This window comes from Seriola dumerili, unplaced genomic scaffold (assembly GCF_002260705.1).
Source record: "Seriola dumerili isolate Sdu_G_001 unplaced genomic scaffold, Sdu_1.0 BDQW01001556.1, whole genome shotgun sequence".
Lineage (NCBI taxonomy): Eukaryota > Metazoa > Chordata > Actinopteri > Carangiformes > Carangidae > Seriola > Seriola dumerili.
In genome coordinates, this window is record NW_019175811.1 from 347,282 (window position 1) to 563,608 (window position 216,327).

The window sequence follows — 216,327 nt, forward strand, 5'->3', positions numbered from 1 at the left end:
GGGGGGGGGACTTGTTTTTGGCATGTTCATATACTGTGAACTAATGAGCGCTAACGAAAAGAGAAGGTACTCATGCATACGCAAACACAGACTAGCGTGCAGGGGGGGGGACTTGTTTTTGGCATGTTCATATACTGTGAACTAATGAGCGCTAACGAAAAGAGAAGGTACTCATGCATACGCAAACACAGACTAGCGTGCACACGGAAACGTATGAACACATGCATGCACACAGCATTGGCACGTGGCAGCACCGAGTGTGTGTGTGTGTGTGTGTGTGAAGCTCCTAGTTCTTGCACACTGAGTGTAAAACACACAGTGGAAACACAGAGCGGTGTGTTTGGAGGCGATGGAGTCAAGCTGTGCTCAGATTGAAGTTTCGAAGCAGTAGGACTCCAGACTGCTGCACTGTGACCCAAAAAGAAACAAGGCCAGTGTGTTAGTGGGTCTCACACATACTGGGAAGCTGTCACACACACCTTCAGACACAGGCACACACACACACACACACACACACGCAGACAAAGATTCCAGCAGCAAAAAAAAATACACACAAGGAGGTTCATAAAAGGAATACACACACACACACACACAAAAACACACACACAAAAAACACATACTCATGCAAAGGGATGCATATTGCTCACACATACTGCATAGTTCATTGTTTTGTTATAGCTACATTACAATCACATGCACGTTATTGCTTTAATGGATTCATAGCATTCGTGTTTACTCTGATTTTATGCTGCTCGCTCATGCACAGTGCCGACACACACACACACTCACAACACACAGTTAACACAGAGAGGTGAGGTCAGTACTAGTAGAATAGGGGCGATATCGCCGGTAGCTCGCTTTAAATTACCATCATATTTCAACATGCCTAGTTCTGTGTGTGTGTGTGTGTGTGTGTGTGTGTGTGTGTGTGTGTGTGTGTGTGTGTGTGTGTGTGTGTGTGTGTGTGTGTAGGCAGCCAGGGCTCCAAGCATGAAGGCAGATGATCCACTGGTGTTTTTGATGTTGCGGCGCGTGTGGGAGTCGACACAAGAGGTTCAGCGCTGCTTTTAACATGTAGGGGGGAAGATTCGTACATTTGTGTCAACACCCTCTGCACAACATGCGCACAAAATAGGTCAATAGACTGACAGGTACACGCCAGCACGTGCACTTTTTGCGCGTGCGCTCATACAGGGCGCACGTGCAGTGAATGAAGGAAAGAAAGTTTTTTTTAAGGACGATGAAGCAGGAAAAGCGAGAAAAAATAGATAAAAGGAAGCTGCTGGAGAAAAGAGGAAAAACAAAGCAAGAGAGACACAGACAGTGTATATCTCCTGAGTTTTCCCTCCCTCTCTCCGTGCTGATTGGGGTCAGTTCCCTGCCATTAAGCAAGTGCAGACAGGGGAGGGCCGGAGCAGTCAGTCGACCCCTCTGCTTTTATAGGGCTGCCTGATAATAAGGACTGGTGCCTCGGAGGAATGCTGCAGAAGGAATGTGCTGTTAACATGTCTGTGTTCCTGAACGCTGCTTTTTCTGAATATGTATGTGGTTATCAAACGCAGCCTGGCAGTTCTCTGACACATTGCAGAGATGCTGGATTCCCAGGTTTTGAAATCCACCAGAAGCTTCTCCCATGAGTCCCCTCAACATGACCTCCCTGTCTGCCTTCCAGCACACTCGGCGATGGGAAAACACCGCACGAAACAGACTGTTTTTCCTTATGCTAGTTATATGCTAGCCAGTTAAAGAGTTTCTTGGCAAAGGAATACGTATGAGATGTGTTTCCTACCAGTCAGTCAACTGCAGAGATGTTGGAAATGACAACATCCAGTGCAAGTGTGTTAATAAATAAGCACCATCAGTCGGTTGAGGAAGGCCGCTACCACAGGCATTTCTGACATGTGCAGTTAAACAAAGATCTAATAAAGATGCTGCAGTCTCTTAGCAACATTATCGCAGGAAGATATTTGCCCTTCTGGCAAGTGTAAAAATAGAAAGAGATGCTGAATGGCAACCAGACAGACTGTTTATAGCCCACATATAAAGATAGAAGTGTTTGAGGAGAAGGCAAACGGACAGAGTGAGAAAATAGCCCGGGATTGTGAATGGGAGTGTATGTGTGTGTGTGACATTTGTGTAAAGTCCCTTGTCTGTTTTGTGATTGCGTGTGTGAGTGTGTGTGCTGGACCGTCAGCACCCTCATTGATGTGCCAGTCCGTAAACACTCGTCTGTGACAGGCTCCCCGGTGGGCCGCGGAGCAGTGGCTGATGGGTAGATGATCTGAGCCACACAGCTGCCGCCGCTCAAGGTGAGCCGCCCAGGGCGCATAAATCTGCATGGCTGATGAGGAAGCCACCGCAAAGGGCCCACTTAGAACCATTTTTACAACATTTGCGGTGTGTGTGTGCATTTGAGTGTCTGTATGTGTGAGACACAGAGAGACACACACACACACACTCAGAGAGGGAGTGCAAAAAAAGAAAAAGAGGGGAGGAGAGAATATTTGTTTTGAATATATGCAACAGAGCAGGGGTCAGTCTGCTCCCCTCTTTAGCCTCGCATAAGTGCGTGTCATTGAATGTGTCATATTATGTAACGTCATGCATATGAGGAGGGGGGCCGGCTAACGAAAAAGAGTCATCAGCATGCTGGTATAACACGATGCAGCGTTAGACGTGCCTACTTGAGCATTTGCTCACTGTGTATTTTCTCCTCCATCGGTCATCATAAAGTGTGTGTGTGTGTGTGTGTGTGTGTGTTTGTGCCATTTACCACCACAGCTCCTGTATATTCCAGCCTGCTGTCAGTGATAAACGACTCTCTGAAACACCCTCTGCAAGTCAGATGAGATATCCCTCTGTGATCGATTGCTTATGCCTGTATCTTCTCCCAATATGACCGATTTGCTTATTCATTTCTAAATCTCCTCTTATCCTTGTTTCCCGCTCAGGGTCAGAATTCTGCTTCCGCAACTTCACCAGCTCCTCCGGCATGATCGAGTCCCCGGGGTTCCCGGATAAATACCCTCACAACCTGGAGTGCTCCTACATGATCATCGCCCCGCCCCGCATGGACATCACCCTCACGTTCCTGACCTTTGACCTGGAGAACGACCCCCTGCTGGTGGGAGAGGGCGACTGCAAGTACGACTGGCTGGACGTGTGGGATGGTCTGCCACAAGGTGAGGGCGCAAGCACGCACACACACACATACTCTCACTTTATGAAGGTGCATGGACACACGCATGCTACAAAAATCGTTACAGCCCCCTCCACACACACACACATATGCACACATTCCCACACACATTTACATACCAGCCTTCAATTTCCTGAGCAGCCTTGGCTCTCTTTGATGTAAGCAGTGTTGCCTTACATTCCTTTACATTACATAGAGGAAACGTTATTACACGGGGAGCTGAAAGTGCTTCAACACCCCTAAGGAGCAGCCCTTTCCCATGCCCCTCTTCCCTCTCCATAATAACCCCCCTTCATCACCCCCCCTCCTTCCTATCCTCCTCTGTCCTCCCTTCTTATCACCTAGCGCTTCCTTCCTCCCCCGGGTGAGTGAGAGTGACGGCCACGATGAATATCTGTTTGTAAACCAATGGGAGGTGCCGATGTGTCGCCGAAGTGGCCTATCGGCTGCGATCAGGAAGTGGCGAGGAAAAAAAAAAACATTTGAGGATGTTATCAAGGGGCTTTGATGGTGACCGCCATAGGGTAATGTTAGCTGCTGTGGTGCTGTTGAAAAGCACATTAGTGGTGGTGAGTGGTTCACTTCCCACCTCTCTCTTGCTGACTCCCCCCCCACCACCACCACCGCCACCAGCACCACCTCCCTTTTTTAAAAAAGAAAAAAAATGAAGCAGAGAACTGAGGATTTGCTCTAATTATTCTATTTTCAGTTGCTAAAAAGGGATCCAAGTGGATTTAAAATTCCAATTATAGCCTTGAATTTGGGAGCTTTGATAGCTGAAAACAATTTATACCATTCAAAGTTGTGAATTAGGAGGAAATTAAAGTGTAACCCAGTTCCAGTGAGCCGAGTCCTCGGGCATGAAAGAGGGATGGGAGACAAGACGGAAGGGTGAAGAATTTGGTGTCTGGCAACGGAGCTACTCTTGAGACTATTGTAATCCTCACTAGTGCGTGTGTGTCTGTCTGTGCGTGCGTGTGTGTGTGTGTGTGTGTGTGTCTGTCTGTCTCCAGCTGATGCCAGTGCAGCTTGCATTAAGGCAGGGATTCCAATCCCCCTGCTGGGCCCTGGCTGAGACACTCACGGCAGATGGAGGGATGGACAGGAGAGAAAAGGGAGAAAGAGGAATGATGGGAGGAAGAGAGATGGGGGGGGTGGAGGGAGGGGGGCGGGGACGCACGCTGTGACTCATTAGACAACACTTACTGAAGCAGCGTGGCCACTGGAAACCTGTCTCTGCACTGTTCCTGAGGATGCTGCAAGACAAAATATTTCATGTTTTTGCTGCAAAAACCAGAAACTCCTCGGATTTAAAAAAATAAAAGCACAAACAAAAAATGCTTTTATTGCAATATCACCCTGAAAATGACTTAAAATTAAACTATTACAACCTGTGATCCAAAAACAACAACATATGTTTACATGAACCTGATTTATGTGTGTGTGTGTCTGCAGTGTCTCCTCTGATTGGCCGGTACTGCGGGACAAAGATCCCTCCAGAGATCCAGTCGTCCTCCGGCCTGCTGTCCCTCTCCTTCCACACCGACATGGCCGTGGCCAAAGACGGCTTCTCTGCCCGCTACAACATGACCCACAAAGAAGTCACCGACTGTGAGTGAGAGATAACTTTTAGTGTGTGTGTGTGTGTGTGTGCGTGTGTGTGTGTGTGTGTGTGTGTGTGTGTGTGTGTGCGTGTGTGTGCGTGCCTTCAAACACTCTCTGTGTAGGTTTGTTTACCTGTTTTTATTCCCATCTCCATTTTCTCTCCTTTCAGCCGCTTGTCCTCCATCATCTCTGCCGACACTCGTCTTTCTTTCCTCCTCTTTCACTCCTCTTACCCTCTCGATCTTTCCAGCTTTACCTACTTTAATGCTATTTCAATCTCAAAGTTCCCTCTCACCCCTCTCAGCCTATTTTGCTCTCTCCTAAGGGAGCATGATTTCTCAGAAGCCGACTCATAGTATTTTCTTTTAGAATAAAAATTAACTTCACCTCAATTTGCCTCCTCTCACCTGTTGGGCTGCTCTCTGTCTCCCTCTGCCCTTTCTCTGTCTGGATTTACCTTTTTTCGTCTCTGTCTTCAAGCTCCATTCTCTGCTCTTCAGATCTCCCCTCTCCGTCTCTTTCTAAAAAAGTGCCACCCATCCTATTCAAGCTTTTTCTTTCCTCCCTTCTTCATCTTCCGTCTCGACTCTGCGTCGACAAACATTGAGTGAACCCCTCCGCTTCTCTCCCGCCAGCATTCCACTGTAGCATGGCCCTCGGCATGGAGTCGGGGAAGATCAGCGACGACCAGATCACCGCTTCCACCACCTTCTACGACAGCCGCTGGTTGCCGCGGCAGGCCCGCCTCAACAACGACGACAACGCCTGGACGCCATCAGAGGACAGCAACAAGGAGTATATACAGGTATGCACAAGTGTGTTTTAGACGTTACAGAGTTCAACCTGCATTTCCTGTTTACAAGTATCAACCAAAAGCTTTTATGACCTTTAAATGCAGTTGCTAATAATTCCAGCTGTGAGTGCACAGAGGAAGATGAATCTGAATCAACATTACTTTCGTTTGCTGAGGATAATAAATGTCGAGAATTTGTCTCAGTGGTATTAGTGTAAAGGAAGAAGATGCACCAGGCAACAGCATCTTGTACATAGAGAGGACACACACACACACACACACACAAACACACACACAGGCATATAAAGGAAATGGAGGAACTGTGAACTGATGATAAGGAAGTGCTTCTGTGCTCTCAATCTTTCCTGTCTCAAACACATACACATGGGTCCAGGCGTACGTATGCATACATAGGCACACACACACACACACAAATACACACACGCGAGCGGGCGAGAAGAGCGGCGAGAAGCCCCGTGATTGATGAAGGTGCTCTTCAGGAATGCATCCGAACACTGCGCCATTGATCTTTGCCTCCAGCCTTTCCTCCCCTCACACACACGACAAATGCGCAGACACTCTCACACACACAGACACACACATAAACACACCACCTAGGCTTCCTCAGCAGTAGGCCACAGTCGGTGTCCATCCCCTGCTGTCTGTGTGACAGATACTCACAGCAGCTGCTCCGGTTCTGTTATCTACATCAACCCTGAGCCCCATAAATCCCTACTACGTTTGTTCTATTCAGTTATTTTGATATATATATATATATATATATATATCCAATATATATATATATATCCAATATAATCAAGTATTAAATCATTTCTTCTTCTTTTTCTTTTAAATTCCAGGTTGACCTCCAGTTCCTGAAGGTTTTGACGGGCATTTCCACACAAGGGGCCGTTTCTAAAGAGACTCAGAAGTCCTACTACGTCACCACCTTCAAACTGGAGGTCAGCACCAACGGAGAAGACTGGATGGTGTACCGGCATGGCAAGAACCACAAGGTAGGCTTTTATAAGAACCGGCCAAACTAGATTTACGTGATGCGAACAAGAGACAAAGAGGCGAAATGGAGCCGATGATTTGAACTCCTGCCGCACTTTCTCGAACCTCTATTATGATTCATTGTGTGCATCCCAGAGCAGTATCAGTGGATGCAACGTTCCTGAAAGAGTCTTTCCCCCTCACAGGACTGTGTGTGAACCTGAGTCATGACCCTGGTCATGAGGTAGAGAGAGAGAGAGAGAGAGAAAGGGAATGGGAGGGAGGAAGAGATAGAGATAGAGTAAACTGACAAACAAGAACAATGGAGTCCTCTATGTGCCCTTATCTGGGCTTGCTATTCATCATCTCTCTCACACCACTGCGTGCACACACAAACACACACATGGGCTTGTGAAACCGGTGGGAGTCGCACCACGTGTGGACTGAGCAAGTTTGCTAAAGAGGTTCATATCAACGTTATTTCCTGTAATTGGTGTCGTTTAGTGCTATGAATGAGCCTCACTGTGTCCATCCTTGTTTGTTTGTGTGTAACTTGGGGGGGGGGGGGTTCACACACAGGCTTGTGTATGACTGTGCGTACAGTGCAGGTTGTTGTTGTCGTCATGGTGCGACCTACAGTAAACCCGTCTCCGGGGGATTTGAACTCTGTCCCTCACATCTGGGTTAAGGTCACTGTGGATTTCGAGCAGAAAAAGTGAATAGAGAGTGGTAAGAGTGGGGGGGGGGTTAATCCACACACTTCCCCACACGGACTGGGACTCCCCTTCTGTGTGTCCCAGTGATTGGTTTGGGTGGGGCCGGTGGGGGGTATTTGATGCGGAGATTATTGAGCGAAACGTGGATTTGACTTAAAAAGTCAACATCTGTGCAATTTATTAGACCCCCCCCCGACAGCCCCCGACCCCATCCACACACACACATGTAGAAAACCTCCCCTTTAAACAACCTCTGGCTGATCTCTCTGTCTGGACGTCTGTGCGTGTGTGCGCATATGTATATGATGTGGGCCTGTCTGTCTGTACTGTGTAATCTGAGTCCACTAATCTGTCTGAGCAAAGAGAAAAAAAAAAACTGCTCAGACACTTTCAGACATGGACGCAGACAGATGCACCAACATGCATCTGGGAGGGATATCGCTTGTTCTGGGAGTGTTCGCTTTGGAAGTTTTAAACTGGTTATGTTTGCAGCTAGTCCGACAGGAAGATGAAAGATCAATAAAACATGTCAGATTATAGATATTCCTCAGAGCCAAACTGAAAGCAGGAAATAATGCTTGATACCTTTACCAATGGGATATAACTTTATCTACAGAAAATATAGATGTGATTAGGTATACCATCTGTTTTGGATGTTGATAAGAAAAGATGACAAGTTACAACATTTACTCCATGTGCTCTCGAATTATGCCCAAAATCCTCGAGGATTTCTTGTGCGTTCACAGTCTGTGATGTATAATATAGAGGCAAGGCGTCTCAGCTTAGGTCGGATCAAACTTTCTCTTTGTGTTTCTGCCGACCACAGGCAGTGATGGATGGATTGGATTTAGGGATAACGCCTTTGACAAATGAAGCACAATTTGCGGTCGTGATTCCAGCCTGGCCTGTTTTCTTTTTTTCTTTTTTTTTTTATTAGTGAGGATTTCGCTCTGTTCTTCACTCTCTCCGTGAGCCAGGTTCTCCTCAGGTCCTGGGGGGCTGCAGTTGAATCTTCCGTGACTGCTAATCCACCAGTCATGTCGTACAAACTCCCAGTTAGCCCATCCTAAGCCCCCCAAAGAGCCCTTAAGTGGTTGAAGCTCAATGCTCATCAGGGGGTCCTGTAATAACTGGGATTTGGTTCTTCTAATTGTCATTTAACAGAGAGTTTGAAGCTAATGTGGCTTTGAAAGACTGTTGCGTGCATGTGTCGGTGGTGTTTGTGGAAGGTTGAGCCGTGAGTGTGTCTGTGCATCAGATGTGAATCACCCATGAGTAAAAGGATTGGCTTTGGCACTTCTTACCTCACCGTGTTTGTTATTGGGAGAGAGCGCGATCCCATTCATTGTCAAGATTTGTGTCCTTATTTGCTGTGTTAACAAAGACCGAAGGATTTAATGCCAATAAAGATTATTTGACAGCAAGAGGAGGCAGGCAGAGAGAGAGAGAGAGAGAGAGAGAGAGAGAGAGAGAGAGAGAGAGAGGGAGAGGAATTGTGGGAAAGAGGGTTTTTTTGTTTTGGAAAGAAATGAAAGTGCAGTGTGAAAAGAAAAACACCAGCACTGCAGATTGCAATCACCTCAGTCACACCAGCAAACAGGCTTTGTCCATGTGTGTAAGGGTGTAGTGTGAGTGTGAGTGTGAGTGTGAGTGTGAGTGTGTGTGTGTGTGTGTGTGTGTGTGTGTGTGTGTGTGAGATTTTTTTGACACATTTTCTGCATACCAACACATTTTCAGTTTGACACCCATGTGACTTGTTAATTCTAAATCACACTACTCACATATGCAACTCATTACTTGATGAGACAAGAGCACACTTAGGAATCGCATATCTATCTCTCTCTCTCTCTCACACACCCACACACACTCACACACACACACACACACACACACACACACACACACACACACACACACACACACACACACACACACACACAAACATGGATACAAACACACAATGATTTTTTTTTATCCACCCAAACACCCAAAACAAATTAACATTAAAGACACTCTGTCATACGTCTGTGAAGAAAATCCCATCAGCCCCAGTGATAGCAAAGCACTGTGAGGCTATGCTATATCTGTTCAACACACACACACGCACACGCACACACACAAAGTAACCTGGGAGTGAAAAAACAGCCCACACAGCATTTCAGCCTGCTCCTCCATCACAGTGCCACACACTCACATACGAACACACACACAAAAGCTTTGTTTTTTCAGTCACTCATTCTTTATGACATGAAGCTGCATGTGCACACTCACACACACACACACAGGTGAGGAGTCTCACACACACACACACACACACACACACACACACATGCACACAGGCAGAGTCGGACCACAACTGCTAACACAGCTACAAAGTGGAAGACTTCAGCATAAGGTGGTGTAAGGCAACCTTAGCTCACTCACACACACACACACACACACACACACACACACACACACACACACACACACTGCTAGCCCCTCTTAGAGGCAGTAGTGGAGAGCGGCCAGCTGGAACCAGTTCCTACTGTCAACATCTTCATTCCGAGAGCCGAGAAGAGTGCAGGGGGGGGGGGGGGGGGGGTTTTGGGCGCGTTTGGACGTCTGGAGCAAAAGATGGACAGGGGGGGTAATGGCTAGAAAGAAAGAGCGAGACAGAGGGAATAACTAGAGCAAGAAGAGGAGGATGAGGAGTGCAATGGGCAGAGAAAGAGACTGGGATCGGGGGAAAAACACGTAGATGGAAAAAAAGAAAAGAAAAGAAAAAAGAAAACGGCCGGGAAATGAATAATGTCTTGTGCAGAGCTCCCCACTTCTCCCCGTGGTGCCATCAGCTTGAAGGAAAACACTGGCAGAGGAAGGAGACGTGCCAAAAACACAGAGAGGAGAGAGAGATGGTAAATGAATCAAGCCGTGATGTGTACATTTATCCACGCCTCATTTTCCTCAGAACAAATGTTCTTCGCCTTAACAAGCGATTAGATGGACAATAGCTTCTTTTTCACTCTGTGCGCTGCCCCGGGCTGTTGACGAAAACACTCGCAGACGCCTTTCACCGTGACCTCGTTCTCCGGAGAGGTCATCAATAGTTAAATACCCGTGGTGCCTGCGTCCCGCCAGCGTCCACACAGAGGAGTCTGACCGTCGCAGGCTGCTACGCGTGTGTGTGTGTGTGGGGCTTTAGACTGTGAGCGGCAGCTTCGTTATAATTTCATGACTCTCCACACCAGGATACACAACATGACAACGTTAATTATTCAGCCCACCTCGCATAAACGTCACGTGGGGGGGGGGGTCACATAGACACACACACATATACAAGCAAAAATGAAAAACATGGCGGTCGTCAGGCAGATTACAGACGTGGGCCAGACGGCAGACTGGTAGCACATCTGCACGCCACTGCCCGCTGGACATTCCTGGTCGGTGAAAAAGTAACCACGTTATCAACAAGTTGGTCAATGACCAACCATCTGCTTCCTAAGGCCGTTGACCTTTAACCTCCAAGGCAATGGCTCAGGGGTCACATGAGGGACCTTTCAGGTAGTCTGACAATAGATGGGAGGAAGTGGAAGGGGACATAAGAAGCTGAGAGCCAACGAACAACTTCTCATTGTCTCAGTTTCTCTTCCTTAAAAATGTGCTCTCACATCCTAGAAAGACGAATGAGGAGTGCCAGATTCACATTGAACACATTGTTCTTTTTGTGTCATTAATGTTGGCCATATTCCCTGCTTTTATCCAAAGATGGAAACAAAGAAAAGCAGCTGTCAGTATTATAATGCACCAGCTAATGGCCTCTTAGTCATGGTGGGCAAGACATTTCTGGGAAGTTGTAATGGACCAATATTCTACAGACGGTTTCCTAACTTTCTACTTTTGAAAGTGTCCGTGGGCCTGATCATGTCGTGTTTACACCATTTTTCACTTGACAATTTATTTTTTATCATAAAAGTTGATGCTTTTGGCAACAGTTTACCGGCGCTTTGATATCTTGGGAGGGCTGACGCTCAAATCATGATGTCTGTCCAATCATGTGAAATTGTGAGAGCAATTTATTTCAAAATTGAGGAAATTCCATTGAATTTTTGCTGTTGTTTGGTTTTATAATGACATAAACGCTTGGATGGACTACTTCCTGTTTCGTGATGAATGTCTTCGTTGTTCCTCCCCTCCCACTCGCCACCACTCCCTGCCTCCTCTTCATATTCCTCATTTAGTTGTATCTGCTGCCCTCCATTCAACCTCTTCTTTCCCTTCCCTCGCTCTCTCGCTCCCGCCTCCGCCCCTCTCGTCATCTGTTTTTAACTCCTCTTCTGAGGACTCATCCTCCCTGCAGTCATTTTCAGCCCCCCCCCTCCCCGCCGCTCGTTGTCTCACACACACAGAATATCAGAGTAGTGAAGACAGGTTGGTTTGTATGAGCGTGCGTGGGTGTTTACATAACCCCCATAAGAGCCCGCATCCACTGTTTGGCCTCTTAGGTAAACATGACGGCTGTCTATCCTCCATCCAGCAGCAGATCCAGCAGAGATAGCCCCCGCTTATCTGTTCAAACACTCATGCTGCTTTGTATTACCAGTGTCAGCTCCACTTGATTAAATCAGGCCATGCCCAAAATCAAATAAACCCCCTCGAGTAGGATTTTGAAATCATATCACTCCCATTCCCACTGGTTACGGAATTTCTGGAATATCATATTATTTTGACAAAGCAGGGAACTTTACAAATGGGTCACTTTACACCAATATTTTTAAAATTCAAATGAAAGCAGACAGTTTATGACTTATAATGAAAAACAACCTTATCAAAAGAAGAGGGAATCAAATTTTTAGGCAACGGGAGCGTGCTTGGGTTTGATCATGGTGTGTCTGGATTAGAGTAAAAGGGAAAATCGTGATGCCTTTAATCTTTAATTCAGCTGCTTGTAGCTGTTGTCTTCCCATCTTTCCGCTGCGTCGTGCGGCAGCGATGTTAGTCGCCGTGGTTTTTTCTCTGATATCCGTCGTTCAGCAGCCGCTCAGCCCGGCCCGGTCGACCACAGACCGAGAGAGAGAGAGAGTGAATGACACTTAACAGTCACTCACTCAGTTAAAAGACGCTTCCTCTGCTTATCTGAGTGTGTGAGTGTGTGTGTGCGTGTGTGGTTTCCTGTGTCTTTTGTGTGTGTGGTTTCAGTTAGTAGCCGCTGCCACCGAGAGGAAGAAAGAGAGAGAGATATCAGCTGTGCTGTGGTCTTGAAGAGGAGGTTTAAGGAGAGAACGGAGGTGTTGAGATGGAGGGATCCAGAGGGATGTGGTGGAGACAGACAGACAGACGGAGAGAGGAGGCGAGAATGAGGTGGAGAAGGAAGGAGGAAGTTGATCATAATTACAAACTTGGAGTTATGGGGTTTGGAAAAAAAAACATTTCTACCACAAAAAGGACAGAAAGGAAGATTCGTGTCTGTCATCCAACTGCCCAAAACAGAAAGTAACTGACCACCCTGGTTACATTTGCCCCCCCCCCCCCCCCCCCCCCCCCCCCCCCCTGCTGCCGCGGCCGGTCTTTTAAGAGCAAATGGAAGGAAGGGAGTGTTCATGAAGTGACTGTTGATGGTTTTTGGCAGATGCCTCAGGAAGTGAATTTCACTCACATCCTGCCCACCTGGACACACTTCCTGCGTCTGAAGGCCGGTCATGTTTGGCCGTGTCAGGTCACGTCTCCCCCCGCAGCGGCTTCCTGATGACCACCAGTGGGGAGAGGTGAATGGAAGTTGGTGGATGAGTAAGCAGTGTGTGAGGAGGAGGAGGAGGAGGAGAGAGAAACCCTCATCCATCGTCGGGCTTTCCCAGCCTCCCAGCGCCGAACCTTTGACCCCAAAACACATCGACAGCTGGGCTGGTGACATTGGATCCGTGTTTGGGTTGTCTCTGCTTTGTCCGGCCTGGCACTATGTGTGTGTGTGTGTGTGTGTGTAGCCAAGCGAAACCGTGCACTGCGGGTGGGTGTGGAGCAAGAGATAGTGTGTATGTGTGAGAAAGAGAGAGATAAGACAAGCACAAGCATACAGGCAGGTACAGTACATCACCCTCTGACAGTAACCAACCTTTGTCTCCTGTTTGTCCTTGTTCCCCCAGATTTTCCACGCCAACACAGACCCGGCTGAGGTGGTTCTGAACCGGGTCCCGCAGCCAGTCTTGGCGCGGTTCGTTCGCATCCGACCTCAGACCTGGAGGAACGGCATCGCCCTGCGCTTCGAGCTCTACGGATGCCAGATTACAGGTGTGTGTGTGTGTGTGTTTTAGACTTTTCTAACCTTTTCCTTTTCTAACCTTTGCCGGTATCATCCTGCTTCACATTCAGACAGTTTGAACAGAAACAACAACAGTTCTCTGCTGTACTTTTGAGCTCGGTTTCTTTTTTTTAAAGGGCAAGTTAAAAGCGGTGATGAGGGAGAGGAGGAGAAATCCCTTTCTGTCCACTGTGGCGATTTAGGGATTTAAAACAGCTACACTGTGGTCAGGTCTCTCTTTTCCATTGTCTTGCCAAGTAAAAATAACTTTGAACATCAGCAAAACATAACTTCCTAAACCATAAAAGGGAACACACACATTGCTGCTCATACATACTCATACATGTGTGTTTATGCCTTCTCCCATGCCGCCCATGCTATCTTTTAAACATAGCAAACCCTCAGGCTAATGAAAGGCAACTTCTCTATTCTTCCAGAGGCAGCGGCAGTGTCGGTTCCCAATCTCGAAGCTCTCCCGCTTCCCCTCCGCGCTCGCTCTCTCTGCCTCTTGTCTTTTTTATTTTTTGATGTGTCCTCTTTGCTCTATATCGGGAAATGAGTGCCGATCAATCATTCATGGCTCCCCCGTTCACTCTTACATCAGAAACTGTGATTCGCCGCAGCCTCAACAGCTGCTATTGAAATAACTATTAGCTTTTACAGTACAGGTACACCGGCACGCCGGCGCTTTCTAAATATAGCAGATGACCTCAAAAGCAGGCACACCCGTTGAAATGTACACAGACACCACCCACCGGAGCGCACACACACACACACACACACACTTCCTGTGCCTTTTATTCATTATTTACATCTCCTGCTTTTGCAGTGACATAACAGCATGAAACTTTGATCTGTGTTCTCTTAAACCGTCAGCACAACTAACATCTCCCCCTCTCACTTCCTCTGTGTCTCCCTCTCTTCCTCTTCCTTAAGTTCTCCCCACCTCCCACCACCCTCCACGCTCGTCTTGCGCCCCTCCTGCCTCCATCCTTTCTCTCTCCTCCCGTTTGCCTCTGTAGGAGTGTCGTCTTGTGCGCTCCTTCTCCCAGCCTCCCCATGCTGTCGTCTTCAGCTCCGAGTCCCTCTCTCTTGCTTTTTTTTTTTTCCCTCTTCTCTTTCCGCGCTCTTCTTCTCTGCCTCCCAGCTCCTCATATTATACCTTTCTTATCCCCTTAATCCTCATTTCTCCCTCTCACATAGTCCCTCAGCAAGTTACTTTCAGCGCTGCTTGCCTTTCCATATCTGAATGAGTTTCTTTCCCAAAGTGCTTCTACGTGTACGTGGAACTTTCCCGCAGTTAGTGAATGCACGTAAAAAATGTGTGCAGCCCAGTGAACACAGGTACAATGCAAGACACTTAAATATTTGTGTGAGATGTGAGAGCAGCAGTAGTGCTCCTTTCCTTTCCTTTCCTTCCCTCCTTCCCTCGCCTCTCACCTCTCCCTCTCCTGTTCGTCTAAACTCTTAATGCTCAGTGGCCAGTAGTGCAATCCTGCGGTGAAGCTTAACAGCTCCCAGGTGGGGATATGTGTAACAGCGTGAGTGTATGTTAGGTCGTCGCTGAAACGTCTCCGTCCACCCAAACTCAACCCCCCCCACCCCCACCTCTCCTGTCGCCTCCCAAGGTGAAGGTTAAAGTAATCTCTGCCCCCCTCTCTGCTTCCTGCTCCAGATGCTCCATGCTCAGACCTGCAGGGCCTGCTGTCCGGCCTGCTACCTGATGCACAGATCTCAGCCTCCTCCAGCAGGGACATGGTGTGGAATCCCGGGACCGCCCGTCTGGTGGCCAGTCGCTCCGGCTGGTTTCCCGCCCCTGCACAGCCTCTGGCGGGAGAGGAGTGGCTACAGGTGTGAGACGATTTGAATATCGTTTTATTGCACATTTTGGCTCTGCGTTTCCAGTTGATATTACTGCACCTTTTTTATGTTAATATAAATGAATCATGAATCACTTAACATTCACTTCCACACATTAGCATATAAAACTAGCAGCACATTAGCCTGAGTGGGCGCCAGAAAGAGTAACTGTTGTGTTGTTTTGGCTTCAGCACAGCAGCATTTTTTTTTTTTTTTGTTTTCTATGGTGCACTCATCTCAATCTAATCTCTTCAGGTGGACCTTGGTGTGGCGAAGACGGTGCGTGGTGTGATCACCCAGGGGGCGAGAGGAGGAGACGCTGGAAGTGGGGCGACCACAGATAACCGGGCGTTTGTGCGGAAGTACAAAGTGGCGCACAGCCTGAATGGAAAAGAGTGGAATTTCGTCATGGACAAGAAGACCAGCCTGCCGAAGGTGGGTAGAGGAGGAGGAGGAGGAGGAGGAGGAGGAGGATGAGATTGTGTTGAGATTGTGTTGTGTCTCAGCACCTATTACAGCTTGTGTATCCTGTGCAGATTTTCGAGGGGAACACACACTACGACACCCCGGAGCTGCGCCATTTTGACGAGACGGTGGCGCAGTACATCAGGCTGTATCCAGAGAGGTGGTCGCCGGCGGGGATCGGCATGCGAGTGGAGATACTGGGCTGTGACCTTCCAGGTAGGACGCCCTGCTGTTGCTTATTATATGAATCATTTTCCATATGATAATTTGCTGCCTATAGTATTCCAGGCTGAATAATTTACCCGGCACTGTAATGAACTCAAGTGATCTAAACAGAACCGAATGGACCTTGAGGAAGGTGGCTCCACAGAAAAAGTGAGGCGCGCATTAGATATGCATGAGAGTCATTAGAGTCTGGCGGAGGTGAAAAGAGACAGACAGTGCTGGCAGAGGAAAAGGGAAAATGATGCAGTGAAGTCTTGAACCTGGAAGTTTTGCGGTTACGTTTCCTTTGCTGATATTGTTTCACCTGGGAGAGCGGCCTTGTGTGAGCTCCGACAACAAGTGTTAACATCAGCAGGGAGTGGACGGGGTTCGGTTTGAAGGAATGCGTCCCCACACAGAGAGAGAGAGAGAGAGAGCTGGTTTGTTCACTTTCCAGCGTGGTCTGTTATCCAGATGTGAGGTAGCACTGGAGAGACACACACACACATATGGACTCTCACTGCTTACCACTCCCTCTGTGCCTCGACAGGATGACTGGGCTGTGCAGCGCAACACGCTCAAGCTCTTCTATACAAGCGCGGACGCACACATTCAGACACACACGCTCGCACACCAAGCAAACCACAGATATAAATGTATACTCTCAAAGACACCCACACACACGCACACACACACACCACGGTAATCATGGCTCTATAAACTCAAGTTAGGCCACGCTGTCACCGCAATGATTTGTGTGTGTGTTTGTGTGTTCATGCGCTGGATGAATTGCTCTGCGCTCCAGCTGGAGTGAGATGAAATATTAAGAGCAGAACATCAGCATTATGGCCTTTTACCACCTCTCCGGACAGCGTAATGCACATTTAAAGACACATAGACGCTCATAAATGAACATCTGCCATTATAGCATCAATATTTAACACAACCGTGTTAACCACACATAATGCAACGTAAATGTGAGTTCACTTTCAGAGATGCAGAGCCAACAACATACCTGAGATGATCCAGCAGTTTATACATCTGCCGGACGCTGTAGTCATTTAACTTATATGTCATTTATGAAACACCCGGAGTTCCCCACAAACCTCCTGTGGCACACAGGAAGTGATGTGTTTTCCATTTACTCTCTGATTGACAAGTGAGGTGTGTGGGAGAAACACGATACGAGAAAAGATGGAGACAAAAACGAACAAGCAACAGAAACCTCAGAGGAGCAATTTTTTTTTTTTTTTGAAATCAGATGGAGCGGAGAGTTTTGTGGCACAGAAAACGGCTGTTGAGGGTCACACATTGTTCACAGGCCTCCAGAACTCAGCAGGCAGAGTGGACGACTGCTGACATCCTGTAAATCATTCACTTCCCCAACCACCCCCCCCCCTACTTACCCACCCCCCCTCCACACAAACTGTTCACTGCTGTCTGTTCTGTCCTCAGTTAAGCCCTCTTTTCAATTTATTCTCAGCTATATGATTTAAGGATGATAAAAAAGGATATATTTTTTACCCTAAATCTTGCATTGTACAGTTTGAGCCGAGCAGCAGCTACCACAATGAGGCAGAATCTCTCTCTCTCTATCTCTCTCTCTCTCTCTCTCCCTCCCAATTCCTACACATGGTTGCAGTTTTTTTTCTTTTCCCACCCTGAGGCCCTGTGCGTGGGTCCGTAAATGTTTTTGTTCTTTTTTCGTTACCATGCCTCCTCTCCTCTCCTCCCCTCTTCCTCTGTTACTCATCACTTGCACCTCTTTTCCATGCTCACTGCTGCTGGTTCCTGACTCCTTCTGTTTCCCCCAGCTGTCTCTCTCTCTCTCTCTCATACACACACACACACACACACACACGCACGCACACACACACACACATGCACATGCACAGCCTCTACAGTGACAGTTTCTTTTTTTTCTGGTGTATGTGCTTCCAAAAATGAAAAATTTATGAGCTGAGGAAGGAAATTTTAGAGTGATCTGTGGAGAAAAAAAAAAAAGCAAAATATCTCCTTCCCTTTTTCCAGGTTGGATCATTTTAGTCTTAGACGCACTGTACTGTAGAACTCACACATGCATATACACACCTGTAATGCAAAGCCCAGCTTCACGCCGGCTTCTGGTTCCTTCCACACCCCAGTAAATTCAGTATTATTGAGCTATGATGACAGATTTTAACCAGTCATGACAGTTTGGTCTTATATTTATTGGGATGTTCACATAAGCTCTTTATGTCACCGTCTTCGGAGCGTCCCATCCTTTAGGAAAGCTTCTGTTTGTGTGTGTGTGTGGGTGTGTGTGTGGATGAACCTTGATCCGAGCACTTAACCCCACCCATCAGAATATCAAACAATGGCTACTTGTCTTTCCCATCATGTTCTTTTGTGGTGTGTGTGTACGTGCGCGCATGCACATCCATTCATTATGTGTGTGTGTGTGTGTGTGTGTGTATTAGAACAGTGTGTGTGTCTAGTACTGCCAAGCAGAGATTTACAGAAAGGCTTTCTACATAATTGAAGATTTTTTTCCCCCTCTTCTCTGACATATTGCTGAGTCAGATTCTTTGGGAGTGAGCAATGTCTTTTTACTCAGAGAGGGTTGGCCCTCACCACCCTGTGTGTGTGTGTGTGTGTGTGTGTGTGTGTGTGTGTGTGTGTGTGTTTTTTGGTATCTGTGTGCATGTCTTTTAAGACGAGTGTGTGTACACATGCGGAGCTGCATGTGTATTTGTATGTACGAGTGTGCGCCTCCATTATCTATGCCAGCAGTTCCCCTGAGTCCAGTTGTAAATGTTGGCGTCTCATCCCGCGCATGATGATGATGATGATGACTTGCATCATCACCTGCAGCGGTAGACACATTATGTAAGACAACACTCCGCTGCAGAGGGACATTTTTTTTTTTTTTTTTCCTGCATCGCAAAGGCTTCCGCTGCGCATGCACTGTCTCCTCCTCACGCCGCTCGTGTGACGCCGCTCCTCACACACACATCAAGGCTGGGGGGTGGGGGGTGGGGGGGTCGGCAGGTCACATACGTTCATTCTTACTCTGTCCCGCATAAACTCACACACGCCCCCACACAAACGCACGAGTCGGTCCCATTCCCATTGCCCCTGACACTCCTGTCACACCCCGGAAAGGTCAGCACATTTACACTGTGACAAGGCCTGACCTTTGAAAGCATAGAGTGCTCAGGGCCCGGGCAGAATCTTAATGGAAGAGCTTGTGTGTTTTGTGTTTATGTGTGTTTAGCTATACGCACCCAGGTAATGTGTAGGCGCTTGGTTTATTTTAACGCCTTGTCCCGAGACTTAACTGGAGGAGTGAAAGGTTAGACCGGAATAAAAAGGCAAACACAAAAAAGCAAAAACAAACGAGAAGAATGAGCGCGAGGGAGAGAATGAAAAGAAGAAGAGGAACGAGAGGTGGTCTCGCATTTGAAACATGGGCAGGAGGAGGAGGTTTGAGGTTACCTTTTTCCGGTGGGGGCCAGCAGCGATAAGAGTCTCATTAGCTCGTTAATGACTGGCGTAAAGGACATGACATTAACGGCGGGTTAATGTCAGGAGCTGTCGCCAGCTGTGGCCGGCCCTTTCATGTTTGCCATTTCTCCAGCTGGGGCGCCATCGCACTCATTTCCACAGGAAGTTCCTCTGAGCGGATCAATTGTGCATCACGCTGCGTTTGTTTCCCTTAGCGCCTTTCATAGTCTATAAATGATGAGCGTGGTCATGCAGAAAGAGGAATATTAACAGTAGGAGGCTCTAGTATTGCCACTAACAGGCGTTCAGCAGGGGAAATCCATGCGACTTCTCTTTTTTTTTCCTTTTTTTTACTTGCTTGCACACTTGTTGTGTTTCTTTTTCCGACTGATGAGCTCGGTCTCACATGAGATCACCAGGCATCCAACCCTCAGAGTTGTTTGGATAGGCTTAAATGAGACAAGGCATGGAAAGCTAACAAAAGGAATATGAAATATAACACGCTCACTAATAATCCACATTCGCATTTCAGTGATAATTAATGTCAAATTAGTGCAATATGTTTTGACTGTTGGGGTAGTGAAATGTGACAAAAACAAGTGACCGTGTGTAAACATGTGCGGTTAATGACTCTTATACAGACAGAAATTGAGACTCCACAGTTTATTCGCGTGATAAATGTGGATCCTTTTGGCGCAGACGTGACCCGAACCTCTGCGTAAACTCCCATAACGCACCAGGGTCGACCCCATCTGCTCCTAATAACACGCTGCTTTCTCCCACTTCACATTCCAACCGCAGCCTGCTCAACATGTGTCAGTGTGCGCGCACATGTGACGCGTGTTAATCAGAATATAGTTGTTGTTGTTTTTTTCTTTGTATGTTGTTTGCCTTCCTACGTGATAGATGCTTAAATAGATGTTAAAGTTAGAGAGAAAATCCTACATTTCACGTTGCGTTTGTTCTCCCTTCTCTCAAATGCGCATGAGTTATAGAGTGAGGGTAACACACACACACACACACACACACACACACACACACACACACACACACAAACACGATAGCTCACACATGCACAAGAAAAAGGAGTGGGAGATGGAGTGTGTGTGTGTGTGTGTGCTCTGTATCCTCCCTGACAGCCTAGTGAGTGGTCCCAGAGCGTGATCATCCTGTCCAAGGTCGAGGGGAGTTTGTTAGACACATCCATCCATCAGCCTTAGCACCAGGCGTTCTGTGTGTGTGTGTGTGTGTGTGTGTGTGTGTGTGTGTGTGTGTGTGTGTGTGTGTGTGTGTGTGTGTGTGTGTGTGTGTGTGTGCGTGTGCGTGCGCGGAGTGTGTGCAACTCCGCATCTGCATGTGGACATGTACGCCCGTGCATCTGGGTGTCCGCATATTTGAGTCGGCGTGTGTGTGTGAGTGTGTCAGACAGATACTGACGCCTGAGCACCCAGACACAACATGACGGGGGCCCTTTGGGTGCTCTAGGGCTATCAGTGCCTGTCTCTGGCACTTTGGGTGGGATGGCCGAACGGAGACAGGAGACTGGAGATACAGTTATTTTTCAGGCCTGCACTTTCACCCTCAATAGACATAAACTTCATTTGCTGAATTATGGCTAAAAAAAATCCTTTTAGATTTCCTGTTCAAAACTCAACCTCAGCTGTTTTAGCATAAGAGATTAGTCTTTATGCTAAGCTAAGCTAACCCACTGCTGGCTGTAGCTACATATTTCTCATAGAGGCATGAGAGAGGTGTCAAGAAAGCAAAAGTGATTAAGCATTAAACATTTAAAATAAACAGATAAATAATAATAAAATAATTGAGAGTTATTAAAGGTACATAAAGACACTGTACCTCGGTCCTATCTGGTTCTTTCTGCCTATGTTGCTTATCATTTCCTTTCCTGTCTGTACTTCCTGTCCCTCCCTGATGTATGACACAGAGGGAGAAATTCCACATGAATAATCTCAACTTAAACAAACACTGTGTGATTAATGTGTCCTCCTCTTACAGAAATCTAATGTCTGGGTATTGTTTCATACCGCTGTCGTTGACCTGAATCGTGTTGTTGTTTTTTTGTTCCTGTAGAAACCACTACACCGGCTGACACGGTCACACCAACTCTGCCCACCGACATCGAAACCACCACTGTCCCCGTTACAACGATGCCAGGTGAGAGTGTTTTGCATGAAAGCAAAAGAAACAGCGGATTAATAGTGGCATTAGGGAGCTGTAATGTACAGATGAAAGCTTCTGAATGGGCTGTGTGACATGATGTAGAGCTGCTTGAATGAATGCTTCTTGTGATTTCTCATACGTTTGTGCCCTTTGGCTCTTGCTCTTCCCCCGCCGCTCTCCACCTCTGCAGGAGCCACCTCTCCTCTATCAGACAGCGTGTGCGACTTCGACCACGGCCTGTGTGGGTGGACGCACGACCGAAACGCCCCTCTCTTCTGGGTCCTGCACAGCCACGGTGAGACTCCTTATCGGTCTATGTGGGAGATTCTGAGTCAGCGTTTATCAGAGCGACTCAGAGCCGCTTCAGCTTTTCGCTATGTAGCAAACTGTTGATACACAGTGACCTGCGGGAGTGAGGGTTAGGCTCAATTTTACAAAACAATGCAGTTAGCAGCTCGGGTTTTATTCTGGTATAACACGGGTTTACTGCTGCAGAGCTGTTATGTATGCAGCTGCAAGAGGAATTTCATTTGGGTGCAGAAAATTGCACAAGCACAAATGCATTAAGTTTGTTTTTATCAACTTCAGTGGGTCTAGACAAGACACAGTTTTCTATAATTAAATGGACTCGTTCTCCTTGTGCATCTTCATTGAGTCCTCTTTCAATTTGATTAAAATAATTCCTTAAATTGAAACCCGTCTAATTTAGCAGTCTGCCAGCCACGCCGCTCTTTCCGATTGAATGAGAATGAAAATAGATTGAGGGAATCAGAGGGAAATAGACACCGCCGCCGCATCAAGCACATACAGCCTCGCCTGTGACACACGCCGGCTCTCCAGCGCCGCGCGTCCAAATGGGCCGACGTCTCGGGCAGGAAGGGGTTAAGACCCAGTAGCTCCAATTAAGTTCAGAGCAGGAGATTCCAAACACGAGCAGTTATTCCCCAGCCGTCCCTTTACTGCCCCTCAATTACCTCAGGCACATCCCAGATGATGCTGTGTGGACTTCCATCTACTTAGACACTCCTTGAAGAAATAATTATTCATTTTCCCTTTATACATACCCGAGGATCAAAAGTGCAGCTTTTGGCGTGTTATTAAAAGCCACAGAAGACGTTTCCTGCTGGGTTTAAGGAGGATTTTTCTTATAGTGCTATTTATAATTTTTCATAGGCAGGGTACAGGATTGTTAAACCAACCTTGTTATAAAATTCATTGCTTTTGAGCAAGTCTCCATGAAAGATTCAGCATCTGTCTCCAGCTGGATGGAATTGAACAAGAAGTTCAGCATGCCCCCCCTGTCTTTGTCAAATTTGTGATGTCACCTGGGTTACGTTCAGCAGAGCAAATGGAGCTAACAGGAAAGGAAAGACATTTTCCTGAAGCGTGACCTATTTAGGTCATAACCATCTTTGACGGGGGGGGGGCTTCAAAGCAGTTTCTTTCATCACGGCCGGATTGGAAAGGGTTGCTTAGATTAGCCAGTTTGTGGCTTTCATGTATGGAGTATCATTTGCAGCCGCTCTGAACTCGCTACACCACCCTTTTGATTTTTCCCTGCAGATGTCAAAGGTCAGAAATCCTAGCTAACGCGGGGGCATTATTTCAGCGCTATCAAATCACTGTTTAATCTTCTATAGAGTTCCCCTTTTTCTCATGTGACCCAGGAGCTATGATCTCCTCACCTCTCGACCTCGGTCATGAAACACAGCTGGAATTAGCCGCCTTACACTGTTGTATTATTTGGCTTAATATACCCCCGCTAATAAGAATGTGCTAACTAGGCTTCATAGATTGGATCCGTGTTTGCTTCTCGCTGCAGGAGACCGCTGTGAAATGGATTAATAATGCTCTGTTTCGCTGCGTATGGCGAGGCAGTCTCAATTATGAGCTGTCTGGCAAACAAGAGGCACAGCAATGGGGGTTTCGCTGCAAGACGCTGCACTTCAACACGAGGCAGAGATGATGGAAGAGGCTTTGGCGCACGCATTAGAATGAGTGATATAAAACGCCTCACAAAAGTGTTTCACTCGCACATCCTCTCCACAGGCGTGTAAACACATACTGTATATATACACCCCTCCAAAAAAAAAAAAGCAAGGAAGAGCGCACACACATTCATTCTAGAGCCGCAAAAAGGCCAAGGGACATACTGTCACACACACACACACACACACACACACACACACACACACACACACACACACACACACACACACACACACACACACTGTCTGAAGTGTCACACACACAGGCGTATGGCGGGCAGAGGGGAGCTGTCAAGTCGGAGGAAGATTTGTCCCTCCAGATACTGCTTGTCTGATCTACTGGAAGGACCACACACACACACACACACACACACACACACACACACACACACACACACACACACAGCAAAAGGTTATCGGCCCAGTCACTCAGCATGGCTGCCCTAAAAACATAAACTCCTACTCTTACATACTTGCTACTGTCATTTGTTTTTGGATAAAAAGAAAGATGTGGATAAAAGACAAACATAACGGCGTCACCTTGGAAACAAGAACACACACACACACACACGCTCATATTCTGGAAAATACCTGTGTGCTCCCTGATATGTGTCAGACTGTTTTTTTTCCTTTTAAAAGAGGACCATATTTGCTGGACCCCACATGCACACACACACACACACACACACACACACAGTTCTTCATGATAAAGCAGGTGATTTAATCTGCAGATTGTTGATACTGGACATTTTCCCACAGGGCCCACTTAAGAAATTCTTCACCAGACGCCTCATTGAGTCACTCTCTCACACATACACGGCCTGTCTCTTTTCTCACACTCACACTCTCACACACACACACACACACTCATACATACAGTAGGCTCACCAATCTTACCCCCTCACAATGGAATTTGTGTCAGCATCCAATTTGCAAACTAAACATCCTCTGGTGTAAACAAATGGAGTGGCGTGCGTGTTGTTGGACTTTTCCGTTGTCGAAGTCGTTTACCTGGAAGGGAATGAAGAGAAATAGGCCCCTGGGGGTCTTGGCAGGAGTTCTGGTAGCGCTCTGTGTTCGAATGACGCTCACACTGGACCTATTCTTCTGTGTGTTTATATTTGTCATATCCCTATTGTGTAGTGTGGTGACTATTGTGCAGTTGTGATCCCGTTCCTGTTAGCAACTGGTGATTAGTTTCTTTTTTTTTTTGTTTGAGAGTCCTTTTGGAAATATATCTGTGACTGTGTGAAAACACACTCTGCACATGTGTATATAAGGGGATATATATGTGCCTGTACACAGATTGCGCACATGCTGCGTTTTGTGCCCCACAAGCTCATCTCATCAGCATCCATTTACAGTGGATAAAAGTCTACACAGCCTTTCAGATTTCCTCGTTTTTATTGCCTCGAGGGTTGAAATGAAAACCTATTAAAACATTTTTTTTTTTTTTCACTCTCATTTCAATGGAGCAACCAGCAAACTCAAGGTTAAAACAAAGCTCTGCTCATTACTGGCATTGTGTTAAAATTACTAGAACAGCTTGGTTGCACACTGTAAAAATCTCCAATGTCTTTTGTTTTGTTTTGTTTTTTTTCCTTTTTTACTTTTCATTCAGTCCCATTGCGTTTTGTTGATATAGTAATTATTCCAAGGTTATTTTCAAAACTGGTAGCACATGTGGATTCAGGGTCTTGGGGAGTGGAGAGAGTGTGTTGACATATGATCTCACAACCCCCTCCAGAGCTCAACAGCTATCTGTACATGGACACCAGCCTGACAACGGAGCAGCAGTGGGCCAACCTCGTGAGCCCCGTGGTGGCGGCCGAAACCGGACCCCTCTGCCTCCTCTTCTCCTATCAGCTGTGGGGCGAGGCCCCGGGCCACCTGAGGGTCTTACTGCGGGACGCCCACAACGAGGTGACCCTCCTCTGGACGCTGAAGGAAGATCAGGGCCGCGTGTGGAAGGAGGGTCGCACTATCCTGCCTCGCTCCCCTAAAGACTTCCAGGTAATAAACCCACATTTTTTTAAAGGTAGAATAAGAATTGGAATAAATTCTGGCCAATATCAGTGTTATATTATATTAAAGTCTGCTTGATAAATAGGTATCTGGGTCAGACCCTTTATGTCTTTAATGTCCCCCCAGACGGAGAGCATGTCTTTAATGTGTGAGGTGTATTCATCTGAGTGCACATAAAAGCGTCAGTCGTAACCTCTGTCACCTTAGGCCAGGTTTGACTTCAAAAGGAGCTAAAGTAAGCCGCGTTGTCTCTATCGGCTGCACGATTGTTTGGGGATTGCTGTGCATTTGTCAAAGACATCACAAGTCGTTAATGTTCTCATGAAAAAGTAAGTTGAAGAAGCTTGCAGGGAAGGGGAGGAGGATTGCAAGTGTTGAGTGCAACTTTGAAATCACAGGCACTGTATTAAGTTTTTATCCTTTTTCTCCTCCTCCTCCTCCTGCTTGTCCCCGTTCTAAATTTGCCTCCACCCCCCCACCCACCCCCCACTTGCTCCATCTCTGCCTTCATCCTGTCTCCATCTTCCTCTTCTTTCTCAACTTTTTTTCCTCCTCCTCCTCCTCCTCCTCCTTCCCCTTCCTCTTCCTCCTTTGTTTTTTGGCTGTGGTAGGTTGTGATGGAGGGTTTCTTTGCGCGCGGCACCAGAGGACACATCTGGATAGACAACATCCAAATGAGCTCCAGCACCCCCCTGAAAGAGTGTACACGTAAGTTGCACGCATACACGCAATCTGTATACACACATGCGCGCGCCCAAATCGTTCCCATTCAGGAGAATATTTAAAGACGCACACACACACACACACACACACACACACATACATCCATTTGACCCATCAGCTCCCTCTCATCCTCTGTCAGCACCACCATCGCCTCATCCTCCCGCCCTCCATCAATCTGCCATTCACTCTATTTCCCTTCCACCTCCTCCACTTTTAGCCTGAAGGTCCTTGAACAGTGACACACATGAAGTGATAAACACCCCCCACCCCCCGTCCTCCACCCTCCACTCCCTGGCCCTCCCATCCCAGTTTCAGAGACAGCCTCTCCTCCACCAAAGAGCCCACCGAATACCGAGATGAAAGGAGGAAGGAGAGGGAGGGACAGCGTTTACTCCCTCCACAAAAAAAAAAGAAAAGAAAAGAAGAATAGGAAAACTAGGCCATAAACGCCCTGTGGGCCCCAGCGATGCTAATCTATGTTTCATTAGATTTCTCTTCTTCTCTTTCCCTCCTCTCCCTCTATCTCTCTTGCACTCACTCCTGCATCATATTTGTAAACAGAGCTTTTCCCGAGCCGTCAAAGGGAATTACTAGACAGGCTGTTTCCCAAGCAAGTTTTCTGGGTGCCTGGTGTGAGCCGAGCGCCAGCACAGCCTCCTTAATCTGGCCCGAGCAGTGGCTTTGGAGAGGGTCTTAAACAGATCAGAGAGCGAGCCGGGGGTTCAGAGCCAAAAACCTGCCGTCATCGCTTCTGACTGACATCCAGTGTGCTTTGGAGCTGGACCACAGTGGGGAGAAGGCAAAGTGTAATTGAGGGAAAGTGTGTGTGTGTGAGTGCATGAGTGTGTGTGTGCAAGAGTGTTTGTTATGTGCCTGGCTTGTTGCGAACACTTCTGTTTTTCCCGTCTTTGTGTTCTACCATTGGGTTTTTTGTGTGTGTGTGTGTGTGTCATGAGAGTCTGGAGAGAGTGAGCTTGGAAGGCAAAGACGACAGCCCCCCCCCCCACCCGCCCCGCCCCATCCCTTCCATCCCTCCCCTCCACGCTGCAGTGTTTCCCACTCCTCTCCCTCCCTTCCTTTGCCACTCCCAGAGCATGCTGGGATGCTGCTTATCACCCAGCACAGTAGAGTTCTTCACAGTACGTTGGCGTTCCCGCCAAAAGGCGCAAGTTCCCAAGTTGGTTTCTCTCTTTCTTTGTCTCTCACTCCACCACCACCACCCCCCCACCCCCACACACACATACATCTAACACAGAAACACATACACACACACACACACATACACACACCAGTTCTTTGTGTTTGCATTCCAGGCAATCAAAGTGAAGGTTCTGCTCTATGCGTTTGCAGCAAGCCAAAACGCCCCAGCCCGCTCCAGTTTATCTGGACTCCGCAGATAAACAACTTGAAATGCGTGAACTTTGCGAACGCGGACGCACACATGCGCACGTAGCCCCGTACACTCTCAGCACAGCCCATCTCGAATTCCCAGCTCACACAACGCACTCTGTTTGAAATTGCATTCGAGCAAAGCAGCTGAGTAAATGCCATAATTCATGTGAGTTATCTGAGGAATTAACTTAAATTTCCTCAGGAGGAGTTTGATAGTCTTGTGACATTTGTGTGACATTTGGCTGACTTTTCCCTCGTATTTAAAGTTATCTAACCGCTCTCACTCTCTCTCTCTTTCTTTTTCCTCCCCCCATGTCTGCCCCGGCTCTCTCTCTGTCCTCGCAGAACCCTTCGCAGCGTTTTCTCCCGAAAATCCAGGTGAGTTTGACTTTGGTGTGATGTCACTTCCTCTCCGGTCTTGCTTCCTGCCCGTTTGTATGTGCACTAGCCTGGGGTTTTTTTGCTTGGTGGCACTAAGTTGTCTCGACCGCTAAACAAATGAGCCACGGAGTCTCTATCTGGAGCTGTGGGAGCATGTAGACATCACCAAACAAACACCAAACCCCCTCGCTAAAATCTAAATTATTAAAAATTTGCAAATACTGAGTGAATTTTCTCAAACTCTAACCAAGTTGGAAAATAGATTATTTCAGTAATGTGTCGTGGTGCATTAGTTTTACCTTGTCAGTCTCAGTGGAAACAAAGGATTAGTCTCAAAAGAGCAAACTGTGCGTGCAAGGCAAGCTGAATCAAGCGCACCTCATGGAGTCAGATATTTGAACAGAGCTACATATTCTCAGTTCTAGGCTGCCTGACACAGCCTGAAGGGTTTTAAATAACTGTCTGCTTCATGAAAAATATTTAGAGCTTCCTGGGGGACTCTATGAGATTGATGTTAGTGTTTTGGCATCTCATAATGTCTTCCAATAAGATAAGAGCTTGGCGGTTGCAGTGCGAATGTGATGTGTGTGCACTTCTTCGGCTTTTCTACTCTTCCGTCTTCACACACACACACACACACACACACACACACACACACGCTCACTCAAAGTCTCTAACCCTTGACAAACACACATGAATATCACCACACACACACACCAGTGTCCCCAGTGAAATGCAATCAGAGTGACTGAGCGGCAGCAAGCACGGGTGTCTCTCTCCTCTCCCTAACTCGACTCTGTCTAATGAGTGTGTGCAGTGTGAAGTAGAAGGAGCACGCACCATTTCCCTCTGTAATTATGTGACACGGTCCAAAAATCAGGATGTATTCAGCTCTGCTTCGCTTTCCCTAGTTCAGTGTGACATTCTCTCAGTCTTACAGCTCTCCACATCAAGTTTGGAAGGTACATGTGGGCTCTATTTTTTAGTTTTACAATGTCTTCAGGGGTTCGTTTTTTGCATAGCAGACTTGGATTATCGAGTAGAGGCTTCTTGGAAGGTGATTAGTTGGTTCTTACCAAGAATTTGAGAAGAGGGTTCAAGCCAGGGGCAGCAGTGTAGAGGATCTGTGGAGATAGTCTCCAAGGAGACAGCGCTTGGCTTGAGGAGGAGAGGACTGGCCGGGAGGCTGATGCATGAGAAAAAGGGAAAATGAAAAACCAAGAACAGAGAACGGGATAAATTATGTACTCAAAACAAATCTGCCAACTCAAGCCAGCTAAATAACAAATCCCAATCCAATATCAGCTCCGAGAGAGCCCTGGAACATTGGATTCCCATGTGGTGTCCGACTGATTCTTGCATGATACTGAGGCTTTATTAGGGGGCTGGTTGTGACTTCCTGTGCCAGATCGAAACAGGAAGAGGAAGCTCCTTAATTCAATGTGTGTGGGTGCTCTCATAACTAATGATTTTAGCTTTCGTTTCACACCAAGTCATTTCACTTGAGCTTTGAAAACATGTAATTGCATTGCATTTGATTGGATCAACCATTGGACTGATTTCAAACCAAACCTCTTGATGATCTTGGTGTGAAAACTTGTCCTCCAACTGCAAAAACAAGCTACATGAGAGAAATGGATGCATTTTCATTTTTTTTTTTTTTTTTGGCCTTGGAGATTTATTTTATTTTTTGCAACTGGCATGCTTGTGCATGCTCATATGAGGTGCACGCCTGCTGTTGGTATGATGAAGACATAGGGATAGAAAATAGAGAATTAAATGTAGAAAATAAACAAGTGCCACTCCTCTCTTTTCCCGCTGGCCAATTATTCTGTATCTCTCCACCAGGGGGAGGCGTTCCTGTGCCTCCCTTGCCCATCCACTGGTATTACATTATGGCCGCCGGAGGCGCCCTCCTTCTCCTGGCGGTGGCCATCTTGGTCAGAGCCCTCTGTTGCTGCCGACAACACCTGGCCACCAAGAAGAGCCAGCTGTCAGTGGCCTATCACAGCTCCTCGCAGTGCTTCCAGTATTCTAACTGGTCCTCCAGTATGGCCACCCCAGGGGTGGAGCCAGTCCTGACTGTGAGATTGGACAGCCGGGACCGACACCGAACCCTCTGCTGAAAAGAAACACTTAGCTGGGTTGTGTTTGGCAGAGGAGGACGCCAGCTTGTGATGTCAGTGGCAGTGTGTGTCGTGATGCTGCAGGTTTGACAGAACATCCACTTGACGAACCCCTCTCTGCTTTAGTTTACAGTTGCAAGGGTGATGATGACACAGACGTTGTCCTAAACTGCCAAGTGAAAATTTGCAAAGAAACACTGTGCTCTCTCTCTCTGTCGCTCATGGATGTAGCTTCGGTTGCTGTTTTCTTCTTTGTTCCATTAAGGAGTTTGCTGTTGACATTTCACACTATGCTGCTCCTGATGAGAGGACTGAAGTCTGAGTAAGTTATTTATCTGAACAGCTTGTTTCGGACCATTGAGTGCCGTCTGGCTCCTCATAACCCCAACGGTCCTCCTGGAATGACCCCAGCATGGACGTACACACAGACATGTGTGGGCTGGGAAGAGGAGGGGGTCGATCTGGTTCCGCTGCGAGAGCCAGCCAGAGCTGCCAAACCACAGGCTAAAACAAGACCCCAGGGACATGAGGAGCTCTGCAGTGCTGAGAGAGAGAGAGGAGAAAACTGTTAGGCTGAGAGGCATTCATTGTGCTAGCTGTGGAAATGATCTGGCAAGCCCCAGAAAATAAAGCTCTTGGTATCTCTGTAATAACAACACGAGATAGCTGTGATATGAGTTGTACCAGTAGTGAGGGTGTTGTGACGGAGGAGCAGAAAAATCCTTCCATTGTCCTTTTCAACAGAGCATGTGCACATTTAAAAACAAAGGAATGCAAATCCATCATACTTAAAGTCCTGCATCACAAATGGAGATAACTAGCTCGTTTGATTGAACGTCTTGTCTCCTCCTGATAAAGGCATCAGTCAGTGATGGATGCAGCCGTCTTCAGTGTTTAGTGTTTCATCTTGATTCTCTGGCGTAATAAAGCACGTTGTTCCACTCCCATTTATGCTTCATACCACCCACTCCCATTGTTCCCTATGTCTTTAAGCTGCCCAGATGAAAGCCGAGCCGAGCCGAGCCGTATTGTGTTTTCAGTGTGAATATGTGCTTGTTGTTTTTAGGGTTGTAAATAGACACAGCTGTCTGCCATCACCACTTCTTACTTGATTTATACTCCTACAAATCCCACAATGCCGCTGCACCAGCTGGAAGTCATAAGTGCAGTGTTTTGCTGTATATGTGCACCCTTGAGAGAGATCCAAGACATTATGAAAACCAGAGCTCCAGCCAGTGATGGTTCTTCCTTTAGTGCCATAAGACGCCATGAATGGCTATTAACATCAGAATAGACGTAGTTAATGCACTTCTTACTAATATTTAACATATCTGGGATCTAAACGCCTATTTTATTGTGAAATTCCTTAAAAAATCTGAGTGAGAATGACAAATTGGTGACAGTTCCTCTCTCATCAGTTGGTACAAAGGTGGTGACGCCCTGGATTGAATGAAATTGAGGTCTTTACTCTGTGGCTTAGCGGAGCGTGCTCTCGTGATCTGTCACACCAGCAAAAAAAAATCCATCACCTACTTGCCCACAGCTCAGCAGAATGCACCTCAATTTGTTGCCACAATTTAGAAAGCTGCTCTTTTCTCTCCAGAGTGGTGGTGGAAGGGGGGGGGGGTTGGCATGCTCTCACTATGTGCTCTTAAATCAACTTGGGGAGGAGGGATTGGACACCCTACTTCGTCCATCTCGACACCGTTAAGCTCCAAGCCTCTAATAGTCGTAATTAGTTAATGGACAGATAACATTTATGAAGGCTGCGGTAAGCACTTTTCCCTCCCATTCGCCGCACCTCCGCCACCCAATCTGCTGCCAACTTCCGTTGCCCTGGAAACAGTATTAATAACGCCATTGGCCATCAAAGACCTCCACATCTAGACGTGTGCCTTGCCAAGCAGTTACTCCCACTCCTGAACGCTTGCCAAGAGTAGCAAGCGCAAAAACACACACACACACACACACACACACACACACACACACACACACACACACACACACACACACACTCACATAGACACAAATACACCAAGAAAAAGTGAAAAGAAAACTCATCTAAAGTATGAGTGCACTTGAGCTATGGGGGCTGTACCCACTGCTAGTTTTTACCACACTTGTAATCTTCCCATTCAGACACTCGCATCCATATCAGTTTTCCATACGGACATCGCCTGGCAGCGTTGTGAGTTTCACAAGACTGTCACGAGCACTTCTTAAATGTTGACGTTTGTCGCTGTTTTTTTTTGTTTTCTTTTCTTTTTCATCTTATACACCACTCTTAACCTTGACAGTAACAGTGTCGATGATTTTAACGGTGATAATGATGGGTAATGTTAATTATTTGACGATGACATGTTTGCATCTTTATTCACATGGAATGATCAGTCTTATACCATCAGTATATTATGTGATGACTGTGTGTTTGAATGTATCATAATGACCTTTCTCTATTAATAAAGTCATATTTTTCTATTATTCCAAGACTTGTGTGTGCGTGTGTGTGTATGTGTGTGTGTGTCTGTGTGTGTGTGTGTGTGTGTGTGTGTGTGTGTGTGGGGATGCCAGATCTCATTTACAATAACCATCAACCACAAATTGATTACAAATTGGATTAAAGAGCTGAATCTGTGAGCAGGAGATGAGTTTCTACTCCACCTTAGCACCGTCTCTTTTGCATACATGCTGTGCTGTGTAACGATGATTATGTGCAGGATGCGCTCGATGCTTAAAGTCCGTGTCACCTGTGCTTTTTCTCTGACAGTCAAGAAACCCAATGAATTCGGAGATGGGCGACTTTTCAGCGGCAGAGACCCACTAGGTGGAGGTAAGCACCTTTTTCATGAGTGTCTGTTTTGTCACATTCTGAAGTACTATACATTACTTTGTCTCTGTAGCATCAAGCCACAAATGTTAACAAGGTCTATTCCCTCCCCTCCTGTCACAGGTTTACAGTTCCCCGATTGGAACACACCATCCCCATCGTCCGATCCCCCGGTGACCCGTGTCTCAGAGAAGGACAACTCGTGGCTCTACACCCTGGACCCCATCCTGGTCACCATCATCGTCATGAGCTCCCTGGGTGTCCTGCTCGGGGCGGTGTGCGCCGGCCTCCTCCTGTACTGCACCTGCTCCTACAGCGGCCTGTCGTCGCGCTCCTCCACCACCTTGGAGAACTACAACTTCGAACTGTACGACGGCCTCAAGCACAAGGTCAAACTGAACCAACAGCGCTGCTGCACCGAGGCGTGAGAGAGAGGAGACGGAAGAGCGAGAGATACAGCCACCTTGCGAAAACCTCTCACTATTTTCTTCATTTCCTCCAGTTCACTTTAGTGTCAGTTTACTTCCTCAGTGGTGCAGATCCCTGGACGCATGGACAACAAGAAGGCCACTTCTTTTTTCTTTTTTTTTTTAGCTCAAACGAGAACTCGTTTCCCGTTGGGAAAACGTGGCGCTGTCCGGTGTTTGGTAGCGTTTGTGGTGAAAGAACCAATGAGAGAAAGGCAGGGGGTTACCCAGATGGATTGTGCCATTGCGGTGATGTTAGGCCTCAAAAAGTAAATATCTACACATATCAATTACAGATTCCTGCTCCACCAAAAGAGAACTGTTTATAAATGCATCATAGATTTGTAAGAGGTCTAGTTTTGAAACTGGATAATGTAAGCTACACATACTGAGTCAGAACACATTGTGTTGGAAAGGTGGTAGGTTAGGAACGTGCTTAGAAAGCGTCTTTTTTGATCACGTGTGAACACAGTGGCCTAGAACTTAGCTCCTTCGTGTGGCCCGTTGATTTTTTTTTTTGTTTTGTTTTGTTCCGTCGTAGACTCTGCTACCTATCAGCCTCCGTTATCCCCTTAGTTCCTGACAGTCTGTGGTATTTTTAGTCACCGACATCCCCCCCCCCTCCCCTCCCCTCCCAGTTTGTCTTTCAGCTCAGTCACTCTCTTTCTGTTTAATGTTTTCGTTCTGTGATGGCGGATAAGTAGAAAAAAAAAAACGAAAGAAATGTATGTGTGTAGAGGCGGGGGGGTGGGGAGGGGAGGGGGGATTTTTAACACATTCTTTTAAATGACAGAGAGACGTTATTGTTAGAGTTAGTTGTCGGAGACTGTTGTTTGCTGGTTCCTGTCAAAGAGAAGGTCATGTTTACATTGTGGTTAATGGTAAAAGGTCAAGGAGCTTTGGTCGGTGCAACCTATGGATTGCTGGGAAGAGCAGAGACTGAGAACCACTGGAGAAAGAGGGAGAAACAAAGAGAGAGTGAGAGAGACTATGACTGACAGAGCACTAAAATCCCCTCCCTCCCTCCCTCCCTCTCCCTCTCTCTCTCACACAGGGGTAATGTTCTCTCTGTGCTTTCGCAAGGACAAAAAAACAAATGGGATCAAAAACAAATGCACAGCCAGAAACTGCTTTCTCAATCGACTGACTGACTGACTGACTGTGTGCCCGGACACACTACAAGCCTTAAAAGAAAACTGTTTGCAGAAAAAGTTGAAAAAGGAACGTTGAGGCAACACCAGGACGAGAGAGGAGCTATCTGTCTCTGTCTCTCTCTCTTTACATGTGGACCTCAAAAGCCATGATTTAAAGGACCTACTCCCTCCCACCCCCAACACACACATGCACACACATCACACCCCCCCCCACCCAAATCAACCTGCTGGCTAACTGCGACCTGTTTTCTGAAGTTTGTGTTTTTTATTTGTTTTTTTTTTTTTCATTTTTTTAAAAAAATCTTATTTTAATGTCGGCTCTCGCACAGCAAGGCGGGCGTTCTTCGGGGCGGTTCTGAACCAATCAGAAAAGAGTCTTGTCTTGCACGATGTGAATGGACTCATAAGCCATGAGAAGGCGAGGGTGAGAGACCCTCCCATGCACATGCACACACACACACACACACACACACATTACTTCACTTGTATATACAGATGTATATACAGGCCGTGAATACACACCCGCCCTCTCTCTCTCAGAAACACATGAAACTTTGGACACACACACACACACACACACACACACGAGAGGAAAAAATGAAGGGAATAATGGCTGCTGCTGAGAGGTATATATTTGAGACCGTGAAGTACATAAATGGCGTGCATTCACTGCACACACACATAAGCTCAACATTTCATCCCATGTTCCCTCAACATGTATACACACACACACACACACACACACACACACACACACACACACGAGCCGTCCCTCTCCTCTGAGGCCCGCATCTCTGGACCCCACTGACTCTCTTCAAAGTGCCTTGGAGCCTCGGGGATCCAGCTTGCCTTTGGAGCCGGTATCAGATACAGTAAATTTGACAGTGACAGTGACAGTGACAGTCACAGCGCCCCCTTCAGCCCGGGAGGACCAAAACATGTAAAAGAACAGGACCCCCCAAACCCCCCACCCCCCCACCCCCCCCTTTCGCACTGCTCGGACTGCTGTTGTTGTTGTTTTAAAGGGGTCTTTGTACAGAAAAGCTCTTTTTATGATTGTTATTATAATTATTGTTATGATTATTTAATAAAGGATTTATACCATACTGTGGAAAGAGCTGGTCAAGACTTTTTTTTTTTTTTTTACTGTGATACATTTATGAATTTGGGGTAAAAGAACATGGAGGTTTGACTGACGCAGTGTTTTCTTAGCATTACTCACATTCCTGCGATACTTGTCAACACAACTAAATACTTCCCGTCCATTTCTCCGCAAACTCCTTCTGAGACTTGGGAGAGCAAACTTTCACTTTTAATTGCAAAAAGAATACACACAGGAAATCCCACACACAGGAACCCATGCTCTCTTTCCCTCTCTCTCTCTCTCTCTGTCAGTCACATACACACATACATAATGCTGTGTTGTCAGCCCGCTACACTTGGCCTCTAATCTCCCCATGATGTCCCATTAGTCTGGACCTCTGGTGGCCCTCATTTAGGAGCTCCAACATCAAAGCTTTGAAGTGCCCGGCGTCTTAGCCACACACACACACACACACACAAACACACACATACACACCAGACTCATACAGTACACATGCAATTACCGCGCCTCTCTTTTATACAGCTTGCTGAGTTTCCCACACACGGTTCCATTTATCCACATAAGCTTTCTTCACCTTAATGCAAACCCTGTTAGCAAATACGGCACAGTTTCAGATCCAGAAGGCGATATCTTTTACTCTTGTGTACGGCTATAGTACGGCAGCCAAAGAGGTCCAAATATTTGGACTTATGGTGTCTGTTACTGTCATGACTTGAAATGTGTTTTTTTTTTTTCTTACTGAAATAATCATCACAGCATGTTAATTATAACAATGTTTAACACAATTTAGATTTATACGAAACGGAGGCTGTAGCTCAGGTACGACATTTACGGGCCGCACAAAGCAGGAAGACACGTGTTGTTGCTGCACGCCGGAGGTGGCAGTGGCTGTTAGCGCGCTCCGGTCCGTGACATAGCGGGCCAATTACCGTCTCTGTAAAAAACACAGACAATCCCCAGTCCACTGGAGGAGTGCGATGCCATCTGCTCGCAGGTTTGATTGATCCCGGCAGAACAGTCACGACCACATCACACGAATGAACGCCGACAGGAAATTACCAAAGGAGCCAGATTGTCATTGTTCCATACCGCCTCTTGTTTTCACAGCCAGATTATTCTTAATTTTTTTTTTTTTTTTTTTGTTTTTTTTTTTCTCCCTGCGAGTGTGTGTGTTACCCAAATGTTGTTTTTCTAGGTTTTTATCAGTCTGTAACGGCACACCGCAGGGGCCCTTTTCCTTTAGCCGTCAGATCAGAGAGTACTTTTGCCTCTGAAGCTGAGGCGGCCTTCAAAGAAAAAGCTCTGGCGCCCTGTAAGTCGATAGGCCAGATTGCGGAGGGAGCCCATTTGAGGGTCGCGCTACAGGAAGTGACTGAAACACACAGCTAATTAATCTGGGGATTATGTAATCAAGATGGAAGAGAGGACAAACCGGCAGCACATTAGTCATCACAGTTAGGGAGGAAAGTTTGTTTGGTTTTCAGAGTTAATCACTTAGTATTTCCTTTATATTATTGCATAGAGGCTTCTCACAGTGACCCAGCAAGGAGAGGCCTGCCTGGATCAAAGAACATCGGTTTTTAATGGTTGTTAAAGCCTTGACTAAACCAGCTTGTGGTATAGTCATACAGAATATTAATAAAAGAGAATTCTGCCTTCCCTTGAGAAATTTCCAAAATCCTAAATTCAAAATTCAAAATCCTCCTCCCTGCTCCTTCAGTGAGTCTGAAGAAGAGAACCACCTGGAGACTAAACCTTACATCTCTTTCAACAGCTTCCAAAGTGCTGTCACAAACTGCAGCAGCGTTGCGTACGTACATGCACATGCCGAGGCTGACAGCACGCTTACATTTCTAGATATGTTTCATGTACACACACACACGCACGCACGCACGCACCCACATCCCAGTGGCCTTCCTGGGAAGGGGGCCCAGATAATCTTGTCGGGCCTGCCAGCGGTTCAAAGCACCTATATGGGTCAGAGTTGGGAGGGTGTGTGTGTGTGAGCATGTGTGTGGAGGATGGAGGATGGAAAGGGACGCTGTGGCAACTTGCCTGCCAATGACGGCAGACCCAATGACAACAAATGCCAAAGTCTTGTATAAACACCAGGCAGACCATCACTTTCCTTCCTCTGTGACATTATCAGCCCCCCCACCCCACCACCCCCCACCCCCACCCACCAGAGGATACTGCCTCTGAAAACAAATACATGGAGGAAACGATTGGAATGAGAAAAACCTCTATTCAGAGCTCCAAACTAGGCCAGCCTTCTTGTCATTGTGAAGCAGCACAGAGGAAATTAAGTTGATAAAAAAGATACTGATGACCAGGGACTGGTCTGGCTTTAGTTTTGTTTTTGCTAGACTGAAGCTAACGCCTCATGTTGGGTTTTTTTCTTTCTCAGCAGCAATGTTTGGGTGCAGGGCGGTGGATTTGATTTCCCAGAAGCATCTTCGCTCTGTTATTTTCTCCATCAACAGATCTGAGGCCATTATAGCAAAGGAAAAAAGACTTTTCCTCATAATGGAACTTTTGTGGTGGACGCACCACATGACGAGAGGTCCTATGTGGCGGGCCACCTGTTCGCTCCACTGGAGGCTGCTGTGTTTACAGCCACCGTTGCCCTATATAGCCCGGGAAACTTGTTATCAGGCGTGGCGGGAAGCCTACCTCCGGTGGGTCCCAGCCATCTGTCTGGAGTGTCTGTGGCTGGAGGTGTCGCGGTTCAAGCGCTTGACATCAGAGACAGACGAAATTATCGGAGAAATTCTTTATTGCAACAGTTGTATTGTTTGGATAACGGCTTCAGATTAAAGCAGCACCTCTCACAGCTTTAGTAAGACGACCTTTAAGGAGTTTGTATCTCTCCATTAGTCTGACTTGAATATTTCATTAAATGGAGTCATACGTTTGCCCAAGGAAATCTTTATATCACTGATACTATATTCAATTAGAGAAATGTTCTATTTCGGTATTTGGGTCAATGTTACGATCGATTTAAGAGAGAAGTTATAGGAATATTTTCATTAGTTTGAACGACTACTTCCTGGTTGTAATGTGTGTTTTCTACCATTTTTGGGGTCACATCACATTGCATGCTGGGATTTAGCGATTTCCCATTCCCTTCCATACGAATAAACCTCCCTCATAACATGTTCCCATTTGAATAAGATCAACTCTTAAACACTCAACAGCAATTACGTCTTTAAAGTCGTTTTCGCAGGGAGCTGTGATCGACGTGCACGTGCTCTAAAAATGACGGAACAGCTGATGAAAAGTTTTCAAAAAGCCCGAGTGTCGGAACAGATCAAATAAGTTCTGTGAAAACCTTAATCAGTGTAAACTCTTGAACCTGAGAGAAAAAAAACAAACAAAAAAAAAACCAGATAAAAATGTATCTGTCGATCACCAGTTAAGTAAAGGAAAGCTGTTAGTGGAGCAATCACGCCTGACAGGTTGTCAGGATTTTTTGAACGTTCTTGGACAAAACATCTTAAATCTGTAATAATCTGTTCGATGCTGGCGCCGTTAGACAATTCTTTACTCCAAATCTGTCAAGTGATTTCAACGGGGCTGAGGTCCCTAGCCTGTTATTATTTGTAACAAGGGTGTCGATAATAGAATGAAAAAACAAAGTTGTATTTCACGAAAAGTGGTAATCAATTAACAATGACAAAAGCATGAGGCTTTCAAGAATGCAGCTGGGGGCAGATTTCAGAAACAAGCAAAAAAAATAAACAGCTGTGCTCATCATGATTCACTCGTGCTGTCATTAAAGGAGGGAAGAAAGACAGAAAATGAGAAATAGAAAATCATCCGAGTGCCTGAGTCTGCGGTGTGAGGCTGGCACCTCGGTTTAGTTTGTGGAGTAATTGAAATGGCCTTCTCATAACTTTCTCTTCAAATTAGGGCTCTTTCATTATGTATTCCATTGAGGCGATAATCAAATTCAATTGCACTTTGAGACCCATCTGTTCCAAAATAATTGACGATTCTACCCTTCAGAAAAAAAAAAACAACAACTTCCCTCATCTCCTCGGCTCTGCACATAAATCTCCTCATCTGAATCAAATTAGCTCCACAAGTAACGTATGTTTACAAAGCAGCTTTGTAGGAACACCCGCCACATTTCCTCTTTGAAGAAGTTGGACACTGCAGTGTGATGTTGGCAGAAAGGCAGCAGCAAATGAAAAGGTAAAATGAAAATGCATGGAAGGTTTTTTTTTTCCTCTTAAAAGGCTTCAAATTGGTGCTATTTGCCCTTAAGTGACATTACAGATATATAAAAAATAAAAAAATATCTGTAATCATACATTTAGACCTGTCATAGTTACATTTGAACTGCAAAAAAAGAAATTTAAAAAATACTCCCATCATTTATTTTCTTTATACACAATGCTGATTTCCATTATGGCATGAAATTGCAGTCGTCACTCAGTGAGAGTCTTGTTGTGCTGCTTTTTTTCCCTTCTTTTGACTCTGTTTTCATGATTTGATCATAAGCAGTGTAAGCTGTGAGGAAAAAGGGATGTGGCAGAGGAAGATTATGTGCCAGTGAGGCCAGTGAGGATGAGAAGCCTCAAGAGGAGAGCTCTCTGTGTTTGGTTAATGTGGGATGGAGCTCTGTGCTCTGTGTATATCCTAAGTCCTCTGAGTGGGTTGCTGTTGATGGTATGGGTTATATTTTATGCCTTGTAGGAGGTAGAAATAGTGTGTGTGCATGTGCGTGTTTGTGTGTGCGTGTGTGTGCAACTGTAATGTGGCGACATCCTTCTCCCTGTGATAGTTCTGTACCGCGACGCTCTGAGAAACTGCACCCAGGAGAAAGCGGATTTACAGCCTCATTCAGCTGTGCTGAGCTCCAGTTAAACATCATTCAAACCGCCAACTTAGCAATCCCTCTCTCTTTTTCTTTATCTTACCCCACACACACACACACACACACACACACAAACAACTTTCTTCATAATAACACACACACACACGCACTGGCACACACTCAGGCTCTTGCCGAACGATGTCATGGAGGTAGATTCATGGGAAATTTGCAGAAGGTGTTTTGGAGATTTATCTCTGTGCATTCCTCTCATTTTTGTGCGGTATTGTTTTTCACCTGAATTATTATATCGCAGGGGTGAATCTCACCGTTGCATTGGCCTTGAAGCTACCGTGCTCCCACAAGTCCTTGCACCCAGAAATATTCATGCAGTGATTTAGAGAGAGGGAGAAGGCAGGTAAAAGTAGAAAATAAACTGTATACAAATGTAAAACAATCGTTCTGTATATAGCCAGAGAGAGCAGGGAGGAAAGGGGCCTGCTCAATTTCCTTATCAGTCGCTCTCAAGCTACAGTTTGGGCCCTTGGAGACATAACAGCATCAGACCACTGGGACACAAGCATGGAGGCGAGTGAACACATCGTCGTAGAATAAGCAAGCTATACAAAAGGCCTTCCTCCCATGACCAAGGCCACACACAAAGACGCAGTGCCGCAGTTTCCATATATACACAGGGAAAGAACAACAAACAAGAGGCCGAATCCACTGACAAAATACTGCTGTAAAATATCAAATCAATATCCCGTCTTTATTTTTGCAACTGTTTGGACTTGGCGTCATCGAGGGATTATTTGTTACAGTAATAACCCTCAGAGGACGGAACCAGAGGGGAGCGCGCGCCACCTGCCCTCTCCTCCGAACGCACCTGTGGTGGGAAAACAACAGGAGGAGGAGGAGGCGGGCGGGTGGGGTTGGTGCAGGCAGGATGAGTGTGCGAAATGACAACAATGTGTGTATTTTTATTTGTATGGATGGTCCTGTTTGTGCACTTGCTTTACATTATCTGGTTTAGTTCTCATGTGTCCTCCCAATCAGGATGCTTTGCTTTTTTATTTATCTATTTATTTTTTTGGCTGGAGGCCTGTCTCCTTCACCTTTAGTTGTTATGGAAACAAGGGTGGCTGCAGGAACGGCATCAGCATGGGTGTTGTATGTTAGCCCCAGAGAGCATGGCATGCTAAACAGAGTAAGTTCAGCAGGTCAAACTACACTATGTGTCACTCTCGCCGCACCTCGCCAAGAATGAGTGGTTTGCCTCTCAGATTCATATAGAAGTGAAAATACAAAAGGGTTTTTGCAAATTATGCGCATATAAATTCGCTTCTGCTCTGCCTTTCACCTGTATTTTCCAGCCATTTGTGTCCAAAATATGATTTTTTTTTTTTTTTTTTTTCAACTTGATATTTTACCTGCGAACGAGTTGGAGAGAATGTGAGCCTTCCTGCTGCACAGTCCTGTCTCCTGCTGAGTTTTGACTAGTGGCACTGTCAAAAATGTTTCCATTAAAAAACAGTTACCGTAACTCATGAATATGAAATGATATATTCCGTGTGTGCAGGCACAGTATATATACGCCTGCGTTACTGTGTTTCCCTCCTTTATACCTATCAGCCTAGTTGCATGACAACATCTGGTGTTAGAAGGGTAGCCTTTGACACAAAACACACACACACACACACACACACACACACACACCACCACTGGCATTGCAAAGTGTCTGAGAGCATCAGTTCTTCATCAGCGAGAAGATGCTTCCAGTATTCCCACGACCCCCAGCCAAATAAATAACCCACCCCCGCTTGACACCAGTGAGAATCCTTGTCTCCAGATGCTCTGGCTGCCTCGCATCTACCCGTAAGGCCTCCCCCCCCACACACACCCCTCCCTTCCCCACCCCCCTCCTTCCATAACCACACTACAGCCCGGAGGAGAGCAACGCTACCTGCATACAATCAGCACATGCATATACTGTACACACACACACACACACACACACACACACACACACACACACACACACACACACAGACATGATGGATGGCCGTCCCCTCTCAGTAATGCACAATAGCATTATCCGTCACCCTCCAGCCCAGAGGAAAGAGATGCTCCTTTAAAATTGACACCGTGCTCCCCGGCAGAGTGTGTGTGGAAGCCATGTGGAAGTCAGAGGCTGTGGAGCCACCCATGCAGGAAGGTGCCCCCTCCTCTTCTTAATCTGTCTTAGGTGGGAGATCATTCGGGGGAAGCGCTTCCATTTCAGTTAATACTCCTCGCTTCATACTCCATTATTCAAAGTTGTGAAGAATAAATCACACTAAGTGTGCCTTTACGTCTCATGGAGAGGTTTTGCGCGTGCTGGGAAAACTCTGTTACTGCGAATGCTGATGATGTGAACGTGTTTACCAGGATTTAAACCAGGATCCTGGGTGAGACAGATTTAGAAGAATTTATATATATATATAACTTCACCGTGTTTTCATGCATGTCATGCATTTGAATATGGTCCAGCATCATGTTAGGCCCTATATGTGTGTGTGTGTGTGTGTGTGTGTGTGTGTGTGTGTGTGTGTGTGTGTGTGTGTGACACCTGATAAAGCTACAACAGGCCCCTCCTACACAGTGATTGACCAATAGTGTTCAGGTGATTATACAGTCACAATCATATCACCCCAGAAAGAGGACATCATCAGGTGGTTTCTGGTGAGGTAGTGATAATTAACACAACTTTTAAACCTGATGGATGTTTTTTTGTTTGTTTGGTTAAGGAGGGCAGTTGTTGGTTTTGAGCCACCGTTGCAGCTTTTGAAATTTAAGTGAAAAGCTTGTGCTTTTGTTGCTTTTATTTCTCAGCGAATGAGCCCTGTTCTGATCTTTTTCAGCTCCTTTTGTGGATGATTTAGTGGCTGGTAATCCACCGAGTTGTTTAGAAGACATGTTTTACGTGCCACGTGTATTGTTTACTGCCGTCCGTGGTTACTCAGCTTTGAGTTTTTTGGTAGCTGCAGTGCCACTTTGTTCAGCAGAGGTCGGTAGAATATCCCAAAAGCTCTACTCAGGTATGAATACTGTCACTTTATGTAACACACAGTCAAGTAGAAGTAAAACTAGAATGACTAGGATTATGAAAATATCTACTGAAAGAACCTGACAACCTCATTTGATTCTTTGATTCGTTGCTACCTATTTACATGAGCAAAAAGTTTCTAAGTAGTGTTTACACCTTCAGAGGATTTTAATTTACCTTTCACTGTTAAAACATGAGACAAAATCTTCATGATATGATTTATTTTCAGACAAGAAAATAAAACGATCAAATAAGTCATAAACGAGAGACAAGAAATGGTCAAGTGAACCTCATATATGATTGAGTGAAATATATATACATCTTCTCTGAAGTGACTGAAATTTCACAATCAATGTCACATACAGAGAAGGAAAGTAAATACAGGATAAATGAGGGTATATCTTCCCTGCAAGGTCAACTTGTACAGGACCTGGAGGCAGTGGAACCTCCTGAGGCAGGTGATGCTTTTGATCATCATGGTCATGCAGAGAAGGAAACCCAATGTGGCAGTGGAATATCAGCCGGATGACCCAGGGGCATCAAATCTGGTACTTTGTCATCAATCGGAGTAAAAAAGCAAGGCAAATCAGGGTACGTCTTCTCATTTAAGTGGTGATGTTCAGCATCAGCAGGTGGAGGACTTGGAGGCAGTGGAACATCACACGCCGTTACACTGAGAGGCCAGGACATCACACAGGCCACTTCATCATCCAGAGAAGGAAACCCGATGTCTGTCAAATCAGGATACTCCCCTTCAGCGTCCAACACAACATCAACAGGTGCAGGAGTTGGAGGCAGCGGAATATCAGCCAGCTGACCCAGGGGCATCAAATCTGGTACTTTGTCATCAACTGGAGTGAAATAGCAAGACAAGTCAAGGTACGTCTTCTCATTTAAGTGGTGATGTGCAGCATCAGCAGGTGGAGGACTTGGAGGCAGTGGGACGTCGCATGGCGTCACGCTGAGAGGCTGGGACATCAAACAGGCCACTTCATAATCCGGAGGAGGTAACCCAGTGTCTCTCAAATCCAGGAACTTCTTCTCCTGAAAGTCTCCCTTGCCCAACAAAGCGTCAGCGGACGTCACCACGGGTGTTGGAGTGGCGGCCTCTTGAGCGCTGCACACACAGTAGTTGATTCAGGCATCATGCAATGCAAACAAAATAACAAAGGACTTATCATTAGATGCTTTTTTTATGCAATTGAAATAAAATATAATAATGTGGAGTGCTGATTATATTTTAACTTATATTTGAAGCTATTTGCAGGACTCACCTGTCACTTTTGTCATCAGAAGCTGCAAAACAGTTTATACCGACCAAGGCTCTCTGGATGGGCTCTGGATTTACGAGCTCTATAAGACTGTTAACCTATGAGAAGATGATAGATTTGTTAGTTCATTTGTTCATTAAGAGCATTGTCAAGTACATCATTTTAAAAAAATAATGAACTGAGATGGAGAAAATAGTAACTTACCACACTCTGGGCCGTTTTTAGGCAGCAGTCCGACCAACTGAGCATGATGGATTTGGTTTGACAGTCTGTATAACATTAGAGAAGGTGTTGTCAGAAAAGCAACAGTTTTAAACTATAAATATAAACTATAATGTTAAAAACATTGATTTAGACATATACAGTGCAAATGAAATGCCTTGTACATATCAGATGTTAGTTAAGCTGTTGCAAAAGCCTCACGTCTTGTAATGAAATATCCGTAAAGCCTTACCTTGTCAACTTTTATGTGTCAGCTGTGTCCTCGCAGCGATGCCTCTCAAATACTTCACAGAATACTTTCACAACAACAAATACTGGGTTTTAGTGCAACGATCCGACGATGTGAATGCAAGAGCACCAATGTATTTGTGTGTCTTCAGGCTGCGGTGTTGGAATGACCCCTGTGACGTCACCTACTGTAACAATGGAGGAACTTCCAGAATGTATTGATGTTCTATTTTCAAGATGTTTTTATTTTTTCAGTTTTCATGTGGAAGTTTATGCGGTTTTATCCAATAAAATGACCCTTAATTAATTATTCCCTTGGTGTAAATATAAAACAGCTCTCTATGTTGGGGCTGACTCCATGTTCTTTAGGTCATACCCAACAAGCAATGCGGTTTACTAGTTACTGCAGACCCGTGATGTCCAGCAGCAGCAGCCATGCCCATAATAAAGCCACTGCAGTTCACTCTATAGGGTTGTGGATTTTTGCAGAAGTGGCATTAAAGTATCTCAAGGTCAAACGCATCAACCTCACCAAAGCTGTGGAGACTGGACCGTGTCACAATACAGTCTTAATTGAATTAAAACTTTTTCAGCTTAGTGCTCATTTTTAAGCGGCTTCAATTTATGAAGTGGCTTTTGGTGCAATATTTTTAAAGTGCCTTGAACATTTGTGGCAAGACGATTAAATAATGATGAGACTATTTTGTCCACGGGTTTTCAGAAAGCATCCCTCCTTGTTGGAGTTGTGTGCAGGAGAAAGGTGTTGTGGTTTTCCTGTCTGTAAAGCACAGACTTTGTGTGGATAGTATGGATGTACAATAGTCTCTGGTGCAGCACGGCGGCCACCTTGAAATACTTCCTTTCAAGTTCATATTTCATTCTGCTGTTAATTGCAAGTATCGTGCAATAGCGCACTGCTGCCTGCACGTCTGAGGAATACACAATAACCCACTTTTATTCATTGATGAACCGTTAATCTGCATCTTCCAGTGAGGGCTGCCTCTAGTGCCCAAGGCAGAGTATTGTAGGATATCTATATTTATATTACTGTTCAGGGTGTGTGTGTTTCCATGTATCATGTGCAGAAGAAAGGTGGTGCTAGTTTTCCAGTCCAGCGTGTAGATAGGTCAGTTTGTGGCTCTGCGTCTTCTCGAAAATTAGCCCACGCTGCTTCTGTGACAGATTCACCCACACACTGACGACAGTGGACAGTCAATCTGGTTTCTCTATCCTTTGCTTCCAAGCCCTGCTTTCCCCTTTGCCTTTCTCCTGCGGCGAGGGTGCAGTTCAGCAGCAGTGGAGGGAACCCCTTTGTGTTTGTCAAGAGCGGTTTGACAGCAGATCTTATCCCCTGCGCTGTTCTCTTCACAGCAGGAAAAAGTGGCTGAACTGCTCTCAGTGGGCCGCCAGGGTCAGACAGTACAAGTTCAAACTCAAAGATACAATGTCAAGCTCAGTAGGCCAAGTGGATAGTCTTTCCAAGTGGAAAGCTTTTTTGGAACATCTCATGAGCTGCAGATCGTCCGCCCTGTGTGCTGAGAAGCTAGTCACCTGTTTAAAGGCCTTTGTGAAGTATCAAAAATAACAGCATCTGACTCTTCATTATCCCCTCACATAAAAAAATCTGAGTGAACTCAGCACAAAAACTGTAGGTGGTCCATTCACTCAAGTACCACAATGATGAAACAGGTTGAAAACCATGAGTGTGTGGGTCAGTGAGAGAGTCTAGACCAGATGTCTAAAACACAAACTTGGCGCATAATTTCCTACAGGAAATTCTGTATGTGTCTTAACCGTGGGTTGTCTCCGGCAGATAAGCTCATCTCTTCAAAAAACAGACAATCGTGGAGAGGGTGAAGCTGTGTGCATGAATACATATGTCAAAATCATTCGACATATGCCTGAATGTAACGTCGCATCATTCTTTCACATATCTATATAACGCAAGAGCAGCCTTTATTTATCCTAACCAAAAAATATGATTCAACGTTGCATCCCATGTTGCATTCTGGATGTGAATGTCCTTCTGAAAATGAGGCTTATTAGTCTCTATATTTGGATGGAAAATGGAAGCTAACGGAAATTTGCTCAACAGCACTGCAGCAAAGGTAGATGCTTGCCAGCCTATATCCTCTATAGAACTGCTTTGGTTCCCATTCTACCACACAATAAATCATGGGTGATTTGTGAGTATTAAAGGTAGCAAAGGTCATCTGCCAGTGAGCTTGTGGTAAGAACTGAATTCACAAAGCCCAATCCTTCAATGAATGCTACATTCAACAGAACCGAAAGCTTTATTGATCGCCCTTAGTACTAATGAGATTGGACGTACCTTTCCTAATACCACCAATATTCTTTTCTCACTAAATCAACGGATTAGATTGGCATACACATCCGTCTTATCCCCGCCTGTTCCCGTCCATATGTGTCAAGCAGTTTCAACTGAACAAAGAACCATAAAGGAGAAAGGGGAGAAAAGGTGGATTGAATACATGAAAAGACACACCTAACGAACTTAAAGGGCTCCAACTGAGTCTGTATGCTGAGGTAGACGCCCACAAAAGGGGAGAGAGATGAGGGTTGTGATGGACAGGCCATCACATCCACGGGAGGGGGGGGACAAAAGAGCGGGGTGACAAGCAGCCGATGGACAGACGGTCCATTTCCACTCGCACAAAAGAACCAGGGAGATGAAGCAGATTAGCAGCTCTTTATGCCCATTGTGAAGCCTCTAAATGATAAGATTTACCCCTTTTTCCCATCTCAGCCTGTGTGTGTGTGTGTGTGTGTGTGTGTGTGTGTGTGTGTGTGTAAGCTCACACAAGAGATCACAAGCTCTTTCGCTCTGGCTTTTTCTCTGTTTCTTTCACACACTCCATCAGGATGTACTTCCCCCTTTTTTTCTCCCCTCACACAGGTACATATACACACATACACTTCTCCTGAAGAGTCTTTTCTTTATCCTTATAAGAAGGACAGATGCGACAGCTGGCTTTTGAGTCACTTCCCTTCCTTCAACTAAACCCTGAATTTACAGTTTGATGGGAAAAGCTCTAAACTTAAATCCCCCCCATCACTGAAAGATGATGTTCTTTATATGTCGCTTTGATTTGAAAATGAGTCTTTTTGGTGGAAGAGGCACACAGGGGTTTTGTTGCTATAATGTCATTAATCACTCATTCACTGGCCTTAATATAGGAGTAAAATGATACCCTGTTAGCAGTTAATAACATGTCACGCATTGTAATTATGTTCCATCTCTTGGAGTATTTTTTCCTCGCCACTTGTGTTTATGGTCGTGGGGTTTTATGAACTATTGTTCATACCTGAGCCTGTTGTTTCCTCTTATCATACCTTTGTATTTAGTGCCATCTACTGACCATCTTGTGACATTGCAGGTTCGCACGGCTCCAAATTTGATCAGCGTTCCTACAATCCATAACACAACATGTCCAATTGATATGAAATTAGACGTATGTCATTCATAGTTATAACAGTGCTGATGTATGGTTAATGATGTACATGTAATTTAAAGTGAAAATGAGAGACACAGTTTTAATCCCTACATTTTGCTGGTAATAGTTATTGTTCTTTTACGTAAAACTATGAACTTTTAGCTGTAATAACGTATTTTTATACTGCATCATTGCTACTTTATCTTAAGTAAAATCTCTTAATATTTTTTTCCACCACTGTTAATTTTCTCTTTATTTTTAGGTCTACCCGGCTTATTAATGGACTGTATCCATGTTGCTCTTTCCTGCCTGCTAAAATCGATTTCTCTGTGATCCTCTAGAGGGCGCTGACGTTCAGGCCGTGTAGTCAAACGCTGTTGTGTAAATCGTCGATTGCCGAGTCATGGATTAGCTGTTGTTTAACACACGCGCTACAAGGACAACCTCTTCAGCAGCATGACTACAGACACCTAACTGTGTATGCCTTTCACTCTCAGCTGTCAGGCACGTTAGAAACTGTTGTTAAAGCTGTTTATAGCCGGGTAAGCTATTCAACAGTTAGTAGCTCGTAGCGGATTTGCTAGCTTCTCTGGAGTAGCCTCTGTTATTGACTTCAAGTACGTGTGAAGTTGACAACAACAACCCGGTAAATACGGTAATGTTACAACTAACAACAGCGTGTTACTTCATGTCTATAGTCGCTGAATTATATAGCATATAACAGTATTACATTTCCTTTGCTTGTTGTGCATTTGGCCTGTCAATGTGCATGGTATTGGAGTAGGTATACTAACAGTTTACACTTAAATTGTCATTCGTATGAAGTGTTTTTGCCCACCATATTTGGCAAACATTCCGATAATGGTTGGTAAATGGGTTGTGTGGTGGTGATTTATAACCAGCAGCAAAAGCAGGTGCAATAGTGAACCATGACTCAGCTACTAAATGTCAGTGAAGTCACAGCCAAATATAACAGAGCCAAGCAGACAGACAGCCAAGTGTGTGTTGGATCTAAAAGAGAGGGACTCTTGCTTTGTTTGGAGGATATTTTCAGTTATAAGGCTCTATTTTATTTTTTAGCATGTTTCCTGCGTTCTGGAGGTTTAAGCTGTTTTGTCTTTGCACTTAATCAGTGGTTGTTTCACATCTCTAATGAAATCATTTGTCTCTCCCCAGCTCCAGCCATGGTGTTTCTGCAGAGCTACTGCGAAGCCAATTCCTCCATCTCCCACACCTGGGTGGATGAAGGTATCTCCCCCTGCTTCTACTTCACGCTGGTCCCCACCATCCTGCTCACCATCGCCTTCTTCCTCGGCACCATCCACTGCATATTCTACCAGAAATATGGCACAGCAATGGAACCCAAGTTCATCCCACGCTCCCGCCTCTATGGTTTTCAGCAGGCCGTCTCGATCCTTCTCCTCCTCCAGTTTTTGAGTGGGACAGTGTGGCGGGCTGCCAGCGGAGGAGAGCTCCCAGGCTATGTGCTGCTGTATGGCTGCTTCTCTGTGCTGGCCTGGGCCTGGGCTATAGCACTGCTCAGGGTGGAGAGACGCAGGGTCCTGGTGATGGACCGGTCAAGGGGGCACAGCGCGGTCCTCCTGCTCTTCTGGGCCTTGGCTTTCTCAGCTGAGAACTTAGCCTTCATCTCCTGGTACAGTCCTCACTGGTGGTGGGCGCTGGAGAACAATCAACAGCAGGTAAGAGAAGATTCATTTTTTTCAGCCTTTTTTTTTAAAATAGAAAAAGACAGACTCAACAGTGCTTGGTGTGATGTTTTAACACTATTTCCAGGCTGAGCCACTGTTGTCTATACTAGCATGCAGCTTGTGAATGGCAGTTTATCTACATTCCTATCTATTCAAGATTTTGTATTTAGGATTTTCTATCTATTCATAAGCTTTATTAACTTAGTTTCTCTAATGTTATGAGAATGCACTGATAGTGTATGTTCTTATTCTGCATAGTGATAAAACTCCTTTCACAGTTAGTATTTTATAATCTTAGTGATGTGTGTTTTAGTAGTCCAACGAGCCAAAGGTTAGTTATTTATCAAAGATATGCATGTCTTATGAGTCACTCTGCTCAAAGCTATGCAGCCATTCGTGTTTCAGGTGTAACAAAGTATCCACCCTGCTAACGAGGCGAGACAAGCTTGCATGTCAAAAGTGCAAAACACCAGTAGAGCATAAGACTAAAGCCTTTTTTGCTGAGTCATTTCCAGGTCTTACTCTCAGATCCCTAGTGCTACACTGTTAACCAATCAAATCATAAGACAAAATGTAGTCCCTCCCACAATGAGTCAGTTGCAGGAGGTTCAACTTTGTGTTTGTATAACTAAGCATGACTTGACATTTATTCACTCTTGACTTTTAAAGAGTTCTTATTATTATTTTATCTGCCCTTCACTTAAAATGTTGTTTGTAATATGCAGTGGTACTCCTCAGATTTCCACCCCTTTTTTAAGAGCAACCTACAATAAATATTAGTATAATTGATAACAGTAACTCGTATGATAACACAGCGATGTTAGTTACTCAGAGGCTGTCCTTTTATTGTGAAGGACACATCTAGTGCAGCTATCAAATTATTCATTTTCTCATGCACGACTGTTTTACAGCCATTAAATTGTGCGATGTGGTGTCCATATTGATCTGTTTTAAATTGTCTATGCACCCCTCAGGTGCAGTTTGCCCTGTGGCTAATGCGCTACATTGGCACCGGGCTGCTCTTCTTCATTGGTCTCAAAGCCCCGGGGTTGCCACGGAGACCGTACATGCTATTGATAAATGAAGATGAGCGGGATGTAGAGAACAGTGGACAGGTAGTGATGCACAACTCACAACATTAAAACCTGGGACGCCCTGTATTCTGCTGTTATACACTATCCGGTGCTGTGTTAGGCACTTAATGTGTTTCTCTATCTCAGAGTCTTTTGGGCAGAACACAGGACAACCAGTCTACCTGGCAGGGTTTCAGAAAGAAGGTGCGTCTGCTTGTTCCCTACATGTGGCCCCGAGGAAACATCTTCCTCCAGCTGCTGGTCGTCTTCTGTTTAGGGCTGCTGGGAGTCGAGAGGGCTATTAATGTCTTTGTACCCATTTACTACAAGAACATTGGTGAGTCACATATCTTTTTATTTTGCCCTGTAGAGTCAAATGTTCAAATGTTTTATTTCAGAGCTGCTTCTCAAGCGAAACGTCCTGTTTCTGCCTGCGCCGAGCTAATAGTGGTTTTCATTATTTCACTTTGAACCACAGGCCCGAAAAGCCTCAAGAGCCATGTAAAAACATGCCATCGAATAATGTTGAAAATACACCTAGAGGCTTGTTGACAGACTCATCAACATCACTGTTCCTCAGGACGTGTGATCCGATAAAATTGAGCCAACCTTCTCTTGATATTTCTGAGCTTCCAGAGGGCCAGAGAGAGGAATATAAAATACCCTGGTGTCAAAGAACGCCTTCAGAATTTCACTCGCCGTGTATATCGTCTTGTTTATCTCCTTATCTTCGAGCCAAATACCTGACCTTTTTCTAATTTACCTTTTATGTCTTCATCCCTCTCTCAGTCAATGAACTGACTAATCGCAGCAGCTGGTACACTGTGGCCACTACAGTGTGTATTTATGTCCTGCTCAAGTTCCTGCAGGGCGGAGGGGCAGGTAAGACTGGACTGGATGGATAATGTAGTGACTCTGTTCTGTCACAAAAGATGTACAAAGGCGATACTGCACATTGATTCCCCGCCTCAAATCACATGTCACACGACCATAGTAGCACCCGCATCCTTGCCTCTCCCCAGGTGCCTCGGGGTTTGTCAGCAACATGCGCTCTTTCCTGTGGATCCGGGTGCAGCAGTTCACCAACCGCGTGGTCCAGGTGCGTCTGTTCGCCCACTTGCACTCCCTCTCCCTGCGCTGGCACCTGGGCCGCAAAACCGGTGACGTGCTGAGAAGCATCGACCGCGGCACCTCCTCCATTAACAGCTTGCTCAGGTAAGATGTTACAGGATGTGATGCTGGATTATCAACTGGAAATTTTAGATATATGTAGCAGGACCACAGTTTTTCCTGGACTCAAATTTTTATTGCAATGACTCAACTGTCCCTTCTTCTTTCACAGCTACATAGTGTTCAGCATCTTCCCTACTATCGCTGATATTGTCATCTCTATCATCTACTTCATCACATATTTCAATGCCTGGTTCGGCCTCATCATCTTCATCTGCATGGCCCTGTACCTCAGTGAGTTGCACACTTTGAACCATAGCTTTGCCACTGATTAATGATTTAAAAAAAAGTTGAAGTTGAACATAGCCCCAAATAAAACATGTGTATCCACCAGCTTTGACCATCATCATCACTGAGTGGAGGACCAAGTACAGGCGAGACATGAATCTGCAGGACAACAATGCCAAGTCCAAGGCTGTGGACTCTTTGTTAAACTTTGAGACGGTACGTCAAACATTTTGTTGTCCAGCTGACTTTTGGATCATGGAGACGTTTCAAAATAATTCCAAGAAACATGCTTTTTTTTTGTCTTTTTATAGGTAAAATACTACAATGCAGAGAACTATGAAGTCGGCCGTTTCGAGGATACCATCTTAAAATATCAGGTATTTATTCATAACAACCAATTAATTGGTTAATTGGTTTAGCAGAATACTGAACACAGCCACTAGAAGAAATCCAGGATGCAGGAAATAGAATTATTTATTTCTTTTTTATGGTTTAGTTTCAAAATAAAGAGAACAAGAAAAAGACAAATGTCAGTGGTCTGCTTCAAGCAGATCATGAAAACAGAGTATTGTTGTTGTAGGAGATTATTTTGACAGCATGTTGTCTGCATTTATACAAGGAGCAGTGACTGTAGTTGTTATACATATGTATGTATATATATATATATATCCATTATTACAATTTTTATACAGTCCTGCGTCTGATTGTTCTTGTCTCCTCCTGTTGTAGGTGTCAGAGTGGAAGACCCAGGCGTCCTTGGCTTTCCTCAACCAAACACAGAACGCCATCATCGGAACAGGCCTGCTGGCCGGCTCCCTGCTCTGTGCCTACTTTGTGACTGAAGGAAAGTTCCAGGTACTGACCACACTGACGAAACTGAACACTTTTAAGATGATGTCTTGAAATAGGTAAAAGTTTATTCCATGTGTTACTTCGTCCCATTGAAAAAATCCTCTTATCCTCCAAGGTTGGAGATTTTGTCCTCTTCGGTACCTACATCATCCAGCTCTACACCCCTCTCAACTGGTTTGGAACCTACTACAGGTAAGAAGAGGCATAGCAAGGATCCATCTGCCTTAATTCTCTGAATTGTATGTTACTGCCTGTTCTTGTTGTTAACTGTTGACTGTATTTTTTTTTTACTGCAGAATGATCCAGAATTCTTTCATTGACATGGAGAACATGTTTAAACTTTTCGAAGAAGAGGAAGAGGTACACGTGAAACTGACACATCTGTGTTTACACCCTCAGTCCTGTAGTATGATCTGCTTTTTAAAATGTTCTGTCTTCGTTTCCCTCTGCAGGTGAAAGATGAAGTGAATGCAGGGAACCTTCTCTACAAACTGGGAAAAGTGGAGTTTGAGAATGTTTACTTCAGCTACACGAATGGGTTGGTTCACATTTGCTTTAATGGCTTTGGTAAAACTTTATGATGTGTTAAGTTCTTGAGCCGAGTTAGAGTTTTACGAGACTATGCATTTACATGTTAAACTGTTTTACAGCAAGGAGATTCTGAAGGACGTTTCCTTCACTGTCCTGCCAGGACAAACAGTCGCCCTGGTAAGTCTGAGGAGCAAATGTCAGCCCTCTGCTCACTAGCCCTGACTGTGTTTATGCTTTCTCTCCTGAGATTGAATCCTCATTGCTTTCTGTTCATCACCCCAGGTTGGACCGTCAGGGTCTGGGAAGAGCACCATCATTCGACTGCTCTTCCGTTTCTATGACATTCAGGGAGGCAGCATTAGCATCGACGGCCAGGATATATCAAAAGTGAGTGACAAGCGCAGTGTGTATGTGCTGGGGGTGAACAGAATAACATGAATAAATATTACCTGGTAGGTTCAACAACATTATGAACTGTGGCCACAATAATTACATTTGAGTTCACAATGTCCATGTGATACATTATCTATTAAATTTAATATTTGAAGCTTCACAATGTGAGCAAACATCAGTGACATAGAAGGACAGCTTGATATAGTGCCACCAGAGCTAAACAGCAAGTCCTCATACGCATTACAAGGCGCTGTAAATCACTTCATGTGCAAATGAAGTCATTAAACTGCTACAAGTATAAATTAGCCCCTGGTTATTTTGCTTTTGAGATTACCAAGAGCAATGAAAGCACAATAGTTATAGTGCCTTTAATATAGCTGTATGTGACCGTGTGTGTTTACATAGGCTCACCGCGGACTAGTTATTATTTTGTCTTCATTGTCCTTCCTCAGGTGAAGCAGACATCTCTGCGAGCTCATATCGGCGTGGTTCCCCAGGATACCGTGCTTTTCAACGACAACATCCGAGATAATATTCGCTACGGTCGCATCACTGCTACTGACCAGGAGGTGGAGGAGGCTGCTATAGCTGCTGATATCCATGAGAAAATCATGACCTTCCCTGAAGGTAACTTATCGATTAACCCTCTGGCAATTTTTTTTAAATTTTTTTTTATCTGAAAGCAGAGCAGCTGTAAGATCTCATCCTATATTGCACAAGCTATTTTTTACCATCTACCTCGTTTTTTTCAGGTTATGATACGCAGGTGGGTGAAAGAGGTCTGAAGCTGAGTGGAGGAGAGAAGCAGAGGGTGGCCATTGCCAGAACTATCCTCAAAGCACCACAGATCATCCTGCTGGATGAGGTGAGACATCTGAGTGGACAAGCAGACAGAAACTGAACCAGTTGCTGCTCAGCTTTTACTTAAATGAAAGAACTTATTGCACAACTTCTTTCACCATGTTTGACTATTATTCAACACTGAATGGCTGTCATAGCTGTTCTAACAGATAGTGTCTCTCTGCAGGCCACCTCTGCGCTAGACACACAAACAGAACGCAACATCCAGGCCTCACTGGCTAAAGTCTGTGCCAATCGGACAACAGTTGTTGTCGCTCACAGGTAAATGAGCCATGTTTTATTGGGCCTTTTCTCCTCTAAGTTTGTTAATTTGTGTAAAGAAGACAGTGGTTTTATCTGATGAGTTGTGTGGGTCCTTTCGTTTTGTTTTGTTTTTACATAAAAGGTTGTCCACCATCATCGGAGCAGACCAGATTCTTGTTATAAGTGATGGCCGGATAGCTGAGCGAGGACGGTAAGTGTGCCTTATTGATCTATTGTTCTGACAACCATACAGTACATGCTCTTGCTCACTGGAGCGATAGTGACTCACCTTCTCTCCATCCAAGACACGAGGAATTGCTACTCAAGGGAGGCATGTATGCAGACATGTGGATGAAACAGCAGCAGGCCCAGGACTCAGATTCCCCGTCAGACACGGAAGCCAAAGATCTCAAGTCTGAGAAACTGCAGCCACCGTCAACTTCTTCAGGCCACCACAGCCGCTGAATGTATTTTTTTTTTGTTTGTTGTAAAAGAGAACTCAACATTTTAAATCCCGTTTTTTTTTTTTATTTGTAAAAAGTTAAAGCTGATTTTAATGTAACACCTAGATGAAAATGTTATTTATTTGTAAAAATTTCCAACTAAATGTGCAAAGGCAGGAGGGAAGGTGCCTTATGCTGGAGGAGGCAGAAACACAGGGGAAGTGTTCAGAAATGTATCAAAAGACATTTGTAGTATTAGTTGTGATAATGCAGAAAGTTTTTAATGTAGGAACAAGAGCAGAAATGTTGAATTATTACCACATTGTAAAAAAACAGATGTAGATACTAATTTGTAAAGATTTCAAAACAATAAGTTCAGTGCAAGGCTAATGAAAAGTAATGCATGTTATATCATACCTCCATCAGGTGGCACCCTGTCTCATCTTATTATAAGGAAGTTTTTATTTTTAAAAGCACTCCCACCACTTTTTTATCTTTTTTTTTAGTACATATATATATATATATATATATAAAACACACTTTTGTTGGTTTGTGCTGTCTGATAGATTATGTAAAGATACAAAAGGAAGAGTTGCAAGAAATGTGGCAATAAAAACACTAATCACAGCCTCAACATTGCATCTTGTCGGGCTGAGAGGCTAATGATTCTTTTTCCCACTGAATTAAATGATAATGACAATTGTTCGATAAACAAGCTGTCAGGGATTTTATTCAGCTTCGTTTTATTTTAGTTTCTGGTTAATCTCTGAGCTCTGCTGTTATTTAAAGTGATATATTTTTTTATTGTGTAAGCCTCTGTATACTTTTGATCACTAAGATAAAATGGGATGGTGTTGATCATCTGCATCATTGTGTTGTCTGTATTGTGAAGAATTAATTTTTACTAAAGAAGTTAGGATACAATGTGGCAATGTAGGAATTTTTTTAATTGCTTTTGGCAAACTGGCTGATTTGCATTTAAAGTTGTACAATCCATGTCTGCCTGTTGTTGGCAGTTAAACACAATAGAGCTGATTATACCATCAAACTCAAAGGCCAATGCGGTAAGAAAACCTACTGTTATTCTCACTTAATGTAACATATAAGTACATGCAATCATATACAGTATTTCAAAATATGAATTTAATGTCTTACATCTACCTCATAAAGGTACTGTTCATTATTATTACATATTGTAATTGAGTTTTGTCTTGTACTTATGAACAATAAAAGTTTTTTCCATGGATTTGTATGTAAAATCAGAAGACATTCGTATATGACCCAAATATTGGATCAATGTTTCAATTCTGTTGTTGCTCATATTTCATACAGACTACTGAAGGTATGGCAAAGTGCCAGCATGTGCTTATCAATTAAAAATGTAAACCTACATAGAAACATCATAACAATAAATGTATCGTTTGGCCAATAGGAGATCATGGCTGTTGTGTAACTTCCACAGTGCGACCCCGCCCAGTCCCAGCATCTGTGTCTGTCTGGAAAGAGCCAAACTGCTGGAGGCTCCCTTCGTCACTGACTGTAGCACCCGGTCAGGGCGTGTGTTGCTAGCTCTTCCAGCCAGGCGGGGGCTAAGCGGTCGTCTTTTCATTATTCGCCTGACTAATGTTTTATCGATAGGAGATATGGATTTCGACGCTTTATTCAACGAAAAGACGTTTCAGTTCTCGGACTTCCAGGAGTTCACGGTATGTTGTTGAGTTACGCTGGGTCAGCAAACTGCGGAAGCCATCGCTAGGCGCATTAGCTAGCATTAGCTGACGTTCATGTCAGTGAGGTTAGTTAACGGTGGGTCCCTTATCCCAGTGTGTGTTTACCGACGACAAAAGTTGACTATATTGCCATGCTAAATGATTCTGACTAATATTTAATAATTTGTCACTTAAAATTGAAAAAAAACGTTAGCCCCAATAGCTAACATTATTACTTAGTTAGCCACTGTCACTTTAAGGTTCACTTTCTGTTGACCTGCTACGGGCCTAGCATTAGCTTAGCTAATATCCTTATATAGTATCAGAGACAGTAGAGAAATATAAGTATTGAGGATCTTTGATAATATGCTATACAGTTGCTGTAAACGAATGTGTCGATTAAAGCATTCGTAAATTTGCTTGTAAATCAAATTAGTGAGCATATGTCTTTGCTTACAGGAAACGTTTTACGTCAACCTAACTTGTCTAGCCTAACCTAGTTCCCCAAAACTGCAGCTATAGTAACACAGCTCATTTTACTGTTTTACAGTTTCTTCCTGGACACCAGAAGTTGACTGAAAGAGTGAGAAAGCGACTATATTATGGCCTGGACAAAGACGTTTCTTTAGATGCCCTCTCTTGCCCTGTTACAGGTGAGTTTAATATTAGCTTTTGGACTAGGTTAGTACAAAGAACTGAGCACTTTCATAAAAATCAAAAGCAAAGTCAGCATCAAGAAAGGGAAACTTTTGTGTTTGTAAAACATTTTTGGTAGAAGTTCAAAGTTGTGCCAGTATACAACTTGCTCAGTACATGTCCACAATTAATGTATATATGTAAAAATAGTTGCAATCATGTGAGAGTCAACTTTTATCTTTACTTTCCACTATCTCAGATATTGCCGTCGAAATCTTCCAGAAGTCTGCCCCAAGCCCAATACGAAAGCTCCAGAAGAAGTATGCAGCTCATGTTGCCAGGTATGTACTGTGTTATATACACTTTTGCATAGACTGCACAATCTTACTGGGACTAAATTTAACACTGCCATTTCTACACTGAAAGCTATTTATTTTTCCTTCAGGGAGGCTTGCATCTCTCCATGTGCCATGATGCTGGCTCTAGTTTACATAGAACGGCTCCGACATAGAAACCCTGAATACCTACAAAAGATCTCCTCCTCTGACCTCTTCCTGATCTCTATGGTATGTGTTTCAATAATAATAATAATACATTTTATTTAAAGGCGCCTTTCTTGTCCTTGAGTGCCAAGAAAGGCGCCTTTAAATAAAATGTATTATTATTATTATTATTAAAGGTATAATAACATGTTCACCACTCTTTTCAGAGTGGAGTTTGATACCTTTTTTCTTATACTGCTGTTTTCTGCAATTAATAGATAGTTTATTAACAAAGCACTGATCTCTCACTTTGAATTAGATGGTTGCCAGCAAGTACCTGTATGACGAAGGAGAGGAAGAAGAAGTTTTCAACGATGAGTGGGGAGCAGCTGGGAAGCTGGACGTGCAAACTGTCAATAACCTGGAGATGAACTTCTTGAATGCCATTGTAAGTGGCACTTTATGTGTTTGTCGTGTGTCCCTGCAGATGTGTATGGTTCAGGTTCTTTGTCCCAACCCATGTGTCATATCTTCTAGGAATGGAGCCTTTTCACAGAGCCAAATGACTTCTTTGATATACTGAGTCATCTGGAAACCAGGTTGGTTTGTCAACTTCACCACAAAAGTGTCTGCAACAAATTTCAGCCCCCCAAATGGACATTTAAAAGCCAGCTTACATTCTCTGTAGTTCAGTGTTGTAAAACAAAATATGAAAAAGTGCTGTGAATCCTTTCTGTAGCAGCAAAACCAGTTTGTGAAAGGAATATTTCTGACTCGGCCTCTGTGTCCTCAGCATTGCAGAGCGGCAGGGGATGAAACGTGGCTGGTTCACCTACACTGACCTCTGTGTACTGCTAGAGCAATCAGCATGGAGTCAGGCCCTCACAGCCATCTACCAGCACTTTACTAAGGTGAGAGGGGGATTTGATTTGAAGGCAGCTGCAAGGATATTTATATGTGTGGGCAAGATCTCATGATGGGAGCCTCAGGCATATTTTTTAAATGTCTTTTTGTTTTTGTTCTTCATTTATAACTCGCAACTAAGCAAACAACTCAACAGTCAAAACAGTCCAGGGAGAGTTGAGTCTTTTAGATTTGATTGTAAGATTTAATCTCATTTTCTTCTCAGGTATCCTGTATGCTCGGCTTGGTCTATCTGACCAGTGTGGCTGGCCTTATTGCCACCAGCGCTGTCCTGCACCAGCTCAGTCTCTCCAGGAGCGGCCAGTCCCCGTTTGCACCCACAGCAGAGACCAGCCCGGCCCACCTTCAGACCTCCAACCTAAACCCAGAAGCTCCTGCAGCAGTCCAGCGCCCCCCCTGTTGTGTTCAAGCCAACAAGAGCCTGAACCGTCAGACCAATGCACTTGGAATAGGTCACAGACAAACTCCCCCATCGGCTTCCTCACAGACATCAGTATTGTGTCTCTGGGGCTCCCTCCTTGCCTCAATGGGTCACATACATCCTGAAACCAAGTCTGAAATGGAAGCTTCCCATACCTGGTCTACGGCCTCCTTCTTCTGTCCTGGCTGTCTTGCAACCCTCCCTCCTCTTCAGTGTGGGCTTAAAAACACCTCGGCACTCTTCACTCATGGTTCCCCTGACAACCATCAGCGTCATGCACCGTGGCTGGCCTCCAGCCTCCTCGGAGCCACAGAGCCAAGTCTGAACTCTCGCCTGGGGGTGTTTCCCCCTGTACAGCTGGGACCCTGCCACCCAGAGTCTATGAAAGCCCAAGCTCTGCTCATGCCCGGCTAGAGACCTGCAAACACCACTGCTGTCAACCTGTTAAATAGACTCTGGAAATTGAACCAGCATCATTTTCATGGCTCATCAACTGCTTGAAGTCATGTTTTGTTTACTTTTCCAGATCTAGAAATACAGGTGTGAAGATGAGGAATTAGGCACATGTCAGACAGAGTGAGAGTTTGATAACACAGCACAGGGTGAAGGTTCACTAATGCACTTATAGTTCACAACTGCAGAATAAATTTGCCATAAGTAAAATGCCATAGTTTTTGGTTAACGCGCTGCAGACAAGGAATTTGTGGAATTTGAGGATAATTTAATATTTTTCTTGGCTTCAACCAAATTGTTTTACTACCCACATTTTTCATTGTTTGTGTTTTGACTTGATGAAAGTGTGCGGAGGTTATACAGCGTATCTGAAAGGTGAAAGTTTCACAGTAAGTTCTTTTTTTTTTTTTCCTCTTTGATGGGACGTTGTGAAAAGAAGGGACTAAGTCAGTTTACTTTGTATACTGAATTTTGGCTTATCCATATTTGCTTACTGTTACCATATCTTTGCCGTGTGTGTATACAGATTTACACCAGACTTTGGTCGTACACATGCTGCAAGCACTGATTTTGTACACAAGATTTTTGTACACCAGTTACTTGTTGAACAAATTGTCTTCTGTCATTGTCAACTTTCACCTGTTATTCAGGAGAAAGCATCAAAGAAAAGAAACAGACTGTTCTTACACACTTTGTCTTCATACCTCAGTGGTACTGTCATTGCTCACACAGTGATCATTAACATCATCTCCTCTTATTCTGCTCATTTACAGCTTTTTTTTTTTCATCTCTTTTTCTTTCTATAGTAAAATTATTCACCAACTTTTATGTGGCAGCAGGATGTCACACAACCATAAAGCTACTTTCCTATAACAGTAACAGGGTAATGTTCAGCCAAATTTAAGAGATTAAAGAAGAAGTTTCTCATTCTCCAAGGGAAAGAAGTGTATAAAAAAAAAAAGATGGGCTCCTGGGGTTTTTACTCGGTTTCTAGTTGGTTTCTGGTTGGTGTTTTTGAAGTGAACATTTTAATACAACATGTAACGTGCTGAAGGATAACTGCAGGTTTTCTTTTTTTGTCTGGAATTTGCACATCTGGTTCCATTTAAATGTCAACTCTCATCCACTCCACATCGTGAAGCTCCTCTTTTAAAACACCAGAGAAAAATGTAAAGACTAGATTATTTTTATGTACACAGTTACACATGGTCCCCCAGGACGTTTACTTTGTAATTGAACCTTTGACGAATTGCTCTTAGCATTTCAATTTGATACACTTTGAAGCACCAAGTCCTTTAATTTTGTAAATGCTGTAAAATGCAAATATTGTAAAAAAAAAAAAAAAAAATCTGTAGAAAAAAACAATGGCTAATAAAGAATGCATTTCTTTGTGGCATTTGTTAGTTATTGTCTGTGTCAATGACAGTGTCAAGTTGACAGCCAACAATAAGCTATACGTTTGGACTCGGGGATCTTTGCTGTATGCAGCCTTGACATTTACTCTACATAGACCAAGGCTTTGTGCTATCTTATTTCTGACAGCAGGTGGTAGCCTCCACATAGGCTTTGAAAAATCCTATGAGCCATATTTGAAATAAAAAAAACACATTTTAACATCTTATTCTGTGCTAGAAATCATGCTCTATCTTGTGTGTGCTCTACCCCTCTGCAGTCAGTACACAATTGCAAAAATAATATCATTTGAAATGGCCATAAGTACAGATTGAGAATGCATGTTTCAGAATGAGATTGCATGTTTCACTGAGACGGGAAGCAAGTGTCTGATTTTGGCAGAATCTGAAGTGCCCCCCACCACCACCACCCCCTCAGCCAGTGCCAGCTCCTTTACCCCTCCCCTGCACCCCTAGCCAAACATACCACTTGAGAGCTCCTAATATAGACCCAACTGCTTTGTAGGAAAGGGTAAAGAACTGAGCAGAGCCACCAGCAGTCTTTTGAGTTTGCTGCTCTGAAAACAACTTTTTCATGGACACAACAGAATTATGGAGCCCCCTTCACAGGTGAAACTTTTTACTTTGGAATGAATATAACAAAGAGAAAAGTGTCGGCGGAGTTAAAGCTATTATTGGAACCGAGGAAATGACTAGCCTCAAGCTATTTTGACAATGTCATGTGGAGTTTTGATTGCTCTGTTGCAGGTGTCATTCCCAGAAAAGAAGAAGAAGGGAATACAGAAACAAGGTAACTGCTATGCATGTGTCTTTGGATCTGTGTAAATGTGTGTATGTGGATTTGTAGGCTTTTGTGCACACATGCAATTATAGGGATCTAGACTGTTTACTCTTTCTTACCACGTACTTGTAGTTGTGGCGTGTGTGTGTGTGTGTGTGTATGCATGAACAAACTCATGTCTGTATCTGATCTCTATTCAGACAGTGAGCTGTTGATCTATATGATTCCTCCTAGAGGCTGATGCCACCGTCTACATGAACTTCATGAAGAGCCACTGCTGCTATGAAGCCATTCCAACCAGCTCTAAACTGGTCATATTTGATACCACACTACAAGTAAGGCTGCAGCTGTTTAACGGCAGCAAGACGAGCTCATATATCCCGCACTGAGACACATAGCAGCTCGATTGCTCGGAAAAAAAACCTCACTCTTTTTTAACAGTGTGAATTTATCTATCTCCAAAGGTGAAAAAGGCCTTTTTTGCACTGGTGGCAAACGGCTTGAGGGCTGCGCCTCTGTGGGACAGCAAGTTACAGAGATTTGTGGGTAAGGGCGAAAGATTAACGGCGTAGCCCTCGTGAAGTATTGGTCACCATGAATGATAATAATGGTAACATAAATCCTTTTTCTGTCACAGGTATGCTGACTATTACGGATTTCATCAACATCCTCCATTGCTATTACAAGTCTCCTATGGTGAGCATGAATGCACTGCACTTTAAAGCCATATACACTCAGTTAAGTTTAATTTTTGTGCAGTTAGTTTCCAACTACTTTAAGATAGCACAGATATCATTTGACACCACATCTCCATATTATAAGCCACAGACGGTCATAAAAGAAGGTTATGTAATAAGTACAGTTGGAGTATTTGAGACATGAGCTCCTAAATGTCGGCACACACACAAACACAGCGTGAATCTCACACTTGACTGAAGGTCTTTGCAGTATTGGAATTTGACCTGTCATTAATCGAGAGTTACTGACTCATAACTCGACATTGTGGTTCCTCTCTAAAGGTTCAGATGTATGAGCTGGAGAGCCACAAGATTGAGACATGGAGAGGTGATTCATTTCAAAGTAAATAACCAACACAGATCAATGATATTATCTCTGTGTGCACACATCTCAGTGAGTTTCTATCAGTGCTTTATCTCTTCTTCTCCTTTGTCTTCTTCAGATGTCTACTTACAGTATTCCAATCACTTCCTCATTAGTATTTCTCCAGAGGCCAGGTGAGTGCACATCATACACTGTTTTGACTCTCATCCCTGCTGGGCAATAAATTCCTGTTGTCTCTCCTACTCTTTCCTCTCAGCCTCTTCGATGCCATCTATTCCTTACTCAAATATAAGATCCACAGGCTGCCCATCATCGACCCAGCGTCTGGAAATGTCCTGCATATCCTGACCCACAAACGAATCCTCAAGTTCCTCCATATATTTGTGAGAAAGCTTTTAATTCAGATATTTGGTGTTGTTTTTTTTTAAATTTTATTTAATGTGATTTTTATGCAAGTTTATCCTAAGATGCCGATTGGATGTTTTCAGGGGAGAAGGGTTCCTAAGCCTGCGTTCGTTCATGGGCAGATCCAGGAGCTTGGGATCGGAACTTTCAGGAACATCGCCACTGTTCAGCAAACAGCATCACTTTATGATGCCCTCTCTATATTTGTGGACAGGCGGGTGTCTGCGCTGCCGGTGGTGGACCAACAAGGTATACTGTTTAAGCATTTTTTAAAGATGATACATTATAGAGCTGTATTTATTACTATTGGTGGCTGTTACAGCATCCAAAAATATGTTTTCTCAGGCAAGGTGGTGGCACTCTACTCCAGATTTGATGTGATTGTAAGTACCACACAGGTTTATTATGCCCTGTCCTGTTTTTGTTTTTAATTATGACTCTATTTGAAATGATAAATTACACTGTGCAGCACTATTTGCTGACACCTGCTCAGAAACGTCGGTGTCTGTGCTCACCCCCTTGCAGAACCTAGCAGCCCAGAAGAGCTACGACAATCTGGACATGACTATGCTGGAAGCCGTTCGCAGGCGCACGTGTTTTGTGGAGGGAGTCATCAAGTGCTATCCTGATGAAACCCTGGAGACTATCATAGACCGTATCGTCAAAGCAGAGGTAGGGATTTTCTTTAAAATGATTCGGTCTCATTGGGAGTTCAACGGATTTCTTATATAATCACAAGATGCGATAAATGCGTTTCCTCTTCATCCCAGGTCCATCGGCTGGTCCTGGTGGACAGGGCTGATGTGGTGAGGGGCATCATCTCTCTGTCTGACCTGCTGCAGGCCATGGTCTTAACCCCTGCAGGTATTGACGCCCTTTTGTCCTAGCACCAGGGGACACTTCACTCCTTTACCACCCGTGTAGACATGAGCCCAGGCCATGTACCCAGGCAGGTAGGCTCTGGAGCCTCTCTTCCAACGCTGTGTGACCGATGCTTTGTAAGCAAGGATCGCCTTCATTTTCTGAGGATTCTCGTGACAGTTGCTGAGTGGAGTGATAGTAGCTTTTGTTTATCTCTTTCAGAAATCGCCACGTGATTGAATTGAGAGATCACAAGAGGAAGAAAAATTCCCCACCTGTGCTGTTGTTTACATTCAGATTCCTTCCATGATCTGTGTTAAATTCAAGTAACAATAACGGACAGTCAGCTGACCTTGATATTGTGATGAATCTCTGTAGGTCTCCAGCACCATATTGGCTGCATTTGATCAAATTGATCAATATATGTTTACTCAATACGGTAAATTTCTGTGCTGTATCATTGTATGATTTTCATTTTCATCATCACATTTGTATCCGAAATTGCTGGTGTGTGTTTTTTTTCAAAGTACATCCCCCTTGAGAAATACAATATGTTAAATATGGCTGAAACTGCTGGAAATGTTCTTATATGAGAGTACAAAAAAACTAATGATAGGAGCTATATATATATATATATGAGAAAGAATTTTACATAAAAATAAAACATACATAGACAATAGTCCTATCAAAATGTACACAAATACACTATCAGTAGTAATATCTGCAGTAGTAGAAATAGTAGTAGCACAGGTAGCTATGTGTTTTGGGGAGGACTTTAACAGAGCAAACATGCAGGACTAAAGTGTGTTATTATGCAACCTTCTTACAGCAGTGTCTCTTACCACACGGTGGTATGCTTGGGCTTTAACCCCATCCTCTCTATACAGTAAACAAGGAAACACGTGACTATATTTTTTTCTCATCCGTGACGGGCCTTGTGATCCGTCCGCCCATCTGTGTAATTGGTACATCAAGTTGCGAGAAATGATCAAGAATAATACCGGAAATTGATAGTGTCTTCAAAGTAAAATATCCTTGCGTTATATTAAATATGAGGCTAGCTGTAAAAAGAAAGAAGTATAGCTTTTGTTTGAGTCTCTAAACTTTGAACATGAAGATGTTTTGTAACCTGCTTTTGGTTTAATCAGAGACAGTAGGGTTTAATTAATCGGGAATATATGTAAATCACTACATTAACCTAGATCTTTTAACAGATGTGCATTGATTGGTACTCTGTGAACTTCTTGCCACATATCCGATAATGATTGATTTTGTTTAAATTTACAGTGATCGTTCTGTAATTATGATCCAATTTTTTACTCAAAAAATACATTTTCTCAATTCATAATTTTCGCCTTGTGTACTGTGCTACGTAATCGATGTTTTTTATTTTGAAGCTCACAAACGGAAGCTTTATTTTTGAGATCTGTAAAACTTGACGCTGATCTTTCCGTACACCCCGTGATCTCCAAAACAACATAACAAAGTGGGGGAAAACATGGCGAGCGGAGAGGAGGCCAGAAGACGCCCCTCGGTTACCTCCTCTTCGGTCGGCCTAGAGGCTCTGTTTCCTGCCGGGACATCGGAGCAGGCCTGCGGGGACGGAAACCCTGAGCTTGTCCGCCTGCGGGAGCGTCTTCAGGGTTGGCTATCGCAGTATGAGCCCCTGCTGCTGTGGGTACAGAGGCTGCTGGTCTGGGAGAGGCCGTTGTACAGCATCTCTGTCGCCCTGACACTCAACACATTATTCTGGTAACCGTCGAGACTGTGTTCAATCACGCTTGTCACCTCTCTGACAGCTCGATGAGGCTGTATTCAAGTGCATCATTAGCTAGGTGGCTAACGTCAGCGAGGATATTACGAGTGAATGTCAAGACAAGTTAGCTAATCCCATGTCTTTAGCCTAATGCTAACGTAGCTTGCAAGTCAGTTTAAACTTCATTTTAAGCACGGCTACTTTGTCGTCATGTATTGAACAATATCAGGAAATGCACAAATGCGGCGACAAAATAGGAAACCGGAGTTATTTTTAGTATTTACACTGTTAGCTTTTGTTTAGCTTAATCCCAACAAACACTCATGTCATGCTGAGTGGCCCAGGCCTTGTTAACCAGCTGTCAGTGACAGTTTAATACTTTCTCCTGCCTCATATTATACAAGACAATCTAATAGAGGTGCTATGTAGATATGTTTATTAAATCTAATGTGGGAAATGAGCTTACTAGCATTATGATTATGTTTATTATATTAGTATGTCAGTGTGTTGAACATAAGCCAATTGAGTGTTTACATGTCTCCACAGGCTCCTGTCCTACACCTCCCTGCGGCCTCTGTTCCTGCTGAGTTTGTCCCTGCTGGGACTTATGCTACTGGAGAGATGGAAGCCCAAGTTGCCCATCATTACTAGTAAGCCCCTTTATGTAATTTGAATCTGGTCCTCAAGTTTTACCACTTATTATCTAAGCAAATGTTCACTATGGCAAAATACACCATATTTTTTAAGTGCCAAGGTCAACAAGCAGAAACCTTAGAACATTTGTTAAGAGCATATTCACCCCTAGAGGTCCTATGGTAATCTTTAAAAAGTGCCTTTTTATTTGTCTACCAAAGTACATGTTCTGCTCATGGTCTCCGGCTAATTGTGTGTGTTTTTACTCCACGACAGTTCAACATGCAGAGGCTGACCCTGTACAAAGGTGTGTAGTATGTGTGCATGACAAACACAGCACTTACAATATAGTTTTTTCTGTGACATTACTCTTAAATTGGCTGCCTTCGTGTTTGACATTAATCTCATGTGTGACACCATATAATTGTAGCTAATTTTAGGCTACAGGTCAAGTTTTGTCTGCTGTGTTTGTTTTCATCTATGTGCGCCTCCCTCCCTTCACTGTCATAACATGAACATGGAATCCTACCTTACCTCTCTGAGTCACTGAACTACAACCTGAAGCACTCTTAAGTACAGGTTTTTGTTCTTTACAAGTGTTGATTTTGTCACTCTCTTCCTGTTTGTTTGTGTGTGTATTCTCGTTTGCATACAGTGAAACGATGAGTGTGGAGCAGCGTCTGCTCAGTATTCCTGAGCTCAGCCACCACCTGGCTGAGAGCTACCTGACCTGCTGCCTGTACCTGCAGGAGATGCTGCAGTACAAACGACAGAACCATGGCAAGGTACAGCACTTTGACTCAGACTGTTGAAAGTACAGATACGTTATTCCTCACTGTCCTGAGTTTATTCTAAAAGCCTGGGAGCAAACAAGTCTCTTGTTTAAAGTACACGCAGCCAATCTTGTGCAGTTCATTGATAGCATACAGAGCCAAACACTGTAAGTAAAAGTAAACATTGCTAACAATATGGCTGACTAAAAAAAATGCTTACAGGCTAAAAATCCTTTTTGGGAAGTTTGGGAATCTTCAAGGTGTGACACAAACTGCTGTTGCTACAGTTGCGAGAACTAACTTCTTTTCTTTCCACACACCTGCAGAGATGCCACTTTTTCACTTCCTCCTCTTGTCCCTTGCAGCCTGAAGGTGTGGTAGCTAATTTGTCTTATTTGCTCTGTTTCTCAGTTTTGTGTGATGATGTGCAGTGGCTGCTTTGTACTTGCCGTGGTTGGCCATTACGTACCAGGAATCATGATCTCCTATATTATAGGTGAGTGTCTGTGCAAAAAAACAGTTGTACTAAGCCCTTAATTTGAATGTTACTTTAGTAGGTAATACATGTATTTTAATATCTTTTAGTGTTGTATCTCTTCATACCTCATTCACATAACTGGGTTGTCATGACAAAAGCTGTCTTTTTGCATAACATGCACCCTGTGTCAATTTGCAGCATCTGGTTTTGTTACTTGCAAAGAGTAGAGAGTTTATAAAATGTTGAGTGTTTTTGTTTTTTCTTCTTCTGTTTCACTGTTCAGTCCTGAGTGTGCTGCTGTGGCCGCTGGTGGTCTACCACGAACTGATCCAGAGGATGTACACGGGCTTGGAGCCAATCCTGATGAAACTGGACTACAGCATGAAGGGAGATACCGAGCACCGCAAGCACGACAAGAGGAGTGAGTGCTGCTGTGACACCTCGAGGCTACAGATTTGGGCATATGTAATGTGTGCACACATGCTTCTACTTGGAACCGTTCCACAAGGACCTTAAGTTTTGAATCGATGCAGATCACCTTTCTTTCTCCTCAAACTGAACCTCAGACACGAATCAATGCAAACATTGAAAGAATAACACTGTAACTGTAACACTACCTGTTATATAACTGTAAATTGGACCGTGTCGACTATCAAGGAAGTGTCATTAAAAGTTCCTCTGGTTGCATTTGTTTCTAGATCCCATATCTCACATACAATGTGGTACACTCACTATCCTGTAGCTCACTTTAAGGTGTGGTACAAAACTGAGTGCCAATCCCCTTTTTTTTTTTTTTCTTTTCTTTTTTTTTTTGAATCATTTCTTTTAGTCATGAGTGTGTTTGTTTTGAACAGAGGTGAAGAAAGAGCTGGAGGAGGGTGACGAGCCAAGAGCCGAAACCGAGAGTGAGAGCGAGGAGGAGCTGTCTTGTTTTGCCCCAACGGTATGAGCACACACCCATAAACTCAACTCACATAGAGCCATATAGAGTAGACTTTTGAAAGTGTGAGTATATATGTATATTTTTTTCATTAAAGGGACTTCTGAAGTGTTGTGAAATAAATCTCTTTCAAGTACAACCACATTCCAAAAATGAAGCTAGGGTGTACATAGTTTATTCAGGTACTGACAGTTTTGATGTCTGGTATTCAGTCACTATGCTACGTCTGTGGAATGTATTAACACCTGCAGAGCACGGTGCCAACGTAAGAATATAAACGGCAGCTACTGTAATGATGAACTCTTGATGCCAAAGTCTGTTTGATGCATTTGTGTGTTAGCAGTGATGTAGTTATAATGCTGCGGTTCTCTTGCTCAGGTGGATGTGAAGACTACAGCTCTGGCGATGGCCATCACAGACTCGGAGTTGTCGGATGAGGAGGCATCCATCTTGGAGAGTGGAGGGTTCTCGGTGTCCAGAGCCACCACTCCTCAACTCACTGATGTCTCTGAAGGTAAATAATCACTCACATCAACAACATACTTCCGTTTATACAAATACAGAATTTTTTTTCTTTTTTGCTTAAAAGGAAGTCCAAAGGTTTGTTCCTATTTTTATCTTTGGAGGTAATGGAGGTTCTGTTTGTTTTTAAAACTGAAACTTATTATAATTAAGTGTAGGTGCTTGAATTGGTCGACATTCATTTTTTGGTGTCTCGTCTCTACCTGGATCTAGACCTGGACCAGCAGAGTTTACACAGCGACCCAGAGGAGTCCTACCTTCGGGATCTCCCCGAGTTTCCCTCAGTCGAGGAGTTCCCGTCCATCGAGCACAACCTGCTCCACTTTCCTCTGCGAGGTCCCAGCCAGGTCGAAGGAGCACAGGCTGGTGCTCAATCAGAGGATGAACCACTCAGCCCCGCCAGCCTCCTTATCCAGCACCTAGCGTCCCCGCTCCACTTTGTGAACACACACTTCAACGGACATGGACGACCACCACCAGGGAGTGAGGAGGGCATTTTGCCTGTGCCAGCCGCAGGGGAGGAAGCGAGGAGGCAGGGAGGAGAGGGGAAGGAAGCTGCAGTAACCCAGGGTGCACAGCAGTCCCTGGAGGCCTTGAGCGAGGAGATAGTGAGCACGGCCATCTCCACTGTGGTGCAGAACACTCTGTCAGCCCTGCTGCGCTCCAGTGAGGCCAGCGAGGACCCCTCTCTGGCTGAGTTCCTTCCCACTGAAACCCCACCGTGCGCTCTGGAGACCTCCACCCAACCCACCGACACCACTGCTGACACTACAGTTACTACAATAGGGGCGCTGGGGCCTGATGAGGAACTGGATGAGGCGATTACAACAGAAAGCGGCGCTGGCGAGGAGATGCCTGACGACACACTAGTTCCGACTGAGGAAGAAGACTTTGAGCTTCTGGACCAAAGTGAACTGGAGCAGTTGGATGAGGGGCTAGACCTCAGCTCTGACGGACAGGTGGCGGGAGGAGCTCCAGACATACCTCCATCTCCTCAACATCAACCACAGTCATAGCTTCCCTGTTGCCTCCCCCTGCCCCCACCAACAACTGTTTTGTTTTTATTTGTATGTTAGAACTACATTATATCCATGCATACTGCTATAAAACATTTATCAAAGAGTTGAATGCTGTCGGTTGTTGATAGTGTGACGGACGGTTGAGTTTACTCGGTCCATTCTGTTTTCATGTTTTCATATTATAGGGGTGTGTTCAGCTTTGGTACCTGAGTTGCGTCTAGTCCAGGACCATGACATTATCGGGATCAATAGCTACTATCAGGTGGCATTCATGACATCCTAGGTTTGATCTGTACAATTAAATACAAAGGCAAGAGCAGAAATCACCAATAATGCATTTACAGTAGAGTTTGTTGTGGTGTTACACTGCCTGCTGCGCTGATGGTATCATGTTAAGTGAGAGCAGGTTCGGGGCAGAGCTTGTGTTAGAAGTTATAGAGACATCATTATTGTCAGGGGCTGCTTTGTATTTTCCATCTGGGCTCTGAGGTTTGATGGTTTATCTGGCATGAAATTTGCTTGATAATTTAGCAAGCAAATTTCTCACCACATAATGAAAACCCTGTTCAAGTTCAGTCTGATGTCACAATAATGATGCCTTTTTATTTTCCACCTTGGGTAAGAGCTGGACCCTTCCAACTTGTTTTCGTTCAGAAGAAGTTTATCCAGATGGTGTTATGAAATGTTGGAATGTTGGATTATATAACTATTAATATATACTATAAATTATTTTATTTAATTGTCAGTTGATGAAACTTTATTGTTGAGCTGAGAGGGAGTTTGAAAGTAAATTCTATCCCTTCAGTTGCCAATAATGATTGTATAATAAGCGTTTTTAATGATGGCACCATGGACGTCCAGGTTTCCCAGAGTTGGTCTTAGTAAAACAATAGTATTATCCTTCACTTTACCCATACTTCCCAGGTCTCTACAGTTCTGACAGAAGCAGTCATTAGTGGTCTTTCACTTGTTGCCTGGAAATGGAAACTTAATCTTTGACATTGTTGGATGTTGACAAGTAGTGGATCCGTTACCCGTACACATAAGTGACTTTGATGTGGCAAGATAAAAAGAATTGTTCCTGATTTTCCTCTTTGTGATTGATGCCTCATTTTTATTTATATGTGAGAATACAATTTAATTTCTTACATCCATATTGTAATCGGTCCATATGTAATTGAATTTACTCTTGATCTACAACTTTGTTGAAAAACAGGCGTCTTGTTAGATAGGCCCGTCTATACCCGACTATTTGTACATGTATAGTCATCACTGGGATATGTATTTTTACCAAATAATCTCTTTTGTGCCACGACAAGTCCATGCATGCCATGAATCACGCATGTATTTACCATAATCAATGTTTGAGGTCAATTTTCAAAAGAGTGTTACTTTTACTTGAGCAGATTTTTTTTTTCTGTTTTTGAAGAGACATAATACTTCAGATATTCCCCATGTATCTGGCCGCAGCTGGGGAAAATTGTTGACATGACAAAAAGAAATCTAGCACTATAATCGACTGAATGAAGAGGCCCGTTCTTGCTTTCCTAAACCACTCAGCATCCAAATCTCAGGGGTGGGTTGTACAAATTGAATATAACAGGCTATGTGTCCATTTCCCCCGACTTGTCGTAGTGCATTGTATTTGTACTAACCTTTTCCTTTTTTCAGTCAATGCCTCCTTGTGTATAGTGTAGAAATGCTAAAAAAGGAACGTGTATATTCTGCATGTAAAAACAGCACTCTGTTCAAGTTCTCCTTGTCAACTGACAAAGTACTGCACAATTTGTGAGGAAAAAAAGTCAATTTGAATGTTTCAGGTTAAAAGAGCCCATTGAGTTCAGTTTGATATTTAATTATCAACAAGGGGAAGACAAGTTTTGATGTGTCCTCATTTGTAAAAGACTACCCGACTGTAAATGGGTGGCAGGTGGTAACATCAGAATTAGAGGATATTAACAGACTAGTTTGTGTATGGTTGTAGTGTGTTTTATGCTTAAAATACGGCTTCTCGAACTATATAAAAAAAGGCACTTACTGAACTGTACAATTTTAAAAAAGGAATATATTTTCTAATTTCTCCTTTTTCCATAAAGTACTCAGTTTGATCTTTTACATCTAAAAATATAACAGCAATGGACGAGTTTCACAAAGCGGAAAAGATTTATTGTCATTAAACTGGTAAAATAAAACTGCAACTCCACATGTGAAACTAAGAGAATAAAAGAACAAACTGAAACAAACTTTATCTGGATTATTTCTACTTCTAACATGTTTTTGTCTGTGTAATCAACTTTCTTCCTTCTTCATAACGATCATGTCATTTTCTGATTCAAGTTCTTTTTCCTGAAAAAGAAAAACAACTCTATTAGTCGCGTTTTTCTAAATACCATATGTTTAACTGCTAATAACACTTTGTAGCTATGAGACAACGTCCCTCAGTATTTTTGTAACTTGACATACCCGCCTGAGTTCACTAGCAGAAAGCTGAAGTCTCTCCTTCAGCTCATCTCCAACAGTCACATCAAACAGCACAGACCATTTACCCTCTGTGAAGGTAACTGGAACTGAGAGGACGATGCCATCTGGGAGATTGTAGTAGCCTGCAAGTAGCCAAAAACAATCCCATTTCAACACTGGCTAGATCAGACAATTTTAGAGCTAAAAAAAAAAAATTTGAAGTTGAACTTCATCCCAGCCCTGTAAAATGTCTGAGGTCATTTTGTCACACATTGTGCTTGGCTGTGTTTCTACCTGGGCATAGTACACCCAGAGAGAAGATCTTATCTGGACTGCAAGTGCCATTCCAAGCCTTGAGGATGGTTAGGATCCCATTGGCAGCTGACATGGCAGCTGCTTGGCAGGTCTTTGAAGCCACGGCTGCACGCTGACAACGTACCAAGTCTTGTAAGTCTGTCTCCAACCATTTCCTGGAAGGAAGAAGGAGATCATTGGCTTTTTGCTATATCCCAGCACTGGGTGTTTTCAGAGCAGGCAGGTTTCTGGGTTAGATCATATTGTGCAATCAACACTGGCACAGACTGAATTCACAGTGGGGTATGGTTTGGTAGGCAGTAATTTCATGGTAGACATGTGCAAGACTGTGTCATATTATGTTTGTTTAGCCTGCCAAAGTGCAAGTTCGCTGGAGTTAACCAATACAGTGAATGCAGTAAAGTATATATTATATTAATATATATTATATTCATCTCAAGCACTATTGCATATTAATACTTATAATTTTTTTTTTTTTAATTGTTATTGTAACAAACCTGTCATGGAAAATCTTTAGGAGTGACTGGGAAAAGAAAGCTGGTCCTTTGATTGCCCCATCATAGTTGAAAACCTTCGCCCTCTGCAGGTCAATGTAGAAACTACCACTGATGTTTCCCCACACGATGAGATCTGTAATATCTAGAGTAAAGGAAGAGAGGGAAAACATTAGTCTTGCATGAAAGGTGCTGGTGCTAAAATGCAATGGAAGTATGATCTACAGGAGCTACCTGACGCCTTAACTCTCAGCTTCTTTGCCATAATGGCCTTGGCTTCATTCTCCAGTTGAGTTGCCATGGTGACAAATTGGTCGCTGTCAATTGACTGGGCATTGTCTACCAGAAGCGAACATCTCAGGTTGACAAATGAGTCACCAGACACAATCACCTTCACCTCCTTGTTGGCCCTTGTGTCAATCAGTTTTCCGTACTCTCTGTAGTGGTCTGAGACTTCCTTTACTTTCCTCTTCTTCCTCTCCTGCTCACTGTCATTCTCTGCATCACTGTCATCAGACCACCACTCATCCAGTAGGAGGATGACACCTGCTTCTTGAAAGGCTTGATCCAGATCTGTGTGAATGCTCACCTGTGAATAAATATTTAGGTGGCTTTATTTTCCTTCTGATATGATTAAAAAATGAACATTTTCTAAAAGGCCTATACCTGATGGAGTAGAGGGAGTCCCAGGTTCTCCATCTCTATCCTCAGTCCTTGTAATTGCTCCTCACCTCCCTCCAGGTCCAATAGGTGGAGACTGATTGCATCAACATGAGGGAACACTTCAGCAGAGAGCAGATTGGGGATCAGGAGGTGGCAGGTTGGGCTGAGAGCACTGGAAAGGTTACAGGTGATCTCTCAGATGAAAAACATATCCACAAATTTCTAATTTCTTCTTCTTTGATTTTGAGTTTTTCAACTAACCAACTAACCCACCTGCTGATCCATATGTGTAGAGGTTTGAAGAGACTGGCACGGTGCTGCTCCTCCACAATAAGGTTCATTTTGGTCTCCAGATTCTCTGCTGCAACACTCAGCATTATGTCTGTAGGCATGTCTGATGTGATATTGTAGTAGTCCTACACAGCCAGTGATTAAGAGAAACTTTGGCAGGTGTGGAAGTTTGAGCTTGGAAGTGATATCAATTGTGAAAATCTAATCTATGCCTACCTGACAATGCTCAAGGAAGTCACTGAAGCCCCCTAAGAGCATCCCTTTGCCTCCTTGGTCCACCAGCTCCCTCCAAACCAAAGGGGACTTCTTGTGTTTCCAGCCGTTTCTTTTGCAGGTGGCTTCCAGCCATTCCTGTTCAAACAGAGATCACATCGATGCAGTAAATATATACTAATGGTTTAAAAATCAAATAGATCTAAAAAAAAAAAAGAAAGAAAAAAAGAAATATCACCTTCCAGTCATCTGGGAGGATGGAGATCTTATGAGCCCTGAAGTTTGGCAGAGATCGTTTCAGAGCGTCTGCTAAAAGTTCCGCTTTGGCATAAAGAGGGCAGTCTGTTTTACCTGTAGAGGTTGAAACTCTATAAATAAGAAATGTGACATTCATTATACACAGTTAAATAGTAAAAGTTCAAACCTTAAATGAAACTTTACCAGCAAGCACAAATTTTGCCATTCTACCAGGGTAGCGTTGGTTGCTAAGAAACCAGGGATGTTGCACTTATTTGAGTCCGAGTCGGAAACACAACAAAAAATATCAAGCCGTGTCACGAAAATGGTCAAATGTTGGCTTTATTAACAACGAGTAAAATAGTATACTTCAGATGTTTTATATTCACAATAACAATTATTTATTATATTTCTTCTATTTTTAGTTTGACAATGCATGGTGTGCTACGTTGACAGGGGGAACAAATATGGCAGCGCACATAGCAGGAACAAGCGTGTTATGAGAATAGTATCTCACTGGACAGGAATCTCTTTTTACTTTTTTACTGTGATGTAGCTCCATTTCTCATCACTCAATCACTTTCTGGCCAAATGTTACTTGGTGCAGCAAGCGCCATGTGTTACTCCGGGACATTAATTTGTACACTAGAATAATAAGGTAGGTGGCTTCACTTAGCTAACCTTAGCTAATGCAACTAGCCAGATGAAGGAGGCAGTCTGTTGACCTTGTTGACAGCTTCGTAGCAGTACTTTGTAATAAATTATTAAATTGTGTAACTGTTTGCAGTCTGTGCGGCCGAAAATGTTAAGTGGAAAGTCAGATAGTTATTAATGCTAACTGAGTAATAGTTGCTATTGTTTGACTCCAGATGCAAAATTTTCTAAATACGTTGTTGCTATGACGCTAGATACTCGCTACTTGCTTCACACTGCTGAAATAAACTAGGACACTCGAGTGTAATGCTTCCTTTTCCACCCTTTTAGCGGCCTTTAAAGTATTCCATAACAATGTCTGTCTGGGTGACAGAGGAGGTCATGAGGAGGGCCGTGCGCTTCTGCAGGTCTCCATGGACACCGCGCAGTTTCCTGGTGACAACATCAATCCAAGAGACAAATTTCCCCACTCAGATGGTACACGTTTGTGGCACAAAGCAAAGCCAGCCATGCCGGGCTAGGAGTCTTGTCAGTTCAGTGAGGTTTTATTCACAGGATCGTATTCACAGTGAGGATTTGGAAGAGAAGGAGTCTTCTCCACTGGCAGATTCATCACTACCTGCTGGGACTACCTCAGGACTGATACAGAGGACGCAACCTTTCATTGACAAACTGTATCACTGTGGCTCCCCATCTGATGTGTTAGACTTAACCTGTCAATACGCACCCACAGTTCAACAGATCAGCAGCTGCCTGACACACATGTGGTCCACCACTAAGAAGATGACAGATGAGCAGCGGCGCTATGAGCTGCAGCTGATGTTTGAGCATCCTGCATTTGACAGGCTACTGCAAATGGCCATGAAGAGTGTGGGCTACATGCACAGTAAGGATGTGGCTCACTCTCTCCTGAGCATGGTCAATCTGGGCGTGCCTCAAAATAGCCGTGTGATCCAGACTTTGCTCCGAACTTGCCAGGTAGGCGGTCAAATATCGTCAATCAGCAAGCAAAGATGTTTTGTTAATAGTAATATTTTAGGATCTTTGTTTATCCAAATGTGTTTTATTGTCCACTAACAGGAGAAATTGAATCGCTTTGATGAGAAGAGCTTGTCCATCTTGGCCTCCTGTCTGGAACACATGGAGAACAGCCCCAACGTCAGTGCACTTAAGGAGGGCATGAGGTACAGCTTGTCAAATAATTCATATGGCTCATGAAGAAAGATGAGCATAGTGAAGCCTTTCTCCTAATTCAAAACTTACCACTTCTTTCTTGGATTCATTTACATTCTCTATTGTTGTTTCATGTCCTAGGCTGGTAGTTGAGGCCAGCCTTCCAGGGATCAAGAAAGTTATTTCTCTCCAGACCATGATGCGAATGCTGGGGAAGGATGCCCCGCTGAACCTCAAAAGGAAACTGGAGGTCAGTTTATGAGTCTCGATTTCGACCATATTTGGTATTCATATTCCTGTCAATGTGATTCTAACATTATCCAGCTTTATGATTGCCAGCTCTTGTGCAGATATGTCTTTGACTGCTCAACATTCTGGCTACTCTCACCATTGCTCACAGTCTGTCTAATTATTTTATGTTTTTATAGTTTTAGACTGTGATTTATATTTACTCTACTAAACACACTTGGTGAAAGAACAAGTGCTGATCCCTTAGCCATGGTTTATTTTGCTTGATATAAGCTTGCTGATACAATTATTATATATATACTATATTACTATATATACTCAGACTGTTTGTCCCCCCAAGTATCTCAAAAATTGACCTGTATTTTTACCTGTAGCCAAATCTGTTGCATTGTGACACTTGTCTTGCACATGTAATCCTCCAGAGAAAGGCTTTATCAATGACAGATGAGTTCAGCCTTCCTAACTCTCAGTACATGATCTCCACGATGGCCACAATGGGCTTTTACTCCAAACCACTGCTGGACATCTGTAGTAAGAAGATCACAGGTAAAATTTAAAAAATGGTTAAATGAAAGGACTCTGGACTTCTATTTTTAAGTCTTACCAACGTGCTATCACTCTTTCCACATCTGTCCTCTCTGGTAGAAAACCTCGATGAAATCCCCTTCAACAGATTGTTTTTAGTGCTGCAATCGTGTCGGGAGCTGCACTACAGAAACTTAGATCTGCTCACTGGCATTTCAGACTATGTCACGTCCATGCTCGACATATGGACCAACAAACAGGTGCTGCAACAGACAGATATCTTCGAACCCCTTTTTTGTGAAATGTTGAATATGAGGTTCGTCCTCCGCGATATATTTTATAAAAGACTGAAGATAAGTTCTTTCATTGTCTGTAATTGCATAATAAGAGTACAATTTAGTTTTTTCAAGAAAGCTAGATATAGTATATGATATTTGCCTGTCTAATATATTTGCTGGTAAGTTCTTTTTTACCTTCACTCTTGAACTTCCCTTCTTTCTTATCAGGTGCTCCTCTTCCTGTCTGTGTTTGAGAGCCTCATCTTCTGTCCTGCAGCCTTAATGGAGGGATATGCCAAGAAGGTGATCTCCAGGCCAGATGCCCTGACGCTTAAAGACCTCCTCTGTGTCCTGAAGGTGTACTCCTCTCTTAACTACGATCTGCAGCACCACAGACAACAGTAGGTCATTCGTGTGTCTGTCTTTCAGGTTATTTTGTTTATTGCTCACTTTAAGTTATGTGACTATTGCTTGCAAGGTTTGATGTCTGTGTTGGGTTTCATCTTGCTGCTGCAGGTTCCTGGATAGTCTCAGCCAGGTTCTGGACTCCTATCTGCCCAAGATCTCTGGATTCAACCTTTTAAAGGCTGTTTTCTATCTGTGTCTGCTGGGCCACTTCCCCTCTTCATCGCTGGAGCAGCTCCTGCAGAGCAGCACAATGGAGCAGTTTAACAATACACGTAAGACACTGAACACACACACACATACACACGCACAGTTGTCTTTATTCTTTATTTCCTTCGCTCTTGAATTTTTCGATTTCATCCATCTCAACTTCTTCTGTTTCTCCTCAGCGCCAAGATTTCTCCGGAAACAGGAGAGAAGGTTTCAGACGGTGGACTTGTGCCTCCGTCTTGACCGTCCTCCTCTCCCTCGTCCCCTGTCTGTCCCCCCATCTTTCCTGGGAGACCCCACACCCCACAGTCCATCAGCCAACCAGTGGCTCTCGCAGAGCCTGCAGAGCGTGGTGAGGGACCTGGCGGACACAGCGCTGCAGGAAATGGTGATGGTGGAGAACGTCTACCTTATAGGTAAAGAGGATATATAAGATACAGTGAGCACAGTTTCAGCTTGGGTTTATTTATTGGTGTGTTATGTCTTTTACTGTCTTTCTCTTTAATTGCTCAAGTACAAAAAAGCTCCAACCGAACATAGTCAAGCTAATTATTTTGATGATTATACTGAAAAGAGTTGAATGTGTCTGCATTTTTGCTCTGTTACTCAAACTTTGCATTTATTTGCTTTACAAAACGGTGTCAGAAAACAATTTAATCTGGTTGAGAAACCGTGACGCGAGCGAGCAGCTTTGTGTTTTTGACTCTCAGATGGTGTGATAACCAAAGCTCTGCCAAACCAAACCTCTGTGACTGAAGCGGGGAGCAGTGAAGGAGGAGACCTGTCTCCAGCAGAGAGCAGTCAAAGGTAAGATACCAGCATCAGCCTGCAGTTGATAACATCACCAGACACAATCTTTGAGCAAAATCTACAGTGGTATTTTACTTGTAGTTTTTTTTTTTTCCCTCCTAATATAATGTGCTCATGTCATGTTTGGTGACGTCCGATTGCCGTGACAGCAGGTGGAGCGGATGTTGTGGGGGTTTTGTTCTGGCAATGTCGTACTCTGACACATACTGTGATCAGAAATTACAAATATCTGATTCCAAAAACTGGACATGCAACAGACCGCAGACAGCTGGTCTAGACAGTCATATAAAGGGCTCATTAGAACATAAAGTGGTGTTCTAACAGCAGGACAACTTTGTAACTTATATCTATCACCGCAGTGATTACAGCTGCTGTGGAGTTTAAATCCCAGTTCTACTTAATTTAAAGGTTTGACTGAGGGAAATCAAGTACAGCTTTCAATCACTTACTTTGAGTGAGCAGCATGGTTTCAAACAACTTCAGAGTTGGTTAGAAATTCTGTGTTAAAAGAAGAACTTTAAAGTTTGTGCACATGTGTAGTTTTAACGCGCAGAGGTCGTCTTCTTGGTGTCGTTTTATTTTTTACATATTATGTTCCACGCTACACAGGAAGTCTCTCAAGTTGTCTTTTAATTTCATATGCAGAGTCTTTTCATTTATTTTATTTGTATAAACATTACACATAAATGTGACCAGCTGATGTATTGTAATGAAGTTTAACTTAAAGCAAATTTTCACCCACAGTTCTTTTGCAGGTCACAATTGAAACATAAACACATTTACTCATCTCTCTGCTCCACACAGATTATTTTTTAATCTTTTTTGTTAGTTGTTTTGTTTTTAAATCTGTCATCCATTGTTTTAAAAATTACATATACTTCAATTGAGCCCACTGATGCATTTTACCCCTGCAAATTCAACCAAATGGTTCCGATGATATACGATGTACTGACGAATGATCAGAGATAAATGTAAGCAGTGTGTAGTTTGTTGTTTGTATTGCATAAAGCCTGTTCTGGTCTTCTATCATTATGCTTAAAAAATCTAAAACTATAAAACTATATAGAGCTATAATAACCCTTCTGAGTAGAGATCTGTAGTGAAGTATGTGTCGAATGAGTCAGAAATACAAAAGGCTCCAAACACAGGATTATCTCGGTGAAAATGAAGACACCATCTCCTGTCTGTTTGTCAGGTTTCAGTTTTTTGTCCTCCTATGATGTTTTTCTAACCAAACCACTTTCGTCCTGTCATGCCTGTACCTCCATTCAAATTTTGACCTTTTGAAAGCTGACAAACCCTTCTCTTTATCTCCTAGCATTGCAGTAATTTGCGCACCACTCTCTGGTTTCTGCTTTGGTACATCCAATCCCTGCGGCCTCTTAGCGGTCAAGATTCGCCATCTGAAGATCTCGGGATATAACCCTGTCCTGGTGAGACCTCGCACTCAGTGATCACAGTTTGACTTTGGCTCTTCTTTTGTAAGGGTCCAGTAGTTGCTGACACCGTGTTAATATTCCTACATGCAAATGGCTTTTTTTCATATTCTAAAGTTGTTGAATCCTCATATCAGGAAGGAAGTAAGAATTACAGTTTATATAACCACAAACCTGCCTAGTACAACCACAAACCTGCCTTCAGCCACATGTTCCTTTCAGATATGAGTGGTAGCATTTTAGTGTCCAAAATATCAGCTGGAAAATATTGTGTTCCTCTGTGAGAGAAGCTCACTGACGTTAACTAAAACGCTTCCTCCAACATCAAATGATTCTCCAACGACAAATGGAGGCTGTGTGAGCGTTGAGTGCATGAGAGCGAGACTCACATCGTTCCCGATCCTGTTGTCCAGGTAACGGAGAGGGAGCTGCAGGCTGTCTCTGAGGAAAAGAGGACGGAGTTCCTCAGGGGACGGATCTTTCCAGAACGCCACAGACACCCTGAAACGGATCAGCTGCAACCTTGAAGACATGTTTCGAGTTAAATGGACACAATCATCATGAACATGCATTTTTATTGCTTTGGAAACAATTATTAAGAGAGAAATAAATTGAATTAAGTGTATAAAATCAGTGTGGTCCCTGGAAAATTGAGCTTAAAACCACATGAAGGGGTTTTTTTTTGTGATTGCAGTGATCCTCTGAACGTTATTTAGAAGGTCAAGTTGTACTTCTTTTTAGTTGCCAGTTGTAGATTTTTTTTTTTAAACTTGTACAGCAAAAACTGCTTGAATGAATCAAATGAATCAAGAGTTTTAAGATTTAAAAAGCCACTTCCTGATGAAGGCAAACAACTAACATTTAAATTTTTTTTTTTGCTCCAATCACACCTGTATGAGAGTGACTTTTTTTTAGCAATTTTAGAAGAAAACCTGCATTTTTCTTTGGGTGTGCACTCATTTCCCCAGTTTGTAAAAGAATCAGTCCTCACTAGAGAAGTGACTGTGGGGGAAGGAAAAATTCTTTTTTATCATGAAAGACGTTTGTTTTTAATCATCTGTCCCAAAATGGCTTGAGAAGCTAACAGAAGCAATATGTTAATCTTGCTGACACTTGCAGTAGTAGATGAGTAAAACCATGCAGCCAAATGAAACCAATAAAAGCCGCGTGTGCTTTGCAGTAGCTGCACAGAAACTGCAAGGTGAGCAAGGTAAAGGTGGAGTCCCTTTGAAGCAGCTACATCTGCAGACAGAACGACGAGGGAAAAACAGTAGATGGAGGGAGACAGGAAACGGTGCAGATTGTTATTGTTTGAAGCGTTTGCCTCTCCTTGTCGTATATCTGCTTCTCATCAACCTCTGACGATTTCACAGAAATATTCGCCTGCAAACTGGAAAAAGAAGCGTGATGTGATGTCAGTGGTATTTTGATTTTTTTTTTTTTTTTTTTGACACCATGGTTTCTGACAGCTTGTGTTTTTTTTTTGTTTTGTTTTTGTTTTTTCATTTTAAAATAGTGAACCGTTACCCACATGATACTACAAAGATTTACCCTTTGTGGTTGAAATCCCCTCTTTCATACACCACCCTCTGTTTCGACCACAGAGATAGGGGTTCCATCTAGAAAATGTGTGTGTGTAACAGGCAGAGACCGTGATGGAGTGAAACAGGAAGCAAGCAAAACCAGAACTGTCAGAGATGTTTTTTTCTTTTCTTTTTCTTTTTTTTTATTGTTTAATACAACCACAAATGTAAAAGACTCTGCTACTTTTGCTGTGTACACACAAGACAACAACTACATGAACTCACAAAGCCTCACTCACAATAATCTTATGTCCAGAGTGAGCTCCTACAAGGACGTCCCGTCTGTTCACATCTAAATTAGTGGGGGGTGGGGGTTAGCTGTGCAAATGGTCAGCCGATGCATGAGAAATCAGAAGTGTCGTGGTATAGGGTTCTGAACCCCTTTCTTCTTCCTGCGCTCCCTCGGCGCCCTGGGTTTGGTGTTCATGTAATCACTCTGCGAGTCCATCTTCCTCAGCTTGACCTGGGAAGAGACACATGAGGGCGATGGAGCGGCATTATTACGGCATGTCTGTACAGGACTGACGTTCACAGTTGTCATTGAGTTGACGTGCAGGTTATGTGGTTTATTAAAGGCTGACGCTGGCATTTTCTTTTTATTTGCAGGCCAAAAAAATTCAAAAATGCAAGTGATAAATGCAACAATTTTGAATTGAAACAAGTTTGAATAAGTTAAAAATGTTAAAACATCCAGATATATTCTTAAATCCTCCTCCCATATTTGTCTCAACCAAGTAAGAGCCATGTCACAGACAAAAATCATTATACATGCCTCTATTTTACCACCACATATCAACTCTATTCCCCAGCTGTAAAAAGATTCAATTTCTCATTTGTAATTGCACAAAGCTTCAGCTTCTTAAACACGACTATGTGTTTGAGGAATATCTCACCCAGTTGGTAAAGGCGATGATGGTGGCAATGATGCTGTAGATGCTGAGAAGTATAATCACCAGAATCCAAATCCAGGCAAATCGAGGGCTCGGATTCTCATACAGGCTGCTGCTGTTTTGGTTGCTATTGCAAATGTGTCCTGGAAAGAAGCACATTGCATTTAGTATACTTACTATAGATGTGCATTTGGTCTTTCCATTAAAAGCTTGGCACCTCCTAGAAATATTTACCTTCTGCAATTACCTGGATCCTCAAAGTGCTTGGCACTTTTCGAAAGGGTGGAGGTAATGTGATTGTGCTCTCACACCTGTATATTCCATAGCTACTGTCAGTCACTCCAGTGAGAAGGAAGCTGACCGGTTCATGCTGCTCATCCAGTGTTACGCCCTCCCTTTTGATTGTTTGCGAACATTTCAGTGTATTGTTGTCTCTGTTGCATCCACCGGCGGATATCACTTCCTGGTCCTTGAAAAGGTTGAAATTCATCGTGTGAGCGGTCACATTTGGGCACGGCACATGCACGGATACACAGAGAGTTTTCATTTGCTCTGGGGAGAAAAATGTCATCATTAGTCAGGTTGCAAATTTATTCTGATTTCTGATTACACACAGTGAAATATAAGATCTCTGGCTTGTAAAATACTGCCCAATATGACTTCAAAACACACTGAGATGAGACTCTGACATATAAGTTAAAAAAAAACAATACTTTAAGCAAAGACAGTAGCACAGCATTGTGTTTCTTTTTGCAGTAAACCAAGTCAGGATGCATGTGTCTTCGCCTGTAACTAACACCTTTGCAAAGGAAATGTTTTTTTTGTTGTTGGTTTTTTTTTTTACAGTTACATCTCCTGTAGCGATTGATTGATTTGCATTTGATTTAATTCCCTTAACTGAAATTCAGGGTTTGAAACCAGTCACTTCACAGCAACTTCACCCCCACACGGAATTTGTTCAATACACCTCTTAGCACATTTAACCAGCCTCACATTTCACATTTCACCTGAAAAAAAACAAAAAACAACTGAAATTTGCCATGTGAGTGGTATTCTTGACTCAGCCGCTGACTGACTCAGTCAGGTTTGGGTGATGTAGTGCTGGGTGCTGTGCATATTAGTGTTGAAATGAATTTCCTTCTGCACTTTGTTTTAACAGCCGTTATCCTGAAGTTGTATTTGATATTCCTTTGTTGACTCTGGTACTATACTATACTGGTTCCCATTAAAATGTGTCTCAACCTACAAATACTCGGCATTAGGAGGCTATAAAGGTCATCTTAGGTAAACAGTCAATAGGTGAGGATGTATCCTTTAAACTATAGATTCATGTTCTTTAAGCCCCAACTTTCAATATTTTATGTGTGTAAACGTATCCAGTGAGATACCACTGCTGCAGTTTTCCAATACACTCTTTTCCTGCACAGATTAAGGTGTTAACCTCAGTGTTTACAAAGGAAACCAAACAGTCGGTTTGTTAGATAGCAATTGCTCTTCACTATTAAGTTAGTTGCTTAAAATTACTTCATTTTAGAGGTAATTTCTTGCAGATTAGAAGTATTTCTAGAAGCAGTCACTACCTGAATGCTAATCACTATATGAGCATATGAGTGACTTTAAACTGGAATTCATGGTGATGCAGTTGAGCGTATAACCTACCGTTGCAGTTACATGTGCTCTGAGACAGAGCGGTATGAGAGAACTTGCAGCCCAGGAGGATGATGAACATCCAGCAAACACTCATCTTGATCTTTGGCGCCGTGAGTGTGAACTCGCCTCCAGCGCAATAATGTCCCCGAGGCTTTCCCACATCACCTAAAGCTTGAAGCTCCTCCGGCAAACTACACAAAGTGTGTGCTGCAGAGGAACCCGGACCGTTACTCCGATATCATCAACGCCGGTTCCATGCATGCGTTCCTTTCACTGTTATACATCATATCCTCCTTGTGTGTGATTGAAGAACTCCCACGGCGCTGCAGTGACTGAGCCTCACACATCCTCCCTTGGAGGAAAACATCCTGTGACAGAAAACGCCTCCTCTTCTCAAGTTTCCGATCTCTCCTGGAGTTTATGACCTTTTGATAAGTGTTAGTACAGTAAGACAGTGGTCATGTCTTCATTTAGACCACAAGGTCATTGTTTGACCGCTCCAGCCCCGGTTCATTTTTTCTTTGTTTTGGGCCTGTTTCTGTAATTTTATGCAGAATCTAAACTACTGCTCAGCTGTAATACTATTTGTAAAGTAAATGTGTACACTACAACATTACTGAATCATTGTGAATGAATGTGAATATGCGTTTGTGATTTATTTTTTTTTTATACTACTCACACAGTTTTGGCATAAAGTGCTTAGTATTTTGGAAGCTGTTGCATATTTGATTGAATGTGTTGCATCATCACTGTGTGGTTGTGAAGGGAGACAAAGACTAAGAGAAGGAGGCAGATAAAAACTTTGTGGTAACTACACAAATGTGCCTTATCCAGAATTAAAAAAAAAAAAAAAGAAGAGAAAGAAAATTTGCATGAAAGCACAGAAGTTGGTCATAATGTGTGTTTTTCTGCTCTGTAGCTGTACGTGGTCAAGCAGCATGAGGAGATGAGTGACCAAAAGTGCAATGACCCAGTGTACCATGTGGCGAAGTTTACTGAACACAATGAGATCTGCCAAACAGATACCCAACCGGTTTGAACTGACATTTGTGTCACTATCTGACTGGAACGCAGAAAGTCAGTCCGGGAGAGAGGTGAAAAAGAAACTATCACAGTTATGGCACTTACTAAAAAAAGAAAACCCACAGTGATTGTGCTGTGAAGCGATACCAGCTATTAGAGAGGGTTCCTCCCACCCACAGGGTAGTAAAATCTTCAATCTTCACCACTTTTGATCATTTTAAAAAGTCCATAGCTGTATCTACACAGCAGGCTTGAGGGGAAGGTGCAATAGGTTTTTTAGTCCACTAGATGGCAACAAAACATTTTATTTTGATCAGCCTGTTGGTAACAGTTTTTGACTGGCTAAGAGTTAATGTTAATTGCAGCAATGTGTTCCACTTTTCTTCAGTGCCTCCTCTTTTTTTTATACAGGGTTTAGAGCAGGGATTAGAGGCCTTAAAAAGATGTGTACTATGTGTGGCAACACATGGTGACAGATTCATTGTGAAGTGGGGTGGGGGGGTTTAATGCTTTGCCAAAAATGTTGTCTGTAATTTTAACTCTGAAAATGGATGAGGGGTGGGTGGGTGGGTGGGTGGGATTGACGGGCTAGTATAGTAATGCCATGTGTCCATATGGATAACGCGCAATAATCTCCTAATCTGGAACATGTCCCTTTTGTCTGGTGGTGGTGACTTTGGGTGAGCATCAGCAGGAACCCACCCTGTGTGGCTTAATGCGGCTCCTTATCTCATTTTACAGCATGTTTCCTGAAACAAACAAACGTTTATAGTTTTATTATTATCACTATTACCCTATTATTACTATTATTACTGTTAGTTAGTTAGCACATGATGACTTTGCATTCAAGCGGCAGGAAGAAGAGATGAGAGTGAGTATGTAATTATAGTTTTCATCAATTAATCAGCAGAAAATTGCTCTAAAATGTGTCAATTGGGAACTGGGGTTACAGCGCAATCCATCTCTTTCCCAGTCACATCTGCTTCATCGCCAGGTCATTCCTTTTCTCCGTGATCAGCCCTGATATAAGATATTCCCCACGATCCCTGAAGGCAGCATTGGATTCTGGGCTGGACAGGAAACGACGGAGACGCGCAGCGTGTCTCCTCATCAGCTCCGGGAGAGAAGAATGGGAAAGGGAACAGATTTTTGTATGTAGACGAGGCAGCGTGTGAAAACATGAGGACAACGGGCAGTTTTTGACTAGTTACCTCTTTAAAACATATATAATTACACATATCATAATAGGAGTTTTCTTCTCCCCCCCCCCCCCCCCCCCGCAGTACAGGGATATTTGTTCCCATTGGAAAACACAGCGGAGGAGAGGAGCCTCTTTGTGAATCCCATCTGACTGTAAGTGGGTTTTTCTTTACTATTCCGGCATGTTTTAATTATCTCACGCCTTGTCGGCCTTTCTAGAATCAGATCCCTCACAGACTGAGAATGTCAATCATAAATAAATGTCAGTATATTGTGCCACACACTGGCAGCAGCCCATGTTGGAGATTTTGTCTTCGGGAAAAGAAACGGAGGAGTACTTAAACTGTATGTTTACCATACTTCTTAAAGACAAGGGCCACTAAATAGCGATCTGTGAATATGTTGTTGCTTGTTAGAAAAAGTGTTTAGTCTGTTTGAATGGGGAGGGGGTTATATGCCCCCTATGCGGCCATTGAACAATCCTTTTCTTGGGGAGAAAGGGTGTGCAGCGTTTGGGCCGACTGGGAAAACAGCCGCAGCTTTCATGGGAGTGACATTTGAACATGAGCCCATTGTTATGATGTATTTGTTAGTCTTTATTGCCAGAGCCAAGCCTTGTGACTCTGTCGCGGCCGGCTGGAGGTATTTTCAATCTCATTTTCTGTCCTCTGCATCTAACAGAAGGGATATGTACAGTCTCCACCCTGTTTAGCGGGAGGAGGCTATCTGCTTCTGGTAATGGCCGATGGTTTTGTCGCGGTAATGTTTATATCTTGCTGGTGGACTTATGAAATATCACATTTCATGTATTTAAAAGCACATAAGATAAGTGGTAATATATGTCAGTGGGGCTGGGTTCAGCTCATCATTAGCTGCCTTCTTCACAGCAGTTCATGAGCACTGTTTTAATCCCCTTTGTTGGATGACGCCGCCGGCAGCAGATTGGATAACATGTAGCCAGTTTGACCAGTGGCTATCCCCAGTTCACTGCTACCACCCACATCAGCTAGTAGCATCTTTAAAACTATGCATTTATCCTGAAACTAGGAAAAGTTAAACACTTGAGCTGCTGCTTCACTGGCACAAATAACTAGAGCTTCTCAAACAGCCAAATGATTGTAAATGACTTGAACAAGCTTCTCCCCTGAGGTCACGCTGTGTTTCTCTCTCTCTGCTTGTAGCCTCAGACTTTGCATCATTTCAGACGTTAGCACTGGAAAGATAATGACCCTTCATTGACCGTGGGGTTCAAAGGTCATTTAGTGAGGAGCTGCACACCATGCCACAGTCTGGCTGACTACCATATGGACCCAGTAAACATTCCCTGTGTGTGTGTTTGTTGTTTGCACTTCCAATGCCAGACAAGGACAGATATTTAGCTGTATCTCTTCAGTTCAGGGGGTGAAAATGGGCTCAAAAAGAGCCACTAAGAAGCCACTTTGCCCTGCCTTTATTCCCCCCACGGTGGCATTATAATAGACCGTCTGTGTCCTCAAGGCACGCTTGATTTGCATCCACAAAGCACTAGACTACAAGCACATTATTCTGCGCTTTGAGACAGTGCAGCAACAATGCAGCCCATTCGCTTACAGTGCAGTTAATGGGTTGAAAATAACTACTGGCCTTCTGGTCGCTCCCCCTCAGCCAGATGCATTTAAGCTTGTTATGTTTTTTTTGGTTTCTTTTGGCGTGTGGAGTGAGGTTTTACTTTCTGTTTTGTCAGAGACACAGAAGAGGACAGAAAATGTATGATGCCCAAAGGACATCTGGAAAACCCAGTGATATGTTGTTCCTTTGGGTATTGTTACACGGTGGCTCTGTTTTTCTGTGCTGTGTCCCATTATGAATGTTACTTTAAAACAAAATGATCAGCCGGTTCTGTAAAATGGAGGGTTTGAAAATATTTGCTCTGTTTTTGATGATAGAAGCAACTTTTTTTGGGGTTTATTTTAGGCCCCTGGCTGAATTCCAACAGGTAGTTGTAGCAATATACTTTTCAGCGAGCGCCTGTTTGATTCAGTATCATTATTTATGTCTGACATTAAAATCAATGTTTTGTGAAGGTACTGGTGCAAAAACACAATACCAGCACCTTGTGTAATAGGATCATACAAGACATTTACTCAGTAGGTTGAGTTATACTGAAGTCACTGCATTCAGCTCAGTCATGGATTAAATGTCTAACCACAGAGGTAAAACACATGTTAGAACAGAGCGTGTCATCTCACTGCCCCTGTTTAAAAGCACATGTAAGGAATTTTTCACTGTCAGCTTTCTCTCTCAAGGCCGTTGGAAAGAGAAGCGAGGGAGAGAGGGGATATATTTTGGGAGAAGAAACGGCTCAAAATACATAACCAGAAACATGGTTTTCTCATTCGTCCACTTGTTTTGCCAGAAGAGGCAGGGAAGAAAAAACGCTTCTGCTTTCCGCCTTCCATCCCACTGCCTCATTTTATACTTTTTTGTACACTTGACTTCTTTTGGATGTAGTTGATTAGATGAGAAAAACAGCTGTCAAAGAAATTTTGGTCTTGAGGAATGATCCGCAGAGGCTGTGTGCGTTAGAGAAGAGGGATTTGAAAGCTATTCTTGGTTTGTGTGTGTGTTAGCATCTCCTGCGTGCTGGTGTGTCCATCTGTCAGCACTTTCCTGGCTCTGTTGTGCGAGTTGCAAGGGCCATGTCTGACCTGTGCCCATCCATCCACCCATGTCCACGGACATAATAAGACTTAACTGCACAAAAGCTCCAAAGACGAGAGCCTGGAGGCGGCGTCTGCGGTGGTGGTTGCTGGTGGTTGGTGTAAGTTTACCCAGGTTGTGTTACAGCCGTGGGTGTAGGTGGGTAAAGGGAGAGCAAGGGGGGGAGGATGGCACTTCAAACGCAGCCTTCAACACGCACTGATGGAGAGCTGGAGGGGAGAATGTAACCTGATATTTCCTCACTGACAGGAGGTACCTTGACTTGACTTGGGTTGGTGGACTAGAGAGTTTAAAAGCCACCAGCTGCAGCAGGGCTCAGCTCACATGATGCCAGACAAGATGCCATGTTATGAGTGTGTTGTGTGTGTGTGAGTGAAAACGAGAGAAAGTAGCTATGTATCATTCCACCTGGGTGTGTCCCCCCCCCCCTTGTCACAGACACGTGGTCCCGGCCTCTATAGGGCCTTGTTCTGGTAACATTTTGCTGACCTTTGGTGGCAGCTGCCCCTGCCATTTGGAAACAAAGACAAATGGCTAACCAGCCTGTCTGTGGCCTCTAAAACCTCCACTGTTCCAGATCGTGAGTTGCTCTTCCTGTTGGCCTTTTCATATGTACGTAGAAACTTATATCAGTGCCCTCCGCGACAGGAAATCAATTGTTTGAGATCCACTTGCAGCCTTTTCTTATGTGATGACTGATTTCTGTTCTTCGACAAGGAGAAAGTTGAGCACACGCACTTTCACTTTTCCTCACCTTCAGTTTCGTTATTGCCCTTCTTGGTAGTAAACACATGCCCACGTGAAGGTGTGTTGAGTCGTCCGCTTGCAGTGAAACAAATGTACGGACAAGGAGGCACCTACTCTCCGGCTGCACTGCTGATCGGAGTAGGCAGAAGGAGGGCATCCGCCTCTCCTTTCAGGACAATACATGATCTCGGTCCTCGTTCAGCAAGTGCACTCAAGCGCACAGGCGTACACACACACACACACACACACACACACACACACACACATACACATACACACACTGCTATATTAAGGCAACTGAAGATACAAATGGCGAGGATTGACCTACCATCGGTTCTCCTCGCCATGTCAGTTGTCATATCTGTGCCACCGGGTGAACGCCTTCTCCTGCAGCACTGACGAGTGTGCACATTTATAGCACGGGTCAGTCCTGGTGGGATTTACGCTCATAAAGGAAAAGCCCATTTTTAGAGACATTGATTTATCATTGATTCAGGAGTTATTTTATGATGAATTGTTGTAATATTGCCTCACCTGCCTTTCCTACATTTCCCAGTTTTCCTTGCACCAGAGAATGGGTCTGCACTCGTTGCAAGGTAGAAGGAGCAAGTGAGAGTTTCAGAGCAGAGAAAAAAGGGACAGTTGCCGCCCCCTTACTCTTGTTGTCGTGCTGTAGCTGCATTGCATTCTGGTCTGTTGAGGCTACATCGGAGAAAACTGATACTTCTCCCTCTTTTATGATGGATTTCTCCCTGTATGATTAGAAGGCAGGCACCTGTAGAAAATCATTGGTCTAGAAATAAGCCTTGAATCAGAAAGACAGACTAAAATTGAGCGATACCTGCTCATGTTTTGAAGGTTAGATTTCAGGTGTCATGAACAGGGCATTGCTCCACCTGCCAGTCAGTCTTTATCTCCACACCGCTTCTTCCGTGACCTATTTTTCTATATTTTATCTGATCTGCTGTGATACATTTCCAACCCTGCTGCATTGTTCATTCATTAATTGTCCCTTTTTGTTTGCTACCTCTGTCACTGTACACTTTGTTTAAGCAGCTTAGGCAGCCATTAATCAGTGTGACTTTGACAATGGCAGCTGGTTGATTCTCACTGCTGGGCTGCTGGTGAGGGACCCCCCCCCATTCCCTCCTCCTCCTCCTACTGTATTATAGTTGGTCTGTTTTATTCACTGTTGTCAGGGCTCTTTGTTAACTTCACAGTGCACAGGACAGGAAATGGGGGGGGGGCACACTGTCTTCACTGTTGCTCTCTGTCACGCAGTCATGCAGTCAGCATGATCAACACCTGTGACTGCCACAGAGCCCCGAGGCCCTTCTGCCGTGTTGTTTGCGCACCTATCTTTAAGTTAAGTTGGGCGATCACCCTGAAACTGATCCTGACATCCAAGGTTGGAGAAAGGGAATCTCATCCCAGTGGGAATTCTCAACTGGAATTCCAGCGGTCGCATCGGATATCAGTGGAGGAGAGAGCGCAGGGAGGGCGGAGCGGAGGAGGTGATTTATGGCGTCATGTTTCTTTCTCCGCCGCACCAGTCTGTGTCATCCACGGCAAAGCCCAGTTCAAGATCCACCGCAACCATCGCGGGGCAGGTTGATGGATGGGGCTGGCCTGTCTGTGCGGATGGACAGCCTTTTGAAGTCGGCCCTGGATAATGGCTCTTTGACATGGAGAGAGCAGAGGATGCTTAAGGCAAGCAGGAGTACTTTAGAGAGAGAGAGAGAGAGAGAGAGAGTAGTGTTAAGAGCACACAAAGTGCTAAGTCAGACGAAATATTCATGTGCTGTCTGGCTGCTGCAGCTGCTGTATAGAAAATATGCAGTATTGACTGGGGGGGTGATGTATGATCTGTCCCGTGTTAGAATTACATATGGAAGGAGAGAGTGGCTTTATTTCCTACTCTCCTTATTGCTTTCACATGCGCTATTTGGGATCCTTAATTGAATTAAATTAAAGGGCCAGTCCTTTGCAGCAGATCATGGCCACGGTCGCTTTATCGCCTGGGACAAACACCCAGCACCAGCAGTTCCTGTGTCCTCTCCGTCTGATCAGAGTTCAGCCGGTTCTCATGAAACCGTAGCAGCCGATCGCGTGTCCCTGTGTTTATATGTGTGTGTGCCGGAGTTGGTGTTTGTTTGCCTTTTTCTCTTTTTTTTTGCAGTCTCTGGTAGCACTTACAGTCCCAGCATAGCTAGGGTTAGAAGGAGAGAGACACACACACACAAACACACGCAGATACAAACAAATGAAACTGTACTGTTTCCCCTCACCCCGCTGTGAAATGCCTGCTTCTTGGCCTAAAAATGTTTAGATGACCCCTGTTTAGAGGAGTTTATGCTTATACAGTTGTCTAACCATTGACCTGCGGGTTACATTCCAGTCAAATCCACCGAGGATCCAGTTTTATATACCACTTGGTATAAACTAACAATAGTGGCATTATAAGACTACCAGAGAAAGTCAAGGATGCAGTTACGGTGATTACAGCGTCCTTCCCTGGAGTCTCTTTTTAGGAGGTTGGCATCATATTGTGTTGGGGGGGTGGGAGGGGGTGTCATGTTTGTGTGTGTGGTTACAAAAGCAGTGACATATGTCTGAAACATTGGAACAAATAAATACCCTGGCACGCATGGAAAATAGATTCCAGACCTGAGTGTGCACTGGATTTAAGTTGTCATCTTCTTGAACTCCAGCTCCAACAGGATCGTCTTACACTACATACATAATATTTGAGGCTAAAAACAGGCTCAGCCCTGCATTATTTAACTGTTCCAGCTGTTTCAAGTGTTTCTGTGTTCATTTCAAGCCACGAACCAGCAGTACTACCAAAATCTAGAGCTGAAATGTCTTGTTTTGCCATTAAATATGCACTGTAGCCTACTTTTCCGCCCTCTCAGATCTTTAACTGCACTCTCACCCATGCTCATGAAAGTTACCCCAGCTCAAGCAGCTACACTATCCAGGCTGTATTTAAGCATGTGGTGAAACCTCAAGGAAGGGAAACGAGAGGGGTTGGACAGCAGCCTGCCCTTGTCACATTGCCCGCTCATTGCATCCCAAGCCAAGAGCCACAAGGTTCACCGCACATCGCCGTGTCACTAGTGACTCTGCAAACCCAGCTGGCTGCCAAAAGGACTTAGGGAAGTGGAAGGACACCTGCGAGGAAGAGGGTGAAAAATGTGAAAACGGTGAGAGGAAAGAAGCGTCAGATGGAGGAGGACAGGAGAGACAGGTTTATGAGAACCAATAAAATATATTTTTTTCAGTGCAGCTGATGTCATGTGAAACACAACGGCTCGGAAACACTGAGGTCATTCTTCGTTTTCCTCGCGTCCCCCGGCCGGTGTCTGGAAGTCGCACTTTTTTCACAACACTTGGCTTCAAGCTCGTGCTCTGAATTTACTGTAGGGACTGATGTTGCCAGGATGCTCTGTTTTTTTTTGTTTTTTTTTTGCATCAGGGTTCACGCAGGACACTGAAGGAATGTGGGAGTTTCAGACAGTAACTGCACTGACCTACAACGAGGAGAGAATCCAAGTGAAAACTCATGCTTGCCGTTGTAGAAGTGGATTGACACATTTTTGCGAGAGAATCCCTTGTCAGTGGCTCAAACCTGCAGGCTTAATCTCACAAAATAGTGCTCTGTGGGTGTGTGTGTGTGTTTTTGTGGCTGCCTATTGCCAAATCTCATTGACTAATACCCTAGCAGCTCTCCAAGTGAGCCCGAGCTGCCATTGACTTGGCTGAGTAGCTTGCTAATCTCTCTCTGCTCCGCTGATCTTCACTCTCCAGCGATTCCCGATTATTTCGGCCCATGTGCCGCACAGGCAACTCGGCGAGTGAATCATCTTTGGCACCGTGACCAACTTCCAGGCTGCAGGGGAGGGTCACAAGCAGATCTGCGGTCAGTGAGCTTGACCCCCTCACCCCTCGCTGCTGTTGGAGACTGAAACAGTGTGGATGAGAATCCCGATTTCTGTCTGTAAGCTGATCAGCTTTGAGCGAGCTGCGCTAATGAGTAGGTTTGAGAGTTTGCACTGCGGTTAGATGAAAACAGTCCACAAAACGCTCTGACACAAAGGACTGTTTTGATCCAACACAAGAAGGAACAGGTCCAAATGTAGACAAACACAAGAGGCATGTGATCATGTAACCTTGTATATGTGTGTTACATTACCCATAAACCCCACTGGCAGCTAGCCAGCCAGTGGGACCTCCGTCAGATCCCACTGGCCATCGTGGGAACATTCCTGACGCAGCATTATTCCATAATTCCCACCATGTGTGGTTTTTCCAGAGCCGAGTGCTCACTGCAGGGGCCGTGGAGAATCCCACTGAGGAGAGGAGATCAGCTCCTTGTAATCGCAACCAGACTTCAGTGTGTGTGAGTGGGAAGAGCAGAGGTAGTCTGGGAGTGATACTGCAGGGTCAGTCCAGTAACACCTTCACCAGGGGTTAAAGCTCAAGAGAACAAGTTGTGTGTTTAGCCTCGGTGCAGGGACTCACTTTTTTCGTGTTAATGGTTTGTCATGTGACCAGGAGGCACTTTGGTGTCAGAGGACCTTGAGTGCAGTGAGTAAAATAAAGTACCCACATGAGTAGTTGTGTTAATATTAGTCATGGATGAATCACTTGCTGGCAGTTTAAGTTTATTGATATAGGTATCTTATTTTGAAAATCAGAAGGTGACATGGATGTGAAATGACTATATTGTTGGCATTGTTTTCACCTTGTGAGTGAGTCTGTGTGTGTGTGTGTGTGTGTGTGTGTGTGTGTGTGTGTGTGTGTGTGTGTGTGTGTGTGTGTGTGTGTGTGTGTGTGTGTGTGTGTGTGTGTGTGTGTGTGTGAGAGTCTGGGTGTGTGTGTGTGTGTCATCAGGGTAAAATGTGCTGCGGCAGGTGTTTATACGTCTGTTTGTCTGTGGACGGATGTCGTCACCGTGATGGAGCCACAACCTGCAAGATACAGTCACGACAGGTGTGTAGTTGAGATCAAGACAGAGATGGGCGTGGTCCGACCCAGGTGTACTCGGCAGCCATTACTGCATTATTACATGAGTAGCGAGTAGTCATGGGTCAGAACATCAACACGTCAACAAGTGATTTTGTATTGACCTACGGAAGAGGTCAGGCCGTCCACTGTGCAAGAATAGCTTCTTCCAGTTCCACTTGATTTGGTGTAAAAGCAATACGCTGATCAATACTAATGCACCTTCCCAGCGAGGATGGGCTTTGTAGCGAACCCATCAGTCAGTCAGCTGACTGATGGTTTTGCCTCAATGCCCTTACAGGAGCGCTCAGGGTCACTGCTAAGGCCTCGTCTTGCTGTGAAACCAGATTACGATGTTGTTTCTGATCAATAAATCTCCCTGGGACCAGCAGCCATTGTTATTACAGATCAGTGGTGAATTAGGGAGTGAATCTGTCCTGTGTCACAACCAGATTACCGCATTGTATTGTGTTTGCCTCGTCATCTCTCACAGAACACAACACTGTAATTTATCACATTTCCAGATGCTATCTTGTCATGCAACACAAGAACGGGAGGAATGCATCTTTCATCATTAATCTTTGGCCTCGGTTGCGTCACTCTGACGTGGTGTTTCTGCTTCTTTGTGCAGGTAGGGTTAAGAGCAGACTTTGCTCCCTGTGCAGTATGTGTTTGTATGTTGTTATGATCTTTACAGTATTCGTTTCCACTTTCTACCGTCCTGCAAGATTATGTTAATAGATGTGTTGTTGTTAACTGTATAGTATTTTAAGGCCATTGTTTGTAATGTTATTGTATTGTATTTTTTTCTACTGTAAGTTCTTCCTGTTTTTTTTAATCAAAACAATTCATCCTCCAAACTGTGGCACAAGTTCAAAATGACACATCTGGGAATTAGTGGTTGAAAAACTACTGGAATTTTCCTTTTAATGTGTGAGTGTGCCAAAACCTAAAGAAGTTAAAGTCTTATTTTTGATCATTTATCTCAGTTGTATCGTTCAAGAGTGACTAAGAAAATATTTGAGATGGATTGCTCACATCTGACCAAATGTATTCTTGTTTGTATAAGTGCCAGTACTCATCCAGTACATCAGATTGGTCATCATTATGACTAATCTAGAAAATCTGAATCAAACAGAATACACACTTCATTTTGTATTTCTGTGTGTTATGAAACAGGAAATGCTAAAGTATCCGATGTTAACTATTCCTCCCTTTATTACAGACGCTGCTGGTATGATGATCATTTAAAATAAAACTTTTTCTGATGGTGTTTGTTTGAAGAAAAGAGGAAAAAAAATCTTTGTGAATGAGTCACATCATTGAAGATCAGTATGAGGCATACATTACCTCTCTTTGAATGGGTCTGACACAGATGCCTAAGGGGAATAATATCCACTGATCTTCCCGGTTTAATGTGGCGTGTCATCCTGAGCAACAGAAACCCTGTGAAGTGGCTTGTGTCTCATTTTTGCCTTTAATGTCTGTTTGGAACAAGTCTGTTATGTGGTCCGGTAAAACACTTATTACAGTATGTGTCTATATATAGATATATATATATATATCTATATATAGTATACGGCTAGTGCCACAGACGGAGCATTTGACAGTCATACAGTACATGCACTGTGCAAACATATCGTGCGTTTAGCTCCGCTTGATTCCTGCACACTCATTCGCTGGGCTTCCCCCTACAACAATCCGGCCTTTCTTTTCCTGCTGTGACATCATCGTCACCCCCTGCTCACTCAGTGCCCTGCCCTCCTTCCCACTTCCTGCCCCGACAGGAAATGAGCCACCCCAAAGGTTTTGCAGTTAATGGGGGCGGACAAGGACACACCTGTGTCCACTACATAGGTCCCTGTGTTTCCCCTTTGGTGTGTTGTTGAAGTGGGGCACCAATCTAGGCCACATAAAAAGTGTGTTGAAACCAACTGTTGTAAAGGCAGCGACACACAGGGCACCTTTTTGGGCAGTTGTGTGTTTTTGTAGTGCCCACACAGTCGCCTCAGCATTCAGTCACAAGGGAGGACATTGTTCCCAGGGCATGTTGCTCTGCACAGGCTCCATAAACACAACATGTGCTGCGTATGTACCTGAGAATTCATAGTTCTCATACCCATGCAACTTTGCGAGCCGGCACTGTAATGATGCTGCAGAAAGAAAAAAAATCAGATAAGCAAAGTTTTGCATCTTATTACAGAATTTGAAAAGGAAAATAGAAGTCATGTCTGAAATTGTTTGATCTGAGTCATCTCCCTCACTGTAAAAAAAAACCACTGATCAGAAGTCGGCTGTGTTTATCTGTGCGTGTGTCGCAGGCCTGCCTCTGTTTTCAGCGTGGGAGCAGCTGCCTGCCGGCCTGTGCGCTGTTGTGACTGGAGCAACTGTTCCCTGCAGCTGCACAGACCCATGTGTCACTGCCACACCTGTTGTATAGCCTTGTGTTGACTGAGTGATATCACACGTTAACTTGCGATTCAAACAGGCAGTTGTGTTTTCGACACACACGTACGGCATGACCAACGCACACACAAACCCGTGCTCTTTCTGACACTCTCGCCCTGTTACAAGAAGTGTGTTTGCTGTGAAAACACACGCTCACACACACTTTTTTTTTTTTTGGGGGCCAGCCACATGCTGCGGATGAACAACAGTTGGTGTGTAGAAAACGAAGGAACAGCTGAGGCCAGCGGGAATGTCTTCCTCCGTAGTTCGCCATAACATCAGCTGCCTACCTCTCTCTCTCAGAGACATACACACACACACACACACACACACACTCAAAGTAAATACACACCATGACCAAATCATAGCACTGATATTTTCCAGCCAGCTCAGCATGTTATAACCTGACATACCTACATTATATTTTTTATGATTCAGCATCCAGATAGTTTTAAATAAAATAAGGTTAGGCCGCTGTGAGTCAGAACTGAGGTGATGATTCGCTGAAATGTCCGTCAGCATTGTTGAGACCTGGTGAGTCACACTTAATACACAACTAAGAGTTTTGACAAAGTTTGAGTTTCTACTCTGACTCATGTTGTGAAATTATCAGCCTGTGGTAGTTGCAATGCTTATTATGTTAGCTGCGTGTGTGTGTGTGTGTGTGTGTATGTGTTCATGCGTGCGGGTCCTGAAAGGCTTTGCAGTCAAACGAGAGAAGGCCTCTGCAGCTCAAATGTCACATTCTTAATCTCGCACTAATAGGAGAGAGAGAGAGAGACAAGAGAGAGTTTATAATGAAGGGAGAACTGTGCTTGATTGCTTTCCGAGCTGTGAGATAAGTGTCTTTCTGGCCGCGTGTGTCATTTTCGCCTGTGCTTAGTTAAGTCTCTCGCTCAAGCACCCTCCGTAGTTAATCCCCTGCATTCTTGTGACAGTGAGATCAAGTCTGCTCTCCTCCTGCTGCCGGCTGCCAATTCCCTTGATTTCCCCTGCAGTGCGGTGAGAGCAAACACTCGATCCATAAAGTTTGGGATTTCACTGACTAATGGCCGTGGTCGAGGTGACCAAAGCAGTGGGCGTGCGCTTCTTCTACAACAGCCACAAAAAATAAAGCAAATCATATCTGATTGGTTTTATTCTTCCTTTCTTTATTTCTTTCTTTCTTTTCTTGTTTCCAGGGGATAAAAGCCCAGTCGCAGAGAGGAGTGGTGGTTTCGCTTGACCTTTCACCTCAATAGGAAGGAGAGAAAGCCACTTCAGAGGTAAGAGTTCCTGTAAACCACAGTGAGTAAATGGTGCCACTGCTGCTTTCTGTGGGTAATAAATTCTGAGCAGAGGAAAAAGGAAAGACGGTATTGACGTAAGCTTCGCAAAAAACTCAGGCTTCCTCGCACAAATGCCACAGAGATTATTGTTTTGACACCATTTGCTGCTGTAGGCAGCCGCCAGGGAAGTTATTTAAGGTGGTCTCAAATGCCAGTTTTAGTGCAGTGCCTCTGACATGCACGTCTGAGGAATCATGTGTTCAGCTATCATCTGTCATCTCGCAGCTTAAAATTTTTCAGCAAGTGGAATCCCCAGTCGACGGTGTAGATCCATCATGTGTTTGTTGTTTGTTGTTTAGCCAAATCCTCAGGCAGAAGGCCTTGTAAATTAAAGCCAAATGAAAGAGGAGTCAAACCTCTGAGGATCTCGTCAGGGGAGAGTCTCCCTCAGCGAAGGAGATAATTCTTGACTAAAGTGGAACCATGTGAGGGCGAACCATGGCTGTGGTGTGTAGCAAAGCGATGCTTCTCTCAGTACGTCTGTATTCTCTCGCTATCACAGATCTGCGTTGATTTTGAAACCCAGAGCCTCAAAGTTTCCACTCATATTTGTACAAGAGATGCTGACTTTCTTTCTTTTTTTTTTTTTTTTCAGAGATGAAGTAATTACATAATGTACTCATTTTCAGATCAATCACTCACACAGCAAGGAAATCTATATTTAGATTGCTGCTCGGCTGAATGATGCCGCTTTATAGGAAATGCACACATGGCGAAACAAGACTCCGAAGGCCCAGACTCGTACTGGGTTGTTTTTAATTTTGGAAAACAAGCTCGTGATGAGTAAAAAGCCCGGCAGTGAGGCTGTGGAAGGAAGCTGAATTTTAAACTGGGACCCCAGCAGTGATGGAGCCTGAGGCTGAGAGGAGGAAGCCTGCTCCCCTGCACTTAAACTGTTTCAGGAAGTTGGGATGCTCATGTGTCAGAGATATTTATAAAGGTTTATAGCTGTGTGACTGGCGGGTGACTGACTGTGTGTGTGTGTGTGTGTGTGTGTGTGTGTGTGTGTGTGTGTGTGTGTGTGTGTGTCAGTGTCAGCATCATGTGTTTTAAGGGGAGGTTGCCATGCAGAGATGCTCACTAACGGCGACACTGAGCTGCCAATATTATTCAACATGTACATCACGCATGCAAGACCACGGTTAACATGTCATTGTTCTGTGATGCGGTTGTCATGGCAACTGTTTCATTCAGAATCGGGCAGTCTTAAAACAGATTGTCCTTGAAATGATCCCCCACCACCACCGCTATTCCTAAAGAAATACAGATTGCAACCACAAAGACGTGTGTGTGTGTGTGTGTGTGCGCGCATTCCTCAAGGATGGCAGCATTGGCACAGCAGGAATGCTGGAGGTGGCGTGGCAGGAAACAGACTGGCACATTTTTTCATGTCCGTCTGATGAGACCCACAAACACACACACACACACACACGCTCGGACATTTGCATCACATTCAGATAACAAGAGGCTTTTCAGCAGTAGCTCATCAGTGGTCAGCTGCAGGGGTTATGAGGTGAAGGGCTTAGCAAGGGGGAAGATGGGAAACGTAGTAAGCTAACGGAGGAAGACGTGCCCAGCTGCTAGTGGCATGCGCACAGCTGTATGCTGCTTTTTGCCTTTAGGTACTACACATTGCACATGGCCGGCTTGCTGCAGTAGGAATGTATTGTTCATGCATGGGGTATCCATGCGTGTGTGTGTATGTATATGTGTGTGTGTTTGGACATGTGTTGCTTGTGCAGTATGTTATACCTACTGTGCTTTGTATTGCCTAACAGGTGGCAGATGTAAACCTCCCGTTCTGCTAGACCAAGCAAAGAACGGATAAAAAAAAAATCTATCTGTTGGTCCCATAATGATTTTATTTAGTGACATAAATATTGAAGTATACTACCATTTACATTAATAAATTACAGCAGGTTCTTAATATTGTAAAGCTACATATTTATACCCAAACAGACCTACATTGCTGAGCTAAAACATGAGCTGAAGATTTTACGTCACAGCAGCTCAGCTCTTTTTCCTTTGGTTTTTTTCCAGAGCACAGCAGTAGGTCTCTCTCTCTCTTTTTTTTTTTAAAGCAGTACCTGTTTTTAATGTCTGGCTTGGTCTTCTCAACAGTCAGCCTCTGTTGTCTGCTGCTGCAGTGCTGCATCATGTTTGAAAGTGTGTGTGTGTGTGTGTGTATGTGTGTGTGTGAAAGAGAGAGAGCCCACTGCAGTATACCACCTGAGCCCCTATGTGGGTGTGTGTATATATGTATATATATATATATATACACGTCTGTGTGTGGATGTAACCTGATCTCCTGAGGGCAGGGACAAGACTATTGATTTCACATTTGTACTGCTGCCCCACAGGGAAGCTGACACATCCTCTGTCTGTTTGTGTGCAAGGGAGAATGATTGAGAGATGATGGGTGACAAGAGTCTCACCCGCACGTGTGCTGCTTGATTTGTAGCATGTTGACCCCCTCTTTTATAACGGTAACATGAAGTATTGGTAAATTATGTAAATCCCTGCAAACGTCAGCAGAATGTCTCTGTGTTTATATGAGGAGGCAGATGGACACCCTGTGGGCCAGGATGTGGACACATCACTTCAATATGTTAGTGATTACTGAGGATCTAGGCCAGGCTCACATTGGAACCTTATGATGGCTGCATGTCCGTCTGTGGAGCACGCCAATGTGGAGATGTACATGTGTGTTGCCATGGCAACGCCCGTTAGGAGTGATGCAGGGGCAGCTGAAGTTTGGTTCGCTCTCATATTGATGAGCTGCTGAGTCCTCACACCTACCGCCCACCACTGTGACCGTGCATTTTCACACTGCCTCTCTTCTCTCGTCTCAGTTTCTCCTGCTCCTCCTCTTCTCTCCGACCCCCCCCCCCCCCCCCCCCCCCCCCCCCCCCCGACCCCCCCGACTCCCTCTCCATCTGTCCGCCTCTGACATCCTCCTCATCTTTCTCCCCTCTCTGTCCCCCATCTCTTTCTCTGCCCCTCCTTTCCTAATTGGCCATATAAGCCAGAGTCGCTCACGGTGTCGCACTGTGCTTGAGTGAGCTTGCATGTGTTTGTGGATCCATATGTGTGTGTGTGTGTGTGTGTGTGTGTTTGGGTATGAGTTCCTCCTCTGCTCGCAGGCTGTTGGTCGCGCTTGACTAATGACACTAGAGCTGTTGTTTTGGCCATCAGGCCCTCCCCTTTATTCACAACCTAATGGCCGGCTCCCTCACTCCATTATTCTACCTATCCATCATTCCCTCCATCACTCCCCCCACGCCCCCTCGCTGCGCTCTTACCCATCTCATCTCTCTTCCCTCAATCACTCCTTCCCCTTAATGCTCTCCGCTCTCCTATGCGAAGTGATATTTTTTTTCCACAACTGTATTCGCGAGAACACGACACAACACAGAAAAAATACTCCGATGCCTAAACACATTTCCACGCTTGTGGTGTGTTAGTTTGCAGAAGATAGTGTAGCTGTAACTGCACATCCTGGAGTGCTGACTAATCCCCACACAGTGGAGCCCGCGGCGGTGTTACTTTCATTTTGAGGCCCTGCTTGCTGCTGCTTTACAGACACATTTGATTGTTAATATCTTGATATTAACACATTTTTTTTATCACATTACATTTATACATACATATATACATATATATGGCTTTTATTTTGAAGGAGGACCAGCTTCTTCTTAGGCAACATAGCTGACAACAACTTTGCACTGCCTTTTGTCTATTTGAATTTCAGTGTCAGTGACTGATCTACTGATATTTGACACATCTATGACATAACTAGAGGTTACTCACCGCCTCTTCTATCCGCATAGAAATCAAAAGCACACATTCAAACAATTATACAGAATATTTCAACCTTGTAGCGGCCAAGTGTTTGATTTTAGAAGTTTGAGGTTTGAGGGAAAACTGGCACAAGAGCAAGAGCTCGTTATGTAAAAAGTGCATCATCAGCATCAGTCAGCAACATCATAATGAGAGTTGTCAGCATGTAGATCTATTTACAAAAAGCACTGAAGCATTTTCTTGTTGTGCGTTCCTGTCCCAAATTTCAAACCTGTGATCATCTTGTCACAAGCTTGTTGCTTTAACCTTTTAAGGCTGCATCCACCCTACACGTCCCATTCACAGAGGACCCACACAGAGAATTATGTCATTTTGTAGCGTCAGATGTCGGCGTCCGCGACGGCTCAGTTGAGGCTGACGGGCCGACCGCGCCCGGCCGGACTTTGGATGGTGGCCGACCCGCTGCTCCCTCGTTCGCAGAGCTCTTTCACTGGCACCGTTAGCTACAGCTCAGAGCCGGTTTCCTCTTTCCACTTTTAACTTGCCGTACGCCCATGTGACACGGTGACTTCGGTTTCTCCTGGTGTAACGTCTTGTAAATGAAGGGAGTTGACCTGGAAAAAAAAAGAAAAAGGGAGAGGCAAAGGAAGAACGGAGGGATGGGAACGGAAATGAGCAAACAGCCACAGACTGCGCCGAAAACATGTGTCTGGAAATAACTGTTATTACATGCGCACACATTTACAATGAGATTGTATCTGTTTTATGTCTGAAACCAGCAATAAAGGGTTTGTTCCTTCCCGACAGATTGCTCTCTTTTGACTGCCTAAGCATAAATGGGATCATAAGTCACACTCTGAAGTGTGTGTTGGCCTTAAACGGCTTCAGGATGTCATTATGATATCTTGGCGCTTCAGTTTCCGCGTACATTTCGGTGTGGTTTATAACATGAGTATTCAAGGCTGTGATGACAATCAGACATGTGAATGTGTAAGAGGTGATTCACGGCCTCTCAGGAAAAAAGGCTCAGTTCACACCAGATAAGGGGCTGACATGAGAAAGAGACAAAGGAAAGGAGGTCAGGAAGAGAGAAGATCTTGAAGCACAACGGTACAGGGACATACAGCGGCTTTGCTATTAAAAGACATTATATAACTGGGGTGTGCCTTGTAGTTTCCCGCTGCGTGTGTGACGTAAATTGAAAAGGACCCGTCAAACATGCATAATCACCTCGCATCTTCTCCGGCCCATGCACCATTCCCTCTCGCTGCTCCACACACCCAGAGTCGGTCAGCAGTATTTAGAGTATGGGGGGGTGTGTGCATGTTTTTGGAGCTATTCCTAGCCATGGGTGTGCTAAATGTTTTACTTGTTCCCTCTGTTTGAGCCTTGTCTGCATCTGTCCCCCTGGAGACCCTTGTCACTGTGAGCGTTTGTGTCCCACCAAACTCTTAAGAATTCCCCACTCCCTGTTTGCAGCCAAGCGCCACAGCGCTGCATTCATGCCTCATAAGAGTTCACCGAGTTTCTATAATTGCCATGTTGTTGTCTAGCCCCGTGCCCAGTCATTTCCCGTCTCATTCTTCCATATTTCGGCTCACTTTGTTTGCGATGATGTTGAGGGTATTTTTAGAAGCGAGGTGTCAAATTTACACAAAGATGATTTGAGAGAAGAGAGAAAGAGCTGTGAGGACAGGGTGGCTTTAGATGTTTGTGTGTGTGTGTGTGTGTGTGTTTTTTTTCCAAGGTGGAAAGGATGAGAGTCAAAGGGGCTGGTGCCTGCTTTTCATTAGTTCTCATTGCAACATTATAAAACTAACACACACACATTCAATATGGTAGTCTATTTCGAGGTGTTTAATGGAAACATCCACTCAGTCATGAGCAGCAGGAGTATCTGGCCACAATAGTGTTTACGCAGCTAAGGTCATATTCCACGTCCCAGCCTTTATATTTCCTGTGCGATTGAAATAATGAAAGGATTTATTTGTAACTCAAATGTTAGGGGGAAGTCGGGATTCGAGTATCAACTAGGAACAGACGGGCATCGTCAGTGGTGCGGCTGTTTTTCCTTTTTTCTCTTGTTTTCTTTTTCGAGATTGTATGGATTCAATTAGCCGTTTTGTTTGTTCTCATAAAGAGTAATTCGACTCAGGCAAGTAAAGAGGGTTTGAACACAAAGAAAAGAGCAGCATCTACAGAAACGTACCAACCCAGAGAAGTGCCACCGTGATGCAGTGGGCTGATGGGTAATGTGTTGAATGGAGGTGGTGCAGTCAGAAATCATGGCTGCTCCACTCTCCCATCACTGTTACTCTGACTAGAGAGTTACAGTACTCCTCTAACTACTCTGCTGAATCATAAAAGTTGCGTGTCCGTGCCAGATGCAGTTTAATGTGAACCAAATGAACAACAAGACTATCATGCAAAGTGAATTAAGAAGGAGGCAGCCATGGAGACCTAATCTGACCTATGATGTCATGTTGCACTCTCCCGTTCTCTCTGTCACACCCTTCTTTCTCTCCGGCAGCTTTTTTTTAATCTCTTCCCCTCTTTCTTTTTTTCTCTCATGTCCGTCTCAAGGACGAAGGGAGCTTCTCTGTTTGTGTTCTCGTGTGTTTCCTCTGGATGATCCAGTTTTCTCCCACCCTTAAGATTTACATGTCAGGAACACGCTGGCCATCACCCTTCACTCTAGAAACTGGCCTCAAACCTGCAGCTGGTCCTATATATTAAGGAGAGCTCACCTGCAGAGAACGTGTTTCCCCAAAGAGATTAAGTTTGTATGATTAAACTTTAAGTAACTTGAACCTGAAAGGTCTCTGTAACTAATCCAAGAGGCCAGTCTGCAGTTTGTTTGTCACATTTAGTGTGTAAATAGGCCTCAGGCAGCATTAGTCATGTGATTTAAAATGTGACAAGAGGCGAGTCAGCGAGTTCTTTTGAACCGGTACAGCAGTGTTTCCTTGCCTCAAATGAAGTTTCTTATTTATTAACCTACTTCCTGTGGCTGAACAGCAGCGTGTGCTGTAATCAGTTTGTGTGATTTAGGCCTGACACATCTGTAGCAGACAGAAACCGGCCACTTTTGGAAACTTATAGCCTAATTTTTTATCGATATTCAGCAGCTTAACATTTAGTCTTCATACTGCTCCCTTTTCCAATCCTCTTGACGCTTTCTGATATGAACGACTTAGTCTAAAGATAGAAATGTCCTCCTCCTCCTCCTCCACCACCTCTTCATCTTCATCCTCCTCAGCACCGGATGCTTGCTGTGCTTGCTCTAAGATTTAGAGAGATTCGTTTTCCCTGAACACACTCCTCATCTTCCCTTCGCCAGCACTGCAGCATCAGCGGGATCTGCGAGTGTTTACATGGTACCAACAGAAAAAAAAAAGTCTGCAGAAGGGAGACTCCACTGGGAAGACCTTTGACCTCTAACCTTTCACCCAGTAGACCGCTGAGCCACCCAGCAGCCACAGGAGACAGATGAGTGCTGGTCATGCTCAAACAAGAGAGAGGGACCGTGCAGGAGGGGGAGAAGGCCAAAGCTACACACACACACACACACACACAAACACACACATATGCGTGCAGAAAGCTGCCTCCCATCCCTGTGTCTTTCTCAGGTCATGCTCCATAAGCTTAAAAGCAGGGCCTCAGGTGGTAATTCACTTAAACCTGCAGCATCTGCCACTCAGGCTGCGATTCCATTAAAATGACAGCAGCAGAGCTATTTTCAAAGCGCTGTTTGTTTTTGTGCACGCATCATTCTTTTTCTGTCTCTGTTTTTATTCTCTTTGGATTTTTATTCCTCTGGCTGTTTAAAATTGAATATGCACCTACAGCAGATGTATACACACATGTGGGTGCACCTACCTGCAGATGTGTGTGTGTGTGTGTGTGTGTGTGCGTGTGTAACTACTGTGAAGCACCGCAGGCTGGTTGCTGTTTAAACACAGCTGTTTAAAGGTCTCCTGCAGTGCCGCTCATTTCTTGCTTGTGTATTTACAGATGGGACCACGTCAAGAGTATTGGCAAACACAATGCAAGTTCATCTGATTTTGGCCATTTCCTCTTCCCGTCTGCCTCCATCCAGGCATGATGTCATGCCTTACAGCAAGGATACACAGCCCTTTTCATACTGGGAAACCCCCAAATAGATACAGACCAAAGGGCCCCATGTGGAGCCACAGTTGAAGGCAGCTGAGTAGACAAATGGATGTTTTAAGTTCTTTCGCGGTTGTATGGAACTGTGTAATTTCAATGAGGGCAAACTGGTGTATGCGTTTTGTCATTTTTATGGTAAACCACTGGGCCATCCTCAGGGATGCAGCGGGTGGGTGTACGGGTGGGAGGGGTCCCGGATCCCGCTCACAGCGCCCTGAACTCCTCCCACCCACCCACACGTCCCTCCCGTCCCCAATAAGTGGCACGGACAAACCGAAGGACAGCTGGTGTTTCCTGCCAAGAACCAGGCCATTAGGGAAATCAGGAATTCTGCACATCCTGGTCATTTCCTGTTCCGACTCCCACACGCGTTCACGAGCACGATAGAATTTCACACACACACACACACACTTGGTTAAATAGTTTTTGTTTACATACTTGGACTCTATCTTTCTCGACAAGATGACAAGTCCTCATTTGTTTCATATGTGTGCCAAAGCAGGAAGGCATCTATCATCAACACTGTAATGCATGCACACACACACACACGCACGCACACACACAGTAGTGGCAGCTTTGGCTTGTAATATCATCTGTAGAGACACAAAGGCTGGGATAGGAGGCTGAGGGAGTATATTTGCACATGCAGCACATACAGTGACTTTAAGGAGCACGTGTGCTGTCTGGAATGTGACCGCCTCTGATCTGTAACAAGCGCCCCTCAACTGCCCTGTGTGTATGTGTGTATGTGTGTTTTCAGCTGACCGATTATTGGCGGTGTCGCTATCATATTCCTGTTTGCTTTGCTGAACACCTGCCCTGTTTTATTGCCTTCTACCTACTGCCTGTTTTATTACCCGCTTTTATCACCCTTTAACAACAAAGCATGACTTTCAGATTGCTTCTCAAGTATTCAGTATATCCATAAAGGCTTAGACGCAGAAAAACACACACACACACACACACACACACACACACACACACACACACACACACACACACACACACACACATACACATTGAGCCACATGGGCACATTTTGCTAGATCAAACGAACAGGGGTCATCAGAGGGGTTAATCCTGGTTTGGTACAGTCCCCGGTAGTGACTGACACCACACAGTGTGAATAACAGGAGGGAATGACACCCCCTGTAAACATCAGTGGGATTACCCGAGAATATTCCATCTGACTGGAGTGTATTGGGAGGCTCTGGACTGTACCAAGAGAGGGGCTCTCTTAAATTGTCAAATTGGACTGTCTCATTTATTTATTGTTAAACTGTAATGGTTTTTTTTTGCTCAATGCGTGTTCAGCTGGAAGCTGTGCCACAAGGAAGTGTGTGCACTCTGCGCCTGCACTATAGGTGTGACTCCTCCTTGTGCTTAACCAACACTCTCCTTCTGTTTGACGCACACAGCTCCAGATTAGACGGCATTCTTCCTCCGAGCACACTGGCATGCGTGGGTGTTTATTCATCCTCCCAGGTTGGGCAATATCAGATTGTCTAAACAGTGTGACTGCCCAGCTGACCTAGAAATGATATGAAGGAAACGGGGGAGAGAAGGACGTCGTCACATGCTGTTACATTTTCATTTTCGCTCTGTGAGGGTTATCCTTGAGTTTCATGTTTTTCATTCAATGTTTTGTCTCATGTGAAGTGTCCTTGTTGATGTGTTCAAGCCACTTCATTTTGACTGAGTACTGGAAGGCTAACCACAGAATCTGCAGTATGTGAGTGTGTTACAGGTTAGTTATAAGGTGAGGTTTTTTAAAAATGAAAGCGAGCAAATGTCCAATATTTAGCAATTTCTAATAAATATGAAATATATCCACAAGGATGAAATACGTCTACCTGTGTAACATGTCAACAATAAGAAGCTTTTTCGGAGCCTGTCACCTCTTCTGTTGCATTACGAGATATGAGCTGCTGGAACTGAGACAACCAGGCCACACTGCTGCATGTTGCAGTCACACCACTTTCCTTTTTAAGTCCAGCAGAGGGAGCTCCGCATTCACCTTTGACTGCACAGCTGAGCTCCCAACAACCAGCTTGCTATGCCCTCCTTCCCCATCACACTGGCTCATATTAGCCAACTAATACAACCTGCTAGTGTTGTTCAGAGCGGGCGGATTGATGTGACCTCCATGCTGCAGTGATTCACTGCACTCACCACATCAATTTAGGTGGTAGTGGTTGGTTTTTCGGCGCCGTCCTCCATCCTCCCTTTTTCTTTTGGATCGTTAGCTGGAGGCAGAGATGTTGGGTGTGTCAGCGGTGAACAGCACACTACACACTACAGGGCATTCCACCGATCAGACTGCACAGGGTGCCCGCTAGGGGTCCATGAGCGGTTGTCATGGTAACAGGCAGTGAGGTTGGCATGAGCTGAGGGTTTTTTTTTTTTTTTTTTTTCTCCGTTAGATCACTCCTGCTGTGTGGGTGTGATCTGATAGTGTGTGAATTTATGTACATGTGTGGAATCATCTGACAATGTCTCATTTGCTTTCCTCTGTTTCTCTGCGTCTGCATTTGTGTGTGTGTGTGTGTGTGTGTGTGTGTGTGTGTGTGTGTGTGTGTGTGTGTGTATATGTGTGTATATGTGTGTATATGTGTGTATATGTGTGTATATGTGTGTATAGATGGAGCAGGTGTCAGATGATGAGTTGGACCATGGAGCAGAGGAGGACAGCGATAAGGAGGACCAGGACCTGGACAAGATGTTTGGAGCCTGGCTGGGAGAGCTGGACAAACTCACACAGGTTAACATACATATACACAATATACTTTACACATACACACACAGACACACAACACACACACACACATATATTATAGTATATATTATATTATATATATATATACAAGTAATGGAGGTTGGTTTCACAGATACAGACTCACACAGGTAGAAAAGCACAGAGAAAGGAAGAGGCTGTATCCATAGCAACCTTAACACTGCTAATCCTGTCTCCCTATACTGTATCCTAGCAACTCCCCTCCCACCACCACTTTGTACTGTGTATTTGTGCAGGTCTGTGTGTGTGTGTGTATGTGTGTGTGTGTGTGTGTGTGTGTGGGGGTATGTGACTAAGGAGTCTAGCAGGCAGACATGGTTGCTTAGATCCTGTGGTTTGACTGTAATGTCATGTGTGTAGTTTTTTGCATATCTGCAACTCAAGTATTTCTTCTCTGTGTGTGTGTGTGTGTGTGTGTATGTGTGTGTGTGTGTGTGTGTGTGTGTGTGTGTGTGTGTGTGTGCTCTGCAGAGTCTGGATGATGGCAGGCCACAGAAAGCACTGCAGAAGCCTCCTCTCAGACAGGAGACAAACATGGCCAACTTCTCCTACCGCTTCTCAATGTACAACATAAACGGTGAGACCTCATTCACAGTATGAATCTAATGGCACCGATCAGAAAAAGGTCAGAAGAATGGATTAATCACACCCCTCCCCCCTCTACCCTACTCTGCTCTTTGATCCCTCTGTATCCTTTATCTTTGCTCACTGCAGAGGCGCTGAACCAGGGCGACACAGTGGACCTGGACGCCCTGATGGCCGACCTGTGTTCAATCGAACAGGAGCTCAATACCATTTCCAGACCTAACTCCACGGCTCGTGGCCAGAGCAAAGGCCAGCAGAGGGCCCCTGGAGGGCGTAGTGCCAGTACCAAGCACACAGGCACCAGTGGGGGGGGGAGCAGTGGAGGTAGTCTCACTGAATAATGTGTATTTACAATGGTGCTTCATGGAGTCAACAATCCCTAAACAAAAATATATAATCATTGTCTATAAGGCTGTCAGCCATACTTTGCTTTAATTTTACGTAGAATCCCACATTGTTGGGCTTTGACTTGCCGTGTCACACAAAGGAGGAATGCTTTATTTCCTAATAACCTCACCTCATTAATGGAACGATCTCCTTATGAAAAAGCATTATATATGGATTATATATTATTTAAACTGGAGTCAGTGCATGCAGAGATGATTTCCTCCTCCATCTGAGCTGTGTTGAAACTTTGAACTCTCCAACAGGAAGCACCAGTAGCAGTACCCGGGCGTCGCCGGCCAACACGGTACGAGGCGGCAGCGTCAACGCCCGCCCCACTGCCTCCAACATCTCCCTGGATGACATCACCTCTCAGCTGGAGAAGGCCTCCCTCAGCATGGACGAAGCGGCTCGTCAGACGTCCTCCTCTTCCTCCTCATCCTCCTCCTCCTTCTCCTCCACCACGCTCCGGCGGCCCTCGTCGGGGTCGTCCGGCGGCGGGCTGCACCGCAGGACGGGCTCAGTGGGCACGGTCAGCGAGCAGGAAGCTCCGTCCCAGCGGTCCAGTGTAAACTCAGCATGTGCCTCAGCGTCCAGCATGGACTCCCTGGACATTGATAAAGTGATGACGGGAGGAGAGGGGGAGGGCCGGAGCAGCCCGAGCACACAAGGACAAAACCAGACCAGCACTGAGGTATGACCTACGCTGAAGCACACAAACACTGAAAAACACACACCAATAGTGATTCAGCTAATGAGAAAGTGTGTGTGTGTGGGCGCGCCACAGTGTGGAAGACGTGTATGTTTCCATGTGTACTGGTAAGTGAAATCTGTGTTAATAAGATTTGGGGTCAGTTCAGTTTTCCGTTCAGTCTCTGAAGACACAAAGGAAATACACTCTTGTTATCGTACAACTGATTAATAGCAAAGCAGTCATTCGGATTTCTAAGAAAATCCAAATCCTGAATTTGCTGAATTGACCTCAATCCAGCTCTGATCCTGCATGTTTAACCACGCAGCATGACGTTTGGAAGAAACTGCATGCCTGAAGCGTAGTGAGAGTCAATCCACAATACGGGCCCGTGTATTGTGCATTGGATGGGTGTTTTAATGAATGCATTGTAATCGCCTATTAGTCTCCTAAGTGTGACTTGGATTACAATGTTAACATCTACCATTTCTGAATTTCTTTGTTCCCTCACCAAGCGCCTCGGCTCTCTAACAAAAAGCAAAAATATCTCCTAAAGTACGTTTGTTGAACTTGTTTCACTTGAGCATATATACACATAAACAGATCTGTATGTTTATGTGACTTTATGGAGAGGACTGTATTACATGTTAACACAATATCTACAGCATGTCCCCTGTCCCCTCTGCATGTGTTTTATATTATCTGTGTTTGCATCCTTTCCTATATCTGTGCTTTTTTTACCCACACACACCTCGCCTGCACCTCCTGATTTTCCCAGCATGTCACGCTGCGACGGGCCAACGGTAAGCCGGCCAGGCGGCAGCTTGACTTCACCGCACACGTGGGTGAAGTGGATCGGGCCACTGTAAGTGCATGTGTGCGAAGCTTGCATGTGTGCATAGGCGTATTCCCCGTTTAAGGCTGCACAGTTGATCATTTAGAGTGCGATCATATGTTGAAATTTATATTAATGATGATGCAAGAGACCGATAATAATTGCAACAGAATTGGTTGGCTAGTGTGCAGCCTTTGGTTTATGTGTTATGCATGCACATGTAACTGTAAGCATAAAAGTGTGTATGGATTGTGTGTATGTGTGTGTGTGTGTGTGAAAGTAGTTGTAGACCTTAGGTTTTTTGCAGTATACAGAGTGCACTATGTATCACACACTCCAGTCTGATGCAGCCATGTGCATATCTGCAGTACTTGTCACAATCATTGCTTCTTTACCCACAGCTGCAGCTAATGACAACCACAGCTGCTGAGCGCTCCATGTATGGAGCCTTCTCTCGCTTCCACGCTTCTTTATACCAAAAAAAAAAAGATCAAAACACCTGCGATTAATAAGCCTCCAAGAATCATCTGGCACTGACTTCTCTATATTTTGTCTGTTCCTCTGCTCTCTCTCTCTCTCTCTCTTTTTTTTTTTTTTTATCTCCCCTCCTCTCTTCACCCAAGCACTCCTATCTGGACCGAGAAACCTCACTCATTCTGAAAAGCATAGCTGGAAAGCCTTCTCACCTCCTGACCAAGGTGACCTCCTCATACACTCGCTTCTTTTTTTTTTTTTTTTTGCCCGTGTGTGTGTTCACTGCTCCTCTCTTCTGCTTTGCATGTCTCTCGGTGGAAAAATCCATCTCCATGACAATTGCTGAAAAAACAGCTGCTTGATATCGGACTCGTTTATTTATCCATTTATTTGTTTAAAGAAGAAGGGGATGTCAGCTGTCTCCAACAGGATCAGGCCTTTTGTCAGAGGCCTTTAAACAGTATTCTTTGGATTTAATTTGGGAACACGTAAAACAAGTTAATGAAAATTCATATATGTAACAGCGTTAGAGTATCAGAATGGATTTTTCCTCCTCATCATTTACCATGCTTATAGACTGAATACACTTGATTGTTTCTTCCTACATGCTTCCACATTTATTTTCACTGGCATGAGGCCTTCTGACCATTGGTCCCTATATTCTTTCATTTTTCCGTCTCTTTCTCTGTGAAGCTTTTGAGTTGCACTCCGTCTTCATTAAGAAAGGGAATGTGACTTAATGTCATTAGAGCTGCAATGATGAGTCAATTAATCGATGAGTCGTTTGCTAATAAATTAATTGGCAGCACAATTTTGATAATAAATGAATCATTTAAAGCACCCCAGCTTCCTCCACTATGAGGATTTGCTGCCTTTGTCTGTTTAATGTCAGAAATGAAATGTCTTTAATATCTGTCTTCAATATGAGCAGGAAAGCTCTTTTACTTTACAACAGTTTCAAACAGTAGTAGTTTTCCTCCACCCTTTTCTGACATTATATAGACTAAATGATTAATCAATTAATTGATCATTAAATAATAGTCAGTTGCAGCCCTGTGTGTTTTCTGGAAGTTGTGTGTTTATGTGTGACATGCTTGAATTTGTATTGAATTGGGAAATGGTTCTGCAGGTTCTTGCTGTTCCATACGTTGAAACTATACGCGTTAACTTAACAATGCTCATACAAACACAAGACAATGAACTGCACGAAGATCTTAGTGGTGTACACACACTATTTTACTATAAACCTCTTGGCAGCTGTCAGGTTTCCCAGCAAGTGTATTAGTTGCAGCCTTTGGCTCCGATGCAAAGCTTATGCCGATCAGATGTGTGCAGATTTGTGGTTCAAAGTTGGCCGCTGCTGATTGTGATTTATCCCACCGCTGCCAGACGACACGTAGCCAAGCGCACGGCGAGGGATTCCGAGAGAGGCAGGCGCCGAAGTCCAGAGCTCCCTGAATCCTACAGAGATTTAATAATCCAAGGGATTTTTGCAAGAGTACGACACAAACTACGAATTATTCTAATCCTAGATAGTCTCAGGGTCGGGAAAACTCTAGGGAAAGACTTCACAACAAAAGCCTTCATGTAGGAGAAGACTGAAAGATCTCCATTAGTACTCATTAGCCTTGAATTCAGATTTCTTTCTAAAACACTTTCAGTTATTTGAATATATAATAGATGTGAAGCTGACTCTTGCAGCAATATCCAAACAATTCATCTGCTCCCAAAATCTTCAGCCAGAATCTTGCCGTGGCAGTTTCTCTTTGTATTACAAAACAATGGAATTAATTCAATGTTTCAAGGCTATTGGTTTCTGGCATCCAAGCTCTCAGGCTGACCGTGTATGGAGAAAGCATTTGAGTGGTTTTAAAGGGGGGGGGTAGAGGATGGACGGCCTGCGGCGTACAGGCTGTGCGGGAGTTTATGTGTTAGTGTTACACTTCTTCATCAGAGAATGGGAGAGGGGCGAGCCGCGATCGCCTCCACTCACAAAATCTCTCTCTCTCTCCTCGCTTGCAAATCAGAATACTGAATGAGCGCGGGATGTTTGGGAACAAGCGAGGAGAGAGAGAGTGGGAAGACATCAAAGGGAGACGGAGCCAAGATTTTTTTTTTTTTCCGGGCTAGGCAGAAAAGCCTTTTTTAAAACTGGCTCTGGTGTGGCTGAGTGTGAAAGTGGAAGGGAAAACGGCTGTGGAATGGGAATCAGACTAATGTCTAATAGAAAAATAGGGTGTAGGTGTCGTGTGGAGAAGGAATAATGGAGGGGAGAGGGAGGTGTGGAGGGGCTGCGCTGACATTTCTGGGCCTAATCCTACAGTGTGACTCAGATTGACTCTGGACTGTAATCTGCACGACCCCCATGACCTCTGCTCCTCACACACACAGCTTCGCACTTGGCTGGCTAAAAGCCCATCACTGTGTGTTGGCCAAACACAGTGTTGGCTTTTTATTACATTAATGTGTTTGTGCTCTGGAGCCGGTCATGTGGAAAAGGTAGTCTGGGTCAAGGAGGAGGGGTGGGGTGGGGGGTTGGGGGTGTGGGTGTGGGGGGGTTCTTGAGATAAGAGGCTTGGGGGAACGGTTGTTAGCCCCCCCTCCTCACTTGCTCTCTTTTAACACACATGCCTCTGTATACACACACACACACAACTTCAAATATTCAGCATCTCAGCTTCTCATTCACACAAAATCCACTCTCTGTCCTTGTCGCTGTAGTTTAGCTCCGGGCCCGGTGTCAGTTACGGTCGTCATTGCCCCCCCCCCCTGCTCCCGCCCTTGTCCTGACTGGCTAAAGGGTAGAGGGTCTTGCAAATGGGGCTCACTGATTGGCTGACCCCGTCATTCTACTATTTTCGTGGGGATTATGCTCTATCGATTGGGCACGCTCCCAAACCTCGGCATCTGTTTGAGAGAGAAGGAAGAGAATGATGGAGAAGGGGGGGGGGGGGGGGGGGAGAGAGAGAGAGGAGGAAGCAGGAAGCAAGGGTGGGAGAATAGAAGGGGGAGGGGCATCGTCCTCCCTACTGTCTCACTTTGGGCTTTAGTCAAGTTGTGCTCCTCTCATGTGCACATGTCTGTGAGCGTCAGTGAACCTGCGCTGTCACAGAGCCTCTGCTCGGCACAGCCTCGGCTAGCTTGACCACTGTCGCCTCTGAGTGATGGGAGATGCGGATGCGACGCTGAATTTCTTCTTCCTCTGAGGATCACGTTGGAATAACTTTTCATACAGCAGTAGCTTTAGGTGGCGAATGGGAGGGGGGGTAAAAAAATGGAATTTCTTTTTCTGTTTTTCGCTTCAGTCTTGCAATGTAAAAACAGCTGAGAACCTGTTTTCGTCCTCCTGCATCAATCATGGACGCGTTTGGATATTTTCTGAATATTTTCCCCCCTTTTTAAAATGATCTTTGTAGGATATCGTGGTATCTATGAGTGGACGGCATAGACTCTTTCTGAACTGATCTTATACTCGTTCGCAGCCTCTCGCCCTTCGGGGATCTCCTACTATTGTTTCCCTCTCTGCTGTACAGCGAGATCAAAGGAAAACTGCTGCAGCTCCATATGAATCCAATATGGAACCATAGGCAGCAAATGGAACGCCATATTTGAGGGGGGACACCGGACCAATGTCACAATAGCAGTGCTTTACCATCACGTTGAACATTTGTGCTCGATCATATATTCACACATAAGTGATTAAAAAAAAAAAATACACACACGTGGAAGCAAACGCAACCTGCAGAATGGAGGTGATGGCATCGTGTTGGAGAGGGCAGGTAAGCAACCCGAAGGAAAATGAGCTTTGCACAAGACACCATGTTCCACCGTGCCCGAAGCTTGTGCATTTAAACGGAAACGGTTGAGAAGGCTGCTTACTATTTAATGAAGTTGTGTGTGTGTGTATGTGTGTGTGTGTGTGTGTGTGTGTGTGTGTGTGTGTGTGTAGGATGTTTTATTCCTGCCAGAGGAATGATGAAAGACATGGGTGAAGAGGGTGAGGCAAGGCTATGAAATCAAACCGTTTTTTTTGGGGGGGTTTTTTGGTTGTTTTTGGTTGTGTGTGTGTGAATGACAGCTGTCTCAACTGTGTTCCTGTGTGTTCATCTAGGAGGAGCAAGCTGCCAAACTGAAGGCAGAGAAGATCCGAGTCGCCCTGGAGAAAATCAAGGAGGCGCAGGTCAAAAAGGTAGGACCACCTCCTCTTTCCTTTGTGCACACACGCTCTCCCTCACCGACTCGGATTTCTCTTTTTAAAAAGCCTTTTTCGGGCTCATACAGTAATTGCTGTCTCGTCATATTCACTGCACGCTGCATTTCTTTGTGAACTTCATTCACAGCGAGGCGATGAAGCGCAGAGAAAATAGGTCATTGCAGTGTTTGATTATATATGTGTGTGTGTGTTGTGTGATGGGGAGGGAGCAAGATATCAGACAGAGGCTTCAGAAAAAGATGCAGTGTGTGTGTGTGTGTGTGTGTGTGTGTGTGTGTGTGTGTGTGTGTTGCAAGACAATGCAGACACATTTTGCATAAGACATCTTATTTAACTGCATCCAACCAAACAAGTGCTGCTTTTCGGTGAACAACTGGGGCGCCTGGCTCCATTGAAAGCCCATGTCTCCACTGGGAAGTCAGCATGGGACTCCACAGGCAGGCCATTTTTACCAGTGTTTCCGCCCAGTGAATGAACTGTCTCTGTGAATGAGAGCGATGTCATTTAGCAGAATGGTTTCCCCTTTTTTTTTTTTTTTTTTTGTTAACATGCAATGAATAGCTGAGGCAGAATAGTGTTTCACCAAACAGGGCTAGACTTCACTCTGCCAAGTGAATAGTTATATGACGAGATAAAGAGCGCTGGTACAGCCGGGATGTGGGAAAAAAAAACCCTCAGCTCTGGAGAATTCTATCATGTGCTAAATTATTAGTGATGTGGTTGTCAGCATTTTATGTAACTAGCTAGGCCTCACCATTTACTATATTTTGGATTCATGACATTGAAGCAGTTTTAGAGGATTCAGAACTTTTCTCTTGTGGGTTTTTCTGGTTCACTTTTACTCTTCTGTGTTGTTTATTTCTGATTTTTTCGGCCAGACTGGGGGGGGGGAGTTTAGGGGGTTCTCCTGTGAGAAATGTAGGTCAGACTCCCCCATGTCTGAGTCTCACAGCTCCCCCGTTATTCTTATTTGTCAGTGTCTCTATTCAATCAGCTGCACCCACGTACTGATTGGATATCTGGGTCCTGATGGGCGGGGACAAACATGAGGTCAAGGAATATAGGGCTTTATTTGATTTCACACCAGGATATGTCTTATATAGGCTGTGATTGTGTGAGGCTGGATTTGGCACGTGTGTGTGTGTGTCACGTTCAGCTTAGTTTAAGCTTACTTGTTATGGAGGACTTTACTTTGCCTGTGGATACGAAGCCTTGGCTAGATTATTGGATTTTAGTAGCTGTATATGCAACATTGTGACTCTTGTGACTCATAAATAGTTAGAAGCATTTGAAACAAGCCTTACAAGCACATGATCAGATTTCCTCCCTCCGGTTCATTAAAGCCGCCTGTTCCCAACCAGGTTGTGCAGCTTTAATTGAGGTGCACTTTTACTGCAAAAACTGTTATGGCATTAAATTATATTCACATAAAATTATTGCAAATTATTCCCCAGAGGCTTTTAAAGAATTGTCCAGAGAAAATTGTGATGCTACAGTTTGCTAAGTGGGTGGAGACACTGTTTATGCTCAATCAAAGGAAGTGCATGATCCACTGCATAAATTGTAATTATTATAGCTATAATAATCTCTTTTCTCCTTCCTCCCATCATTCTCCTGTCTTCTCTTCCTCAGCTGGTGATCAGGGTCCACATGTCAGATGAGAGCTCCAAGACCATGATGGTGGATGAGCGGCAGACAGTCAGGCAGGTGCTGGACAGCCTGCTGGATAAGTCTCACTGTGGCTACAGCCCCGACTGGTCGCTTGTGGAAACCATCACCGAGCTACAGATGGGTAAGGGAGGAGCGGCAGATAGTTTCCGCCACACCTGAGTCAACGAAACATTGTTTATGGTTCGCTCTAGTCGCACAGTACGGCATACAGACAGGTTTTTATGTGTGGTCTAAGAATAGTCACTGTTTGTGGCTTCAAGCTAATTGCGAGGCTTACAGTTAACGGTTCTGCCCCACCCAAAAAAAAACAGAAATCCCCGGCGGGAGGAAATGAAGTGCACATTTGCAGGTCAGCAAGAAAACTGCATGTCTTGCATCTTATCTTCACTGTACTCCTCCTCTCTCCTCCCTCACTGTCGTTTTCTTAGAGCGTATTTTTGAGGATCATGAGAACTTGGTGGAGAATCTGTTGAACTGGACCCGGGACAGCCACAACAAACTTATGTTCATTGAACGCATCGAGAAATACGCTCTTTTCAAGAACCCTCAGGTGACCGTCCGTTACACTTCAACCCGCACACACATACACATACATACAGCAGAGTGAGGACGGATCATCCTCTCAATACCCTACGTAGCAGCCTCTGCATTCAGCGTGTAAATGCCCAAAGCATATGCAATACACACAAACACATTGTTTATGCATGCTCAGTGACTGCACAGCGAGAGAGCCGGGGAGTGAACAAGGGAGTGTGTTTGTGTAGGAGAGTTGGAAGTAGGTCAAAGCTTCTAAAGCGAGTAAAGGTGAATAATTTATTTAACATAAGAGGAGGTGAGCCTCCAACTCCACACACACACACACACACACACACACACACACACACACCCTCCTCTCCCCTCCCTGTCCTCTATTCACTTCACTGTTCTTCTCAATCATTTCCAGAACTACTTATTGGGGCGGAAGGAGACATCAGAAATGGCTGACAGGAATAAAGAGGCTCTATTAGAGGTGAGTTTCCTATCAATTGAACAAGAGGATTACTTACAAGCTAAACTTTAACATTAATTTTGTGCCCGTGTGTGTGTTTGTGTTTGTGTGTGTGTTCCTCAGGAGTGTTTCTGTGGCGGCTCAGTGTCTGTGCCAGAGATCGAGGGGATCCTGTGGCTGAAGGAGGACGGGAAGAAGTCGTGGAAGAAGCGTTACTTCCTCCTCAGGGCTTCAGGGATCTACTACGTCCCAAAGGGCAAAGCCAAGGTCAGTGAGACCCAAGGTGGTACAGTGTAGGCAACACAGTTGAAAATGGATGATGGGGAAACAGAAATGTGAAGTTTAGGTTATGAGAACCAAAACTAGATTAGAAATTCACACTGATTCTGGAAACCTGTGACACTTCCTCGGGTATGAGTGATTCTCGCTTCACGGACTGCGTCGTGACTTCTCCGGCTTCAGTCGATGTTGGTCCTTTTGCAATCAGCCGTGTGATCAACACGTCCTCTTGCCTCCTGTCTCTCCCTCCCTGCAGGCGTCCAGAGATCTCGTGTGCTTCCTGCAGCTGGACCATGTCAACGTGTATTACGGGCAGGACTACCGCAGCAAATACAAGGCTCCTACTGACTACTGCCTGGCCCTGAAGGTAATTACATATCACATGCAATCTTTTCATTAAGAGAAAGATGTTGTTATTTGCCACTGGACATTGGAGGCATCTATGGAGATTAAAATACATGCATATTTATTTCTTTTTGCAGCATCCACAAATCCAGAAGAAGTCACAGTACATCAAGTATCTGTGCTGTGATGATGTCAGGACCCTGCACCAATGGGTGAATGGGATTCGAATCGCCAAGGTACATCTAAACCTGAGTTCCTGAACTTTTATTGGGGGTTTTGATTTTTGATTTTATGTCATTGACTTCTTTCCCGTTGTGCATGTGTGTGTGTTTGCGTGTAGTATGGAAAGCAGCTATACGTGAACTACCAGGAAGCAATGAAGAGGACAGAGGCCGCCTACGATTGGTCGTCTCTCTCTACCGCCAGCATCCGATCCGGCTCCAGCTCTGCCAGCATACCGGGTTAGCTTGTTGTTTAATCACCCACACAAAAGACACATAACTCATTGTCTTTTCCATACTTTTCATGCATCATACTGCAAAATATAGAAGTTTCTAAAGGCTTACTGTCGTGTGTGTGTGTGTGTGTGTGTGTGTGTGTGTGTGTGTGTGTGTGTGTGTGTGTGTGTGTGTGTGTGTGTGTGTGTGCGTGCTTCCAGAGTCCCAGTCTAATCATTCAGGCCACTCAGACAGTGGTGTGGACACAGGCTCCTCTCATGGCCGGTCCCAGAGTGTGGTGAGCTCCATTTTCTCTGAGGCCTGGAAGAGAGGCACCCAGATCGAGGAAAACTCCAAGGTACGTCTTCCTGTTAAAGACTCTCAAAGACATGGATTCAGGAAAATATGTCACTTTACTGAGCTAACAGACAATCTCTCCTGGCAGATGAGGATGGAGGCATCCAGAGGGGCCACCCTGCCGCATGCTTCCCACAGTCACCGCCATCACAGCCAGCATTCAGTCGACCACCCAGCCCTGACGCCCCCTCCCCAGCCCCAGCCCCAGCCCCAGCCCCAGCCTCCGCCTCAGCCTCAGCCTCCACCACAGCCCCAGCAGCAGCACCCACCACAGCCCCAGCACCCATCAGCGCACCCCCAGACACCGACCCAGCCACTGCACCAGCACCTGCCTCCCCAGCCTCAGTCTCCTCAACAGGCCCTCCAGCCACCGACCCAGTCGCCTCAGCGCCCTCAGCAGCCGCCACAGTCTCCACAGCAACAGCGGCAGCAGCGGCAGCAGCAGCAACAGCAGCAGCAGCAGCAGCAGCAGCAGCAGCAGCCGCCGCCGCCGCCACAGACCATCAGCAGCTACAACCACATGCCCCCACAGCAGCAGCAGCAGCAGCAGCAGCAGCAGCCTGCTCCCCAACCCCCACCTCCTCCGCCGCCGCCGCCTCCCCCTCCTCCACCGCCGGTTCAGATGGTGTCACACCACTCGCCGGCCCCCACCATGTACAAGTACAGCACCATCACCAGGCTGCAGAACCAGAAGGCCTCCCAGGACGCCAACCACCACAAGCTGCCCCGTCACCTCCACGCCACAGCTCAGCAAGTTCTACCCCCGGCCCCGACACCGCCCACAGCTTTGGTGTCCATCAAACCCAATGTCAATCACATTGCGGCAAGGACTAATGTCCCACCTCCCCCTCCGCCTCCTCCTCCCCCTCCACCATCCATGCCAACCCCTGGGTCAGCCATGGCTGTGTTGAAGCTGGGCCCTCCCAGCCCGGCTGCCCCGCCTGCCTTCATTCCTCCACCCCCAGCACCTCTGTTTGCACCACAGACCAACGGAGTAGCATTCCCTCCTCCTCCTCCTCCCCCTCCACCCCCACCTGCACCAGCTCCCATGAGCCAGCCTGTTTACCCCAGCGGGCTGAAGCAGGTGCTGAAGGAAAGGTTTCCCAGCCCGCCGCGGGACCTCCTGACTCCCAATGGAGACCTTGAGGAGTCCCCACCGCCGGCTCCTGCTCCACCACCTCCACCTCCTCCACCTCCACCCCCGCCACCACCTCCTCCTCCTCCCCAGCAGTTCCCAGTGCCAGCCCAGTTTCCACCCCCGCCTGCGCCACCACCAGCGCCACCCAAAACCTTCACCCCAGGCTTTGTCCCTCATACTGCCCCCAAGCCCGTGTCACCTGTCGCACCGTTCCCTCCTGCCCCACCTCCCGCTGCCTTAGGGGGCCCAACGCCACCACCACCACCCCCGCCTCCACCTGCACCCTTCAAGAAGCAGTTCAGCCTCCAGGCGGGCCACACCCCCAGCCACCCCCCTCCGACTTTGCCCAAGCAACACAGCCTGTCTAAACCACCGCCCATTTCCACGGGAGCCCCTCCCACCATGTCTTTGGTGAAACAACTGGCAAGTCAGTTTCCAGGAGCTTCATCCCAGGTCGCCAATCACACAGAGAGCCCCAAAGCCCCCCTCTCCCCACCTGCAGTCAAGACCAAACCAAAATGGCAGCCAGGGGGGGGCCAGCAGCCGCAGTCTCCGGAGTTCCCTCCTCCTCCTCCAGACAGCAACGCTGGCTTCCCCGCTCCACCCCCTCCTCCGCCGCCTCCTCCAGCACCTGTTACAGGCCCGACTCCACCCCCTCCTCCCCTCCCTCCTGGAAACCTGGGCTCCCCCATGAGGAGGTCGCCCTCTGGCTCCTTCAATTTTGGAGGCAAGAAACCTCCTCCCACCCCTCAGAGGAACTCCAGCATCAAGGACAACGCCTCAGCCTCCTATGAGGAATCCAGGAGGAACTTACTCAGCAAGTTTGCTCCGCAGGGCAACACCTCTCCTTCCTCACCATGTCCCACCTCCTCTTCTACTGGATCCCCCTCCAAGGACCACTCAGCTGGACCCCCTGCTCCCCCAAAACCAGGCAAGCTCAACCTGTCCAACCTGCCCCTGGCGCTCCAGGCCAAAGTGGGCCAGGCGAAGCAGTCCAGCGGCGACTTCCCTTCCCCACCACCTGATTGCGCCTACTTCCCTCCTCCTCCCCCGGCCTCGGAGCTCTTCCCCCCTCCTCCTCCTCCTCCTGGCAGTGATGGCCATAGTGGCGGACCTCCGAGGGTGGCCGTGGTCAACCCCCAGCCCCAAGCTCCGCCTCCTCCTCCACCGGTCTCCCTCGTCAGCAACTCAACATGGGGAAAGAGCTCACTGAAAAAGACCCCTCCACCCACACTGGCGCGACGTAGTAACACCACCCCGGAGCCCCCTCCACTCTCGCCGCCTCCACCCACCTCCCCGAAGGGCAGCTCGGGCCAGCCCAATTTCCTGGAGGACCTCAACCGGACACTGAAGCGAAAGTCGGTGGGTCGCCAGGGTTCTCTCAACTCTGCCGGCCTCTCTGGGAAGCTGGACCCCGCGGGGACCATGGACGACATGGCGCTGCCTCCGCCGCCCCCCGAGCTGCTCGGGGACCAAGGAAAGCAAAGCAACGGAGGAAACGGTGGCTACATGTCCGGAAACATCTCAGGCTATGCAACACTACGACGAGGACCCCCACCTGCACCACCCAAACGGGGGGACACCACCAAACTTACTTGAGAGTGTCGAACTTGGAGATCAGGACGCGACGAAGATGGATGAAAAAAGACAATGAAAGAATATATGGACGTGAACTGGGAGCGAGTTCCTGGACTCCTTCTGTCCTCTTCACAACGATAAATAGATGACTGTGTATATACGAAAACCCAAACCAGACCGCGGTCAATTAGTGTTTGCTAATTATTGCATTTTTTTTTTTTTTTTGAACACGCTTGGCATTCTGGGTCAGTGGGGTTTACAATAGTGGGACAATTAAGACCGGAGCAGGTAAGTTTGAGGTCGTAGAAAAGAACATTTCTGCGATTCTCTAAACTCTCTGGAACATATTGTATCGCCCGGTATGGTAAACCCCACCCATCCTGGTGCACCAAGCAGATTCAAATAAACACTAATAAGAATTGTGCAAATATTACTGGATCCAGGTCTGAGCCAAACCATGTATCTGCTTCTTTGCCATAAGTTTGTGCCACGTACTGGAGACAAAAAAAAAAAAACCCAACAAAACAACAACAACAACAAAAAAAAAAAACCATGGAAACAAAAACACATCAGGATCTTTCTGCTTTGATACTGCATGGACCTCATGTAACAACAAGCTGTAAAACACGAAGCTGTTCTAGCGTGTGTGCATGTGCAAGAGCGAGAGAGAGAGAGAGAGACACTGAGACTGAATATGCATACATGCATCGCGTGCATGCATGTATGTGTGACTACATGGCGACGAAGTAGTTAAGCATTAGGAAAGGCCTTTGTGGAGCGGTTTGCTTTTATATGAAATTATTTAATGATTGATAAATGGAAGGATTTTTTTTACAAGTCTGTCTTTTAAATAGCTGGTCAACTAAAAGTCTAGAGAGGATCAAAACAGTAGGGCACAATGGAATGTATATGGAAGGCGTATTTAAGACACAATGAATCACACACACATGAAGGTAATGATTCAATAGTACAACGACTACAGCTAAAACTTTAAAAAAAAAAAAAAAAATGTGTTGTCTCAAACATTTCTAGACTGTTTCACCACTTGGCAAATGCAAATCAGAAGGAAGCCTTATTCCCAAAGTCTTGCACAGAGGTCAAAGCGGAGAGGAGATTTCTTCCAAAAGGCTCAGCAGAGTCTGGACTGTGCAACTGGAGAAAAACTATGCTTTTTTTTTTTTTTAATTTAATGCAAACTTATAATGGACTTGTGTAAACGGAGAGGGAGGCCTGTGGTGGTGTATCTTCGTGGACTGTGTGAGTTCCCTGTGCGTTGGCTTGATTTTTTTTTATTTTATTTAGATTTTTTGGACCTTTTTATCCTTCAGTTTGTATCTGTACAGTTGCAGCTGCTAACCCCCATTACCATTGGTTCCCCCCGCCGCCGCCGCCTTCTTAAATCACACGGTGTCACGATCCGGGAAGTAGTAAGAAGTACGGATTGGATTTCGGCCCGGTGAAGTGTGCTCATCCCGTTGAATAAGACACATTCGTCTGGTTAATGTACAGCGCATTAAATCATGTAGTCAATAACAGAAATCATCTGAGTGGCATTAGACTGAATGTTGCTTTCAACTTTGTGTGTCTGTCGTATCTTGTTTCTTCATGGTGCCATTATTGCTTCAGCCCTCAGTGCACGGGGACTGAGGTTATCTCTTGGTTTTTGTATCTAGAGAGTGGATCATGAAGGGTTTTAATTCCTATAGCTGCAATGCCTTCATTTTTAGGGTGCTAGCGCTTCAAGGAGCTCAAATCTCAACATGTTCCTCGTGTGCCGGGATGATCATATCATGAATATTTCACACCGTTTTAAACTGGTTTTCAATTGGCTTTAGTGTGGGAAACGCTTGCTGTGGAGAAGCTCAGAGGAGTGATTATATCCATGGTGGATTCCTCCAGCCACAGCCGTGTGATTGCCACATGAAGGCAGTTGTACCATTTCCTATAACTGAGTATCATCATCCGTAACAAGATTGTTTGCTACAGTACAGTATGTAAGTTATTGGTGTGCTGATGTGAACATATGGGGCCAAAAATGAAATAGAACTGAAATGAAGAAAAATGGTTACAGATGGAGTAAACGTGTCCTCTTGCATATAAACTGCAAATCACAATATAAATGTTGAAACCAGACATCAATGTGTCTCAAGAGTCGTCATTTGTTCCATTTATACTGGGAATTTACCTCAGCACCGTCATCATCACAGCTCAGGTGCAGAGGGGTTGAAATGGGAACAGTCATTGTTTGATCAGTGGATCTCACACTCCCTCTAGTGGTTTTATTCTGCTCTACACTTTATCATTTGTAGGATAGAGGAACAGCCTTTTATAATCAAATAGAAAAGGTTAAATAACGATTTATTGAAATATAAAGATAAGTTTTTCTTATATGGTTCACTGATCAGTCACTGCCCAAATACATATCAGGGGGGGAAAAAATAGGACACAAACCATAATATGCAAATATCATTTTTAATAATTCAAGTTTGTTTTCTGATTTGCACCAAAATGTTTCCAGAGCGAGCCGAGCCTTCACACCAGGAAGTTGCTGAAAGCGTCTCCCCTGGGCTTCACGTCCGCCGTCTGGGTGCTGTGGAGGGAGCGACCAGACTGGGCAGGCGGAGGCGGAGAAGGTGCGGAAGGAGCCGGGACTGTTGAAAACATACCCGTGCTCTGGTCAGTTACGTGCGCTGAACATCACACTGGTGAATGTACAGAGAGATACTGAAGGTCAGCTCCATGAATATTTGAAAACCAGTATCATAATCTTTATTTTTCAAGTCCTAGTTTAGATGTTTACACGTCAGTAACCATCACGAGTTTAAAAAATACTAGTTAATACTTACCTCTGTTTGTCAATGGGATAATGAAGTGTTGTCTCCCTCTTGAGAACATCTGTGGAATCAGGACATCCATTATATTGTTGCTCAGACTGATTGGAAATCTCAGCTTTTCTAATTTGTTTTATGAAGCTTATCAAATATGGAAAAATGTGCTTGGGGAAAATAGAAGTTTTATTCTCCACCAGTATCCCTCCCTTCCCTCCCCCTCTTAGCCCACCTCCGTCTGCGTCCTCACCTCTTCGCTGGACTCTGAGCTGGAGCTGCCGTCACGGCCGCATCTGGCCGACACCACCTGGGTCGAGGTCGCAGAAATCCTCACCCGGCTGGAGCAGGAGAGGGTGTTCTGTGCAAAGCAAATATCTCATTTAAGCGTTTTGTTGTGGCTGCTTTTAGCTTCAGACTGATCGCGTGTCACCGTCCCACGGCATCAAGGCAGAACAGACTTGATAAGCAAATTCTGTCCTTGTGCGTTCATGCCAATGCAAACAATCAGTCCGTCAACATGCGTCCTACCTAGATACCAGGCCTTCACGGTGAAAGGTTTCACATGCAACACTACATACCAGCCTTTAACTGATCATCTGTAGGTTGGTGCAGAGCATTAAAGGGCTACACACGTGTTTTTATATGTTTCAGTCCAGTGGTTTGCAGCCTTTTCTGTTAAACCCTTAAAACAAAAGGTCTAATTGCGTCTGGTTCCATGTGTCGACTGGTTGTGAGGAATTTCTATTTCTTTATTTAATTTCTAGAGGTCTGAAAAGGGAAAACGATGAAGTAATTCAGAAAAAAAAGGCAGGATCAGGATCTGGAGCCCAAGGTGGGGAACCAGTATTTTAGTCCATAAATTTCAGGGGTTATTAATGTCACTTTGGGTGAGGGCACTACTTTCTAAGCTTTTTGCTCTTCTATTGAAAATGCAACCACATGGCACCAGACTCAAATAAACAATAGTAATATTTTAATTAGGTCTTTTGACCCCAGATGACATTAAACATCTCACCACAAAGAAGCCGGGTCTGAAGGCACACGTCTGCGGGTCGCTCCCAGAGGCCTTCCCACACTCGGTCTCTTTAATGCCAAACGTCATCATCAGGTCAACGGTGTTCAGGCCCACGGGAATAACCTGTCATACATGATACATCACAAATGACACATACCTGCTGCTACCAAGTCAAACCACCATCCAGCACATCGATTACAACCTGGAAGATTTAAAGATTAAAGAATAGTGTGTGCTGACTCACCCTTGTGACGGAGCCTCGGGTCACCCTGTAAAGGTGGTTGATGGCATACACAGAGTTGACCTCAGCCAGAGCTGCTTCAAGACCTCTGGTTGCCATGGACTCCAACTCTGAGTTTTGCAGCGGGGCACCTGCAGGAACGTGGATGTGACAAACTGACTGTAGTTACTATATCTCCTTTTCAAATGATGAGCACAGAAAGCCACTCACCTGAGCATCCCAGAAGCTGCAGCAGGGCCAAGAGACAGATGTACGACTTCATCCTGACTAGCACCAAAGTATCACGACGATTCATCGACCTTCCCTCTAAATAGCTCAACGTTTGTCCTCAAACCTCCACGCACCGCCTCTCGCCCTCCATAACCCCTCCAATGTTGTCTGTTCGGCTTCCTTCACGTAATATCTCTTACTTAACCTTTGCTCAGCACTATTGATCCCAGGGCAACGAGCCAAATTAAATGACTATGATAAGCAATCGGATTCCCTTTCAGATCCTCCATTTGACAAACTCAAAACTTTTTCTTCTCAGATTCTTGGGCTCTTACAGGAACCCACCATTTTCAGTTTGGGTTTGGGACTTGATGATGATGATGTCACGTACTCCCGTGCACAGATCAGGACATCTGAATCAGAATCTGATGCAAGTCGGCGGTTTGTTTTTGTTTACTGCTCAGCACATCCGTTCAAACTTCACCCACAGTCGCGCTGACGCAGATTTCAACCCAAACCCCCCCCCACTGAATAAATAGAACAGAACCTAAAAATCTTTGACTGTTGTTTATGTAGTCTTGAACATTTAATAGTACTGAGGTTTACAGGGGCTTTAATATGTGACTTTTATTGATTGGTTCAACTCAGTTCAGTCAGCGGCTTTTTAAAGCACTATAGGCCATTAAAAAATAGTATTTAAATTAGTTTAATATGCGTACAGGGAGCACAGCTGTAAATCAATACAGAAAATGATTCACCAACAAAAAAAAAAGGACACTTCGATACGACTGAGGTCACATGGGGCCTCCATTACTGCAACCCAATTGTCAATAAAAGGCTTAAGGCTAATACCGCATATCAAATAACCATTCCGTTTCTTTTTAACAGTCTTAAATAGTTACAGAGGAGTTACTGATTATGTGGGTGGAGTAAATGATCCGTAATTTACAACTAAATTTAGACAGTTTGGTGTTGTTATGAATATATGCAGAGTCAAATTTTAATGCCTCTATTCTGTTGGTGAACCAGGGCAGCAGCAGTTGCAGCTCTCAGCATTATTTAAAAAATAAAATAAAAATACACAAGCAGAAAGTTATTGGTCAGTTTCAAACAGCACAAATATTACCGAGTGAAATCTTAATATCACCTCTAAAACAACCAGTCGTGCATGAAGCAATAAAAATGAGAGAAATGTTTTTCCACCATGAAGCTGTTATGTTCTTTGTCCCAGTTCAGCTGATCTCTTTTTTTGGGTTCTCCTTCCTTCGGACGGATCACTGACCTCTCTCTTGTCACAGCTCGTTTCAACATCAGGCCCGTTTTAATCATTTGCCAAATCAAACGGGGCAGAATACAAAACGTTCTTGGGTGTATTTTTTCATGCCTCTGAGTCAGATCGCAGTTTATTTACAAGCACAGTGATAAATTCAAACGGTTACATGAATACAGCAACCATCTACTCCCATTATGTTTATTACATTCATCATCAATATCAAAAATATTTCACATTTTGGGAATGTAGAGATTTATAGCTCTTGTAAACAATTTTTAATTCGATTATATTTTTCATAACACCATTTAATCACCATATTAAATAATATACTCTTTATAATCTCTTTAACAAAAGGAACTACTGACAAAGGAATTACTTCTGTAAAAAATACACCAAGAGCTATAACTGACATGTCACAGGATAATCAAGTATACACAAAAGAATTTCCGGGTATACCGAAGCTGGATGATTTGTACTCATCTTAAAAATAATTTTTTTTTATACATGGCCTTACATAGACTTGTTTGTGGTAACAATCTATTTTTGGGAGTTGTGAGCTTTCAGTTTTTCTGAATCTGATGCATGCTGCCTCCTTTCTGCTTTTAGGACAAACCCTGATACTCTCTGCTTTGATTGGTGAGCCAACAAACGTGTTCACAGTCTCAGCATGTGTGGGCCACTTCAAGCAGCTCTCTGTGTAAGCATATGTTTCATCTCTTCATCAATTCTGATTTTGTCAGCGGCCCTACAGTGGAAATGCAGCCCTAAATGCATCAAAGTAAACTAAACACACAAACACATAAAGATACGAGCCGTCTTCTCATCGTTCCAGAGTTCCCATCAGAGGCTCCATGGCAGCGAGGAAGCAGGCCTCAAACTCCTGATCTGAGAAGCGAGCCACCGACTGACGGGCGTTGCGTCTGAGCTGCAGCCGGCTGGCGGAGGGCAGAGCCAGGATCCTCTGTATTTCCTCTGCGTAACTGTCTTCGTCATCAGCCAGGAAGCCTGTCTGGCCCCCCTCGAAAGGAACCACGATGTCCAGCTTGGGGCCGCCGGACTTGTGAGCCAGAATGACCTTCCCTGCTGCCATACACTCCACAACACCTAGAGGGGAAATACAAGATTGAAGATGCACTTTTTTTTCCATCTAAAAATGAAATTTTACTAAGAAAGTCTAAACATAATCTCTGTTAGATAAATTACCTATTCCAAAGTGTTCGTTCCACATGGTGTGCAGTCCGATGGTGGCTTCCCCCATCTCTCTCTTCAGCTCCTCAAAGGGTACGTTCAGTTTAAACTCCACCTTGTCAGCTACACCCAGCTCCTGGCACAGCCCCCTCAACATGAGCACCCTATCCTCATCCTCCTGGTTCCTGCACCCACCAACCAGAACCAGCTTCAGCGCCTCCCCGCCGCCGGCACCCGTCCTCCTCTTGTCCAAAACCTTCTTGAAAGCTCTGATCTGCAGCCGGTGGTCCTTCTCAGGCCTGAACTGCCCAATGGAAACGATGGAGTGGCATTTCCTGTCCCCGTCGTCTTCCAGCGGGATATCCAGGAATGCACTGACGTCGCAGGGCGGGTAGACCACACTGGTGCGGTTGGGAGCGCGCCACAGTGACAGGATGTGATCGAGGGTCCAGGAGGAGTTGACCATGATGAGGTCGCTGCAGGAGCCGGCCATGCCGTAGAGCAGGGCGAACAGGCAGTAGTAGACCACCTTGAAGGCACTCAGGAACAGATTGTTGGAGATGTAGTCTGGGTTGTTGAACCTAAAACATTAACAGTTTATAACTTTACCAGTCATGTAATTCAAAGGGAGAAGGAAAGGCCTGTGCAGGAGGGGCTGCAGTTACTTCTGGTCACCAGTAGAGGACAATACAGGCCCTTTTTTTACTGGCCATTTCATTATATGCATAAAAGAAAATGCAATATAGTGTAGTATTTGGAGAAATGCTTATGATATGACTGTATGGATTAATCTGACTTTAAAAATAAAACAAAATAGCACATAACAGTATTAAAATAAGCCTGTTTGAGCAACCATTATGAGATGTCTGTTTTGGAAAGACACACACTGATTACCTGGGGTTCCTCTCTCTCACTACAGAGAGCATGTCAGTGCTGATGGTGGGATAGTGAACATAGCTCCCCACGCTACAGCCTCCAAAGTAACGGAACAAGGGCAGAGTGAAGGCGTAGCCCATGGAGTCGATATAAAGGTCTGGGACAAACTCCGTCAGTGCCTCCCATCCCAGAAAAATGGAGCCCACACTCTGTCCAAGCAGGGTGAAGTGAGGAAACAGGCCGGGCTCCACAAGCAGCCGGTGCCTCAGGAACACAAAGTGAACCGGCCGGGGGAGCACGATGTTGAAGCGACGTCGCGCTCCCTCCAGAATCTGCTGGCCTGTCACACCCAGGTCCCCTGTGTACACCACAAAGTTGATGTCTGCATACCTGTGCAGATGTGGGTTATGTTAAAGCAAGATTTCACATAAACACAAGGTATTTTAATGTCTGTACTCTCACTCTCCACTCAGTTCTGATTCTGTTTCTTTTCCAGCTAGTTCACTCTTTCCATTTAGCTGCTTATAATGGTGTCAAAACATGGTTATTACATGGACACAGATTTAACTACAAACATCGATTTACTGAATCTTCAAATGATTCAGTAAATCAATGATTAGTAAGTACACCAAACCTTTAAGCTAAAAAACAAAATCACCTGTTCTGCAGTGCCCTAATGGCACACCAGAGCACCCTCTCTCCCCCACCACCGGCATTACAGTAGGGGTGAAAGAAGGCCACCGTGGGACGGCCGTCTCTCGCCCGCCTCGCGTTCCTGTTGCTCTGCAGCCAAAAACGCACCGCCAGCACCAGCAGGACCAGGACAGTGATCAGCAGTACACACAGGAAGACCAGGGGCAGGAGCAACTTCCACAGTAACCTGAAACACAGAAATACAACACAATGAGTTCTGGGTAACAGTAAATCAGCAAACAAACTTTATTTACATTGCACTTTTGAAAACAGAGGTTAAAAGTACCTTACAGGATGAAGAAAATAAAAGATTGTAAATCAAGAGAAAGCCTAAGAAAACAAATGGATGCTTTTCAAAGATGTGGACTGATTTGGCTTCTCTGAGACTTTGCAGAAGGCTGATCCAGAGTCAGATTAAAGCTTCTATTTAGAAATACTCTTTATGGTAAATTATTACAAACATTACAGCAAATGCTTTAGTGTAACCAAGCTGTAGTGGTGTTATAAGGATACTGTAGTGACAAAGATGTGTATAACGCATGAATAGACTCAAAATAAACTGCAGTCTAGAGGAATATCACATGTGTTCCTTGGTGCTTCCTGAAGTGGGGGGGGCTGACAATGAAGCTTTAGCTAAATGTTAAGAGTTTGGTTTTCATAGTCATGTTATTATAACAAACAAGGAAACCCATTATATTTATCTAAAGACTGAAACCGAGGTAGCTAAATAACATGAAATATTGTCAATAATTTACCGGTATTGTTGCTAAGCTACCACCAGAGCAGCAGCCAACATACAGTAAAATAAAACAAGCTAACTACGCTTTCAACATTAACAATTAAGACTTTTTCCATTCGTTTAAATACTTTGTTAGTTAAAATAAATAAAATAATTACCTTGTTAATTCACACAAACAGTGGACCAGTTGATCGTGGCCCGACATCTTGACCACAGAAATCTAACAACACATCACCTTTCAACTTGTCTCTTTCCTCCTCGGTGTTTTCCTGCCGTTATTTATACTTGTCTGGCGCCACCCAGTGGCGAGGAGGTCTAACTGCAGCGCCCTCTCCAGCTTTTATTGATGAGGAGTCCAATTGAAGTTAGGCTACATTTATTCAGACATTTGTAAGTTATACAAATAGCATAAGTGTATATAATAATATGTAATATATAATATGTACTAACTTACTCCCTCTTGGCCATGTTGGCTGATCTATGCCCTCGTCTTTCAAAAAAAGTAAAGTTTAACTTCTAAATAAACACTGTGGCAATCAATATCGTCTCCCTACCCCCAAGGTTTTGAACAAACCTTTGTCATTTCCAGTATAGTTCCTGACATCATGACGGCTCTTTTGATTTTGTTTATTTTAATGAATCTGGACAAAGGATACTGCACAGAAACATGGTAAGTTGATTCTGTGATTTATTTATTTTTTTGGATAGTATTTACTTTCTCTTAACTGTTTTCCACAAAGAAAATGGGTTATGACACACTTATGTAAACACATACCTTTATGCCATATATGTTCTGGTGAATCGACACGCATGTAAATTCTATAGGTCAATTAATTTGTTATTACTGACACAATTTTAACTATAATTGGGGATAATTATACACCTCAAATTTCTGTTAGGTGAAAACATTGTGACATATTTGTTTATTGATTGGCCCACAGAGGTCTCCATCATTCATGGGGGGGGGGGCAATTTATTTAACTGATGTCTTGTTTCCTTTTTGCACAGCGACCAAGTTCTATCAATCACCCCAAAAACACAGGAGCAGGTGGACATCTTGAAGAATGTGTCCACCCAATATGAAGTAAAAAAATTTAAAAATTCACTTTTTTAACCAGTGATTGTTTTCCTCTGATTTTATTCCCTCCTTTAAATCATTATGCTGCATGTTTCCCTCACAGACAGCCTTATGGCAGCCTGTTTCACATCATTACATCACAGAAGAGACACAAGTCCACCTGTTTGTTCCTGCAAATAGCTCAGAGACCGTCCAGGATGTGCTACAGAAACACAGCATGACTCATGAGTATGTGTCTGAAAACACTCACTCACCGAGGATTACATGTGTCAGTGCAGCTGTGCAAACAGGTCTTGTTATTGGCTTCTGTGATTATTATAGGGTTTTGCTGGCCAACGCCAATGAGTTGATTGAGATGCAGACGAAAAACGACTCCACAGACCCACGGAGCAGCTCAACTTTCTACGAGCGATATCACAGTCTGGAGGATGTATGTTTTTCATCTTTACCTGTCAACAAATTGAACATTTTAAGCTTCTCAAACAGGGTTTACTACAAGACTACTGGATTGCATTGCACTGAAATGTATAGATGTACGTTACAGTTTACATCCACACATGCTGCCTCCATTGTAGATCTATTATTGGATAAACAGGACCACACAGGACAACCCCAGCACGGTCAAAGCCATTCTCATTGGCTCCTCATATGAAAAGCGACCACTGTATGTTCTAAAGGTACAGAACAAACTGTATTGATGATAAAGATGATTGTTTTTACACTAGCACTTTAAATTAAGTCTGATACACACCTCAGATTGAATGTTTGACCTCTCTCTCTTCCTCAGTTGTCTCTAAATAACAGACCAAATAAGAAAGCAATATGGATTGACTGTGGGATCCACGCCAGGGAGTGGATTTCTCCTGCTTTCTGCTTATGGTTTGTACAATACGTGAGTACATTTGGTCTAGTGTCTATGGTAGTTTGGGATTTTCATATAACTTCGTGTTCATTTTCCATCAGATCCGTTTCACTAAAATCACCTTCTCTCACAGTCTTTGTCATTTTACAAGCAAAACCAAGAAATTACTAACATACTGGACAACATGGATGTCTACGTCCTGCCTGTTATGAACCCTGATGGGTACAAGTTCACATGGACAACAGTAAGAACACATGAAACGGATGTGATATATTGTTAAGTGCTGGAGCAGTTACAAAAGAAGCTATTTCTATTGGAGTCATGCTTCTTTTTTTTTTCAGAACAGGATGTGGAGGAAGAACCGCTCCGTCAGCAGGGGCAGCAGGAGCAGCGCTTGTATCGGAGTCGACCTCAACAGAAACTTTGATGCCAACTGGTGCAGTAAGTCTTCCTCTCACATTTAAGTAATCCCCTAACATAAGGCATTTAACTCAGAAATTCAAGATTCTTCACTTTTATTAAAAGTCAGCTGACAATCACAACAAATCTGGAGCCACCGTGACCCAAAATCATATCTTTAGGTTCTTCCATCTTTATTATCTTATTCTATTTCATTATGTGGCCAGTATTTTTGAAGAAGTTTCCTCTGTTTGGCATTTTACTAACTAAAATTACTTACTACCACAGAGTCTTTTAAATATAGAAATATCCCCACACACCTGAACACATTCAACTCAGCTCATTGTTAGGTTTATCGTTTGATCATATATTGGTAGTAATGTGTTAATGTTCTTCCCAGCGGAGGGAGCCTCTTGTGAGCCCTGCTCTGAGATCTACTGCGGTGCGTTCCCCGAGTCGGAGCCAGAGTCACAGGCCGTGGCCGACTTCCTACGTAGAAACAAGGACTCGGTTCAGCTCTACCTCACCATCCACTCCTACTCTCAGATGCTACTCTTCCCATACTCCTGCTCTTTGGATGAAGCAGAGAACCACAATGACCTGGTGAGTGGTCTGGACTGATCAATCAAACGATCAATTTATCCATCAGTAATGTGAGTTTTGGGACACGTGGGAGTGTTTTACAGTCATATCTTACATGTTTCATGGACTGTGGCTCAGTTGTGGGATCCTGAAGTTCAGAGCTATTTTGTGGAAATGCTGGGTATTTCAGTAACCAGTTGCAGAGTATTTGTGGACTTTATACTGCATGATATCTGTGGGGTACTGAAGTGTGTCATGTCAAATAAGGCAATGGTTTGAGTAAATGTGCTTTTCTGGTTCTTACAAGCTTGAGATGGTCCAAGAAGCTGCCCAGAGAATCCGAAGATATTATAGGAACACCTACAAATATGGTGCTGGAGCAAAGACAATATGTAAGTGGGGCTTATTTTCCAAGCTTGGGTGGTCCAGTTACTCTCAAAGTACATGATTGCCATTGTCTTTTCTCCAGACCTGGCTCCCGGTGGTTCTGATGACTGGGCGTATAACCTTGGCATCAAATACGCCTTCACATTTGAGCTCCAGGACCGCGGGCGTTATGGGTTCCTCCTGCCGCCATCTTTAATTTCCAAGGCCTGCAATGAAGCTCTGCTTGCTGTGAAGACCATTGCTCTCAAGGTTATAGAGAAAACGCAAGCTCCAACAGGTTCTCCTCGAACTGCCTAAGCAGTCTCACCTGCAGTAAAAGGTTGAAGGTTCAAGATTTTGAGCCATTTTTGTGAATGAAGCCTATACAGTTTTTGTAGTACAGGCCCTATCCTGTAAAGATCAGCGAGCCTGTAAGAGCTACAATCACAGTACACAGTGTTAGGAATATTCTGACTGTTATTCATGGTGTTTTTTTGCTATAAGGAGATATTTTTGTAGCATTCCTCTAATATATATATTATGGGATTCTTTGCAAGAGTGTTTGCATATACCATGAACATATGCATATAAATGGTGCAGAGAATTGGCTGCATTTCATTCATCAAGAAGAAATTGTGGATATAAAAACTGTAAAACAAAAAAAGAATAAACTGATTGAAATTATGGATAAATTGCCAGTGTCTTTCTTCTGTTTACTATTACATGCTTAGTCTATTTCGTATTGATGTGCCATACTTAGGTAAAAGGTAAAAAATAAGAATAAATATTAACATAAAAATTGCTGTGTGAATGTTTCTTAACGTCCATGTACAAACATAAACTGGACAGAAACAGTTGTCTAATTGCGGAATTTTATTTTGTAGGGGTTTCCAGGAAGCAGCGGCACTCTTATATCTGTCCATGTCTATGATATCTACCTTGTAGAGTGGATTTCTGATGAAGCTTCCCAAAAATACTTAATTGTCAGAATAATTGTTATTATAATGAGTATGTGCTACCAGTTAATATCAATGTCATTGGTAGGTAGAGCAACTATCACAACTACAACACGTAATGCACAAGTGTCTAAACTGTATTAACTGCATAATAGTTATTAAAACCAATGTGTAATAATCAATATTAGTGTCATTGCTATAAATAACATGAACGGCATCAGGGTTAGTAATAGTTTTGTTAATAAGATTTGTGTTAATAAGAATTTCCATGTCTAAGTGAAGACAGACATTTGTTTTCGCTTCCGATGACAACTTTCAAAATAAAGCCTAGCGAGTAAACAAACGGTCAAACTGTCAGCTGAGCTATACTGAAGACAGATTACTGTTGGGTCTTACTAGTTACCAATAAGAGTATTGTCATATATAGTCATATGAGTCCAAGAGCTTTTCAAAGTTTTGGAAGAAACGACAGAAAATAAGCCATGGAAAAAATAAATCAATAAGTAAAAGCGCAGAGAAGATATTCGGCAGTCGGCGGTAATGCAACACCAGGGGAGTACAAACACAAACCGCAGAAGAAGAACAGGACATATGATGCGCACCTTCCGCCAATATGAAGGCACTCAGGGCAGTTTCTGCCTTTGATTTTAAAGAATAAGCCTTGTTAATTCTACAAGTGCTGAATCCTCTAACTGGACTTAAATAGATGCGACACCGACTTAATATCCTGGGTGAGACTGAGATTGCTTTTCTTCACATTGTCCGTTAGACACGCTGCTGAAGCTTCAAGGCCCCACGCTAAGATAAAACATGAAGTCATTAGCTCTTTGGTTAACTAACTTTAGCATTAGCATCCATTCGCTTGTTTTTTCCAGCACGAGGCATGCAAAATACTTATCCTTAGTCTTTAACCGCCTAAATATTACATATGTACGACTGTAAGACATTTAAACAATAGTATTGAAGTCGTGTAGTTGGCTAAGAACTTTAGCTAATCTTAAGCTAGCATGCAAGACTCGCTCGCTAGAAGTTAGCGCAGAGCAGCTGCACACACAACAACAGACCAAGCCATTTGCATGTGTTTATGTTTAGGATGTGTGGCTACCAGTAGGAAAACTAAAACTGCAAGCAGCCCAGTCTATGAATTCCAGTCTTACAGGAAAGTTGATAAATGAAAATTAGCTTCTTAGTTGCTGTGTAGGGTGCTAAAAGCTGTAGCCCTGTACTTTGAATGAATGAAGTCCGGGCTGAAAGTCAAACATAGTCACACAGCATAGAGAGTTCGGTGGTGTGTAGTTTTAGACATATTGTTTTTAATGCCATTGGCCCATTAACTTTTATAAAAGTACTTCATTAACATTCCTACATAAGTCTCAGTGTGTTGTGTATAGTTGTATTGATGCAGACGACTTATCAGAGACACATCATTTGACATGGTCTGTCATGTTTCCAGTCCTGCAGAATGTCCAAGATCAGGCGGAAAGTAACAGTGGAGAATTCAAAAACCATATCTGACAGCAGCAGCAGCACCACGACCAGCAGCACCAGCAACCCCGCCGCCCCCTCCCGTAGACCCAGCGTGTTTGAAAGACTTGGTCCCAGCACTGGGAGTAATGCTGCTGATGTATGTATTGTCTACACTGCTAAACACTTACATGGATGCCAACAGTGATGTCTATTAGTTTCCCAATGCATATGATATAGCTTATTGTGCCCCTTCACATCCATTCCAATTTTGGGAGTTCAAAGACCAGGGTCGGCCACAAACCTGTGCCCCTGTTCAGTGATTCAGTCTCCTATTTAGGGAAGTAGGAGAACCTATTTAATGATATGATAATGATTGTTCTGTGTTTTATGTTGAACCCCTTGTCTTCCTAATCTCCCTACTGTGATGCTGTTTCAGTTCAGTTTGTGGATGTTGCTTTATCTCATAAGACTCATTTGTGTGTCCCTTCCAGAGTCACTGTAGAAATTGGTTGAAGACCGGTAATTGCAGTTACGGCAACACTTGTCGCTACACACATGGAACTCAGCCACGAGGCAAAGGATTTAGCTTTAGTCGGTAAGATGGCCTCGATACACCATTTCCTTTATTTTCTATCAGCATGTTTTTTGATTTATGTCCATGTCAAATCAAATGTATGATCTATACAGTAGCTCAAAAACATATGTATGTTTTTTTTTGTGTGTGCGTCTTAATGGAGCAGGTCAACCGAGAGGCCCACAGGTGATCTGCGGGAGAGGATGAAGAATAAAAGACAGGATGTTGACCCAGAAAACCTGAAGCGAGACCTTGACGAGCCCGCATCCCCCACAGCAAGAGTGAGTTCTCTGCTCCATTTGTCTCTTAAGTTATAATCTGTCGGTGAATCTGTAAACTAGGGCTGATTTTAAAATGAAGAAACTGCTCTGGTGCTACTGCTGACTCTTAATCTGAGGCTGATTTTTACACTGTGATGAGCTTGGAAATATGGTACATTTAGTCCATACAAAATAAGAAGAAGCAGGTGTCATTCTAACATCAATGTGTGTGTGTCCATCTACAGCAGAGAGACTCCTCCAGAGGCCGACACAGGGAGAAGGAGGACATAAAGATCACAAAGGAGCGCACCCCAGCCAGTGAAGAAGAACCCACAGAGTGGGAAACCAATCGTGAAGGTACAGTAGACTGTTTTATAATGTTTAGGCTTTTTAGTTTATTTTATGATTTAGTGTGAACTGAAGAATATTAATATGGGCTTTGATTTTGACAGCCTGAAGATAAAAGCCTGTGTTTTTTGGTTTGACTTTCAGATTCGGATATCGGTGACTACGACTACGAGTTATCCCTAGAAATGAAGCGCCAGAAGATTCAACGTGAGCTGATGAAACTGGAGCAGGAGAACCTGGAAAAGAGGGAGGAGATTGTCATCAAGAAAGATGAGACCCCCACTAAAACAAGAACCACCTCCTTGCCGAAGGTAAGTAACATTTGGCTATACAAACTAGTTACTACTTTTGTTTTGATTTCCTCCAGGGCAACTCACGGCACTCACAGTGAAGTAGTAGTCTGTAAGATGGACTCTGATTTGAATCTCCACCTGATTTGTCATGTCTGTCCTTCAGGCCTCCCCGGAGCAGTTAAGCTCTAAAGATTCACCCTCATCCAGGAAGTCCAGTGGCTCCCCGAAACACAAAAGTGGAACCAAAGGGCTAGGCTCTGGAAAGAAAGAGAAGAAAACATCCATTTCCTCCCCTGTTTCAGAACCTGCCAGGTAGGATTCCATTGGTGGCCTTTTTTGTGAAGGTTAGGTTAGTTAGATACCAGGATAGGTTATTGGCCATGTGATCATTTGGCCATTTTTTTCTATTTGATGATTACAATTTGAACCTTTTCCATCTTCTTCCAACCAGGTCTTCAAAAGGGAGCCATAGTAAAAAGAAAGGGCCCCGCACCCCCAGTCCTCCTCCCCCTGTCCCTCTGGACATTCCTGTGATGGGGAAGAAACACAAAGGCAAGCACAAAAACAAGGAGAAGTCTGAGGAAAAGCAGAAAGAAGGGAAAGATCGGGGACGAGATACAGAGAAACACAAAGAGAAGAAGGAGAAACGCAGGTAACACTGTGGACTGCAAGCAAATTCTCTCCCACTCATCCTCTGTCATCATCTTCAACTTGTAATCCTCATTCTTCTGAATATAAACTTGTCGTTTACAGGGACCGATCAGACAGTTCCCACAAAGCCAAGCGGTCAGTGACATCAGAGGAGCGTTCTGGTAGTGTTTCGTCTCCCTCCAGAGGTGCTTCACCCTCAGCCCGGAAGAAATCCACCTCTCCTAAAGCTTCGTCCCATAAACCCTCTGCACTGGCCTCCTCTCCTCGCAGGTTAGCACATGATCATTTTCAGTATAGTTGAATCGGTAAATACTGGACAAAGTGCCTGCAAGGAACTAACCATGTTTTGTCACTGTAGGTCTCCCTCTCCTCCACGCCACCAGCGCAGTCCCACTCCTCCCCGCCACCACTCCCCTTCCTCCCACTCCGGCTCCTCCGCCCAGCGGCACTCTCCTTCTCCTCCCCGTCGGCGTCGCTCGTCCTCTCCCGCCTACCATCGGAGCAATGCAGCGGGAGCCTCCTCACCGCAGAGCTCCAGACGCTCCCGGTCACCTCCGGCCTCCCACGACGCCTCCTCGCCCCACCGCCGATCTGACAGGTCGAGCCCCAGCCGGCACCACTCCAGAGGCAGAGAGAGGAGCCGTGGTGACAGAGAGAGGAGTCCGCCGGCCCAGGAGCGCAGACATGAGCGCAGAGATGGTATCTTTATGTTCTTCTCTTGTATTTGTCTTGTTTCTTTTGTTGTACTTTTTACCACATGGAGCAATGAGGGGGACAGAAGAGAGGAGCAGGCCCGGGCCTACATGCTTTTTATTAGTCAGTTGAAACAGTAAAAAAAAAAAAAAATTGAATCACTACATTTCCTACCACATTATTGCACAACAACATCTGCTACTGTAGATTTAGAATATGACTAATTTTGCACATTGGTTGGGTTATATGGGCAAATGTAGCAATCGATAAGTTCTTTATTGCTTCCTCTTGAAAATGCTCCTCTGGAATCAATACTGTGTCCCCTATGCCTTGTAAGATGTGTTGAAATGAAAATAATCCATTCTTCACTTGTTAAGCTGCAGTATGTGTCCTTTTTTCAAACAGATAGCCGCAGCAAGCGAGAGAAAGACAGTGTCCGTGACGACCGGGACTATGACTCTGAACAGGTTTCATCACGAGACGCTAGAGACGACAGGGAGACGAGAGAGGCTCGCGAGCGCCGGGATCGAGGAAGGGAAACTACCAGAGACTCTCGCGACCACAGAGACAACAGGGACGTAAAGGACTCCAGAGAAAGCAGGACAGACACCCGGTCCAGTCGAGAGTCCCTGGAGCGTCGGGACCGTGAACGGGAACGAGAGAGGGACCGGGAGAAGGAGAGGGAGAAGGACAGGGAGCGAGAGAAGGAGCGAGAGAGGGAGAGGACCGACACCCACAGGAAGGAGGAAATGTCTCAGGACGACAGGAGTTATGGGAGAGGTCATGGTCGTGAAGAGGGAGGGAGAGCTGAGGGAAGGACAGAGAACAGGACAGACAGAGCTGAGAGGAACGGACGAGGGAGAGGGCGTGCTAATGAAACATCTGATAAAGGCAAGAACTTGAAGACAAGGTTACACTAACTGTGCCTCTATTTTTTCCTTTGTGTGTGTGTGTGTGTTTGTTTGACATTTTTTCCTCTATAATACTCTCCCTTTTATCATCTGTCAGGCTCAAACAGAAACTCCCGTGGTTCCCAACTGGAAAGCACCCATGATAGCTGGGAGTCTCGGAGCAGTGCGGTGCGCGAGCGGAGTGTGGAGAGGAGCGCAGATCGCAGCGCTACTGAAAGAAGCTCTGAGAGGGGTTCAGACCGAGATCGCTATGAGGGTGACAGAAGAGGAGAGCAGGCCCGGGACTCCTCTTACGACAGGAGAGGAGGGCACGGAGAGCGGGATCGCAGAGACAACCGAGAGAGAGGTGGGGACCAAAAAGGATGTTCATCCAGCTGATCAAAAACCACGTGGAGAGTTTTGGGTAGTTGTTAGTTTAAAATTGTTTGACTATGTTTTATTTTAACTTTCTGTTTTTCCAGATCCAAGAGCAGCTTCCCCAAACAGGCACCAGGGGCGATCAGAGGAGCCTGAGAGGGAGGAAAGGAGGGAGGACCGCAGGACAGATAGACTGGAGGAGAGACGGGACGACCGGAACCGCGACCGAGAACGAGAGCGAGACAGGGAGAGGGACAGGGAGCGGGAGAGAGAGAAAGAGAAGGACAGAGAGCGGGAGAGGGAGCGGGAGAGGGAGAGGGAGAGAGAGAAGGAGCGAGAGAAGGAAAGGGAGGCTGCGGAGAGGGAGCGGGCCAGGGAGAGAGAGCGGGAGCGGGAACGAGAGAGGGAGCGGGAGCGCGAGAGAGAAAGGGAACGCGAGGAGCGGGAGAGAGAGAGGGAGAGGAAAGAGCGAGAACGGGAGAGGGAGCAGAGGGAGCGGGAGAGGCAGCGGGAATGGGAGGAGAGGGAGAGAGGAAGGGAGGAGAGGCGGGAAAGGAGAGATGAGACCAGGGAAGACCGGTCTGTTCGAGAAACCCGGGACGATCGCAAGACAAGGCATGTATCAGCTTAATGCATTATTTTCAGGTATTCCTTAATATCTTACATGGGAACTATGGGACAGGCACCTGTTACATGCTTTTCATTTCTGGAAACTGTTTTCATACATAATTTATAAGTATAAGGCACTCCCAAAAATAGAATTTCATGCATCACTTTCATCATATTTATTTAGCTACAGCAGTAATTCTCCTCGTCTCTCCCTGTAGTCGTAAGAGGCCCAGGGTGGAGAGCAGCCCGAGCCCCCGCTCCTCACCAAAGCGACGCGACCACAGTCCGGCAGACAGCGACGGCTACAACAGCGCGGAGGACAAAAGTGAGCGCCCGATTGGCCGAGGGCAGGCCAAGCTCCACCCACAGCCCCTCCTCCCCAGCCCAGTGTGTCCGCCTCCATCTGACAGTAGGGGAAATCTTTTTGAAAAGGACACACTCCTGTTTAATGGGGAATGCACCTCTCGTATAATGCGCACCCTGGAATGCACTGTTAACTATTTTGAAGTTGGATTTTTCTTTGGTATCGCTTGTTAATATGTTTTGTCTACATGTCATGTCTTTTCGTTTCACACATTCAAGTATTTGCTGGCTGTCCCAGTTAAATGATGTCAGTGTGAACAGACCAAAGTCATTTGGCAATTAAACTTGCACTTTTCCTCTGGCTATAATGAAAAATGCACCTTGGTTGAGTTTCAAGAATTACATTTGTCTTCATTTGATTTAAATTGTCCTTTAAAGGACATTGCTTCTAAAGCGCTCCTTTATATGACATTTGTCCTCATGGTAACGGCACACACCTCAACTGAACTGATGTGACTCTTCCATGTGCACGTACAGGTGGCGATAAGCATCGTCTGCTGAGCCAGGTGGTGCGGCCCCAGGAACCCTTGTTGCGTTCACCACCGAGAGCTGCTCCACCTGATGACAAGCTGGGTCACTGGAAGGATGAGGAGCGCAGAGGAGCCGGGGACAAAAGGGAGACACGCAGCCGCCACGAGGAGCTCGAGCCTCGTGTGGAACGCAGCCGAGGAGGCGACAGACGAGCTGACCACCTTTCAGATGTTCCGTCTGACTCCCGCAACAGAGGCAGAGACCAGCGAGAATCCACGCCGCCGCCACCTCCTCCTCCTCCTCCTTCGGCCCTCGCCACTGGCAGTGACGATCGTGACACCGCCAGCTCCTTGTCCCACGAGGAGGGCAAAAAGAAGACAAAGGCGCAGAGGAAGGGGCTAAAGAAAGGTCGCAAAGATGAGGAGATAAGCGGTGTTAACAGCCTGGCTGCTGTAGGGGACCGCTTCAACCTCGAGCCCCCAGCCAGTGTTTCTGCAGATGGACCTCCACCCTTGCACTCTCCCAGGAAAGTAGCCAAGAAAAAGGCGCTTGACCGAAAGAGGAAACGGTCACGAGGAGGAGAATCTGATGTGTCTGAGGAGGATACTTCAGCCCACCAGCCCCATAGTAAGAGGAAGAGAGGTCCCCGGACCCCACCACCCTCGATGAGGCCTGATCACCGCGGCACTGGAGGCAACACAGAGCCGTCTCCCCTGTCCAAAATGGACAACTTCAGTGACTGGTCAGATGAGGAGGTTACAGACCGAGGAGGAGGACCACTTGAAACACATCCTCCCTTGGCTCCTGCTGAACCTCTAAGGAGAGGTGGCGGTCCAAGGATGGGCAGGGACAGGGAGAGGTGCAACCCCCCACCCATTGCCCCTCTACTCCCTCAGGATCCTCCCATGTTGCTGCAGACTCTGACTCCACAGCCCCTCATGTCCCAGCCCCTGCTGCGCAAGCCCCCTCCAGAGCAGACGCGCAGCAGCAGCATGGGGAGCAACCAGAGCCGCACATCATCCAGACGCCTGCGATCACCCTCCAACGAGTCGGCCCACCGAGACGACCTCCAGGGTGCACGATCCCGCCGGGGAAGGCTGCAGGGCACCAACTCTCGCGACCGGGATCGAGAGAGAGAAAGAGAACGAGAGCGGGAAAGGGAGAGAGAGCGGGAGAGAGAAAGGCCGGTCGTAAATGACCCTCCTGGGGCCGAGAGGAAGTCTCGAATTGACCAGTTGAGGAGAGGAGAGCCCAGCCGCAGCACCTCATCAGGTAAATACACACATCATGGAATTATAACTGCATTAAGGAACAGTATATCACACAATGAAATCTCTGATCCTACCCTTACATATACCTGTCTCTGTTGTCTTACAGACCGGCAGGATTCTCGCAGCCACAGCTCCAGACGCAGCTCTCCTGACTCTGAGAGGCAGACCAGGTCCAGGTCCCGCGCCGGTTCGTATGACAGTCGAGAGCGGGAGAGAGACAGGGAGCCGTTTGAACGGGAACGAGACCGAAAGGATCTCCGGCCTCAGCAGCAGCAACAGCAGCAGCCGCCCCTGCTCCTACAACAGCCCCTCCAACAACAAAGAGACTGGGAGCCCGAACCGAGGGACTGGCCCAGCAGGGGACGAGAGCCCCTGCTAATGCGTCCTGGCCGTGAACCTCTCCTGAGGGAGCGGGACATCAGGGACAGGGAACGCTTACTCCCTGAAGGACTCATCCAGCAGCATGAACGGGAGCGGGAAAGGGATAGGGAGCGGGAGAGAGACAGTAGAGGTGAAAGAGGCGTCGATCGAGAGAGGGAGAGGATGATGATGATGGACCTACCGCCCCACGGGGACCCCAGGGCTCCAGGACGAGGGGACCTGAGGGGAGAAATGAGAGGAGACGTGCGAGGGGACATGATGAGGCAGGACAGGAGTGACTATGAGCCTCTGCTGCCAAGAGAAGCCTTCAGCCCTCCAGAGCCTGAGAAAGCGAGCAACAGTCACCATCTCATGGGAGATCAACGAGAACGGGAGCTGGAGAAGGCGGACAGCATCGACGGTAAGAAGCTTCAAGTGTACATGCACTTTTATGCCACTTTCCCCCAATTTTTCCCAAGGTGGATATAAAGGAGTCTGTGTGCACTGTGTTCTCAGGAGATGATGATGGTAAAGAAGACGATGGGCAGTCAGTCGCATCTGTTGGAGAGGAGTACGAACCAATCAGTGATGACGAGCTGGATGAAATTCTGGCTGATAGCCAGAAAAAGGAGGATCAGCAGGATGATGAAAAAATTACAGGTACCAGGAAATACCTTCCTCTTATCCATATTTTACTGGTAAAATACCATTAGCTGCTGCTTGAGGGATTGATTAATTCCATTCCAAATTAACTGTTTGCTTTTACTGGGAAATATTGCTTTAAACATGAAAACAGATCGGATGTACCTTGTAAAATCAAACCCCCAATGCTACATCCCGACAGGTCCTCTGGATGTGATCGATGTGGACTGGTCCAGCCTGATGCCCAAACAGAAGCAGGAGCCGCGGGCAGCAGGGGCAGCATTGCTACGGTTCACCCCAGGGGCTGTGCTTCTCAGGGCAGGCATCTCCAAACGACTTGCTGGGCCTGCGCTCCTGGAGCAAGTCAAAGAGGTGTGCAAGTCTGAGCTGGACGACCCGAAAGGTGAGAGCTCTGACATCATCGACCCATAAACTTTTATTTTTATCACAGTCGTTTGCACTTCACTTTGTACATCATGGTCTTTTGATAACTTTTGTTTTAACATTGATTTTTTTATCCTTTTTGATTTCCCTATGTTTCATTTATTTTAAATTTGTAACATGATTGTATTTTTTAACTCAGCAAACCAATAAACTACTTTCGTATGATCCATCCATCTAAAACTCACTTTCACTTCCATTTTGCCAGATGCTGACAAGCTGTTCGAGCATGACCTTGGGGCCCTGAACATGGCAGCCCTGAACAGGCGGGTGGAGAGGGCAGGTTTACTGAGCAACCTTGGGCCCTGCTGCAAGGCCCTGTGTGCCCGCAGGGACTTTGCCATCCGCCGGCAACTGTTAAAAAATGACAAGGTAGATGCCATCCAGTCACTGACTTGTATGAATTTAATATTGACCTTTTTCTGTGTTGATCTTAACTGTATTCTCACAAACTTAGTTGTTTGGAGAAACATGTTTAAATCTCTTAAATGTTATTTTCTTCCTCAGGGCCTAACAAAGCAGTACCCCACTACACCCGTAGTAGACAACGAGCTGCTGCAGATGAGCATGCGTCTCTTCAGAAGGACCATGGCCGGCACGGCTTCGGCCCCAGAAAAGTCCGACAGTGGGTCGGCACCAGCGGCCGAAGTTGCTGCAGCTGTTAGTAGTAAGCTCAGCACAGCACAGCCTGAGGTGTGTGTGTCCTGAAAGAAATGGGCTTCATGAGTAAAAGACATGCAAGTGAAGGCTTCTAAGCCTTCACTTCTTCCAGCCCCTAACTTTCCATCCCTCTCTTTCCCATTTCATTATACACATAACCTTTTTAGACAGGAGAGGAAATAAAGAAAAAACGGCAAAATTGTGAATTTCTCAGTTATGCGTTACATGTTTTGGATGTTCTGCAAAAGCTGTGCCATAGACTACTGGACATTCTAGCCTATGGAGGTGTGTAATGAACCATGTATGCGAAACATAAAACACCTAAAATGATTTCATGTTTTTTTGTGCTTTACAGTGTTTTAGAGCAGCTTTTTAACTGTCTGTTTCACCTGCCTAACCACGTTCAAACGACTGTTTTGTTTTCATATTTTGTGCATTGGTTACTACAACTGTGCATTAAAATTGTTAGATGTTGATTTTTGTAATGGGTCTTTTGCTTTGTATGAAATTACTGTCCAGCCTTCAAATAATGTCACACTTGATTGTTGTTGTTACTGTATTTGTTTACATTATATCACAAGATATCTGCAGAACAAATCTGTAGCATTTGCTGCAGAGAAGTAACCGACCAGCAACACTGAAACTGAAACATCCTGCCGGGACTTGAATGAACGTTTCTCATGAATGAGCACTGCCAAACTATTCCTTTATTGAATGTAAGTTGTTAGAACTGTTAGTCTGTGGACACATTATTGCTTTTTGCTTGATGTATTTGTTTTGAATAGTTTGGCAATGTCTCCCTGAAATGAACTGAAGTGAGTGCAGAGAACACTATAGACTGCAGAATACCAGATCTTCAACACTGCCATGTGGAACGCATCCATCCAAAAAGGAGCCAAAATGCTCCTGATAGGAAAAGACCCTAGAGTGCTTAGGTAAAAAAAAGAAAAAGACCTGAAGATAATTAATTTGAACTTCACATCTTGTTTCTGTGTCCCAGTGGTTGACCATCCAGAGTCACAATAAAAAGACTTGTACAGGTGGATAAACTGAGGCTCTGGGATGTGGTTGTATCAACACTTGAAAATAGCAGGTTGTGCATGCTGTGAGTGCTGGGACAGAAATTCAATGGACAAATCACCTTCAGTGTCACACTGAACAGCTTAAAGAACAGAATAAGAATGGAAAAAGGCTGTTAACTTATAGACCTGGATTCAACATGACACCTCCCCCCCGGCCATGCAACTGTGACTTGAAATCTGAGTGACATTACAGACATGGAGAGACTGGGCTCTGATGAAGCCCATCATCTTTAAGTCTGTCAGACACTTTGCTTACATGTTTCTTTTCCAAGGTGTGCAAGTAATGATAGCTGGTTTAACTCTGTATTTTATTTGTATTTTTATTTTTTACTGTAAAATAAATGTAGAATGACATTTTTAAATTGTAATGACATTTTGGCAAATAAGGACAACTGGGGACCTGATGGAGTTCAAATGTAGTGCTAGGTGAGATTAAATTACTATAACTAGGGCTATGAAGACAGCCACTAGATGAAGATGTTTGCATTTTGAGGTAAGTGCCGAACTTGACATAAAAACACAACCCCCATAGGGTCCTTTTACCTTTATGAGTGAGTCTTTCATTAAGAATTTTCATTCCTAGAGAGGAAGTGCTACATCTAGGATCTTTGGAAAAATGTTTGTTTTTTTCTAAACTTTGATACTTGAGTTTTAATTTCTCATTGACGAAATAACAGAGATAATAATTTATGTGAATATTTTTGTACTTTGATACTAGTGTTTGATGAAGAACATAAATAGAGCATTTGTCTCATATCTGGTTGTAGACCTCCATAATCCTAACAAAGAAATCTATTATGTTGTGAATGGCTGAAATGCCTCATGTTCTGTCTTAAACTGGTTCAAAGCCATGTACAATGACTGAATTCATTTTTTGTAAATCATTACTGCATAACACACTATATATGATCCTGACAAAAGAAACTGACATAAACAGGACAATCTTACAACATAAATATTGTCAATGCCTTGTCTAAATAGTCTGATCATGTAAAACAATATCTCTTGTGGTCTCTATTGTTTCGAAATCTTTTAAATAATACAAATATTTGTAAAATTCTATTTAATATGTTTCATAGTAGTGTATTTAATTTACTATTTATTTCACATCGCACACTGTACAATTATTAACGAGTGTTGAAAAACGAGATATCAACACTAGGAACCTTGTACTTGTACATTTGTTGTTAACAGACATCAAATAAAACGGACCGGTTTCCTTTACCCACAATCCTCTGCCTTTAGTCCGTCCTTCCGACTTCCGTCTCAGCTTTGAGTCGATGTGAGTATTTTCTTCGGAAAATTATATTTCTACAATCTAACGCCATCCTGCGATATTAACGATACAATCGAACAAATACCACACATACATATACATATTAGTGTTGCTTTGTGTTTTATGTGAGGTTTTTGATGTGGTTGAACATAGTAAAAGATGATTAAAAGCGACGAATGTTAGCGCCCCGATTGATTGAACCGGAGTGGCTTCAAGATGCCGTTGTGGCTATGTTGTGCTCCTTCTGTGTGAACTAGAAATCGTGCTATATTGTTTACTTCTAATATAAAGCACTGGTATTTGTTTGATTAGCTGTTTCTTTTAACGCCAGTGCAATTTATTTTACCCTTTAGCCCGCGGTAAGTATTAACAGTAGAATAGCCCCGCGTTAGCTAGTCTATGGTGTAGTAAAATGGTGTCGGGTTGAAGTTTGCAACCCACATTTTCTCGTCTAAATAGCAAAACCAGTGTTGGTTTTTCTAAAAGGTGGACTGATGTAGCTAGTATTTCACGGCTCCTGAAACGTTCACGTGTTCCAACAGTAACACAAGTTTGTTGTTTATAGATGGCCCCTACCAAGAAAGGAGAAAAGAAGAAGGGGCGTTCAGCCATCAACGAGGTGGTGACCAGAGAGTACACCATCAATGTCCACAAGCGCATCCATGGAATGTAAGTACTGCAAGAACACAGGTGGCCATGGTTGATGTAAGGGACTTAAACGCACTGCAGTTAGTATTATTATATCAGCTGTCAATGAAACTTAGTTTTGCTACTTTCCACTTAGATTTATTCACTGTACAGTATTTTACAGACAGGGATAAGAGGGTGAGCACTTCTTGAACTTGTTTTCAGTGCTAAAATGTGTTTGCAGGGCTGCAAATTGAGTGGTATAACAACCAATATTCAAACTTTAAAGTGTCGACACACATGGCGCATCGCATTTCAGCGTCTTGAGATTGTTCACCCAAAGTATTTAGATACAATGAAATGACAGAGGTTAAGACTTTCATGTGCACAACTGATGGAAGTGTTGGTAGTGTTTTATAAACAACTAAATCAAGTGTCAGCATTGGAAGTGATTTAATTCTGTTAATGTTGTTGTCTTGCAGAGGGTTCAAGAGGAGAGCTCCCCGTGCCATCAAGGAGATCCGCAAGTTCGCCATGAAGGAGATGGGAACTCCTGATGTGCGCATTGACACTCGCCTCAACAAGGCTGTGTGGAGCAAGGGTGTCAGGTGAGATGATCCGCTTTAAATACTCATATCTGAGCAAAAACATACATAAATCGTCACATCTTGCAATGAAAGTTCGTTGCAAGATGTGAAAATTTATAGTACTTTTTTTCTTTTTGTACACAATGTAAGTTACAGTTGAAAATGTGCATCACTGGCTGACCGTAACTGCCACCAACGTGAATCGAGGAAGTATGATTGGCCTATATCAATGTTTGTGCCACATGAAGTATTTGGTGCAAGAAATTCAATTGTCAGATTTTACGACACACAACAAAGACAAGAAACAAGCCAGTTACATTTATGCTTAAGAAGTCAGTGTGATTGATAAAGATAGATCTGTAGAAATGAACATAGTCTCTATGCAGTGCTTAATGAACATATGAGATAACTGGAGGATTTAGTGGCAAATCATTTGCTTTGAGTGAGGTTAGTCACTTTTTCTGATTCAATACTGTCAGCAAGGAGACAAGAGAAGACTGGAAGATACAAGGACAAGTCACTGTTTTCCAGTTACTGTCTGATTAAATTGGATACTCTATTTTCAGTACCTGAGGCTAAATATATGAAATTCAAAGGGTCAGCTTTTCAGAACATTGGTTATTTTTCCCTGAAGTTCTCAGTATCTGAATGTGGGTTTGGTACACAAGTGCTGAGATTAGGACATCTTGTTGGTTGTGACATTTTAAGTCACTCAGTTATCTAAACTGTCAATTGTTTTGACCCTTAAACTTCTACATGTGTGTGAAATTTGAGCTATGGCACATCTGCTGGCCAGTGTTAAGGTTGCAGCATCAAATCAGATAACTTGCGTTTAGTGGAGATTGTAACCTGTTCGTCGGTGTGCAGGAACGTGCCGTACAGGATACGCGTACGGCTGTCCAGGAAGCGTAATGAGGATGAGGACTCTCCCAACAAGCTGTACACCCTGGTCACATACGTTCCTGTCACCACATGCAAAGGTAAACATGCCGCTCATGGTCTTGCTCATTAAAATAATGAACCAATAGACATGTCATTTAACCCTCTCTCTTTCTTTTTCTTCCCCAAAAGGTCTGCAGACAGTTAATGTTGATGAAAACTAAATTTGTCCCCTCTGCGAGTGGAATAAATGAAATAAAAGGAGCTCTTGTCTTGTGTCTTTATTTCTGCTTTTGCACTCAACTGAATGTTTAATCTGAGGTGTGTTTTTATATTTGGATTAATGGTTGTATTATGAATGTTTTATGACAGGTGAGGAATGCTGTCTACAGGGGATTTTTTCAACACAAAGGGGATAGTAGAGGTCATTGACATGTTCTAAGTCAGATATGGACAATATAGAATTTAGTTACATATGTGATGGTGGATATACTGGCTGACAATCTGATTAGGGATAGAGATATAGGGGATCTTCATGAGTCCCTTAGAACAGTGCAGCCCAAGTACAGACAACTGTCAGCTATACTTAATTATACTAAATATGTCCCAAATGGGTTTATATGAGTATAGGGATTTCAGGCTTGTTAGGGAATATGATCATATCCCAGTAAAAATGTGCAGGCATTAGGTATCCTTCCTGGTTTTCACAGTATGGAGCAGGTTTATTTGTCTCTAAATGGCATTATCAGATCAAATTGACATTAAAATCGTGCATGGGGAAGTAATGAAAGGTGTGTCGCCACCCTGCCGTCACTAGGGGGAGCTACTTGTTTTGTTAGTCGGATGTTGCGAGAAGCAGGGTCGCAGGAGACTAGACGCTATGGCATCGTCCAACATTTTCTCCAGAGTTTGTGCAGCTGTGAAGTTGCTGTAACTCAATACAAAGGTAAGACACAAGGGCGCTTTTGCTCTATGTCAGCTTTGACATATTGAAGTAAGCTCACCGAGAAAGACAGGCGTGGTTCAAGTTGTCTGCTCCATGTCTGAGCACTGTCTGGAAGGGACAGGTGTGGCTAGCTTGTAAGCTAACGTGTTAGCTTGATTAAATACAGTTAACGGTAGCTGCTGTATTTGAATAAGCTAGTGTCAGTCGTTGGAAGCTAACCTCAGTTAACTAACTCGAAAATTACGTTAGCTTTTTGCCACATACAATATCCATATAGTAGCTAAGCAAAGGATATCTCTCCAGCTAACTCTTAACTTGACACGCAAGTAACGTTAGGTGTTAGCTAAGCTTTAACGTTAGGTGGTTTGGTTTGTTTATAATCGACACGTTAGTAATGGCAATAGCTGGTTATTCAGGTGCAGCCTTCAGTCAGCTGTCCGGCTGTGTGTCCAGGTGGGAGCGCCGCTCAGTGTTTCCATGGCCGTCGGCTGATGTGCGAAGCGATGCGGCACCACTGGCTGCTCCTTGGGGCTTGCGGCTGGGTGCTGCTCATCCTCATGTTTGTCAGCAAGTTCATCAGCTTCAGAGCTGTAGATGGTAAGCTGTTGTTTCTTATGTGGATTACTACAGACTGATAAAGTTATAGGAGTTAAAATGTTCAACCTGCTCTAATATGTTATTTTCAGACTATGGAGAGAGGGTTGGTGGTCAGAGTTGGACAGTGCCAGGTGCCAAGGTGGTTAAAACCATCCCTGTATCCAGCCCAGAAAAACCTGTTCCAAAGCCATCAGATCAGGTGACTAATACAGCTGTTTACGAATTGCACACAGTTAGTGCCTTAATTTGAAAGTCATACACTTTTTCATCTGTGATATTGCCATCATATCAAAAACAAGGAGTCACATAAGTGTTGTGTGTGTGTGTGTGTGTGTGTGTGTGTGTGTGTGTGTGTGTCTTAGCCCTCAGCAGTACCTACAGTTGCAGACTGGCAGTCAGTTGCTGACAAGCGAATCGAGCTGCTCTCAACTGTATGTAAGAACAGCAGCCTCAGGAATTTGACTCACGTCTCCATCAGCAAGTTTGTCCTGGACCGCATCTTTGTCTGCGACAAACACAAGATCTTGTTCTGCCAGACGCCTAAAGTGGGCAACACACAATGGAAGAAGGTCCTCATTGTGCTCAATGGTAAGTGTAGACTGGATGAAGGTAATAGCAATGCACATTTACTATAATGATAAGGAATGGCTGATAAGCACCGGCTGTGATTTTATGTGTTTGCTGTACACAAATTGGTAAAGCATGACAGTAATGTTCTAAGAAGTAAATGACACTTAATGATCGGGGGTCTGTTTGTTTCGTTAGCTAATGAAGTTAATGTTTTGTTGGCAGGAGCATTCTCCACTGTGGAGGAGATTCCAGAAAACCTCGTTCATGACCATGAGAAAAACGGCCTGCCCCGCCTCTCTTCACTGACGCCACAGGAAATAACTTACAGGTTAGTTTAGAGTTAATCAACAATAGTGTAAAAATGCGTGCTGTATGCTGTTACACTTCAACCAGTAAAGACAATTCTTACTCCTTAATCCGTGTTCTGTTCCTCAACAGATTAAGCACCTACTTTAAGTTTTTCATTGTGAGAGATCCATTTGAGCGCTTGATTTCTGCGTTCAAGGACAAGTTTGTGAAGAACCCACGCTTTGAGCCTTGGTACAAACATGACATCGCTCCAGCCATCATCCGTAAGTACCGCAAGAGCCACCGCGACAGCACCCTTGCTGCCTCCGGCCTGCACTTTGAGGACTTTGTCCGTTACTTGGGTGATGTAGAGGGCCGTCGCCGCATGGACCGACAGTTTGGTGAGCACATTATTCACTGGGTGACCTATGCAGAGTTGTGTGCACCCTGTGAAATACACTACAGCGTGGTTGGCCACCACGAGACACTGGAGCAAGATGCCCCCCACATCCTCAAAGCGGCAGGCATCGACCAGCTGGTGTCCTACCCCTCCATTCCTCCAGGCATCACCCGCTACAACAGGACCAAGGTGGAGCACTACTTCTCAGGCATCAGCAAGCGAGACATCAGGCGTCTCTACGCACGTTACCAGGGTGACTTCCACCTGTTTGGTTACCCAAGCCCAGACTTTCTACTGAACTAAAATGATTAACACTGACTAAAAGACATGTTTTCATATAAAATCCTCTCAACATCTTCGGTTTACTGAGACAGAGGTGTATCGTAGCTGACTGTGTGCCACAAAACTGGAACACCTGAAAGGCTTGTATGCAGTAGATCGCACACTGTAATGTCTTTGTTCTTATTTTAGCCACTTTTGTTGGAATAACTGACAGGTTGTTGCGATGTTGACTATATTCCCAATTGCTGAAAAAGTGCTGCCTAATATCTAAATATTTACCAGTGCTGTCACGGAGACGGGAGCTGTAACTGGTGAGCGTGCTGTCAGAAAACCGACGGTGCCGTGATGCGGCGAAGAGAGAAAGAAAGTGTAGCTGTTGTGAGTTCATCCATAGTGAGATTCAGCAGTGACAAAAGTTGCAGAATTCATCACATTGTGTGGAGAAAGGTCAATATAAAGTTCAGATACAGGTACAGGACAGCTGGAGAACACGTTTACTATCTTATATTTAATGTTTATGACTGAACTATATTTCAAAGAGGCGTACTCTAATGCTAGGGATACAGGCCCGTTACCCTGTAATGTAGCTATTATATTGCACTGTATGGATCACCTGTTTCAACGATTCATCCTGTCAACGAAAGCTCTGAACAATGCTTTGCGTTTTGACATGTTGTGTCGAATGTGTCTTTTCTGTACTCCTTGCTAGCATGCTAGACATACACGAGGATGAGTCTGTATCAGGGATGCAAAACTTATTTGGACAAGGAGAGTGAATGGCAAGAATATTGGACGGACTGACTTGACATTTTTGTGACCATTTTTCATTGATGTTTTTATGAGCTACAAATCGGCATTAGCATTTTATATTTTTTTACCATTCAGTTTTGCTTTATGCAAGGCATGTTAATGTCTTGTACTCTTCAAATGTCATGAAATAACATCAAAATGGTCAAGAAAACTACCTTTCACACTGAAACAAAGACCTCGTCGTGCCCTGATTCATACTGTAGCCATTGTTCTGGTTGCTCTGCCTTGTTGACTCGTATATTCGGCCGTTTTCGGCACAGGAACGTTGAAGGAAAGATGGCACTGGATTTTAAAGGATCATTTTTCTATCAGAAATGTACTGTGTAAATGTTCTTAACATGACTTGCAACTCAACATTTGTATTACATGTTGCTATTTATAATATTAACTTGCTGACTAGTGGCACAAAACGTGTCTTGGTTGTAAGACAGCGAGCACCTGGTGACCTTTTGGACAGGTGGTCGTGATACAAGGACAACACTAGTTAGTAATAAAGTTCTATGTGAAACAAAAGAACATGTTGTCAAGTTTTTACTTTTTTATGTGTGTATTACCACAAGTTTTTCCTGAATTCAGGTCTACCTTTCACAAATTGTTCAGATTGTTCCAACCATTAGTTTCTTTTCCCTTTTAACAGTAGGGGACGACTTGCTGCAATAATATCAAATATCCACAAGGTGGCAGTAAACCATTTAAAATTTGACTACTTAGTCATCACAAACCATGTTGAACCCTTTGACTAAATGTCACCACACAGGACTGTTGAATTGAACCATAGGAATAAGGGCAAAACAATGTCTTCATAGTCATGTGTCAGCAGCAAACAGCAGGTGGAGAGGGATTTACATTGGTCAGTGTCGTCCGTAAAAGCTTACCTTATGGCAGATGGATTTAAGTTGATTTACGGAGCTTAAGCATTAGTTAAGTGTCTTAAGTATAACCTTGAGTGGTAAGGCTCTGCTCTGCTTGCGTGTGTGTGTGTGTCTCCCCACTGCCAGGTTACTTATCTCATCTTGCCTGACTGGTTTGTCCTGCCGTGTGATTTGAATGTGGAGTTCAAGTTTGTTTAACCAACAGATTAGCTTTGTCTGTTTTGAACATTTCACGGTGGATTTGTGATAAATAACTGAAATGTCGCAGGTGAACATTTTTCCTCTCTGCAGTGGACCTGCTCGTCCTCTTATTAACACACTGCTTCCTGTTTTGGTGTTGTTAGTAAAGATCTACTACTCAGCAGATAGTGTATACTACACTACAGTATATAGCTATATACCTCTGGGTGTGCTGCTGACAGGGCCTGTAAAGAATTCAGTATCCTGTACATTGATTTGCCCTGATGGGAAGCTGAGGGTGCACCTCAGGTTGAATACAGACTGCCTGCTTGGACTGAGCTCTAACAATTTCATATTATCATTAGGGAGGTAATTTCTATCAGAAATATTCACAGAGAGTGATCCTGCAGACGAATGCTGCAAATTATCAAAATACTCAAATGAATAATAAATATTATATTGCTATATATCACCATTTGGAGAGGTTTAAAAAGACTGTATTATAGATTTGGCTTCAGGAAGCATATTTGTTCCTCTGTCCCATGCTGCTCCCCAGACTCCACTGCTCTAACATACACAACATCACCCCTGTGATTGCTCACTTGCCACACCCATGATTACCAATATTGACAGTGAAGCCTCACATGCGCATGTCCATAAAGATGCTGTGTGGTGGGGGGTCCGCTCCTGTCTGCCTCCATTTATCTTACCTGCTTTGCAGCATGTATGAATTGTATATGTGCGGATATGCAGGCTGATATGAGAGTGTGCAGTCGGTGAGAAATAGTGCATTAAAGCATTTAAAAAATCTCGGTGTCCATGCTTGATAATATTGAGGCCCAGCCCTTTTCTTTCTGTGTGAAGCCGACCGGCTTCCTGTGTTTGTGCGGTTCTCAATCAAAGCTGCGTCAAGTTAGACAGAAGCAGGCAGGATGAAAACGGAAATCATCCAATTTTATCATCAACATAAGAGAAAATTAGACTTGCACAAAGTAACAGAACAGCTAGGTAACTTCATGATAAAATTCCTACCAGGAAAGCAGCTTGATATGAATTGCATGGGCTTTTAAAAACTATGTCAAAATTGTATTTGGTGTTTTTCAATGTATTCTTGTGTTCTTGCTCAAAAAATCAGCTCGAGAGCTTTGCTTACTAATTGATGTAGGCTACAGAAACAGATTTGTTATACTAACTATAATCAGCAAATGAATAATGATATATGGCTAAAGATTAAAAGTAGTTCAAATTAACCCTACCTTTAGCAGCTACAGCATTAAAGTGATGCTTACACAGTCTTGCATCATTAACTATAATCTAGTACTATAGTATAACACTCCAACACAGCTCTGCACAGTGAGCATTTTTACTTTTGATCTTTAAGTATTTTTTGCTTGTAGTCCATTTCTTTAAATAAAATGTTGAAAGGAACTTTTACTTGAGTGTTTTTACACAGTGGTATTGCTACTTCTTCCTATATTTAAGATTTGAATACTAATACACATGGTCATGAAAAAAGCAAACAAACAAGCAAAAACAATTATTATATTATTTAGATTAACATTTAATTCATATTCAGTGTAATCCTATATCCCAGTTGCTTGGAAACAATAAAAGTGGTGCTTTTATTCTGAAAGCCTGTAGCGGAAGTTTAGCTTTCCGGGCTAGCTTGACACCAGTGGCACGAGCAGGGAGAGAGCGGACAGGGAGCCCGCTGCTGCCACCTCAACATGGAGTAGCGAGACCCCTGCATTTACTGCTAAGAAGCGGATCCCACAAAGAGGAATACGCGACGGCCTCTGTCTAGTTTATCCGCCGACGAGCCCGCAAATGATACAGCAGCAAATATTTTTAGATATCACAAAGGAAAGCTCGGCTTTTATTTGAAAGATGGCGAACGACTCTCCAGCTAAAAGTCTAGTAGACATAGACTTGGCTTCATTGCGGGTGAGTGCTGCCGAACCGAGCCTATGTGTGTTATTTTTTTGTTGTTTTGCTCCCTTTTATTTCACGTTGCTCGATAAAACACATGTCCCTCAGTGTGGCTTATATGAGCAAGTTCTAACCTGTCCTCCAATGTCCCTTCTTGTTAGAGCTGAAGTATTGAAAATGACCGCTGAGCCATAGCGAGGTGTTGCCAGTGTCTGGTTTTCCTTTGTTCGAGATGCATTTGGCATGTAGGGTAGACCAGGGCGCAACAGCTGGCTCACAGTGCACAATGTTGTTCATGAATTAAATACATTAACATCGATTTTTATTTAACCTGAAACGCATTTCTCCCCTTTTTCTTTTCAGGATCCAGCTGGGATATTTGAATTGGTGGAGGTAGTTGGAAATGGCACCTATGGACAAGTATACAAGGTTGGTTGGAGGCGCAGTGCATGGCCTGTCCTGTTTTCACAGTGGAGGCTCAGCATAGCCAATGTTTTTTTTTTATTCTTATCCAGTCTGGGAACAAAGGATCTGACATTAAAAAACATTGCTCAGATGCAGATGATGCTACCAGACCACACCACTGATGGTTGAAAGAAACAGATGTAATATTAGACTTTCTGCTAAGAGTAGTTTGTTTTTGGTATACAAGTCTGATCAGAGCCTGTAAATTGTGCAGCTGGGAGTGTGTGTAAAGAGTGAATCAGACAGTCTACAGTCTGATGCATCACCAATCTTACATCACCTGTCTTGCTGAAAAGTGGGTGAGGAGACAAGGATGAAGAAACGATATCTGTCACCAGACTGATCCTGCTGACCTCACATTTCTGTATCTGTCTGCAGCTCCTTCATCTTTATTTTATTTTATCTTTTTAAACAAAACCAAAATTCATATCCTGTTTAAATCAGGACTTTTCCACTTCAGTGGATGGGAATCCCACTCTCTGGGCCATCTGCTCTTGGTGTCACATTTCTCTGTTGAAAATTAACATTGCGGCTGTTGAAAGACATTGCCAAGGAGGGAGAGAGACAGCGAGCGCTCGTGCTGAAGTCAAAGATGTGGCCGTCGTGTTTGGTGGAGGGTTGGCTTTGGATTTGGAGAGTCATTTGTCCTCAGCTAATGTAATGGGCCTTGTTTTGTTGTTATTGTTGCAGCTAGCTCGTCCATTTTGTTGCTCACTTCTATATATACGATGTGCTAAGATTTGTTAAGCACGGCACAGACTGTTAATAGGCTAGTACCAGCAGGCTAGCCAAAAAAACATCAATTTGCTTGTGCACTAAGCAGAAAGCTAAGCTGAGTATTTAATTCTAACAGCCCACAGTGCTCCAGTGACCTGCATTCAATCTCCCAGCGCACTGAACTCCCAGAATCTGCCCCCGCCTCTGCTCACACTGCGAACCGCACCAACCCATCTGCATGCATGCGCTCATCGGATTCACCACACCTGAAATCAGCCCTGTGCAATGTAGAGAGGATGAGCGGATGATTGTCACTAGGAAGTGTGATGCTTGCGTGCTATCTTCCCACCAGATGGTTTTGAGCCGGGCGTATGGGACGGAGAATTACTGCTTCTCCCTCTTTTTGTCCCTTTAATCTCTCGCTCCATTCACTGTCCAATGTTAATTCTATTTGCGAATGCTGCTGTGTGGGAATGGAGCTTGTACAAGAGAGGGCTGTCAGATTAGCCTGCAGTTGACACAAAGACATGGTCCTAACAGCCTGCACGAGATAAGCCAAACTGTCTGTAGTGAAGTCATTGCTCACTGTACCCTCATACTGAAGCTTGCTGCAATGGCCTCCTGTCGATCAGCTGTCGATCAGTAAATTGCCTGTCATGTTAACAAGTCAAATGAGCATGTGGCCTGTGAGCATGTGCAGTAGGGTGGTGGTGTGTGGTGGTAGAGGGAGGGTGAGGGGGGGAGGTGGTCGAGGGTGGCTGCAACTGGTAGAAGAGCAGCTGTCCACTTCCAGACAGAACCTGCCCAGCACACTCACAAAGCTGAGTTTGTCTCCTCACTCTTTTTTTTTTTTTTTTGGGGGGGGGGGCGGTGTCTCTCAGTCAACTCAGTCAGTCAGATCCACAGAAAGGAGGTGTTTGTCTGCAGGATTTCAAACGCCAACCGACTGAATAATCACAACAGCCCCCCCAATTGAAAACGGGGTGGAGTTCCTTCTCCCTCTGAGGCTTTTTCTGCTTTGTCAAGCACTTGGTCACAGTTTACAAGGCCCCTTTTAGATAACACAATGTGACCAAGATTCTTTCCTCTTTGATTTGTGGTGACTTTTGATTCCTTGGAGGCATTTTATTTTGTCTGTTATTTAAGGCAGGCTGTAGAAATCTGAAGGTCTGGTCTTGTGTTGAATTAAAAGTTAGATTTCACAATAAGAGTCAAGTGCAGTTTTTGCATTTATATTTTGCTTTTGACAGCCTTACAATAAGCTGATTCATAATGTAATCATCAGTCACTGTCTTATAACTCATCCATAAAGATCCCACTATAATCTGGAGATTATTTATTGATACTCACAATTGTTTTTGAGGACATTCTGGCGCAAAAGGAGATACTTGTGTTTAAAAACAGCATCTACACTCGAGGTAGTGAAATGATAAATTCCCCTGCCTCTTGGACCCGTCAAGCTCTGACAGCTGGCTTGAATGTCTGGTCAGATTTGTAGCCTTGTTCACTTACACTTTGATCAGATAGTTCCTGATTTAAATCATTATCTTGGCAATTGTAGACTGTATTTTATTAGACAAACTGCTGCTTTTGTTTAAACATTTAACATTTGTTAGATGTAAAACTTGACGTCTATTTCTAGAAACAAAATGTGTTGTTTTGGTGTTGATACCGAGACTCATCTTTTTCATTTTGGCAATAGTATTGAAAAAAGTCAGACAATACCTACTGCGATAAAGACCTATTAATGCTGGCCAAGGCTAAAATCCCACAAAAATCTATTTATGTATCCCTGCAATGTTGTTCTACTTCCAGCTTTACATTTTATCCCAGAAAATTAAAGAACGGAGCTGCTCTCTAAGACCTGAAATGCCATGTCAAGGTTCTTGTGGCCATGCTGTGCTGCTGGCTCTCTCGCTGGACTCTGTGCCAAGCGGGCAGCCGTTGCCCCTGGAGGGGCGCCAGATTACAGTCAACTTCTGAAAACACAGCACAGCAGAATTTGACTGACGGCCATAATGAAAATTTCGTTATAGCTAAAAAGCCCCTTTTTAAATCACTTGATTTTTGCTTCAGCCAGCTGGTTGAAAGGAATGGAAGCCCGGATCTATAAGCAGATTGAACTCACTTGTGTATCATGTTATCACTAAGGTGATTAATCAGATTGAAAAGTGCTGGTGTCATAGACTTGTAGGCCATAAAGAAAATTTATTGCAACATTACCGCATTATTTTGATTTTTTTTTTTTACCAGTAAAAAGCTATTGCTTGCTCCGTAGCTGCAAGAGCAATAATCTCATATTAAATCTGTGGCCATATTCATCACTTAAGTTTAAAATGGTGCGGAAAAATCTGAGCTATGTCATTGGTGGAGCTGACACACTGTATAAGACCATATAAGTCTTAAGTTGTTTTAAAATAATGCATTTGGATCCACGCTCTTAGAAAGCACTGCACAAAGAGATTCTCTCTGAGCTTCTCCCCCTCCCACACTCTTTATCAGTTGGCCCTGGACCAGCTGGCTCAGTAGACCCATCTCAGGTGCCTCACACTGGATGTACGGATTAAAAAAAAGAGAGAGTAATGATAACACAGAAGAAGACATAATTCCTCAAATTGTGCATGGTATGCAGGGAAGATTCCCTCTGCTCTACAGAATGGCCATATATAGTCAGGCCTGAGGCAACAGAGCCCCCACTGACCTGCCTCCCTGCCTGCTATGCATCCGTGGGGCGTGCCAAGGCTGTGCCCACCAGTATTTTCATACTGTCACGTCTATGGTTGAACTGACTGGATGCGGTGGTGTCTCTTTGGTGTGGTGCCAGCACTCACTGACAATCAGCAGCAAGGTAATGTGGGTGAATACTCACCAAGGCATAAGCACCAAATAAAAGGATGATTTTTTTTTTTTAAGTACCCTTATTTGTTTTCTAGTAGATGATGTCATTGGATGCTTTCAAAAATGAAGACAAATGAGCTAATCCAAGAGCAGCTCGTACTATGGCGCTAAAGCTCAGCAGCTCCTCCTTTCCCAACCTCCATCTCCTTCCTTTGTTTTTTCTCCCCCAGCCTTAGGGGCAGCCTCACCCCTGCCCTCAGGACAAGACGGGCTGTCCTCGGGGGGCGAGCTACGCCTGACAGGCGCACAGGGTGGGAGCTGCCGCTGAACAGGGAGCGGAACCTCTTGTGCAATCTGTTAAATGCCTACCAGCGCCATATGGTGCTGGGCGAGACTGGCGCTTACCTCAAGGCAGTGGTTGTCGGTGATTAAAGCAACAAGGTGCTTTGAATGTTTGCTCAAAAATGTAAGAAATGGGAGATTGTGGATTTTATAAAACAGGCTGGTGCTGCAATCTTTTTATGCAGACTTCAAACAAGCCAAAGAGGCTCCTGGTTGCTGTGTGTGCATCAGCTCAGCGCACGGGGGCTGGGAGATCTGTGACTTCGCTTGAGCCCAGATCGACCCCTGTGGTACTGCATGTAGGGTATCCAGACTTATTGTCCTGTAAAAGAGCCAGGCCTTTTACCACAGCTTGCTTTAGAGTCGGGATTATTGTATAGGATACTGAATTATTCAGTTGTTATTAATAATTATTTGCACATTGATTGTTTTGTCTACAGAAAAAAATATGTAATGTAGATGTAATAAAAACAAGCAGATTTTGAACTTAAAATCCTGATTATTGAATCTATTAAAAATAATTTAGATTATCATTTAATATATAGGACTAAATCCCCCTTTTCTCCATTTCTCTAGTAATGACTGGTTAATTGCAGAATGGTGAATTAGATGCTATTACTGGACCTTGTAGCAGTGGAGGCCTTGCCTACCCGCCTGGGTGCTGATTGGCTGTGTAGCTTTTAGGTCAGAATCCGGGTGGTTGAATGTGTCCCCCATGCTGCAACAGGGGCCAGGGTCCTGTATTGTGTCCCACTCACGCTCTTTTTCAATTATTCACTCTCCGAGTTTACATGCAGGCTCGTACGTACATTCGTCAGCGCCCTTCTTGAATAGTGAAGAGGCGTAATGTGTGAAACACTTGGAGCTCATGTTCAAGCGCTGAATGTCAGACACACACACACACTCCTCCACTTTGCATCCTCTCCAGCTAACACAGTGTGCATCTCTTTTGTCCCCATCTCCCCCACAGTGACCCTCTCCCTAATGGGTGTCACAAGACCCGCAGCGTCCCCTGACTGGCCACGCTGCCTGAACAAAACTCTCTGTGTTTGTCTCTCCGTGCGTCTGTGTGCGCAGCTCATTGAGGCACCTCATTACCCGAGCGGTGTTGAGATGAGACACAAAGGTGCTGGCAGACGAGACAGTCTCTCGCTTGTCCTCCGGTGTCTTCACCGAGTCGACGGCTCTTTTCTCGTCACGATCACATTACCTGAATAATTCTATTGTTTTGATGTGCTAATGTTCCGGGACAAGTAGATCCTCTCGTGTAATTGGCACATCTCAGTCCACATCAGGGACGGGATTTTCTCCAGAGTAAACTCCCCGCGCAGCTTGCTTCCATTCTTACCACATATAGTTGAAAATCGTTTCTGAGACAAAGCCTCTCGTTTTCATGTTATTTTAATGACATCATACCAGGGCTCACATACTTCATCAAAGTTTACTGCATTTGCTTATTGCAGAATTTCTACTTTCACACCCTTCAATTGTTATTAATTCCTGTTTTGTCATGAGAGGCTCCAGCGTGCAGCTTTGATCCGTTAGAGCTGCCAGCTGCTGCACTCTGATCAATAGATGTACAGTCACATCAAACCGGCCTCCTCTGTCAGACTCTTATTCAGCTTTCCCTGTGTGCTTCCCCTTCCCATTCACACGTTTTCTCTGTCTCATTGCGTGCCTCCTTGTCTCAGCTTCTCTCCTCGTCTCTCCGCTCGCTGTCTTTTATCCTCCCTCCACCCGCATCACCGTTTCTCTCCTCTTTGCATCTTTGTCTTTGGCACTTCCATCCTTACAATCTCTGGGGTGAGCTGGAGTGGAGGCAGCAAGGCCAAGGCTAAGTGTGTGTGTGTGTGTGTGTGTGTGTGTGTGTGTGTGTGTGTGTGTGTGTGTGTGAGTGTGAGTGTGAGTGTGAGTGTGAGTGTGAGAGAGAGAGAGAGAGAATTGGGTCAGTATGCTGGTATGCAGCAGTATAAAGCGGTGGAGCCCAGAGAGGCAGGGGCAAGGCACAGCCCTGGCTGTCATGTGCTGCTGCTTACTGCTGATTGATCATTTCTCTCCCCGGCATTCATCTCATGTATGTTGAAGAAGTGTGCATCTGTGTGTGTGTGTGTGTGTAAGCAAGTCTTGAAATGGACTTGTGTTTATATGTGTTGAGTTTCTGCATCTGTCCGAAAGCTTCCAGAGGTAGATAAAGGTTGCGACCTGCCTGTTTTTCACTTTCTGTCCACTTACCTACTCACTCTGCCAGTTCAAATGTCACCTCAGATCTTCACATGACCCTTCGCCAGGGGTCATCCATCCCTCATTACCACAGCTCTACTACTACCTAACGCCTCACCACACACACACCTGACCTTTTGTAGAAGCAAACCACGGCACCCAGCAGTTCTCTCCCTCCCTCACTGTGTGAACTAATAATACGAAACCGAGTTTGTTTTGCACCTACATGGCTGGTTAGAAGGCACGTCGCTCAATTTAAGCACTCTGTTGTGCAATGGCAGCTTGCAGTGGATTGACCTGGTTAGAAAGCCAGCCAGGGTTTTTGAAATAGTTGCTAAGTGTGATTGATCGTGCATTAATGTGAAAGATGTAGGGAGGGAGAGGCTCTTTGTGTTCTGGTCAGTCAGGATGCAGTGGATACGAGCCTTGTAGGAAAGAGTATGGGAAGCAGTACTCCCCTGTTGTCCACACCGACTCTGTGGGCAGACCGCTGACGATACTGCTGAGCATTACTGCTCAATCCACCCTAAAACATGAATCGCTGGTTTCCTAACAGGACAACTGTTTTTAATTTATGCACATTACAAACCTGGATCCCCTCCACTAATGGTGAAACGTTGTGGACATTTGTGACAGCACCTGAGGTGTGTTTTCTTTAACTGGCACCGTGGGCACAGTTTCTAGTTTATACCTGCTTGTGAAATAATTCTCATTTAATGGGAAAGTTCACTTTCTGCTAACCCCTTATGTCAGCACTCAGTTTAATAGAGCACCTCGCTCATTGAGCTCCTAGTGTTGAGTGAGATTTCTCCACAGCACTGTTAATTGAGCCCTCGTAGAATAGTGTATTTTGTTTTAGGGTAGATTTTAACATAATGTCTCCGGCTCTGTAGGCAGTAAGTCAGTCAGTGGTTTAGTGCAGAGCTGGAGAGAGGCCAGCGGCACATCTGGCCATGGTTAAGAGGAGCTGTGATGGAGGAGTGGAGATGGAGGCCAGGGAGGGCTGAGTGATAGCTCAGTGCCTCAGATAACCCCTCCACAGCCACGCCTAGCTGGCTGCTTCAAGAGGCCCTTCAGGGCCTGACTGCAGCCCTCCTGTGACTGACCCATACCCATTCAAGGATCAGAAAACGTAGTTGTCAACAGTTTTATAATTTAGGAAAATGCTTAACATTCGCTTTTTCCTGCTTCTCAAAATGTGAGGATTTTCTTTTTTATATCATTGTAACTCGAATATCTTTGTTTTGGATTGCTGATCTGACTCGACCTTTGGCTCTTCGAACTTCTCACTGTGTTCTGACATATTTTAGCCTAAACAATGGATCAGTTGATCATAAAAATAAGCAACAAATTCATCAATAATGAAATTAATCATTAGTTACAGTGCTATATAGGACAGCTGGCCTTAAAAAAAGCAGAGAGCCTAAATTGCTGTCATGTGGTCAAGCAGGGGAGTGTCTTTACTTACTTTGATCCCTCTTCATGTAACCAAATGATCCTTGTTAAATGTCATTGTGGATGAGAAGAGCGTCATTTACAGCTGAGAGGGCTTGAAGAGGTCTCCAATATCCATAATAAGTTAATCTTTGTGTAGTTGTGTAGCTGTAAGGATCCAGCCTTGTGTGGTGTGAGCTCTACCAGCAGAGCCACATGGGCACCCAAAATGATTGATGTATTAATTGAGGAAATACTCTCTTAAAAGAGACTTTTAAAATGGTTCATTTACGCTCACATTGAGAGAACATGGCTGAGAATTATACTGGGTCTGATGTTGACTTTGGTCCTGATTCTGTTTGCCAGTTCCTCCTAGAATAACTTAGTTAATAGTAGATTTGCAGGATCTATTGAGGAAACTTGGCAGCACCCTTCCTCCAAATATAACTTTCCAAAAACTTCATTTGTACTGATCCACATCATTTGTAATGACTCGTGCACTATAGTGTCAACCCCAAAGTACCTGCTCCGAGTTTTCCTTATTTCAAGGACAATGGATGGATGGTGGGAGGGGATAAAAGCACGCCAGGGAACTTGTGTGTGTGATCCAGGCACTCATCTCATTACTCATGTCCTAATGTTGTCTAACCTCAGTTGTTTTGTGGTATTGAAATGCAATAACCTTGTGGCCTAGATAAACAAATCTCCACCCAGAAGTTGAGAGACATTTGGGTTTATACGACCATAAATCCTTCAGGCTCACAGAGGAGGAATCACAGCAAAGAACACTTTGCACATTCATATCCTCACCTCCCAGTATCTTCCAAATCAAGTCTGTAAATCATAAAGAAACCCAATTTAAACAGGCATTTTTGATAAGCTGTCATAGGTTTTCATACATTTACTAAGGCGCTATCTGCTGTAAAATTGTAAGAATTTAAAGTTTTGGTTTATTGACAGCCAAAACGGAGATTGATGGCATTGTTATTGAGTTATCTAGATGGCCTCTCTGTGACTCTATGTTGGATCAAAGAAAGCTTTGTCTCAAAATAGTATTAATTTAAGGCTGAAAGCTGGAGAGCAGAGACAGAACTGGCTTCTTGTTTCTTCAGTGTCTTTGTCAATGTCTCTTTATTGCCCATATTTGTGACTGACAAAGCGAAACCAGTCATCCTATATGGACAGTAAAATATGACATTTAAGCTCTACAGGTGCAGTGTTTCCACTCGGTTTTATGGGGTTTGTAGGTACAAACAAAATGGTGATTCTTTCAGGATATTACTAATGTAAGGTTTTTAGTTACTAGAAAATTCCAATAACATATCACATATAATACTCTTCATACGTATGCTTTATTCTTTTTAAGCACCAGATTTGAAGAGGTGTGTCTGCATGACCGGATTCATCTGCAGAGGGACAATGATAGTGGAGAAATGATGTTGAAATGAAGGATAGTCCTAATGCAGGTGGGTGTGAGGTTACACCTGTGACCTGCGAACCCAGCAAAGACTGCGTCAGCGCCAGCCGCTGGTACGTGGGGAGCTGACGGCCGTAATGTCAGCGTCAGTGTTGTTTTTGTAGCGGCGACCCCTGGGATCAAAGTGAAGAGGATTAAAGGCATTGTAAAGTGTCCCTCTTATCCCCCTCTCCTGCCCAGTGAAAAGAGAGGGCCCCTAAGCCAGCATGGCTTTTATTGTCATAATCCATACAGTTTCAATTGACTATGGAATGCACTGGCTAAGATGATGGTGTTGGTGGGGGGGTGTCCATGTATGGGACTTAGTTGTGCTTTTACATGTGTCCTCCTCCTCCAGCCATGCACAAATGCACAGTGTATTGGCGTGTGTGTGTCTGATACAGTGGCTGCAGTGACCAGCACAGTCGCACTGTCTCACTGCAGTGTTGTCCTAGAGAAGAATGGGGGGAATACCCGTACCCATCCGGGCCAGCTCCCAAAAAAGTCCCATGTTTTATCTCCTCTCAGAGTTGGGGGTAGGAAGGAGGGGTGGGGGCGGAGAGAGGCCTCTATTTCGGTCCTTTGTTTATGTAAGGAGTGGCACGGGGGTGTTAGGAGAGCAGAGAAGTCTGGGAATGTTGGGTCTATATAGCTTGGGAATAACATGTTCATCTGTGCTGTGTACTGTATATAGTAAGTTCATGTAGGGTGTGGGATACATGTGTCTTGAGATTGGGATCTTTGTGGATAGGAGCAATTAAATAATTGATTTTAGTTGATTGATTGCCATGTGAAATATCAATTGACAATTTTATTTAAATTCATCTAAATTTCATTTAAATTCAGTATTCATTTGTTTGAGTAAAATAATTACAATTAGGAGTGCAACTACAAATGTTTTAATTATCAGTTAATTTGATCTGACGACATCATCCTGGGCTTTGTGAAATGCTGATTGACATTTTTCTGATTCGTTAATTAATGGTGAAAATAATTTGCATATTCATCTGTAATGAAAATAATAATTAATTGCAGCCCTACATACAGAGTGTATAGAAATCCAAACTGACAACTTGTAAATTGTGCATTTATATGCAACTTCCTATCACACACTTGAATGCATTTGCACTTTCTGGCAGTTTCTGGCAGTAATACGTGCACAAGCTCCCTTAGATCATTAATCATCACCCAGTTGACAGTTAATAACAGCACAACGAGTTTGCCATGTGGAGTGTGAGCGCTCACCTCTGTTTTGTTTCTTCACAGGGACGACACGTCAAGACTGGACAGCTGGCTGCCATCAAGGTCATGGACGTCACGGAGGTGAGGCTGAACTGTATATTGTTTCAGCTTGGACATCACAGTGTAAAGCATGTGCAGCGATCACTCTGTGAAGGCTGCAAAGTCATAAGGAAATAAAGGCAAACAATAATGAGATATAAAACAGTTAGCTTTACAGAACTTCAAGTGATGATGGCGCTGTAGAGGAATTTGATTTTTCAACCTCAGATTGATTTTTCTTTCCTGCCATTATATTATAAATACTGGTTTGTGTACTAAAAATGTAACATAGTCAAATGTGGAAATTAGATGCTCTTTGGGAACAAAATACTTGGAGATATTTGAGTCTTTGCTCTTATTATCTGGTTAATATTAGAAATCTATCATCATTCCATCACAGAGAAGAAAATGCCATGCTCTTTAATGAGTCCCTCACCCTCATAATAAACAGCAGGGGAAGGGCAGAGGCAACAGGATGCTTTTGAGTGAAGTGCGTCATTCATCGGCCAGCAGGCTGCCCTCAGCTGTGGGAGGTCCTGTCTGCAGATGAGAGAAGGCACACAACCACACATGCACACATGCCGAAACACAAAGCAGAGGGTTTCAGAGCAGCAGTGAAGGCCAGCGGGGCCAACCACCCACACAGCCATAATAATGATGGAGGAATATAGGCTTAATCATACTGTACACACACACACACACGCATATGTGCAGTATCATCTTCCCTGGGGGAGCAAAATCAAAAGTCATCAGCTACATTTCACCAATGCATCACTACCTTTTTTATAAGGACGCATTTAACACACACTCCCAACTGGTGTACCCCACAGTGATCACCATGAGCCTGACAAAGACTAGTGACGCAGAAGCTGATAGCCTCTGTGCCCTGACTTGTCTGCTGCCACTCCTCACACAAGCCTACGTCATGATGAATCAGTTATACACTCGACTGATTAGCTATCATGTGTAACCACCAGTACAGAGAATATTACCCAACTGTTTCCTGTTCTGTGTGACAGACACAAGGTGTGCCTGCCAGACATGTAGGAACTCACAGGCAACAATGCTTTTATTTAAAGAAAATCATTTGTCACATGAAGCACTGCTGAGAGGAAACCTGTTTTACCATATGTTACAGTGGAAAAAAACCCCAGTACTGCTGTTACAGGAGGCCACTGTGTTAGACAGCACTCTCCATCACCCTCATCAGAACATTACATGCACATTTGAAGGTCCCATATTTTATGTTTTATTTGAATTTTTGATCCATAAGAAGATATATTTGTGGTTTTAAAAACCGAAAACCATCTCAGTGTAGTTTTACATCTCCTCTGTCAGGCTTCTCTGTGGAGCTCTAGTAACAACAGGTCAGTGAGCCAGTCAGAAGAGAGGAGGCTCTGAGCCTCTCTTCTGATTGGCTGTTTGTTTTCTGAGTGATAGAATAAAATGATAAAACACTTGGACAAACCAAATCCTGCAAGGTTGGATGGTGGGTCCAGGTGGGCCGTGCTGGGGGCATGGCTGAGGGTGGTGACTGTTTACTTGTGACATCACAAAGTTGCAGAAGTCCTGACGGCTCGTTTTAAAGCTCAGTTTCTGAATAATGGCTGTGTGCTAATATAGAACCTCGACCTGCTTTATGATCAAAAAATGAGGGAAATCTCACTTTATACAGAATGGGACCTTTTAATATCTGCATGTATATTTAAACAGTACAACTTATGACAGAGCTTGGCTGTATTCAGTACCTAACACTGACTGATACTAGGCGTGTGCCTTTAAGATTAGCTTGTGCTAGTAAACTTCCCAGACAGCTATCATAACACATCATTCTGCAGCTAAGCCAGATTTTTATTAGCTGCTCATGGTTGACTGATTCATCATGTAACGTCTCCGCCATGAAACTGATGCAGCTCACCTGCTGAGGGACCTCACGCTGTGATTTTTTTTTTTTTTTAAGTTTAAGTGCGACTATCATTTAATTTGTGGGTATCAAACAGTATTGTAATCACAGTGTGTGTGAATAATGAGGCACAATTTGATGTGATATGACTACTTTTCGACAGCTTTCATTTAGAGCTGTAACAAGCTGTATTTGATTAACCAATAGTTTTTGGTAATCGGTGAGGTCATCTTATAACTGGTACCTGATGATCAGTGTGTTTTAGTGAGGCCATGTTGCACTCTCTCCTCTGTCCTGGCCCGTCCACAGGCGTGCTGGCTTGTCCAGTGCTACTCTGACCCACATTCTCATCTCTGCTCCACATTCTCAAATCCAAACACTCCTCTTCTTTGCCGCCGTACAGGCCTGAAGCTAAAAAAATGCCTTTCTACTTTGAGGATCTATTTTGTTATGTATTAAAAGCACTGTCCAATCCTCTGGTATAGTGTAGTCTGGACGATCTGGGCAGACAGAGGCTTTGTTGTTGTTTGTGTAGCTGCTGCATGCTGCTTTTTTAACAAACCGGTAAAGGCCATGTTTGTTTTTGTGGCTTTAAATGCTGTTTAATCATATTAGCTTTGTTTTAAGCTGCTGTTTTGTTATGTTGATCATTTTTGTCTTCTAAAAATGTCAAATGTAGCTTTAAACATCTGCTAACATATGGTCATGTTGGGTCTGGTGCAGATTTGTTTAAATTATGTAGTGTTGAAATGGGATTTTCTGTTGTATTTGTATCTTGTGTTATATCTTCTTGGATCACGCTTGAAGATTATGTTTGATCTAGTACCGCATATATGTCGACACATTTGTTTCGGCTCCATCAATTGACCAAAGCTCCACTCTTCCACTCTCTGACACACATCACCATATGATTGTGTCGGTCTCTCTCCCTCACCATGTGACTTGTGGCAGCGAGGCTTTCACAGTCGGGAGTGTGATAATCCAACAGCTGCACAGCAGAAAGGGGCTGGAAGGGGGAGTGGGAGGGTGGGGGGGGTGCGCACAACAGAAAGGCTTACGTCAACTCAAACGAGTCATGCAGCAGCAGTATGGCTGCCTGCAAAGACAGCCAACTGCCATTTTGCTATAGGTGATGCATTGCACACTAAACAACATATTAATATAGCACCTCTTTTTCCTTATTTCTCTATATTTGGTTGCTATGGTGACTTGTGATAATTGAAATAAAATCCCTGGTAATATAAAGAGGCAAACCTCCATATAGCAGTCTGCAGTGATAATAGTGTACAACCACCCCCACCTTTGGTCTCTGTCCCCCTCCTCCCACTGTACGTTCTATAGGAGAGGCCATGTAACCATAAAGCAAACCACTCGCGGGCTGATCCCTGCATGTGTTCAATTAGCATGTCACTGTTAATCATTGTCAAGTTGCTATTGGGTGCAAGCAGGGAGTTCACACTGCAGCTAGTTATGACCTTTTGCGAAGACGTGATAGTGGACAGGTTCGCTCCCTACCATTTGCACCAAAGGCCATTTCCAACAGAGACTAAACACGGCATGAAAGCTACATCTGGAATCTGATTTAGCTTTTAAACTCTACTTGAACCCACTGATTTCTCTGTTGAATTCTGTATCTACAGGGCCGTGGTGTCATTATCAGGCCTGTCTTTAAGTTACATTTGAGTCAGGTTATTCATCTTCCATTAACTGTACACTGTATACATGATATTTATTGTAAGTGTCAATTCAGAATTTTTAGCTTTCTCTGCAGCTCTAAAAACTCTATTCAGGATCATGTTAGTCTGTTACTTAAGTATATCTGTGGGGAATTTGCCATTGATCCAATGTGCATTTGTGTTTTCTTTTTTTTCTTTCTTTTTTTTTTTTTTTACAAGAGATTAATGATAATGGCTACTGTACACATCAACTCACAGTGAAACTCAGTCATGCATCATTAATCCCCAAACAAAGGAATCATTTGCCAGTAAGTGAAGGACTCATACTGCATTGTTACATTAGTCCTAGACATGAATAAGGCCTGGTCAGGCTGAGCTGCAACCGCGCCAGGGCGTTGTCGCATAGCTCCACACTTGCTTTGACCCTAAATATGAAAGTGGATTGATTTGGATGTGACATGAAAAGTCAGTCAAAGCCAAATGATGATTAAAGGCCGGTGCCCACAAAGTGATCATTGTATTTCATCAAAGATTTTCCAGAACGAGGACAAACAGCTTCTTTTTTAACTTGTGTTGTTTTTTTTGTGTGTCTAGGATGAAGAGGAGGAAATTAAACTGGAGATCAATATGCTGAAGAAGTATTCCCACCACAGAAACATAGCCACCTACTATGGGGCTTTCATTAAGAAGAGCCCCCCGGGACACGATGACCAGCTATGGGTAAGTCCTCAAATCCATCCAAGAAATTAAGGTTTGGTAAGAAGTATGCAAGGAAGAAAACATGTAGCAGCCCTATTTTTCTTTTCTCCCCAACCTCTTATTCTTACCAGTTCATACCAGTATGGTCTCTTTATCTTCAGGCAGGGTCGTGCATTAAAAAGTTATTTGTTTGGTCAGTTATTGTTGACTTATCTTCTGATGATTCATATTTTGCATCTGTTGTGTAGTTGGTGATGGAGTTCTGTGGAGCTGGTTCGATTACAGACCTGGTGAAGAACACCAAGGGGAACCAGCTGAAGGAAGACTGGATCGCTTACATCTCCAGAGAGATCCTCAGAGTGAGCTTCCTCTCCTCTCCTCTCCTCTCCTCTCCTCTCCTCTCCTCTCCTCTCCTCTCTCATTCACATCCTGTGTCTCTCTCCTCCTCAGGGTCTGGCCCACTTACATGCCCACCACGTCATCCACCGTGACATCAAGGGCCAGAACGTCTTGCTGACTGAGAATGCTGAAGTCAAACTAGGTGAGGGTAGCATAGATCTCACATCAGTGTTGATCAGCTGTTGTGCAGCTGAATTTGCACCTTTGGGACAGTCTTGGGAGAAATGTGGGTAAATCTTTGGCCCTCAATCAGAAACATGAGTCTTGGATCATAGTGTGAGACGAGTCTGAAGTATTTCTACACATGCAAAACCAAAGTTAAAGTTCATTTTTTTTCCCAATCAAAAGCCAAGCTAATCTGCTTTTTCAGGACTGTGTGGGTTGTGGTTTGTTCACACTGGCAAAGCAAGCAAACAACCCCACAGTTGAAATTATATTGTGATTCAAATGTTGCTAACCTCTGAATGGAGCGCGGTTTTACAAGAAATCATGTTTTACCAGCTGAGCCCGCCCACATAAAATCTGTGACTACAATTGGACAAATATGGAAATCGCTTATGTGAAATAACCAAAACTGTTCAAGTTTGGCAGAAGCTTGTGTGTTAATGTTCATGTAGGACCCCGTCACCGTCACAGAAAGAGACTGATTCATTAAGAAAAACAAAAAAACACAGTTTGACATGTGACGAACTTGCTTGTTAATATAACTCAGTCTATAGGCACCCTCAGTTGATTTCCACAGAACTAAATAAATGTAGAGCCACATTGATGACTGTGGCGACTCTCATTACTCTTCTCCAGTGGACTTTGGTGTGAGCGCTCAGCTGGACCGGACAGTGGGGAGAAGAAACACCTTCATCGGGACTCCTTATTGGATGGCCCCTGAGGTCATCGCTTGTGACGAGAACCCCGACGCTACATACGATTACAGAGTAAGAGCCCCCCCACAGAAGTGTCACACAGTGAAGCAGGTGTATTGTACCTGTGAATGTCTGGATTTGTCTGAGCGTGTGCGCCTGTTGTGGTTTTGGCTCACGGGCGTCGTCTTTCTCTTGCAGAGTGATCTGTGGTCATGTGGTATCACAGCTATTGAAATGGCCGAAGGAGCACCACGTGAGTTGTATAGAGTACATATATATATATATATATATATACTATTAGTGTTTTTGTGTTGGTTCAGTCTCTTTAATTCTTATTGATGCGTTTGTGCTTCCTCTGACAGCACTTTGTGACATGCACCCGATGCGTGCGCTCTTCCTCATTCCAAGAAACCCTCCTCCTAGGCTCAAGTCTAAAAAATGGTGAGTACCACCCAGAAGGATATTTTCTGTGTGCACATGAGTATTTCTATCCTTTCCAATGTCCTTTTTTTTGCCATAATAAATCCGCATATATTCAAGATAGGCCATAATATTTCCTGCTTGGCCTCTCTGTGTACTCTTGCGCATTTTTGATGTTATCTCTGACTTCAGACCAGGCGGCTACAGAGGCTTGAATCGTGAGCTCGGCTTTTCCTCTGTGCTTTGCTGCTGAGCTGAACATCTGTGGTACACCTGCTCTGGCAGACTCAGCCTCTCCTGGCACTCTCTGCAGAGCTGCTCGATGCAAATGCAGAAAGAAAAAAAAAAATCAAACCTTTGACTCTTTTTTTTTTTGTGAGTTGGCAGGAGGGCTGAGATGAATTTTAAAAAGTTCAATATTTTCTTTATAAAAACAGAACACAACTTAGTGGATTTGTTTTGTTGTTGCCATTTAAATTTTGTGTGTAACACTCTTGAACAGCAGCAGGTGCAATGATGATGATAATTTCATTGTACTGCGCCTCATATTTCACAGTTTCCGTGGTGTATATGCGATGAAAGGTTCAATGCTGCCTGTCCATGTGTATAAACCTCAATTTACACTGAGAAACCAGAGGCTGCTGTAACGCTGCGGAGTGTTTCAGAGACCTGAGTGCTGTTAGGACTGTTGGGTAATTTGAAATCGGAGCTTGTTTGTAGAAATGTGTTTTACTTAGGATCCCTGGGTGTGCTCTGTCCTTGTGTGGCTGAAATATTTGTCTGGCTCCCACTGTCTCTTTTCAGAGTTCACCCTCTCCGTCACGCATTGTTTCTTCTCCTCCACAATCCCCACAGGTCCAAGAAGTTTTTCAGTTTCATCGAGAGCTGTCTGGTGAAGAACTACACGCAGCGGCCCCCGACAGAGCAGCTGCTGAAGCACCCCTTCATCCGAGACCAGCCCAACGAGAGGCAAGTCCGCATACAGCTCAAAGACCACATCGACCGCACCAAGAAGAAGAGGGGAGAGAAGGGTGCGTCTGGCTCTCTGTGTCCAATCACTTCATCTCTTCTCTGTGTCATTGTCACAGAAAATATGTACAGTAGATAATATCATGTCGGCTGCGGTGAGTTGCTCTGAGTGACTTCTTCATTTACAGATGAGACGGAGTATGAGTACAGTGGGAGCGAGGAGGAGGAGGAGGATCCCCCAGAGCAGGAGGGTGAACCAAGGTAGGATCTAGTACTCGCTGCACCTCCTAAAAACCAGTACTTGTTAAAAGGAAGCCCAGTCCAATCTAACCCTTCTGTCCCTGTTCCTCCCCCCGTCATCCAGCTCCATCGTCAATGTGCCAGGTGAGTCCACCCTGCGCCGCGACTTCATCCGCCTGCAGCAGGAGAACAAGGAGCGGTCAGAGGCGCTCCGCCGCCAGCAGCTCCTACAGGAGCAGCAGCTCCGGGAGCAGGAGGAGTACAAGCGCCAGCTACTGGCTGAGAGGCAGAAACGAATTGAGCAGCAGAAGGAGCAGAGGAGGCGACTGGAGGAGGTAGGATGATGTTTTTTTTGTTTTTTTTCTAGGGCTTGGTCACAGATCTCCTAATCAAACGAGAGGAGAGCTGAGGCTGATGCTGGCAAACAAAAAGATCAGACCGCTGAAAGTCATGTTTTTGTTGACAGTTTTTTAAAAATATATTTCCTGTGTGCTGTCCCTATAGCAACAGCGCCGTGAACGGGAGATGAGGAGGCAACAGGAGCGTGAGCAGCGTCGCCGCGAGCAAGAGGAGAAGAGGCGTATCGAAGAGATGGATCGTAGACGTAAAGAAGAGGAGGAGCGCCGGCGGGCGGAGGACGAGAAGAGAAGGAACGATCGTGAGCAGGTCAGTTTTAAAATATTTCTACTTAAAATGTCTAAGTGAGGAATCACATCAGGTATACTAGATCAAATAAATCAACTGGAGTTCTTTCTTTTCATGCCAGAAGGTAGAATTTGCTAGTCGTGGTGAAAGAGATGATGCAGTGAGGTGCTAAGTTTGGAGACAGTGATTCAGAAAGAAAGACACTACTCTGTAATAATTGTACATAGTACTACAGTGTAACTGAAGCTGTCTGATGTGGAAAAATACAACTATCCTGGTAGAGTCGTGTGATGATCAGGGAGCTGATACACTTGCGACATTGCCTGTGAGAACAAGCACAAAGAAAAATGATTTGTAAAGTAGATTTTTCATCCATTGTGTTGTGATTTTTTTTTTTTTTTCTTTGAGTTATATGTCCACTAACATCTCTGACTGCTTGGCTTTGATTGACAGGAGTACATCAGGCGTCAGCTGGAGGAGGAGCAGAGACACCTGGAGATGCTGCAGGAGCAGCTGCTCCGTGAACAGGCCATGCTGCTGGTCAGTCACACACATACTCCACGTATAATTCACCACAGCACATCAACACTGCTTTATTCCTCCTGTTCGGTTAACCACTGAAAATGATCCTCCATGAGTTCAAAGACTAATTTTGGATGTGTAGTCCTTATCAAGAGTTACAGTTCAGGGTAAGATGACATCATGGTAAAGTAATGTAACACTATACTGTTGAAGCAATGAGTACTAATATATATGTTTATGAATGAAATCCTTGTATGGCAGTGGTGAAGACCGTGGGAGGGATGAGGAAATACTCCACAACAAATGTGTGTTTTTAATAGGTGTGAGTCATCTCCAGGTCATAAAGTTGTTGAATCATTTTCACAACAAAGACAAGTGCGAGGAAATGCTGTGATCTCCACTGTAAAGTGAATCATTAATCTGTCTCTCGATTGAAGCTGATTGACACAGTGTGACTTTACGTGGCATTTATAAACTGCATAGTGCACGTAAGAAGTGTAATAGTACAGAGTTGGAGAGGAGTAAAATGGGCAAATGTGGTGACAAATGCTGCTGTCTGTTCACAGTGAATGGTTAAAACATGGCACTGACACAGATTTTTTTTAGTCAAGCCTAAGTTTGTCAGGTCAACACTGCCAGCTCTCCCGTCTCTTCTCACCACCTTGAATCAACCCCATACTCTGCAATAGGAGTTCAAGTGGCGGGAGCTCGAGGAGCAGCGCAAGGCCGAGCGACTCCATAAGCGCCTGCAGCAGGAGCAGGCCTACCTGCTGTCGCTCCAGCACGAATCCAAACAGCAGCCTGGCGACAAGACCAAACTCCCCTCAGACCAAAGCAAACCTCCGCAGACCTCCACCCTGCCCCCTGACAGAGTCCTTACGACAGCCCCGCAAGCTCAGGTCCTTGACAGCGTTGTCTCTTTAGCGAGAGGCGCTCACGAGTCCTCCAGAGCCCTTCAGACGATCCCTGCAGACAGCACTAAGTCCCAGGCAGCAGTGCCAGAAAAGACTCACACTGTTGAGACCTGTCCCAGCCCCAGCCCCCCTCAGACTGAAACCCCAACTGACCCTAACACTCCCCAGGCAGAAGGTTTGGAGCCCGATAGGCCCGCCGAGCCTGTCGCTCATCCTCCTCAGCCTATCAGAGAGGTGAACCTCCTCCTCGGCTCTGCCTACCCCGCTGCCTGCTCTTTCCAGCTTCTTCTTGCTTTTCTTCGCACAGTTCTCAGCGACCATGATGATGGAGGTGGTGCGAGTAACAAATGACGGTTTACTTTAGCACAAACAGTTACTTTTAATGTAGTCTTTTCTGTTTTGGTTGCTGTGGTGTTATTCCAAAGCAATAGCTAATTTGTTAGAACGCAGGCCCTTTTTGAATGAAACAAGTAGGGGGTACGGTGGAGAATGGAAAAACCACAGGCTCGCAACCACTCTTTTTATGTCCTGAATAAAACAGAGCTGTTCTCCTCCACTCTCTCTTGGCACTCGCTCTCACTTACTCTGTTGCTAGTCTCCTTGAAAACTCAAACCATTAGGATGTTTGAAATATTTTCGTCTTAATTTTCACTTTGAGCTGAGGTTGAGCAAGTGAAAGAGAAATAATCAGTTCCAGCAAGATTCCACTCCAATCTTTTTTTTTTCTCATAAGAATAAAGATGATTCCATAGGCTTTTATTTTTTTATTTCACCCTTTTTATCCACTGTCATTTGAGTCCAGTCTTGCGACGACAAAATCAAGTGCTCCTCCTCCTTTCATCCCTTTTCTCTTTGAGGTTTTCCCCCTCAGAACAATACACAACCACAAGTGTTTCTCTTGATCTTGGATGGCCGACCTGTGACATTCTTCGATGTGGTTGTTTTGACTCTGAATGTGTGTGGATCGGGCCGTTGCATGTGGATGGCTGAGGCCCAAACTAACATGCAGGACACCCCAAGCAGTGTCTCCCGTCATCAGCAGACCTGTTCCGTGTCATTAACAACGATCTTTCCCTCCATTTTATTATAAAAAAATTCAAGGATGTATCTGTTTGAACGAGTCCTGTCTCCACCTCTGTCTGTCCACACACACCTGTGTCTGTCCGGCTGCCTGCCTGTCTGTGTCAGTTAAATGTGAAGGTTTCTGAGTATGACAAAAAGGATTCCTGTAATCTCGGAAAATACAAGGAGATGGGAACCATTTTTAATCGGTGAAGAAAACTGTTACTTCACGCTTAAAATCTGTGAACTTTCAGCAGTGGTTCCCTTCTTTTTGATTTTCTCTATTTTTTTTAGTTCAGTCACTGAAATATTTCTCCTGATCCTCATCCCATCTTTGTCCTGTGCGATTCCCCCATCCCAGGCTGACGAGCGGTACCGTAAGAACATTCAGGGCTCCCCTCAGACCGCCCCTCCTCCCAAGCAGCCCCCTCTGCCTCCCCGCTCCTCTGAACCGTTCTCCAACGGCGGCCCCTCCGAGGCCTCCGCCATGCACCGGCCCATGGAGCCTCAGGTAACTCCTTCCTCCTCCCTCCTCCTTTTTCCTCTTTCTCCTTTCGCTCCCTCACAGCTGGATTCGTGCACTCGCACACTTCTGTCAAACAGCAAAAACAGTTGGCTACAGAAAAGGAATCTGGGTTTAAAACAATCAAACGCATATCAGGAAAGAGATATTATTTTTGAGTTTTTAAAAAACTTGTTTTGCATTTTGATCACTAAAAAATGACTGGCCTTTAGTCCAGCTGTTATCTCACACCAGTTGGGTGGTTTGGCTCATATCTGCATCCTGCATCACTTCAAAACTCAGAAAACAAAAGGTAAATAGTGCGCACGGCCTTTCAGACAGCAGCCTCAGTAGTAAAAAGCACTGATAATAACACTTTACCATCTAGTTATCATCATGTTGCTCACATTTGTTTGTAGTTTGCCAAATTATCTGACACTTTTCACTCCACTCCTTGTAAGGAGAGCGTACTCGAACGCGAGTGTGTAAGATGCGCAGCCTGTTAGCTTATAAAACAGAACACACTGTAAACTACGAATCCACACCAGGGTGTTTTTAAATTGGACACTGTGGAGGAATATGAGCTTTTACACACTAAGTTCTCCATCACTGAGCAATCCAAGAACAGACTGACCCATAAATTATATAATTTCTGCTTTTACACCACTAAAATCCGTCCATAGATTAAGTAATAATTGCAACCTAAATAACTAATAGTGTTTTACTACAACTAATTTACTAGTTTGATTAATTTAAAGGCCAGACAGTGAATCTGAGTGAAACACATCATCGTGTTGTGCTTTGTCTGCTGTATGCATGTGTATATATCTAAACACATGTATGTGAAAAAGCCACGCACATCTTCCCTCATGTCTCACTGTATTGTCTGCTTGTTTCACCTCCCCCTCCCCTCCTCCTCCTCCTCTTCCTCTTGCCCCCCCCCCTCCCTCACTCCCTAAAAGGTCCAGTGGTCCCACCTGGCTGCTCTAAAAAGCAGCAACAGCGCCGCCCCCTCTCCTCCTCCTCCTCCGCCGCCCGTGGTCTCTCGCTCCCAGTCCTTCAGCGAGCCCGGCGGTGTGACCTCTAGCTTTGCACAACTCCACCTGCGTTCCCAGGACCCCCACCATCACCACCACCATCATCACCCATCGCCCGCACGCACTGACCCCCAGCCCCAACCTCCCCTCCACCACCCTCAGGCCCAGACTAGGGCCGAACACCAGGCCAGCAACGAGGAGGTGCCTCCCAAGGTAAGGAGTTGATGAGGGCCTCCCGTCCCCACCCTGTCCTTGACTGCTCCCTCCCTCCTTCACCTCCTCTCATGCTCGTCACTGATCATGCTCCACCACAACCTGTCTGTATGTGTTCCCCTTGCTGTGTTTCAGTCTCATTCGTTCAACATCACCATTAAACACTGATATATAAGTTGTAATAAAACTAAATGAGGAAACTTTGCATTTCCAGGCCAGTAAATACCATTAAGAGGTAAAATATTGATCAAAATGCAGCAATTATGTTACACAATACAATGAACAGTGCATTCCTCCAACCTAAATTCATTCTGATGGGGGTGCTGGTGCTGGAGAGCTTCAACTCAAACTTTCTCAGAGTACTCAATAGCTATGGATTAAAAGATGCTTTTATAATTCACTGTTCAAAGTGACAGAGTGAATGTAGGGCAGATATCAGGATTGTGTGATGTGATGCTCTTCTGGGGTTCCTTTTTCTTTTTCTTTTTTTTTTTTTTGTCTTATGCAACTTTGAGTTCTTGTTGTAGATTTTCACTTTAAGACGAACTTTAATCCAAATGTTTTGCTCATGCTGAATACATATCTGCCGCTGTGTGAGGACCTCTGAATCTGTCTCCGCCAGGTGCCAGTGAGGACAACATCCAGGTCTCCAGTACTGTCGCGCCGAGAGTCCCCTCTGCCGTCACAACCTGGCAACCAGGGCGTACAGAGGAACGCTGGCGGGTAAGTAAAGAGACCCTCTGAAAGGATTTCTGCACTTGGGTTCTGTCGTTGTTGTTTTTTTAAGGCATAACCATACGGTGGCAAGTCCTGTACACTGTGTATTTACCACTTAATGAGACTTTGTTCCTCGTGGCAGTAATGTGGAGCAGCGCCCGCTGTGGGACCGAGTGGAGAAGCTGCAGCCTCGGCCCGGCAGCGGCAGCTCCTCCGGCTCCTCCAACTCCAGCTCCCAGGCCAGCCCTGGAGACCGCTTCAGACCACGCTGTGAGTCCCCTGGTACTGTTCACAGCTGCATTTCACTGACTCTACTAACTGCTTATTAGGTCATCATGATTATTACAGTAATAACACCATTCTCACTCAAATACTATGCTGTGCTGTCTGCTCATGCTGAGCTGTTTCTATACGGGCGATTGAAGGTTCCTGTCAGCCTGCTCTCCTGGCGCCGTTCTGTTTCTCCCACACTAACGCTGCTTCCTTTTGTTCCCCTCGAAGCTTCCTCCAAGTCTGAAGGATCGCCTCTCCAGCGGCCTGAAAACGTTCCCAAAAAACAAGATGAAAAGAACCTCGCCAGGCCTACTCGACCAGCTGTAAGTCCACTGCTGCCAGAGTGCTGGTTATCATTGTATGATGCTGAATAGGTGAAAACTTTTTTTTTTTTTTTTTTTTTTCCCCCACTTGTGTTTTTCTCTTATTTCCTACTACTCTAATTATTCAACCACCTGATGTGTGCAACATCTCATGAATCCAATGGTTCGCGATTGTTGGGGAAACCTCTTAGGGTGATGTGGTAAGCCTATTAAATGAGATTAATCACACCTATGCCATGCTTGCACCATTGCTCCCCTCCTCATTGCATTATATACTAAAGTGTTGTGATAAATGAGCTGGTTCTCCTTTGTGAGGATCAATGCGATAATTCATTTCAGTTCCGTCATTCTCTGCCTGTGATGTGATTGCCTTCTGCTGGCGTCTTCCCTCATGCCTGCACACTTCTTTCTGAGTTTACTGCTTGTCGCTGATAAAAATGCACCTGGCACTGGGGGGGTTAAACCCTCTGCAGAGGCTTCCTGAGCCTGGATTTTAGTGCAACCACATTTGAATGCAAACACACTTCTCCTGTTTCCTTGTACTTGTCAGAATGGCTCCTAATCTCACCTGGCTTTGTCGCTGGATAAACTGTGGCCCATTTGTTATTGAACATTTCGGGGAAATATTCCTCCTCCCTTTCTTGCTTGTCACTGACCTTACAAGACTGCATTAGTCCAACAAGCAGAGGAGAGCATGGTTACAGTGCTAAGGAGTAACACTTGGCTAAAAATATAGATTGCAAAAACACTTTAAGTGGGGAAAAATGTTCTACTCCAAGTACCTAGAGATTTAAGACAAGAAAAACCTATATACAAAGTAATGACTCACATTTTTCTTCATTACTGTTCCTTTCAGGACCTGACTGCTCTGGCCAAGGAGCTCCGTGCTGTCGACGATGTGCGGCCTCCCCACAAGGTCACCGACTACTCCTCCTCAAGCGAGGAGTCGGGCACCACCGACGAGGACGATGATGAGGAGGTGGACCAGGAGGCGGGAGAGGAGTCCACTTCAGGAGCTGAGGACTCCAGAGCTGGGTAGGTATACGCCTGATGATGATGTTGTTGGCCCACGGTCCACGCTGTGTGTGTTGCGTTCTTCTGCGCTCATTAAAAATGTGTCAGTCACTTCTTTGTAATTTCCTGTTTTAAGTATAAACATTATTAAAAATGTCCCATCAAAGTGCTGCATGGCTTTTCTGCATGACTGTTAACACTGGTCTGGTTATGGACATCAGATATTCCCATGGCTTCTACAGGAGGCTGAGTAACGGGGAGACGGAGTCTGCTAAGACCATGCTGGTCGAAGACTCCGAGAGCGACCAAGCCTCCACACCCTCCAAGGACGGCACGCTGGTCATCAGACAGGTAAGAGGAGGAGACCGACTCACTGACACGACTTCCTGTCACGTTAGAGGCTTATTCTGCTCGCATATAGTTGTTAGAAATGTCATTGTCCTTTTTTCTTTGTCCAGTGTCATCGTCCACTCATTCTCCACCATTTTTCCGTTTTTGTTTTAAATTTCAGCCACTTGCTGCTTCACATTTTACATGTACAGATGAGGAATCTTGTCAGATTGTTGTAGGTTAAATTTAATCCGACATGCCACAGCAGTGCTGGTCCCCAAAGATGAATTTAAAGAACATGTTGTCTGATCTTGTTGTGAATCATGAGACTAAGCAGTCAAAACGTACAGCTCCTCCTCCTCCTCTCCACCTGCTTGCTCCAGCCCAAGTGTGCCTGTTCTTGCTTCCAGAGCGCCGTTGACATAAAGCGGTCGGTCAATCTCTCATCCTCATCCTCCTCCTCTTCCTCGGCTGGCTCTGGTCACGGCCACGGCCAGCCGCAACCCCCCGGCCATGGCCTCCCAGAGAAAAACGGCTTTGCCGGCCGCATACACCTCCTACCAGACCTTATCCAGCAGAGCCATCACTCCCCTTCCTCTTCCACAACCATCCCTTCCTCCTCCTCCTCCTCCTCTTCCTCCTTCCCCTCATCATCTAGCCATGCCAGTCCTGCCATGTCCCCACAGAACCCCCTGGACAAGCTCACTACCATAGAGGTATGTCATCCTCACATCACAGAGGCAAACAACTAAGGAGTGGATGGTTGCAGGTGTACAGGCTTTGACAGGCTTCAAAGAGCAGTTGCAAATGTTTGTTTTTATCCAGCTTGAGTCCAGGATTGTCGAGGATCGACTGTAGGGTGTAGAAGTTTCCCTCAGTAGAAGAATATTGCCACTTTTTATTGCCATCCTCTGCCTGGACACGAAGCTAGGTAAAATAAACAATTTGCAAATGCTCTTTTTCCTCTAGTTATTTTAAGGAGGTTTGGATAACATTGACTTCTGTACCTATCCAAGTCTGTACATACCCACCGTCCAGCCCTTGATTGTTGGTCTGAGCATCTCTGCACCCTATCCTGCCGCCCTCCACCCTCTGTGTCCTGCTGGCTTCACTCTGGCTCTCCTCGCTCTGCCCCCTTCTGGCTTGGCTCTGACACCTCTGCTTCGAGTCTTCTGAGCAGGGCTGCAAACCTCCTTTCCCTCCTGCACTTCGCTGCATTGCACTGCGCCTGCTGCTAACACTGGCGTCCCCTGGTGGTAGAACCCGGTCAGGGCACGGAGGAAACTAAAACTGGAGCTTCTCGGGGTGAACTACAGTCAACCGTCTCGTAGCAGGATAACCACGACACAGCCATGTTTTAGTAGTTGTAGCAGTGTTGGGTGACGGCATGCCTGGTGTGGTGTTCGGGGTGAAGTTACCATATATTTCCATTTTTAGACAAACATGCACTGCCTCTTTTTGTGGTGTGAGACATAACTGCAGGAAACAACAGGCATCTTGGGTGGTGGACTTACAATTCTCCTGTTTGCGTGCTTCACTTTTTCTTCCTCTTAACACCTCACAGCAGCAGCTCATGCTTGGATCACTTCTCATTTCCCTAAACGCACTTCTTCTCATTTCACATGTTGTTTTTTTTCCTCTATAACATGTCTGTCTGCGCTCGCTTCAGAACAACTAACGTAACTGCACGTTTGATTTGTGATAAACTCTGAATTTCATCGCCAACTTTGTATTACCAGATGTTTGTGTCATGACAAATGCAGTTTGATTGAGCCGTGTTATGAGCCCCCAGAGGCAGAGCAGTAATTCATGTGCTCAGGACTGAGGAGGCCTGTTGCCAATGTAGAACAATCATAGTCACTTTTATAAAGCACCAATCGGTGTAGCAAATCTTTATGTCATGGATTGGACCAAAGTCATAATAAATAAGCTGTTTAATTTAAAAGTTACCGAAGTAGGAATACTCTGAAGTCTCTGTTTGTTTTTCTAAATGTCCTCAATCTCTCTCAGTCCCAGTCAGAGAGCAACTCCATGTCCAAACACAAGTCCTCCTCGTCCTTCACTCCCTTCATCGACCCACGCCTTCTCCAGGTCTCTCCATCCAGCGGCAGCTCCCTCAACAACATGGGTAATTAAAAACTATGAAGGCTCTTCTGTTCCCTAATGACAGAAACATGTGTTGTTTTTTCTCTGAGGGAGTTTTTATGAGCAATAGCTTCTTCCCCCACACATTTTTTCCATCATTGATAAAGAAATAATGTTGAAACATTTGAGATGAGGTGATGAGTCAAGGTGCACACTGAGCATTACAGCACGTACTGTCTATTACAATATGTCATGGAGAGTGAATTTAATAAACTGTAGAGCTGCATGAAGATAAATTTGTTCATTAATAATTTAATAACATGGTGGTATCCTGTCTGACATGTACTGACTCTGTCCCCCCCCCCCCCCACAGCTGGATTTGGGCAGGATGGACGGCTGGTGGACCCGCTGAGGTCCGACCCGTCCCGTAAAGGCTCAGTGGTCAACGTCAACCCAGTCAACACGCGCCCGCCGAGCGACACGCCCGAGATCCGCAAGTACAAGAAGAGGTTCAACTCTGAGATCCTGTGCGCTGCGCTCTGGGGTGAGTCTGTGTTAAACAAGAACATGTGATGTGGTCGAATACACTGCTTACAACCTCTTACTCACATCGGTGTGTTTGTCTGTGACTGTTCCAGGGGTAAACCTGCTGGTGGGGACAGAGAGCGGTCTGATGCTGCTGGACCGAAGCGGTCAGGGGAAGGTCTACCCCCTGATCAACCGGCGGCGCATCCAACAGATGGATGTCCTGGAGGGACTCAATGTTCTGGTCACCATATCAGGTACTGTACATGTGCTGCACAAGTTCGTGTTTTTTTTTTTGTGTCTTTTTCATTGTGTGTTTAAATGCAGGCAACATTTGTGAAAACCAGGTGTAAATTATGTCCAAATGTGTCTTTCCCTCTAAATTTCACCTCCGCCTCCTGCAGGTAAAAAGAACAAGCTGCGAGTATATTACCTGTCGTGGCTCAGAAACAAGATTTTGCACAACGACCCTGAGGTGGAGAAGAAGCAGGGTTGGGTCAATGTGGGCGACCTGGAGGGCTGCGTCCACTACAAAGTCGGTACGTCTCCTTGTCGGTCAGCGATTCTTAACCCCAGATTGAGTGATACGCACAAGTATTAGGCGATTCTGACCCTCACGACTGACACACTTCTCCTTTTCCTTCCAGTGAAGTATGAGAGGATTAAGTTCTTGGTGCTGGCCTTGAAGAATTCTGTGGAGGTGTACGCCTGGGCTCCCAAACCCTACCACAAATTCATGGCCTTTAAGGTCAGTTTGATGTGGGTCTCTTTTTTAATTATTACTTCTAGTTCTACTTGACCTGACTAACTCTTTTATTCATGGTTGGTTTTAGTCTTTTGGTGACCTGGTGCACAAGCCTCTGCTGGTTGACCTGACGGTGGAAGAGGGTCAGAGGTTAAAGGTCATCTACGGCTCCTGCTCAGGCTTCCATGCTGTGGATGTGGACTCCGGTGCCGTCTACGACATCTACCTGCCTACACATGTAAGTGCTCAGCAGAGAGTCTGGTCGTATCTCGTTTTTTTTTTTTAATGCTATTTACCCTCCTAACGCTTCTTACCCCCCCAACCTCAGATCCAGACCAGCATTCAATGCCACGCCATCATCATCTTGCCCAACACTGACGGGATCGAGCTGCTGGTGTGTTACGAGGACGAGGGCGTCTACGTCAACACCTACGGACGCATCACCAAGGACGTGGTGCTGCAGTGGGGAGAAATGCCAACTTCAGTGGGTGAGTTGTGGGAGGGGGGAGAGGGGGTGAGGGCTCAGTTTGACTATTATCTGCTCTTCAGTGTACACCACAGGTGCCAGCCAGGGAAACTCTGATGCCTCCTAAACCTCCTTCTGTGCTTGTGCAGCCTACATTAGGTCAAACCAGATCATGGGCTGGGGTGAGAAGGCCATAGAGATCCGCTCGGTGGAGACGGGACATCTGGACGGCGTCTTCATGCACAAGAGAGCCCAGAGACTCAAGTTCCTTTGTGAGAGGAATGACAAGGTGCGAATACTTGTCTGACTTAATTAAATATCAACCTCTACCTCCTTGAGTATAACACACTTGATCAGATCTGAAGCTCATATATTTGTACCTTTTCGTCCTGTTTCTCTCAGGTCTTCTTCGCCTCTGTGCGCCCTGGAGGTGCCAGCCAGGTGTACTTCATGACCCTGGGACGCACCTCCCTCATGAGCTGGTAGTCGCGAAACCCCCACAAACAACCAGCCAAACACGATGACCGTACCTAAGCAGCGACCAACAGATGACGATTGTGACTATGACCAATGACGATTAACACGAGAAAAACCGCCTTGAGTCTGAGCTGGAGAAGCGTCTCTGCGGCTTTCTCTCACCTGCTCGGGCAAACAAACCACGGATTGGACTGTAATCATGAAAAGAAGCGAGGGATGTGGGTGTGTGTTTTTTTGGGGGGGTGGGGGGGTCGTGCACCATCACAAGTCCACTGAGTAAACTATATTACGACAACAACAGAAACCCCCACGAGCCGCCCGGTTCCTCTCACCCCAGCCTTGTTGCCCAACCTTTTTGTGCTGAACTCCACTTCTCCTCTTCCTCTTTGCGGGACGTGGGATCTGTTGCCTGTCAATGGTAAAATCTTTAATGTGTCATAGTAAAACTTTGCATCATGTATGTGTGCGTGTGTGTGTGTGTGTGTGTGTGTGTGTGTGTGTGTGTGTGTGTGTGTGTGTGTGAATAGAGGAAAACACTGAGCATGTGAATGACTGACAAAGTGTGTTTGTCTGAAGGGACGATACGAGGCTAAACGTGGCTGTTGCCGTATTGAAGAAGGCGAATACTGTACGTGCCACACCTTGAGTTTAGCTGTTTTTGTGGCTGTGTTTAGTCCAGGTCCTGTTTGGGTAAATTTCACTCCTATTCCCTCCACGATAGATTTCCACGTCAAGCATGTCATGAAACACTAGTTCACAGTCACAGTTTTACTCCCATAAACACTGCTTGACTTGTAAATCTGCCTCTGTCTTCACTTTTTTGCCTTCTCCTCCTTAAAGTGAAGATTTTTTAAGGGACCTTCTGGATATATCCATTAAAAAACAGGGTACTGGATATCAGCTTGTACATACTAACTACATCAACCTTGTGAGCTTTAGACTCTCCCGGGTTTAACAGACACTTTCTCAACTTTTACCACATTGCCTCACGTACTGTAGGTTATGTCAAGACAGAAGTAGCCCTGTTTATGACAGCATGTTGCTTTGGTGTTATTAACAAAAAATTATCCCCAGTTTTTAATACACTGTATATTTTGTATGTGACTTGCTGCACATAAATAAAGCATAAGAACACAGGACACACCTGTAGATGAGTTTTAAAGGAAGAATCCACCCTATTTATCATCAATCTGTGATATTTTTCTGGGCTTTCCAGGAGTTGTTTTGTGATGAAGTGTTGCATTTTCCCTGGTCAGCTGCTTTGTCGACACCCAAACAACAAAATACACCCAGAAATGTGAGGTTCATTACCAATAGCTGTTTTCTTTTCTTTTGTCAGGTGGATTTTTCCTTTAACATCAGTCATAAGTAGGGCTAGGATAAACTGTGAATTAGACATGCAGAATTAGCAGGTGGCCGTTAACGTAGCATGGAGGCCAGTGGGCAGAAGTGACAGTAAGGGAATGAAGGCAGCGTGCATAGATGTCACTCGAGCGGGTTGAGAAGAAGCTTTGAACATCACACTCCACAGAGAGGAGGAGGAAGCACGATCAGCTGATGGCTCCTCCGCCGTCTGCGCAGTTCGGGTCCGCGATCAACCAACTCTCTATTAGAGGAGACTTTAGCTTAATGCTCAGCTAAACGGTTGCCTTAGAAGGGTCTCAAGCTGATTACAAACTGCTCAAAATCCTCTGTGAATGCTGAAAAACATTTGGATTTTGTGTACTGTTGGAACACTTTAGTCTGAACCAGCCATGTGATTCAATATTGGACCTCTTTTTTTTTTTTGTTGACATTTTCTTCAGATGGGCAGTTAGTTTACACGGTCCAGTCTGGATTGAAGACAAAAAAAAAAAAAAAAACACTACTTTAACTGGACCGTTACTCCATCCCAGAATTGTATTTTACTTCGTTTTATTTTTCTTCCTCACTCATCCTCTGAAACCCCCCAATGACAAGGCAAGACTTGTTTGTCACTTCATGTTAGGACGGTCTCATTTCACTGTTAAAAATGTCAAATCCATCCTGTGGCTGTGCGTATGTATGAATGAGAAAACTTGACAACAGGACTCAAATCTGCAAGGTTTCACCCCCTTCGTGTCATCTCGACACTCTGGTCCTGCTCTCAGTAAGCGTGCTGCCTTCACTGTCTCGAGGCGAGGGGCCTGCTGAGAGCTGCGGAGCATGGGAATGAGATGCTTTCACTGTCTGATCATCTGTGAAAAGCTAAGGAAGGGGGGTTAAAAAAATAATCACACGTTCGAATAGCAGTGTTACAAAACCACTTCAGACGGCGTGAACTAAGCGGCATATTTTTAACTTGGACTTAGTTTTTAGTCTTGTTTCTGCAATTTTTATTATGTAACCCTTCAGATAAGTATGCGACTGCAGTGGTTTTAAATTGTAATGCACACCTTATGTTGAAAATGTTTACAGAAGCAATTGTTTTGTTAAACCAATGTGCATCGATATGAATATTTATGGTTTATTTTGAGGGCAGTTTTTCCCTGTTTTGTATTTTGTATTATTCCCTTTTTGTACTATCATTTAGACGTTTGTGTACAGGAATAATCGACCTTTGCTCACGTTATGAATTACGCAAGTCCAGAGTGTGATTTCACTGATTCCTCTACATCCTGCATAGTGCAGTGTGCCCCTGGCTGTGTGGCAGCTTGGATCAAATGTTTTCTGCCTGCCAGGTGACATGTTTCCCCTCAAACGTCTCTCTGCCATGCCTCTCTAATTTATGTCCTCTCTGTGTGTACTATGGGAATTACTGTATTTTCCTGAAGGTCTTTTTTTTCCATTGAATAAAATCAGAAGTAATTTACAGTGTGGTGTCTTTCTTTGTCATAGTGCTATGGCAACATTTGATGAACTCCAAATGTTGGAAGCATCACTTGCTCTTTGTCTCATTTATTAAACTAAATGCCAACATTTTGAGAAATTTTCTGCTTAAAAAAATTGATATATTCCAGATTTTAAAAAAGTGAAGCAGTTTGTTAAGAATGTAAAAAGTCTAGAAGCCAAATATTCTGGGGAAAATAAAGGAAACCTTCCAGTCAGATGTTGAGTATGATTAGTGGTCCAGGAAGCATTCAGGTCCTTTACTTGCATAAAAGTACTGCAGAAATACTCCATTACAAGTAAAAATCCTGTTAAAAATGCTATTAAAGTAAAAGTACCTATGTATTATTAAACATAATGTATCAAAAGTATAGGTACTCAATGCAGAAAGATGGCCCCTGTTATTGTTACACTCATATATTGTACAATAATGCATCAGTAATGATTATTTAATTATATCAAGAGTATTTAATGGTTGTACTTTTCATAGTGGAGCTAATTTTACCTATTTCATATAATGTTGGCTTGTTAAATCTTTAGCAATACATAATATTTTGTAAGCTCATCATGCCAAACTTCATTTGGAAACATTAACTTCATACCAGCTGTTACCTGAAGATTGTAACTGTTTTAAATAGTCAGATTCTCTCCTTTGTGCCTCTGAGGTTCTTTGTTATTGTCTTATGCAATTTTTGAATGTTGTAAATTAAGTTTTTATGTGTTTACTACTCTACATTACCAGGTCTCTTGCAAAAGAGGTAATGTATCTTACTAACTGGTTGAATAAATTAATAAATCATGTGATTTGCATGTAAAAGTCTTAATTTGAACCATTAAATCTTGATTTTAACACACAACACACACAAAAAAAAAAAAACCCCAGAAACTTGCCTCTATATATTTTCACCACAAGATGGCGCCACCGCGCAGCTCACGGCCCATCCCACTTCCAAAGGGCTAGCAGCTCAGTAAAGCTAGCCTTGATACCCAACAGTATGGTTTCCTGTTTACGCCGAAAGTAATAATATTAAAACGCTAAATAACGTGCTATAAGCATTATCTCAAACTTTATTAAAGCCATATGGTAAATTTTCAAATAGGAAATGTATTGCAAGGGAGGCCAGTTTGAATGTAGCTTCCGGAAGCACGGTACCGTCTTTTTTCATGTCATAGTGATAATATTTTACAAACCGAACAAAGGTGAGATATGTATTGGAAAATTTACAATTATACACGTGTCACTTGTCAACACATCAATCCTCACGTAGAATGAGCTTCGTTTGTCAGGTCTTTTCTTCAGAGCGTAACTGAACCACGCGTTTGCTCTTATTTTGAAACACTGTCGGAGCGGAAGTCGCCCCGGCACTCTGTCTAACTTGACGCAGCTTGGCTGGGTCACGCTGCAATCCAGCCGGATGTTTTGCGTCGCCAGTATGTGATGGGAACATTTGCCTTGGTATTTTTTTTTTTGCGTCTCAGAGCTGAACGTGCGGCTCCGGCGGCGGCCCTGACCAGGTGAGTACCTGCCCACCGCGTTAACCGAGCAGACTTGTTTGTTGGAGGAGCTGCAGGTTGGCGTGGGGGAAAGCTGCAGGGAGGTCGTGACGGTGTTGGTTTGCAGTGACCGTGCACGCCCCTGCGCGCTCCCAAACATCTTTAATATAGTTGTGTGTAGATTGTAGCCCCGTCAACAGGCTGGACCAGGATGCTGCTGTGTTGTTTGTCACCTTAATGACTCGAAATAATGATGAGAAATGTTTTGAAATGATAAAAAGAGGCAGTTTGTTGGCTGTGGAGTGAAGGAGGCCCGAGCAAAACACAAGCTCCCACTAGTTGTCGTTTCTCTGGTGGATTTATAAAGGGACTGAGGGACAGTGGAGACTCTGTCTGTTTCCCACCTGTCTTGTGTTTCTTTGTCTTCTTCCTGACAGCTGTGTCTTTGCTGCACACTGGTTGGTGGTGAGGATCAGAGCAGTAACAGTTGAGGCTTCTGGTTTTTTTGGTGGAAGAAGGGGGGCGCGAGCCCTAGCAGCTGTCTGTCACCATCCCATCAAGCTTTTATTTCATCCTCTCCCTTTTCATGAATCCAAACTTAAAGTGAGGACTGTAGATCTGCCTACTGTCTACTACCACTTATTTCTTTTTCAAAGCCTTTTGCAAAAGACTCTTTAAACTGCAGTTTTCAAAGGCTAACATATGTAAAATAACATCTTTATATACATGCAAGATCTTGCTTACAACTCAGGGTTTTATCATTCATAAGATTCACTTGCAGAGATAAAAAGTCACTCCTCATTTGATTGTGGTTTTAAAGATCTGACTGTGGTGTTTCTGACCTTTGGCTCTCCTGAAAGGCTTCATCTGTTCACTTTTCCATGGTGGAAGTATTGATTTGAATGACACACGCATGCAGCACACACGCCCTGGGCTGGTGAGTGTGGCTGCGATATCCTAACTTAGCTTATACCTGCTGTTTTGAGCCCTGGGTGGAAGTGCAGGGGTCAGCAGACGCTGGGTCAGAGAGGTCACGAGGGCACAAGGTCCCCTCCTGTTGACCTGGGCCAGAAAGTGAATGCACATCATAATGAGTATGTGTTTTAATCTCCCTGATGAATCTACTACAGAAAAAATATGCTAGTTTGATAATCGATTAATTGTTCAAATCATGAGTCATGAGGTCTTAAGTCATGAGGATTTGCTGATTCTTGCAGTTTTAAATGATCATAAAGTCTTTATATATTTGGACTGTTGGTCAAAACAAGTTACTTCAAGAAGTCGCACTGGGTTTTATGATCTTCTGCTGGGTGTTTTTAACAGTTTTTGTTTTGTGATATTTACGGACCAAAAGATTTATCAAGCAAATAATTTGATAATAAAAAATGATTGCACTAGATCAGATTAAAACACCCTCTATGTCTCTGCTGTTTCTTGAACTCTGCAGCTGAGCTTTGCCGTACGTGCATTCAGTGTTATCAGTCTCCAAAGAGGGGAAAACGATCATCCTGTTGCTGCTGCAGTTGCTGGGAGCAGCACACACACACACACACACACACCTGTTTGTTGCGACAGATGGTCTACAGAGCGCTCCTCTCTGTGTGTGTGTGTGTGTGTGTGTGTGTGTGTGTGTGTGTGTGTGTGTGTGTGTGTGTGTATGTATACAGTGCTGTTGGTCAGCTGCTGCATCTCCCCCTCATCACTGTTATATCTGACTCGGCAAAGCTGACTCAGGACGCGCTCTTATTTAGTCAGGCAGTTGTTTTCCTGTTGAGCCACTAGGCTGGAAGAACTCTTATTTTACTTGGCAAGTGGACTGAGAACACAAACTAAGATAAATTCTGCTGGATATTTAGCCTTATCTTTTTAAATGGATATTTCTCTTGGCAGACATGTTATCCTCTGGTGTTATTTTAAACTTGGTGGTGGGATCACACTGAAACTTTTTAGCAGTTAGGTTGCCAATGTGTAAATTTGTTTTTGAATCACTGATTCACTGTTTGGTGCATCATATAATCAAAAAATGTCCATTAAAATTTCTCAGAGCCCAAAGAGTCAGTTTGAAATATTCAAATTAGAGCTGCAATGATTCGTCCATTCATTTTCTGTCAATTAATCTGCAAGTATTTTGATACTCCATTAACGATTTTGAACATATTTATCTCAAATGTGAGGATTTGATTGGTTTTCTTCGCTAGCGTCAGTTAATTGAATATCTTTGAGGTTTGGATACATCTCCTGGGGCTGTGAGGTGATTTATAGACAAAATGATTCATTGAGAAAATAATTGGCAGATTAATCAATAATGGTGATAATTGTTAGATGCAGTCCTGGTTTGATGTAGAGTGGGTTAAAACTGAAAAAACCCAGCAAACTCTCACATTTGAAAAGCTAAAAACCAGTGAATGTTCTGCTTTTTATTCTTGATAGATGACTAAAACAATAAATCAGTGATCAAAATAAATGAATTTTGTTAATTTTGTGAGATATTTCCATGTCATTTTACTTTCAAAATGATATTTTCTTGTGTTTTTATACAAGCTGTGTATCAGTATTCATGGACAAATGTTCATAACATCATCTTAAACTTCTTTCTTTTCCCAAAATGATATCAGCTTTGAGCTTAATCACTTAATTGATTCTTTGATTGACAGGCAATTAATCAGCAGCTATAATTGACGAGTCATTTCCTTCATGTTGTTCAAGTAAAAATGCCAGACGTTCCCCCTGCCAGCGTTTCACTAAAGAGGATTTTCTGCCTGTCTTTGTGTGTGTGTGACAGGAAGCGGAATATCTTTGGTATTTGGACTGATATTCTTCCACATCAGGCGCTTGGATCAGCTCTGCTGGCTTCCTGCAGCGCCGTTACCCTGTACAGGAGCCTCACCTTGGCCGCTCATATCCATGGTGTCTGCTTTTTGTTTTAATTTCTGTCACTACTGAAACCTTGTCACCACAGCTGTGTGTGTGTGTGTGTGTGTGTGTGTGTGTGTGTGTGTGGGGGGGGGGGGGGGGGGTGAGGGACAGTGACAATGCAAGGTTTGTTTTCTGGCTGTTTGGTGCCATATAACACCCACAATACTGGAACTGATGTCCCTAACCAGACTTCACTTTACATCCAGGCTCACTTTTTTATTAAGAACTTGCTTTTATCTGATCATATTGAAGTTGAAGATCCACTAACTTGTCCAAGAGAGATTAGCTGTAGCCGAACTCGTGCTACTTGGCTTGGCTCCAGAGTCCTCTGCATCTGTTGCAGTTGTATTTTGGGATGTGTTGACAGCTCAGATATTTAGCTTGGTGTGGAGATATCATACATTATTCTGTGTCTCGCTTGGTGCTTTTTTTTTTATGGAACTTCATCCCAGGCTTTATCCAACAGCGAGAGACACTCAACTCCTGTTTGCTTTGCATTTGCATCGTTTGCTTTGTCCCACTCATTGCACTTGCCTTTTCATTCTGCGTGCCATGTACATACTGCATGCATATCCCAGTAGCCTGGTTTGATACAGTTGTGTTGCACTGAAGCAAAAGTGATTCAGTCCATTGTCTTATCCTTTGCACTTTTACTGGCTTTGCAGCATGTGGAACTGTGTAATTGAACTCCTTAATACACATTTGCATCACAGTGACACTGGTGCAAAAGCACAGTTATATAAATATATATATATATATATATTGTATGACTTTGGATATTTTATTAATGCAGATGGGATTGTTTTTATTTTGTCAAATCATTCAGATCCTCTACATGTGTGCATGGGCTGCGTCATGACATAAAAGACAGAAAGGCAAAGATTTGTGCTTCCGAGTCATCTGCCCTAAGTGTGCCGCAACAATGAGGGACAGGTCCCCTCCTCACACTCATCTGGACATAAAACTTTTTGATGTCCCTCGCCCCCCACACTCGCCCTTTTTCCCCTTTCAGCCCAGCCACACTCTCCTCTTTACTCTTGCACTCTCTTAAAGGCCACGCCAGTCTTTCAGCCCGGCCTTGGTCTTTTCTTTCAGTTTGAACCCCCTCCGCCACCCCCACTTCGCCGCCGGCCCAAGACAAAGAGAGGAGAGTGACTGTGGCGCTCTGTAGCCAGGTGTTCTCCATTGCTGCCCTGGGCCGTAATAGCACCAGCCCTCACACTGCAGCTGCCCTCCCCGGCCTCCCATTGTGTGGCTCTATTGTTCAGCCGCCCACCCCTCGTTGATTCATCGGCCACACAGGGGAAACCCTTTCAGACTGAGGAGAGTGTGTGCGTGTGTGTGCGTGTGTGTGTGTGTGTGCGTGTGTGTGTGTGCGTGTGTGTGCGCGCCGGTGCACGTTGAGTACGCGTGCCTTGGGGAAACTGGGTGTTGCAGGCATTTGCCCACAGCCACTCCCCTCCTCCTCCCCTTGTCTCTGCGCCTCATTGTAAGGCCGCCACGTCGTGATTGGTGGAAAGGCAGCCACTCTGAACGAGGGAATGGCAGACATTGTTGGTCCATCTGTTCTGCCACTCATTGTCCAACTTGCTTCTGTAGGAAAGAATACAGCTCTGGAGGACACTCAGACACAGAGGACGGAGGCGCTCGTGGCTGGAGTTGGATGCTCTGTGATTTACCTGCAGCTAAAATAAACACCGGGCTTGGATTTAGCTGCTGTGGGAACTTTGGGATTTTTTTTTTTTTCTGAGTTTCACCTACACTGCTTTACTGTGTGGTTGTCAAGGATTTAAATATGCAGACATGAGCTAATATTCCCTTAAGGCCTGGTAAGTGTGACAAAGTCCTCGTCTGTCTGCATATAACCTGTCTTTTATATTGAAAATCCCCTTTATGTGGCAACTGTGATTTGTAATATCCTTGTCTCATTAATACTAGGGCCACTGGGATGATGCAGGGTTACCTGAATGACAGGCTGTCTCTTCCCAATCAGCCTGTTTGGGCATGTGCACGGGTGCAGCAACATAAGTCACTGATATACCTTAAATGACTGGATTTTCTTGAATTTAAAAACAGGCTTGAGTTTTGATAAGTTTAAACTAACGAGGGAAAAGTCCATTTCTCTGTCTCGCTGGTTTTGGATGTGAAATATTGCAGGCTAGAGATGCAGCTCGCAGGCTGAGTTTGGATGAGGCACAGTAGTGACTTACACTGTCAGTTTAACGTGAAACGCTTGGAGTCATAACTGACTGACTGTACTGCACCTGTTTAAACTTTGCCAGGTCTGTAGCTGTTACACTGGCCCTGCAGTTGTTTGAATTTCAAACAGTGTGATCTGTGTTGATATGAAGCTTGATGTAGTTGGGTTAGGGAGGTGGGGCCCGTGTTGTAGGGTTTTTTGGGGGGAGGTAACAAAAAGCAAGCTTCTTTTTTATCTGGGTCACATGAGGCTCGAGGAAGCAAGAAGTGCTTTGGCTTAAGATATTAGCCCTGGAAAGTGTGTGTGTGTGTGTGTGTGTGTGTGTGTCTGTCTGTGTGTGTGTGTGTCTGTGTGTGTGTGTGTCAGTGCCCGTAGGTCCTGCTGAGTCTTTCTTGTCGCTCTATTGGCTGTGTGGAAGCAGGGGTGTGTGTGTGTGTGTGTGTGTGTGTGTGTGGGTGTGTGTGTGTGTGTGTGTGTGGGTGTGTGTGTGTGTGTGTGTGTGTGTGTGTGAAGGGGAGACACCAGTTGCAAGTACCGCTCAGCAGACATCTGTTGCCCTGCTGCTGGCGGGGAAAGCCTTGCGCGCCATCTAGATGTAAACCCACACACACACACACACACACACACACACACACACACACACACACACAGAGTATTCTGCCCGGGACTGCCCCCTTTTTACAATAAGTTTTGCATAGTGTCGGGCACGCAGTGATGTACCGCCAGACAACCCCCTCTTGTCCTCCTTGTGCCCCCTCTCAGACCCCACCCCACCCCACCCCTTCAAACCCGAAACTCTTTACACCCCCCACCCCCCCTATTGCACACACTTACACAAAGCTCCCACATACAAAGCGCTGTAAGGACTGTGTTACATATTCATTACTGGCTCTATCAAAGCGAGCAGTGCTGCTGTGTGTGGGAGCCGGCCGGCTGATGTTTGAAAGATGCACCCACTCAGCCTGGAGGTCTGGAGATGGTGCGATGAGGTGGCTCTGCTGTTGGTCCGTTAAGATTTGAGCATTCCCACAATGCCCTGAATGCATCGCTCTGTGGAGCTGCGACCACACCAGAAGACTTCTTTTAAACTATGAAAAGACTGTCATTGAACAGGCTTTAACAGGATTACGATCAGATTTGTAAAGATCGTAACAAAATAAAACGAGGTTTAATGTGGTGGTGATACAGTTGCTCCAAAGCTAGAAATTGGAATTCATAAAATAGATAAATAAAATAGAAAAGATCCAACAATAACTGTTTATTATAATCTGCCATATGTTTAACAGGCCAGTGTTTCCCCTTGTGTTCCATGTGAACATTTGCTCGTTAGTTTATCCGTTAATAATTCGTCTCTGTTATCTGCGTTTTCCCACAGTTTTGTGGTTAATTTAAAGACAGAAGAACTGATAATGAAAATAATCATTAATTGCAGCCTTAGATGAGACGCAGTGTGATCTGTGTGTCTTATCACCAAGACTGAGCCAGGGAAATCCTGAAGAGTACATCCCCGCTTTATTATGTGAATGTATCCCATCGTATAGCGGCTCAGTATTGTATATGTAGTAGTTTTTTTTTGACTGTGATGATCAGTTGTTTGGTACTGATTCAGGATGATCATTTGTAGTTTTTGATACTAGTGCAAATATGATGTGAGTTTGAAAAATATTGTACTTGTAAAATTGTTGAGAAGTGAAAGAGGATAGTGAATCTGACCAGACATTGGGACTAAAGGTTTTCAATAATAATTTTTTGATTGGTTCCAAAAGTAGTGGGGTTTGATGGAGGGATGCACTGATCCACCTTTTTTCTCCAACCTGATGTAATGAGGCTCAATCACATCATGGCCAATACTACATTTAAGGATCTGACTTACTAATGTCAGTATCGGCATCCCCAGTTTGATACCCAGCACTACAGCTGAGTCGTTACTTGTATTTTTAATGTGATGAGCAGCTTCTCCGATTCAGACTCTCTTAAAGCTTTAACTTTCATTGCAGTTGAACGCGAGTGACGATCTCCTTCTGCTTGCGTGTCCGTGTTGCTTATGTGCTGCCTGTGCTTCAGACTGGATGATGTCAAGCGGGAGAGAAACCTGAAGGTAGTTTGGATGTGTCAGTATAGAGCATCAACAGAGTAGAGTGCGCATGAAATGTTCCCCAGTCTCTCCACAGCAGTATGAGTCACTTTTGTGAGGCAGACGCTGCGTATGTGTGTGTTTTCATGTGTGCACGGGCACCATCAACGCCCACTGTGGTTGATGCCAAGTTTCCCCATCCTAATCACTTTTGCAGGTCTATTGTTGTCTTGGGTGGCGGGGGGGTAGGGCGGGTTGCCAGTGAGGCACACTTAAACCCCTCCCTCCCCCACAACAGACCCTTTTTTGCAATGTGTGTGTGTGTGTGTGTGTAAGGTGGGTCGCCGACTGAACGCTTGCAGCCTCTGTCTTGGCATTTGGAAGGGAGAATGCTTTCAACAGCTGTAGCTTAGCAACAGTAGCACGGCCACGTTGCTAGGCAGCCCTTTTTCATAAAATGCGCACTCCCCCCACCCCCTCCCACCCCTCCTACTCACCAGCTTTAAGTCACTTCCCCCTTCCATCATCTGTTTTGTCCTGATAACATGGGTTTGAGTTGTGAGTTGAGAAGATCCAGCCAAGTTTAAATGCTCCAGGCAATGTCCAACTGCGAGATTGCTGATATTGTTTGTCCTTTGTTGTTTTTTTAATTCTATACTGTAACTTTCAATGTCATTTCATGTATGTGAAATACAGTCCAGTCAGAATACACCAGGACCTTTGTCTCTGGAGATTAGATCAGTTTCATGATCTCAGATTAACTTTCCAAAGTGTTCCCTGTAATTTGTGTGCAGCTACACCTTTGACACAAATCAGATTAACCTAACCAGATCCCATGGCTTCAGCGCCTGAATGCAATATGATGATTGGCTCCGTAGCCTCAGAGCCCCTCAGTGTTTTAATGAGTGACTCCACCACCCCAGTGGGGAGAAGCATATGGACCTTAATTACCAGGTAGAATATGAGGGGGAAGGGACAGTTGGCCGCATCGCTAACGGCTTGGTGTCTTTTTTTTTTTTTTTTTAAACGGTTCACCCTCTGTTCCTCCTTAGATTAATGTGCTGTGGCGTGGCCCTATAAAAACACACTGGGGCCAAACTAGAAAAAACGCGGGAGTCCATTAATTAGGGTGAGAGGCCCCCACCAGCTCTTTGTGTCAGCCAGTCTCCGCCTCAGCGGAGTCCCCAACTGCCCGAGACGGCGCGTCAGCCAGTGTAAACAAGACCGCTCACAGCCTCACAGTGTTAGGACGACTGCTTTCCAAGTCAGATTTCCCTAAAATGACACTCAGTGTTGACTCTAAATTATCATGTGACTGACAAGATGAGCTCAATGCAAATTCTCACTTTGCAAATAATTTCTCTGGAATTTCAGACCACTGGTTGCTTTTGTAAAAGACTATTAGACATCATAATGCCATCTCATCATATGTAACAGATAACATTTGAGAACCGGTACTGATCATTGGAGAAGAAAGTGTCAGAAATTCAAATTTTTTGTTGCATTACTTTAATGTATTGCTGTTAATCAGCTTAATTAAGAGGGGACTCGCTCACTCCATGCTCCGTTCTGTCTCCTTCTTTAGGCACCAATGAGTCGAGCTTTGTGAGAGGGCAGCAGTCAGCCCGGTGTGCTGGATGTCTGTGACAGATCCATGGGTCAGAAGGACCATGTGGAGGCAGGAGCTGGCCACATCCTCGACCTGGGGCTGGATTTGGAGTATCTCCACGTAGCAGGGGCTGACCGGCAGGCTGGCGGCGCTGACGGGCCCCCTGCTATGGAGGAGCAGGGGGAAAGCTCCTGTAACCGCAGCACCGCCGATTCCCCTCCGCCGGCTGCGGTGGAGGAAAATGCCGGACCCGACGCCGAGAGCAAGCTGGCGCCGTCTCCCGGCTCTGCCCTCGCTGCCGGGCCGGAAGGAGGAGAGGGAGGATCAACTCACAGTAAGAACACCCACCAGCCGCTTTGTCGGACCCAGTGTGTGGACTTAGGCACCGAGGGGCCTCCTGAGCTCCCATCTGAACTCTTATCAGAGCTTGAATACGACACTCCTGCTCAGTCCCCACCCAGCTCCCCCTGTAAAAACCCACCCGAGCTGCCGTCCCATCCCTCCGAATCAGAGCCAGCGTCCGAGGCTGGCGGGAAGGAGTACCAGGCCAAGCTGGAGTTTGCCCTGAAGCTGGGCTACTCTGAGGAGATAGTGCGACTGGTGCTGTCCAAGCTGGGCCCTGACACCCTCATCAATGACATACTGGGAGAGCTGGTCAAACTGGGCACCAAGTCAGACAGCGAGCAGCCGGCTGGATCATTAGCCTCTACCTCCTCCTCTTCATCCTCCTCTTCATCTTGTGGTTGCTCTGATTTGCTGGACGGCCAGAGGTCGGACTCGCCCTGTCCGTCAGACTCTCTGTGTGACCAGGACAACCTGCGTCCGATTGTGGTGGACGGCAGTAATGTAGCCATGAGGTAAACAGTCTATGGTAACTGTTATAATAAACCATTCAATCACTGTAAAATGTCTCTTATTGATTCCATACAGCTGACTTTCACATCATAGTATGTGAGTTAATTGCCTATATTGCTGTATAGACCTCCACTAAAACCCAACACATTCATTTGCTGTTATCTGCTGCCTTTTTCCTATATCCTGTAGTCATGGCAACAAGGAAGTGTTTTCGTGCCAGGGCATCCAGCTGGCTGTTGATTGGTTCCTAGAGCGAGGCCATCATGACATCACAGTGTTTGTGCCTGCCTGGAGGAAAGAGCAGTCCCGCCCTGATGCCCCGATAACAGGTGAGAGCACGAGGCTGTTAGACACAAACACACGCACATGCACCGAGGCCGTTATGAGATCATACTGACCTCACCGTAATTCCCTCCTCCACAGATCAGGAGATCTTGCGTCGCCTAGAGAAAGAAAAGATCTTAGTCTTCACTCCCTCACGACGCGTCCAAGGTCGGCGCGTGGTCTGCTATGACGACCGCTTCATCGTCAAGCTGGCCTATGAGTCAGACGGCATCATCGTCTCCAACGACAACTACAGAGACCTGGCTAATGAGAAGCCTGAGTGGAAGAAGTTCATTGACGAGCGGCTGCTCATGTACTCCTTTGTCAACGACAAGTAAGTGGGAGTGGATCAGTGAGGGGGAGACTTGGTGAATGTGAATGACAGAAGAAAGGTGTGTGACTACAGTCTCTTAGCTTAACAAATGTTTTCACTTGGTTTTAGATGAGAGAGTTAAATCTCAGTTTATTCTGTCCACCTCCACTTTACAGTTCCCCCCAACCCCAGAAATGTGCACCAACTTAAAAGAACACTACTGTCTCACTGACTAACGATGTAATTATCTTGTTCTCTGTCATCCCTCCTTGCCGTCTCTCAGATTCATGCCCCCAGATGACCCTCTTGGTCGTCACGGCCCCAGCTTAGACAACTTCCTGAGGAAAAGACCTGTCATGCCTGAGCAGAAGAAACAGCCGTGTCCTTACGGTGGGTACACAGATATTCACTGCATTACAGAATGTACAATATGGTGCATCTAAAAACTCTCCAGGAAATTTGTTATTTTTTTTATAATAATAATATTAGTTATTTCATTTCTTTCCCTTTAAGACCAAGTAAACAATTTAAAGGAAGTTACAATCCTACTGATAACATTATGTGAGTGAGTTGTGTCTTTGAAATGTTTAAACAATTGTCACATATTGACTTATGTTACATAATGTTTGTTGAGACCTTGTGTATATTTATTATGCAATGAAACCGAGACCTTGTGTCTATTGGTTACAGGAAAGAAGTGCACTTACGGTCACAAGTGTAAGTACTACCACCCAGAGAGAGGGGCTCAGCCTCAGCGTGCCGTGGCTGATGAGCTGCGAGCCAGCGCCAAGACCTGTGTGACCACAAAGAACCAGGGAGACACTGGGCTGGTGAAGAGCCACAGTGTGCCAGCTGGAAGCATCGAGGCAAAAAAAGGTGCCCCGAAAAGGCAGTCAGACCCCAGCATCCGAGCTCTGTCGTACAGTGACGCTGAGGAGAAGCTGCTGGCAAAAGGGCGGGTGGAGAGCCAAAAGAGCAGTTTGTGTGGTGCTGGTAGCAGCAGCAGTAGCAGTTCTAGCAGCAACAGCAGTAATTGCAGTGGGAGTATCACCATGTCCCCGGCCCCAGGAGGCCCTCCATCCAGCCTTAGCCTTCCCCAGGACCAACAGTCCAGAGCAGCCACTCCTCACGGCCTCCTTCCAGCCCCCAGCCATGACCTTTACCCTCACTGTGAGTCCCCCGACCTGAGCTACTACTCAGTAACACGTGCCTACTCTGGCCTGAGCCTGTCCTCCAGACGGAGCCCCGACTGTCGCTTCCCCAACGACACAGACCTGCGGTTGGGCTCGATGGGCTCAGCAGGCTCCGAATGCGGCAGCGAAAGCAGCGCGAGTTGTGGGAGCAGCTGTGACTCGTACAGCGAGAGGCCTTGTCCCGGATGCCCCCCAGACACCTTACTGGAAGACAGCATGCATTTCAATAATCCCCACAGTCGGCTGTATCCCCACCATTCTTCATCAAACCACGAACTCTGTGGCCTTCATCCTGCCGATTACACAAATATCCAGCACAGCCACACGTCTAACACCAGCGTTCACAGTTACCACATGAGTGTGACACGTGGGCAGAGCTGTGCTCATGATCAGCCTCCACCAGAGGCTCCCTCCAAGCGCCCCCTCTACCCCTTACCCCCTCATCTGCAGCACCAGCCGCTGACCGCACGCTCCAGCTGCCCGGGCGACTACCACTCTCTGCCCCAGTCCAACCCCCACGCCCCCGGTTCTCCTCTTGGCCGCTGCCTGGCCCCCACGCGAGCAGAGAGCGTGTCAGACTCACATCTGTATGAGCACCTCTCTACGTCGCACCATCACCACCGACCAAAAGCTCTGCCCAGCTGGGACACATACTACAGACAGCCGCCGCTGCCACCATCCAGGTATGAACCGTCTGCCTATCAGAGTCTGCCAGACACACGCCAGTCCTCCTGGCACACCCTTCCCTGGTCACAGGATGGCTACACCCAGCACCACTCCTCTCACCCAGCTCTCCACCCGTCCCCGACACATTACCTAAACCACCCACCACCTCCCACCCACTCTCCTCACCCACCTCATCCATCCAGCACTCCTCTGCCGGCTTACCCGCCTCACAGCACTCACCTCGCAGTGCCCTCCCACGCACCTTCCTCCTACATGCCGCAGCACTCTGAATCCCCTGCACATGGCCACTATGGCGACGTGAGGGAGAAAGTGTACGTCAACCTGTGCAACATCTTTCCCTCTGAGCTGGTGAGTCGGGTGATGGCCAGGAGCCCCCACAACACAGACCCCCAGCAGCTGGCAGCCGCCATCCTGGCAGAGAAGGCACAAACAGGCTACTGAGGAATCCAAATGTGGTTAGAAAACAATAGAGGTTCTGCATTCTGAGTAGAAATTTGAAGACACAAACTAAGCGGTTGGTATCTGCAGACAAACAGGAATCTGCCATTGCAACACTTGACAGTTGGGTCTGCATGGCGGAGTACTGGAATTCTTTTGGATTGTCTGCAAGGAGAGCATTTCCTTTCTTATGACATTAAATGAGACAATGCAGAATTTTCAAGGATATAAAATGCTGAAGATAATCCAAATCCAGCTCTAGTCACTGTGCAGCGACAACTACATCAACTCAACGCGTGGGGAGAGGGAGTCGAAATCTGTGACTTTGACACAAAGTGTGACTTGAAAAGATTGTTCTACACCTGCTCTTTGTTTTTTAAATTCATTTCGTAGCTTAATATGTGTGTCTTTCACATGCAAGACTCATTATGCATCAAAATGTTAAGGCACTTTTTTTATTTTACAGCCCAATCACGACCTAATGAATTGGTTTTACACACATCAAATGTGACCGATATGAAGGATTAGTTGATCATTTCCACCACCTTTATGACCAGATTCTGAGTTTTAGAGAATACGCATACACACCGTGTGCACTGTACTTACTCTCAGACCTGAGTCAAGCAGTGTTTGAAAATGTTTTCTTGCACGTGTGTAGCGCCAGATTGATAGGAGTGTCAGTCGCAGATAAGTATTCAAACTTAATTTCACATATTTTCCCGTGAGGTGGCAAATCCTCATCTGGTACACATGACTGTTTCAAACGACTATTTGACCAAGGTCTGTGTATAATATTAATCTCTTTGTGTGTGTGTGTGTGTGTTTGTGTGTGTGTGTGTGTGTGTGTGTGTGTGTGTGTGTGTTGTGCGGCCGTTGTGTGGGGTTCTTCTCCATGTTGGTTAAAAAATAGGTGTCTGAAAGATGGTCGTCTCATTTGAGATGACGTCAGTATTTTGGTCAGAGTTGTAGCTGTAGAGATGGGTGACCCTGTCGTGTGTACCTTAGTTTTAGTAAGGGACATCTCTCTCTCTATCTTTCTCTAACTCTTTCTCTAACTCTTTCTTTCTCTCTCTCTCTCTCTCTCTCTCTCTCTCTCTCTCTCTCTCTCTCTCTCTCTCCCTCTCTCTCTCTCTCTCTCTGGCCCTTTATTTTGGGTCAAATCTGGTTTCTGCTACAGACAGAGAACATCTCGACATCAGTATAAACAGAACTTGTATGTATTGTAAATATATTTAACAGATTCCCCTGCTGTGCTTTTGGCTAACAGCGTCTACTGTTGTCTGTAGCAGATCCCAGCTGAATCCATGCTAGACAGAGAAAAACCTTGTTTGATACAAATTGTATCATTAACTAAGTCGCTGATGTTATATACAGTACATGGACTTGTTGATCCGTATTTATCAAACACTCTTGATGTATTGCTATATGATGAAGTGCATTGACAACACTTGTTCCAACTTTTAATCTTGTGGAAATAGCTTTGAGACAATTACTTCAAATATGTTATGAAACAAAAGGGGTTGTCTGCCTACTATGTTTAGGTATCGCAACTTCTTTATCTGCGCTTTCGGGTTTGAAGCTGGCTTATTTTCTACAGGAGCTCCAATAAAATCACATGTGAGAAATATGTTTTGGGTTACTGGTTGATGGACGTAACTGCCCATTCGAGAAAGAAGGTGAATTGTACTGTTCTTTTTCACGGTGGTTGAGGTTGGGGTCAGTTCATCTTAACGCTTCTTTTAGCCTCTTTAAGTCAGGAAGTGGATAAGTTATTAAACTTTATGCTTGAAGTAATAGTGAACCGATTTATTATCATTAACCATCTATTAATCATGAATTAAGTGGACAGACCCCAACCATGTGTAATAAGTAAAATTTTATATTTGGGTCAGTCCCATATTCAATGGCGGCCATTTTGAATGTCTGTAACACTCTACCGTATTTGCAAATATATAAAGCTATTTCTTCCCTGAAGTGTTTAGATAGAAGCAGAATTTGTACGGCCAGTAAAGAAATGTCAAACAACAACCACAACTGACCTGGAAACTGCTTTCCAGACAAAGTCAAGTGTGAAAAATATTAAATAGGATATTTGGATATTAGAAATTAAAATTCTGACATATGTTTCCCTTTCATTAGTAGGCTGATAAATGTCCTCAATGTAGCATTAACCTGGCCACGGCTGTTTTTAGACTTAAATGTATGGCCAGATTAAAATAATAATCTACTATGTATCAGTCTGCATTCTCGTGACTATTTTTATTATTCATGAATCAGTAATTAACGTTTGTTTTACATAGCATGGCTATATATGGGTAGAGCCCACCGACAGTGGAAAGCAAGTTCAAAATGGCCGCCAAGGAATTAAAGTCTACACAGTGAGCTCGTCATACAGTTCATCACAAGCCAGCTACATATAGCCCACTGGTTTCTTTCCTGTCCAACGTGTCATATTGTACAAATAACCAATACCTGTACAATAGCACGTGCTGTTGATGAGAGAGAACCTTTGTGTGTATTGAAGAAGCGCCTTCTCTCTGGCCTCCTGGCACTGTGTGTCAGTGTGGCACCCGAGCGTGGGCCCAAAGTAATGCCTCTACATGGCATTGTGCTTATGACACATCCAATACTCTGAACTATGTTCAGCTAACTCTTATGCATGTTTTGATTTGTTTTGGTTTCTGCATGTATCCTTGTGTTTAATTTGTGTACAAAGCTGTGTTTCTGTCCTGGACTTTAGTCTGGCCATTACTGTGACATGATGCTAGCTGTTGAGATGCTTCTAGATTTAACTGTACACAAAACTGGCTTGTTTTTCTGGTCATTAATTTTTATTTCATATATGAGTTAGTATAATTTCACGAAATCACCCTTCTTTAACATACAACTTAAATCAAGTGGGAATGCTGTCTTTTTTTCTGTAAGGCTTGACATTTACTCCAAAGGATTACGAAGCATGTTTTGGAATGCGTCCCACTTTTCTCCAACATTGTTTATTTTGAAAGTGCACTCGGCCATAGATAGTGATAATGGAAATGTGCTGTAGATATTACAATGCTATACAGGCCACTACTCTCTAGTAATGAAAGTCCTCTTTCAAATTATATTTACATTTTGCCAGTAGAATAACAGTGTAACTAATGGATTATTGTAACATTCTCAACTATACCTGTGATTGTTCATTAAAGAGAGTACTGCTCTAAAACATGTGGTATCCGTTGCCTTTGTTCTAGGTATCGTACACTACTCTAGCATACAGTTATAAAAGAAAAGGATTTGAATGTATTTTTTGTGCTTTACACTACTGTATTATTTTCCTGAAACAGTGTTGTATTACAATTGTTTCAGTAATCATATTTTTCTTATTACAGAAAATTGATAGCTTAAACAGTTGTTTGCAATAGTGGAAAGTGACAAAGTACATTTACTCAAGTACTGTACTTAAGTACAGTTTGGAGGTACTTGAGTAGTTCCCTGTTATGCTACGTAATACTTGATTTCAGAGGAAAATATTGTTCTTTTTACTCCAAGAATTATTTGACAGTTTTAGGTAGTTTACTGGTAACTTTTAAGATTAAGATTTTATGTGAATTAACTATTACTATTAATGTGCATACATGTAAAATACTATATATAAATGTATAGCATTTAGAGGTGAAAAACGTTTGTCATTCAGTTATGGTGGTGTCAGAAAGATAGATGCAGAAGAGTCTCACAGCATGTGGGAAAAATCAGCGGATGCCCCTGCTGTCACTGGAGCGGCTGTTGAGCTTCTCAGAGGAGAATAGTATTTACCCAACCTTCCCTCTGTATGACTCCACCTGGTGGATAATGGAACAATAACAAACATGTACACTTGAAGCATGATTGGGGAAAAAAACTACTCTAAAAAATGAAAAAAATCAAATTGATGTTATAGGTTTGTCAAAATCTCAAAATCTGCACCTTCAATTAGCCTACATTAATCTGTGGATTAAAAAAATACTTATTCAAATGTGCTTCCTGCTTCATAAATTGAGAAGATTGTCATTAGTGACCACTTAAAGTTCATATGATTGGCTGACATTTCAACATACAACCTGTACAACTGCTGTTTCAGGCAGCAGCCAAACACCCCTCTGTTCTCTACCCAGCTTAGTACGATCCAGGTTCCCCCTTGTATAAATCACATTGGATTCACCTACCTCCTGTTTGGCAGTCGGACCTTTCACCTTGGCTTGGAGGGAGCACGGATGGGAGCACATGCTACAAACATTTGGGTAATTTCAATTCAATTAAATATCACTAAAAAACTATCAAAATAAGTAACATTTAATGTCTTTGTGTAGCTCTTCCATTAACTTCCAAGTCATGTCAAAGGAAATCACAACTTAGTACTCTCAAATTCAAAATAACCAAATTATTCACACTTAGCTAACTTAGCAAGCCCAGTTCACCCCACATGCTCAAGCTTCTCTGTTGACTTTCAAACATCTTAACTCATGTTATCCTTCATAGGAAATGTAGGAAGAGGCAAAGAAAACTCAAAGCAAAGGTCCAGAGGGGAAGACGGCCTACAGTGCTTTGGTGAGGAATTTTACACCACATTTGTGTTTGTGTGCACTTCAGGTCTTCTGTCCCCTTTTCTCTCTTCATTCAGCAGCCTGGACACAAAACACACTTACATAAATAAACATTGCTTGTTGCTTCTTTTAATGCAAATCACCACCAATCACCTGTATGGAGCCACGACTCAACCACTTCAATATTTAACAATAAAACACACTCTAAGGCTCATTTTTTACATTGATCACTGCAGCTCAAACATTTACAACACCTCAAAACACTCAAATTTGCTTTATTTCTTCTCACAGGCGGAGACGGCTGTTTCTCAACATCGCACTCAACTGCGTCAGGACCGTGACTGTCTGCACAGCAGTAAGAGGATTTCTTTTATCTTCACATCTTTTACTCTTACACAAACACAAAGTGCCACAGAGAGATTTCATTTAGCAAAAATATTTTACATAATACATGCATTTTCATCTCAATTAAGTCTACCCTCCAAGCCCTACAAAACATACAAACCACCACCTGTAATTTCACATCACTTCTTCTCAATAAAACTCACACTTCCCCAAATCTAGGACAAATCTCCTCATCCAAATTTCACTTGGCTTTGCTGTTATTCATTGCAATTAATCATCAAAACTCTTACCAGTTATTAAGAATATCATTTGGGCATCATCATTCATACCAGTGTCATATGTAACCCTTCTATCCATGTTCATTTTTCACACAAGGATCATGGCTCAATCAGCAGGCCTCAGCTCTGACCACCTCCTGTCATGTCACCTTTGCTCAACTGTCTGGACCCTCTGGACCACCTGGACAACACATCACGTAGGTCACATTTTTACAAACCTCATATCAATTCATCTGCAATCAATCCTACATTCACAATGCACTTTATACTTTTAGATTCACTCTTTTTGCTGCTACAACGGTATGTCACCATTTTACTCTGCTCTACAACCTTTAAATCCATATTACATTTAAAATTACATTCAAGTACAAAAACTCATCACACAATAGTCTTCATTTTTATTCAACTCAGCATATCTTACTTTTCAATTCATTTTCATTTCATAGATACTGCTAATTTACTATTTACTATTACTATTACTTATTCAGAAGATCCCAATGAATATTACGAACAAGAACTTGTGTACCCGGCCCGGAGGGATACCGGGGCTCCGCCCTGGAGCCAGGCCTGGGGTTGGGGCCCGTGGGCGAGCGCCTGGTGGCCGGGCCTTAGCCCATGGGGCCCGGCCGGTTGTCGGTGCTTATGCACCTAACAGCAGTTCAGACTACCCGCCCTTTTTGGAGTCCTTGGGACGGGTGCTGGAAAGTGCCCCGAAAGGGGACTCCATTGTCTTATTGGGAGACTTCAACGCTCACGTGGGCAATGACAGCATGACCTGGAGGGGTGTGGTCGGGAGGAACGGCCTGCCCGATCTGAACCCGAGTGGTGTTCAGTTATTGGACTTCTGTGCTAGTCACAGCTTGGCCATAACTAACACCATGTTCAAACATAAGGATGTCCATAGGTGCACATGGCACCAGGACACCCCAGGTTGCCGGTCTATGATCAACTTTGTAGTCGTATCATCAGACCTGCGGCCGTATGTTTTGGACACTCGGGTAAAGAGAGGAGCAGAGTTGTCAACTGACCACCACTGGTGGTGAGTTGGATCAGATGGCGGGGGAAGACGCCGCGCAGGCCTGGCAGGCCCAAACAGGTTGTGAGGATCTGCTGGGAAAGCCTGGCGGAAGAACCCGTCAAGATGATTTTCAACTCACGCCTCCGACAGAGTTTCGATTGCGTCCCGAGGGCAGTATGGGACATTGAGTCCGAATGGGCCTTGCTCCACTCTGCTGTTGTTGAGGCGGCTGTTGCGAGCTGCGGCCGCAGGGTAGCTGGGGCCAGTCGTGGCGGTAACCCCCGTACCCACTGGTGGACACCAGAGGTGGGGGAAGCTGTCAGGCTGAAGAAGGAGGCCTACAGGGCGTGGTTGACCTGTGGGTCTCTGGAATCAGCTGACTGGTACCTGTGGGCCAAGCGGAGCGCAGCCGCGGCAGTTGCTGAGGCAAAAACTCGGGCGTGGGAGGAGTTCGGTGAGATTATGGAGGAAGACTATCGATTGGCTCCAAAGAGGTTCTGGCAAACCGTCCGGCGCCTCAGGGGGAAGGCGGCAACTCGCTCACACTGTTTACAGTGGGGGCGGGGAGCTGCTGACGTCAACTGGGGATATAGTCGGACGGTGGAAGGAATACTTTGAGGAGCTCCTCAATCCCACCAACACGTATTCCGTGGAGGAAACAGAGCCAAGGGACCTGGGGATGGATGGTCTAATCTCCGGGGCAGAAGTCGCTGAGGTAGTGAAACAACTGCGCGGTGGTGGAGCCCCGGGGGTTGATGAGATCCGCCCTGGGTATCTCAAGGCTCTGGATGTTGTAGGACTGTCTTGGTTGACACGCCTCTGCAACATTGCGTGGACATCGGGGGCAGTGCCTCTGGAGTGGCAAACCGGGGTTGTGGCGAATACAAGCGGCCGAAATGAGTTTCCTCCGCAGGGTGGCCGGGCTCAGCCTTAGAGATAGGGTGAGGAGCTCGGCCATCCGGGAGGAGCTTGGAGTAGAACCGCTGCTCCTCCATGTCGAGAGGGGCCAGTTGAGGTGGTTTGGGCATCTGATGAGGATGCCTCCTGGACGCCTCCCTGGGGAGGTGTTTCGGGCATGTCCAACCGGGAGGAGGCCTCGGGGCCGACCAAGGACACGCTGGAGGAATTATATCTCTCGGCTGGCCTTGGAACACCTCGGGATTCTCCCGTAAGAGCTGGTGGAAGTGGCTGGGGAGAGGGCTGTCTGGACCTCTTTGCTGAGGCTGCTGCCCCCGCGACCCGGATCCGGATAAGCGGGAGACGATGAGTACGAGTGCGAGTATTACTATTACACACAAAAACTCTAAAAGATTATACCTCTAATCCTCTTTCTACCACAACAAAACAGTCAAGATGAGTGTTTTTACTATTTTTGATGTATTTCTTCTTACAGGTGGAGACGGCCCTCTCTGAACATCACACTCAACTGCGTCAGGACCATGAAAGCAGGAGGAGCTGGATGACTGTCTGCAGAGCAGTAAGAGGATTTCTTTTATCTTCACATATTTTACTCTTACACAAACAAGGTGCTCACTTTCATCAGTAGAGAGAGACTTCGTTTGGGAAAAAATACATGCATTTTCATCTCAATTTAGAGTACCCTCCAAGCCCTGAAAAACATACAAACCACCACCTGTAATTTCACATCATAGACATCACTTCTTCCTCTCAATAAAAATCACACTTCCCCAAATCTACCACAACTCTTCTTATCCAAATTTCACTTGGCTTTGGTATTATTCCTTGGAATTAATCATCAAAACTCTTACCAGTTATTAAGAATATCATTTGGGCATCATCATTCATAGGAGTGTCATATGTAACCCTTCTATTCATCTTCATTTTTCACATAAGGATCATGGCTCAATCAGCAGGCCTCAGCTCTGACCACCTCCTGTCATGTCACCTTTGCTGGACCCTCTGGACCACCTGGACAACACATCACGTGGGTGACATTTTTACAAACTTCATATCAATTCATTTGCAAGCAATCCTACATTTACAACCTTTACATTTGTACTCTATATTCTTGCTCTTTGGTTACATGCCTCTTTTAGACTAAGTCTTTTTGCTGCTGCAACGGTATGTCACCATTTTCTTCTGCTGTACCGCCTTTAAATCCATATTTAATTTTAAATTACATTCAATTACAGAAACTCATCACACAATAGTCTTCATTTTTATTCAAGTTAGCATATCTTACTTCTCAATTCATTTTCATTTCATAGATTCTGCTAATTTACTATTTACTATTACACACAAAAACACTAAAAGATTATACCACTAATCCTCTTCTCTATAAATGCAGCTGGAACCCTCCACTTCCTCTTTGGCAGTTGGCCCTTCCACCTCCAACTGACTGGACCGGACCGGACCAGACCAGACCAAACGCCGCGGGACAACCATCTGCTGGTAACTATTGCTTAACATATCAACACATTGATTAGATTTTGTGTTTAACGTGTCAGGCCACATTTTCGTTCTTAACATCTTATTTATATGTGTAAAGTACATTCTTATCTTTGCTAAAGAAAATTCATGCTTCAACTAAACCACTATTCTAGCTTAGTTACACCTGTTTGTGATTCTTCAGTAGTGGAAACTCCAAAGATACACTTGTGTTTGAACAAATTTAAAATGTCATGCAGTAAAAAGTTGCTTTAAATTTGCAAACAAATCCAACATAACAGTCTTACAAAAGTAGTTCTTGTTACGTAGCAGGCTTGTACGATGACGTAAGACACTAGTGAAATGCGACAAATAGAGATTTGTTAGTGCAGGTTTTTGACTGAATGATGCC

General features: G+C 44.6%; 17 protein-coding genes and 1 long non-coding RNA gene across 30 annotated transcripts in view; 14 read left to right on the forward strand and 4 right to left on the reverse strand.

The window, feature by feature from the left end:
* Positions 1-35,817, forward strand: part of nrp2 (neuropilin 2) — a 63,789-nt gene extending 27,972 nt beyond the window's left edge. The window contains exons 4-18 of the mRNA XM_022768371.1: positions 2,952-3,182; positions 4,655-4,810; positions 5,440-5,609; positions 6,458-6,613; positions 13,429-13,573; positions 15,259-15,434; positions 15,699-15,878; positions 15,980-16,124; positions 21,687-21,770; positions 21,967-22,071; positions 25,512-25,777; positions 26,401-26,497; positions 28,250-28,282; positions 33,179-33,241; positions 33,362-35,817. Of these exons, the coding sequence (XP_022624092.1) occupies positions 2,952-3,182; positions 4,655-4,810; positions 5,440-5,609; positions 6,458-6,613; positions 13,429-13,573; positions 15,259-15,434; positions 15,699-15,878; positions 15,980-16,124; positions 21,687-21,770; positions 21,967-22,071; positions 25,512-25,777; positions 26,401-26,497; positions 28,250-28,282; positions 33,179-33,241; positions 33,362-33,666 (2,312 nt within the window). The 3' untranslated portion in view covers positions 33,667-35,817. The remainder of the gene's footprint in view (positions 1-2,951; positions 3,183-4,654; positions 4,811-5,439; positions 5,610-6,457; positions 6,614-13,428; positions 13,574-15,258; positions 15,435-15,698; positions 15,879-15,979; positions 16,125-21,686; positions 21,771-21,966; positions 22,072-25,511; positions 25,778-26,400; positions 26,498-28,249; positions 28,283-33,178; positions 33,242-33,361) is intronic.
* A 13,675-nt stretch (positions 35,818-49,492) lies between these two features.
* On the forward strand, positions 49,493-57,993 carry abcb6 (ATP binding cassette subfamily B member 6 (Langereis blood group)). Of its 4 annotated transcripts, none has more exons than XM_022768398.1 (20): positions 49,493-49,699; positions 50,221-50,744; positions 51,728-51,868; positions 51,974-52,163; positions 52,616-52,708; positions 52,849-53,041; positions 53,169-53,290; positions 53,391-53,500; positions 53,596-53,661; positions 54,014-54,139; positions 54,252-54,328; positions 54,433-54,496; positions 54,589-54,674; positions 54,787-54,844; positions 54,950-55,054; positions 55,513-55,687; positions 55,813-55,925; positions 56,088-56,182; positions 56,307-56,375; positions 56,470-57,993. In XM_022768398.1, the coding sequence occupies exons 2-20, from the start codon at positions 50,229-50,231 to the stop codon at positions 56,627-56,629; spliced, it is 2,559 nt and encodes an 852-aa protein (XP_022624119.1). In that variant the 5' UTR covers positions 49,493-49,699; positions 50,221-50,228; the 3' UTR covers positions 56,630-57,993. The 4 variants fall into 4 exon arrangements, with proteins under 4 accessions (XP_022624119.1, XP_022624118.1, XP_022624120.1 ...); XM_022768397.1 differs by having other exon boundaries at positions 49,493-49,690; XM_022768399.1 differs by having other exon boundaries at positions 49,493-49,586.
* A 141-nt stretch (positions 57,994-58,134) lies between these two features.
* Positions 58,135-62,698, forward strand: cnppd1 (cyclin Pas1/PHO80 domain containing 1). Its single transcript, XM_022768403.1, has 8 exons — positions 58,135-58,313; positions 58,867-58,969; positions 59,212-59,293; positions 59,398-59,518; positions 59,754-59,882; positions 59,972-60,033; positions 60,228-60,345; positions 60,564-62,698. The coding sequence occupies exons 1-8, from the start codon at positions 58,251-58,253 to the stop codon at positions 61,191-61,193; spliced, it is 1,308 nt and encodes a 435-aa protein (XP_022624124.1). The 5' UTR covers positions 58,135-58,250; the 3' UTR covers positions 61,194-62,698.
* A 476-nt stretch (positions 62,699-63,174) lies between these two features.
* LOC111238725 (5'-AMP-activated protein kinase subunit gamma-1-like) lies at positions 63,175-66,199 on the forward strand. Its single transcript, XM_022768380.1, has 13 exons — positions 63,175-63,253; positions 63,392-63,434; positions 63,660-63,760; positions 63,890-63,971; positions 64,063-64,121; positions 64,445-64,490; positions 64,606-64,660; positions 64,744-64,870; positions 64,976-65,141; positions 65,238-65,275; positions 65,418-65,564; positions 65,663-65,890; positions 65,976-66,199. Exons 1-12 carry the CDS (start codon positions 63,236-63,238, stop codon positions 65,777-65,779), a joined length of 999 nt encoding a protein of 332 aa, XP_022624101.1. The 5' UTR covers positions 63,175-63,235; the 3' UTR covers positions 65,780-65,890; positions 65,976-66,199.
* Positions 66,200-67,201: 1,002 nt separating this feature from the next.
* Positions 67,202-74,118, forward strand: retreg2 (reticulophagy regulator family member 2). The gene is made up of 9 exons (XM_022768373.1): positions 67,202-67,505; positions 68,056-68,159; positions 68,419-68,449; positions 68,798-68,927; positions 69,327-69,411; positions 69,677-69,814; positions 70,248-70,336; positions 70,712-70,847; positions 71,069-74,118. The coding sequence occupies exons 1-9, from the start codon at positions 67,252-67,254 to the stop codon at positions 71,869-71,871; spliced, it is 1,770 nt and encodes a 589-aa protein (XP_022624094.1). The 5' UTR covers positions 67,202-67,251; the 3' UTR covers positions 71,872-74,118.
* Positions 74,119-74,134: 16 nt separating this feature from the next.
* mdh1b (malate dehydrogenase 1B) lies at positions 74,135-76,773 on the reverse strand. Its single transcript, XM_022768374.1, has 10 exons — positions 76,752-76,773; positions 76,549-76,661; positions 76,314-76,448; positions 76,080-76,222; positions 75,810-75,978; positions 75,378-75,732; positions 75,147-75,288; positions 74,629-74,804; positions 74,338-74,477; positions 74,135-74,220 (listed from the first exon to the last, which is right to left on the reverse strand). Exons 1-10 carry the CDS (start codon positions 76,771-76,773, stop codon positions 74,164-74,166), a joined length of 1,452 nt encoding a protein of 483 aa, XP_022624095.1. The 3' UTR covers positions 74,135-74,163.
* Positions 76,774-77,027: 254 nt separating this feature from the next.
* fastkd2 (FAST kinase domains 2) lies at positions 77,028-83,090 on the forward strand. Its single transcript, XM_022768383.1, has 12 exons — positions 77,028-77,205; positions 77,532-78,179; positions 78,282-78,385; positions 78,516-78,624; positions 79,046-79,169; positions 79,269-79,408; positions 79,655-79,827; positions 79,943-80,106; positions 80,221-80,457; positions 80,752-80,848; positions 82,170-82,284; positions 82,701-83,090. The coding sequence occupies exons 2-12, from the start codon at positions 77,556-77,558 to the stop codon at positions 82,812-82,814; spliced, it is 2,001 nt and encodes a 666-aa protein (XP_022624104.1). The 5' UTR covers positions 77,028-77,205; positions 77,532-77,555; the 3' UTR covers positions 82,815-83,090.
* Positions 83,091-83,796: 706 nt separating this feature from the next.
* Positions 83,797-86,743, reverse strand: LOC111238728. The gene is made up of 4 exons (XM_022768384.1): positions 86,420-86,743; positions 84,995-85,312; positions 84,764-84,903; positions 83,797-84,333 (listed from the first exon to the last, which is right to left on the reverse strand). Exons 1-4 carry the CDS (start codon positions 86,502-86,504, stop codon positions 84,220-84,222), a joined length of 657 nt encoding a protein of 218 aa, XP_022624105.1. The 5' UTR covers positions 86,505-86,743; the 3' UTR covers positions 83,797-84,219.
* Positions 86,744-88,738: 1,995 nt separating this feature from the next.
* LOC111238733 (ras-associated and pleckstrin homology domains-containing protein 1-like) lies at positions 88,739-126,082 on the forward strand. The gene is made up of 18 exons (XM_022768396.1): positions 88,739-88,786; positions 100,717-100,800; positions 111,476-111,595; positions 112,100-112,205; positions 112,343-112,537; positions 112,864-113,291; positions 114,747-114,821; positions 118,709-118,786; positions 120,443-120,602; positions 120,910-121,031; positions 121,425-121,490; positions 121,593-121,736; positions 122,005-122,115; positions 122,231-122,329; positions 122,434-122,554; positions 122,752-122,888; positions 122,976-123,100; positions 123,554-126,082. The coding sequence occupies exons 3-18, from the start codon at positions 111,476-111,478 to the stop codon at positions 125,622-125,624; spliced, it is 4,158 nt and encodes a 1,385-aa protein (XP_022624117.1). The 5' UTR covers positions 88,739-88,786; positions 100,717-100,800; the 3' UTR covers positions 125,625-126,082.
* A 1,974-nt stretch (positions 126,083-128,056) lies between these two features.
* spp2 (secreted phosphoprotein 2) lies at positions 128,057-130,077 on the reverse strand. Of its 2 annotated transcripts, none has more exons than XM_022768381.1 (6): positions 129,898-130,077; positions 129,691-129,818; positions 129,447-129,569; positions 128,682-128,789; positions 128,450-128,498; positions 128,057-128,254 (listed from the first exon to the last, which is right to left on the reverse strand). In XM_022768381.1, the coding sequence occupies exons 1-6, from the start codon at positions 129,980-129,982 to the stop codon at positions 128,136-128,138; spliced, it is 612 nt and encodes a 203-aa protein (XP_022624102.1). In that variant the 5' UTR covers positions 129,983-130,077; the 3' UTR covers positions 128,057-128,135. The 2 variants fall into 2 exon arrangements, with proteins under 2 accessions (XP_022624102.1, XP_022624103.1); XM_022768382.1 differs by having other exon boundaries at positions 128,163-128,305; positions 129,898-130,065.
* Positions 130,078-130,479: 402 nt separating this feature from the next.
* On the reverse strand, positions 130,480-134,909 carry LOC111238722 (GDP-Man:Man(3)GlcNAc(2)-PP-Dol alpha-1,2-mannosyltransferase-like). Its single transcript, XM_022768375.1, has 5 exons — positions 134,825-134,909; positions 133,893-134,114; positions 133,253-133,624; positions 132,374-132,939; positions 130,480-132,274 (listed from the first exon to the last, which is right to left on the reverse strand). The coding sequence occupies exons 1-5, from the start codon at positions 134,869-134,871 to the stop codon at positions 131,991-131,993; spliced, it is 1,491 nt and encodes a 496-aa protein (XP_022624096.1). The 5' UTR covers positions 134,872-134,909; the 3' UTR covers positions 130,480-131,990.
* Positions 134,910-135,210: 301 nt separating this feature from the next.
* On the forward strand, positions 135,211-138,634 carry cpb2 (carboxypeptidase B2). Its single transcript, XM_022768378.1, has 11 exons — positions 135,211-135,336; positions 135,675-135,750; positions 135,848-135,972; positions 136,066-136,174; positions 136,320-136,421; positions 136,532-136,636; positions 136,740-136,850; positions 136,948-137,047; positions 137,406-137,608; positions 137,895-137,979; positions 138,057-138,634. Exons 1-11 carry the CDS (start codon positions 135,272-135,274, stop codon positions 138,269-138,271), a joined length of 1,296 nt encoding a protein of 431 aa, XP_022624099.1. The 5' UTR covers positions 135,211-135,271; the 3' UTR covers positions 138,272-138,634.
* An 866-nt stretch (positions 138,635-139,500) lies between these two features.
* zc3h13 (zinc finger CCCH-type containing 13) lies at positions 139,501-150,867 on the forward strand. Its single transcript, XM_022768379.1, has 20 exons — positions 139,501-139,640; positions 140,363-140,533; positions 140,868-140,971; positions 141,117-141,231; positions 141,456-141,567; positions 141,703-141,869; positions 142,015-142,163; positions 142,303-142,503; positions 142,605-142,772; positions 142,861-143,201; positions 143,601-144,086; positions 144,204-144,452; positions 144,568-145,078; positions 145,291-145,481; positions 145,913-147,178; positions 147,284-147,958; positions 148,054-148,197; positions 148,382-148,582; positions 148,829-148,992; positions 149,128-150,867. Exons 2-20 carry the CDS (start codon positions 140,372-140,374, stop codon positions 149,326-149,328), a joined length of 5,607 nt encoding a protein of 1,868 aa, XP_022624100.1. The 5' UTR covers positions 139,501-139,640; positions 140,363-140,371; the 3' UTR covers positions 149,329-150,867.
* Positions 150,868-151,576: 709 nt separating this feature from the next.
* On the forward strand, positions 151,577-153,995 carry rpl31 (ribosomal protein L31). The gene is made up of 5 exons (XM_022768372.1): positions 151,577-151,644; positions 152,204-152,307; positions 152,748-152,873; positions 153,720-153,832; positions 153,924-153,995. The coding sequence occupies exons 2-5, from the start codon at positions 152,204-152,206 to the stop codon at positions 153,953-153,955; spliced, it is 375 nt and encodes a 124-aa protein (XP_022624093.1). The 5' UTR covers positions 151,577-151,644; the 3' UTR covers positions 153,956-153,995.
* A 600-nt stretch (positions 153,996-154,595) lies between these two features.
* On the forward strand, positions 154,596-158,195 carry chst10 (carbohydrate sulfotransferase 10). Of its 2 annotated transcripts, none has more exons than XM_022768394.1 (6): positions 154,596-154,677; positions 155,094-155,274; positions 155,364-155,473; positions 155,637-155,862; positions 156,067-156,172; positions 156,283-158,195. In XM_022768394.1, exons 2-6 carry the CDS (start codon positions 155,169-155,171, stop codon positions 156,833-156,835), a joined length of 1,101 nt encoding a protein of 366 aa, XP_022624115.1. In that variant the 5' UTR covers positions 154,596-154,677; positions 155,094-155,168; the 3' UTR covers positions 156,836-158,195. The 2 variants fall into 2 exon arrangements, with proteins under 2 accessions (XP_022624115.1, XP_022624116.1); XM_022768395.1 differs by having other exon boundaries at positions 154,598-154,677; positions 155,131-155,274.
* A 2,183-nt stretch (positions 158,196-160,378) lies between these two features.
* On the forward strand, positions 160,379-190,583 carry map4k4 (mitogen-activated protein kinase kinase kinase kinase 4). 7 transcript variants are annotated; one of them, XM_022768386.1, is made up of 32 exons: positions 160,379-160,620; positions 160,969-161,034; positions 171,344-171,400; positions 175,532-175,657; positions 175,885-175,995; positions 176,087-176,177; positions 176,837-176,967; positions 177,094-177,148; positions 177,258-177,336; positions 178,171-178,346; positions 178,473-178,545; positions 178,649-178,859; positions 179,029-179,190; positions 179,623-179,709; positions 182,029-182,178; positions 183,132-183,419; positions 184,042-184,142; positions 184,279-184,406; positions 184,638-184,732; positions 184,924-184,932; positions 185,589-185,767; positions 185,968-186,097; positions 186,487-186,792; positions 188,087-188,204; positions 188,535-188,705; positions 188,800-188,943; positions 189,091-189,225; positions 189,334-189,434; positions 189,520-189,669; positions 189,760-189,919; positions 190,047-190,186; positions 190,300-190,583. In XM_022768386.1, exons 1-32 carry the CDS (start codon positions 160,564-160,566, stop codon positions 190,381-190,383), a joined length of 4,071 nt encoding a protein of 1,356 aa, XP_022624107.1. In that variant the 5' UTR covers positions 160,379-160,563; the 3' UTR covers positions 190,384-190,583. The 7 variants fall into 7 exon arrangements, with proteins under 7 accessions (XP_022624107.1, XP_022624109.1, XP_022624113.1 ...); XM_022768388.1 differs by having other exon boundaries at positions 185,989-186,097; XM_022768392.1 differs by lacking the exon at positions 186,487-186,792 and having other exon boundaries at positions 185,989-186,097.
* A 4,074-nt stretch (positions 190,584-194,657) lies between these two features.
* LOC111238737 (probable ribonuclease ZC3H12C) lies at positions 194,658-208,400 on the forward strand. The gene is made up of 6 exons (XM_022768402.1): positions 194,658-194,736; positions 203,491-204,371; positions 204,559-204,698; positions 204,793-205,027; positions 205,290-205,396; positions 205,697-208,400. The coding sequence occupies exons 2-6, from the start codon at positions 203,560-203,562 to the stop codon at positions 207,325-207,327; spliced, it is 2,925 nt and encodes a 974-aa protein (XP_022624123.1). The 5' UTR covers positions 194,658-194,736; positions 203,491-203,559; the 3' UTR covers positions 207,328-208,400.
* A 3,123-nt stretch (positions 208,401-211,523) lies between these two features.
* Positions 211,524-215,861, forward strand: LOC111238736. Of its 2 annotated transcripts, none has more exons than XR_002665827.1 (5): positions 211,524-211,583; positions 211,822-211,890; positions 212,178-212,241; positions 212,607-212,706; positions 215,836-215,861. It is a non-coding gene; the product is annotated as an uncharacterized LOC111238736 (long non-coding RNA). The 2 variants fall into 2 exon arrangements; XR_002665826.1 differs by lacking the exon at positions 215,836-215,861 and adding an exon at positions 214,921-214,977.
* Positions 215,862-216,327: the final 466 nt, after the last annotated feature.

Bases quoted from the DNA above. Each gene is read 5' to 3' on its own strand.
- map4k4 (XM_022768386.1), top strand. From the start codon at position 160,564: ATGGCGAACGACTCTCCAGCTAAAAGTCTAGTAGACATAGACTTGGCT. The intron at 176,968-177,093 runs GTAAGAGCCCCC...TTTCTCTTGCAG, and splicing joins ACGCTACATACGATTACAGA to AGTGATCTGTGGTCATGTGG. The intron at 189,670-189,759 runs GTAAGTGCTCAG...CCCCAACCTCAG, and splicing joins ACATCTACCTGCCTACACAT to ATCCAGACCAGCATTCAATG.
- mdh1b (XM_022768374.1), bottom strand. From the start codon at position 76,773: ATGGCAAAATTTGTGCTTGCTG. The intron at 75,979-76,079 runs GTGGGTTAGTTG...TAACCTTTCCAG, and splicing joins CTACACATATGGATCAGCAG to TGCTCTCAGCCCAACCTGCC. The intron at 75,289-75,377 runs GTAGCTCCTGTA...CCTTTACTCTAG, and splicing joins GCTGAGAGTTAAGGCGTCAG to ATATTACAGATCTCATCGTG.
- zc3h13 (XM_022768379.1), top strand. From the start codon at position 140,372: ATGTCCAAGATCAGGCGGAAAGTAACAGTGGAGAATTCAAAAACCATA. The intron at 141,232-141,455 runs GTGAGTTCTCTG...GTCCATCTACAG, and splicing joins CCGCATCCCCCACAGCAAGA to CAGAGAGACTCCTCCAGAGG. The intron at 144,453-144,567 runs GTGGGGACCAAA...CTGTTTTTCCAG, and splicing joins CAGAGACAACCGAGAGAGAG to ATCCAAGAGCAGCTTCCCCA.
- chst10 (XM_022768394.1), top strand. From the start codon at position 155,169: ATGTGCGAAGCGATGCGGCACCACTGGCTGCTCCTTGGGGCTTGCGGC. The intron at 155,474-155,636 runs GTGACTAATACA...TGTGTGTCTTAG, and splicing joins TTCCAAAGCCATCAGATCAG to CCCTCAGCAGTACCTACAGT. The intron at 156,173-156,282 runs GTTAGTTTAGAG...GTTCCTCAACAG, and splicing joins CCACAGGAAATAACTTACAG to ATTAAGCACCTACTTTAAGT.
- LOC111238733 (XM_022768396.1), top strand. From the start codon at position 111,476: ATGGAGCAGGTGTCAGATGATGAGTTGGACCATGGAGCAGAGGAGGAC. The intron at 112,206-112,342 runs GTGAGACCTCAT...TGCTCACTGCAG, and splicing joins CTCAATGTACAACATAAACG to AGGCGCTGAACCAGGGCGAC. The intron at 123,101-123,553 runs GCCCCAGCCTCC...GTACAAGTACAG, and splicing joins CAGCCCCAGCCCCAGCCCCA to CACCATCACCAGGCTGCAGA.
- LOC111238725 (XM_022768380.1), top strand. The intron at 63,761-63,889 runs GTAAGGCTGCAG...CTATCTCCAAAG, and splicing joins TATTTGATACCACACTACAA to GTGAAAAAGGCCTTTTTTGC. The intron at 65,142-65,237 runs GTATACTGTTTA...ATGTTTTCTCAG, and splicing joins GCCGGTGGTGGACCAACAAG to GCAAGGTGGTGGCACTCTAC.
- rpl31 (XM_022768372.1), top strand. From the start codon at position 152,204: ATGGCCCCTACCAAGAAAGGAGAAAAGAAGAAGGGGCGTTCAGCCATC. The intron at 152,308-152,747 runs GTAAGTACTGCA...GTTGTCTTGCAG, and splicing joins CACAAGCGCATCCATGGAAT to AGGGTTCAAGAGGAGAGCTC. The intron at 152,874-153,719 runs GTGAGATGATCC...GTCGGTGTGCAG, and splicing joins GTGTGGAGCAAGGGTGTCAG to GAACGTGCCGTACAGGATAC.
- cpb2 (XM_022768378.1), top strand. From the start codon at position 135,272: ATGACGGCTCTTTTGATTTTGTTTATTTTAATGAATCTGGACAAAGGA. The intron at 136,175-136,319 runs GTATGTTTTTCA...CCTCCATTGTAG, and splicing joins GATATCACAGTCTGGAGGAT to ATCTATTATTGGATAAACAG. The intron at 137,980-138,056 runs GTAAGTGGGGCT...TCTTTTCTCCAG, and splicing joins TGCTGGAGCAAAGACAATAT to ACCTGGCTCCCGGTGGTTCT.
- spp2 (XM_022768381.1), bottom strand. From the start codon at position 129,982: ATGAATCGTCGTGATACTTTGGTGCTAGTCAGGATGAAGTCGTACATC. The intron at 129,570-129,690 runs GTGAGTCAGCAC...CATGTATGACAG, and splicing joins CCCGAGGCTCCGTCACAAGG to GTTATTCCCGTGGGCCTGAA. The intron at 128,499-128,681 runs GTGAGGACGCAG...CTGATTCCACAG, and splicing joins GCTCAGAGTCCAGCGAAGAG to ATGTTCTCAAGAGGGAGACA.
- LOC111238722 (XM_022768375.1), bottom strand. From the start codon at position 134,871: ATGTCGGGCCACGATCAACTGGTCCACTGTTTGTGTGAATTAACAAG. The intron at 134,115-134,824 runs GTAATTATTTTA...TCTGTGTTTCAG, and splicing joins TGTTTGTGTGAATTAACAAG to GTTACTGTGGAAGTTGCTCC. The intron at 132,275-132,373 runs GTAATTTATCTA...TTTCCCCTCTAG, and splicing joins GAACGAACACTTTGGAATAG to GTGTTGTGGAGTGTATGGCA.
- LOC111238728 (XM_022768384.1), bottom strand. From the start codon at position 86,504: ATGAGTGTTTGCTGGATGTTCATCATCCTCCTGGGCTGCAAGTTCTCT. The intron at 85,313-86,419 runs GTAGGTTATACG...TTTTCTCCCCAG, and splicing joins GAGCACATGTAACTGCAACG to AGCAAATGAAAACTCTCTGT. The intron at 84,334-84,763 runs GTGAGATATTCC...GTCTCTTCCCAG, and splicing joins TCATCGCCTTTACCAACTGG to GTCAAGCTGAGGAAGATGGA.
- LOC111238737 (XM_022768402.1), top strand. From the start codon at position 203,560: ATGGGTCAGAAGGACCATGTGGAGGCAGGAGCTGGCCACATCCTCGAC. The intron at 204,372-204,558 runs GTAAACAGTCTA...TATATCCTGTAG, and splicing joins GGCAGTAATGTAGCCATGAG to TCATGGCAACAAGGAAGTGT. The intron at 205,028-205,289 runs GTAAGTGGGAGT...GCCGTCTCTCAG, and splicing joins TACTCCTTTGTCAACGACAA to ATTCATGCCCCCAGATGACC.
- retreg2 (XM_022768373.1), top strand. From the start codon at position 67,252: ATGGCGAGCGGAGAGGAGGCCAGAAGACGCCCCTCGGTTACCTCCTCT. The intron at 68,928-69,326 runs GTACAGCACTTT...TCTGTTTCTCAG, and splicing joins AACGACAGAACCATGGCAAG to TTTTGTGTGATGATGTGCAG. The intron at 69,815-70,247 runs GTGAGTGCTGCT...TGTTTTGAACAG, and splicing joins CCGCAAGCACGACAAGAGGA to AGGTGAAGAAAGAGCTGGAG.
- abcb6 (XM_022768398.1), top strand. From the start codon at position 50,229: ATGGTGTTTCTGCAGAGCTACTGCGAAGCCAATTCCTCCATCTCCCAC. The intron at 54,329-54,432 runs GTAAGAAGAGGC...TTTTTACTGCAG, and splicing joins TGGTTTGGAACCTACTACAG to AATGATCCAGAATTCTTTCA. The intron at 55,926-56,087 runs GTGAGACATCTG...GTCTCTCTGCAG, and splicing joins AGATCATCCTGCTGGATGAG to GCCACCTCTGCGCTAGACAC.
- fastkd2 (XM_022768383.1), top strand. From the start codon at position 77,556: ATGTCTGTCTGGGTGACAGAGGAGGTCATGAGGAGGGCCGTGCGCTTC. The intron at 78,180-78,281 runs GTAGGCGGTCAA...GTCCACTAACAG, and splicing joins CTTTGCTCCGAACTTGCCAG to GAGAAATTGAATCGCTTTGA. The intron at 78,625-79,045 runs GTCAGTTTATGA...GTAATCCTCCAG, and splicing joins ACCTCAAAAGGAAACTGGAG to AGAAAGGCTTTATCAATGAC.
- cnppd1 (XM_022768403.1), top strand. From the start codon at position 58,251: ATGGATTTCGACGCTTTATTCAACGAAAAGACGTTTCAGTTCTCGGAC. The intron at 59,519-59,753 runs GTATGTGTTTCA...ACTTTGAATTAG, and splicing joins ACCTCTTCCTGATCTCTATG to ATGGTTGCCAGCAAGTACCT. The intron at 60,034-60,227 runs GTTGGTTTGTCA...CTGTGTCCTCAG, and splicing joins CTGAGTCATCTGGAAACCAG to CATTGCAGAGCGGCAGGGGA.